Source organism: Panthera uncia (genome assembly GCF_023721935.1).
Source record: "Panthera uncia isolate 11264 chromosome A1 unlocalized genomic scaffold, Puncia_PCG_1.0 HiC_scaffold_17, whole genome shotgun sequence".
Classification (NCBI taxonomy): Eukaryota; Metazoa; Chordata; class Mammalia; order Carnivora; family Felidae; genus Panthera; species Panthera uncia.
In genome coordinates this window covers 14857057-15145414 of record NW_026057577.1, presented here as the reverse complement: position 1 = coordinate 15145414, position 288358 = coordinate 14857057, and the positions used below count along the sequence as shown (strand labels likewise).

The 288358-nt window shown below is 37.5% G+C and overlaps 1 long non-coding RNA gene and 1 pseudogene across 1 annotated transcript; both read right to left on the bottom strand.

Annotated features, from left to right (window-relative positions):
• Positions 1 to 49021: 49021 nt before the first annotated feature.
• LOC125934841 (uncharacterized) lies at positions 49022 to 170005 on the bottom strand. The gene is made up of 3 exons (XR_007461539.1): positions 169943 to 170005; positions 154021 to 154126; positions 49022 to 50181 (listed from the first exon to the last, which is right to left on the bottom strand). It is a non-coding gene; the product is annotated as an uncharacterized LOC125934841 (long non-coding RNA).
• A 12650-nt stretch (positions 170006 to 182655) lies between these two features.
• On the bottom strand, positions 182656 to 193293 carry LOC125935126 (rho guanine nucleotide exchange factor 39-like; annotated as a pseudogene).
• Positions 193294 to 288358: the final 95065 nt, after the last annotated feature.

The window sequence follows — 288358 nt, the reverse complement described above, 5'->3', positions numbered from 1 at the left end:
AGGAAAATAATAGGGACTCAGTAAATATCTGCTGTATAAATGGATGAATAAATAAATGAATGAGGCCAGACAGATGGAAGCAAAAAGCAAGGAACTAAGTTCTATTCCTATTCCTGACTCAAGTTATTAGTCAACTTGCAGCAAGTTCTCTCTCCAGAGTTTCTTCCAGCCTGACACCCTTACAGGAAAGGTAGAATCAACAACCTGTTCCAGGATGGGGAAAGGAACAGTCTCGGCTTTCTTGTTAAAGCTTCTGCTCTCCCCTGGTAGTTTCTCTAATTAAGCAAGGTGAGAGTACTTTGCAGAAAGGCTGTGGCTTCAGATGTGTGCATACCACAAATTCTCTGTTGCCTTAGAAGGGATTTGATCTAGCTCTTTTTCTTATAGCCATGGACTACTAATGACTAGACAGGTATTTTAGACCAAATCAGGAAATGCAGGTCAGGATAAAAGACAATCTATCTGGTTCCCCTGTGACTACACAATTTAATCCTGGAAGTTCTTCATATATGAATGGGGAAAACAGATGTCTGAGGAAGGAAGAGAAGAAAGAAGGGTGTGAATAGCACTGCTAGGAATTTACCCAAGGGATACAGGAGTGCTGATGCATAGGGCCACTTGTACCCCAATGTTGATAGCAGCACTCTCAACAATAGCCAAATTATGGAAAGAGCCTAAATGTCCATCAACTGGTGAATGGATAAAGAAATTGTGGTTTATATACACAATGGAATACTACGTGGCAATGAGAAAGAATGAAATATAGCCCTTTGTAGCAACGGGGATGGAACTGGAGGGTGTTATGCTAAGTGAAATAAGCCATATAGAGAAAGACAGATACCATATGTTTTCACTGTAATGTGGATCCTGAGAAACTTAACAGAAGACCATGGGGGAGGGGAGGAAAAAAAAAGTTAGAGAGGAAGGGAGCCAAACCATAAGAGACTCTTAAAAACTGAGAACAATCTGAGGGTTGATGGGGAGTTGGGGGGGGGGGGGAGTGGGTGATGGGCATTGAGGAGGGCACCTGTTGGGATGAGCAGTGGGTTTTGTATGGAAACAAATTTGACAATAAATTTCATATTTAAAATTTATTAAAATAATAAAATAAAATTTATTAAAATAAATAATAAAATAATAAAATTTATTAAAATAACAATTAAAATAAAATAAATTAAAATAATTTGCACATATGTTAAAAAAATAAAGCAACAATCAAAAATTGCTTCAATAAAAAATTACAACTATGTTATTGGATCAGATTTACATTTTTTACACTATCATTAAAACTTTTTTCAAAAATTAAAAAAAAAAGGAAGGAAGCATGAGAAAGAGGAAGGAGGGAAGAAGGAAAAACAAAAAAATTAAGGAAATTAAGGAGGGAAGAAGGAAGAACAAAAAAATTAAGGAATTAAGGAATTAAGAAAAAATTAAGGAAATTAAGAACAAAAAAATTAAGGAAAAAAAAAAGAAACAAAGGAAGGTGGGGAAAAAAAGAAAGAAGGAAAAAAAGCAGGAAAAAGTAGCTGTTTTTATTTCTTTGAAATTTCCCTTTTAGAAGACTTATTGATATTTACCCCTGACAATCAAATGAAGTCAGCACTACCATTTTTAATTTTATAGATGAATCACCTAGATAATGATGATCACTATTATTATTATTACCATTGTTTTTATTACTCGATCTCAAGTCTTCTTATAAATTCACTCCCTTGGGCAGCAGGTCACTGTGTAATAAAATTGCTTATGACAAGGAAATGCAATTACTGTGGGAACGTGGACTGCTTGGGAAAAGACAATTTAGCTGATAATACAATTTACCTTTCCTTTTTAATTCAACTGATACTGCTATGGGGGAACTGTGCTTTTAGCAGTCAATGTCACATCCAGTTTCTATGGAAATTGTAGACTGCTGTCATTGGATAAAGTCAATGATGCCATGGGAACAACATCCCTGAAAATGGCAAGCTTCTTCTCCAAAGGTGTGATTTGCCTTCTTCCTGAAAGGTGACAGAATCCACTGGCAACTTCACATTTTCTCCACATATAAACACACCCTGAATTATCCATGCTACAGTTCTTTTCAAAATTATTGCAAAGAATTACATACCCAAATAATTATTTTCAATTAAAGGAAGAAGAGAAAGGAAAATAATCTAATAATAAATATGCGGACAGACTGTCTTCATCTACACTTAGCCATTGCAACCACACCTAATGTATAGATATGCTCCCTTTCCTTTTTTTTTTTTTTTACTTGTTTAATGTGTATTTTTGACAGAGAGAGAGAGAGAGAGAGAGAGAGAGAGAGGCAGAGAGAGAGGGAGACAGAGAATCTGAAGCAGGCCCTGCACTGTCAGCACAAAGCTCAACCTGGGTCTTGAATCCACAAACCGTGAGATCATGACCTGGGCTGACATCAGACACTCAACTGACTGAGCCACTCATCAAGTGCCCCACCCTTTTTTTTTTTTTTTTTTATTTGAGAGAGTGAGTGAGCAGAGGAGAAGGGCAGGGGGACAGAGAGAATTTTAAGCAGGCTACACACTCAGTGCTGAGTCCAATATGGGGGCACCATCTCACGGCCCTGGTATCATGACCTGAGCCAAAATCAAGAGTCAGACACTCAACCAAGCCATCCAGGCACCCCTAGATGTGTTCCTTATTTGGACTTTCCTCCCCTTAATATACGAATGTCCTAGTCAGGCAAAGAAACCCTCCCTTCCACTCCATACTTTTCCACATATATTTGCCACTCCACCCCACAGTGAGATTCCACGATGTTAAGAATTACTGGTTTCTCACAGACATCTTACCTTCAATTTGCAACTGGCCACTGCTTGCAGGGGTTACAGCAGACAAAGACTGTATGATGAGGGATCAAGAGGAAAGAAGCACTTCCTTATTGAAATATTTGGTGTGCAACTTCACCCAAAATTTCATTCTAAGCAAATACTTTGAATTCTTTCACAATGCATCATCCACTTGTATAACCATGGTAATTAGGCAAACTGGATGGGCTCTCATAGAGCTGAAAGTTGGTATGTGATGATGTCCTGGGGTATTAACAGGAAATATCTTATAGTTATCCAAGTCTGTAAATATCCTCAATAAAAGGAGGAGGAGGAGGAGGAGGAGGAGGAGGAGGAGGAGAGAGACAAGAAATCAGATGCAGGGACCTTGAAGGCAAATGGAGTCCTATGTCTTCCTCTAGGACTCCACCCTTCCTTCAGTCTCCATTTTTCTTGCTGGCGATCTAATATTAACAGGAGACACATGTATCAGAGTACTGCGCATGGGCACCTGGATGGCTCAGTCAGTTAAGCTACCTACTCTTGATATCTACTCAGGTCATGATCTCACAGTTTCATGAGTTCGAGCACCCAATCCAGCTCTACATGCTGAATGCGCATGGAACCTGCTTGGGATTCTCTTTATCCTTCGTTTTCTGGCCACCTTTGCTTGCACACATGCTCTCTTTCCCTTTTTCAGAATAAACTTAAAAAACGTATTGCACAGCAAAACACTGCTTGAATCTGGATGATTAAATTAAATGAGTTTTTGTGTGTGTGTGTGTGGGGTGAGGGTGGGTAATGTTAATGGATACTATGGAAAAGCTAACACCCTTTAAGCTACCCCTTAATACAATTACTGCTTCTTTGACCACCATCTTGCCATTTTATAAGGTGGATCTGAGCTCCATTTTGATCTGATTTTTAAAAATTAAAAATAAAGCTTGAATCATTTAACTTTCCTCAGATATGATGCAAAGGAAATAAGCCATGAGTTAAACAAATTAATCTTTCACAAACATAAGACTCTTTATGCTTCACTGTTGGGTCCAGTGGGGCTCTTAGCATGCTTTGGATTGACTTGTATTTTGGTGCCTGCCTGTCTCAAGAATGCTAATTCTGTTTGATGAGCTTATTTTTTAATTTATTTAATATGAAATTTATTTTAAAATTGGTTTCCATACAACACCCTTTGCTCATCCCAACAGGTGCCCTCCTCAATACCCATCACCCACTCCCCTCCTTCCCACACCCCATCAACCCTCAGATTGTTCTCCGTTTTTAAGAGTCTCTTATGGTTTGGCTCCCTCCCTACTTTTTTTTCTCCTTCCCCTCCCCCATGGTCTTCTGTTAAGTTTCTCAGGATCCACATTACAGTGAAAACATATGGTATCTTTCTCTCTATGACTTATTTCACTTAGCATAACACTCTCCAGTTCCATCCATGTTGCTACAAAGGGCCATAGTTCATTCTTTCTCATTGCCACATAGTACTCCATTGTGTATATAAACCACAATTTCTTTATCCATTCATCAGTTGATGGACATTTAGGCTCTTTCCATAATTTGGCTATTGTTGAGAGTGCTGCTATCAACATTGGGGTACAAGTGGCCCTATGCATCAGTACTCCTGTATCCCTTGGGTAAATTCCTAGCAGTGCTATTGCTGGGTCATAGGGTAGGTCTATTTTTGATTTTTTGAGGAACCTCCACACTGTTTTCCAGAGCGGCTGCACCAGTTTGCATTCCCACCAACAGTGCAAGAGGGTTCCTGTTTCTCCACATCCTCTCCAGCATCTATAGTCTCCTGATTTGTTCATTTTAGCCACTCTGATGGGCGTGAGGTGGTATCTGAGTGTGGTTTTGATTTGTATTTCCCTGATGAGGAGCGACGTTGAGCATCTTTTCATGTGCCTGATGGCCATCCGCATGTCTTCTTTAGAGAAGTGTCTATTCATGTTTTCTACCCATTTCTTCACTAGATTATTTGTTTTTCGGGTGTGGAGTTTGGTGAGCTCATTATAGATTTTAGATACTAGCCCTTTGTCTGATATGTCATTTGCAAATATATTTTCCCATTCCGTTGGCTGCCTTTTATTGTTGATTGTCTCCTTTGTTGTGCAGAAGCTTTTTATGTTCATGAGGTCCCAATAGTTGATTTTTGCTTTTAATTCCCTTTCCTTTGGGGATGTGTCAAGTAAGAAATTGCTGCGGCTGAGGTCAGAGAGGTTTTTTCCTGCTTTCTCCTCTAGGGTTTTGGTGGTTTCCTGTCTCACATTCAGGTCCTTTATCCATGTTGAGTTTATTTTTGTGAATGGTGTAAGAAAGTGGTCTAATTTCATCCTTCTGCATGTTGCTGTCCAGCTCTCCCAGCACCATTTGTTAAAGAGACTGTCTTTTTTCCATTTGGATATTCTTTCCTGCTTTGTCAAAGATTAGTTGGCCATACTTTTGTGGGTCTAATTCTGGGGTTTCTATTCTATTCCATTGGTCTATGTGTCTGTTTTTGTGCGAATACCATGCTGTCTTGATGATTACAGTTTTGTAGTAGAGGCTAAAGTCTGGGATTGTGATGCCTCCTGCTTTGGTCTTCCTCTTCAATATTACTTTGGCTATTCGGGGTATTTTGTGGTTCCATACGAATTTCAGGATTGCTTGTTCTAGCTTCGAGAAGAATGCTGGTGCAATTTTGATTGGGATTGCATTGAATGGGTAGATAGCTTTGGGTAGTATTGACATTTTAACAATATTTATTTTTCTAATCCATGAGCATGGAATATTTTTCCATTTCTTTGTATCTTGTTCAATTTCCTTCATAAGCTTTCTATAGTTTTCAGCATACAGATCTTTTACATCTTTGGTTAGGTTTATTCCTAGGTATTTTATGCTTCTTGGTGCAATTGTGAATGGGATCAGTTTCTTTATTTGTCTTTCTGTTGCTTCATTATTAGTGTATAAGAATGCAACTGCTTTCTGTACATTGCTTTTGTATCCTGCGACTTTGCTGAATTCATGTATCAGTTCTAGCAGAGTTTTGGTGGAGTCTATCGGGTTTTCCACGAATAATATCATGTTACCTGCAAAAAGTGAAAGCTTGACTTCCTCTTTGCCAATTTTGATGCCTTTGATTTCCTTTTGTTGTCTGATTGCTGATGCTAGCACTTCCAACACTCTGTTAAACAACAGCGGTGAGAGTGGACATCCCTGCCTTGTTCCTGACCTTAGGGGGAAGCTCTCAGTTTTTCCCCATTGAGGATGATAATAGCTGTGGGATTTGCATAAATGGCTTTTATGATCTTTAAGTATGTTCCTTCTATCCCGACTTTCTCGAGGGTTTTTATTAAGAAAGGATGCTGAATCTTGTCAAATGCTTTTTCTGCATCGATTGACAGGATCCTATGGTTCTTATCTTTTCTTTTATTAATGTGATGTATCACATTGATTGATTTGCAAATGTTGAACCAGTCCTGCAGCCCAGGAATGAATCGCACTTGATCATGGTGAATAATTCTTTTTATATGCTGTTGAATTCGATTTGCTAGTATCTTATTGAGAATTTTTGCATCCATATTAATCAGGGATATTGGCCTGTAGCTCTCTTTTTTTGCTGGGTCTCTGTCTGGTTTGGCGATCAAAGTAATGCTGGCTTCATAGAATGAGTCTGGAAGTTTTCCTTCCCTTTCTATTTTTTGGAGCAGCTTGAGAAGGATAGGTAATATCTCTGCTTTAAATGTCTGGTAGAATTCCCCAGGGAAGCCATCTGGTCCCGGACTCTTATTTGTTGAGAGATTTTTGATAACTGATTCCATTTCTTTGCTGGGTATGGGGTTGTTCACGTTGTCTGTTTCTTCCTGTTTGAGTTTTAGAAGTGGGTAGGTGCTTAGGAATTTGTCTATTTCTTCCAGGTTGTCCAGAATGGGTCAACCAGGCAATTAGAGAAGAAATTAAAAAAATATATGGAAACAAATGAAAATGAAAATACAACAATCCAAATGCTTTGGGATGCAGTGAAGGCAGTCCCGAGAGGAAAATACATTGCAATCCAGGCCTAACTCAAGAAACAAGAAAAATCCCAAATACAAAATCTAACAGCACACCTAAAGTAAACAGAAGCAGAACAGCACAGACACCCCAAACCCACCAGCAGAAGAAAAATAATAAAGATCGGAGCAGAAATAAACAATATAGAATCTAAAAAAGTGCAGAGCAGATCAGTGAAACCAAGAGTTAGTTTTTTGAAAAAATAAACAACATTGATAACACTCTAGCCAGGCTTCTCAAAAAGAAAAGGGAGATGACCCAAATAGATAAAATCACGAATGAAAATGGAATTATGGGGCACGTGGGTGGCTCAGTCGGTAAGCATCAGACTTCGGCTCAGGCCATGATCTCACAGTCTGTGTGTTCGAGCCCTGCATCAGGCTCTGTACTGACAGCTCAGAGCCTGGAGCTGCTTTGGATTCTCTGTGTGTGTGTCTCTCTCTCTGCCCCTCCCCTACTCATACTCTGTCTCTCTCTCAAAAATAAAAAAACATTAAAAAAATAAAAATAAAATAAAATGGAATTATTACAACCAATGTTTCAGAAATACAAGCAATTAACAGGGAATACTATGAAAAATTATATGCCAACAAACTGGGCAACCTGGAAGAAATTGATGAGTTTATTATTCTATTTTCCAATGTGAAGAAACTCAAGGGGATAAAACTCCTTTGGGTAATCTGTTAAGTGTGGTGATCTCTTCTGGTATCTCAAGTATGTGTATGAGAGACTACTGCCCCAAAGTGAATGTGTCATATGGCCATGGGCCACTCTAGGCAGGAGTTTATGATAAAGACCAGGGTTAACACAGTTAAGGCAGGGTGTAGGACCCAGACAAACTAAGGATAGTTATAAATCAAGTGTCGTGCGGATTCAAACACCGAGAGTCAGTAACCCCCAGACTTCCCCATCAAGTGCTCTAGCTGCTGTTCATAGGAACATGGGTTTTACTGAATACCTATTCTGCTTGTATTGAGGCCAATTTTGATGCCCTTCTGGAGTTGTGCATAACTTGGAGTTTTATCCTAAAACCCTTTTTTAATTTTTGTCAGAAGATAAAATGTATTTGTTGCTTGACAGAGTAGGCTATGTTTCCTGCCACTTCAGTGACACCAGGGTATATCAATGGCTTACCATTAGCACATGTATCTTCTATGGATTTCTTCTATCTCCAAAGGGCATCAACACTATGTAGAGCCCAGTTAAAAGCCCCTTCTCAAACCTTATCTCAGAAAGAGACAGATATGAGTGAACAACAACACTAGGAAACAATCCACCTCCACCTGGTTCCCAATTTAAACCATAATATCTTTGATGCTGCTTCATCAAAGCTGTATTGGCCTTGACATGTAAGCCTCCCTAGGTGGTAGTCTTGGGTGGATAAAAAGGCTAATCACACTGCTCTTCTAGAAAGAAAAATGGGAGCTCTATGTAGTGCCAGTCCATGTATCATCGCTATTTTCAGGACAAGTGAAATGTCAAGGCTAAAATACCCTCCAGCTATCTATAAAATAACGTAAGCCAGATCATGGCAGAGTTTTGAAATATTATTCAATTGATTTTTTCCATCAGAAAAAAACTAAAAAAATGTATTTTTCTGCTCCACATTTATCAAAAAGGGTGCTGAATTAAAGGTAAAAATATGGAAGCAGTCTGGTATCCTGTCAAATTTAATCTATGTGCAACAGTCCGATCCATCCCACAGAAATACATTGTACTGAAAATGGAAGGCTAGTTCAGTAAGATTCTTGATTCTTCTTCCTTTAACACTTATATTTCTCTGTGTACTTGCATAGTTGAAACTAGAGAGAGTGTTTAATACGTTTGGCTACCGTGACTCCTGTAAAGTAACTCTTCTGTTGTTCACAAAATGGACAACTCCTGCAGATTAAGGATATTTTATTTCAATTTTTCCTACTTTAATGAACTTTTAAAAGACATACATTCTTCTGTAGTACCTACATTTAAGGAAATTGAAATGCAGATATATATGGATAGAACTACTTTTGGACAAATTAGTTGAGTCCCAAGTGCTAACAGTTATTGTTTTAACAGATGGTAGAATTATGAATAAAATTTCCTTTTCTTTACCTATGTGTTTAAGGACATCACATATTTTATTTTTATATCATTTTAATCATAGAAAAATGCATAGGCTTTTGTTACCAATACACATTTTGAATGGTGGTAGTGCTCTGCAATTTGAAATGATTTATTTTCTCAGTCAACATTTAATTAACATGCCTCCTTGATATCAGCTACTTGTATAGGTTTTGAGAGCATAATGAGAAATAAAACATCCTATCTACCTCCATTAAACTCCCAATCTGTAAGGACTGGCCTAAGATTTCTTTCATGAACACTTTTTATAAAAAGTCTGTCATATAGTTTTTAAAAAGTCATTTAAAACCATAACAAATTGGCACCAAACAAAGAAAAAGACTTTAGCACATCTTGAAGAATTTTACCCTGTATGTTCACATACGTAAACAGGACCAAAAAAAGAGGCTCAAGCTTTATACAGATTGTGTGAAAATAATTCTGAAAAGATTTTCACATCAATGGTATTCATACATCTTCTACATTCACCAGTCTGGCACCAAAAGGTTCGCAAAACACGCCAACCTAGACAACTAACCTGTCACTTCTACTTCCCAAGATACCAGGTTCATAAGATGCAGTGAATGGTTCAGCCCTTTATATCCAGAAATTACAGAAGAGAAAGCAAATAGTGGGAATGGTCTCAACTTCTTTCTTTTTTTCCTTCTCCACTGTATGATCCCCACTCCCCACTCATTATCTGGTACCAGCACTCAGAACCTTCATTTAGAAAATACAGCCTGGTTGTCTCAGTCGGTTGAGTGTCCAACTTAGGCTCAGGACATGATCTCGTGGTTCCTGAGTTCAAACCCCATGTCGGGCTCTGTGCTGACAGCTCAGAGCCTGGTGCCTGCTTCAGATTCTGTGTCTCCCTCTCTCCCTGCCCCTCCCCCACTTGCACGCACTCTCTCTCTCCCTCTCTCTAAAATAAACATTAAAAAATACTTACAAATATTACTAAAAAGCAAAAACATATCTTACCAAATTGAGACCCCTGAGAGTAGTCAACAACTATCTATATTGCTATGTGAAAAAATAAACAGAGCTGGATATCAGGATATAATCATGTAAATTAGAGTACCTAGATAAACTCACAAGTTCTCTTTGTTTCTTCCACATTAACATGAAGTTCTCTTCTTTCCAAAAATGATTACATTTCCAGTTAAAAAAAAAAGAAAAGAAAAGAAACTGTTCTGTTGGAAGGAACCTGACTGATTGAGTATATCCAATGCACACTTGCCTGGCTTGTAATGAGGAAATTGAAATCCAGAGAGATTAATCTCAGAGCTGGCAAAGTTCTCCAAGCCTGCCTCTACTGTGATGCTTTTCCAGTAAACCAAATTCTTAGCATCACATTAGAGTGTGCAAAGGCATATTTACCTCAAACCTACTGAAACAAGCTCTCCTCTAAGGAGAAAGGCCTAGCACATTTCAATGACTGAATATATAAAACTGCATTAGAGAGTGCTCCTCCAAATTGTATATGGTTCAGAATTCTTAAAACCTGGATCAGCTCCTACTGAGAAAGACATAGCAGAGAGTTTCATATTGTTGTAACTTATGAAGTCTTGATTGGAGCTGACTAGATGGCAGGGCATTTTTTGGCAAAGGTCCAACCAATTAAAAGAGTCTAGACTAGGGCACCTGGGTGCTCAGTTGGCTAAGCATCCAGTCTTGATTTAGGCTCTGGTCATGATCTCATGGTTCAGGAGTTGAAGCTCCGCATCAGACCCTGCGCTGACAGCATGAAGCCTGTTTGGGATTCTCTCACTCTCCTTCTCTCCCTGACCCTCCCCTGTGCGCTTTCTCTCTAAAAATAAACAAACAAACATTAAAAAAAAAAGAGTATTGACTTTAGAAGGCCTTGGTCATCTTTGCCAGTCACCACTAGGTGACCTTGAAAGGTTTACCTAATAATTTACCTTAAAAAAAAAGTCTAGCCTGGATTATTAAGGACTTCTTTTTAAAGTGTTGATTTCAAGGGATTCTCATTAGTTTTCAATCACAGTTTCTTCCTGTTTAATAGGAATGCATTGCTTACTACCAGTCATTTAAAAAAACAAAAACAAAAACAAAAAACAAAAAAACCAGTATCAGAATAACTTCAGAATTGACATATTTCCAAGTTGATTTAAATAAAAACACTAATTTATAATATATAGGGTAAAATACATAGGTAATAAGCCTATATGTCAAGATTAAGGGTTTCTGTCATATTTAGATATTTTTTTATCATATTGAAACAAATTTTGATGTATGTACAAAGGAGAAGAATTACAAAGAAAACAGTTCTTCCTGTTTATTTCATTTTCTGGAGTTTCTCTTTGTTCATGTGAGAGAAAACCCAGAGGCCTTTGTTAAAAAAGAAATTCTGAAACACTGTTCTATAACCAAGATAAAAATATCTGCCTTCTCAACTGTCTATACTTAACATTTTAGTTCCATGATTGATAATGTGCATTAATAATGAACCCTTCTGGATTTAGCACATCATGGTGTGATCAGAGTGTACTATCAACAAAACAAGACAACATGAAGAAGAGTTTGCCCACCCGCCTTGATGTCAAATTTTGAAACCATGAACTACAAAACTTACAAATACAGATTTCGTGTCCATTAGAGAAAAAGTTTTATATACTAATTATTATATATTATAATGTATATTTTAAGTATTCATGACATACTATAAAGGATTTTTACTTGAGAAATTCATTGAACTTTTGCTTAAAGAGTTTCTTTAGCTCTGGGGCACCTGGGTGGCTCAGTTAGTTAAGTGTCCGACTTCAACTCAGGTCATAATCTCATGGTTTGTGAGTTCGAGCCCCATGTCGGGCTCTGCACTGACAGTGCATAGCTTGCTTGGGATTCTCTCTCCACATATCTGTCACTTCCCCCCTCACACTCTCTCTCTTCCTCAAAATAAATAAATAAGCTTACAAAAAAAGGAATTTCTTTAGCTCTTTGACAGTTTGGGAAAATGTACCCTAACATAAGCAACATAAACCAATTAAATCTAATCATATATTATCAAGTTATCAATCTCTAGATGGCAGCGTCCTAGGAAAAAAATACTCTACTTGGGTGGAAAAAATAATATTTTTGGAAAAAAAACCTGTATGAAGTGAAAATATCTCTTTTATTCCAAAACAAATCTAATATTATCTTTGGGTAAAACCCAATTCACCAATCCGCAGTCACCCATTCCATTAAAAGAGTAGACTGGTAGAGTTGACTTTTGAGGAACAGCTTTTCACATCTAGGATTCTTTAATATGTTGATAAATATTCTTGGGGTAGGGGTGTCTATGGCCATCCATACTTGAGAAATTTATTAACATCTTGAGTTCCTTCTTATAGAAAGTTCTGTAAGAACTAGAAATTTTGCAGTAAAGGAATCCTTTTGCCTTCTTTAAGATTCTCCAAACAGGGTGCCTGGGTGGCTCAGTTGGTTAAGTGTCTGACTTCAGCTCAGGTGATGATCTCGTGGTTTGTGAGTTTGAGCCCCAGGTCAGGCTCTGTGCTGACAGCTCAGAGCCTGGAGCCTGCTTCTGATTCTGTGTCTCCTTTTCTTTCTGCCCCTTCCCCACTTGTGCTCTGTCTCCCAAAAATAAAGAAATGTAAATTAAAAAAAAAAATAAGATTCTCCAAACATTTTTACCCTTGATCCTCTTTTCTCCAAACACCTTATAAAATAACAGTAATGGTATTCTATCCAACAAAAGTAAAGAAAAAAAATTTGGAGGATCTCAAGAATTCTGCTCAAGAAGTTCCACACAGTAGATTCTCAATAAATATTGTTTTGTTTCATAAAAATAAAAGCCAAGTACGCTGTTCCACACTAGCTTAAACACTTTGAGATTCTTTATTTCATTTAAATTCCATTTTCTTTACTTATCTTGTTTGTAATAAATATGCAAAGCCAATGCTAATTGTGTATTATGAAGGTAATATTATCTAAAAGGACACTAAATCTACCTAAAATCGTGAATATTTTAGTCAGTGCTCACAAACACTTCTGTCAATTCTAAAATTATGGATTGTCTAATACTACCCTCAAATACTTGAAATTTTTCCCAAAAATTAATTTGGAATTCTAGTGGGCATACATCCTCATTTTGGAGTCAAATTCAAATTTGTTAAGTGAACTTTTATCTCAGATTCTGGAACTGTCATTTCAAAAAAAAAATTTTTTTAAATACATTTTGTAAGCATTAAACTCGAATTGCATTAGATGCTAGTAAATACAAACACATTTGTCTCAGGCTCTTGCTCTTGGTTTTGATCTATTTAAATTAGAAAGAGAAAAGGAAAGAGGGAGATAAATTGCCAGTGTTGTGAATTCTGCCTCTGACATTAAACAGCTCGCTTAAATGTTGCACAATTGATAGTTCTGTATTGAATCTACACTGTGATAATGATAATGTAGTGTTTTAACATTTATTGCCCGGCAGCTCAGATCTCAGGCTTTTTATTTGTTTTTTAAATGGAGTATCTTACTCTGTAAGAAAAAAAAATAAATTTATTTATTTATTTATTTACTTACTTATTTATTACAGATCATGAGACTGAAATTTAGTAAGATTATTTTAGACCCTGTATGGGATAAAAAAAAAAAAAGCAACCACACCTGTAATTACTTAAGCATTGGCAATAAAAGTATCAACTCTGACTACAAATTAAAATACAGGTTTTAGAGTAGTTCATTTAGCTTACAATATGATATACACTGGATGCTTGGTTAATATCTGAGCTTTAAAGTAAGACATTAAAAATTAAGTCGCCCTTCTAAAGACTTCAAATGACTGAAATTCTTTCCATATGAAATATTTAAGTATATTTTCCCAAAGTTCAAATGGGCATGATTTTCACCTTCCCTGCACACTTTCCCCATGATACCACACAATATTGTTTACATAGGGTTATTCCTGCCAATGAATAGGCATACATCCTGTGAAAACCAGTCCTTTGGAACTTTATGCAAATACTGAATCATTTTCTACATCCAAAAGATGTTAACAGCTACCACTTAACGAGAGCTAACTAATATACTTGGTACTGTGATTAGATAAAAACCTAAATAGGTACTGTTTTATTATCATCCCTATTTTATAGTTGAGAGAGATAGTTCAGTTAAGTAATTTCAAATTTTAGCAGCCAGGAAACACCAGAGAACCACATTTTCTAATTCTGAATATCTGATCAGCTGACTTACTATAGCCTGGGGCCTACTGTGAAAAGACTTGGGGGTGGGGGCAGACAAAAGAATCCAATTGGGCTACCATGGCGATTGGGTTATCATATGTCATCCATGGGTGGAATTTTGAAGAGCAAAGAAGCTGATGAGATTTGATGGGGCTAATGGTTACTGCCATCCAGGTCACTCAGAGCCTAGAAGGGGCCACGTCAGGGAAATTCTCTGTCTCATTTCTGAAACCCACCTGGGGATAGTTTGGGGTGGAGATAACAATAAAGAGTCTCTGCTTCAAAGGCCAATCAGTGACTCTTTAGGCAATAAAATGGAGGCTAAAACTACCCCTGACCCTATCGCTAGCCGAGCTGTGTCAAAGACAACTCTCAGCTAGAAGAAGAGGTGAGACAAATAAAACCTACTCATGGGCCAACAACTGACCCTCTCCGGAAGTCCTGAAGGCTCAGACATACATAACATTTGTCTCTGGCTGAGTGGCCTGAAGCAAATACATTTTTTTTTAATGGATTAACAAACACATGCCAGATGGAGTTCTCAGGACTTCTGCAAATATTAACTCATTAATTTTAATCTGCATACTCATGCCATCAAGTAGACTCTATTATTATCACTCCTAATTAAGGAACATCCCCCAAGTTCCTGAGCTAGTAAGTGGGAGAGCCAAAATTCCAATCTTTACGTTCTGTTCCAAGCCAGTCTCTTAACCTCTTGGCAATGCCCCCTGCCATTGCCTGAGCAGTCTCAGCCCATCGAAAGCCATGATGCCTGGAAAATACAACAACAAATCTATGCACCACACACCAGGCTCACCACACTGGCTCAAGCAGAGTAATTATTCCAGGTAGTGAATAATTAGTGCTTCACACTTCACAGTGATTAAGATGCTATTTTTAATTATGTATTTTGAACAAGTACATTGACAGATGCTGAGAATTTAAACCCTGATACCGGCAGTATAAAGCTGATTCCCAGGGAGGATAAAACTCAAACCCCAGGGATGATCAGGGAAACAATAACCATCGTGGTTAACAGCATGGATTTGGGGCCAGATTATCTGGGTTCAGATTCCAGTTCTACCACTCCCTCCAGCTACTGGTTCACAAGTTACTTTGACTTATGAATATTTGATTACTTACCTTTAAAGTGTATGTGTTGGGGGGGGGTATAATACCTACCTGTGTGGATTAATGTAAAAATTAAACTGTAAAGCGGCACTTACTAGAGATTAAATAAGGGTTGGCTATTGAACCTGTTTCATAGAAGGGGAAGAGCAGAAGTGGACAGTGCAAGAAGAGAAATACAGACTTTGTCATCACAAAGACATGTCCCTCAATCACACTGGGTCAAGTGATTTTATCAGACCTTTAATGAGAAGCAACTGGAAATCAATACCCGTACTCCACCGCTCTTTCAGAGTGTCGATTATAATTATGTCCATGTTAGCTGTTCTCCACTAATTCTTGTCGTCCACTATGGTTCCAAAATACAGCCACGAGTTCTTCCCAATCCAGTCTGCATCCGCTATGCTCTGTGATTTTTCTTGCCAGTTAGAAAGGGAGTCTGCTTCCCCACTCTTTGAATCTGGGCCGGCATGTGTCTGACAGAATGAAATCGAAGTGACGGTGTGCTACCTCCAGGGCTAGACCTTAAGAAGCTTTGCAGCATTCTGGCCTCGCTTTCTTAGAATGCTTTCCTGCGACCACCGGGTAAAGAAGCCAAGCTAGTCTACTGGAGAATTAGACCACGTGGAGGAGAATGAAGGGGCCTTAGCTGACAGCAAGCACAACTGCCAGACGTTCGAAGGACGCCATCTTACCCTCCAACCCACCAACCCCTTTGCTAAATGCAGCTACATGAATAAGGAAAGAGCAGAGAAGACAGTAAGAATTCTGAGAAATGATAAATCACTATTTTAAACTGTGGATTGAGCACAGCAACAAATAACTAAAAAGCATCTTCATGAGTCTCAAGCTAAAGAATGTTTTTAGAAATTCCTATGTCATTTCTAAGACTGGATGGACCCTATGTGCAAATACGACTAAGATTGTGGGACACAGATGAAGCAGGATTCACAGACATTTTTGAGGAATACTGTCCTTGGCAGGCTTATTTCAGTCTGATTTGATGCTCTGCTGAGTACCACTTCCTTCTGAGATCCTTCAAGGCCATTTTTTTTTTGCATAGGAATACTCTAGATCTATAGAATATATATACTATCATAGAAATTTTCATAGGTTAGAGCACAAGTCTGAGAGCAAAATGGTCTAAAATCAATTCTTGACTTTCTAGCAACTAACTTTAAAAGTATACTATATGTTAGCCATTGTAAGTATTGTGTATGTGTGTGTGTGTGTGTGTGTGTGTGTGTCCAATACACTGAATAAACAAGATTCACAGGATACCATCACAATACAACCTAATTTTTATCTACTAGTGTTCCTTTAAAAATTTCTTTCCAGGGAGTTCCTTCCTTGTCGATGGATAAGAACTCATTGTGAAACCCATATCATATTCTCCTGAATGTACACCTTTCAAACTTTTAAAAAGTTAAATAGAAAACTTCCAAACTTTTAACAAAGAAAATGTGGTCTTACACAATTAAAGACAGAAAACAAACAAGCAAGTATTAAAAATGAAACAGGTAAGGGGTGTCTGGGTGGCTTAGTTAAGCGTCAAACTTCAGCTCAGGTCATGATCTCACAGCTCCTGGTTTTGAACCCCATGTCAGGCTCTAGGCTGACAGCTCAGAGCCTGAAGCCTGCTTTGTATTATGTGTCTCCCTCTCTCTCTGCCCCTCTCCTGCTTGCGCTCTCGCTCTCTCTCTCTCTCTCTCAAAAAGAAATAAACGTTAAAAAAAATTTTAATGAAAAAGGTAACATTAGATTATGGAAAACAAAAACAAATATAATAATTAATAATGGATTTAAGTGCCTTATTAAAGAGAAGACTAATCAGTTTGAATTAACGAACAACTACTATTGAGCTATATACTTTTATGAAATACTCAGTAATGTCAGGTAACACAAGAAGTTTTTTGAAAGGTAGGTATGAGCCATCAGACGCCAGAGAGAGAATACTCAGTATATAAATACCAAAAGCATAGTAATATTTGGGAAAAAAACACATTGTATGATATATAGGTTTTTAATTTAAAATTTTTTTTAAATGTTTATTCATTTATGAGAGAAAGACAGAGCATGAGTAGGGGAGGGGCAGAGAGAGAGGGAGACACAGAATCCAAAGCAGGCTCCAGGCTCCAAGTGGTCAGCACAGAACCCGATGCAGGGCTTGAACTCATGAACTGCCAGATCATGACCTGAGCCAAAGTTGTACCCTCAACCAAATGAATCACCCAGTGGTCCCAGTATATAGTGTTTTTAAGAGGAAAAAGGATACAGTACACAATAAGTAAAGCTTTTGCACCTCTATATGTAGGTAGCATAGCATTGAAATGTACAGAACCAAGACTCCTGAATCTTCCTATCTTCTCCAGTAAGAGGCAAAGTACTAAACACATGAAGCATTACATTAGTGTCTGTTGCTATTATGGAACTGCTTTTGGCAATAGGAAGATAAAGAAATAAGTCATAGAGTCTAACTGTCTAAGAGTTTATAGTCTCATTTGAGAAGACAGCCAACATATTAAGCATTAAAGTAGTACTGACATTCTGGCTTTGAAATAATTGAAACAAACACTGAGAGCTGTAAGAGTTGCAGGCAGAAGCAGACCCCTGTAGGAGAGAGCAGAAAAGCATCGTGGGTAGGTGTAAATGGATTAAAATTTGACCTTCAAGTAGAGAGTTCAGAAGTTTTGAAATAAAATAGTTTTGTTGTTGTTGTTGTTGTTTTGGAGTCATTGTTCTTCACTGTGTTTAATGACTGAATGGATGAATAACCTTGAAGTCTGCCTAGTCTTAGGAAAATGTTATGGTAATAGTTTATGGACGGTCTCAGATCAGTGGGAGTGCAATGGTGTAAAGGTTTTATTTTTCCTCATGTTACTGTCCTCAGCTTGTCTTTCTCATCCCATAAAAATTCATTAAGCAGATTCTGCGGGGATCAGGTTACTGTCAGTTATCATCAAGTCCTGTCTAATCTAAGTGGAAACTACAAATCGAAGCCTCCCAGCTCCGGCTACTATCATGGTCTAGGAGAGGAACAGTGTAGGAGTCTGCTCCTTACCTTTTCATTCAGGATGCAGAAGAAAGGATGGGCAAGAAAGGATGGAGAATCTGAAAAAGCAAAAAGTCATCCCATTTCTACCTCCAAATCTGATACTCCTGACTAATGACTGATAAGCCACAGCTCTCCTTCCCTACTTCTTTGTCTCCTGATATATGGATAGGAAGCAAAGAATGATGCTGGGCAAATCGGAAACCAGTCAGGACTCCAAATGTGTTCATTTCTCTCTAAAATGTGAGGTATGTGATACTCTGTCCTCAACATCGCTTCTAGACAACAATTCCGGCAAAAAGAAGAATCCTCTCACGCTGATTTCCAAGAGTTGACTTTTGGAATCCTTTTTAAAAATCTTTTGATACCATGTTTTTAAAACTTTATATACCTGCCAAATGGCATTGCACTTGCTAAAATACTGGTTTTATATAAGGTCACATAAAAAGAAGCAAAACTCAGTATCATTCATTCTTATCATGATAGAATCTAGTTGGTTCAAATGAACACTATGGTCAAAACTGAGAAAATAACAAGTTTTAATAATACACTCCTAATTTGCATAGTTTGTGAAATTTTTAGGGTTTTTAAAATGTCGTTTCCCTATCAGCAATGATAATGTAAAAAGAAAAAAAAATGCATAAGGTCTAACTTAGAACAACCAATGTGATGGTTCAGTTTCCTAAAGAAACTGTCAGCTTGTGTGTACATATGCTCAGGAACACAGTGACAGCCAAACTCATCCATCCCTGACTGGTTTCAGTAACAAGTGACCAGTTGTGGTTTTATATGGGGGAGACAAATAGAGGAAAACTAATTATGGCTCATTTTAGTATATAACTTTATGCTATCTAGTTGGTTCAAGTGAGGATTGTAGTCAAAATGTCCCACTGCTCCAGAGAGAAAAATATTAAAACACTAGACTACTTGATTAATTTATTTGGCAGCTTAAATATTTTGTCTTACTTAGGGCTCCCAATTTCCAAAAAAGCTATTCTTAAACATGAATATTTAACGAAGACATGTGTAGATCAGCAACCAGGTGTCAAAATTTGCTCTTCTCGGAGCACCTAGATGGCTTGGTTGGTTATGCATCTGACTCTTGTTTTCAGCTCTGGTCATGGTCTCACGATTCGTGAGTTCTAGCTCCACATTGGGCTTTGCACTGGCAGTGTGGAACCTGCTTGGATTCTCTCTCTCCCACCTTCTCTCTCTGCCCCTCCCCCATTTGTGCTGTCTCAACCTCTGCTGTCTCTGTCTCTCTCAAAATAAATAAATAAAGTTTAAAAAAATAAATAAGGGGTGCCTGGGTGGCTCAGTCAGTTAAGCATCTGACTTCAGCTCTGGTCATGATCTCATTGGGCTCTGTGCTGACAGCTCAGAGCCTGGAGCCTGCTTCGGATTCTGTGTCTCCCTCTCTCTCTGCCCCTTCCCTGCTTGTGCTCTGTCTCTCTCTCAAAAATAAATAAACATTAAAAAATTTTTAATAAAAGATTTGCTCTTCTGCCAGGGCCTGTGTTGCATTCATATATCAATCAGTGAATCAATAAATCAATACTAGAGTAACTAATTATCCCCTTCAATCATAGTGAGTCACTAATTTTTGGTTAATAAGAGAGAAAAGAATGCTTATATGGAGCGTAGTTATTTACCCCACTGTGCCTGAGTTACCCTAAACTCCTCATCTATTCATCATTTATAATATTTTCTATATTAATTAGTGTAAAGCTGAGTGAGAAGGATATAGCTTCCCAGGGTGTGGCCAAATTATTATTTTCTGCCAACTTCATGATCACCAAATAAGTGATTCCACAATTTTGAACCCTGTATTTAATTAATTTGGCAAATACTTTTTTTAAATATGAAATTTATTGTCAAATTGGTTTCCAAACAACACCCAGTGCTCATCCCAAAAGGTGCCCTCCTCAATACCCATCACCCACCCTCCCCTCCCTCCCACCCCCCATCAACCCTCAGATTGTTCTCAGTTTTTAAGGGTCTCTTATGGTTTGGCTCCCTCCCTCTCTAACCTCTTTTTTTTTTTCTTCCTTCTCCTCCCCCATGATCTTCTGTTAAGTTTCTCAGGATCCACATTACAGTGAATACATATGGTATCTGTCTTTCTCTATATGGCTTATTTCACTTAGCATAACACTCTCCAGTTCCATCCCCGTTGCTACAAAAGGCCATAGTTCATTCTTTCTCATTGCCACGTAGTATTCCATTGTATATATAAACCACAATTTCTTTATCCATTCATCAGTTGATGGGCATTTAGGCTTTTTCCATAATTTGGCTATTGTTGAGAGTGCTGCTATCAACATTGGGGTACAAGTGGCCCTATGCATCAGTACTCCTGTATCCCTTGGGTAAATTCCTAGCAGTGCTATTGCTGGGTCATAGGGTAGGTCTATTTTTGATTTTTTGAGGAACCTCCACACTGTTTTCCAGAGTGGCTGCACCAGTTTGCATTCCCACCAACAGTGCAAGAGGGTTCCCATTTCTCCACATCCTCTCCAGCATCTATAGTCTCCTGATTTGTTCATTTCGGCCACTCTGACTGGCGTGAGGTGATATCTGAGTGTGGTTTTGATTTGTATTTCCCTGATGAGGAGCGACGTTGAGCATCTTTTCATGTGCCTGTTGGCCATCCGGATGTCTTCTTTAGAGAAGTGTCTATTCATGTTTTCTTCCCATTTCTTCACTGGATTATTTGTTTTTCGGGTGTGAAGTTTGATGAGCTCTTTATAGATTTTGGATGCTAGCCCTTTGCCCGATATGTCATTTGCAAATATCTTTTCCCATTCTGTTGGCTGCCTTTTAGTTTTATTGATTGTTTCATGACAGGGATGTCCACTCTCACCACTGTTGTTTAACAGAGTGTTGGAAGTGCTAGCATCAGTAATCAGACAACAAAAGGAAATCAAAGGCATCAAAATCAGCAAAGAGGAAGTCAAGCTTTCACTTTTTGCAGATGACATGATATTATACATGGAAAACCTGATAGACTCCACCAAAAGTCTGCTACAACTGATACATGAATTCAGCAAAGTCACAGGACACAAAAGCAATGTACAGAAATCAGTTGCATTCTTATACACTAATAATGAAGCAACAGAAAGACAAATAAAGAAATTGATCCCATTCACAATTGCACCAGAATCATAAAATACCTAGGAATAAACCTAACCAAAGATGTACAAGATCTGGATGCTGAAAACTATAGAAAGCTTATGAAGGAAATTGAAGAAGATATGAAGAAATGGAAAAACATTCCGTGCTCATGGATTGGAAGAATAAATATTGTTAAAATGTCAATACTACCCAAAGCTATCTACATATTCAATGCAATCCTAATCAAAATGACACCAGCATTCTTCTCGAAGCTAGAACAAGCAATCCTGAAATTCGTATGGAACCACAAAAGGCCCCAAATAGCCAAAGTAATTTTGAAGAGGAAGACCAAAGCAGGAGGCATCACAATCCCAGACTTTAGCCTCTACTACAAAACTGTAATCATCAAGACAGCATGGTATTCACACAAAAACAGACACATAGACCAATGGAATAGAATAGAAACCCCAGAATTAGACCCACGAAAGTATGGCCAACTAATCTTTGACAAAGCAGGAAAGAATATTCAAATGGAAAAAAGACAGTCTCTTTAACAAATGGTGCTGGGAGAACTGGACAGCAACATGCAGAAGGATGAAATTAGACCACTTTCTTACACCATTCACAAAAATAAATTCAAAATGGATAAAGGACCTGAATGTGAGACAAGAAACCACCAAAACCCTAGAGGAGAAAGCAGGAAAAAACCTCTCTGACCTTAGCCGCCATTTCTTACTTGACACATCCCCAAAGGCAAGGAAATTAAAAGCAAAAATGAACTATGGGGCCTCATGAAGATAAAAGACTTCTGCACTGCATTGGCAAATACTTTTTGAGAGCAGAGGCTGGCCAGGTACTAGAGAAGCAACAGACAGCAATGTCATGCTAATTTCCTGCTCTTGGCCAGATTATAGGTGAGTATGGGAGAGAAGTAAGAAATCGCTGGAAAAACTGTTAACTGCTCCAAAATGTTTTTCAGCCCTTAGACATACCAATCCATTTTCACAATGATTCACACCCATATACTGTGTCCTTGAGATGGATAATAGAAGCTCTGTTGTGCTTACTGTTGTAAATCTTCAATCAATCACCTAGAATATACCTGACATCCTGAGGACTGAGAAGGTAAACCTAACTAATTCCACCAGCAAAACCTGAACTCTGTTCGTCATCACACTAAATCTACCGTTCCCTCAATTACACGGGTCATTTGGCTCTCCACCTGGCTTTAGTGGTTGGAACCTTCTTACAATAAGATAAAATCAGATGTGGTCATTTTTAAAAGATGCATGAAACAGATACTTTTCGTATACTATAAAATCTGGTTCAGCTTTCAATACAAAAATAAAATAGCAAAGGAAAAACAAACTTTTTTATCTTTACAAGATCAAGACATATTATGACAATCCATAGTGTCTGTTTAGGCGTGCATACCTAAAATATCCATTATGTTTTAAGTAAAATGGTGCTTTTAGAAAACAAGATTTTACTAATAAATTCTTTTAGTTTATTTTTAAAATTATTTTCTTCTGCTAAAACATGTACTAGTGTATACACCTGAGATTTCAGTTAATATCCACATTTTTCAGGTGAGCAGAACTGACTTTGAAGAGAGGGTGAAGAGTCAAGGCGATGGGTTTAATTATTAAGTCAAGTGAAGATAATGAAAACATTTTTCAAGTTCTCATTGCTTCTATACACTGCTATTGTCTGAATGCTTGGATCCTGCCAACATTCCTCTGCTGAGATCCTAACCCCCAATGTGATGGTATTTGGACATGGGGCCTTCGGTGGGTGATTAGTTCATGAGGGCAGCGCCTTCACAAATGGGATTGGTGCCTGTAGATAACAGACTCCAAACAGAGAACCCACCCATTCTGCCATCTGAGGACCCTGCACAGTCAGCTGAAGAGGAAGAAGACTCTCACCAGACACCATGTCTGCCAGTGCCCTCATCTTTGACCTCCAAGTCTCCAGAATTGTGAGAAAAAAATGTTTGTTGTTTATAAGCCATTCGTATATGTTATTTTTGTTCAAGTAGCCTGAACAAGCTAAACACATAAACATACGCGTGTTTTCTTCTCTTGTATTACTGACTTGTGGTTACTTGCTATCCTCAAGAGATTATCATGTTAAATTTCTGAAAACAAATAGAAGAGCAGACTGTTTCATTTCCACCATCCTTAGAAAAGGCATATTTAGGGTGTCTGGCTGTTCTGTTGGTTAAGCATCTGGCTCTTGATTTCAGCTCAGGTCATGATCTCATGGTTCTTGAGTTGGACGCCTGCATTGGGCTCTGCATTGATAGCATGGAGGGAGCTTGGGATTTTTTTTCCCTCTCTCTCTCCCCCTCCCCTGCTTGCTAGCGCTCTCTCTCTCTCTCTCTCTCTCTCAAAAATAAATAAATAAATATTAAAAAAAAAAAACAAAGAAAAAACGTAGTCAACTTCAAGGATATTACACCTCAGTCTTTCCTGATTACAAATCCTAGTTCATTTATGATTATAGTTCTAAGAATATGTAAACTTCTCATCTATAATTTTTACATATCAAACTTATAATTTTTAATTTTAATTTTTATTTACATAAATAAATATACATCATATTTGTAAAATTTCAAACAATCCAGAAAAAAACCATATATTTCCCTCTGTCCTTCACTTCCAATTTTAGTCTGCTTGTAAGAGGTAACTATGATGAACTATTTAGTGATTAATGTTTCTAAAGACAATATTCTAGACATTTATTATACCAACACACATGCACACACACGATTTTGTAATCTATCATTACATTTCATGTAAATGATAGAAATGTATCATTTTGCAACTTCTCCTTTAACCTGTTTTTGAGATTTACTTATAACATGTATTTCCACATTGATAGACAGCTAGATGGCCTATAATTTTTTACTTTGATAAAGATAGCATCACTAAGCATCTTTGTACATCCTACCTGGGCACATGATGGAATAATTCTCTTGAATGAATACCAAGATGTGGAATGGATAGATCAGAGCTGCAGTATAAACCAGTTCTCCAAAACTGTCTTCCAATATTATTCTACCAATTTACACTACCATCAGTGATGCAGAAGAGTTCTTTTGTGCCCTCATCTCATCTAAACTGTGATATTCTTTATAAAATATTCAGTCTATCTAATTTTACTTGAATTTACTTGTACCAGATTCTATGTGAGGTTTAACAATTCTCTTTATGTTTGTTGACCTTTTATATTTCATCTTTTGTCAGTTACTCAGTTATTTTGTCACTTTTTCTATTGGATTATATATTTTTCCTTTTTAATTAATTGTAGAAGCTTTTCACTTTGAATATAATTATCTACTATAAATGTTTAATTACTTTCCTTGTTTGTTAATTCTTTTTATCTTGGTTATGGCTATTTGTATTGCTTAAAAGCTTAAATTTCTAAGGAGCCAAATTATTAATCACTACCTTTATGCTGATGGTCTGCTGAATCTTTTGACAAAAGGTCTTCTTACACCAAAATTGCATGCATAGTTTCCCAAAATTGCTTCTGGGTATTTTTTTCCCCATTAGGTCCAAAATTCATCTGCATTTCATTTTTGGAAACTGTGTAGTGAGGATCCCTAACTACAAATGCATAGCTATTTGTTTTCACATGTTGTAGTGAATTATATAGGAATCCTGTAAGATAGCATTTATAAATCCAAACGTAGAGCCAATCATTTCTAAATTTTTTAATGTTTATTTATTTTTGAGAAAGAGAGAGAGAGAGAGAGAGAGAGAGGGAGAATATCAATGAGCAGGGAAGGGGCAGAGAGGGAGACACAGAATCCAAAGCAGGCTCCAGGCTCTGAGCTGTCAGCACAGAGCTCAACGCAGGGCTCGAAGCCACGTACCCTGAGATCATGACCTGAGCCAAAGTTGGATGCTCAACTGACTGAGCCACCCAGGTGCCCCAATATAGCCAACCATTTCTAAACAATTCATTCACTTTTCCAACCAATGTCTTAATGTTTCCCTTCACTTGAAAAGCTACTTGTCCCATATGGGAAATTATTATTTAACAAATTATTATTATTTATTAATTTGGACAGATTTATTATGTAAGTATTTCCCCAAAAGCTCTAAGTTTTTAGAACTCCTTAGAAATTACTACATTGCTCTAGAAACATGAGAAAAGTTATAAAACAGTCACTCAATTCTCCAGCCCAAGTTTGGTATGTTAGCTGTTTTGTCAGAATTAGCACATCAAACTGACGTCGTCATGAATGCAGCTGAGAGGCACAGGTTTTCATCTGACTTATTCTCTGGTCACAGTTACTAGCTGATACCTCCCCGGCGCTAGCTGGCTTTGTATCAGAGGCTAAGTCATTAAGCAGGGAGAGAAGTTATGATCAGCTTTCATCTGGGTCCTCTCACAAAATGCTGTAGACCTTCACTGTGCTGATGGCACTTCTCCTCTGGGTCCACTACATTGTCCATTGTCCATGACTTGGCACAAAGACTCTATCTGGCGTTTTATTCAACTATATGTTTCTTCTATAAAAGAACCCCTCCCTCTTTCTGCCTTTTCCTCTAATGTCCTGTGACAAAATGTTGAGAGACTTTGAGACTGTAGCTCTGATCACAACTGTCTTTTATATGTGAATTTCTAAGAACATACAAATTAAAAGAGCTTATTACATAGATTAGGATTTTACCTGCCTTCCCTATCTTTCTTTTCCACATCCAACATGTCCTTAAGTCCTACTGACCACTCTCTTGAAATATCATGTAAATGTGTTTCATCTTTTCAATTCCCAGGGACACTGCTTTTACTCAGCATCATGTCAAATTTCACTTACCTCAAGTATTTCAACATTCTCCTCAATAATTTCTCCCATTTTAATATCATTCTTTTTTTCTTTGTATTTTATAAAAGTTGTGTCTTTCTAAACCATAGACTGATTATGGTGTATGATTTAACTGTAATTTATGTCAGTCATGTAACTCCTCATTTTGTATGAAATAAAACCCTAAGTACTTTGAAGGGCAGTCAATAATCCCAATAACTGTACCTCAACTTAGTTTTTCTAGCATCCACTGTATCTCTCATTCTTCCCCAAACTAATATATTCTATACAGCAGCCACAAAGGGGAATGAGGCTTCCTTCCAGTCCATAAACATCTTTGACTTTATTATTCTTACTAAAAATACTGACAACTTTATTATTCATTTATAATGAAAATAAGCTCAAATTTTGAAAAGACAACAACCAACTTCTTTTCTATTGTCAAAAAGGACAATTTTCTCCCATTTCTATGTATTAAGTAAAATGTCTAGCATAGTTGGAAATTCTATCCTTACTCCAAAGAAGGACCATCTAGGGGCGCCTGGGTGGTTCAGTTGATTAAGTGTCCCACTTTAGCTCAGGTCATGATCTCATGGTTTGTGGGTTCGAGCCATCTGTGGGGCTGTGTGCTGACAGCTCAGAGCCTGGAGCCTGCTTCAGATTCTGTGTCTCCCTCTCTCTCTGCCCCTACCCTGCTTGCACTCTGTCTACTTCTCTCTCTCAAAAATAAAAATAAGTAGTAAGAAAAAAAAATTAAAGGAGACCATCTAGACTTCTATTTCTATGATTTAAAAGCCAGTAACAGAAAAACTCTCCATCTTAGAACAACTATTAAAATGGGATAAAAGTTTTAAAATCTACTTTCTAGAGGCACGAGTAAACAGCCAACCCAAAACTAGTGAGTGTGAAATCCTGGGAAGGAAGAAATGCATTGAGGTAAGACCAATATTTCTGCTGATTTTTCCATGAAGGGATTTGATGCCCACATTCTTCTCAACAATGCCTAACCGAGAGTCCATGTTAAGGTGTAAATAGGATAACCATCAGTGATAATGTATGGTGTGAGACCTATGCATGTTCTAACTTTTTCTACAAAAAACTCAAAACCTTAAAGAGCCGGAAAACAAAGAAGACTAAGTTGGCTAACTCCAAAAAGTTGAGTAAAATTGACAAGTAGGCTGAGAAGCATCAGTTCTTTTTCCCTAACTTACTAATCATAGACACAAGATAGAGTCTGAGGTTGGAGCCTTGGCCAGAGCAAAGGGCAAACCATAGGAGAATTTAGTGGTTGTGTGGGGCTCAAGTAACAAAATTGGAACTGTGAGCATCTTCAAACATCTGATGTATCCTCCCCTAGACATAGTGCCACAATTTAAAATTGTATAAGACAAGGGGCGCCTGGGTGGCTCAGTCGGGTAAGCGTCCAACTTCAACTCAGGTCATGATCTTATAGTTGATGAATTCGAGCCCCGCACTGGGCTCTGCTCTGATAGCTCGGAGCCTGGAGCCTGCTTCAGATTCTGTGTCTCCCTCTCTCTCTCTCCCTTCCCTGATCATGCTTTGTTCCTCTCAAAAATAAACATTAACTTTTTTTTAAATATTTAACATTGTACAAGACAAGAAGCTAAGCCGATAAGCCAAAATTTGCAGAAAGACAGAACTAAGTTTCCTAAAGTTCTGTAGAAGTGAGTATAAAATAACCTAGAAACAAGTGTGAGCCATACATAACCTCAGCCTTACTAAAATTTAAACCAGCTTTGACCTAACTCAGTCCCTTGCTGAGTTGAGGTCATCTCCTCTCACACCCCACTCAACACCACAACTGTGTTATTTATTTTTTTTTTTTTGGAAGATACAGTAAATCCTTTCCAGTAGGAGATTCCTTCATCTGAAACCTCTACACTTCTATCACAGTATCTGGAATGTGATGAAAAAATTAAGAATTAGGAGAAGAGGCAAGACGACGTGGTGGCAAGACAACGTGGTCAGTTACTAAGAAGAAAAAAATAAGCTATAGAAGCAGACCCACAAATGACTCATACATTAGTCATCTTGAAATAACTATGATTAATAAACTCATGAAAGGAAACAAGAAGGATGGAATGGGTGAAAGAATAGAAATTTCAACAAAAAAAGCAGAATTTGTGAAGATCAAGTGGCCACTGGAGTATTTAAAAATACTATCTTAAATTAGCAACTTAGGGGCGCCTGGGTGGCTCGGTCAGTTGAGTGTCCAATTTACACTACCACCTGTGATGCAAAAGCGTTCTTTTGTGCCCTCATCTGTGCTGCGGCTCAGGTCACAATCTCACAGTTTGTGAGTTCAAGCCCCACATCGGGCCCTGTGCCAACAGCTCAGAGCCTGGAGCCTGCTTCAGATTCTTTGTCACCCTCTCTCTCTGCCCCTCCCCTGCTCACATTCTTTGTCTCTCTCAAAAATATATAAAACGTTAAAAAAAATAAAATTAGTAACTTCCCAGATGACCTTAACAGCAGATGAGATGTAGTAAAAGAAAGAGTTAGTAAACTCATATACAAATCAAAAGAAAAGAGCCACAAAATGTACAAAGAAGAAAATATTGGGGTGCGAGTGCAGAACAGAGTATAAGAAAACCATGAGATTCAAGTAATTCGAAGTAAATGGAGTTCTAAAAGAATAAGAAGGTGCAAATGGGGCTAAAGCAACATTGTGATTGAGAATTTTCCAAAACAGATGAAAGATATCTATCTATCTACTGGCTCAAGAACTCTGGCACACACTTAAACAGTATAAACACAAAGCAAATCAAAGACCCATACTGGTAAAATAGTTTAAAAAAAACACAACTAAAAAGACAGACTTAAAAATAGCTAGAGAAAATAAAACAGCTATATTATCTACAAAAAAAACAGGAATAAAACTGAATTAAGCAAACAGAAAAGATGAACGTCAAAAGATATTCCACTGTTGGTATGGCATCTTTAATATGCTGTTTATGGAATAAATGCCAAACAAAATTTATATTTCCACTGAAAATATTCTTGAAACATGAAGATAAAAGTAGCTCATTTTAAGACAACAAAAATGAATTATGTGTTACATGAAAGCCTACACTAGAAAAAAAGAATAGAGTTCTTGAAGTAGAGGCAAAATGATCCAATTTGGAACCATGAAAATACAGAATGGTGCGAAGAACACAGAACGGGCAAACATCTAAGTAAATATAATGATTGATGGTTATACAAAATCATGATTGTAATTTCTTAGGGTATTTTAAACGTACATACAACTAAAACACAGGCAAACAGGATACAAAAGGAAATAAAGACCATTAATAGTTTCTTTGGCTTGGGAATTATTGATGAAAAAATATATACAAGAATTTTTTAGAGGATTCAAACAGTTATATATGTGCATTGTACCCTCTAGGGTAACCACTAAGAAAATAGAATAATTAATAAATAACACATTAGTAGATGGAAAATGAAAAAGAATTTAAAAATTCAGTAATCCAAAACAAGGCAATTAAAGAAAATAAAAGAATATAATGCAAGTGTATTAAAGTGAAAACAAATAGACGATAGAAACTTCAACATTCAAATGGACTAATATGAACACAAGTCTATGAAGTACAAGTTAACTTTTTATTTTTTTAATGCTTATTTACTTTTGAGAGAGAGAGAGAGAGAGAGAGAGAGAGAGAGACCGAGCTCAAGAAGGGAAGGGCCAGAGAGAGAGGGAAACACAGAATCTGAAGCACGCTCCAGGCTCCGAGCTGTCAGCACGGAGCCCAATGCGGGGCTCGAACTCACTAACTGCCATATCATGACCTGAGCCAAAGTCGGACGCTTAACCAACTGAGTCACCCAGGCGTCCCTATGATGTACAAGTTTAAAAAAAAAAAAACAAAAAACATTACTTAAGAATAAAAACTCATACATCTGAGAGTGAAGCATGGAAAACAGATGCATCGGTTATCTAGTATTGTACAACAATCCTCAAGTTGGGAAACCTCAAACACTAAACATTTATAATATCCCGGCTTCTGTGCGTTAGCAGCATGAGATGGCTTGGCTACAAGATTCTGACCCAGGGGCTCTCTTAAGGCTGCCATCACGGCCGATTGGGGGCTGTCTTCATCTCAAGGCTCAGTTTGGAAAGTACCTTGTTCCCAAACAATCCACATGATGATCTTTTCCAAAAGGCTGCTTTACAACATAAAAACTGGCTTCTTCTAGAGGACGTGATTCTAGACAAGAGTGAGAGAGCATAGACTACAGCCTTTTTATAACTTCACATTGGAATTGACATCCTATTAGTTTTGCTGCATTTTGTCCCTTAGAAGGGAGTCACCCAATCCAGCCCACAAACAAAGGGAAGAAATTACACACAAAAATACTCATCTACAGTAGATTGTGAGAAATTATGCACTCACATGGAATTGCAAAAGTAGCAGTTCTCAAAGCAGAATCTTTCAGGAGGTCTGTTAACTGACAATTATTTTCGTATAAGCATTAAGATATTATTTGATGGTTTGCTCTCATTTTCGTACAAGTATATGGTGTTTTCCGGAGGTAACATGACATGTGATATCATCCTCACTCGGATGATTACTGGGGACATGTGTATTCCTGTGTTTGACAACTTTCTCAGTTTTAATTTGTAATATAGTAAATACCAAAATATGTAGCCTGCATTATCAAAAGATCTTTGGGATCCTAAATAATTTTTAAGAATATATAGGAATCCTGGGGGGCCTGTGTGGCTCAATCGGTTAAGCATCCGACTTCGGCTCAGGTCATGATCTTGTGTCCATGGGTTTGAGCCTCACGTCAGGCTCTGTGCTGACATTTCAGAGCTTGGAGGCTGTTTCAATTCTATGTCTCCTTCCCTCTCTGTCCCTTCCTTGTTCATTCTCTGTCTCTCTCTCTCAAAAGTAAATAAACATTTTAAAAATTAAAAAAATAATAATATGCAGGAATCCTGAGACATGTTTAAGATTTATGGTTAAATCACTAAATCAATGTAAAAAGATAACTAAAAGGCATAATAATTTTTAAATGCTTGATTACTCAATAAAAAGGTAAAAGTGAGAAGATCAGAAAGTTGACAACAACAGCAAGTTTACTTAAATTCAAATAGATTTGTTATTACAATTATCAATGTTACAAATCACATATATATAATGTTCAGTGAAAGAAGCAAGAAAGATAGTAACAAATATATGATTCTATTTATAGAAATTCAAAAACAAGCAAAGTGATGTGCTGTGCTGGAAGTCATAATACTTGTCGCCTTTAGGGTGGGTAATATCTGGGGTGGGTATCAGGGAGCTCTGGGGAGGGACCTGTAGTGATGGTAAAATTTATTGCCCTATGTCCCTTTATGTACATACATTCACTGTGCAAAATCTCATTGAGCTGCGAACTTTGTTATGTACAATTTCTGTATGCTTACTATTCATACATAAAAGAGTTTACTTAAAGAAAACAGAAGCCCCACTTGGTTGGCTGTGTTGAAGACCAGCCAAATATTCAACAAATATTTGTTGATTTGTCGAGTATCTACTAAAAATCAAGCATATTAAAAAGTCCCTCCGGGGCGCCTGGGTGGCGCAGTCGGTTAAGCGTCCGACTTCAGCCAGGTCACGATCTCGCGGTCCGTGAGTTCGAGCCCCGCGTCAGGCTCTGGGCTGATGGCTCGGAGCCTGGAGCCTGTTTCCGATTCTGTGTCTCCCTCTCTCTCTGCCCCTCCCCCGTTCATGCTCTGTCTCTCTCTGTCCCAAAAATAAAAAAAAATAAAAAAAATAAATAAATAAAAAAAAAAAAGTCCCTCCTCCTCATATACCTTAGACCCCCAAGGTAAATTAATTAATCAGTAAATTTAAAAAAAAATACTGTATACAGTATGTTAAATAGGGATAAATGCTCTGGACTAAAAAACAGCCCATGGATTAACCTTCAGACACAGTGGCTTGCATGCTGCTTTGAGATCCCCGAGCTTACTGTAGAGAATCGTCTGGAACGGCTGTAGTGAAAAGCAGTGTTCAACTGGCCAACCTCCCCAACCACGCTTCATTCACAACACATGCTTTTATCTCTTTTACATAAAATGTTGCCACATAAAATTCCATTTGAACAAAACACTCCACAGTTGAAAACGAATTCAATAGATTTTTCATGTTCTAAAACATTTCAGCTTTTCAAAGGGACAAATGGTGTTTCTGGTTACATACAGACCACTGCAGATTTACTCAAACTCATTGTGTGTTTTACATTTTTGCTCTAGAATTATAGGTTGTATATAAGAAGGTGAGTTTATAGTCCTGAGAAGGACAGTCTAACCCTCATTTGCTCGACTCTAATGACTGCTGAGTGACCTTTCTAAAGATAATGGGGTGTCCTGTGTGCATTTGTCTGTATATAAGTAATAGAACCATTAGGTGATTAAGAGAATGGCTGTATTTCAATGATGATTTACTTTTGTGCAATACTGCTTAGCCATGTGGAAATAGGTTAACATTCTCCTGCTGAACCCTACACTTACTATCATCAGTAAGTGCTCACTCATTTCAATTAACTTCTCTGTCACTAATCTGGAGGTACCACCATGAGAGGTATGAAAGGCACAGGAAAATTAGTTGAAAGAGAGCAGATGTATTTCGAAAAGGAAAGGCGTCAGGGTTGAATAGCAACCAGAAACATAAGAGAAGATCCTTTTTTAATCTATGTATAATTGAATCAGCACCGAGACAGTTTTCATGATTGATGACTATGATATCAGTGATGGTGATGTAAAGGTTATTAAGTGCCCAGAGTGTTCTAGAAGTCACGTGGTACATGGTGCATTGAAAGATAATACTTTGCCATCAGGGATTTTTACCTTTTAAAAAGAAATGGGCAAGATTAGAGCATATGCCTGCATACATTCATCAAAAATATATTTGAATATCTTCCTTATTTGCAAACGTTGAATAACCAGAAGTAGGATAATGAAAAAAGAACAACAGATAAAGGACGGGGAAAGATGTGGTGCATACTCAGTAAACACATTTAGGAAGTGGGATGGGGTTGAAATTCCAGTAGAAGTAGCACAAACGTATTATAGAAAAGTCTTAATTTCTGTGTACAACAACGTCGTATACCTTAAATTAAGTAATCAGCCCAAGTCCATGCATCACTGGCTTTGTTTTGAATGAATTATGCATTGATAAGGGTTTTGAGTAAGTATCAGGGGAAACATCAGAGTATTTGATCTATTTCATCAGGTTTTGGGGGGGAGGAGTAGGTAAATTGTCCTTATTTTTCAGAAATGTGAACTTAAGCTAGTCCGACTCTTAAGTTTCAAAAGAAATTGTGTGTATTAAACAGGCACAGAGATGAGCTTTTCATTTGGAATACATTTCATATAGGAGCATGAAATATTAATGTCAGGTGGGGAAGTGGTAATTATCTAAAATTTAATTTGAAAAAATATTACATTTCTGACTTTTTTAAAAACTACAATTTCTAATAGTATTCCATTTCTGTTGGTGCCAAAAGCACGGAACTGAATCAGTGAATATTTTTGAATAATTTCAAAGACTTAACAATCCAGGATGTGATAAAAGGGAATTAAATTTAGCAACCGTGTTATTTGGATTTTTACTTCAAGGGGATACAGACAGAAGCCAAACAGTTGATTTAAACCCAAGACATTCTGAGAAAGGTATCGTTAAAAAGGTGTTTAGAAGATGCAACTCTGCTAAAGCCCAAATTACATGGTCACTTCTTTTTTTTTTTTTGTATTTATTAATTTTGAGAGAGAGAGAGACAGAGACACAGAGAGACAGAGCGAGCAAGCATGGGAGAGGGGAAAAGAGAGAAAGAGAGAGAATCCCAAGCAGGCTCCATGATGTCAGAGCCCCAAATGGGGTTCAACTTGGGGCTAGATCTCAGGGTTTGTGAGATTATGACCTGAGCTGATTTAAATCAACAGTTGGGAGCTCAACCTAATGAGCCACCCAGGCGTCCCTTTGAGGTCACTTCTAATGACTGTGCAAAGGGCTGTTACTGCCTCATAACAAATTGCCTGAAATGCAGGCCCCAGAACAGCAGCAGTAACTCATGGGGATTCATTACAAATGCAAACTCTCAGGTCACATTCTATACCCATTTAACCACAAACTCTGAGATTAAGGCCCAAAAATCTATTTCCACAAGCCCTCAAAGTGATTCTGATGCACACTTAATTTTGAGAACCCTTCTACAACCGACTGCGGGCTACAGCTCACTCTAGTCACTAAAAAGGTCTTGAAGAAACAACTCTGCCGAAATCTCTAAATTGATTGAAATCATTCTGAGAAATGTCTCAGGAATACCTCAAACCAGCTGTGAATCCCCGTGACATCTCATGCCTCAATCAACTCTACATTGACACAGATATTCAGCTACAAACAATTTTTGGAAAATAGGTTAACTCATTCTGTTTTCTCTATCTTCTATTAATATAAGCAAGACCTTGAAGTAGGTTCACTTTCTAAAAGTTCTTCAATAAATAAAACTTTGACTGTGGTGGGGTCAGGGAGAGGATGAAGAGGTACAAGAATTTTAATAATATATTCAGTAATAGATCTGGGGGAGAATGTGGTCACTTATGCAAACTAAAATTGTATTTCAGACTCTTGCCTTCAACCTCTATCAGTCGCCAATACAATGAAACCCAACACGGTATCAGCAAAATATAATGTTCAAATCAAGTAATAATTTCCTGAAATTTTTTCTCCTCTTATGAGACTTTTTTTTTTAATGAGAAGATTTTGTTAGGTTAACTCACAACCCCTTTCAAATCTCCCAGAGGAATGCTGATGGGAAATAATGGCAAGATGGGAATTCCTCTTTCTTTAGTTTGTAACATTATGTATGTATGTGTATATATACATATATTTTTATATATGTATATATATATATTGTATATATATATACATTGTATATATATAAAATTGTATATATATATATACAATTTTACAGAGAAAAATTGGTACTTCTAGTGTATTCTTGCTTTCCTCAGCCAGCTCTTCTGCAGTATGGGTCTAGGGGACTGGACCAAAACAATTTCAGCACTTGGATGTATGCAGAAGTTCATTTTCCTTTTTGACATGAATAATATAGGTTGAGTCACTGACATGAGGACAGAGATCCCACTGTACTGGAAAGAGACAGAATCAAGGAGGTAGACTACTCCTCTAACATAGTCAAGGGCTTAGTGAAGGTAGAAAAATACATACTAATTTCTTAACATGTATTTGTAACTTACATAAAACAAATATATGTAATAGGTGTTAACTTTGATTACTTTTTTTAAGTTTATTTATTTTGAGAGAGAGAGAGAGCATGCACACGCACATGGGTCAGAGAGGGAGGGAGAGAGAATAGCAAGCAAGCCCTGTGCTGTCAGCACGGAGTTCAACTTGGAGCTTGAATTCACAAACTCTGAGATCAAAACCTGAGCCCAAACCAAGAGTCAGGTGCTTAACAGACTGAGCCACCCAGGTGCCCAACTATGATTATTTTAAGTGATGTACTTTCATTAGATCTTAGAATTAAATATTATACCTCTAATGAGTTAAATCTAAGTAATTTACTTAATGTCATAATCATGGTGAAGGCAGGGATGGTGAGGCGTGCATTCTGAAATTACTTAAGCAAAAAAGCAGCGCATACAATGTGAAACAAATATACTGAAATGAACTTGGAACTATCCTGGAAGTGTTGAGGAGTTCAAAGTTTTAATACTGAATCTTATACATTGAAAGTAGTCATTTTAGATTTTAAGCTGAACAGTGAACTCTCACCAAAATAAAAAATAGAAACTATAGTCTTAAAAAAAAAAAACCCTTGAATGTAGAAGGGCCTGTTCCCAAGTTTTGTTCCTCTCGATTTAACTGTCAATAGGTTAATGAGCATCAGACACCCACAAAAGCTTTGTTCTTCCACTACTTAAATTTCTCGAATCATGCAACTGTACGGCCCTCGTAAGGTGCCTGCCTCATTATATGAGGCCTCCTGGTCTCATTTCCTCAGCTCTGGGGCTCTGTGTCACTGTAAGTAACTTGGACTAATATTTTGGGTAGATAACTATTAATATTCATTAGATATTCAAATAATGCCACAAAAGACCAATTGAGTAAAATTTAATTTATACAAGAAAATCCTCTATGTGCCTGCTTAATAATGGTTTTTCAAGTAACAGCTACTTCTAAAGAATAGACATGCCTCACCCTCTCGGAAAAATAACTGAGAGGTTATGTCATCAAACATCAAAAAGTTAAAGACATGGGGCGCCTGGGTGGCTTGGTCGGTTAAGCGTCCGACTTCAGCTCAGGTCATGATCTCACGGTCCGTGAGTTCGAGCCCCGCGTCGGGCTCTGTGCTGACAGCTCAGAGCCTGGAGCCTGTTTCAGATTCTGTGTCTCCCTCTCTCTCTGCCCCTCCCCTGTTCATGCTCTGTCTCTCTCTGTCTCAAAAATAAATAAACGTTAAAAAAAAAAATTAAAAAAAAAAAAGTTAAAGACAGCATGGGGCAACCAAGTTACACGGCATTTTAGTTCATAAGTTTGGGTTCAAATCACATCTTATCAACTGCATGTCAAAGATTCAGTAATTACTATCCAATTAATAATTAATTAATAATCATTCAATATACACATGGCTTTATCTTAAATGGTAAAACTGTAATCCACTTTTAGAAGGTTGTAATCCAAATAAAAGTATGACATATTTATTAATCCACGAGCATTCTAACTGAAGGAGGAAAAATTTATCTTTAATTAATCTTACAAAAACATACTAAATGTATTTTGGGGCACCTGGGTGGCTCAGTAGGTTGAGTGTCCGATTTCGGTTCAGGTCATGATCTCACGGTTCACAAGTTAGAACCCCATGTCAGGCTCTCTGCTGACAGCTCAGAACCTGGAGCCTGCTTCGAATCCTCTCTCTTCCTGTCTCTCTGCCTACCCACCACTCATTCTCTCTTTCTTTCTCTCTCAAAACTAAATAAAAACAAAAAAAACTTTAAAAAAAGATACTAAATGTATTTTGATCCCCAGTGGTTGGTGGTGATAAGTCAACACTAAACATTCCACTTTCTACTTCTACCATATGCTAAAATGTTAACTTCTGTGAGCACTAAATTTCCTGCCTCTATCAAGTGCACTGCCTCCAGCATCACTGTCCCACAACACAGTTACTACCATTGTCATGACTCAACATATGCTGTTTCCTCTTGTGGAACCACTAGTCTTTCTCTACGTCTGCACTACTTACCTTATTTTTTTATTACTTTTGATTTTTTAAGTAATCTCTACACCCAATGTGGGCCTGGAACTCACAATTCCAAGATCAAAAGTCACATGTTCTACAGACTGAGAGAGCCAGGCAGCTTTTCTCGTGCTCTACTTAAAACACCTTCTAGGGGCGCCTGGGTGGCTCACTTGGTTAAGCATCAGACTCTTGATTTTGACTCAGGTCATGATTCCTGAGTTCGAGTTCCTGAGTTCGGCCCTGCATCAGGCTCTGTGCTGACAGCTCGGAGCCTGGAGCCTGCTTTAGATTCTGTGTCTCCCTCTCTCTCTGCCCCTCCCCTGCTAATGCTCTGTCTCTCTGTCTCTCAAAAATGAATAAACATTAAAAAAAATGTAAGGAGTTCCAACTTATCAATTTTTTTCATAGATCAAACTTATGATGTCATATGGAAAAACTCATCATCAAATCCAAGGTCACCTAGACCTTGAATCCTGTTATCTTGTAGTAATGTTATACTTTTGCATTTACATTTAGGTTTGTGATACATGTTGAGTTATCTTTTGTCAAAGATGTGAGATCTGTGTATATGTGTGTGTGTGTGTGTGTGTGTGTGTATACATATATATGTATGTATATATGTATGTATATATATGTATGTATGTGTATATATGTATGTATGTATGTATATATGTATGTATGTATATGTATATATACATATGTACATATGTATATATGTATGTATATATGTATGTATATATATATATATATATATATATATATATATACACACACACATATGGTTTGTTTTGTTTTTAAGAGAGAGAGTGCATATACATCAGCAGTAGAGGGACAGAGAGAGAGAGGGAAAGAGAGAATCCCAGCCAGGCTCCACACTGTTAGCAGAGTTAGATGGGGGACCCAAACCCATGAACCGTGAGATCATGACCTGAACGGAAATCAAGAGTTGGATGCTTAACTGAATGAGCCACCCAGGCAGGCGCACCTGTGTTTATATTCTTTCTGTTGTTGTTCGTGTATTCTTTCTCCATTGAACTACTGTTGCTCCTTTGCACAGAGAAACTGACTGTGTTTGGCAGGTGTCTCTCCAGGCTCTCTATTTTCTATTGGTCTATGGATCAATTCTTTGACCAATGCCATGCTATCTTGATTACAATTGTTTTATTTTTATTAATTTTTAATTTAATTTAATTTTTTAATGTTTTTTTGAGAGAGAGACAAAGTAGGGGAAGGGCAGAGAGAGAGGGAGAGAGAATCCTAAGCAGGACCCATGTTCATCACACAGCCCAACGTGGAGCTCGGTCTCACCACCATGACATCATGACCTGAGCTGAAATCAAGAGTCAGATGCTCAACCAACTGAGCCACTGAGGTGTGCCACTTTTTTTTTTTTTTTTTTTTTTTTTTTTGAGACAGAGAGAGACTTAGCAGGGGACAGGGGCAAAGGGAGTGATAGAATCTTAAGCATGCTTCACACCCAGCACAGAGCCCAAAGTGGGGCTCAATCTTACGACCATGAGAGCATGACCTGAGCTGAAACCAAGAGTGGGACACTTAACAGATCGAGCTACCCAGGCCACCATAGCAAGTCTTAAAGTCAGACAATGTCAGTCCTTTTACTTTGCCTTTCCATATAATCTTTAGAATTATTTCATCAACATACACAAAACAACTTGCTATGATTTTAATTGGGATGACATTTGAATCAGTGCATAAAGTTGGGAAGAACATTTCTAACCACAAAAACAGAAGAGCTCTTCATTTACTTAGACCTTCATCAGAACTTCATAGTTTTTCACAAATAGGTCTTGTACAAAACTTGTTAGATTAGTATATAAGTATGTAATTTTGGATCTTTAATTTCAAATTCTAATTGTTCACTACTAGTACACAGGAAAGCAACAGACTTTTGTATATACACCTTGTATGCTGCCACTGTGCTATAATCAACTATGAGTTCCAACATTGTGTTTGTAAATTCTTTGTATTTTCTATTTAGACAATCATGTAATTTGCAGACAGTTTTATTTCTTAGCCTTGTCTTATTGCATTACTTAAAACAACCAGTATGATGTTGAATACGAGTGGTGAAAAAAGACATCCCTGTCTTGTTCACAGTGTTAGGGAGAAAACACTGAGTTTCTTACCATTAAGTATAATGTTACCTATAGTTTTTTGTTCTGTTCTGGGTTCGTAGAGGAAATGTTATTTACCAGGCTGAGGAAGTTCCTCTCTGTTCCTAGTTATCTGGGAGTTCTTCCTCAAGAATGTGTGTTGCGTTTTGTCAAATGTTTTTCTGCAGCTACTGATATGATCCTAAGAGTTTGCTTTTTTTTACCTGCTGATGTAATGGGGTATAATAATTTTTTTTTAATTAATTGATTTTTGAAGGTTGATAAGCCTTGCATTCTTGGTGAATTCTACATAACATTTAGGGGGAAAATGATAGAAATTATCTGAATTCTCTTTATGACAATACATGCAAAAGGAAACTTCCTAGGGGCACCTGAGTGGCTCAGCCAGTTAAGTGTCTGATCCTTGATTTTGGCTCAAGTCATGATCTCACAGCTCATGAGTTTGAGGCCCACATCAGGCTCCACGCTGATAGTGCTGAGCCTGCTTGGGATTCTCTCTCTCCTCTCTCTGCCCCACCCTTGCTTGTTCTCTCTCTCGCTCTCAAAATAAATAAACAAACTTAAAAAAAAAAAAAAAGGAAACTTCCTAAATCATCCTGAGGATAGGACTACCATCTTATTAGTCTCAGAGTCTCAAAATGAAAGCATTATTCAACTCTCCCACCATTTTCCTGCCAAACTTGGAACACTTCAGACACCACACTGACAACAGCGCTCAGCTTTCTTATACTTCAAGCCAATACTTAGCGATTTGCTTCTACCTCCAAATGCGAATGCTTCCATCCCCTTCTTTCCAGTCTCATTTCTCCAATAATGTTCAGTCCTCTCAGAACTTTTGTAATATCTACATGGCGATCTCCTTCAGTTTCTCGACTCCTCCAAATATCCTTTCTGTATCAAAGTAGAAATGTAATGCACAACTGGGATCATTTCACTTCCTCTCTCTCTTTTTTAAATTTATTTTGAGAGAGAGAGAGAGAGAGAGAAGGAAGGAAGGAAGGAAGGAAGGAAGGAAGGAAGGAAAGAAGGAAGGAAGGAAGCAAGCAAGGGGAGTGCACATGCATGTGAGCCAGTGAGGGCAGAGAGATAGAGGGAGAGAGAATCCCAAGCAGGCTCCACAGTGTCAGTGCAGAGTCCATGTGGGGCTCAAGGTCACAAACCATGAGATCATGACCTGAGCTGAAATCAAGAGCTGGACGCTTAAGTGACTGAGCTACCCAGGTGCCCCATTTCACTTCCTCTCTTGAAAACTTCCAGAGAGGGGTGGCTGGGTGGCTTAGTCGGTTAAGTGACTGGCTCAGTCAGTACAGAGCCTCCTTGGGATTCTCTCATTCCTTTCATCTCTGCCCTGCCCCTGCTCATGTGCTCTCTAAATAAACATCATAAAAAGAAAAAAGTTCCAAAGAGACAGAACAAAAACTAGCCTGATATTCATGGCTTTTTACAATCTAATGGGAGTTGTACATCTAGACTCTCCTAATTCCTCCATCCAGAGGGCCATGTCCCAATCATTCCCTCAAGTCCCAGTTTAATTAAAACCACCTTTACCAGGGGTGCCTGGGTAGCTCAGTCAGTTAAGTGTCTGACTTCGGCTCAGGTCATGATCTCACCGTTCGTTAGTTCGAGCCCTGCATGTGGCTGCTCTGTGCCATCAGCTTGGAACCTGGACCCTGTTTTGGATTCTGTGTCTCCCTCTCTCTCTGCCCCTCCCCCACTTGTGTTCTGTCTCTCTCTGTCTCTGTCTCTGAAAAATAAATAAATGTTAAAAAAAAAAAAAAAAAAAACTTTTCCAGAAACTTTCACACATGAATGTATGCATGCATATACGAATAACAGTATTGGGAAACAGTATCTTTCCTCCAAAAAATTTTTCTGTGGGCACACGTCCTTTTCTCTTGTGAATAATTTTTTTTAATCCAATAATTATTACCTCTGGTAGACTGTGATAGTCTTTGGGCACACTCATTTGTTGTTACTAGTTACCAAGTAAACTAGAGTAACCAGGACAGCTGTAAAAAGCACAATGAATATAATCGCTGCATGTGCTGACAAGCTTTTCCAGTACCACTACACGTCTAGACCCAGGTCCAAACCTCTCTCAGGAAACCCCTCTCTTTTCCCTGGCCAACATATTAAGGAAGCAACCCTCGTATTGCTCCAGTCCTGGATATTTTCTATTCTGTTCCCTTGCTTTATTTCCATCATAACCTTATTCCCACTTTCAATCATCTAACGATTTCCCAGCTCAATTGCTCTTTCTCTTGCTATCAACTAAAAGCCCCTCGAAAATAGGAAAGTTGGTCGGGTGCCTGCGTCACTCGGGCAGTTAAGTCTCCGACTTTACCTCAGATCATGATCTCAGGGCTCATGAACTCAAGCCCCGCAAAAGGTGAGCTTGAGCCCCGCTCCAGGCTCCGCACTCTCTCTCGCTCTCTCCCTCACTCTCTGCACTCATGGGATTCTCTCTCCCTCTCCCTCTCTCTCTCTCTACCCCTCACTCGCGCTCTCTCACTCTGATAAATAAATAAATAAATAAATAAATAAATAAATAAATAAATAAATGGATAGATGGATGAATGAATAGTTTTTAAAAAAGAAAATAGGAATGTTGCTTTTGTTCCAGTATCTCACATCGTTGGCAGTGGGTAACTGCTGAATAAAGAAGTGGACCAACACCTATAGGTGTTCTGTTCTGACATGGAAATGGAAAATCATGCAAATAAAAAAAAGGAGAAGGCGACTTCTTAAATGTGGTAAATCAAAGATGATCATGTGTGGGTTACAGGCGGACTGAGGTGCTATGATCTCTGCATCAAGGATGGGAAATCGTCCCTGGGCATGGCCCAATGCAACGCTACTCTTCTTCTAAGAGGCCAGTAAGTCCTAGAGGTGCCAAGGCTACACTTCATTTTCCCTGCTGGTATCATCACTTCCCAGCTTAAGACAGGATGTGAACAGCTACTGTTAGCAAATGAAATCCAGCTGAGGCAAACCGATGGGAAGTGACTTGGCAAAGAAAATGACAGCAATAATGGGGAATAAGAAATCCCAGGCATATGAGGGAAAAGGTTTCAGAGGCTAACTCCCAGGAAAGGATTTATTACCAAAATGATAAATTGATTCTCTTGCCAGAATTGCTATTTAACAAGCAGAAACAGCTAGGCCACATTTATTAGCACACTGAATCTAAACCATTTAGCCTTATTTCCTTAAACTCCATATCCTAACAAATCCGTGGTCCTCAGGCTTTGGCAGCATACCTAGGGAATGTGTGAAAAGTTAACACACGTGTGTCGAGTGTGTATGTGTCTATACATGTGAATAGGTATGCATGGAGTATATGAGTAGGTTTGCATGGAGTATATATATCAATATGTACATTTAAAACCTCAGTAAGTTATATATAGTCAGTTCTCACTATTTGTGGTCACCACGTTCTATCACATCATCACAAACAATGAATGAGTCAATACTGAATTATTGCCACCAGGGGAAATACTGGGTTCGGCTCCACTAAGTCTCTCCTCGTATTTTCCTCAAATGACCAATACTTAACCGTATTTTATGTGTGTTTTTGTTTAAAAACATCTTATTTAATATATACTGTTGATTCCTTACCAGTGAACTCATGGTGGATGCCTGAATGAAGCTTATCTTACACATTTCCTTCATGAGGCACATCAGAGCCTTCTTGCACTAAGGAATGCTAGACAGGATTTCAGCACTATATCTGGAGGCCATTTTAAAGAATGAAATCTTCCACAAAAAGTCCACAAATTTGAAAAATGTTGTCACTAAACAGATTGTGAAATGGACATTTATTTACAGTATGAGAGCCAAAAGAATAAGGTCAAGTCAAACCTTGTTTGACCATAGCTGGCAGTATATGGATGGGGCCACCCCAGATTTTTCTCCCCCCTGCAGAGGTATAGGTCCATGAATGATCATAAAAGCACTGTGAATATTAATGTGGGGGTTACAAGTACATTTTACCAAGTAGGTGAATTCATACACACAAAAATCCACAAATGACAAGGACTGAGTATATGCATCTGTGTGTGTTTATTATACATATTGCTGTGTGTGTGTGTGTGTGTGTGTGTGTGTACGCAAATTCAGAGAAAGAAGACAAATGATACATTTGAAAGTTGGCAAACTGGCATATGGGTTAAACAGAAAGCAGTAATTTTCCTTTAAAATTCTGTTGCTGATTAATTAAATAGGCTTTGTTTACAATTTAATTAGACATGTAAGTGATTTTTGAGAAAATGGCAAAATACAAGTACTAAGGGAATGAAAACTTAGTTACCTCCAAAATTACTCTCCGCTTCCAGAAATAGAAACAGGTAAAAATGGTAATGAAAAGAAATATCTATAGCCCTGCCAAGAACCAATCCAATCATTGTCAGTCTTTGTCAATTTTCTTCTTCTTCAAGAATTCATGCCACTGAATTTCTGCTTTTCTTAATACTTTGGATAGACTGTTATGGCACAGATTTCTAACTTAAGGTGACAATTTTAGAAACTGGACCGACAGAGTTGAGAATGTATTAAAATCAGTAGGCAAGACCTAAAAGGAAAAGCCAGAAAACAGATCATAATGTATAAGATGAAGTTCAAAAGGATAATACTTTATTCATTGAGTACAAACCATGGGCCTAGCCTTCGAATTTGAATGGGTAGTGAAAATGGATCCTTTTAGCAGTACAGTAAGAAAACAAATGAGGAAGAAGGAGAGAAGGAGGAAAGGTTCACTTTCTTCTCAGTCACAAAATCACAATTTTTTAGAAAAATAAAATACTAGTTTAAAAAAAATTTTTTTTTAACGTTTATTTATTTTTGAGACAGAGAGAGACAGAGCATGAATGGGGGAGGGTCAGAGAGAGGGAGACACAGAATTGAAACAGGCTCCGGGCTCTGAGCTGTCAGCACAGGGGCCCGATGCGGGGCTCGAACTCACGGACCGGGAGATCGTGACCTGAGCCGACGTCTGCGCTCAACCGACTGAGCCACCCAGGCGCCCCAATAAAATACTAGTTTAAACTCACATACTAAAAAATGAAAGAACCTTGGAAAACAGTTTTTCAGTTTCTTCTAAAACTGAACATACTCCAACCAGACAATGCCCCCCCTTGCTATTTACCCCAAAAGAGTTGAAAACTTATGGCCATACAAAAGCCTGTATGCAATTGTTTATACCAGCTTTGTTCATAATTAGCCAAACTCAGAAGCAGCCAAGACATCCTTCAGCAAGCGAATGGGTAAATGGTGATACATCCAGACAATGAAATATTATGCAGCACTAAGAAGAAATGAGCGTGGAAGAAAGTTAAGTGCCTATTACTAAGTGAAAGAAGCCAATCTGCAGATGCTACCAACTCTATGATTTTAACTATATGACATTCTGGAAAAGTCAAGAATAAGAGAAGGCGAAAAGATGAGAGGTTGCCAGTTGGTTGAGGGGAGGGATGAGTTAGTGGAGTACAGAGCGTTTTTAAGGCAATGAAAATACTCTGATACCATAATAATGGATACATGTCTATATACATTTGTCCAAAACCATACAATATACTAACACCAAGAGTGAACCCTAACATAAATTATGGGCTGTGGTGATTATGGTATGTCAGTGTAGGTCCAGAAATTTTTATAAATGTACCACTCTGGTGGTGGATGCTAATAATGAGGGAAACTAGAGGTGCTTGGTGGCTCAGTCAGTTAAGCCCCTGACTCTCAATTTTGGCTCAGGTCATGATCTCACGGTTCGTGGGATTGAGCCCCGTGTCATGTGCAGACCCTGCTTGGGATTCTCTCTCTCTGCCCCTCTCCCACTCATGTGCATGCTCTCCCTCTCAAAATAAAAAATAAATAAACATAAAAAAAATAATGAAACTATGCCATTGATGGAGCTGAGGGTATAAGGGAAATCCCTGGAAGCTTTCTCTCAGTTTTGTTGTTAACCTCAAAGTGCTCTAGAAATAAATTCTTCAAAACTTTTCTTAATTAAAACAAAAATGAAAGAATGATAAAAGTGCATCCAAATGAAGATATAATATCACTGGGAAGTTAACTTACTTTGTCGGTAAGAACAGTATTAGGTAAGAACAGTATGTTTCTGGTGAGCTTACATAGATTCTTTAAAAGGGAAATTAAAGAATTAAAGAATTTAATGAACCTATCAAGTGGACAAATTCTCTGCAAAAAAAGTCCTCAACAGTTCATGACAACTCCTTATTACTGTTAGAAATGCCACTTAGAGTCTCCATCCTGTTGCCATCCAGCAGACAGCTGAACTTTGCCAGGATCAGTAAATATCACAAATAAAATGGTCTACCCAAAGCAGACCTGTAATTAACCACTGAACTAATTGTTCTAAATCGAATACCCGCACAGAACTACGCAATCCAGAAGCTGATAGAGAAAGTAAGCATTGCAAAATAATGACCTGATCTTACAGTTCTTTGCTTCCTATGTTAGGATATTGAATAAACAAATTAATTCTGCAGAAAGAACAAGCCCAAATCAGAGTGACACAGTGCCACAAACTAGTGAAATTCTGATTCCAGACCAATCTCATGTAGAAAACCTTAAACACACACACACACACAATTCCTTTCTTTTTTTAATTTTTTTTTAGTATTTATCTTATTTTTGAGAGAGAAAGAGAGAGAGAGAGAGAGAGAGAGAGAGAGAGAGAGAGAGAAAGCACAAGCAGGGTAGAGGCAGAAAGAGCCAGAGACAGAACCTGAAGCAGGCTCCAGGCTCTGAACTGTCAGCAAAGAGCCCGACATGGTGCTCAAACTCAGGAACCGTGAGATCATGACCTGAGCTGAAGTCAGACACTTAACTGACTGAGCCACCCAGGTGTCCCCACATTATTCCTTTCTTAACTTCAGAAGTCTTTGGAAACTCATGAGGGAGGAGAGCTGTTTTTATTTAAATATGAAACAAATTGAAACAATACTGAAACACATTAAAGATTTTCACCAAGGTAAATCCTTCACTAACAACTATAGCTTCATTTTTAAATATTATAATAATGAAAATATTTGTTGACTGCTTATAACACCTAAGTCATTGTTCTGGGGACTTCACAAATAATTAACTGATTTGCTTCTTTAAAAAACACCATCATGTAGACGACACTATTATCCCAATTGTATACCGAAGAGAACTGAGGTTTAGAGAGTTTAAATCACTTGCCCATGGTCATGGGGGTCACGCTCGTAACCAGTGCCAGGACCACAAAAATTGGCTCTGATAAGCCACCCCACAAAAAGAGTTTTTTTCTAATGCTCAGGACATTTGACCTTCACTTGAAGATCATCTACCCTTTCTTTTTACTTGCATTCTTTTTACTGTCACCATTTTCTCTAAGACCATTCTTTTTCCCCCTCTCTTTTTTATCTTGATTACTTTCCCACTGTTTTCTTCCCTGTCTTTAATAGTTGACTACAGGAAACTAATGTGCATTTATCACATAAATTAAATGACTTTGTGGTCCATACTGTATTATTCACTCTCCAAAAATCTACAGGGCCATTAATCAGATTTCTTGTTTCTTCTTAACTTTTCAGGGGATCCCTAGTTAGCAACCTTAGTTAGGAAAAGATTCTAAGGCCCTATTCTAGGTAAATTATAGTCACCCACTAGACTGAGGTGAGATCATTAAGCAACAGATAATTAGCACCAACAATCATAGAACCCACTCATGGATATACTGGCTTAACAAAACAAATTAAAAACTGGTCTGATTTAGAGAAGCTCAGAGAAGTTTTGTTTGGCCCACGCTATAATTTAAACTGTATTAAATTAGGTTAAAATATTTATTAACCAAAAAAATGCATAGAAATCTGAATTTCTGGTTTACCTTGATAAGTGGCAATGCTATTCCTGATTTTTCAGAGCAACAAGCAGATGATGTTGAGTGACAATTTCTATCTCCCTCAGACAAGCTTAGGACTCTACAATAGTGTTCCTACACACAGTTCACTCATTTATACCTGCGGGCCCCGTGGGACAGTTGATACTGTAGACCCTTGAGTTTAAAATCTTAGTAAGCCACCCAACCATGTCTAGGGTTAGAGCAGCAAAATCAAAAATGTGCTTCTAATTTGGTTTATAACTTCCTAATTCCTTTTTTTTTTTTTTTTTTACCAATTATTTCAAACTAGTTCTAAAATTGACCTAGTTTGGAAATTCACTAGTTCTCTTTTAAAGACCAAAAATTTAAATATATGACACATAAGAACACTGGAATTGACATTTTTGTATAAAATAGGAAAAATCCAGAGGTCAGCCCAGAAGATACTGTGACTATGTCAAATCCAGAGCAGATAGAAATCTTAAGAAAGAAATGTCATGCCCAAATAATGAAAGTGAGTCAGCAAAGGCAGTAATTATAAATTTTCATGTTTTTCAATACAGATAAAATTCTCTTCATTTACCCCAGATGTGTTTTTCTATAAAGCATGGTTGAATGGAAGCCTACATGTTTTTGAATGGGTAAAGCTTAGAGATGATAACCCAAGTAACAGAGGGGAGGCTGGTGAACCTGTCCAAAAGAGGCATTTTCAGAACAAGCTTATGTTTTTATTTAGATGGTATGTTAGAGATCCATAAAAATAACAAAATTTCTAAAATCGCCTTTATTGATATTTTCGGTAAGGGTGATTGAAAAGACCTCAATTTACCTGACTTTGGGTAGGGAGATGAATATTACAGTATTTTTAAAATGATCCACCCTCAAATTACCTACCTGGAATACCACTGCCCAGGATTTGGAATTAAACAGATGTAGGTTTGAAACACGGTCAGCTATTTATTTTATAATAGTGAACATCTGGTAAGATAATAAACATCAGTCTCATAGCACAGTACCCAGGTTACATTTAAAAAAATGTATTCTCTGATACACAAATGTGCCTTCTGTGCCTCTCACACACAGCTGAGACATGCAGTCCTCAAAAAGCAGAGCTGAGCACGGAGGCCAAGTGTAGAGGCAGAGACTTTGATTCCGAAGTTCCATAATGTTATCTATTAGGATACTTTAGAGACAAACATTAAAAATTAAAACCATGGCCACTAGAAGAAGTTGCTATGGCTTTCAGAACTCATATAAAACAAAATAAGATGAAGTAATTTAAAAACTGCTGACATTTCTAATTAACCTTGCATTCTTTGGTGGTTCTTTATAAAAATTACTGAGAATATGCTCACATACAGCTCAGGGCTGATGCCAACATGCTCCTTCCCCTGGGACTGATCTAGTAGGGCAGTGGTTACCAAGATTTCTACCATTCTTTCATTTTCACTGGTATTTAACTAGTATTTCACTACCATTGCTCTGCCTTCTTGAAGTCCTATACCTCTACTTGCTATTGATATTAATCCTTAGCATTCTTTTGTTCTATAATAACCTCTCACTGAGTCAGGTCATTTTTGTCCTCCCCAGCTGCTGATAAAGCTTGCCCCAGGCAATTACTGTATTCACCTCAGACCATCAGAAGATTTAGTTTTCCTAATGTCCTTGAACCTTTGGAAAGAACCCAAGTCTGTAAGATGACTCCCAGAGCAAGTCGAGCTTAACACAGAGCAGAAGCCTCTTCTTTGGTCTTTCTTTCCAATTGGTATCCCCATTTGCTTGCTGGATCCAGTGTTTCTTAATCCCAAATTCAGGGCTTGATTCTTTATATTCATTGGATTTACATGACCCAATATTATTTTCCCAATGCCTTCAATTTTAACACTACACATCACTTAGTCCATTATACCACGAATCCTAAATAAGAGATGCTCCCACAGTCAGCTCCTATGGCAGACTCCCTGGCCACACAGACAGGAAAAGTATTCCAAAAAAGACCATGAAAAAATAAAGGGTAAAAAAGGATAAACATCAAGGCAAACTACAACAAAGCAACGATCAGGGCAGAAGGAACAGAAAGCAATGGACACAAAGAGAAAGAACTTCACATCTGCTAAGTCTTACGTTGTCAAAATCAGTGGTGGCCGCCCAGTCAAAAATATTTTACCTCCTTCAGGATAAATAAACTTCAAGAGATTAATAAATCTACCCAAAATTAGATACCCACCGACTTAAAGAACGAGAATTCAAATTCAGAACTGGCTACATTATCTACCAAAGCACGGGGCTCCCATAACACACAACATAACAACATATATGTATTTTTTTCAACAGTTTTAATGACATATTGCTTAGGATGTGAGAAGCAGAGCTTGACACACTGCTTTGAGCAGAATGGAATGAGGGGGTGTTGTTAGTACAAAGAGACTGAGGGAGGCAGGATGAGTAAGTTAAGAAGCTAAAAGAAAAAAAAATGTGTTCTTACCTGGGCCCTGGCTGCAGCCTGGTCCTGTGGAAAAGACAATGAGCAGTTAGCAACACCTGGGGGACAGGTGTTCTCCTTACTGGGATTAGAGCAGGCGGAGACCACAGTCTCCTAAAAGGCCATAGTTGAAAATAGTTCATCCAAAGGTAAGTTTTTCTTAGATCTTCCTCCTGAAACGGGGATACAATACTCTCGATGTGAATTTACCCTGGGGAACGCAGAAAATTACACTTCTAAATTACAGTTAGAAGCCCAACAAATAAATGTCACAAAGCTCCAACCTTGAAATGATAGGAAATCCTTGGAAATTAGAAATAGTGCTTTTTTTTAAATGATGGAAGAAACCAAGACTCAAAGGGTTTAAACACCCTAAAACTGCAGAGATAACAAGAAGCAGAGTTGACACTGCAACACAGTTTATCAGACTCTGAAGTTATTTTTCATCATAAGTAGGCTGTAAGTTTCCATTACAATAACACACTGAAAAATTACCTTTTGAACTGGCTGAATAGAAATACTGATTTCCTACCTGAGATCATTATTTCAGATCATAGAGCCAAGTCGTAGTTGATTCATGTTATTTGTTTTTCAAAATGGAACTTCAGAACATATATTAACTGCTTTAAGGAATGCTGAAACTCCACATTTAAAAAATGGTAGTTTAAATTGTGTTTTCTTTCTACATTTGCTCAATATGGAAATTGTTAACATTGTAGCTTTAGCGCCCATTTAAGTCTTCAGCTTACTTTTGCTAATTATAAGCAAATCAATTGTTATAAGAAGTAGAATGTGATATTATATATATATATTTTTCCTTTAGTCAAGAGAATCATCTCCTGGATAGTTAGATTCCAAATGACTTGGCAAGACAGAAAGTCAATGAAGTACAATAAATAGACCCAGCGGAAACATTTTTCCTAAACAGCCCAGTCTAAACCACTCATTCTTCAGATATTGTCAAGATTGGATTAGCCTGGTTTAGGGAATCACATTTTCTAAATGAAATTTTGCAGCTGAAATGCCAAAGTTTTTATCATGCTATTATACCCTTGAGAAAAATAACAAGCAGACTATTTCACTCTTTTCTGGCTATTTGCTATGAAGCCTAAGTCATTTCCATAAAAGAACCAGATTTCTCCCTGACTCACCAGTACGTAAATTGGGATTAGCAGACTCTCAAAAAGTAACTGAAGGACAAAGAATAAAACACTGTTGCCATAATCACAAACCTGCAGAGTCTTCAGTAATGAAAATATTTACACTTCAGACTTTAGAACACTAACATGGAAAGACCTTGTGGAGAAATAACTCAATCAACCAAACCACACAGTTAAGCACTCCTACTCCTCACCATCATACACGTACTGAAGCCATCATCAAGTGAGTCTGAAGACAGTGAATAACCACCTATATCTTCAGGTCCAGAGTTAAGAGTTTTGCTATGCTCACAAACTCTGTTTTGAAAGGCAAAAATCAGGTGGAGTCTCTTTAGAGCCAGGTGACGATGACAAGGGCTTTTCATAGGACTCTGGTGACTTCAAGGTCAACAGTAAAAGGAGTAGCAAAGGAGAGTGGGTAAGGATAGGGCAGAAATATTGATTTATGAACTTTCCACACCTCAGCGCTGTATTTCATGAAAGAAATGAACATAGGATTGTACAACCCCTATTTAATACTGACTTGTCAAGTCTTATAAAGTATTTGATTCTAGCTTGTTACCTCTAAGGGTCAGGTCTCTGTTTTAAAGAAACTATAACCAATATTGTGACTTAAAATTCCCAGGTAAAAAAAAAGCAGCTTGTCCATAAGACTGAGTGAAAATGTAAGATCTTCTACAATAACTGTATAGAAATTATATTTCTAGAAATACCTTGGGTAAAGTAGCAACAAAAGGTAAGTGGGCAACAAGGGGATTCCGTGTTCTCAGCCCCTCTTGTCCTTGTGGCACATTATATTTGTATATTCTGTCTTTCTGAGTATGGTAAAGATCAGTGTGATAAGGACCAAAACGTGCTGGTAAATGCATAAAGCTCTGAAGCATATAATATGGTAGTGCCATTATTATCATCATCATCACCATAATGCTCACCAATGAGTCAGGAAAGAATCCTAATTATAGGGTAGGAAAAAAAATCAAGCTGCCCTGCCAAGAGAAATGTAATAGATGAATTATTTTTGCAATGCTATCTTATCGTCAAGAGATACTGCCTTTAATCATTTCTTACATCTCTTACCATGAGGTAGAGTGAAGACATTTCCTTGAAGTAACTTGAAGGGAAATGTTTACATTACATACTTACAGCCTCACACTAATACAATTTTGTAAGTGTTCTAGGCTATTTTACAGAGGACAACCGCTACCTAATAGAGGAGCTAATTAATAGAGGAGACCTCCTGCAGAGGCATCAGAATTGAATTGTGAGACAGGGGTCCCAAATTTGAGTTCCAGGTTCTAACTAACACACCATAAAGATTTTGCCCTTCAAGACTTCAACCTTTTCTTCTATAAAATAAAATCTTTCTCTGTTTATGGCTAATTTAAGTAGCCTGTATGTACGAGGAATGAGGTAGGAACACCAAAGGTAGAGTCAGAGGGAGGAACATATAATTTCTTCTTTCAAGGAATGTGTAAATACTACAGGACACCACTACAGATATCACAGACACACACACACACACACACACACACACACACACACACCAAAATTAAGCATAAGCAGTGATAAGCTTTAAGGTTACAGTTGACCGATAAGATGTAGTAAAGGTAAACTACTAATGCAGAGATTGAAAAGTCTGCCTCAGTTATAAACATGTAGAATATAAACAGGTAGGACCGCATACTGTGGGTAATTGTAATGTGTAGACATAGGTCCATCAATGGCAACAAAAGGAACGCTCTGATGGGAGATGTTGCTAAGGGGGAGGAGGCTACACATATGAGGGGGTGGGGGTACTTGAGAAATCTCCCTACCATCCCCTCAGTTCTGCTGCAAACATAACACTGCTCTAGAAAAACAAAGTCTTGGGGCACCTGGGTGGCTCAGTCAGTTAAGCATCTGACTCTTGATTTTGGCTCAGGCCATGATCTCATGGTTCATGAGATGGAGCCCTACATCAGGCTCTGAGCTTAGAATTCTCTTTCTCCCTCTCTCTGCCCCTCCCCTGCTTGTGATCCCCACCCCCCCCCCCAAAAAAAAAATAAATATTTTTAAAAAACAAAAAATAATAAAAAGTAAAATAAAAAATAAAACAAAGTCTTAATGAAAACAAATAGCACGTGTCTTCAAAAGTTCATCAGAAGAAAGAGGACTTAAAAGACAAGAGTAGAGATGGACTGTGGAACTTAGGTTTGATATCTAAATTTTATTCAATATGAACAGGTAATGAGGATGTGAGTCTTTGTATTACAAGAGGATTTGCCTAAGTAGTGACTTGCCCACATATAATCCTTACTTGTTTTCACTGATACTTTTCAGAATTACTGAATTGTCTCCCACTTAGAATGCAGTAAACGCAGATATTCAGAATAATTTCTACTTCTCTTATTAAAAAAAAGATATGGCTCTATCAAATGACTTTTCTTAAAACAGAGGCCTAACAATCATAGTTATTCATTAGATATTATTGTTAGATATATATAGAGAGATAATTACATACATATTTTATATATATCTTGAAAGTTTGCAATCACTGAAAGTGATGCTCTTTTAGAAATGTTTACTGCATAATCATTGTGGCAGAGAAGGAAAAGTACTGCTTAAGAAGAAGATGACCTTTATTGTCATCAGTTTTTTCCTAAGTGACAAGAAAATTTTCTGGGCTACAGTTCTCGCTCCCAAAAATTCCTTTCCTTCTTTCTTCCTCTCCTCCATCTTCCCTCCGTCTTCTTTTTTCTTTTCCTTCTCTTTTTTCTCCTCCTCCCTCCCCTCTTCCCCTTTCCTTTTTTCCACCATTATATTTATGAAGTGTTAAGAATCATCTCAAAATACAGAGATAAAAGAATCAGTAATGGCCCTAAGAAACTTATTTGCTGGTTAAAAAGCAAATTAAAAAATTAGCAAAATATAGAAAATTCACCTGAAGTAAATTTTAAGAGCAAATAGGAATTAACCAGTTATTCTCATAGGCGCCGATAGAAGCAACCACAGATGACCATGGATGCACACCCAACACAGGATGCCTAAATAAAGATGGACAAGGTGAGGCACATGGAGGAACCATGTGGATAAAGTAGTATTTGAAATTGAAGGAAAGGTAAGGATTAAATAGGCATGAGATGGAAATAGGGGTGAAAATGTGTAAAGATGTAAGGAACATATGAAATCGCTTTAAAATGAAAGTGATGGGGTGCCTGGGTGGCTTGGTTGGTTGAGCATCTGACTCTTGATTCCGGCTCAGGTTGTGACCTCATGGTCCATGAGTTCGAGCTCCGTGTTGGGCTCTGTGCTGACAGCTCAGAGCCTAGAGTCTGCTTGGAATTCTGTCTCTCACTTTCTCTCTGCCCCTCCTCCACTTGTGCTCTGTCTGTCTCTCTCTCAAAAACAAATAAACATTAAAGAAATGAAATGAAATGAAATGAAATGAAATGAAATGAAATGAAATGAAATGAAAATGAGCAGGGTGGTACAGGAGTTCAAGGTACAGATGAGGGACAGTGTAAGAAATAAGGGTGCAGAGGTGGACAAAGGCCAGATTATGAGAATCAGGGTGAGCGATGTAATTGGGATTTTATTCTTTCAGTTTGGTTATGGGTGGTTCCTGAAGAATTGTAAATACTAGAAGGACTTGATCAGTGTGCCTTTTAAGAAAGATCACTCTAGCAAGCATGATGAGAAGGGGTTGGGAAAGGACCATACTAACATGGAGGAAATCAGTAATAAAATATAGTGTAGCTCAGTCAAAAGATGGTAATGGATTTTAGGTCATAGAGAGGTAATGAGAATTATAAGAGCTATCAAGAAAATAAAACAGTTAAGATTTAAATATTATTCCATGTGACTGTCAACAGAGGAAGAAGGGTCAGGGATGACTACTATGTCTCTCATTTGAGCTTAGTATGACTTGGCTTTGGCAAAAGAAGAGCCACTAAACCTCACTGGTGCACAACAAGACACAATTGTTTCCTGTTCATGCCATTGCTGCTGTTTCTACACTAGCCAAGCACAACTGGGCTTGACTCTACACTACACGTTGGGTCCAAGTCTGCTCCACCTCTCATCCTCGTTGGACCAACATATACCTGAAGCATCATCTTCTTATCAAGAAAGGCAGAAAGTCATAAGGAAGTCCATCCAACAGCCTTTAAACCTTACATTGTGTCATAAATACCACCACTGTCCTGGTGAAAGCAAGTCATATGGCAATGAATGGGAAGTGTACCCACCATGAAGCCATGGCAAGGGTGTGTACATATAATAATCCAGGGCAGTGGGCAACAGAGACTAATAATTCAATTTACCACAAGCCCACTGTGGATGGTGGAGGTATTCTTAAAATAAGGAATTATAAAAAAGAGAGCACAATATGGACACAGAAAAAGAGAATTTGGGTTATTGAAATGCTTCCAGCACTTAAAATCACTGGTGTTTAGTAGGTAGTATGGTATATAGATAGAGCTGTCAGGAGAATTATAACTGGGTTGGGAACACAAATGAGAAGCTCTCAGCATTGATATTCAAAAGGCACTGTGGGTCAAATAATGAAGAAACTCTAGGGGAAAGAATCCCAACATTTAAGGGTTGAGAAGCAGCAGAAGACTCATAAAGGAAAATGAGATAAATGGTAGAGATATAAAACCAAAGGAGAGAGTAATTTTATGTGCTAAAAGGTACAGAGGGGTCCAGAGAGGAAAGGACTCAGAATTCTTAATTGGATTTAGAATTTAAAAGAACATTAATGGCCTTTACCAGAACCATTTCAAAAACATGGTAAAGTTAGAATCCAAAGGCATCTCGAAAAAGATGACTGTTATCTTTCCAGTTGTTCCAGCATGATCTGCCATCCTTACCCCTATCATTCACATCCCTTCCTCTTTAACATAAAAGCAACTCTGTCTCTTAAACATGTGCTGTGTCAATGCAATTCTCTGTATCCCTGCTCAGGCCACTACAATAACTACCACATCCTACAAGAGCTTCCTGGCAGCTCTTCTGCCTCCATAATCCATTTCCACATCACAGGCACACCAATCCTTAAGACGAAAAAAAATCAGATAATTGTAGTATACTGACAAGTACAATATAGAAGGTTAAAATAGGTCTTAGTCACTTTCTGTGGCAAAAACCTACTTTAACCCTCTGTATTGTACTTGTCAGTATCTTATCTTTTTATGTATTTTCTATCTCCAAACATTACTGCAGATATATTGCCCTATGTATAAGTCACATCCATATTTTGCAAACATGGAACTGGACCTCAAAAGATGTTAGTAACTATTTGTTGAATAAATGTATATTATTGTCGATTAACTGAAGCGAGCTGAAGAATAAACAGGATAAAACTCGGAAGGTAAAAAATAAATTCTAAACCATGATCAAAAAAAAGGAGAGAAGATGCACTACTGTTGCATACTATGAGTCTGGAGTTCTCTCTTGTCCAGCAAAAGAACAGATGCAGAATTCAATACAAGGAAGGCTAATGTCCAGGAGGAGATAAGAGCCCCAAACAGGGGTTTCATCTCCGTATTTATTGAGCTCACAAGACGTTACCCACATAGTGAATGTGAAGAAAACAAGATCTTACACACATGAACATGGAGAAAAACATCAGGTAGTAATCATTAACTTGTGTGTGTAAGAAGAAAAGGGTCTGGGGGGGTGGGCAAGTGGAGTTTGTGATCAAGGTACAAGGTGTTCAGATGGAAAGTAATTTTACTCGTGATCCCATTACAATATCTCTTTAGCTAGCCTTGGGCGCTTTCACCCCGTGGTGGCAGCTTTCCACCCTAAGCTTTTTTCTAACCCATTTATGTAAGTAGAACCTATTTCCCCACACACTACTTGGACAGCATGGGTCTTATTAATTTGTTTGTAAATTCACTTATGGATGTATGTATGTATTTTCCTGCAGTGACTAAGGCATTGTTAAATACTGACAGGAGTGGAAGTTGGGAATGTAAAAAAAAAAAAAAAAAAAAAAAAAAAAAAAGCAGAAATCAGAGGAAATAATGGGGAACAGGGACTGAGAAAGGAAGTCTGGAAGACAGTAGATTTCAGATTGGGAGTGGAGTTACCAGCCAGGGAACAAAAAAGAGACCCTTTTTTCTACCTAAATTAGCAAAAGGTATGGATAATCAATGCTTGTTTGTTTTTTTTTCTTTCTTCCTCAAAACTACTATACCTACCATTGTATAAGCTACTCTCCTCATTTGGTATTTCATGCAGATTTTCCTCTCTCTTTAGAGATTCTGATACAGCATTACTTTTACTGGCCCTGCAAGTGCTCTTTTTAAGCAAGTGTTTATATAACCACTAGTTTATTTTTTTTTATTGACAATAGGATTTTTTTTAATTTTTCATTATTGTAAATCAAATTGCTATATGTGTATGTGTATGAAATAAATATATAAATCTTTGTGCAGGTCTTTGAATATTTCCATGGTAAAAATTCCTAGAGTTACTATATTTGAAGAGTTTAATCTTATGAAATATATTACAAAATTGGCTTCTATAACTTTTTCTACCACCCACTCTACTTCCTTCATGAACAATAAAAATCATGCACTCAAAATTTTTATAGTTTGATAGGTACTGAAGCTTCTTTTAAGGTAAATTTATTTGATTTCCAGTATACTTGAAGTGTTTGTACATGTATTCTCCATTAAGATTTCTTTTTGTGAGTTGTTTGCTCATGTCAGCTATCTAATTTCTTATTGGGATTTTTTTTTTTAATTCATGAGTTCTGGTAGCTCCTTATGTATTTACATGATATTTAAGGCTAGCATAAATAAATTACATTTCATAGATTCTAACAAATCATGGGAATATGTATTGTTATATACAATAATCAGTAATGTATACAATATGTATATTATATATGGCAGGAAAAATTCCTGCATATAACATTATGATATAATATTAATTTTAAAATTCATCCCATCTTAGGGATATTAAGTGGTGTAAAAAAAAATAGGGCACTGTTATAGTATGTAGATTAATTATCTTCAAAGATGCCCATACCCTTATTCCTAGAAAACATGAATATATTTTTCTCTGGAAGAAAAGACTTGGATGTTGATTCATTTTTGAGAGAGAGAGAGAGAGAGAGAGACAGACAGAGAGTGAGCAGGGTAGGGGCAGAGAGAGGGAGAAACACAATCCAAAGCAGGCTTCAGGCTCTGAACTATCAGTACAGAGCCTGATGCAAGGCTCGAACTCATGAGCCGTGAAATCATGACTTGAGCCGAAGTGGGATGCCCAAGTGACTGAACTACCCAGGTGCCCTGGAAAAAAAGGACTTTGCACATGCAATTAAGATTACTGAATTTAAAACATAGAGATATCTTAGATTATCCAGGTGGACCTAAACTAATTGCATGAGCCATTAAAAAACAAAGAACTTTGTCTGAGAATAAATGATATGTGGCAGGAAGGGATGTGAGAAAGATTCCAAGAGGGAGAAACAGTAGATGTGCCATCACCAGCACATAGACCCATGTACAGTGAAGGGAGAGAGAGATCTCTAGGAGTCAAGGGCAGCTCCCATCTGACAGACACAAGGAGATGAGATCAATGCCCTTCAAGTGCATTCAACATTTTCTGCCAACAACCTGAATGACCCTGGAAACTTCTAGATGAGAGCCCAGGATGATTAGTGCCTTGATTTTGGACTTGTAAGACCCAGATCAGAAACAATAGCTATGCCCACCAGACTTCTAACTTACAGAACTATGAGAAAATAAGCATATACTATTTGAAGCTACCAAGTTTGTACTAATCTGTGACAGCAGCATTGAAAACTAATACAATTATAAAACAAAATTAGGTATATGAATTCAAGAAGACAGTTGAATTCTAAAATCTAACATTCCCTAGATTTAGAACAACGTAATTTTATGAAACCAGAGATGAGAGAGAACAAACACTACATTAAAGCAAATGAAAGAAAACTTCTGGAGTTTTTAAATCCAAACATAATATTGTCAATTGTAAAGTTTTAATTTACAGTCTAGAACTACACCGGAAACTTCAAACTTGTGTATTCTTGAAATTTCTTCATTTTTTTGGTTTGCTTTTCACCATTTTGAAAATTATCCAGGGGTCTCTGTAAAATATGCCTTGCAGCTGACTGCATATTTCTGACAATCTAAACTAGTAAGTGAAAGGCTGTGTATTTTTACTTCAACAGATGAAAAACAGGAACAAAGTAGAAATAAACATTTCTGATACAAAATTCTAAGGACACAATTAAAACAACCAGCCACTATTATAAATTTCTTTTCCAGGTTATAATTTTTAAGATGTAGGAAAATTATTCTGAGATTGTAAGCCAAATAAAACAAGTGCTCATAAAAATATGAATATGTGAGCATGTAACTTGATTAACAGACCCAGGGAGTGATAAAATTTTCCAAATATCACTGCATCTTACTGTTTAATAACTACATTACTCAATTGAAGAAGTTGCAAACCATTTTTTTCTTCTATTTATCACCATAGTCTTAACTTGATATTATAATTTTATTTATTTTTTCTTTTTTTAATGTTTATTTACTTTATTTTTGAGAGAAAGAGAGAGAGAGCGCGCACAGTGCAGGGGAGGGGGCAGAGAGAGAGGGAGAGAAAAGAGAGAATCCAAGCAGATTCCGTGCTTCAGCACAGAGCCTGATACAGGGCTTGAACCTAAGAACCTCAAGATCATGACCTGATACAAAATCCGGAGTCAGATGACTAACTCCCTGAGCCACCCAGACACCCCACTATTATTTTAAATATGTGCTGGCTATGCCACTGTATCTCATATTTGACAGTGACCTAAAGACATAGTGTGGTTATGAGAAGTACGTTCAGTATGCCTGAACCAATCATTCAAATGATTATCAAAGGTCCAAATTGACAAAAGACAAGAACATAGCCCATCAATATGGGATTACTTTGAAAAAGAAGGTCCATACACAAAAGGATAATGATTCTACACTAGAAAATGGGGTAGGGATGGTCTCCAGTTTGATTATTATTCTAAGGACCTACAGTATACTGAACTGTACATTTGTTGCATGAGCTTTGCATTTTATTTCCACTCTTGCGGTGTACTTTTCTCTCAAGGTAGTTCAGGAAAGTATACCAGGGCAGGGAGTGATGAAGTCTTGCCTCCCCCTGCCCCCCGCCCCTTAAACTGAAGCATGTGACGAGGCATCTTTGACAAATACAGTTGGTAATTACAAAATTACATCCGGCAAGTTCAGTCTTCGCAGAAGTACTAACAGATTAAGGAGTTCAGAGATTCTTTCGAGTAATTTATTTAACACAGAAATCATACTAACTGGAGACAATCTGAAATTATCTTGTAACCAAAATATAAGATTATCAGAATGCAAACACACTGAGGGAAATTTCTTCCAGCCAAAAGATTTGCCAAAATATTTGAATACAAATATTTCTGTGGTAATGACACTTAGAGCAAAGCAAATGGGAAAATTGTTTTCACAAAAAAAAACTATGTAATCTTAAATTAATGTAATTATAATTATTTCCTTCTTAGATAATTTATTTATTCATTATTTTATCATTGGCACTTAAACAGAGTACCCGGCACAGAATGGATGATCGACACATGACTGCTGAATAAATGAATGAATGAATGAATGAATTGTTCTAGCCCTCCCTGTATTTAGGGAAATACATTTTATAAGCAATAGCAGGAGCAGAAAATACCAAGTGGGACAGGCCTTCCACACTATTGACCTTCTGGATCCACAAGCAGAAAATGAGCTAGAGTAGAGGAGAAAAAGGATAAAGGAAAGATGACGAACGAAGTATTAGATGGCAAAGTCACAGAGTATCTGTTGGAAGTCAGAGATCTGTTTCTATTTTTTTCTCTGCCACTTATTGTTGGATGATCTTGGGTAAGTAATTTAGCTCCTCAAGATTTATTGTCCTCGTATGTAAATGGTGATAAAATCATTCAATTTATTAGACTGTCATGAGGATTAAATATGGTAATATCACCATTGTCTTGCACTGTGACTAGCATAGAAGGTCAGAATAAATGGCGGTTATTATTATTATGAGTATGTTGAGCTAAAGTAGCAAAAATAGTTTTTACCTTGGTTACTTTGAAATGAATATTTAAGGAGCTGTCTTTCATTTCTTTCCCTTGTTAAGTGGAATTCTTTCATTAACTTCTCTTGGATCCTCACTGATTTGCATTATGTCTCACTAATACAAGATGAAACCAACCATCACTGATTGCATTATGATTAACTTCCCTAGTTTGTCATTTTCAAACAGTGAAGGATGACATGGCAATGATATCCCTTAATTAGTTAAACATTTCTCATTTATAAACCGGAAAGGATATTACATCTCAATGAATTTAAATGTGTTTTGACCCAAAGAAGCTAATTCTCCTGTTCGTGGATGTGGGCTGTTTAACACTGCAGTTAGTCAGGGGTTATCAGGTCAGGGAGAATTAGCACTTTCCTCAAAGGCGGACCAAGCAGTTCTATGAAAGGCTATGTCTGTTTCTGGTGTCTGAATTACTTAGTCAATGGCAAAGAAAAAGGTAAGAGCATAATTCTGGGTAAAAATATCACCAAGGTAAAAATACCTAAATTATGCTTTGAGCCTTCACTCTATTTCCCTCCTATTTTACTCCCCAAGAGTAAAAGAATGAATAGAATTCCAACATTCTACTATCGAAAAGGTTTGATTTATATTCGCCTAAATCTGTTTCCTAGAACATGTGCCTTACAGCAAGTTTTGTATCTAGAGTCACATGACTCCAAATACTGAACAAAATATTTTATCTAAAGAAACCTGAACTAGGGGCGCCTGGTTGGTTTAGTTGGTTAAGTGTCTGTCTCTTGATTTCAGCTCAGGTTGTGATGCCAGGGTCATGGGATCGAGCCCCACTTCGGGCTCTGCACTAGTTGAGAAGTCTGCTTAAGATTCTCTCCCCCCGCCCCTCTCTGCCCCTCTTCTGCTCATTCTCTCTCTCTCTAATAAATAAATAAATAAAATTTAAAAACCTAAACCACTTCACTCATTCTTACTCATTAGATGTGTTTTATCATCTACCAATATATGCATATGTGTGTATATAAATCTATAATGATACATGTATATATCACATATATCATATATATTACATATTATGTATTACCTGTATACAAATATAGATATAAAATTTGCATATATCTCTAATGTAGAAGAAGGTCAAAGAAGTGTGGGTTTGCAGAGAAGAGTCAGTCCATATAGATACATATTTTCCACCTAAATATGATGACACAGTCCCAGACTCAAAAGGCAAGAGCCAATTCATTAAGAGAAAATAAACTAGTTTAGAAGAGAACATTTAAAAATGAATACATATACTATCAAAATAAAGAATGGTTTTCCTTTTACATAAACTGCTTACCAAAGTGGTGGAATACATTTAAATAAAAGAGCTCTGTGACTAGTTAGAAACATCAATTAAACACATTGGCACAGCCTCAGTGTAAAGCTGAACTCTGTAAATTTGTCAGGTTCTGATATGATGTTTTCAGAATCTTTCTATTTGTAACTTTCATTTGCTGCAGTTAATTTCCAGATATAAATAGATAAAACTAAAAGGAATAACAGAGTGTGATGCTGTTTGACTCTTTTCTATAAGAAGTCTGCATCGTTTCCAGAATATTTTTTGTCCACAGAAATATAACACTGAGATATTAAAAGCCTATTGATTCAAATGCCTTATGTGATAGTATTCCAATGAGAGTACAATGAAAATTGAAAGTCAGAAATCTTAATTTTTAATTGTGAATTACAATTGTCGACCATAGGCCAAGCCATCTTGGGATAAATGTACTATAATAAATGATAACATTTAATGAGGGAAGAAATGCAATTGGTGTTACATTCTTTTTTTAATTTTTTAAGTCTATTTATTTTGAGAGTCAGAGACAATACAAGTGGGGGAAGGGCAGAAAGAGAGAGAGACAGACAGAATCCCAAGCAGGCTCTGTGCTGCTCACGCAGAGCCTAACATGGGACTCGAACTCATGAAACTGTGAGATCATGACGTGAGCTGAAACCAAGAGTCAGATGCTTAACCCACTGAGCCACCCAGATGCCCCAGTGCTACATTTAAAAGCTAAAGCATACACTAAACTTATATGAAAATGGATACATAATCTAAGCCTCAAGGTCTTGGACATGATATGCTATGGTCCTTTTCATGGATCATGTATCTGTTTCCACTGAATACAAAACTCAGATATTTGTTTAACCAGTCTAGCAGGATTCTGATTTGGGCATTAAGGGTGTCAGTATAATTAGGGCTTTGTCAAGTTAGACCTACTGAAGAATGCATTAGACTGATTTTATGAATTTATTCAGCAAGTTGGCTGCACTGTGTTTGTGTTCAGTCTCTGGCCTCCATTTTATAGAGACTGAAACTTCTTTATTTTTTCCATCACAAAATCAAAATCCTAAAAAGAATATTATGTTCCTCACTGTAAGTTCATCTCCTTAGCATAGAAATATATTTCCTGCAGGTTTTGACTAGATTGATATCAGAAATTCCAATACAGCACTACCATTTAACAAGGATTTATTACAGGATTTAATATTGAATTAAGGTGTGATTTATCTAAAATTTATTGAGAAAGTTATAACGAGTTGGAAGACAAATGTTAGGACCTCAGAGATAAATTGTAATACACAGACTTAATTTTGAGGATTATATGCGATATTACTTTGATATATGCTGTAAGAAAGAAGTCTTCTAAAACATATATAAAAGTTGGGCGCCTGGGTGTCTCAGTCAGCTAAGCGTCCAGTTTTGGCTCAGGTCATGATCTCATGGCTCATGGGTTCCAGCCCCACATCAGGCTCTGTGCCGGAGCCTACTTCCGATACTGTGTCTCCCTCTCTCTCTCTGCCCCTCTCCTGCTCATGCTCTGTCTCTCAAAAATAAACAAAAAATGTTAAATAAAAAAAATTTTTTTAAGATCTAGAAGAGATTTTACCTATCAGGACAATGAGGGCTGCCTACATCCCCTCATTTATTCTTTGCAGCAAAGAGTCTACTCCCTGTTTATTTGTAATTTCTAAATTATCCCTGATTTTCAGTAATAATTTAATCACAGCCACAGAAATTAATTATTAGAGAATCATTATAAAGAGAATTTGGGAAGAGACTAATATATTTAAAAGGTCTTAACTATTAATTAGGTATTTGAGGCTTTTCTAATGGATCGTCTGCACAAACATGAACAATACCTATTGTCAAGTTACCACAACGCTTCCTACAAAGAGAGTGGGGACTACGCAACAGTACTAGTCATATCCCACAAAAACTGATAAGTAGCCTGACATAAATGTAAATTCTTTTGTCTTTTCTTTGAATGCCTCATAAAATTGGAGAGATTCTTCTTATAGTTGAAGGGTATTAAATGACCAGTTTCTCTGGGCGCCTGGGTGGCTCAGTGGGTTAAGTGCTTGACTTCGGCTCAGGTCATTATTTCAAGGCTCATGAGTTCAAGCCCCGTGTTGGGCTCTGTGCTGACAGCTCAGAGCCTGGAGCCTGCTTCGGGTTCTGTGTCTCCCTCTCCCTATGCCCCTCTCCTGCTCACTCTCAATCTCTATCAAAACAAATAAACATTAAAAAATTTTTCTCAACCTTCATACTACATTCAACACTGGGTAGACATGCTCAATTCCTCTGGTAAGCCACCCCCAATATACTCTGCTTCCAATGCCTCATCACCCAAGAATGGCCTTAGCAGTACTTTTTTTTTTTTTTTTTTTTTTTGGTGTTGCAGCTGCTCCTTGCTAAGGTCTGTCTCTTACTCAGCAGGCTCTATCTTTAGTCCCATACTGTGAGAATAGGTTTAAATTTCATTACGCTTTGTGAAAAAAGACCACTTCTGCATTACTCTCCTCAAAAAACCCCTTGTATTTAGCAATTATTCCCTCATCTTTTTCTTCTCTAAGTGTATCTTTCTTCAGCTTTCTTAAGGAAATGATTTTACAGAAGTAACCGACATAAATACTCTCTTCCTAGCCGCACTAACACATTGTCTCCAAAATGGTGGACACCCAGCCCTTCAGCTGCACAGTGGGACTATTGGCTTTCTCTCCTCTGAAAATTTTAGTGAGCACCAGCTGTGTTACATTTGGGGAACAGTTATATGTCCTCACCTACAAGATGGTGAAAATCTAGAGCTTAGAGTTTCTTGGCTTAGCCTGAGTCTGACAGAGAAAGGGTCTTTCTTTTTTCCAGGGTCATTGTGCCCAACTAGCCAGGAAGGAAATACGTGCTTTTTATGCCTTTAATAGCCTCAAAAGGAGATAGGGGAAATATCAAGAAGAAAACAACAAGAATTACAGGAGAGAAATGTCAGTGAAATCGAGGAAGAGATTACAACTTCTTAATTAGAAAAATCCCTAATACATTTAACATTTGCAGAATTGTGTCATAATTTTTTGCACCCAGAGGTATATTTTCCCCGTTTTTACAAAGGGATACAATGCAATAGGAGAACACTGGTTCATGTTCAATCATTATGAACACCTTTCTTCCAAGTGTGAAAATATGTTCTTGGCAAACATAATTGTGGAACTCTTTTCACATTTTATGCAGAATGTTCAGCTTTGAATTTAAGTACTTCCTTCTTTCTGGCACTAAAAGATGTTCCAGGCGTATCTTGTCTATTTCTTGCCCCAGTCTTACAAGCAGCAATTTTCCAAAAGGTCCTGGAACCTTTTATTGGAAAAGGTATTAGAAAGCCAGACTGGGGATCTAATTGTGCTCATTAATACTGGGATATTGTTGCTTCCAGAAATTCATATGTGTATACTAACTCATGTATATGCGTGTATCTATAAAGGTTTCTGTGTGTCACCATTAGTATATACATATTGTTGACTTCATACTGATGTTTCTAACTGTATTCCCTTACCACATAGATCATTCTAATTCCCTCCACGTTTTATCTCTTACCTTCTAGTCCAACAGTGAGAAACCTGGCTCCATTCTTCATCAAACATTTACTTAATTGTTTAACTCCATTATACATATAAAATTATACCTAAACTGTTTAGGCATACCCCCACAGGGAAGCTTTATCAGCGAGGATACAGGTTTATGTATAGGTTCGTTTGCCTTTCATCTTACAGACTGCACTCATTTCCAAAGTTGCTTAGATCAGCACCTTTTCTACCATATCCCTTAGGGAGGTTGTTTTATATATTTGTAACACAGTTAGAGTTTCTTGTTGGTGTCCTCTCCTGGTATCCCCTGACCTCCTAAGGGATTTTTAAAATATTTTTTTTCATTTTATTTTATTTGAGAGAGATAGAGGAGGGAGGACCAGAGGAAGAGAGGGAGGGTGAGAGCAAATCCCCAGCAGGCTCTGTGCTCAGTGTGGAGCCCAACCCGGGGCTCGATTCCACCATCCTGGGATCATGACCTGAGCCGAAATCAAGAGTTGGACACTCAACCAAGTGAGCCACTCAGGCACCCCTCTCCTAAAGGACTTTTTTCTAATTTGCATACATTAAGGTTCACTCTTTATACTATAAAGTTCTGTGGGTTTTGACAAATGCATAATGTCATGTATCCATCATTACGGTATCACACAAAATAATTTCACCACCCTGAAAAATCCTCTGAGCATCACCCATTCAACATTCTCTCCAAGCCTCTGGTAATCACAGATCATTTAAATATATCTATTTGCCTTGTCTGGAATGTCACATAATTTTAATTATATAATATATAGCCTTTACAGATAGAGCTATTTCACTTGTAAGCTGCGATTTTATATTAATCTGTGTACCTAAGATGAATATTTTTTTTTATGTCTGCACAGATGATGTTTTGATTCTCTACTGATGTTCACATGTGAGAGATGGCCTGGCAGGAGCTAAACCAGCTAAAGTTGGTATCTGGTAGTATTCCTAAGAGCTGATCTAAACTAGTAGGCTATCTCTGAGAACCTTTACAGGAGATGGATGGAAGGAGAGTAAGTGAAAGAAAGGGAAATGGAAAGAGAGGGACACAGAGAGACTGAATAAACTTAAATATTAAAAGCAAGAGGAGCTGTATAATCCAACTACCGCAGCTCTCAGCAGTGTGCGTAAAATGTTTTATTGTTCTGTTAGTGCAAACACAGAAATATTCCCTGGTCTAACAGTGTGCTTACATGCCTGTATCTTTAATTAAAAAGCTACCAATGAGCTGTGGCAGAACAATCATTTCAACTGTATTGCCATATGTGACTAAAATATATTAACACTGTGTAGGGGGAAAATGGAGAGAGGGTGGAAAGAGACTGCCAGAGGGGTCTGAACTTTTCTACATGTAAAAATGGGGTCTTCCCAGAAAGGGAGATCTCCATTACCTGTCTAGCCATATATGCTTAACAAACATGCATGGAGCCTCATCGTTAGTATCACTTCATAACAATTTTTAAAAGTTCATGTTCAGGGCACCTGGGTGTCTCCATTGGTTAAACGTCTGACTTTAGCTCAGGTCATGATCTCACAGCTTGTGAGTTCGAGCCCCACATTGGGCTCTGTGCTGACAGCTTGGAACCTGGAGCCTGTTTCAGATTCTGTGTCTCCCTCTCTCTCTGCCCCAGCCCTGCTTGCACTCTGCCTCTCTCCCTCTTTGAAAAAAAGAAAGAAAAAATGAAAAAAATGAAAGAAAAAAATTATTAAAGGGAAAATTAAAAGAATACAAAGAAAATGAATATTCCTCAAAAAGCAGTAAGACACATAGGGAATGTATTTAGGAAAGTGAATAAAATTATGTAAAAATGAAATATTAAGAACAAAAGATGAAAACAGACAACTTTCGAATGCCTGCATGAGTTGTTGTGCAGATCCTGTCCCCAGTGAAACATAGCTGGTGAAAATTATTTAAAACAAACAAACAACCATTTAGTCTCAGGAAACTGTCCTAAGGACACGCAGAAAATTAAGAAACATTTACTGAGAACATCTATTAAATCTCTGTAAGAACAGTATGATTCTGTGGCACTTGGGCCAGGGCATTTTAGGCCCTGCCCCATGTCAGCATGACAAGTTTCGCTGTGTTGCGTGGGGCCAAGAAGATGGAGCCCTCTCTCTTCCCAGCTCCCAGTCAAGGTCTGAGGTCTATCCCCAGAATGAGAAGATCACCAGCATTTCTCAGCCTTCCTCCCAGCTCTGTGTTGTAAAGGCTTAATTCCAAGAAAGAACAGTTGAGAGTTTGGAGGTTCCCTCCTACACTCAGCCTCCATTCATAGAGAAAAGGCATCCCAAGAATGCTGAGTACCAGATTACCATCACCCCAGCTGGGGTCACAGGGCAGAGGTTCCAAGCTTGGAAAGGGAAGCCAGAAGGAGCAGAGGCCCCTGCCACACTCAATGCTTTGCTCATAAAGCAGATGTCTGTTCTAGAGAAGCAGGTGGTCGTTCATTGTTCCTGCCTCTAGTTCTGAAATAGTGAGCCAGAAATTATGCATGGGGAGACTGGCAGACCATGAAAACAGAGGACTCCAAAGCTTTCCTCAATGAAACCCATTTAAGTGTCCACAAGGGAAATTTTGCTGAGATTTTCATGGGTGTTGTCTCTGCTTTTGTCTTTTTTTAAATAAATTCTTTAGAATATGGGGAAACCCAAGCCTAAGGGAACTTGCATATATGCATATAGTGGGTGAGTGGGTAGGTATAAAAGAATTTAGGCTTTCCGTATTTATGAATCTCTTCTGTTTTGTCCCCCTCCTTGTTTTTATATATTTTTTGTTTCTTTTCCCTTATGTTCATCTGTTTTTTCTCTTAAAGTCCTCATATCAGTGAAGTCATATGATTTTTGTCTTTCTCTGACTAATTTAACTTAGCATAATACCTTCCAGTTTAGTCCACATAGTTGCAAATGGCAAGATTTCCTTCTTTTTGATTGCTGAGTAATACTCCATTATATATATATACCACATCTTCTATATCCATTCATCCATCGATGGACATTTGGGCTCTTTCCATACTTTGGCTATTGTCGATAGTGCTACTATTGGATGTAAATTTTAAAAAATTTTTAAAAATAAAATTAAAAAAAAAAAGAACATAGGCTTATCCCACCTTTTGGCTCAATCATATTTAACAAATAACTTCCATTCTCCAGATCATCTCCGGGTTCAAGAGGACTACTAGAAGCTCCTGCCAGCATGTCTACATTCCAGATGGAAGGAATAAATAAAAAGGTGAAAGGCAAGGAGGCCCTGTGAGTTAATTCCTTTAAGGCAAGCATCACAATTACATTTTATTGACAAGTATTCGGTAATATGGCCATACTATGCCACATAAGAGCAAGGAAAGTAATATATATTTCATTGGGTGCGTGTCAACATTTTTTATGAAATCCTCAAGTGAGTCAAAACCCAGAAATGTGAGAAAGATGAAAGTTCGATTCAATAAAAATACTCTTGTATATGGCAAGTACCACTGAGTAAAGTCAGAGACAAACAACAACCTTAGAAAGTATAGTTCAACCCATAATCCAGACATGGAGTAAATTCAGGTATATAGAGAGAGCACTTCAAAAATAACATGAAAGGGGTATGTGATTCCATTTTTTAAGTTTGCAAATTATATCAACAGTTGACAGAAAAATATGAAGACTTGGTTTTTAAACTTAAGAGCATGATAGGGGTGCCTGGGTGGCTCAGTTGGTTAAGCGTCCAACTTCAGCTCAAGTCATGATTTCATGGCTTGTGCGTTCAAGCCCCACATCGAGCTCTGTGCTGACAGCTCAGAGCCTGGAGCCTGCTTTGGATTCTGTGTCTCCCTCTCTCTTTATGCCCCTCCCCCAGTGGTGCTCTGTCTCTCTCTCTCTCTCTGTCTGTCTCTCTCTCTCTCTTTCTCTCTCTCTCAAAAATAAATAAACATTGTAAAAACAGAAAAGAAATAACAAGTGTTCATGAGGATGTGGAGAAAAGGAAACCCTCATGTACTGTTGATGGGAATGTAAATTAGTACAGGCACTGAGGAAAACAGTATGGAGTTTCCTCAAAAAATTAAAAATAGAACTACCCTATGCTCCAGTAATTCCACTTCTGCAAATTTATCTTCAAGAAATAAAGTCACTATCTTGAAAAGATAAATGTGCTCCCAAGTTCACTGCAGCCAAGATATGAAAACCTAAGTGTCTATAAACAGATGAATGAATAAGAAAATGTGGTACATATATACAAGGAGTGTCATTCATCCATAAAAGAGAAGAAACTCCTGCCTGGATGGAGAGAGAATTAAGACAGAGAAAGACAAATACTGTGTGGTCACACTTACATGTGGAATCATTAAAACAAAACAAAACAGACAACTTGTAAGTACAGAGAATATAATGGTGGTTGTGGGGCAGGGTGAAGAATGAATGAAGGGGGTCAAAGGCACAAACTTCCAGTTATAAGTAAATCCCTGGGATATAATGTACAGCATGGTAGCTATCGCTAAGAAATACTGTATCATATATTTGAAAGTTGTTAAAAGAGTAGATCTTAAAAGTTCTCATAACCAGATAACAAAATGTTTCATCAAGTGCAGTGACAGATTTTTAAAATATTTTTAAAGTTTATTTATTTACTTGAGAGAGACAGAGACAGTGTGAGCAGGGAAGGAACAGAGAGAGAGAGAGAGGGAGAGAGAATCCCAAGCAGGCTCTACGATGCCCATGCAGAGCCCGATGCAGGGCTGGAACCCATGAAACCGTGAGATCGTGACCTGAGCCGAAACCAAGAGTCTGATGCTTAACCAACTGAGTCAGCCAGGCACCCACTACAGTGATGGATTTTAACTAAATGTATTGGGGTGATCATTTCAGGCCTTCAGGCTCACACAGGACTACATCACTGCCTCTCCTCGGTCTCCAGCTGGCCTACTGCAGATCTTGGCACTTCTCAGCCTCCATAAACATATCAGCCAATTCCTTATAATAAATCATACTTGTATCTCTATACATACATATATGCTGGTTGTTTCCCTAGAGGATCCTAATACAATTTCCTTTTGAAAAATAAAATGTTTTTAAACGACCAAGCCCATTTTAATTACACTGGTGGACTTTATTCTGTAGAATATTAACAGGATGCTAGTAATTCTAGTAGAACCTCAAAGAGATTATGTTTCAGAGGCCTGAATCCTTCTGACAGTGACCATAAATTTGATATTTTTCTCTGCCTGGTGAAAAAAATGCAAAGCTAAGTTATGACCAGAGGCAAGTTTTACTAACATCTGCATTTATTCTCTAAAGAAAGAATTTACACAAGTTGCAATAAATGCAATATGGAATGCTACAGAATTCTTAGAATAAAATTCTGCTCACATGTTATGGCCTGTTGCTATTTTACAGCTTTCCTAAAAATTAAACAAACAACAGTGATAGAAACAGCAAATGAAGAATCATTTGCCCACTGAACACACCTCTAACAGTCATGAGTTCTGACTGGATGTTGGAACCACCCATAATTAATTCCTCACAAATGGTATAAAAAAGATTAGAATTTTCTTCTTCTTTTATTATCACAATGTGTGTCTACCCCTGACAAATCTTGAGGGTAGGACTCAGATATGCAAAATCCCATTAAGCAGAAAGCTGAGTAAGATGTGAGTATCATTTAAAATGATTAGGATAAAGAAAAATAGGGACTTCTTGAAAAACTCCCTTTGCCAGATTTTTATCTCCCAGCATTCTGAAAGTCTTATCAAAAGCCAATTAATTAATTAGAAGCTGAAAAAGAGAAGGAAGTTTTCTCGATCCAGGAAAGTGGTCTAACAAGATAGCTGTATTCTCTTTATTACAGAATAGTTTATGCAACTAATTCTTTAATACTTCTTATCTTTTATTAAGGGACAAAATATGCAATTGGAGATTGGTGGATTTTGAGAGGTGACAAGAAGTTGAGGATTAGTGGCAAGTGTAAATACACCTGTGAAATTCTCATATCTCATCTACATGAAATGACAGATTATTTCTCAAGACTACATAGTCCACATGGGCTTTAGGAAAAGTGGCTTTCTATTAGTGATTCAGAGATTCCGGCTCCTCTGTATAGGGTTCTCCTGTTTTCAAGATAAAGCTTCCAGTGTTGCCATAGGAAAAGGGAAGACTACAGAGGATCATATGAAAGAGCCTGCCCAGGAAGTGAATCAAGTTAATTTGTTCACATTCACTTGGCCGGAACTCAGTTATCCTGGCACATCTAACTGCAAAGGAGGCAGGGACATGTAATTGAGAGGGAATAGGCTGAATGTTGGTAGTAATCAACTGCAAGCATTGAGGCAACACAACCAGAATTGGTGGCCCTAAAGCAGAGAAGTAGAATGCTTTGGATGCCATGAGAGTTGGACGAAGAAGCTGAGACATCTGGGCTAAATAGTGAAGTGGAGAAAGCAAAACTTCAAAAGTTGACCATAGAGAAACTTTTCATTAAGACATGTTTTTAGAAAGCCTTAATGAAATTACAAAGGTAATGTACAAATCATGTCTATTCCCATGGGGCACTTAGGTGACTCAGTCAGTTAAGCAACCAACTCTTGATTTTGGCTCAGGTCATGATCTCATGGTTTATGGGATTCAACCCCACATTAGGCTCTGCACTGACAGCATGGAGTCTCCTTAAGATTCTCTTTCTCACTCTCACTCTGCCCCACCCCATTCATGTACCCACTCTCTCTTACAATAAATAAATCAACATTAAAAAAAAATCATGTCTAATTCCAGCATGATGCACCTATCAAGGCATGATATAGCACACTCTACATGCAAACATGGGCTCTCACCAACTTGAAGATCCTCTTAAAGTGTGTTTTCATATTTTCATTTAACTATGAAAAATTGCTGTTACTTGAAGTTAGGTAGGTAAGTTTTCCATGAGAAAAATCAGATGAAGTTTTGAAAAAAGGTAGGTCACCTTCAGAAACCAGGAATGGTATAGGAGAAAGAATTAAAATATTTTTCATTGAAGAAAAAGACACACACACACACAAAAACAACTTAAGAGAATAGAAGAGACAATATCTTCTCTCTGATTTTAGTATGGTAGATTTTTTAAAAATTAGTTCTTTGCTAGAAAGAAATCTCCAATGCTGCAGAAAGACATTGTTAACATCTTTTGAGTTTTTTTTCAAATGAACTTTATTTTCTCAATGGATGGATAAACTTTCTTGTTATTAAAAGATCTAAATTAGTTGGCTGGCTTTTAAAAATATTATTACCATAGAGGCTCCTGGGTGGCTCAGTTGATTTAGCATTCAGTTTTGGCTTAGGTCATGATCTCATGGTTGGTGAGTTTGAGCCCTGTGTCAGGCTTTGTGCTGACAGTTCAGAGCCTGTAGCCTGTCTCTCTCTACCCCTCCCCCACTTGTGTGCATGCTCTCTCTCTCTCTCTCTGAAGAAAATAAACATTAAAAATTTTTTAATAAAATAAAAAAATATTATTACCATAAATATTCTAAGGAATATTCTTATTCTCATGATGCTAAACTGTGATTAGAGAGAGAAAATCAAGAGGAAAAAAATGAAGAACATCTAATGATAATAAATAATTTAACAATGTGAAAAAAGGGCAATATTCTTTACACAGAGGAGGATGCTTCATAATTAAAAGTCCAACCACTGAGCTGATAGAGATTACATTTTTATGCAACCACTTCTATCCTTTTATTTATTAAAAATCATGAATACTAATGAGAGAACTTAAGTCTTTCTAAAACACCATAAAATGTAGTTGAGCTTGCTAATTAGATCTAAATTTTGGATAATCTTCACAACTTACATGGACAAATTTATTATATTTTCATTTTAAAGTAAAACATCAGATTTAATGGAAATATAACGAGAAGATTTTGTTATAACGTAACTGATACTTTTAGAATAGGTTTGTGAAATACCCTGGCATTTATAAAGCCAAACACAGGTGAATTTTTAGTTCAGAACCGGGGCACAGGCAACACCAGGCCAGCGGAAAAGCAGGCTCTGCTCATGGTACACACCTACCTGAGAAGCAACAGAAATGTATCTCCCTGAATACTGCATATCTCACCTTATCTGACTGGTGGCCCTAAAGCTACCAATAAGTCTGATCATTTTTGAGGGGGAGACAGAAAAGGAACATAGCCTTCCTCCCAGGTCCCAGCAGCTCCTTGGCTCAAAAGAGGAAGTCTGGAATTAGACTTTTTGAAAGTTCTGGCTGAGATGATTTACAAGAAGCTTTATTCCAGTGGCTGGGTGTCTATTTTTTTTTTCAATATATGAAGTTTATTGTCAAATTGGTTTCCATACATGGGTGTCTATTTTTATTTATTTTTAAGTTCATTTATTTTTGAGAGAAAGAGAGCACAAGCAGCAGAGGGGCAGAGAGGGAGAGACAAAGAGAATCCCAAGCAGGCTCCACACTGTCAGTTCAGAGCCTGATGAGGAGATCGAACTCAGGAACCATATCAGGACCTGAGCTGAAACTAAGAGTCAGACGCTTAACCGACTGAGCCACCCAGGTGCCCCTGGGTGACTGTCTAAAGCCCAACTTTGGGGAACCCGAAAGTGAAGAGTGGAAAGCAGTGATATCTGTGATACCTTTTTTTTTCAAATTTTTTTTTCAACGTTTTTTATTTATTTTTGGGACAGAGAGAGACAGAGCATGAACGGGGGAGGGGCAGAGAGAGAGGGAGACACAGAATCAGAAACAGGCTCCAGGCTCCGAGCCATCAGCCCAGAGCCCGACGCGGGGCTCGAACTCACGGACCGCGAGATCGTGACCTGGCTGAAGTCGGACGCTTAACCGACTGCGCCACCCAGGTGCCCCATGTGATACCTTTAAGAAAAGTCAACATTGTCCATTTCCCCTCCTGGTATTCCTGATCTCCCATTACTCACAAGATGCCAAGATGGTAATAAACAATGACTTAATTCTCTCTGTACACCAAGAACATAAGGAGCTTGAGGAGCAGAAAAGCTTCCACCTGGGAACTTGCCTGCTTCTTCAGGTGCAGCCTGTCACGACAAAGTCACCTTCTACCACTGGTAAAGATGCTACCTCTTAGAGTACTCCAGCAAGGGAATCTAAGCCCCAAGTAGCCAAAAGAGAAAAATGGCAGTGTATCTCTAGGTACTCAGAAGCTTGTGGAGTAAATAAAATCAATCAGAACATGAAGTAAAGGTCTTAGATGATTTAGACAGTGACTTTAAGTTTAACGGTGGAAGATGCATTTAAGAAAATTCAGGTATATAATTATCACACAGGGAAAAATGCTTTTCTGGATCTTAGGAGAACATGGATTCCCAACTAAACACTACATTAAAGAATAGCAGAATAACTTGTGGGACAACTTTAGATTGTCGAGTATGAAGCAGAAAACATTTCAGAGCAAACAGAAAAATACCGATATAGTAAACAAGAGGGAAAAGATAAACAGTTGAAAGAATGAGGCCAGGAGATGTGGCATGTAAATACAGTAGTATGAGATGTGAAAGCTGGAGGAGAGTTAATATTGCATGAAAAAGCCTGAGGAGCTTCAAAATTAACAAGAAAAAATTTAAAAGCATACTAATTGAAGTCAACAATGGTAAGAAAAAAGTGAACAGGGACACCTGGCTAGCTCAGTCAGTAGAGCAACTGACTCTTGATTTCAGGGTCATGAGTTCAACCCCCCTGTTGGGCACGGAGCCTACTTGAAAAAAAAAAGGAAAAAAGAAAAGAAAAAAGTGAACAAAAAAACATCCATGTAAAATAATATAGCAAACTCACAGAGATAAAGCCTATCAGTCATTACCCTAAAAGTGAAGCATCGAAGTTCTTTAATTAAAATACAAATATCATCATCGGGGCACCTGGGTGGCTCAGTTGGTTTAAGCGTCCGACTGACTTCGGCTCAGGTCATGATCTCCCAGTTTGTGGGTTTGAGCCCCACGTCGGGCTCTGTGCTGACATCTCGGATCCTGGAACCTGCTTCAGATTCTTTGTCTCCTTCTCTCTCTGCCCCTCCCCCACTTGTGCTCTGTCTCCCTCTATCAAAAATAAGTAAACATAAAAAAAAAATTTTTAACTTTATAAAAAAATAAAATAAATAAAATAAAATACAAAGATCATCATGGAGTACCTGGGTGACTCAGTCATTTATTTGGCTGACTTGAGACTTCTGCTCAAGTCATGATCTTAGGGTGCAGAGCCTGGTTGGGATTCTCTCTCTCTCTCCCTCTTTCTCTGTCCCTCCCCATTTGCATGCTGTCTTTCTCTCTCCCTGTCTCTCAAAATAAATAAAGATTTAAAATAAAATAAAATAAAATAAAATAAAATAAAATAAAATATAGATATTATGGTAAAAAACAAACAGCTATGTGATGTTTAAAAGAAACATTTAAAATAGATAAATTGAAAATTCAAATAGAAAGCATCAAAAAAAGTAGAATTTAAGGTTCAAAGAATTGAAGATCAAACCAAAGAGAACTCAGTAAGAAAATTCCCAAATTATTAAAAAAAAAAAAGAGGAAACAGATTTATAAAACTCTTTGTGCCAAAGAGAGCAGCAGATAAATATGGATGGCAAAACCTATCAAAAATGCCAAAAAAAAAAAAAAAAAAGCCTTTGATTAAAATTAGACTACAAAACGAAGATACCCCTCTTCCTGTCATGGACGAATCTAACAGGCAAAAATCAGTAAAGGTTGTTATGATCTGTACATTTGTTTCCCCTCCAAAGTTCTTACTTTGAAATCCTACTGCCCACTGAGATAGTATTAGGAGGCAGGGACTCTGGAGAGAGAGCCTCATGAATGAGATTAATGTCCTTATAAAAGAGTCCAAAAGAGCTCCTTCACCCCTTCCACCTGAGGTGGACCCCGGGAGAGATTGGCAATCTGCAACCAGGATGGGGACTGACCTCTGGCACCCTCATGTCCAATTTCCAGCTTCAAGAACTGTGAAAAATAAATTTCTATGGTTTAGAAGACACTCAGTCTATGGTATTTTGTTATAGCAGCTGAAACTAAGAAAAGGTATGTAAGAACTGAAGTTAAAAAATCCAATACTCTGGGGTGCACATGGGTGGCTCAGATGGCTAGGCATCTGACTAGATTTTCAGCTTAGGTGAAGAGCTCATGGTTTGTGAGTTTGAGCTCTGAGTCGAGCATCTGGAGCCTGCTTGGGATTCTCTCTCTCCCCCCTCTCTCTCTGACCCTTCCCCATTTGTGTTCCCTCTCTCTCTCTTAAAATAAATAAATAAATAAATCCAATTACCTTGAACACATACTCACACCCACACATGTACATAAAATCTTACATCCTTCAAATGGAGAACGGTTTTTTCTTATGTTTATACAATATGAAAATATGTAATCGTTTCCTTGGACATACATACAGAAACTACACAAATTAAAAAGCAGAAAATTAACACACCAGATCCTCTGATAAAAATCCCATAAAATTAGAATAATAAAAAAGGATGAACCTACCTAAGTCATTAGAAATTAAGAAATAGACTCCTTGGATAACTCATGTATCAAAGAGAAAAATCTATAGAAAACTGTAAAACATATTGAAGTCATTGAACAGACAATACTTTGTAGAGTCAATCTACAGGACATACTAAACACTGTGCTCAGAAAATGCACTTTTAATTACTTCAGCATTAACAAAGAAAGATTGAAAGATGAAGAAAACAAGTTTCATATAAACATTAGGAAAAAAAGGACAACATAATTGAAAGAAATTATCAAATTAACAGAGATAAAAGCTGAAATTAATAAACCATAAAATAATCAAATTACTTTTAAAAATTCAAAAGGTGGTTCTTTGTAATGATGAAGTTGTTAACCTTCTTTTTAATTTTTTTTTTAGAGAGAGACAGAAGTGAGAGAGAGAGAAAAACAGAGAGAGAAAATCTTAAGCAGATTCTATGCTCAGCACATAGCCTGACTAGGGGTACAATCCCATGACCCTGGGATCATGACCCGAGCCGGAAATCAAGAGTCAGGTGCTCAAATGACTGAGCCACCCTGGCGCCCCAACCCTCTTCTTATTCCAACATAAGAGAGAAGGAGAAAGAGAGCAAGAGCAAATGAGAGAGAGATAAAGATACAAAATTAAGAGAAAGTTGGTACAGGCACAGAAAAGGTGAAATCAAAGTAATATTTACAACTCAAAGGCAGTGTGTTTGAAAAGTTAGAAGAAATGATTTCCTTAGAAGAAATGGCCCAAAATGAAAACCCCAAGAAATGCAAAACACGAACAGGCTAATTAAAAAAATTGTTGTTCTTTTCCATTAAGTTACACAGAGCGTTTAACAGAAGAATAATGATGGGGCATACTACCTGCATAGCTCTGGCTTTGGGAATTTACAGATGTCCTGTTTCAGTAGTCTCTGCTGTAAACAAGTAGCATGCAGTATAACTGAAAATGTGAAAGCCACAATGCCCAGGACGCTAGGTAGAGCCAACAGCTGAAGGTCTTTGACACAAATCATAGAGAAGTGTAGAGTTTAAACAAACGCAAATTAAGTGCCAACTGGAAATACCCAGGTCATAATTTCCATCAATGCATTTTACTCAGGTTTTTCTGAGATTAAGGTGCTATTCAATTGTTAGTCCAAACCTTGACTGGTTTAATTTTACATGAGCTTCCTACTATGATGCTGGGGGGAGATAATTTTCATCATCCCACAAAGTTGACTGCCTTACTAGTTTCTACTGGGTAGATAAAAACGTGTTAATATTTCTCTCTGTTGTGCTCAACCCTCAGGTGAATAAAGCTGCCGGCCATTCACTAAAGAAGATGAATACTCTTACTCATTACTGAAATGGAATAATCAAGGTCAGCATGCAAATTTGATACCTATATTACTAGACTGGCACCTTGTTCTAAAAAGAAATAGTATTGGGGTGCCTGGGTGGCTTGGTCGGTTAAGCATCCGACCTTGGCTCGGATCATGATCTCACAGTTCGTGAATTCAAGCCCCACATCAGGCTCTGCGCTGACAGCTCAGAACCTGGAGTCTGCTTTGGATTCTGTGTCTCCCTCTCTCTCTGTCCCTTCCCCACTCATGCTCTGTCTCTCTCTCTCTCAAAAATAAATAAACATTACAAATAAATAAATAAATAAATAAATAAAAGAAATAGTATTTACAAGTCTTTATTTTCTCTTACCAAGAACCTAACTTAAATAGCTATCCCATGCCTTCTCCAACTCACGGAGTATTCATTACATTAATAATATTTCAGCACTCTGGCTGATCAAAGCTACCTCTTTAATAATACACTCTAAGCAAAGAAAACAAAGTTTAAAGTACTGCAAAAAAAATGCAGCCCCCATACTGAGGAATACCAACATACAACATCCTATGTTTCGATTGATCTGTTGTCAAATTCAATTTTGGTACATACCTGCTGTTGTTTATCTCGACTATCGAAAATGCATTTCATGTGTCATAAGCATATATATTTTTATGTGCTTAACAGCTTGACATTGATATTTTTCTGTAACATCTACTGTAATCTACTGTAATATCTACTGTAATGTTTTTCTGCAATATTTATAAAACATATAAACCAAAACAAAATTTTAAAGGGAGAAGGATTCAACCTAAACCCTGGTGCTCCAGGGCCTTGGCTTGTTCACATAGCCCACTCTGAAGACCGCATTCCTTTGAAAGTGGAGGGAAAAGAGTTTCCCTTCTTGACAGAAAGTCTTGAATATACTCATGAGCAAGAGTTCTCTAAGCAAGTGTGTCCTTGATAGAAATAAACTAACAGGTTTCCTAAGGAAATACCCTAGTCCTACCTAACAGCTTAACTAAAGCAAACACAGAGAGAACCAGTATCTCTAAAAAAAAAAAAGGTGGAGGGGGGGGAATTAAAAGTATTTCCACGGGAAGAAATACCTACCTAATTTCAGCTATCTTTTCACTTATTTCACAGGGGGAAATCTCTGGATTCTAGGTAAGATTAGAGAAGGTCAGGGGCACCCAGGTGGCTCATTCAGTAAAGGGTCTGACTTGGTTTCGGCTCAGGTCATGATCTCACAGTTTATGGGTTTGAGCCCCACATCGGGCTTTGCATTGACAGTGTGGAGCCTGCTTGGGATCTATCTCCTGCTGTCTCTCTGCCGCTCCCCAGCTCGCTCGCTCTGTCTCTTTATCTATAAATAAATAAATACATAAATAGCTTAAAGTAATTAAAGTACCACAGGCTGTAGTGCCTTTGAGTAAGCAGCTGGGACTGGGCTTTAGAAAGAAAAATTTGTCTGGACATAAAAACTGGCCAATGCTGGCTTCAACACAGTGTAGGCAGCAGAAGGGATGGGAGGGGAAGATACGAGAAGGTGTGATGGTGATTTTTCTACTTTTGTACTCTATCTACAAACACTAACCTTAATTTAAATTCTTTAAGTCAATTATAAGTCTACTTTCAATTGGTACCAATGTTTCTTTTCTACCAATACCTTTGTTTACATTTCAAACATTCTGTGTTGGGCACATTAATTGTATGAGCCTATTTTCATTAATGGGCTACCATTATGACATTCCAATGATTAAACAGTATTTTGTTGTTCTTCAGGCTCTGAAGTGGAAATTATCTATCTACGTTACTTATGTAAGACTCTGGAGCCTGAAATTTCACTATGAAGTCATACTGTTACATGTAGCCTACTGAATTATTCAAATGTCTGAATCAACTCTAAAGTTTTACAGTTAAAATGTATAATATTGGCCACTTCTCACACAACAACTTTCACACACACAAGTAATTTGCCCAGGGGTGCCTGGGTGGTTCAGCTGGTAAGCACCCAACTCTTGATTTCGGCTCAAATCATGATCTCACAGTTCATGAGTTCGAGCAACCATGTCAGGCTCTGTGTTGACAGCATGAAGCCTGCTTGGGATACTCTGTCTCTGTCTCTGTCTCTGTCTCTCTCTCTCTGCCCCTCCCTCCACTCATGCCTGCTCTCTCTCTCTCTCTCTCTTTCAAAAATAAATAAACTTAAAAAAAATGTTGTTTGCCCAATGTAGAGAAAAACTTCTATTGTAAAGATGAGATAAAATCATTCATATATAAACATGCAAAAACAACATTGTTTCCAGTTATGATGGAATTACACTTAATACATGGTTTAATATGCATGTACATAAAACAACTATTTGAATGATTGATGGAAGTAAAAGTGCTATTTTCTTTATACTTTTGCTCTTGTATTGTTTCATGAAAAAGTTATGTTCATTCTCTTAAAAAAAATACACAGTTATTTGAAAAGGATCGATAAGTTAATAATTAAGAATGACAAACTATGGAGCACCTGGATGGCTCAGTTGGTTAAGCATCCAGCTCTTGATTTCAGCTCGGGTCATGATCTGCCAGTTCGTGAGTTTAAGCCCTGCATCGGGCTCTGTGCTGACAGCTCAGACGGAGCCTGGAGCCTGCTTCAGATTCTATGTCTCTCTCTCTCTCTGCCCCTACCCCCCTCGCATGTGCACTCTTTCTCTCTTTCTCTCTGTCTCAAAAATAAATAAACATTAAAAAAAAATAAAATAAAAATAATGACAAATTATGGTGGTTTTTAAAAGTACTAGGAGAATTCAAAGGGAACGCAATAAACTTTACACATAGGCGAAACAATTGGTAGAATTCAAAGGGAGAGGGTGATATTTGATATGAGTGGGCCTGGCAAGATGAAAGGAAGTGGTGTTGTCTCTTATGAGCCTTATAATAACCCCACGTGGTTGGTTTCCCTGAATTCAAACAACTTTTCCAAGGCCCCACACTTTGGACTGGCAGACATGGTGAGAGTGTGGAAAAACAGTAGCCTTGATCAGCACATAAGTACAACAGGGGGCTACAAGGTGTTGTTGCTTATGATATTTCAGTAACAATAATGAACAGAGCAATCATTTGGGAAATAGCCTGTTAGTTTGCCAGTGAAGAGAGGGGAAAATACAGAAAAAAACTCGCAGCCTCAAATGTCTCCATGAAACACTTAGGATTGGAAGTTTCTCTAGGCTTTGGGTTCACAGTGCACTGCTGTGAGCTGTGGATGACAGCCATTAGTGGTCAAGATGGTAAAGCTAGTGACCAGTAAACATCACATGCATAAAGGTAAGCAAACCCTATAGACTGGTGTTAGGCAAGCAACTTGACTCTTCGGCAGGTCACTCTTAGCCCTAGGTTCCATGGTGTCATCTAAGCCGTGTTCTTAGCTAACGACCCACTGGTTCTGCTGAATACAATTGTCCTCTGCAGATGGTTTCTGCCAATTCTTTTATATGAGGGAGGGAACATGGCTCTGCTCTGGGATACCTTCTCCAAATAATATTAGAGGCAGCTATTCAAAGAGCCAAGTATGCCCAACTTCAGAGTTTCTACAGGGCTGATTTTCCAGGGAGCTCTCTATAGCTTCCAAATGTCACGGGTGATTACACCCACATCTCACAACTCTTTCATCATTTGAAGCATGTGGTGTCTCTAGGTCCAACTGGCTTTGATTGCAGTGACAAGTCCCTTTTATTGCCCTCCACGACACCATTAAAATCAACGGGCAGACACTTAATTCATAACTTCAAAACTAAGGTCAACCACTACAAAATTGAAAATCTAACCACAGCCTTTCTCGTCCTGAGAAACAGAGTATGCCCCTAAAAGAATCTAACAACTTAATTCTCTGCCCTAAAGGTAAAAATTGTTTATAACTTTGAAAGATGAAGTTTTACAAACATAGAATAAAGATCTAGTCAACTTGGCACCACATGAAAACACCAGATTTTTAAAAAGGAGATGTTTAGGTCTCTAATAAGTCAAACAGTGAACATTTCCTCTCTTTCAGGGTCTGCAATTTATTGACAAACATTGGGATCTTCTTATAATATCAGTCTTGTTCTTAAGACAGAAAGTTTTTAAAGTTCAAGATACAATAACTTAGCAAAGTCATGTCTAAAGGTTACGTGAATATTTAGATCTATAAGAAATGAATCTTAGTGTTTAGTTATTCACATTTTTACATTGTTTTCATATCAAGAAATCAGTACATTTGACTAAAAAGCTAGTTGCAATACAACTTTAACATAATTTTCCATAGCAAAAAATGGACCATGATGTTCCTTCAAGTGACTGATCACAGAATCATTATGAATACTTCATGGAAAAGTGTATTATTCACAACATTTTTCCATCCATTTTTAACATTTAAAATTACTATGAAAATATATGGGTATCTTAGTATCCTTATAAGAGTTCCAGGTGTTCTTAAAGCATATCTTTTGATACATTCTGCATCAAAATATTTTACAGGACACACTTTTATTTTGCTTATTTATTCTACTATGCCACATGGAAGCAAAAACTTTTTGATCCTCTTTTTTTTTTTTTTTTTTAGAAGTCAAATATAGGTCAGATGCCCATGTAGACCACTCTGCATGTGTTGCTGTGTTCAAAGGCCTCCAGATCAACAGCAGGAAAATATGTTATAAAACCTCCCTGGTCTCTCATCTCCAATTCTCTCATAGCTTGTAATTGCTCCAGAGTTTCTCAATCTTTAAGACTATCTTTAGGAACTTTCTCCCTTAAGCTCTCCCAAATACCCCATTCATAGGAACTCTTATCTCCTCTTTTTCCCATGTAATTAGTATCACTTTCCTATCAGATGGAGCTTCCCTGGAACTCTGGAATACATCTATAAGTTATCAAGCCAAAAGAAGGATGCCTGTATGACCACCAATATTCCATTTATCCTTACCAAAAGGTACCTACACTATGGGAAAGAAGTTGTTTCCTTATAACTTCCCTTCCACTATGAAATTCCAGGGGAGCAGTGCTCAGGAATGAAACTGACTACCTCTGCATTATTTAACTCAGTAAGTCGCCTCATGCACCTAACTGTTAGGGCCTCGTGGTTGGAAATGCACAGTATGTGCAGATACAGACACTGACAAACATTCTAATCCTGTGACCTGTGGATCCTGATAGAGTCTTTGAGCTCGGGTAAAATCCACTCACACTGCTCGTCCCTCAGCTCAAATTCAAAGGAGCACAAATTAGATTGAGGAGCTGTTCTCTTTCAAACTCAGGCCCCTGCAATTCACCAAGTTTGTTGACAAGTACATGAATCCAGCAGCTTCTGTGCCAGGTCAGAATTTGTAGGCCCCACACTTTCATGGGTTTTACCTGCAGAAACTCCACCAGGTTCCTAAGGTAAAGAGCCAAGAAAAACCACTTTGTGCTTCTGGCAAGAAGAAGCAAAAATAACCATTGTGAAATATGCCTAGATCGTTCTCCATAACAAAGGTCTATTCACTAAGCAAAGACTACCAGAACCTTATCCAACCTGGATGAAGAGTAATTAGTCAACTCAAGCTTCTAGTTTACATGTCTCATGTAAATGGGGGTGAGGGAGAGGAGCTGAGAAACACTTCTGAAGGCCACAGACCTGGAATTCAAGGCCCCACTAAAAAAGTGAGATTTAGTGATCACATTATGGACTGCTTCCCTTCCCCCACAGGTTCCATAACACAACAGGGCTCCTATAGTAACTATGGACTATATGTGAAATAGCTGTAAGATATAATCTGTTTAAGATTTGGTTCTAGGGAACCCAAACACAACAGGGATAAACAAGGATACTAGAGGAATCTGAAGTCACTGGTACCTATAGCTAAAGTAAACATTCAACAGAGCCAAAGTCCCAGCAAGTTTAACATAAAACCTCACATAGGTGCTTAAGTGTCAGTTTTTATTACCTAATAGATCATGGCTGCCTTTCCACCAGAAAGTTATAAGGCATGATAAAAAAAAAAATATGAACCACAGACTGAAGAGACAAAACAAGCATCAGAAGCTGACTCATCAATTTCGGAATTATCAAATAGGGAATTTAAGGTAACTATGATTAATATGTTAAGATTTCTAATGGAAAAAGTAGATAACATTCAAGGACAGACAAGTGATGTAGAACATAAAGGAAAACTCTAAGAGAGGAGGCTAGGATATTCATGTGGTAATGTATTACAGTCGGGAATATCATTAATACTTGATGCTTAACTTAATATAGACATGGATGGTTTGACATGTAGGAATGTTCATTGCTTATGTATATACATGAGTTAATATACACACATATCTGTCTTTGTTACATCAGCTGAGCTGAGAGGGCTTAAAATGATGACACCTCAAGCAACGAGCAAATCTGGTGCCCAGAGCCTGATTTATGATACGATTCTCTAGTAAAAAGAACCAGAGATCCTTGGAGAATTGGTTGACTCTAGGGCTAGGGGTAGACATACTCAACATGAACCTGGAGCATCTTCTAATGTGATAAAATAACAAAGGGCTCAAAGACACATTCAGACACATACAAAGATAAGGTATGTTAAAGGGGCATGGGAGCCACATACAGAAAAACTTGAGCAATAAAGTAGGCGTCATAATCTTCAATATAAAATAAATAGGAGTCCATACTAACTTATATAAAAGTTTAAATGATTAATGAGCAAAGAAAAAATGTCCATACAGAAGAATTACTAATAAATTATATAGATCCTCTGTCCTAAATGTAACCTTCTTCCAAAGAGCATAGTATGGAAGGGAGGAGACACAAGTTCAACTTTCTAGTGGAGCACTGTGCCAAGTACCACTTTAGCCAGCTGATCAAGGTAAATGTCAGCAGTCATAAATCATGCTCACAGTTTGCACCTTTGATATGATGTGATGCAAATGGCACTTTGCCTCTGTGGTCTTGCTCCCCAAAACCTATTTTCTCAGTCTAACCATGAAAAAGCTTTGAACAGATTCCACTAAAAGGGTATTCTACAACATAACTTGACCAACACTCCTCAAAACTGTCAACGTCATCAAAAACAAGGAAAACCTGAAAAACTGTCACGCTCAAGACAAATCTGAGGGGAAATGATGACTAATTTTAATATAACATGGATAGAGTCCTGGAATAAAGGATGGCATTGGGTATAATTAGTGGTAAATTAAGGAAAATTCAAACAACAATAGACTTTAGTAAATAATAATTTATCAATATTGGTTCATTGTTACAAATGTAAGATACCAGTGTAAGATATTAATAATAGTAAACACTGTGAGGCGGTTTATAGGAAACCTATTATCTGCTCTTTTTTTCCTGTAACTATAAAGCTATTCTAAAAAATAAGGTCTAGTAATATAAAAACAAGCAAAGGAGGAATAAATCAAGGCCATGATGCAAAGATGACTACTTTTCTCACAATCTAAATGAAAATAATACATTTTATGATTCCCTTTAATTTAATAACAGAGGCCTACAATATAGAATTAAATTCATGTTGTTAGGGCCAAAGAAACATGAATACAGTTAAGATTCCAAATGTGCATAACAAAAGAGAACTGAAATAAAGGAAATTATGCTTTTGGTGGAGAATATACCTTATTTGTGTTCCATTAAAAAAAAAATCACTAGCTGGAAAATGACCTGGAACAATTTAAAAACAATTTAGACAAACTATGTTATGAAATATAATTAAGCTTTAAAGAAGCAATTTTAAGACTGAATGAGGGCATCTAATATGTGTGTATAAATTTTGTGAGAACATACAGTATCCCCAATAATCTTTTTCAGGTATTACACTAAGATAAGAGACTGTGATATTTCAAAATTAACTACTTAAGGGATTTATAAGATGGGTGATTAGGAAATTCAAGAATTAAAATCAAACTCAGACTTTAGCAACTCTAAGGAGTAAATCTGATGAACTGGTCTCAAAGCACCCTGAGTTCTATATTGATTAAAGTGTTACGATTACTGCTGCAAAGTGAAAGAATGTATTTTTTTCATTAAAATAACCAATTTTATAATACTTAACACAATAATTATTTTCTTAACCAATGAAGTCTTTAACTCACAAAAAACCTTTTCAGAATGATACCAGGGGTGCCTGGGTGACTCAGTGGGTTACGTGTCTGACTCTTGATTTTGGCTCAGGTCATGATCTCATGGTCCTGAGAGCCCCACATTGGGCTCTGCGCTTGGGATTCTGTGACCCTGTCTCTCTGCCCCTCTCGTCCATGTGCCTACACTCTTTTCTCTTTCTCTCAAAATAAATAAACATCTTTTTAATAAACAAACAAACAAACAAATAAATGATGTCAGCATTGTGGCAGCAAAATATACCACTTATTCTGCCCCATCTCTTGAAAACAAAAAGTTCAGCATCCATACTGAAACAAAATTGCCTTTGAGGGAGCTACGGGACCTAGCATCATATGTCAAGGCATCTGGGAAGAGACTTGCTCCCCCATGCATCAGGAAATTGGCAGACAGGAGTCTGTCACAGCTAGGAACCCTCTAGTAGCCCATGAACCAACATTACCCACTCTAAGCTATGATGTATAAGCCGTTAGAGAACATGGATTTAAATAATCACCCAGACAAGACAACCATTGTGGAAATTCAGGTTTCCAGAGAAGAAGTTCCAGTACTCTTGTTAGACAAATAACATATATAAATATAAATATAAACACAAATATTATAAATATAAATGAATGTGTCAGAGTGAGTAAGAGAACAGGTTGACTCTTCCTGAGTCATCCCTCTCCGCAAGGTCACATAGCTTAGGGCCAGGCGAGATTTCCTTGGCCATGATTTCTTCTGTGAGGGGAAAATGAAAGCCAGTGAGTGTCCTAGATGCTGCCAAAGGAGACGTTTCTTTCTTGCCCTATCCGGAGTACTGAATCACAAGCTAAGTGGCCCATGTGGGGAGAATGATGGGGAATGGAGAAGACAAGACACTGAGGGGACATTAATGTGATGTGGACACTATTTACTGTGTCACTCATTCCATCAAGAAGCCTGCCCATGAGTCACACAGAATGCCTCACCCATGGATCCTCACAACTGGTCTATGTGTACCCCTGGTGCTCCAAAACCTGCACCCAAGTGCAGCCTACCCTGCAGCTGGATTCTTGTGCATTCTTCCAATGGTAGTGCTAAGAGAAGACTTTGGCAGGCAGCTAGTGAGTCCATGTAAAATCTGGACAGATCTTCAGGCTGGAAGAAGACCATAAACTTAAGTGTTAGTGTCATCTTTGGGAAAGCAAAAGACAGACTAGCAGCTCCAAGCCTGTGCATTAGAGGTTAAAGAGAAGGTATACAAGCTTAAGAATTATACCACACAAAGGAACAGTATGTATAAGGCAGTTGTACTGACAGAAGGTCTGAGAAGGCCTCAATCTGTAGCAGGGCTGACAGAAGGCATTTCTCCCCCAAAGGCAATTAGTAAAGCCGATAGGAGGTGACTACTACCTCATGTGAAGGCAATATGCAAAAAACATCAAGGAACATGAAAAAATCAAGGTAACATGATACTATCAAGGGATCACAATAAACTTTAGTAACCACACAAAAACACATGGAGATGTTTGATTTACCAAACTGAAAAAAAAAAAAATTCAAAACAGCTGTTTTAAAAAAGCTCAATGAGCTACAACAAAATATGGAAGGGCAATTCAACAAAAGCAAGAAAACAATATAAGAACAAAGTGAGTTTAACAAAGAAATAGAAATTGTAGAAAAGAACCAAACAAATTCTGCACCTGAGGGAAACAATAAATGAGATGAAAAATGCAAAGAAAGAGCATCAACAAAAGAAATGATGAAGCATATCAATCAAAAGTACCTATGAAATTGAAGATAGGACTTTAAAATTATGTAGTTGGAAGAAAAAAATGAATGACAAAGATGAAGAAAGCCTACCTTATTTATGGGAAATAATTAAAAGAAAAACTTTGTGTACCAGTGGAGTTCCAGAAGAAGATAAGAAGAAGTGGGCAGAGAGGTTTTTAAAGAAATGATGGCTGGCACACCTGGGTGACTCAGTCAGTTGAGTGCCCAACTCTTGATTTCAGCTCAGGTCATGATCCCAGGGTCATGAGACTGAGCCCAATGACAGGCTCTACACTGAGCATGGACCCTGGTTAAGATTCACTCTCTCTCCCTCTGTTGCTCTCCCTGACTCACATTCTGTCTCTCTTAAAAAAAAAAAAAAAAAAAAAACTGACAGCTGACATAAAAAAAAAAAAAAGGATGAGATTGTGCCATTTGTAACAACATGGATGGACCTAGAAGGAGTTATGCTAAAGAGCCAAGATACGGAAGCAACATAAATGCCCACTGATAGACAAATGGATAAGGAAGATGTGATCTATGTACATATGAGTGTGTGTGTGTGTAATGGAATATTATATGGTGATAAAAAGTGTGATAATGCTATTTGGGAGAACATGGATGGACCTAGAGATTATTATGCTAGGTGAAGACTTATCAGACTGAGAAAGACAAATGCCATATGATTTAACTCATATGAAGAATCTAAAACATAAATGAATAAACAAACAAAAAGCAGAATCATACCTATAAATAGAACAAACATATGGTTCCAGAGGGAAGGGTATGAGGATCTGGGCAAAATGGGTGAAGGGAAGTAGGAGGTACAGGCTTCTAGACATTAAATGAGTTAAGTCATGAGAATAAAAGGTATACTTTAGGGAATATGGTCAGTGGGGTTTTAAAGTTGCATGGTGACAGGTGGTAGTTACATTTGTGGTGAGCCTAGCATAATGTATAGAGGTGTCAAATTACTATGTGGTGCACCTGAAACTAAGTTAAAATAATGTCACCTGTACTCAAATTTTAAAAGTGAAAATAAAAAATTAAAGAAAAGAATTGAGAGATGATGGTGGCAAAGGCAAAGAAAGTTATTTTTTCCTTTACTGAGAGAAATGGCATTTGCTTAGTTAAAGCCAAAGGAATTCTCACAGCAAAAGATTTCCCCTAATAATTGTCTGAAGTTTCCACTTTGTTTCCATATATATGCTAAATGAGCTCATGACATTTCTCAAGGTAAAAAGTAATTTAAAAAAATGATGGCTGAGAACTTCACATTCTGGGGAGAGACTTGGATATCTAAGATCATGAAGCTCATGAGTCACCAAAAACAAAACAAAGCAAAGCAAACAAAACAAAACAAAACAAAACAAAACAAAAAAACCCAATCAACTCAAAGACATCCTCTACAAGGCATAGGTAGATGTCAAAAATCAAAGACAAAAAGAGAATCTTAAAAGCAACTATAGAAACAAAAGTTTTTAACTTATAAGACAACTCCCATAATGCTGTTAACAGAGGTTTTTTTAAGTTATTTAGTTAGTTTATTTATTTATTTGTTATTTGAGTGATCTCTAACACCCAATGTGGGGCTTGAACTTAAACTTACAACCCCAAGATCAAGAGTCACATACTCTTCCAAATGAGCTGTTACAAGCTAGGAGAGTTTAGGATGGCATATTTAAAGCACTAAAAGAAAAAAAAAATGCCAATCAAGAATCTTTCACTCAGCAAAACTTTATTTCAGGAATGAAAGAGAGTTAAAGAATTTCCAAGACAAACACAACTTCTGGAAATTTGTAACCACTAGACCTATATTACGAAAAAATGTTCAAAGGAGTTCTTCAGGGCAAAATAAAAGAACAATAATTAGTAACATGAAATCATATAAAAATATAAAACACAATGGTAAAGTTAGTATGTACTCAATTAAAAATGTTAATACTATAATGTGGAGTATTAAACACTTTAACATAAAGATTAAAGGACAAAAGTACTACAACATAACTATAACTACACTAATATGTTAGTAAATACACAAAATGACAACCTAAACTATGACATCAAAAACATAAAAGGAGTAAAAGGGTAGAGCTTTTCTATGCAACCGAAGTTGTTATGAACATAAAAGAGACTGTCATATTTGTAAGATGGACAAAAGATAATTCCATGTAAGTGACAACCAAAAGAGAACAGAGATAGCTATACTTATACATATATAAAGTCTATTATATGAATATTTTATATGTTATATAAAATATTTTAAGCCATAAACAGTAACAAGAGACAATAAAAGATCATGATGTAATGATAAAGGGGAAATTCATCAAAAGCACAGACAATGATAAATACATATGTAGCCAACATCAGAACAACCAACTATGTTAAGCATATACTAACAGATCTGAAAGGAGAAATAGACAGCAACATAATAATAGTAGAGAACTTCAATACCCCACTTTAAACAATGCATCATGCAGACAGAAAATCAATAAGGAAACACTGCATTTTAACTGTAGTTTAGACCAAATGGAAATTAGAGACATGCACAAAACCTCCCATCCAAAAGCAGCCAAGCACACATTTTTTTCAAGCACACATGAAATATTTTCCAGGATAGGTCACATATATCACAAAAAGAGTCTTAGCAAATGTAAAAAGAATGAAATCATACCCAGTTTCTTTTATAAATCTAAATGATGTGAAACTAAAAATCAGGAACAGGAGGAGAGATGGAAAATACGTCAATACATGGAAAAGGAATGACACAATCCAGAACAACCAATAGGCCAAAGAATACATCACAAAATATCTTGAAACAACAAACGGGAAACTCAACATACCAAATTTAGGGCTGGAGCAAAAGCAGTGCTAAGAGGGAAGTTTATAGTGATATGTGTTCACATTGAGAAAACCAAAACAACTCAACCAAATTTTACACCTCAAGGAACTAAAAAAAGAACTAAGCCAAGTGTTAGCAAAAACAAACAAACAAACAAACAAACAAACATCAGAGCATGAATAAATGAAAAAAGAGCAAAAAATAAAAAAAAATAAAAAAGCAAAACCAAAAAACAAACCAACAGAAAACAAAAACCACACAGTAGAAAAGATCATCAAAACTAAAAGTTAGTTTCTCGAAAAAAATATTTTAAAAATCAACAAAACTTTACCTAAACTAACCAAGAAAAAAAGAGAGGACAAGTAAAATCAGCAATGAAACAAAGGTATTATAACTACTATTACAGAAATACAAAGGATCATGAGAGACTGCTATGAACCAACATATGCCAACAAATTGAGCAATCTTGAAGAAATGGATAAATTCCTAGCAACATATAACCTATCAAGGTGGAATCATGATGATATAGAAAATCTAGGGGCACCTGGGTGGCTCAGTTGGTTAAGCGTCCAACTTCGGCTCAGGTCATGATCTCATGGTCCGTGAGTTCAAGCCCCGCCTCGGGCTCTGTGCTGACAGCTCAGAGCCTGGAGCCTGCTTCAGATTCTGTGTCTCCCTCTCTCTCTGACCCTCCCCCATTCATGCTCTGTCTCTCTCTGTCTCAAAAATAAATAAACATTAAAAAAAAGTTTTTTAAAAAAAATAAAGAAAATCTGAACACACTAATAATGAACAAGGAGATTTAATCAGGAAACAAAACCTCCCAGCGAAAGAAAGCCTAGGACCAGATGGTTCCACCGGTGAATTTGACCAAACATTTGAAGAAGAAATAATCCCAAACCATAAGAAGTGCATGCCAATCCTTTTCCACCTATTTCAAAAAGCTGAAGAAGAGAGTACACTCCTAAATGCTTTTTATGAGGCCAGTAATATCCTGACACCAAACCCAGATAAGGAAATTATAAGAAAACCATAAAACAATATCTCTGATGAACGTAGATAGAAAAGTTCTCAACAAGATTCCAGCAAAATGAAATCAACAACACATGAAAACGATCATACCACATCATGAACCATTTTTTTTCCAGGAATGCAAGGATGATTCAACATGTATAAATCAATAAATATGAGAAACCATATTAATACAATGAAAGATAAAAATCATGTGATCATCTCAATAAATTCAGAAAGAGCCTTTGACCAAATACAACATCCTTTTAGTATAAAAACACTCAACACATTGAATGTAGTAGGAACATTCTTCAAAATAAGGCCACATATGACAATCTCACCATTAATATCATACTCACTGGTGAAAACATTAAAAGCTTTGCCTCTAAGATGAGGAACAAGACAATGTGCCCCCTTTTACCACTGCTATTCAACACAATACTCAAAGTGCTGTCCAGAACAATCAGGCAGGAAATAGAAAAAGGCATCCAAGTCAAAAAGGGAGAAGTAAATTTATCCTTTTTTGCAAACAATATAATCTTTTATCAAAAATCCTAAACTCCAACATTAAAACTGTCAGAACTACTCAATGAACTCCCTGGAGTTGGATGATACAAAATCCACATACTAAAATAAGTTGCACTTCTCTACACTACAATAAAATATAAAGAAAAAAATTTTTAAGGGTGCCTGGGTGGCTCAGTCAGTTAAGCATCCGACTTCAGCTCAGGTCATGATCTCGTGGGTTGGTGAGTTCAAGCCCTGTGTCGGGCTCTGTGCTGACAGCTCGGAACCTGAAGCCTGCTTCAGATTCTATGTCTCCATCTCTCTCTGTCCCTCCCCCTCTCAGGCTCTGTCTCCGTGTCAAAAATAAATAAACACTAAAAAAAAAAAAAAAAAGAAAGAAAGAAAAAAAAAGAAATTTAGCCCATTCACAATAGCATCAAAAACAATAAAATATTTTGAAATAAATTTATTTTTTTTAATTTTTTTTAATGTTTGGTTTATTTTTGAGACAGGGAGAGACAGAGCATGAACAGGGGAGGGTCAGAGAGAGGGAGACACAGAATCCAAAACAGCCTCAAGGCTCTGAGCTGCCAGCACAGAGCCGGACGCGGGGCTCGAACTCACAGATCGTGAGATCATGACCTGAGCCGAAGTCAGCTGCCCAACCAACTGAGCCACCCAGGCGCTCCAAAATATTTTGAAATAAATTTAAACAAGGGGGTAAGAGATCTATCTGTACACTGAAAGCTACAATTCTGGGGAAAGAAATTAAATACATACAATTGGAAAGATATCCTGTGTTCATGAATAGAATCAATATTGTTAAAATATCTATACTACCCAAAGCTATCATTAGATTCAATATAATCCCTGTTAATATTCCAATGGCATTTTCCAAAGAAATAGAAAAATAAATCCTAAAGTTTGTATGGAACCACAAAAGACCCTAAAAAGCCAAAGCAGCTTTCAGAAAAAAAGAGCAAAGTGGGAAATATTTTACTTCTTCACATCAAAGTATACTATAAAGCTGTGGTAATCAAATCAGCATGGTACTGGCATAAACATAGACATTTAGACCCAAGGAACAGAATCAAGAGCCCAGAAATAAATCCCCACATGTGCAGCCAACTAGTACTTGACAAGGGAGCCAAGAAAGAGTAATCAATGGCAACAGGAAAGTGCATTCAATAAATAGTTCTGGGAAAACTGGGTAACTGCATGCAGACAATGAAATTGGAACTGTATCTTATATTACTCACAAAAGTTCGCCTGAAATGGATTAAAGACTTAAACATAAAACTTGAAAATGTAAACCTCATAAAAGAAAAGATAGGGAAAAGCTCCCTGACACTGGTCTTGGCAATGATTTTTTTTGATAGGACACCAAAAGTGCAAGCAACAAAAGTAAACATTAATAAGTGGGACCATAGCAAACTGAAAAGCTTCTGGACAGTGACAGAAGCAATAAAAATTAAATTAATGAACAGACTATAGAATGGGAGAAAATATTTGCAAACCATGTACTTGATAAGGGGTTATTATTTGAGATATATAAAGAGCTCATACAACTCAATTGCCAAAAACAATTGATAACAATTGACAGGAAACACCTACTCAGCAGTTTTTCTAAAGAAAACATACAAATGGCCAACAGGTACATGAGCAGGTGCTCAACATCACTAATAATTAGGGAGATGCAAATTAAAACCACAATGAAGTGCTACTTCACCCCTTTCAGAATGGCTCTCACCTAAAAGACAAGAGATGGGGCGCCTGGGTGGCTCAGTCAGTTAAGTTTCCGACTTCAGATCATGATCTCCCAGTTCATGAGTTTGAGCCCCACATTAGGCTCTGCACTGCTTGGAATTCTCTCTCCCTCTCTCTCTGCCCCTCCCTACTTGCACTACACACTCTCTCTCAAAATAAATAAACTTTAAAAAAAGAAGGAAAGACAACAGATAACAAGTGTTAATGAGGATGTAGAGAAAAAGGAACCCATGAAAAACAGTATTGTGGTTCCCAAAAAAGTTAAACAGAGAACTACCATATGTATAATCCAGCATTACCACTTGTGGGTATATATGCAAAGGAAATGAAAATGGAATCTTGAAGATGTATCTGCAGTCCCATGTTCATTGCTGTGTCATGTGCAATAGCCAAGATATGGAAACAACCTAAGTGTTCATCAACAGGTGAATAAAGATGTGATATATATACATATATATATATATATATATATATACACACACACACACACATATATATATACATATATATATGAAACACACACACATACACAGAAACACGCACAAACACAAATAATTCAACAGAATATTATTCAATGATGAGAATAAAGAAAACACTGCCATTTCCAACAACATGGGTGGACAATGAGGGCAATATATGAAATGAAACATCACATAGCAAAAGGCAAACACCCGTATGATATCATGTATATGTGGAATCTCAAAAAAAGCTGAACTCATATAAACAGATATTCAAACGATGGTTACCAGGGGCTGGGGGTTAGTGAAATGGGGAGTTTGTACCCTGTCAAAGAGAACAAACTTCTGTAAGACAAGTTCTGGGAATCTAATGTTCACCATGGTGACTATAGTAAATAATACTGTATTACATAGTTCAACGTTGATAATATGCTTTATCTTAAATGTTTTTACCACACAAAAAAATCTTAGTTACTTATGAAGTGATGGAGTTATTATCTAATGTGGTAATCATTTTTCCATACATAAATGGTTCAAATCAACTCATTGTGCATCTTTAATTTTTACAATGTTGTATGTTAATTATATCTCAGTGACACTGGGGGGGGGGCAAATTATATTTTCCAAAGGGAGGAGAATTATTTCTATTCTATAGTTGAGGTAACTACGATTTCAAAAACTATCACTTGCTTAATACTGTACCAACAGCTGAAATGAAATACCTAGAACACCAGAACATAGTGTATGCTCATTAAATACATACGATTCACTCTGTGGAGACCAGTATTCCAAACCATTTGCTCCAGTATAAAGCACATTATTGCATGCTTCCTACATGTTAGTCACTGTGCCCTTAGCTAGTAATACAGAGATTAATAAAATGCAGAATTTGTTTATCTATCTATGGTCTTCCCATCTGGCATACATGTTTGCTGAACGATGAAAGAAAAATAAGTTTCAGATACTCTGGATTCCTGAATTATGGGTTTCCTGATTCAGAAACAGGCGATGTGATGCTTCTCACATTATAATTTTATTATAGCTTACACTGCAGAGGCATTATTCTGTATATTTCTTGTTGAAGTTATGCTTACTAATAAATAATCAAACAATGCTTCTGCAGCATCATCCAATTAAAAATCTATAAATCAATACCTGGTGAGGGGAAAGTAAAATTGCTTTAGACACTTAAGGGAATATCTGTATTCCTTGGATGAGAAAGCAATAAAAGCTAATCAATTTTCTGATAATCCATTTAGAATTTTTAGCAACTATTTATATTTTTAAAGTAGACTATTACATGAAGTTAGCCTACAGAATTTTTGTGATTAAATGTATGCCTTCAGCACCACCACCTCCCCTACCACCAAAATAAATGCGTGTCTTCATGGTGATACAGTGAAAGAAATGCTTAATCTTGTCAAATTCCATTCAATATATGCAATGCCTTGGTATTGTATATTGTATTGCCTTTGTATGATTTCAAGAAGTTTCTACACAGGAACACACACATGTGAGCTCAATAAAACAACAAAAAAAGACTATTATAATCTTAGCATTGCCAATAGCTCTCTGTCAGAATGGTATCTTAACCTAAAACACTCAAGTTTTCGATTGTCTAGGGAATTAACAATACAGTGCCATCATTTTATCATAGACATATTGAAACCATTTAGGAAGGCAGAAAGGAACAGGGTTTGGATTAATTATCGTAGAAAAATTTATTGATGTATCTGGAAGGTTACGTCCCTATTCTAAAAAGTGCTAATAAGGAATATGTTACTGAATGGAATAGACATTCCCTTCTCTGTATGTTATGGCCCTTATACAGTGAAGCAAAAATTTTATTTTTTTTAATTTTTTTTTAACGTTTATTTATTTTTGAGACAGAGAGAGACAGAGCATGAACAGGGGAGGAGCAGAGGGAGAGAGAGACACAGACTCTGAAACAGGCTCCAGGCTCTGAGCTGTCAGCACAGAGCCTGACACAGGGCTCGAACTCACGGACCGTGAGATCATGACCTGAGCCGAAGTCGGACGCTTAACCAACCGAGTCACCCAGGTGCCCCTGAAGCAGAAATTTTATAAGAGACCTCATGCTACCATGCACATCTCTGCTGGGACCCGCACAGAATTAGCTGGCATTTTGTCATACCACACACTAATGGCTGAATGGTGTTGGCAAAACCCTAGCAGATCTGGAAGGTTTTCCTCCTCCATTTTGGCTGATGTGTCCTCAGAGACTTAGCCTATTGTGGTGAATCCTCTTCTGCTAGCCAGAAGATGTTTAGATTTACATGGGTGTGAATTTTTACTTTCTATTCCCATCTGTTTTCTTATTGTCTTCCCATGTAGAGCTGGCATATGTTCTGGGAATGTCTTGTCACTTCTCTGTGCATTTTCTCATTTTCTTCCTGAAACTAAGTTGGATCTTTTTTATTTTTTTATTTTTATTTTATTTTATTTTGTTTTAATTTTATTCCGTTTTATTTTATTTATTCCATTTTATCTTATCTTATCTTATCTTATCTTATCTTATCTTACTCGGCTGCAACTACTTCCTGGGACACCCTCAGAGGTTTTACCTTACCAGTAATTTAGATATCCTTCCAGAATTCTTTAAAATTAGCTCAGTAGTTGCAATTGCCTTCCGCATTTTCAGAACCAGAGATATGTTGTGTTGCTTTGTTTTGTTTGAACATGGCACATGGGATAAAATTCATATGTTTGTTTAATAACACATTCCAAATTTGCAACCATCAACTTTTTTAGTGCTTTCACTTTGTCTGAAAGCAGATGCAATTTAAGTAAATCGGTATGTTGGGCTAATTTGTCAAACATGTCATTACCTACATATAGGGCCACTTACATAATTCACAAGACCTTCCGTGCAAAATGAAAATGCAATACCCCCTTTTTAAAACATATTAAGAATCATGTTCTAGTGACATTAAAGCATTCAACAAAGCATGTGGTTCCTCGAAGCAAAGAGCCCTGTCTGACATCACAGGCTGCATACCATGAAGCCAGTCTTGTTTAAACATTTTTTTTTTCTGAAAAAGTGCTCCCATTAGAATAAGCAATCAAATTTTCAATATTTTTGATGTTTATGATGTTTATGTTTATATCTATGATCATCCTGATATGACCTCAGAAATATGCTCTTTTTCTATTCTCTAATATTCCTGAGTTGTAAAATTGTTTCCGCCAAAATAATGTTGTTCAATTTACTGTACGATTTTTTTAAATAAATGTAAACATTTATTTATTTACTTTTGAGAGACAGAGACAGCAGGTAAGGGGCAGAGAGAGAGGGAGAGAGAGAAGAATCATGACACAAGATTATGACCTGAGCCAAAATTCAAGAGTGGGCCATTTAACCAACGGAGCCTCCCAGGCGCCCTATTGTATTATTTTTTAATTCCTCATTTTGCATTCCTGTTTGTTGAGACAAAGAGTACTGGAGACAGAGTCATTGGGTGTTAATCCTGGCCCCACTCACTGGCTTCATGATCTTAGCGAGTTACATACTTCTGTAGGTCTCGACTTCCAGATCTATAAAAATGCAGAGGGGGATTATATGCATCTCTTAGGTTTTGTTTCTGTTTTCTAATGGGGCTTAAACAAATTAAATCAGCAATAACCTTAGTATATTTTCTGACACATAACAGCAGCTTACCAATGTTGAACATTAACATTTAAACTAAGTTCTTACTTTTTAAATAACCACTTTCCTATAATTCCTGGTCCTGATTTCCTCATGCCCTATTAAGTCTTACCGTAAGTGCGTCCCTTGCCTTTCTTGCTTTTCTTTTCTCTGTGTATTCTATCATACTATCTGGCACAGATGTTTTATTCTCTGCCTGCTTAATACCTAAGATCATTAGTCAGGAGTTCCCAACTCTCAAAACTCTTCTCAAACTGTCCTGCTAACCATTTAGGGGTCACTAGGAGATCCTAATGGCGAGAACAGTTTCAGCTTTCATGACCACTTAAATATTACAAGCTATCCTTCACAGCCTCTCAAATGTGGCACCCCTCTTCTTTCTGCATCTCCTGAACCTCCTTTATCAAATTTAGGCTATACGTAAACATAAAAGACATCATTTGTATTTTGAAAGTAATAATTCAGAACTTGAAAAGGCAAAATCACTTTCTCCTGTATGTAACTAACTTTATTCTCTCATGGGTCTATACCACAATAACTAAATATGGAAAACCCTGCCTTACATGGATTGTCAACACTCTCAAAGAAACTCAGATCAATCCATCTTCAGAGAGAACTGAAGTAAATATTTATTATTTTCCTCATTGTTTCAAACCTCTGTGCCATCTGGTGTCATTGGATTCGCTCACCCTTACTCAATTAGGACATCCCTAATCCTATCCAAATCCATTCCTCTCCATCCTCCCAAATGTTTTCAATATGTCTTCTGGAACACGCAGTTAGTGATTAAAAGATTAAAATGTTTTCAGTTTCTTTTTAACTATGACCGTGATGGGTGTTGAGGATTCAGCTTCTCATAGAGCCCCTCGAATAAGATGTATCTCTCAGATACCTCAGTTTTGTGGAGGAGGAATGATTGTTCCCATTAGTTTCTGAACCAATATTACCCGGGAAATGGGGAGCTTTCTTATTAATAAATATGCAACCTATCCTTGAATCCTTTACCAAATCCTTGGATTCATAGAGTTCCAAGTTTAGACTTAACCGGATTATGTTAAGATTCTGACACAGTTGAGTGAGTTAAAGACAATGAAGAGGATGTTAGTTTAACAGTAACCAAATAGAAGAACAGTGTTAGCATCACCTGAGAATGGAAGTGGTACATGTACAGGAGCTTTGGAGGGTTGGATATGACTAATTCAGGTTCTGGAAATTCAGTTTCTGAACTACTCTACTCTTCTTCAAAACACAATCCCATCCACTCACCTTTAATTTTCTTCTTTTTTTTCTCATCTCTACTGCCTTCCAGGAAACTTCTCCTAATTCACCAAAGATTTTAGTTCCCACACCACACCTTTTCTTTCTCTCTCTCTCTCCTAATATTCTTTAGACTTAACATGAACATGTATGACCCATGGAATTCCTTGGCTTCTCATTTCTTTGATATATTTAATATATCTTTTTTTTTATAATGCTCCCTTCCCAGTCACACTCTCCCTAAATCAGATGGTAGGCACCCTAGTTTCTGCCAACCTTAGTATATTCTCCCAGTTTGCTCACTCTAGCACTTTAAAGAATATTTGATTAAATCAATGCCCATAAGCCATTAATGCTGGTACTTAACCATTATTTACCATGCATATCCTACTGGCTTCTATTTCTACAGCTTAGATTGACTGAGTTTTCATCTCAGTTACTTCCCTGTGAGTACCTTCAACTCCCTTACCTGGCCTCTGTAACAGTGACTTGGAAACATCCCAACCCTGGCTGAACCCAAGTCTTCACAACTTTGGTTCCAAAGTCTGAATAGTTAGCATTCCAGTAGAAAACGATACAAGAAGGCCAACAGGTTTTCATGCCCCAAATGGATACAACGTACTACTTAAAAATCCCATTATGTGTCCCTAGAAAGTGTTCTTTTCTATGCTCGCAGTTCAATATTCTGCAACTTTTTATCAGTTTGCACATAATCTTTCTGCCCACCCTCAGTTTTTAGCTGCTGAGTTTTGTTGTTGTTGTTATTGTTGTTATTATTGTTGTTTTTACTTCATAGAATAAAACAAGAATTCCTATATCCCCCCATGACTAAACTTACACATCCACCAGCATTTATAGCCATATTCTCTGCCTTTCCACTGTCACAGTGGACGATGACATTCTTCATCGAAAAATGTTAACCCACAAACATGTGCTCTGGGTCCATCCTCTCCCACCATTTCTAAAGGGCTTTCCTTGTGAGTCACTCCCTCTCTCTGGAAGGTCATCACTCATCTCATCTCAACTGGGTCATTCTAAACCACATAGAAACTAATCATACTATTTTCTGTCTTAATCAAAAATGGCTGTCTGAAAGCACCACCCCTTCTAAGCACTATTCATTTCTCTCCTTCTTTCACAAAATCCTATCCACACCTGCTGCACGTCTCTTTATGAACCCATTCCAGTCTGGCTTCTGACCCCATCACATACTAAAACTGATCTTCATTAGGCTCTTCTCAGTGACATCAGTGTGGCCAAATCCACTGGACATTTTTCTGTTTTATCAACAATATTTAGCCCCACAGAATATACTTAACTATAACTCAATAAAAAACCTTTTGTTTCATGGATTTGCTAATATCACACAGTCCTGTGTTCTTTTTTTCTTCTTGACAAACTTCAGTCAACTTGACAGCCTTTGTTTCTTCTCCAAACATTCCCTACATATGAGCAGTCCAGGGCTCAACCCTTAGCTAGCTACATTCTCCCCTTAAGTAACCTTATTTAATTTCTAGGCTTGAATAGCCATATTTATTTTTATGATTTTCTGAATTTCTATCTCCAGCATTAATTCATCAGTTAAGCTTCAAACATATTTATCCAGCAATCTTACATGGCATGTTCCCTCAAAGACCTAATCACTATTCTGTATTTAGTCCATCCAAAATTTAACTTTTTATATGTCTCTCCCTGCTATTAATTTCAGTGGATGACAGCCACCCAAACCTAAGAGTATTCCTTGATAACTCCCTTTCCCTCTTCCCCATCTTCAACCTGTCAGCAAGACAGGTGAGTTGTCATCCAAAATATGTTCTAAATTCATCCATTCCCCTCCATCTCCAATGCCAACACACTATTTTAAGCATGTACTGTAAATTATATTCTATCCATCATTCTGTCCCTCTCTCCCACACTCTAAGTCGTGTCAAGGTAAAAACTTGTAAGTCTTCACTTCTCTACCTTCAGCACCTAGAAGAGTCCTGCACATATTCTACACACTTAGTAAATCAAGAAGTAATTAATTATTCCCCCTTGATTCTTCCTTGATTATTCCTCCTTGATAATTCAATAAAGACTCTTCTTCTTTTTTTTTTAATTTTTTAAATGTTCATTTATATTTGAGAGACAGAGACAGCGTGTGAGCAGGGGAAGGGCAGAGAGAGAGGGAGACAGAATCCAAAGCAGGCTCCAGGCTCTGAGCTATCAGCACAGAGCCCGACATGGGGCTCAAACCCACAAGCCATGAGATCATGACCTGAGCCAAAGTGGGGCACTTAAATTGACTCAGTCACCCAGGTGCCCCTCTTCCTTCCTCTTTAATGTCATCTCTACTTCCAGTCTTTCACCTAAATGTCCATTTGTTTTTTGTTTCACATGTTTACTTCCCTTCTTGTGCCCTTATTAGTTGACTGGGAATTTTTAATTTTCTAAATAAGTATTTTGCTACCTGTGTTTTTCAGTTTTTTTTAAACCAGAAAATGTATATATACAAGGAAAAAATTCATGATACAGATATCAACATTATTACTGTGATACCTATTCTCTAGACTTTCTTCTGTGCATACACACAAATGTATTTTTCTTTATTTTTTTTAACGTTTATTTATTTTTGAAGGAGAGACAGACAGAGCATTACTGGGAAAAGAGCAGAGAGAAAGGGAGACACAGAATCTGAAGCAGGCTCCAGGCTCTGAGTTGTCAGCACAGAGCCCAACGCGGGGCTCAAACTCATGAACCGTTGAGATCATGACCTGAGCCAAAGTCAATGCTTAACCAACTGAGCCACTCAGGCTCCCCAACACAGGATGTATTTTAAATGTTTATTCCTCTATGTATTATTTTGTAGCCTGTTTATATAAAACATGAACATATTTCCAAATTAATAAGTTTAGTTAATTGTAGTTTAGTTCAGATTAAATAACTTTAATTATTTTAATGAATGGATATTATTCCATTAAATGAATTTATTCAGTGACTCTAACATTGCTAAAGAGATTATTTTTAGCTTATTCTTTAAAAAAACATTTTGAATACAGATATATATATACGGCAGTTGGCATATATTAAGCACTCCTTCAGACTAGAGTTACAGGAGTGTACATATCTTCAGGGTCTATTCCATTTATTTTTAAGTTGGTCTAGAGATAAGTTTCAGATAATTATAATTCCTACTTTCTCCAATCCTGATTTTTCCCCTTCTTTTAGATCACTGTTAATTACACACAATATATATTTAATTATTATTTTAATATGTGATCTTGGAATCCCACTGTGGGAATGTTTTATTTTTATTTTTACATGTATATTCATATTTAAAAACTGTCTTTCTGCAGATCTAATCTTACTTTTCTATTGGAATTTTAACCATTCATCTTATTGAAAGCTGCCATATTGTTCTGAGACACACTGAATTTTTTTCTTCACTTTTGTGTTTAGAACCTTATTTTATTGATCATAACAATTTATAATATTTAAGTATTCAAGTCAGTACTTTCCTTTGTGGTTCTTAACTTCCATGTCATGTACACTGGTTTTCCTTCACACTTAGATATGTTTTCCTACCCCTTCATTATTTTATGTATTCCTTTTTCCCTGTTTAAAGTCATCGCTCTATCTGGAATTTACTTTGGCATGGGGTTGCACCTATTATTTTTGTCCTCCTAATGACTAATCTGGTTGATGCAGTACAATTACAACATCTTTCCCCCAGTTTTGCTGAAAAATAATTGACAAACATCATTACTACATAAGTTTAAGGTGTACAGCATAATGAATGGTATGATTTACATATATTGTGAAATGATTACAATAGGCTCACCTAACATCCATCTTCTCATTTAGATACAATAAAAAGTTTTTTAAAAAGGGGAAAAATTCTCTTTCTCTCATATATACATGTATATACATACACATACACATATATGTATATGTAGATACACATATATGTATATACACATATGTATGTATATCTACATATACATATATAGGTATATATTCATATATATATATATTCATTCCACATTTATATCATTCCATACATATATGAGATCATATAGTATTTCTCTTTTTCTGACTTATCTCACTTAGCATAATTCCTTCATGTTCCACGCATGTTGTTGTAAATGGTAGGATTTTTTCATTTTTTTGTGGCTGACCATCATCCTGCTTCAAATTTTGCAGATGATGATGATAATGAGGATAATGATTTTGGTATCTGAGGGGCCAAGACCTCTCATTAGTCTCTTTTCCTTTTGAGCTATTGTTGTTATTTTATAACTCTGTCACATTTCTGAATCAGTGCCCTGATGATACACATTTTGGTCAGAAGGGCAGTAATTATACTGTTAAACAATTAGCAGCATTACAGTATTCAATGTTTCTACCAAAGAAAACAGACCAAGCACTCCATTTATTTAGGTGTTACTTTATATCACTTTTAAAATAATTTTCTTGATTTTTTATTTATTTTAGAGAGAGAGAGTGAGTGAGCGCAAGTGGGGAAGAAGGGCAGAGAGAGAGAGAGAAAGAGAGAGAGAGAAAGAGAGAGAGAGAAAGAGAGAGAGAGAGAGAGAGAGAGAGAATCCTAACAAGTCTCCATACTCAGTGTAGAGCCCAACACAGGGCTCAATTCTATGACCCTCATTTCATGACCTGAGCCAAAATCAAGAGTTAGACTCAACCAACTGAGCCGCCCAGGTGCCCCTATTTTATATCGTTAGTAAGGTTTTATAATGTTCTTTATTGTACACTGATAATTACTAATTTATTTTATGTAATATTATATATTTTATACTTTCTCATTGCTGTATGTGTGAGCCTTCATCCACTGTATTTTCTATCTGGTAATAAGTATTCAGTAAAGCTATACATTTTTAAAAAATATGTTCTTTGTTACTTCCAGCATCATTATCCCCTCATTAATTCAGATAGATTCCAACTGATAACTCTGATTACCTCGATGAGAACATAGGCTAAAATGGTACTTTTATACCTTCCAAGACTATCTATTGGCTACTAAGCTCCTCTAATTCCCACTTTCCCTGGGAAATATTTTCCACTCACATGCTATGTTCGTGAGCTTGGACCACCATAACAAAATACCACAGGCCAGGTGGTTTAAACAACAGAAATGGATTTCTCCCTATTCTGGAGGTGGGAATGTATTTTGTGTATGTATATCTATCTATCTATCTATCTATCTATAGATATAGATATATATCTATAGATATATACACACACGTGTATATACACATATGTGTGTATATGTGTGTGTGTGTGTGTGTGTGTGTGTGTGTGTGTGTGTGTGTATAAAGGTTCTGGACATTCAGTTTCTGGTGAGCTCTCCTCCTGGCTTGTAGATGGCTGCCTACTTACTATGTCCTCACGTGGCCTTTGGACTGTGTGTATGTGCAGCCTGAGAACAAAATCAGGAGACGAAGTGCTGTGGTGTCTCTTCTTATAAGGACCCTAGTCCTATCGCATCAGGAATCCACCCTCATTTCCTCATTTAACCTTTATGACTTCATTACAGACCCTATCTCCAAATATAGTCGTAATAGGAATTACAGTTTCCACATATGAAATTTCCATTTTATTAATATGGACATAATTAAGTCCATAGCACATACCTCATAATTTAAGTCTTAAATGTAGCTTATCATCTGTATGTCAGCAACTTCCCATACTTATTGGAGGTGGTCATCAAGAAGACGTGACCTGAAAGCTGCATCTGGCCAACTGGAGGCTCCTCACTCCCTCCCCTGTCTTTGGAATATGCATTCTGCTTGCCTTCCCTGCATCTAGAAGCTGCCCGAAGAGTACAAGCTTCAGATAGCAAAGTGATGATGAGACCATCTGAATGGTGTATGTGACTGATCCTAGTTAAGGACTCTGTATAAACTTTTAAGAATGTGGTGGCACGTGCAGAAATGTATGCATCTTGAGGCTGCTCCAGACAAGCCTGGTAAATATGTTCCCTTGAAGATTAAACCTGCCACCTACCAACATGGAGTGGCCTGCCTCTTTCTCAAGTCTCTCTCTGGCCTTCTCATGAAGGCAGTTTCAGATTACACCACAGAAGCTCCTGGGGTTTCAAGCACCAACTCTTCAGAGACCTCTTGCATCCCTTCTACTGAACTCCAGATCGGTATCTCCAACTCCCAGTTAAATGATGGATTTAAATTTATCTTTGCCCATCCACCCAAATATACTACAGCCACATTTTGTTCAGTTGCTCTTTCTTCCTTATCCCTGCCAAATCTTCAAATCTCTCTCCATATGGTTGACTGCCTCTGACTTTACCGGGGCTTTCATTATGTTTTCCTAGAGAGGTGAAGGTGTCTTCCTCCAACTTCCCTTTCCTTAAGGGACCAGATTAGTTCTAATTAAGTTTTCACATGTCACTCTTTAAAGGACTCAGAGTGTGAGATTAAATGCTACAGTGTATATCTGAGAAAAGTTAATGCCAGTATTAGCCACAACCATAACTATCAAATTTTTTTTATCTTCTTAGGAAATTTTAAAATATGTTATGGTACATATTCTGGCCGTCTGTATCATGTGGTGCAAATTAGAAAACAACAACAAAAGTAAAAACAAAACAAACAATGATCAAAGAACTGGATTATGCATTTTGCTTAATCACTATATATTTTGAGACTTTCTTTTGGACATCCTACTTCTTTAGGGATATATGAGTTTTCATTAGCTGAGGTAGAGGACTAGGTATTTCTAGTGCTACTGGAGATGAGGTTCTGAGTCTCTGTACTTATTAATAATATGTTATAATAAAAAATATGACAGTCTCAGATATGTCTGTAAAGTCTAATTTACGTGATTTAAAAAAAAATGAAACCATGGTTGTCAGCACATAAAAGTCCTGCAAAGCTCAGGTTTCTGGGACTTCCTGGTTATTGGCTTAGGTTTGAAGCTACGATACAAATCAAAAAAAAAAAAAAAAAAGTCAAACAAACACAAAGGCAAACCAGAAAAAAAAAATGACTATTTTTTTGTTGTTTTAAAAGTACAGCACCACAGCACTCAGAGATCAGAGGAGAAAAAGCCTAAGAGTCTAACTTGCCCCAATATATTTTAATTCACCATTTGATTGCCAGGCAAAACATTAAAAATTCAGATTGTTTTCCCAGGTCTAATGAAGTCCATCTGTAAGACAGAAACCCAAAAAGCATGATAAAATTAGAAAAATGACAGACAAAAACACAACATAGTTACAAGATGTAACAGAGGCAAGTAGAAAACACAACTTTCCTACTTCTGTGACTTTTTTGCTTATACCTTCCCTTTCCGAATGATAGCCTCACCTTCTCCCAAATTTATTTCTATCTTTTAAAATGTTACCCATAGCCTTTGGATACACAAAATGAAACTTACCCTATTCCACTTATGTCTTCCCTCTTATTCTAAAATACCCTGGACCAAAGCACAAAAAAAACTAGGAAGTGTTTGAAAGGTAGAAGAATTTGGACTGCCTAAGGACTTTAGGATTTCCAGAACACACGGTTAAGTTCTCTGGATTTCTAACTCCCTCCCATCTCAGACAAGGCATTACAGAAGTCTCCAATTAGGAACTTATTCCTAGAAGCGGACAGAAAAATGTCCCAATGGCCTGTTTCTCCCAGCCAAAGACTCAGAAAAAGGGACCCAACAAAAGATAACCTTTTTGGTGATCCCTGCCCTTCTCCAGACAAATACCAAAAGAAGAAAATCTCTCTCTCTTAATGAGATGCCAGGAAGTAGAAATAGTAAACTCTCCACTTTTCCCATGTTTGGGGGTCAGTGGAGCTTAATGGGGAACTGAGTTTCCACCTTAAATCAGAGGCAACAATTTTCAGCATACAGATCTTACGAATGGATAAAGAAGATGTGGTCTATATATACAATGGAATACTACTTGGCAATGAGAGAGAATGAAATCTAGCCATTTGCAGCAACATGGATGGGACTAGAAGGTATTATGCTAAGTGAAATAAGTCAGTCAGAGAAAGGAAGATATCATATGTTTTCACTCATATGTGGATCTTGAGAAACTTAACAGAAGACCATGGAGGAAGGGAAGGGGAAAAAAAAAAAAGTTACAGAGAGGGAGGGAGGCAAACCATAAGAGACTCTTAAATTCTGAGAACAAACTGAGGGTTGATGGTGGGGGTGGAGAGGGGAAAGTGGGTGATGGGCATGGAGGAGGGCACTTGTTGGGATGAGCACTGGGTGTTGTATGGAAACCAATTTGACAATAAATTACATTTTTAAAAAAATCAGAGGCAACAAGTCTGTGCAAGTACTTTGGCTGCTTTCCCCCAGAGAGTGTGAGCGAGGCTGAATGGGGAGGTGGCCTTCCATCCCATCCGTGTGAAACAAGGCAGTACCCCACTTTCACCTGAGTGGTGTTGGTAACACAAGTTATGTTGAATATGCACACTTACCCAGCCCACAGGCAACAGCTCAACAAATGAAGTGCCTATAAAATACATATACACATATAATACATATTATATATAAATTTAAATATATATTAAAATATATTAAATAAATATTTAGTACATATTTATTGGATAAATACATTATGTAAATTTATATATTTCTATATAAATAAATTATATATATATATATATATATATATATATATATATATATATATCTTAATAGGGACCATTCCTGAAATGACAGAAATGTAGAACAGATTAATGGTCACCAAAGGTTACTGGGGGTGAGGGTGAAACTATAAAAGGTCAACAGAAGAGCCTCTGGTACATGGAAGGACCAGACATCACTTCAGCACTAGGCTTGGGAGCCATTTTAAACAGCTAAACTATAAACAAAAAGCACAAAAATGTGAAGTATGGCACTAAATAGACCCTGAAGAGGGCACTTGATTACACTATGACAAATGAACACTAAGCGTGGCCTTGCTTGGCCCCAGTTGGGAATACGTTCATCAGGCAACTCGAATTTTTATGAATGATAGCAAAAGCGGGGCCATAGGTGCCAGCACATAGGTGAATTCTCAAATACTGATTCCATGAATAATGAGAATTGACTGTAATTCTCGGGAAGCCCCCAGGTGTGGGCAAACTAAGTGATCGTAATGACAGTCCACATGGAGACAGGAAATCATATCCACAGCCAACATTTATATAAAGCAGCTTCTGAATCCAGCCTATTTATAATGTTCTCTTTCAAAGGATTACCACCTCCATCAAAGCAGCTCAAGATCTTTATCTCATCCCACTACTGCATTGTGAAGATGTCCTTCAGCTTTGAAATTTTGCCTTTCACTGTGTGCCTTTGTGCATAGTTTCTACATTTTCCCATATTCTGATATCATATTTTATATTTATTGACTGTCATTTTATACTACCCAAACCAGAAAAATTTACTTATCTTCCATTGTTTCGGCTATTCTTCGATGTCTGGTGGACCTGGAAGTGCTATTTATGCCCCCAAATTGACAGAATAATTCTCTAGAATCCCGAGAGGCCAACTCATCTTAGAGTTCATTGTAAACTGAGAAGGTTTTGTTCTCTATAGCATGACAGTTGCCAAGGATGCATTTTCCAGAAAAATGGGGAACAAAGACAGACTCTTGTACAGCAGGAGATCAGTCAAAAAAAGGGAAATTGTGCAGCCCTCAGTGTGAACTGTTGGCATGGGGCAAAAAAGCTTTTAGTTTTATCAAAAGAAAGGGCAATAATAAAACACTGGCATTTTAACAGAGGCTCAAAACTGTTTTCCTGTCTCCCCTCTAAATTTTTCTGATTGTTTGTAAGAGAATAAGGACAACAGAATTGCTAAGCCTTTCAGCATTCTATATGCATATTTCTTTTTAAACTGTCCCTTTCTTACTGATCTGTAACATTCTTAAGAGAGTAGTTTCCAGGGCAAGTTGGAGTTGACTTTGCAACTTCCAGCTCAACTGCCCATTTGTGTAACAGCAGTGTGGTTTGGGGATGGACCCACCAAGGGTAACTCTGGATGGTCTAACCCAGCCAGCTGCACAGTGTAATCACCTGTGGAGCTTTTAAAAAAATACATAATGTCTGGGTTTTGATCCAGATATTCTGATTTAATTGGTCTGAGGTAGAGCCCAGGTTTTTAAAACTCCCCACATGACTCTCAACTACAGCCCATGTTGAGAACCACTGTTTTAAACCAGCTATGCTAATCCCAGCTCCCTTAACAGTGACTGATTCAGACCAAGGGTTGAAACCACCAAAACATGGTATTTGAATCAGTTGTGATCAGTGTCAACTGTCAACTTAAAACAAAATTCTGCTGGTAGACAAACCAGGCATAGTGTGGCACAACTCTAAAGTCTTCAGAGATCTAGTTTATGTCCTTATTTCCATTTGTTAAAACTTTATTTGAACCGGAAAGGAGAAAGGGAGTAGGAGAGTAAGGGTTCAATACACTTTCTTTTACAGATCATTCCTGGGACCCCAAGTATTACCCATTATTGACAGGACTTAGAAACAGTGAATGCTCCCTCTCCATAGTGTACTTCAATGTTCCACACATTACTTGTGCTTGACAAAAACTTAATCATGTAACTCTAACTATCCACGAGGGAGAATGTAATTTTTAAGACAAGTGTGTTGCAGCCCTAAACAAAATCATATATTTTTTGTTATTTATAGGGCAAGGGAGAATAGACTAAGAATAGGCAAATGGCAGTCTTGCTATACCACTTTCATTAGCTGGGTCTGGTTCAGAAACGACCCAAGCTAGGGAAAAGGAGAGAATAAAAGAAATGTAGAAAGGAGAAAGAAACTTACTTCCTGGCCACATCATTGGGCCACTGAATCCACCAACCTGAAGACCTCTTATCTTGCATTCAAAGGTAAATAAATTTTCTTATTGATTCTGATACGAACACGTTTTCTGCTACTCGCATATTCAAAGCATCCTCATGTTTAGAAGAGCTAAAGATAGTTCACAGTTACTCACTTTAATTTACCAAAAGGGCAAATATATTTGCCTCCCAGGGAAATAAAAGTAGCAATTTAGCATTCTTAGGTTGTGTCAAATCTATTTGCAATTCACTCTTTTGGTGTAGAAAAGGTAAATGTTTGTATTGTCCCCTAGTAATCTAGTTGCTACGAGTTGAAAAATATGCATAAACTCAGTGTATAATAAATTAAACTGGGAACTCCAAATATTTGGGTTCAGTATTGTTTTTCTTGAAATAAATTCATTGTGAGAAATCATTATTTGTTTCTATTGGACCCAGAGAAGAAAGAGACTCAATGCTTCCGAGCTTCCTATTAATTTTCTTTTAGTAAAATGGAAAATATCATGTGGAAATTAATCCCCAAACACTCTATCCATTTTTCTCTTTCCTTATTTATTTATTTAGTGTGTGTGTGTGTGTGTGTGTGTGTGTGTGTCATTTTGCAGACTGGGGAAATACGTAATTGGATCTGGGAGCATGTAAGGAAAATCTAAACGAATTTTTAGCAGGCCAATCAATAACAAAGATGTCACTTGGAGCTCGTATCTTGCCTTCAACTTCAACTCACTGGAAGGTGTAATGATCTAAAAGGCGCCAAAGCCCAGAACAAATAATCAGAAAAAAAGATACTCTAGTTAGGTTTCTCCTGGGGTATTACATGTAAAACCATTTACTCTTGTGTTAAGCCTAGGAGTCAGGAATATTAACATCAGGATGTGTTCTCTTGCTATACCTAGCTATGTGACATTAAGCAAATACTTTAACTTTTTTGGTCTTGAGATCATCATACAGAAAATTACTAGCTCCGTCTAATGGTCTTATATGTCTGCGCTGATGCTAAAGTTGTCGAATTTAGTCTCAGTTTTAGCTTCTTATTCAGAAAACAGTGTTGGGCCACTTCATGCCCAGTCTCTTCTCTCTCATAGTCATTCATTCTCTCTCTCATGCCCAGTCTCTTCTCTCTCATAGTCATTCATTCTCTCTCTCTTCCTCCCTCCAAGATTTAAACTTTTTTTATTAAAGGGGATGGTTTTCACATAGACAGGGCTGGGAGATGGCATTTGTTAAAGATGATAAGTGGAATATATAATTGGTCTATTAAATGGGCCAAAGTAAGTAGGATATAAGCAGAAAACAGTCCATTTTTTTCCTGGTCACCCTCTTTGCCCCGTTCCTTGGTATTCCTTTAATAGATCCCATAGCTTTCTGGTTGCTTGTAGGTAAACAGAAGTCACTTGCAAGTGGTAAGAATCTAGGGTAATCTCAGTACTATAATCTCAGACCCAATATAAAAGTTCTCTCATCCTCAGACTGGACACAAATCTGGGCATCTGTATGAAAGAAGGGGGTTTGTGTCCTGTTCTCTCTCTTTTCTTGATCCAAATGCACTCCTAAGAATGGCTGCTTCTGATTCTTCCTGGATGAGGGATAAAGACAGAATTAGAGAAAAGAGGGAAAATTTCAGCTGTGCTTTTATCCTGTGATTGTCAGCTCTCTGTGAGGCAAATGCCCAAATGTGCTTCCTTGTGGGACACACAAGTGAGAACACCTGAGATTCCCCACTGAGACGTCCACCTCTGCCTATATGCTCACCATCTGATTCCTTACCAATAAACCCTTGACTTCCAACAGTAAATCCTACACTATGTCTTTCTCCTGAGGTCCCATCACACCAGGAAACATTCCTCTTGGCCAAAGTCCTTTTAAGATGGTTGTAGTCTGGGTACCTTTTAAGCATTCACTTGGCCCATAAGAAGGTATATACCCTCTCCCAGCTAATGAATGAAGCTTATTCCAAAGGTGGATGGATGTTCTTCTTGCCTTAAAATCAGAGGTGGCTCCAGTCAACTTTCTTCCTTCACATGTCTATAGATGAAATACAGCCTTTTCTTTAACCCACAAACTGTAAGGGACACATGTCTAATTTTCCCAATAATTTCCTCCTACCCTCCTACAGTAGGTCAGAACACCCTGAGTGTACATTTTAGTAGCATCCAGATGGAAAATAAGCTATGCCATCTGGAAATCTACGATACGCCATCTTGCCAATGGGTTCTTTTGTCACTCTTGGTTTTTTGCTTCAGAAGAAGCAGCTCTTTTCCCCACACCCACCCAAAAGAAAGAACAGAAAGTACTGCAATGCTCTTATTGCACATATTCCTGCTAAAGGATCTTCTCCTCTCACCACTGTCTGGACTTGAACTATGTAGACTGGAGATAAATGATGTGACCATGACCTCAGAGATGGCTATGGTAACGTATTAATAAGACTTCCATGTGTTGCTACCAGTGTTTCCATGTAAAACATGAAAAGAATTATTACCCATTATCCTCAGCTATAAAGAAAGATTTGTTCAAAGTTGCAAAACAAGTGAAAATATATCTAGATGGATAGATGATAGATAGATGATAGAAAGAAAGAAGAAAGAAAAAGAAAGCAAGAGAAAGAAAGAAAGAAAGAAAGAAAGAAAGAGAAACAGAGTCATAAAGGCTTGTATTTTATGAGCAAGGCTTAGAAATAGGAATTTTCTTTGAAAGAATATTTTGAGAAAATATTTTCTAAATTACTCATAAGTTTGGCCCATGTTGCAATAAAATTTGTGTGTGAAATATTCAAAACGCTACTGCTTTTCTCTGGATGACATGTTTTATGTACATCTGTTTAATAGAACATGGAAACTATTTTATGTTTTAATCACTTCCTTTTTCAGAAACAGAAACTTTGCTAAAACTCTCCTAGTAAGTTCTCAAGGGTGCACGTGGATTATACTGCAGCCAAACAAAACTGCTGTTGAATCGCCAACGTGACATTTATTTTATTTGGGATATGGGCTCTCTGGGAATTCCCCTTTATCCTGCTTCCTGTTACAGTACCATTTTTCTGCATGGCAATCACTGGTTATTACAATTAATCATATCATCTTCACCATAATTAACATTACATTTATTAATATACACATGGGAGCTATGCACATTATTCTCTAAGCAAAGAAAAGTGTGCTCTCCTTCAGGGTTTTCCATTTTGAGCCAACCAGTCCCAATAACCGACTAAATGGAATGGAGAGCATTTTATAGCCTTAATTATCATTCCCATAATCACCATCATCATCATGAGTGCCTACAATGTGCTAAGTTTACAGGAGGTGCTTTAATTATATTATCTGTAACTGTCAAGTAGCATGGTTGTGGGGGGGGGGTCCTCTCTATTTTCTTCTCTTACAGGTTTGTGGGGGTTTCATTAACTGATGGGTTAATTTAGAAGTTGAGCCTCCAGTCAGTTAAGCGGCTGACTTCGGCTCAGATCACGATCTCGCGGTCCGTGAGTTCGAGCCCCACGTCGGGCTCTGTGCTGACCGCTCAGAGCCTGGATCCTGTTTCAGATTCTGTGTCTCCCTCTCTCTCTGACCCTCCCCCGTTCATGCTCTGTCTCTGTCTCAAAAATAAATAAACGTTAAAAAAAATTTTTTTTAAAAAAGAAGCTGAGCCTCATTGGGTCTTCAGCTTAAGACCTCCCTGGGGCTTTCTGAGAAAGGAGGGTTCATTGATGCTATTCTGCCATTGCCTGACAGAGCTTAGAAGAGATGACATGGAGTAGACATTCTCCCTGGGACTTGTGAATCATCACTGGACCAACGTAATTAACCAATTTATGATTAACTATACTGTTCATAAAGTATATTGGGACTTTTTTTAAGAAAGGCAAGGTAATCTCAGATGGGTATAAAATGAAAGTTAACTAAGAGAAAAAATCCAATTAACTTAGTTATTCTTCTATAGAGGGCCAAAAGTGTGGACACACTTTAATCTCCTCAGATGGGAGTTTGATTCCTGACCTGCCTCTAAGGTTGGCCTCCTCACTCTTGCCCCACCCATATCTGTATCTATGTGCTTCCTGAGAATTCCAGCAGCTCACATAAGAAAACTCCAAACCTTCCACTGAAAATGTGAGTAGTGTGCACACTTATTTTCTGCCCCTATTCACAGGCTTAGAGGGGGTAACTATCTTTCCCATTGAGGAAAGATGAGCAAAAAACATAATGTCCCAACTCAGACTCCCTACCACAGTCATGGAGAGGTTAGCATACTCACAAAGACCAACAAATTTCTCAGAGACAATGGGAGGCTAATCCCACATAGAGGAAACAATATCTTACCATGGTTTGACCTTTCACTTGAGCAGTGAGAACCTTTCCGCTCTGTCCCCTTCTCCCCCCATTCCCGCACTGATGTAGTGACAATCACTTGAGTCTTACCTGCCTTAAAGTCAAACAGACTCACAAATAACCAAAACACCCTGGATATTAATTTCTCTCTTTATTCTTTGTTGCCCAGAGGAACTGTACTAAAGTGAAGCAATCACACTGATTGCCTAAAGTCATACAGCCATTAAGTACCAGCGATAGGATTCATACTCTCAGGCTCTTTGGACTACCCTGCAGAATCCCCACTACATATATGACCGAAGTAACTAGAGGCATCAATAACATCTAAAACCATTTCAGAAAAAGAGTTTCCATAGCCTCTATCAGTAATTTGCCAAGTGCTTCTAAATAATATCTGACCTTCTCACAGAGATATTAGATGAGAGACAGGAAAACTAGATACCACTATCCTGAGGCACGATCCTCAAAGCAAAAAATGGTAATTGGAGTATCCATCTTGGAAGGTTTCTGATGGTAGCCTTTATGCTACGAGGGATTTCTTTACAGGCATGAAACCAGCAAATCCTTCAATAGGGGTGAATAATATTCAATTTCATGACTTTCGTTTTTACATCTGATTGAAGGCTACTACAAGAAATCCTTTAAGTAAACAATTAAAAGGTCAGAAATATTAATATTCATAAATAAATATTAATAGATTAATAGATTTGACTGTTCTTTCCAGGTCAGTATTCTAAGAAGACCTACTATCTTTAGCATTTAGAAAAGATGCAGAAATCCTACTGGGCATACCCACACATGCATTTAGTTGGAATTCTTACAATTTTGGGGGAAGACTGTTTTCTTCTAGTCAATCATCAATATTATCTTGAGTTAATCATGTCCTACCACTGATACCATTTTCACTTTTTACAGAGCCTCATTATTATAAAATTATTTTATTCCTCTATTAATTTCCTACAGATGCATGCATCAGGAATAATTCTCTAACAAGTAGAATTTAAGATCATGTCCACTTACGTTCCGGAAGTATTTATACTTAGTTCTGTCACTCAGGCAAAGATATGCATAGTCCTCCCACCCCTCAAAATTTTATTATGTGGTTATATTTTATTATGAAAGTGCTGCCTTGGAGCCTGCTTTGGATTCTGTGTCTCTCTGTTTCTACCCATCCGCCACTCATGCTCTGTCTCTCTTTCTCTCTCTCAAAAATAAATAAACATTAAAAACATTTTTTTTAAGTCTAAAATCATGGCATCAGTAGTGTTATTTCCTTTTGTGGGCTCTAAGGGAAGAAATGTCTCATGCCCTGGTCCTAGTTTCTGGTGGCTGATGGAAGCACTTAGTATTGCTTGACTTTTAGATACAACACTCCCATCTCCACATCCATCATTATATGCCTCCATTCTCTTTGTCTCTCCTCTTTTTTTTTTCCCATAAGCTCCCACCAGAATTGTCTTTTTTTTTAAAGCTTATTTATTTTGAGAGAGGGAGACAGAACACGAGAGCCAGGGGGGGGCAGACAGAGAGGGAGAGAGAGAATCCCAAGCAGGCTCCACACAGTCAGCATGGAGCCCAATGCAGGCCCCGAACTCATGAACTGTAAGATCATGACCTGAGCAGAAACCAAGAGCTGGACGCTTAACCGACTGAACTGCCCCGGCACCCCATGAGAACTGTATTTGATATCTTTATTCCTACCAGATGCCATTTCAAGGTGTACTGCACATCTTTAGAACTTCTATTCCCCTAATGCCTCAACATCCCTACAAGCAGTCTGTGAATACTGTGCCCAGGTGACGAGATCCATCAGTGTGATTGGGCTGGTCCCTCCTACAAGTTCCCCTTCCTGTCCTCCCATGTGAGCCAAGGACATTCAAATACACCCATGAAATTAGCTCCTGCCTTTTGCTTGTGTGCTCTTCCTGGATCCCCAGTAAAGGCACTTGTCCCTGTACCCTCTCTTGGTCCCCTTTCCATATGGCCCTCTGGGGGCATGATATGCCTGGCCTCTTCCAGGATCTAGGAGTACAATAAATCCTTTAATTTCATCTGCCTTTTCAAGTGTAGTTTCTGTGGTTCCCACAATTAGGACTTACTTTGTCATTTACAACACACAGGATAATCTAGACTCTTGCTGTCACATGAATCAGAAATCTTCCAGCCTCTACACATTACCTGAATTCAAAGCCCCTTCCACATTTTTAGGAATTTGTAACAGTCGCACCCTACTTCCTGGTACCAAAATCTATAACCATCAGGGCTGTCCAGAGAAATAGAACAGAATACATTAAAACAGAAATTGGCAGGAGTGGTGGGGAAGAGGGATGGCATGAGGGGGAAAGAAGAGAGAAAGGGAGATTAATTTATCATAAGGAATTGGTTCAAGTGATGATGGGGGATGGAAAATCCAAAATCTGTAAGCCAGGCCAGTGAGCAGGAAACTTAGGAAAGAGTTGAAATTGTAGTCTTGAACTCAAAATCTTCAGACCAGGCTAACAGATGTAAACTTACACTGAATTTCGGTGTTAGAGTTTTGAGGTGGAATTCCTTTCTCTTGGAAAACCTGTTTTTGCTCTTAAGGCCTTCAATTGACTGGTTGAGGACTTTCATGTTACCAAGAGTCATCTCTTCTACTTCACGTCGACTGATTGTAAATGCTAATCACATCTACAAAATACCTATATGGCAACATGAAGACTAGTATCTGAGCAAACAAGTAGGCACCATAGCCCAACCAAGCTGGTATAGAGCATTAATCACCACAGGGTAAAATGTAGGCTATGAGGATTTTGTGGAAAGGACTAAAAATCTTGACAGCCATTTTGGTTAAGTCTAGAATATGAATGCAAATTTACATAGTGACTAGTTTACACACCCTCAGTGCATATGTGGTTAATTTAGGTTTCTCTTTGGGAGCTAGAGCAGAAGAGACACAGAAGAGAAATAGCATTGCACAAATCACATAAGAGAGATTAATCAACTGCCTGAGGTAATCCTGAAAGAAATGATAATTATGTACATGGACATATGTCAATTGCCTTAGCCTAGGGCCACATTAACTAATAATATAAATAGAGTCTAAATCTGTCTAAAGAGAAAGGTACAAGAGGAAAAAATTCCCATTTTCCCAATGTCTAGTTTTAAGGAGTGACCCAGGGTGGGGGCACTGCACCATTTGGACACACACTCTTGACTCACAATGGAGACATGGAGGGAGACTGAAAAGAAAGTGTGGAGAGAAAGAAACCAGAGCCAAGAAGACCAACTGAGCAGTCAATAATATGGGATGGGATGGGAAGACCAGGGTCCCTATCTTCTACCTTCCATTTCAGACCTCATCCCTACTAGCTCTGGGACCTTGGAGAAGTCCCTTAAACTTTCCTGGTAGGAAACAGAAAGGTGTGAGCCAAGGAAGCCAGATCTTAGCGATGTGGTTTCAAGTGGAAGGTAGAAGGTAGGAAGTCTGGTGAAAGGTAAAGCCTAAGGCATAAATTTGGCATGGTTTCCAGAGGCTTCTAGAAGGACTAGGTGAGAGTCTTTAAAAAATATAGATGTATACACAGGCAATATACAAATATAATAGAGTAATAAATTTGCAACAACCATTAACAGTTACTTTGGAGTGTTCTTCACACCAAACTCAAGAATGATTATTACTATCATCTTTATCATCCATCCATAAGAGGAAATTGAGGCATGGGAAGGCTAAGAGACTTCTCCAAGGTCATGAAGTTAGTAGGTGGTAGAGCTAAGATTTGAACCTAGGCAGTTTGGCTCCAGAGCCTATGCTCATAACCATTAAACCATTTACTAAGTGGATAGCTATAAGGTGTTACTTTCTTCTCTCTTCCTTTTGGCTTCTCAAGAAGGTGCCACTTGACTTTCTACTCCCTATATCTGCCTGAACAATGATCGGTGACAGAGGGAAGCTGATTAATTCTGAATTCACAACTTAAGGTATTTACAGACAGTGGAAAATAAGAACTAACACAAAAGACAAATTCACCTTATAAGATTAGGCAACAATGAAGCCCTTAGGGGAAAAAACTACAATAAAAAGAACATAAGGCAAAAACCATGCTTTGGACATCTGAACATGTATAGCTCAGCAGGTCGAAAGTGACTGCAGTCTAGGTAATAAGTAAATTGCATACTCACATTATGAACCGCTGAAGTAATTCAGTAATGTTTGGTGGGGGAAAAAACAGAGTAAGAATGAATTAAAAAAACAAACAAAAAAAAAAGGTTGGCGTCTAAACACCAAGAAAAGGTAGCACTCAAGCTGATAAAGTCAGTTTTCTAGGTACAGAAGAAGCAATATAAGAAATGGATAAAAAGCATCTGGAATTAATAGAAAAGAGCTGAAATATGTTGAATCAAAGTAAATTGTGCCAAATAAATACAGTATGTTTTGGGGAGAAAGGATGAACTTGAAGGAACAGGTGCTCTCTCAGAGTTGACTTGCTTTTTTTTTTTTTTTTAAGTTTACTTATTTATTCTGAGAGAGAGAGAGAGAGAGAGAGAGAGCAAGCACGAGCTGGGGAGGGGCAGACAGAGAGGGAAAGAGAGAATCTCAAGCAAGCTCTGCAACTCATCTCATTTTTTTTTACTTTCAAAAAATATATATTTATTGATCATCCACTTGCTGCCAGACACTGTGGGAGATGCTATGATGGTTCAGAGAATAATCACTACCCTTCTAGCACTCACATTATAGAGGCAACAATAAAAAATTATAAATAAAAACTGTGATGGTGGCGAGACTATAATAAATAAGAAAAACAAGCCGAGAGAACCCATGGAGAGTAGAGTGTAAAGGACCTGTGGGAATCTGACTGGAGTTCCAGAAAGGCAGAAAGAAAATGAGAAAAGAAAAACAAAACAGATAATGGCTAGGACACTTCTAGAATTGATAAAAGACACCCATCTTTATGTACAGAAGACTCAACGCTTGCCAACAAATAGCATCTAAGTCAGGAGGAGGCTTGGTAATCAAATATAAGTGTTCTAAGGTTCTTGTATTATTCATTACCAATGAGGAACTACAGCATGTGATAGGGCAACTTTTCTTCTTTTTATTTTTTATTTTAAAAAAAAATTAAAAATAGGGCAACTTTTCTAAGACAATCACTAACAAGTTCACATGTTAATATAGTAGCTACACAGAGGAGATTTTACATCACAAGACAATGAATCGGTGGTGTATTACAGCTGGTTCCTGCGTGTTCAAGGGAGCCCATTGTTAAGTTCTCAGGAATTTTGGCAACCAGTTATTGAACCATCAGCAGCTTGGAATCAGCCATGGTAGGAGTACTGACACCAGCGGTAATCAGCAAAACTACCACCAAGCGCGAGTCGTTAAACAGTGACCATCACACCACAGATTTGAAGGCTGTAATCTTATCTTTATGTCATGCTGTTTCATTTTGTCTTTGCAACTTAAGCTCACTGAATGCAAAGCCAAATTCCTTAAACACTCTTGTGGACCCTGTAGAACCTGGCACATGTTCCCCAAATACTGGATTGTTTGTTACCGGAAGCAAGACCGGGAGTGGTCCTTAGTTACTAGGAAGAAAGAGATGTCCGCGTTAGCCTAATTAGGTTATTTTCAGAAAACTACACCTCTAGAACTTCAAGAAATAAATGAACTACTAAAATTTCAAAGTGTAGTTAATATACATGTCCCTTACTTATGAGAAGAACTTGGTCAGATAATTTTTTTGGTGCTCCAATGTGAAAATATTGGAAAAAATTTCAAAGTAAATGCATAAAAGAATTAGGGTCTACTGACTTTTTGAATGGGAAGTAAATGTCTTCCTAGACTGGGGGAAAATGTCTTGGAAAAGGGAGGGCCTGTCTTCCCAAGCAGGAGTTCCCTCTTAAGCCAGACAGATGGAATTATTGATCTGTTTAGAGAAGTAAAAGAAAGCATAGGGGCACCTGAGTGGCTCAGTAAGTTGAGTGACAGACTCTTGATTTCGGCTTAGGTCATGATCCCAAGGTTTATGAGTTCAAGGCCTGCATCAGGTTCCATGCTGAGTGTGGAGCCTACTTAAGATTCTCTCTCCCTTACTCTCTGCCTCTCTCCCACCCGTCTCTCTTTCTCTCAAATTAAAAAAAAAATAAATAAATAAAAGGAAAAAATAAAACACAGTGCATGACAAAATACAAAGTGTACTCAAATATAATCAATAAATCAATCTATCTGTGGTGTAATGCCAATTTTATTTTGAATTATAGCCAGGATGACAATACTTGAGAGAACAGTGTAATGAGATCATTTTTGATCTCATACAGTTTTTTAAATAGTACATGTTGAAGGCAATCTGATGTATAATTGAGGCAAAAACTTTTTTTTTTTTTTATCAGAGTACAGAGAAACACTTATAGTTCAGTTCGATGGGGATTAGATAAAAAGTGGAAAGGATAGTTAGGATTCTGGAGAAATTTTAATCCAATTCAAAAAGAAAGTTTAAAACGGAAAGGCAGGAAAAATTTCCTTAGTCTGTCTCTTTAAACTCACAATGAGAAAATCTAGCTCAGGATGTAAAACTTAACTCCAAGAAGCTGAAAAAAATCGTGATGAACAATCTTGCCTGGTGAGGTTTAATTAGGAAAAGTTTGGCATGACTCCAATTGCCCCCTCCATTCTACTTCTATAACTCATCAATACACATAAGCTTCAGTTAGGACCACAGTCATTGTAAGCTGATACCAAGCTACCTTTTCATCCCATTTTCCATCTCCACACACACACACACACACACACACACACACACACTTGAGACTTTAGAAACAGTACTTGGAACTTAGACCAAGTTGAACAATCGATAATAAAATTTAAGGGCTTAAATAAAGCATGTCTACCCTTTGCAGAAAAGGATCCTTTCATTTTTTTTTTATGAAATAACAGAGGTAATGCTAAATTTAAAGGTGAAAGAGCCATTCTACCTAAATACTTCTTTTTATATGCTTTGAAGACGCCTGTGTAATGTTTATAGGAGCTAAAACTTCTTTTTCATGTTAACATAAAAGAAATTTTTCTTTCAATCCTAAAAAAAATCTATCTCTTGCTTTTGAATTAAGAAAGCATGAAAAAGAGATTCATTTTGTGCTCATAAAAAGTTGTTTCAACCTTTACTCAGGCATCTCCCAACCAATATTTTTAGAATTCCAAGCAAGCACATATAATGAAAAAATGGTATCACTTCCCAACCAGAAATAATTTATTTTTGAAATAACATTTTCCTTGTGAAGGTCAGATACTTACTGTGGATTTCAGTGTTCTTTTCCTTAGTGCCTTGAGCCCACCCCAAAGTGTGAGTCTCTGAAAACTATATTAAAATAATGTGGTCATATGTATTTCCACATGCAGGCAAAATGGATATCACAGAGACCTCAATTACAGATGCAGACAGTATATCAATATGATGTAAGTCACGACAGCCCCCAGAAAGGACTTGAGATTTTAGCCCATCAGCACCTCTGTCCCACCCCAAAGACACCAATCTTCTGGGAGAACCACTGGCTTCCTGTGCAAGTGAAGTCTCTAGGTAAGTTCTCTGGTTGACCCATCACACTCCTCCACCTAAAATTCAGCCAGCTTCCTACTCTGAAAACCTTCCTATAAACTCCTACAGCTTTAAGAGAATTTCAAATTGCCAGCTGTTTTTTTGATTATGAGGAAAGCCAGCACATTCTGTGAAATTAGAGATTTTCAAACCATCCAAAGAGCTGGTGTAGGATCAAAGAGTCATGAAGACAGGGTACACTGATTTGCAATGGATTAAGAAAAGTGAGGTTAGGTGTTAAGTGTGTGTGGGTGGATCAGTTAACAGTAGTCATATTTACTTTTTAATTAAATAATGGCAAGAGATCATGTTTTTGAATGTTCCTCCTTGAAAAATAAAATTTGGCAACTTAAGGTGGAATGAATTCAGGAATTACTTTCTTAAAGAATTCAGTTTACACTTTGGACACTCGTTTCTCTCCAACAAGAGTTGGGAAAAAAAATTTTTTTAAGTGTTTTATTTTATGTCAGTGACTTTTCTAGTAATATGCTTTTAGCTATTTACTATGAATAAATACCACACTGCTCCTGGCATAAGGGGGAACCACTGTAGAAAAAGCTGACATTCTCAAGGTCTGGGTTCACTTCAGCTGTTAGTTATGACCAGGTAGGAAAGTGTGTCATGAGAACTTTCTCCCAGAATTTTCCCCTTCTTTTCCTCCTGCTTACACAGACTCAAAGTTCCAAAGATCTGCTCCTCCTTTATCAAGAAGGACACCCACTTCTCTCTGTACACATTTCTGACCTCAACATATCCTGAGTGTAATGAGCTTAGGTGACGCAGAAGGAGAACGGTACACATGTGAGCACCAATAATGAAGAACTTGGGACAGATTATCTTTTATGGATATGAAAAGGAGTTGTAAGATGTGGAAACCAAGACTTTACAGAAGAAGTGGGCTTAACCAGAAGCGAATAATCCAAATTATTCTTCAAATAACCCTCATGTTAAGCCTAAGAGAAAGTTAACGAATGCCCTGCCAAGCAGAAGTGCTCAAGTGCCCAACTGTTCCATAGGAAACTTCTGTGTCATTGCCGTAGAAAAGGTGGGATCATTAACACCCTCACTGCTTTCTAATTCTCTTCCCTCCCTGCTCAGGGAGGCATGAGGGCAAGATCCAAATCAAAAAGTTCAGTGAGAAAAAAATTCCATCTGGGGGAAAAATGGTCAGTTCTCCTTATTTTGGTACTCTGACCTTTGTAAGTGATTCTCCTGAAGCCCACTCCCTTGGGTTCAAGTAGAAGAGGGAATAAATGCCTTTCTCCAAGAATGCTGTACTTCCTAAAAGACCAAGAATACCCAATTTTCCCTCAACACTCTTCTTATCTGGACTCTGAGAGTCATTTCTGTGATGGTGGCTTCTAGAAAGCCCTGCATGGAAATAAATGTCTGCTATTGAGGGCATCTGTCTTCAGCTTTGGATATTGGCCATTTTTTTTTTTCTAGAGAAGAGAAAAAAAAATGTCTACTGTTTTGTTTTATAGTATGGAAACTCAGCAAATAATATATCATAAGTTATGAATTAAAGGTTCAGTGGGGGTCATACAGCCTTGGGTACAAGCTAAAAAATTGTAGGAGTGGTTCAAAAAAGCCACAGCTACCTCACTACATGAACTATATACTCTTTGGTGTATTTTAAAAGGCATGGGATATTGTGCTGATAAAGGGTTGTCATGTCTTCTTTGCTATATTTTCTCTCTTATAGCCTCAAAATGCTAAGAAACAAAGTGTTTCATGTTCAGACTAGAATACAACTGTATCCAAGCTAATTCAAACTAAAGACTTTATTTCATGTCTTTTGCTGTCCATTCCTCCTATCATTTATCTCCAAATACTAGAGTGACGTAAGATATTTCTATTTCTCCTCTTTGCCTAGGTGATATCCTGATCCTTGAATAAGCTGATAAGCCCCACACTTATAAATTTATTTAGAACCTCAAGTTTATCAGACTTAGGAATTTTGATCACTCTACTAATCCCTAAGGATGGCCCACAAATGTGAAGATCATCCATGAATTTGCTTAGACCAAAAACTTGGAATTCCTCTCTGATTCCTTCATTCCTTCACATCCACATTTAATCCATCACCAAATACCAACAGCTCTATTCACAAATACATCACAAACCTGACTATACTTCTGACTACTTACAATCATTATAATTTCTTGCTAAGATTATTTCAAACACATCCAGTTTCTGTTCGTGCTTCTAAAATCTTTTCATCATCAGTAACTACAATCCATTTCTAACCCATTCTATGCAGAGAGTGTCCTCCTTGTACTAAAACCACACAGGAAGTCTTAGAGAACTCAGATGTTCACTAAAAATAGATTGTGATTTAAAAATATGACCCATAAGCAACTTAAAAGTTTCAATTTATTTTGTTCATTCATTTCTTCATTTAACATTATTTATTTAGGAGTTGCTATATGCTCTCATTCTAACGTGAGAGACTTAAAAAAAAAAAAACTAAGAAAATAAGTCAAGGTTATGACTTGCCTAGAACCCTAATTTAAACTGGACGATCTTCATTGAGGGATATTTAAACTAAGTTCTGAGTGATCCAGAGAGGCCTGGGATACTAAAATCTTGGGGAGAAGTGTTCTAGGCAGAGGCAACTATTAGTACTCAGCCATAATGCATGAAAGAGCTTAGTAACACATAAAAAGGAAGGAGTACCTAAAGCTTACCGACAAAGGAACAGAATGAGGGAAAAGAAAGTCACAAGGTTACACAAGATCAGATCAGCTGAGTGCTTGTTGGTCTTGGTTAGTTAAGTCCATTTTATGTAGTGTGAGATGAGAAACCATTAAATAGATTTAAACAGAATAGGGACCGTGTCTGATTTTTATCTTTAAAAGATCATAAGTTTTCCATTATCAAGTCTTCAAGGGCTGAGACATCAAATATTGGCTTCTGCTCTCCCCATGACTATGCTTATTTCCAAAAAGCAAAGCTAATCCGTGATTTTGTGGCTTCAGTATGAGCTTGTGACCCATATTTTAGGGAATGGTCTAAGACTCTTGCATGCTGTCTGGGAAGGAGGAAAAATGGAAGTCAACTTCTATTACTGAGCTGTAACCAATGAGCTGCGAATGCCCTTAACTGTGACAAGAGCAAGCCTTATTACACCATAAACCCACTGATGTGACTCTCTCCTAAAGCACAGATTATTTTATAGTTTCGCTCCCAGGCCATGGATACTGGTTCTCAGGACTGAGGGAGTTCATTCCAAGTATTAATTTACTTAAAACCAGAAGTTCTTGGGACTCAAGGTACTCTAAGCTGGAAATCACATGTAAATTGGATGCAAATTAGAAAATCCCCCCAAATTCTAGTCTGTCTTTTACCATACTCTAGTTTTAAACAACATTCATCTCTTAGACTGACTACATAATCTAGAAATCAGGTGATAAGGAAAACATACATGCCACTGAAGACCTACCACATTGGTAACATTAGGATGGCTAAGAATATTCTTTGATGATAGCCTACACGTTCAGTGCCATTGTGATATGATCAGAGAATAAAGAGCACATTATCCAAAGCTCTCCTATATATCCTGTATATAGCCAATCTAAGAAACCCTTCCCATACATAAATATGTCATCAGCCAAGGCAAAAATCAAGACTTCGCAAAGAGGATGCATTCTGTTCTAAGTGGACTCTCCATTGGGTCTTAAGTCAAAAGCCGAAATAATAAAATAAAGCAAAGCCAAGCAAACCCAATAGATATAGTATGCAGAAATTTTATCTCTTAAAAATTGCAGAGGGAGTTAGTTACTTTACAAGTCACTATGTTCAAATAGCAATAGGACTGAGTTTTAGGAGTTAAATTTTAAAAGAGGATCAAACATATTTATTTGTTGACTCAGACAGATCTTACAAATCATTTGAACCAGCTATTGTTTCACAAAAAGGAAAAAAAAAATCCAAGAGTTTCAGTATTTTTGAAAAGCCAGAGCAAGGAAAGGCCAGGAATAATACCCAGTTATGTGAACCTGGTCCAGTGGTGGTTCTACTACACGGCAAAGCAGAATTGGAAAAATGAACGGAGGCTAGCTCTTTTTGCATATTGCAAGAGGGAGCAATCAAACACTTTTGCTGAGATTTCTTAGAGCCAAGTTTTGCATGGCCAAACTAGAGACTGAGCATCTTTCTGTGAAAGGCCCCATGTGGCTTTGCCCTCTGCTAATTGTAAGTTGGACTGCAGAGCTACTATGTGGACACCAACACAGCCCCAGGGCAGAAGTGTCCAATTCTATAAAAATTTCATTGTTCCATGTGGACAGAGCACCCACGTACAGATAAGTTGGGTGTGTAGATCTGAAGTCATAAAACAGGCCCTTAGGGACATAGTCATTCTCCAGCCTTCCACAGTACAGACAGATTGCATATTACCCGAGGACATCACTGCTTGCCAAAAACAACACCATGGACTGAGATGAAATAAAATGACCAAACAGGAATCAATTAGAGAAACGTGCACAATTCTGTTTGTGCAGAGTCCACTGCACTCTGAAAGGGGAACTGTGGTTTCGATTATAACTCCTATGAGTCAGGGTACCTTCCCAAGTCATTTGTTGTCCTTAAAATATCAAAAGTAACTTGAAGTCAAAAATGGCAGGCAGAGCGCCATGTCAGAGACCATTTCATCATATAAATTTCATAATTTTCAAATCAAATAACATCTATCTCTTCATTACAATGTACTTTAGAGAGCAACGAGAGCTTCATCTTTATTTTATTTCCACAATCTCAGTTTAATTCCACTTTTTGTATGATGTGGAATATATAAAAATAAAAACAACTCTATCATCCTTATCAACTCTATCACTTGATATGTAAGTAGTTCATCAGCATTATTTAAATACAAGGGCTAACTCATAAGACACAATTCTTTGAAAACTTTATTTTTTATTTTTGCATTCTAATAACTCTTATTCCAAACTGAAAATTGAGTATAATCCTTTATAGGCTGGCTGGGCTCAATGATAATAGCTAATTTGCAAATAATTGCTATTACTATACCCATTTTATAGATGAAAAGGGATTCAATAAATTTCCCAGAGTTAGTATGTTTTAATTGCAGACAATTTAAATCAAATTTCATTTCCTTGAGCAGTTTTTCTGTATACATGGCCTGCGTTTGAGAGGGTAAGCGATTTCATGGCATTCAGCAGACCTTGAGAAAAGTTTGTGATGCAGAAACTTCTGCAGAGTTTGGTGATTTACTTAAACACTCCATATCTACAATAGAAAGATCCAGGTATCAAAAGAGACAGCGGTCAAGCACTGGGAAATTTAACCCTGAAGATCTCCTTTTGTTGCCTTCTAATAAAAATGCTATTTTCTTCTTTTTCATGACATAAGAACATTATGTTCAAAAGAGGCTCTTGGAACCAACATCAAAACAAAACAATTCACCAAAATACTAAAGCTCCCTATGCCCTCTGTCGTGACCAACCCACAGTATCAATTAGATTGGAAGTACTCGTTAATATACCCGTGTCTGCCTGTTCTGTTGGGTGACTGACTGGTGGGCTCACCTGGCATCACCCCAAGTATGTTTATGGCAGTAGTTGTACACTCATAACTGCAAGTAGGGAATTTAATTACAGTATGAGTATAAAAGGAAAGTAACTTAAGAGAAAAGCATTTAAAAAGAGAACAGCGAACCAGACAGGAATGAGAAACTGTTAATGTTTGAAGAAAAACTGTACAACTCTTAAAGGATTCCGCACTCAGTTGCTTTCACAAATACACTTCCTTCTACTTTGGAGAAACACAAACAAAATTCTGAGTAGGAGAGTTTCTACAAGGAAGATGTGAACTCTAACCTGAGGATTCATTCTTGAGTACTTTTTTAAAAGGCCTTGGATTACTATTAAAAAATTGGTGACAGAAACATATAGCTATGTTTCAAGTCCATATAACATATTTCATGTATGTACCACTTTGAAACAAAACTTCTCTTTTTAAATTAATACTGTGATACTGAGAAAGTAAGAGCACATGTTGTGTAATTTTTGCTGCTACGTTCCTTCAATACCACCGAAAGACTGATTTGAAGAGATCATCCCCTCACTCAAAATAAAAAGCACATGCAAAGCCTGTTTGTGAAATTTGTGACATAAAATTGGCAGGTTTCAGTAATGTCTGTGATGGGAATGGTCAGAAGAATTCAAAAGGAGCTTCACTTTGGTCAGGGTAAGAAAAGAATCCCCACAGTGCAGGGGGACCTCAACTGTTAGGGCATGTTCTCCCTGTAAGTAACTGGGTCATCCCAAATGATTTACATAAACTGTTTGTGCTTCAGCTACCTCATGTCTAAAACATAAGTATGTAAAGCTAACCTGTCACCACGGTCTAAAGTCTATGATATTCTCATAGGGTAAAAATTGTGACTGCATAAAAGCCACTAGTTTAATCCTTCAGAGGATATTTCCACTTATTTTTTTTCTTAATTTGAGAGAGAGCATGCATGAGTGGGGGAAAAGGGGGAGAGAGGGAGGGAGGGAGGGAGGGAGAGAGAGAGAATGAATCCCAAGCAGGCTCTACTCTCAGTGCAGAGCCTGATGTGGGGCTCAATCCCAGAGCCCTGGGATCATGACCTGAGCCAGACTCAAGAGTCAGATCTCAACCAACTGAGCTATCCAGGCACATCATGTTTCTTTTTTACTTTAATATTATACACAGAACTATTACTTTGCTGTGTACCAAAATTAGTCCACTCAAACTTTGCACAAAGTGGCCAGCAGTCAAAATATTAATTCACTTAGTTTTAAAACTTTCAAATATGAAATAAAAAGTATTACACAGAGTTGGCAGAAAATCCTATTTTAAAATATGTCTGACATTAAAATTATTCCAAGGAAGACTTGAGAATGAAAGATAGGACAAATTTAAAAGCAAACTAAATACATCAAAAACATCCAATATCTTCTTAAATGCCATGGGCCACATTAAGCTTGCCAACTGTAATTAGTAATTTCATTAACCCAAAAAGTGTTTGTAATTAAAAAATGTACATACATAGGATCTCCATATGTAAATGACATCAACTATTTAAGTGAAGTGACACATTATGTATTCAAATTTTACATCATAGGGCACTGATCAAAGGAAATGGATGACTTTCACTATTCCTTCTTGCCTTTGAATACTATCTGTGTGTGTGTGTGTGTGTGTGTATTTATTTATTTATTCATTCATGCATTATTTCATTCATTCATTCAGTGTATTTAATTTTGTGATTTGCCCACCGTGTCTCTTCCTTTCATGGCACACAGCAGAAAACCTCAGAACAACCATAAAGCCAAGTTTCAGAAAAAAACTAGGAATATTGGCCCATGCTTTCTCCTCAATTCCGTTCCATTCTGACCCATCAAACTTTATTTTCTAGACTTCTTTCTAGACTTCTCAAAATAAGAGCTTACTAGGAACATTTCTATCTGTCAAGTTAATGAAAGGGTTCAAAATTTATAGCACATTGTTGACATTCTTTTCATAAGCCTATACACAGGGACTCAAGAAAGACACTGGTTTCACTGGATATATGTGGTTTTCCAATGAAATCTGATAGCTTTTGACTTTCAAACTGCCGTCTTACAGAAGACATGCCTTTGTATATAACCTTGATTCAAAAAATGTGGTAGCTCAGGAACTACAGAATAGAAATACCTTATAAATACTGGTAACAAGAATAACTCTTTCTTAGGGTCAAACAATTTCTAAAGTGTTAAATTTTCAGGTTGTGTGCACAAAGCAATTAAGTTTCCTCAGTGCAATGCCTATTAAGGACCCAATTCTGTAAAATGGGTAACTGTGATACCAAACCAGTTAAGATAGGTGGAAACGAGTACCAAATGTAGATCTTTCATGAAAACAACCAACAAAGGATAAATGAATAAAGATGTTGTGATATACATATATGCAAGGGAATATTATTCAGCCATGAAAAGTGGGAAAATCCTACCATTTTTAACAACATGGATGGACCGTGAAGTCATTATGCTTAGGGAAATGACACAGAGAAAGAAAAATACTGTTTGATCTCACTCACATGTGTAATCTAAAAAACAAAAACAAAAAACCAAACTTATGCAAACAGGAGCACAATTTTGATTACACAAGGCAGAGGCAGGGAGGAGGAGGAATTGGAAGAAGGTGGTCTAAAGTTACAAACATCCAGTTACAAGATAAATAACTACTAGGGATGTAAGGTACACTATGAGTACTATAGCTAACACTCCTGTATGATATAAAAGAGACTAAATACTGAGATTTCTCATCACAAAGAGAACAACTTTTTTTCCTTTTTTCCCTTTTCTTTTTATTGTATTTACAAAGAAGATAGAAGTTAGCTGAATGGACTGTGGTAATCATTTCATAATGTATGTAAATCAAGCCATCATGTTATACACCTTAAACTTACACAGTGATTTATGTCAGTTATTCCTCAGTAACACTGAAAAAAGATGTAGATTTTTCTGAGACTGTGTTCATTTGATTAAAAAGAATGACATCTCCTATCTCTCCCATCATATTTCAAATCCTAACAACTGGATGGATATGGGAAAAGAAAGCAGGAAAATTGGCAAAAATCACTGTGAAAGTAAGTGACTCGTTATTCTAAAAAGTAGTTAGTCCATATGCTGTCAATATGGAATTGTCATTAATATGTTCATTTTAATTATTATGTTTTGTTTTTTAACTAGACTTTAAGCTTAAGTAGCCATTGTTTCTATTTTTTCTTTATTTCTCAAAATGCCTGTCCTAGTAACTTACAAAGAAAAGGTTCAATAAATATTGTTGATAGATTGAGTACTGATTGGTTGTCAGTGCTGAAAAGTATCTCCCTGCCCTCTGGGTAATGCCTGTGGTTAAAACAAAACAAACAACAACAACAACAACAACAACAAACAGGGTAAGATGGAAATGTTTGCGTAAGTTTTAAAGGCCTAGTCCCTGTCCTGTGACATGTAAGAGTGACTATTTACTTAAAGCTCTTAGTAGTACACAACTGTGTTTGGATTATATAAAATTAGTGTATTTTTTCTGCTTTCAAATGGACACTACTGTACAGCATTGTCTTATCCTAATTTTCATGATTCTCTATCTCAGCAAGAATTGGAATATATATATATAAAGCCACCATTATTTCTTCTAAAATAAAGTGAAAATCATCAAAAACTATCTACATAGACTGTGATCTGTTCAGTTCTCAATTCTCTAATTAATCTTCATCCAAGGATACCAAAATTCATGAATGGCTAGAGATGAAAAAACAAGCCTCACAGCCACGGAAGAAAAAGAACAGGGGCCAAGACATTAATGCTGCCTTCTTTGTGTACTTCGGCTCTTAAAGCTAATCATTTAGGTTTTTTTAGACGAAACTTGCAGACTTCTGTGAAATGTAGGCTCCTTCTAATCCACAACTACACAGTTTTCTCTGAAATATTCTGTAAGAGAGAGACTCTTATTTCAGTTAACAATCAGCAGTAAGAAAAGAAACAGAAACACAAATCTCAAATAAACTAATGGACATTAGCCAACATCCACACATTGCATACAAAATCAGAAGGCTTTGGATGAAAGAAAAAGGAAGGAAGGAAGGAAGGAAGGAAGGAAGAGAGGGAGGAAGGAAGAGAAGGAGGAAGGGAGAGAGGGAGAGAGAGGAAGGAAGGAAAGAGGAAGGAAGGAAGGAAGGAAGGAAGGAAGGAAGGAAGGAAGGAAGGAATTTTATATGCTTAGCCATGCCCTAAAATCAAAGCATACTACATATACAGTCTGAAATTAATGCTAGGTAGTTATCTATCTACATTATATATGCACGCACACACACACACACACACACACACACACAATTTTGCAAAGGATTTTAGTTACTAAATAATTCTGGAGCTGAGTCCCAAGCGAGCAATTTTATTCCAGGGAGAGCAAGTATCTAATGTTTGTTTAATGACCCAATAGAACTTGGATAATGAGACAACTGAGGGTTGAGAAAGGTACACCATCCATCACAGTGAGTCTAATGCTAGTGACATACTGTTTATTTACAGTGCAATATAGGAAGACCTATGGCTCACACTTCCAACACAAACAGAACAATAAAAAGTACTTAAAGCCATTTATATTCATTTTAAAATGAAACCCATGGGGTGATGTCAAGATTTCTACTCTTTCTGACAGAGATATAGTATTTATCAACAGCAGTATGCCTCGTTCTTCAAACAGAGCACAGTGGGGGCTTGGATTTCTATAACTCGTGTTCCACTCTAATGGAAAAACAATGAAGTTGGAGAAAAAGAAGTTATTTGATCATCTACTTTATCTCCATAGTTATGTCTATGAGACATGCTGTCTCAATTTTTTCCCAGGCCTGTCACTCACTGATGGTTTCCAAAAAAAATTTTCTCCACTTTTCTACAGCGTGGTACAATACAACTTATCTGTCACTGATTCCTTTTTCTCTTATTCAGGTCATCCCATTCTACTTAGTCAATTCTCTAGAGTACAATATTTGTGATCCTTTTCTTTGGCAAAAAATAATTTTGCTATGTGTAAAAAATGACATGCACAGTGGGGCACCTGGGTGGCTCAGTTGGTTGAGCGTCCAACTCTTGATTTTGGCTCAGGTCATGATCCCAGGGTTGTGAGATCAAGCCCCACATCAGGCTCCAACTGAGTGTAGAGCCTGCTTGAAATTCATTCTCTCTCTCTCTCTCCCTGTCTCTCTCTCCCTCTCTCTCTCTCTCTCTCTCTCCTCCTCCTCCTCCTCTGCCCCTCTCCCCTGCTTGCTCTCCCAAATATGTATTTTTAATTTTAAAAACTGATGTGCATATTAAATCCTACTTACTAAGCCATTCACAGGTGGTTGCATCATATACTACCTCTATGTTCTTGCTTTTTTCCTTCAGGTTTTAATGGCTACCGTACCAATGACTCACACTTTTACAAAGATCATTTATAAAGTGAGGAAAAATAATTCTACTGTACTGTATATAATTTGAAAGTGAAAGAAATGTATCCAGCTACATTAGGAACACATGTCCAGATGCACAAAGTTATATCTAACATTTAGGAAAGTCAAAGTGAGGAGGGTTCGGAGTTTCTGATTGCTGTCCTTCCACATGGTGAGCAGTTCAATTCATCAAATAGAGGAAAATTCCATTATAATTTTAGCACCAAGAGATCAGCTCCTTGTTGGTCTTGCTCACTGATTAACCCTAGTACTAAACCTAATGCCTGGCATGTGGCTGATGATGCCCTTGTTAGAAATATTATCTTGTTAGAAATACTTTGCTAATTTAAAACTGCCAAGTGTTAATGATAATAGAAATATTTCTGAAAATGTTAATCCATAAATATTAAGATTCAGCCTTTGGCAATCCCTTTATGCTCTTCATCTTTTTAGTGATGTTTTCAATAGCACCTACCTTCAAAATGATAGCAAATACAGAAACAATTTTTTAACTCGCCTTTAAACCACTAACTTTATTAGTTCTCTCCCAGAAAACTTATCTCATTTAACTGTTTTTTTATTTTTTATTTTTTTTTTTTTGAGAGAGAGAAATAGTGTGCACATGGGCATGTGCACACACAAGTTGGGGAGGGGCAGAGGGAGACAGAGGGAGAGAGAGAGAGAGAAAGAGAGACAGACAGACAGAACCCCACGCAGGCTCCGTGCAGTCATCATGGAGCCCGATGCAAAACTCAATCCCACAACTGTGAGATCGTGACCCAAGCTGAAAGCAAGAGTCGGTGGCTTAACCAACTAAGCCACTCAGGTGCCCCTCATTTCTCGGTTTTTAAATTTGGTTTTCTGGAATAATTTTCATAACCAGAACAATTTCAAGTTATTTTCAAAATTATTAATAGAGATACACTCCCTTTGTACTCACTGAGCAAAAGAACATCAAACTTTAGACATATTTGACCTAATAAACAATTGCTAGTGGAAAACATAATTTAATTTGCCATAATTCGTATTTCTAATATCGTACCCATACTTAGACTTTCACTTCATGATAATCTTAAACATAGAATGTGTTAATGCACTTTCATCTTTGGTCATATTTCCTATCTTGCTTTAAAAATCATTACCATGGTTATATTACCCAAGTCTTCCAACACTTTCAAATACTTCTATATTGGCTCAGTAATCAGCAAAGTGAAAATATAAAAATCAAGTAACAATGTTACTAGATCTTCTTGATAGGTATCCTCTGAGTACTTTAAATTAATTCATGCTTAACCATTACAACATAATTGCAACAATGACCTTATTATTTGGAAAAATGTCCATATATTGGTCATAAATTTTTAAAGACTCAAATAATTAACAATTTTGCAGGGGAAAATTTGAGATCCCATGGTCCTTTTTAAGCAACTCAGATTCTGATTCATGCATAATGATTTTACTCACCGGTTCATCAATTTAATGTTGAGCACCTACTAATTCCCCAGTCCTCGACTAGTGCTGGAGATTCAGAGGTAAAGACAGACAAAAAAATTTTTAAATTTTATTTTTGAGGGAAAGAGGGAGAGAGAGACAGAGCATGAGCAGGGGTGGGGCAGAGAGAGAAGGAGACACAGAATCCAAAGCAGGCTCCAGGCTCTGAGCTGTCAGCACAGAGCCCGATGAGGGGCTTGAACCCACGAACCTCGAGATCATGACCTGAGCCGAAGTCAGATGCCTCACTAACTGAGCCATTCAGGTGCCCCAAGTGCCCTCAATTCTTGGTGTGAGAATCTACCATGATATTATTCTTTTTCTTTCATTTCATTCTTTTTTTCATTCTTTTTTTCTGTATACCTAGACTGTGGTGTCATGTTTTGGGAAGTTTCCCCTTCAGACGGAGACCTCAGCAAAAACTGCAGGTTTGGTATAATAATATGACAGGAAGTGAATACAGGTACATAATAAATCCACAAGAATATGTGACAGAGTCCATGATGCCCTAACCCAAATCAACTTCCTCTTTTAGGCCCATAGCTAGATTACATTTTCCAGCCTCCATACAGTTAGTTCTGGCTGTGTGCATGAATAGGAAATGTGAACCAAAGTGAAGTGTGCTTCTTCCAGCCTTGGTCTGAAAATCTCTCTAGGGTATCTCCATGCTCTTTCCTACTTAGGACAGACTGGAATGAGGGGAGTGTTGTGTTACTGAAGTCCACTACGGTGAAAATGGCAACAGTAAGTGGGTAAGAAACAGTAAGCCATAAGTGGGTGGCTCAATTGGTTAAGTATCTGACCCTTGATTTCGGCTCAGGTAAAGATCCCATTGTTTGTGAGATCGAGCCCTGAGTAGGGCTGTCAGCACAGAGCCTGCTTGGGATTCTCTCTCTCTCTCTCTCTGCCCCTCCCCTACTCACACACTTGCTTCTTTGCTCTCTCAAAATGAATAAATAAAAACACCAAGGGTGCCAAAATGGTGACACCCAAATTAGCAACGTTTAATCAGCTGTGCTGGATATCTTCTGTCTCTTCACATCTATTTCCCACTGTCGGTGTGGCAGTGTTGGAGAAGCCAATTTCTTCAAACCCCCTAATAAGGGTCAAAACTGGAAAAAAAAAAGGCTTTGAGCACAAAGTCACAGTAAGCTTTCTCCATTAGACAAGGAACTGAGCCCTGCAGCAAAAATTAAGGATGCTGCCTTCTTACCAAAACCTCTTGTTCAGATGGCAACTACTACTATGTTGAAAGAAATAGGCATGGAAGTAAAGAAGCAGAGAAATAAAGCAAGCTAGAGAAGTAAACCTAAAGAAAAAAGGAAAAAGACATTGTCTGTGGTTACTAGCACTTGGAATATACGTAAACCACTAAATTAGAACCCCCCAAAACTTTTTTTGAGGTAATTCTACAGTCAAGAACTATGAGTTTAGCCCAAAAAATAAAATTAAAATTAAAAAAAAAAGACTGAATATAAAACAATCCTTGGGCTCCCAATTGCATAAGATTAAGAAATGGACTTTGGAAACTGCGCAGCTCCCTAAGAGAATATTCTCCAGGACCCATTTTACTTTAAAAAAATTTTTTTAAGTTTATTTATTTATTTTGAGCACACATGCTTGAGTGGAGGAGGAGGAGAGAGATGGGGAAACAAAGAATCCCAAACACACTCATCGTTGTCAGCACAGAGCCCAATGCAGATCATGACCTAAGCAGAGTTCCAATGCTTAACCCACTGAGCCACTCAAGCACCCCTCCAGGGCCCATTTTAAAAGTGTCTGCAGACAGGGGTACCCAGGTGGCTCAGTGGGTTAAGCATATGACTCTTGATTTGGGCTTAGGTCATGATCTCACAGTTCATGAGATTGAGCCCCGCATCGGGTTCTGTGCCGATAGCACTGGGAGCCTGGTTGGGATTCTCTACCTCCCTCTGTATCTGTCCCTCCCTAACTTGTGCTTCCTTCTCTCTCTCTGTCTCTCTTTCTCTCTCTCTCTCAAAATAAATAAAGATTTTTTTTTTAAATAAAAAATAAAAGTGTCTGCAGACGTAAATATAGAAGGAAGATCCTTCCAGAGGACGGGAGCTAAGTCCATGGAGATCAACTCACGAGGAAGCTCTTCCAGAACACAGAACCAATATCTAATCATGAAACTTCCTTGTCTGCCAGTGTAGACAAGTCTAAAGATTGCCTTTCCAGAAGGATTCCAGCATTTTTCTGCACTAAAGTAAGCCATGAGTTTCCCATTCACACATTGTCAAAGTAGAGGTTTCTTATGATTACTATGCACCTGCTTTACTAAAGTATGATATTTTCTAGGTCACAGGATTTAAAATATAGTAACAGAGGACTGGTCCTGACTGAGAGAAGTAGACATCTTCCAGATATCCTGTGAAGGACTGGGAAAGGGGGGCAGTGATGGAAAGGGGCTGTAGGTTGTCTCACTGGGAAAAGGATGGGTCTGCTTTAAATATGAGGCATAGGCTACTGATTAGTATTTCAGAAGCAGTAGGGGAACCTGTGGCAAAAATTGCTTGCTATTCACAAGTATATATATTCTCTTCTTCAAGGACACAATCAGACACTAATTTTTCAGCCTTCCTCACATTATCGCGTGACCATGAGATGGTGTTAAAATGCAATTTCCAGGCCTAGCGAACCAAAATGTCTCAAAATCTGACCTCATTTGTTTCACTAGGATTACTACCATGATGTCCTTAAGACCTCATCAGAGTTTCCATTATTATGAGCACCTATGTGACAGACAACAGAGAAGACAGCTGTCCCTGACAGAAGTCACAACTGCCTTGGATTTCTGGGTGAGAAAAAAATTGACTTATCCTGGCTAAGGATTCTTGGTAACAGTGGCTAGCATTGGGCTAACCCAAAAGCTAAGTTTTATTTTATTTTTTTTATTCTTTATACACATTCTTTTTATTTTTTTATTCCTTATATTAAATACAATTTATTTTCAAATTGGTTTACATACAGCACCCAGTGCTTATCCCAACAGGTGTCCTCCTCAATGCCCATAACCCACTTTCCCCTCTCCCCCACCCCTATCAAGTCTCAGTTTGTTCTCAGTATTTAAGAGTCTCTTGGGGCACCTGGGTGGCTCAGTCGGTTAAGTGTCTGACTTCGGCTCAGGTTATGATCTCACAGTTTGTGAGTTCAGGCCCCACATTGGGTTCTGTGCTGACATCTCAGAGCCTGTAGCCTGCTTTAGATTCTGTGTCTCCCCTTCTCTCTACCACTCCCCTGCTCACTCTCTGTGTCTCTCTGTCTCTCAATAATAAATAAATGTTTCAAAAAAAAGAGTCTCTTATGGTTTGCCTCCCTCCCTCTCTGTAACTTTATTTTCCTCCTTCCCCTCCCCCATGGTCTTCTGTTAAATTTCTCAGGATCCACATATGAGTGAAAACATATGGTATCTTTCTCTGCCTGACTCATTTCACTTAAACTCCACACCCAAAAAAACAAATAATCCAGTGAAGAAATGGGCAGAAGACATGAATGGACACTTTTCTAAAGAAGACATCCAGATGGGCAACAGACACATGAAACGATGCTCAACGTCACTCCTCACCAGGGAAATACAAATCAAAACCACACTGAGATACCACCTCACTCTGGTCAGAGTGGCTAAAATGAACAAATCAGGAGACTATAGATGCTGGAGAGGATGTGGAAAAACGGAAACACTCTTACACTATTGGTGGGAATGCCAACTCATGCAGCCGCTCTGAAAAACAGTGTGGAGGTTCCTCAAAAAATTAAAAATAGAACTACCCTATGACCCAGCAATAGCACTGCTAGGAATTTACCTAAGGGATACAGGAGTGCTGATGCATAGGGGCCCTTGTACCCCAATGTTGATAGCAGCACTTTCAACAATAGCCAAATTATGGAAAAAGCCTAAATGTCCATCAGCTGATGAATGGATAAAGAAATTGTGGTTTATATACACAATGGAACACTACTTGGCAAAGACAAAGAATGAAATATGACCTTTTGTATCAACGGGGATGGAACTGGAGAGTGTTATGCTAAGTGAAATAAGTCATAGAGAGAAAGACAGATACCATATGTTTTCACTGTAATGTGGATCCTGAGAAACTTAACAGAAGACCATGGGGGAGGGGAAGGAAAAAAAAAAGTTAGGGAAGGAGGCAAACCATAAGAGACTCTTAAAAACTGAGAATAAACTGAAGGTTGATGGGGGGTGGGAGGGAGGGGAAAGTGGGTGATGGGTATTGAGGAGGGCACTCAATACCCAGTGCTCAAGTGGGATGAGCACTGGGTGTTGCATGGAAACCAATTTGACAATAAATTTCATATTAAAAAAAGAAGAAGAAGAAGTGGTTGATATATACAATGGAACACTACTTGGCAATGAGAAAAAATGAAATCTGGCCATTTGTAGCAACGTGGGTAGAAATGAAGGGTATTATGCTAACCAAAAGCTAAGTTTTAAAATGCAAGTTTCAAAGTCATTCACCTATAGATTTATTAAGGCTGAACACATTTCAATTCCTCCTTTCATTTTTTTTTAATTTTATTTTTTATTTTTTAAAATTTACATCCAAAGTGGTTAGCATATAGTGAAACAATGATTTCAGGAGATTCCTCCTTTCATTTTTTTAAATATTTTTTATTTATTTTTGAGAAAGAGAGAGATGGAGTGCAAGTTGGGGAGGGGCAGAGAAAGGGAGACACAGAAACTGAAGCAGTCTCCTGTCTCCAAGCTGTCAGCACAGAGTCCAACACAGGGCTAGAACCCACAAACTGTGAGATCATAACCTCAGCCACTCAGTCAGATACTTAACTGACTGAGCCACCCAGGTGCCCCTCAATTCCTCCTTTAATGTGTACTACTGGACAAGACAACAGAGCCTGTTTCGGTTTTTTCTCAATTTCTTCAAAATTTTCGGTCACCGGTCTCATTTTCAGATCCCCTCTTACTGGTTTGCATGAGACCAATATAATAGGATATCTATTAAATGACCCACTAACTGATATGTGCCTCATTTTTCCTGTTATACAGATTTGGAAATGGAGCATAATAGGATAATGGAAAACCTTCCTCAAGATCACATTTCAGAACTGATGGACACAGGATTCAGACGTTATACACAGCCACTCATGGTTATGAGGAAATGCAAACCTGTTGTGAAATTTAGTCCTCCCACATGGCTTCCTTGAGTATTGTGGCTACGAACAGTGTTAGCAAAGAATGGCTGTAGTGTAGAAAATACAGGTGAGATTTGGGACATCCACATTACAGACGAATTTATTTTTTAGAAAGGAATTCAACAAATAATTCCTATAACCAAAGAGCTTGTGCTGATCTTCTACAAGGGTATACTTCAGACAAATGTAAAGATTCACAATATCATAGGCTCACATTTACTAGAACAAAAGTGAAGGGCAGGGCTTGATCTCCTCTACCCCAAAAATATGGTTTGTGAAGGCAAGGTTTGCAATTTTTCAAATATTTTCACGGAACGAAAATACTATTTCCTTCTAGTAAAAGGAAACTATTTCCAGAGCTCATAAAATAAAGCACTATTTTCTGTGCCTCAGTTTTTTCATAAAATATCTTATATTCATACCACAAATGGTTGGAAGTTCCTTCTAAGAGACTTTCGTAATAACATAGGATGTGGAATGTGTACTTGCTGTAGATACCTAATTAAAATTTTGTTCCCTTATTACAGTATGTTCTATTTCTATGTACATGTGCTTTATCATTTATTTACTTATTTATTCACTCATTCATTCATTCAGGAGGCATTTACTGGCTGTTTGAAAATCAATTCCAGTGGTCGATATCAACTACTAAAATCTCTCTCCAGCATTCAGAACAATGCCTGGAACACAACACACACAACACAGATATTTAGAGAATGAATGAGTGAATGAGTTAATAACGAGTGAATGAAGCATCTTAGTTTAGCATCTGCAACAAACTTAAACCTAAATATAAGGGAGACCACGGCATGCTCTCGAACCCATCTACATTCAAAACCTGAATGTAGACTTGAGTATTCAGAAGGCAATTCGATGAGAAGTGGATCTGAAGTTTAGACTCAAGCATGGGCACAGTGAGTTTAGAAAGACCTAAAACAGGACAATGAACAAACTACAAAGATATGGACATATATAGTGTGCTCAGCATCAATAAGACAACTAGTCGTTATTATCCAGATTCTTTCTTTATCATAACCACATAGCCTCAGTGTCCTAAAATGCTCCTGACAAATAGTCCTCCTAGTGCCTACAGTAGTCTGGGGCTCTTTTACTGCCCAGGGCATTCAAAGGCATGACTCTAGCCCTAATCTCTCAATGTGTCTCCCAACCTACCCTCCTCACAGAGAAATCCAAGTGTTGAAGTAAAAGGCTTACTCTAGACCTGAGGGAAATCACTGCTACTTAAATAAGAGCACATAAAATTGAGGGAAGAAACCACAGATGTTAAATACACGTGGTTTGAGAGAACTGTTTGTCCTTAGAGCCTCATGTATTCTTTTCTTACAGGATTATTCACTTCAGAAAGTAATCAATTCCAGTCTAAGGTCATAAGTGGAAGGTTTATGGTGGCTTCTCTGATAAACAGAAATGCCGAGGAAAGTTATCCATTTACTTAAATCACTCAGATGTTAAAGGGGCAAAACATTTACCAAGTTTACTTAAATAAATTTTTTACTGGCATAATTGAGGCTTGACATTATTTTTTTTTTAAATTCCATCCACAGCAATCCTCATTAGCCCTCTGTATTACTGGTGGCACTATCTATGAGATTTCATGCTTCCTTTCTGTGTGATACCCCTGAAATTCTTTAACACTTTGATCAGATTCCAAGACTCTGGTTCCACACTCTAATGTCAGAGAAAAGCCATATATATGTATAATATATAGTATATATAAAATAAAAATTTGGTCATTTTCTCAAGTTTAATTTTTTTCCTTCTTTAGATTTATATAATGTATTTCTTTAAATAAAAATACTGTTATACATTATTGAACACTATTACTAGAGAGACTGGATATTCAGAAATGGTGACTTCTGAATTTAATAAATATAACAAAGATTCTAAACACCTAACTCAGGAATGTGACAACAATACGTGTAGAATTCCATGTGTATGGTTTAAAAGGAGGAGGGAACCCCTCATTTAATGGAATATAGTTGTTACATTATGGGTGCCAAGTAGAATTTGACAGGCCATAACGAACACTGGCAATTGCTGTCCACAGAAGTTAAATGCTTAATCACAGACTTAACATAGATCACTTATTTTAACATTTAAATTTTCATGTTTAGTGTCTCACCAATACTAAGACGACAGAGGGGAAGCTTTTTCTATCTTTAAAAATAAATTCAAATTTTTATTAAAGAAAGTAGTTTTATGTGCATTCTTGGTAATATATTTGGACTACCTTCTTTTTGAAGTTAAACTTGTATCAAAATCTAACATGATAGAATGAGTCTATACACAGTCTATACGCAGTCTATATCTATACCCATGTATCACTACTTCCAGAAAGTGAACTCAGGTATCCAGGTTTTGGGTTCTACGTGTAACTGTAATTCTATAAAATATATTTTTGGAATGCAAGTGGAAGAAAAATACATAAAATGATAAATACAATTAAGGTGCAGGGCTTGGAAAGGGGCCCTTCCAAGCAAGAGGCTCTGACACTTAAGTTTCATATAGCATAATGCTAAAGTTCCCTCTAGGTGGACACCATGGTTGGTTTCCACATTAGCCATGAACACTCACACAATTTGCGAATACCTGGGGTTTTCATGATTGATATCTGGGCAGTCCTCTCAGATGAGTTAAAAAAAAAAAAAGTCCAGGGATACCTGGGTGAATCAGTGAGTTAAGCATCTGACTCCTGATTTGGGTTCAGGTCATGATCTCAGGGTTTATGAATTAGAGCCCTGCATGGGGTTCCACACTGATGGTGCAGAGCCTGCTCTAGAGTCTCTCTTTCTCCCTTTCTCTCTGCCCCTTCCCCACTTGTGCTCACACACTCTCTAAATAAACAAATAAATAAATAAACAAACAAACTTTAAAAAGAAGAAAGGAAGGAAGGATAGAAGGAAGAAAGGGAAAAATAGGCCAATTAGAACATGCACAGCCTGTTTCCCCTAAAAATGATGTTCAGAAATCTAATTTGGTATGTGTTTAAAAAGTCTTCTAACAATTCTGCATGTTAACCCCTTCAATTTCATTGTTTCCTTTCAACAAGCAGAATACTATGAGGTGGGGGAGGAGAAATATTAGGAACATAAGAGTATGCTTAGTCATGTAAGCTTTTACATAGGCAAATGTTTGGAAAGGGTTATAATCAACCATTAATAAGAGGTTTATGCAATACAATTGGTTTTCATTATAATCATGAAAATTACGTAGTTTCATTTCTAGAAAGAACCTATTAGTTCATTTTTTTTGTCCACATAAAAAAAAATTCATGATACTTCATCCTGCACCCACTCAACTCATTTAAGTCTTTCTGGTTGTGTATCTTTTCCAAATCAGAGGATAACATAGGGCAGTAAGACTTGCATTTTTTACTTTGCCTTCAAAGTAGCTCTTGCTAAATGAGTAAGTCATGGTGATGTAATATTAAGTGCCTCATGGCAACTATAGTTAAGAATACTGTATTGCATATTTCAAAGTAGCTAGGATAGTGGATCTTGGAAGTTCTCACCATAACAACAACAACACAAAAAACCTGTTACTATGTATGGTTATGGATCTTAACTAAATTTATTGTGGCAGTCATTTCCCATTGTGTACAAATATGAAATCATTATGCTGTTACACCTGAAACGAATATAACGTTATGTCAATTTTGCCTCCATAAAATTTTTGCAAATTATCTCTTGTTCAGTGTTTAGAAATGCAATGAGTAAATGTGTATACATTTTCTTCCATCTTTATGATAGGAAAACTGATAAAATCAACTATGGGAGGGTCCATCATATGGCTTTTGGAGTCCAAGAGAATTAAGTATGAATTCCAGATCTGGTAATGACTTGCTGTGAGATCTCTCTGAGCCTCAGTTTCTACATCTGTAATGAAGATAAATGAAGTGCATTGGGATGATTGCCTAGAGAGAGCAGGAAAATGAGAGAAGGGAAATAGGGTTAGAATGAAATAAACCTGTGCCTGGGTGATACATTTGGTTAAGCGTCCCACTCTCGATTTTGGCTCAGGTCATGATCTCATCATCTGTAGGGCTTGAGCCCTACATTGGGTTCTGCACTGTAAGTGTGGAGCCTGCTTTGGATTCTCTCTCCCTCTGCCCCTCCCCTGTTCATGCCCTCTGTCTCTCTTCCTCTCTCTCAAAATAAATACCCTTAAAAAAATCCCTAAGCCCAGTGAAAAGAGGAGAGGAAGAAGTTATCTTAAGAGAGAAAGAAAGAGATTTTGAGTAGAGAAAGCCACCTGGATAGGAGGGGTGGCAATTAGTGACGTGACAGGTGTTCTGATACAGCTTACAGAGCAACCACCAGATGAAATCATCAGATCTCACTCTCTTCCCTGCTTTCAACATCTCCATTGGCTTGAGGGTGTGAGAGTCTGTTGACACAAACCACACAGATCAACCTAATAAGAAGAGAGCCATGAGGAACAGTGGGAAATAGATGTGAAAAGACAGAAGATATCCAGCACAGCTGAGTAAACGATGCCAATGAGGCCACCTGGTTCAACAATCTAGGAACACACAGGGATTTATGAATAAAAAGCAACAACCTTTGCTCGATCCTCCGTCTCGAAGTCTGGACTGTGAAGTTACCATGTGAAACCACTTCACACTTGGGCTCTTCGAATGATGACTTCTGAACATCTGAATAACATCAAAATCCTCTTTCTACACTTATTCAAAGTGCCTACTTATTTTTGCTCTGGAAAATGAAGACTTAGCTAACTTAAACACGCATGCTTTCCTCGGCACATCCAAGTTGTTCCTCTAGTTCTCTGAAAGCTAACCTTGCATATTTAAAAGAAAGTTGGTTTTGTTCAAGATGCTGGACATCTTTCAATTATAGAGAAAGTTTATTTTATTTGATGAGACAGCTGATTAAGAAAGTGTATCTTCTCAAATATCCATAACAGTTGAGTAAATTCACCTATAAGCAAACTTGTCTGCTTTAGGAAAGCTTCAATGAAATATAATATGCAGTGAAGTTAATACTTAGGGTATAGTTTTAAGAGCTTTGATAAACGCATATATATTAAATAATAAAGCATTTCCATCACTCCAAAAAAATCCCACGTGCCCGTCTACAAACAAATTCTTTCTCCTGACCCTGGCCCATGGTGACCACTGACCTTATTTCTATCTTTGTAGCTAAGCCTTCACTAGAATGGCATATAAATAGAATCATAAAATATGTCGTATGTTGTATCTAGTTTCTTCACTAAGCATAAGGATTTTAAAAATCATCCGTGTTGCTGAATATGTCATTAGCATTTCTTTTTTATTCCCATTGTATGAATAAGTCACTCTTTATCCATTCAGCCACCAAATGTGTTAAGATTTTTAATTTTAAGAAAGAAAGTACACAAAACAGGGTCTATAACAGCTAATGTTCCTGATAGAAATATATGTGCTATAGTATGTAGCCCTGATTTTCAGTTGTGGTTTCTCTTCTGGATAATTTGCTTTCATTTGTATCTAGTGTATTCTTTTAAAAATCAGGTCATTGCTTTTTAAAATTTCTTTGTAATTTTATTTATTTTGAGAGAAAGAGAACATAAGCAGGGGAGGGAGAGACAGAGAAGCCCAAGCGGGCTCCACTCTGTCAGCGTGGAGCCCAATGCGGGCCTTGATTCCACATACAGTGGATGATGACCTGAGCCGAAATCAAGAGTCCGATGCTTAACTGACTGAGCCACCCAGGCGCCCCTGCTTAACTTTTATTTGAAAAGGAAAAGGATGTAATTTTCAAATGTAATTGAGGGAAAAATTTTTGTAAGACTCCAACACAAATTCATGGAATAAAACACAAATTCTGCAACTTACAAAAACAGAGACTACCTTTTTAAAAAATCTAAGAAAAATTTTGTAAACCTCTGATACAATTCCTATAATAAAAAATATAGCAAACCACAATTAAAAATTTTAAGAACTGAGAGCTAATTTTTATGCTATTTTTAAAACATACAGAGCATATTTTCCTAAAGCCAATTCATTTCATCAGAGTGGCAGATGTCAACACAGTGCTTTAGCTCAAAGAAAATTGTGCTATTTTTAACTTTTTAATTTATCAATCAGGGTAATAATACAAACAGGGCTCTAGTATTCACTACTGCTGTCTAGAAGGCTAAAGTGTAACCTTTTGTGGCAAAGCAAAACTATAATATCTGAAAGCAATTTGACAGAAATGACATGCTGAGTAACCAATGGGATGGATTTGCTAACCATTCATAAATAGGAGAAATGGAGAATCATTTTATCAAGAATCACTAAAATACATAAGAGAGAAAAGTAGCTTTTACTTAGACTTTATAAAAGATTCCTGATACATTAGGATATGAAATCTCATTTGGAATAAATTTTTATTGGTTTATCAAGATCAAAAGGAAATAAGAGCAATTATTCAAGCAGGATTATAAGCAAGACGTGTTTCCTCCACAGCTCATGATATTCTGGGAAGAAATTTCTGGTAGAGACGGAGACAGATGAAAAACAATTTGTTCTAATATAAAGATGAAATAAACAGCTTGCTAACTGCTGTAGAAACCAAAAATGTAACTATAGGAAGAATACAAGAGCAAGGGAGAATTTTAAAAATTTTTCTTTTTACATTTATTTATTTTTGAGAGACAGAGCACAAGTGGGGGAGGGGCAGAGAGAGAAGGAGACACAGAATCCAAAGCAGGCTCCAGGCACTGAACTGTCAGCACAGAGCCCCATGCGGGGCTTGAACCCATGAACTGTGAGATCACGACCTGAGCCAAAGTCGGACGCCCAAACGATTGAGCCACCCAGGTGCCCCACAAGGAAGAATTTTTTAAGTAGAAAGGCAATCATTTTTACAATTCTTCAGCATTCTTTCTTGTTTGAAATTTATCCTGAGGTCATGCGGTTTCTTTTTTTTGTTTGTTTTTTTTAATGTAATTATTTTGAGAAAGAGAGAATGAGGAGGGGAGGGGCAGAGAGAGTGGGAGAGAGAGAATCCCAAGCAGGCTCCGCACTGTCAACACGGAGGGCTCAAACTCATGAACCATGAGATCATGACCTGAGCTGAAATCAACAGTCAGACACTCAGTTGACTGTGTCACCCAGGTGCCCTGAGGTTATTCCTAATAGCATATTATCCTATTTACTACTGAGTGCATATTCCACTTCATCAGGAAATTCATCCACCCAGGTGCAATTCAACTCAATGCATACGATGTCTCTGTCAGATCCCCCAAGACTTAGATTTTATTTCATTGAACAATGTAGATAATAAAACAGCATTTGGGAAGTTAAGCCAGAAATAATAAAAAGATAGTTTCTCCAGAATAAGAGAGGTTTATGTATTTACAGACTTCGCAATAAAGAAGAGCCATAGGTGAAGCAATAATGCCAAAGACATTTACAATGTGAGAAAGAAATATGAAAGTTACAGGGTATAAAATAAAGAGTATTAGCAAACAAGTTTTGCTCTGTTTACTCACTGCCCAGCACCAAAATAAAGGAGAATACACAACAAACACATGGAGACAAGATAATCAAGATTGAACAAATATGCCATCATGAGCTCCAAGTGTTGTGAGTGAAAAGGGATTCTAGGTATTTCTAAATCATGGATAAAAAGAAAAAAAAGTATTAGGTAAAATATAAACGGGAACTTCATGTCTTATCCAACTCCCTTCACATAAGTGCAAATTATGCTAAGTGGTTGAAAAGGGTGGAAAGCATCTATGTTGTTTGTTTCAGTTGTTTTCAGTGTCAGGAATGAAAATGTCAGTTCCTCCTGTATTGGATCAGTTTATGTCCCCAAGAGAAACTTTCCTTTTGTGGCCAAAGATTTTACCTTTTGACCATAATCATCCATAACAGTATTCCTTTGATGTTATGCACATGCTTACCGGCAACAGTACCAACAGAAAAATTATACAATATTAACATCACAAGAGACTGAACATTGTGCTTAAGCAGTAACATGAATAGGAAGCAGGATTTTGCTAAGAATCTACCTTCAGGCCAAGAACAGACCCATCTGAGATTCATCAATGAGTTGGAGACATTGTTCACAGTATTCAAGGTGTGTCAGAATCTGGTTCTTCAGGGTTTATGCAGAAAAAACAAATCTTCGGCACAACTAGGGGAAGTCTGTTGAAGTAGTTGCCCTGACACTCCTGCAGATGGCTCATGGCTGCCTTGTAAACTAGGGTCTACGATGAATGCAACCTGAGTGTGTTCATTCATTCAACCCAAAACAGCCATCTGACAAACCACGTTACAAGCTGGGAATACAACAGTCAAGAGGACAAGCAAATTTTATTCTGTCTTGAAGCTCAAAAAAGTCAGAGGTAATTGGGGCGCCTGGGTAGCTCAGTTGGTTGAGCGACCGACTTCGGCTCAGGTCATGATCTCGAGGTTCGCGGGTTCAAGCCCCTCTTCGGGCTCTGTGCTGACAGCTCAGAACCTGGAGCCTGCTTCAGATTCTGTGTCTCCCTCTCTCTTTGCCCCTCCCCTGCTCACGCTCTGTCTCTCTCTGTCTCAAAAATAAATAAAAACATTTAAAAAAAATTTTTTTAAAAGTCAGAGGTGATAAACGCTATGAAGGAAATAATGTCACCATGAGTATCTGGAGCTCAGGAAGCAAGTGGAATTATTTTGATGGAGCCAGGAAAGTGGGACCTTGAATGGGAGCCTCAACACTGAACAAACAAGGGTCATGCTTGAGAAGTGAGGACATTCCAAGCTGAGAGAACAATGGCAGCCTTACTATGTTACTTAACCTCTAAGGACCTCATTTCCAAGTCCATGAAAAGGATGACAAAGCCTGTCCTCTAAGGTACCTAGAAAACTTAGGGAAAATGAGTCTGGCACATTCCGCAGTGAGGGCTCTATACCCACTCTCATCACTAACTCTCTGCATTGACGCTCCCTCCTTGATACACCCTGAGGGTCAGAATTGCATATCTACTCACGGTGAGGGGGGGGCAATATCAAAACTGTTTGAAGACAAGTAACATTTTAAGAAAAACAACTATGAAGAAAATATGTATGCATTCCAGAAAACTTACAAAGAAGGTGTTTTATACTTGCCAGTGAAACAATGTAGGGTCAGTGAAACTACAAAGCTGAGGTCAAAGTCCTGAGCAAGAGTCTTCTCAAGCTGCACATGAACAAAGACAGCCTCCGAGGAAAAGAATATTGGCTTACCTGCAGAACATCACCTGCCTGGAGCAAATCTCAATTCTCTTCCTAAACCGATTATCACACAAAGTAATGAGGTTTAAAAAAAAAAAAAAAGACCACTTTCACCTGTGTGTGTGTGTGTGTGTGTGTGTGTGTGTGTGTATGTGTATGTGTGTGTGTTTCCTTCCCAGAAAAATTAGTGTCTTTTTTCATTTTTCCTATCTGAGATCTCACCATGACCTTTTTTAAATGACATGCTACAAAGATAGATACAACAGCACAGAAGGAACAGGAAGAGCATTGGTTTTCTGGATCATGCTGGGAAGGGAAGGAGAGTCCTTTTCTTCCCAGCTTTCTTACTCCCCCCCTCTCCCCTTGCCCTGCCACAGATAGTTTGGGAGAGATTAAAACTAAAGAGATCTAAGTAGGTAATTTCATATAGTTAATACCACTCACCCAGCAGGAGAGCAAGATAAAAGATTCAAGATAGGGAAAAGGAAGGGCTAGGGAAGCCAAGTATTAGGATTCAGAGTGCCTTTGATAAAGAAGCTAGTAGGATCCAGTAAAAAAAAAAAAAAAAAAAAAAAAAAAAATTGTAGTCCAATTATCAAGCAAATTGCCAAAAGACATACATTCCCACAGAAGTCAGTATACTGTAAGTATGATCATTTGGGCTTTGAAATAGGAACTAGAACTCAATACCTGAACTAACAGTGAATGAAATCTGGTTTGGGAAGTACTAAGTGAAAAACTCGACATTTCCCTTTAACTGAAGCTATATTTTAAAATACTGTATTAAAGTAGAGATAGCCAGAGGATCTGAGTTTTCTTCAGTGGGATTTATACAAGCACATTTAAAAATAAAAAACCAAGAATACATGATATTCTCTAAGAAAACATTACTTATTGTTGGTCTGAAAGAGATACTTATTAAATTCCTTTTGGACTTAGGTTTGCTCACATGTTCATTTCCAGGAAAAGACTACTTGTGACATTAACAAGAAGCAGGCCTCTGTTTCCCAGTAACTGTTGGGAAACGTCAATGACTCATTTATGGGAGTAAACAAAAGGATTAAGGAGAGAAGAGCTATTTCAAAACTATAAATACATACTAAAGTTACAGAGCTCTCTCCCAGAAAAAGCTATAAAGAACACTGGGGAAAAAATGAAGAGTTTTTGCACAAAGTAAACATACAGGAAAGCAGTAAAAAGAAAAAAAAAAGTTTAGTACTTTTAATCTATGCTGAGTGAAATAAATCAGACAGAGAAGGACAAATACTATGCCATTTCACTCATACGCAGGATCTCAAAAATGAAACAATCAAAACAGAGAAAGATTCGTAGATAGAACAACCTGGTGGTCCCCAGCAGGGAGGGAAGTGGAGGGATGGGAGTAAGAGGCGAAGGAGATTAAGAGGTGCAAACTTCCAGTTAAAAAATAAGTACGTTGTAGGGTCATCTGGGCAGCTCAGTTGGTTAGGCAACCAACTTCGCTCAGATCATTATCTCACAGTCCGTGAATTTGAGCTCCGCTTCAGGCTCTGTGCTGACAGCTCGGAGCCTGGAGCCTGTTTCGGATTCTGTGTCTCCCTCTCTCTCTCCGTTCCTATCCCACTTGTGCTCTGTCTCTCTCACTCTCAAAAAAAAAAAATAAACATTTAAAAAATTAAAAAAGTAAGTACATCGTGGAGATGCAATGTACAACACAGGGAATATAGTCAATAATATTGTAAAAACTTTGTAGGGTGACAGATGGCAACTAGACCCCTAATTTTGTAATGCCTAAAAATATTGAATTATGCTGTATACCTGAAACTAATATAATCCTGTACATCAACTATAAGTCAGTAAAATAAAAACTTGAATCTAGATTGAAAACATGTGGCTTCCAGAGAAAATCAAGAGTATATTAGAATGTTTGGTTTGCTTTTGCTTTCATGCCAGCTTCCTTTAGCCTTTTGGTCTCTTTGTATTCAGTGTTAGAAAATGGCCATTAGCACCACCTACCACATCGATTTAATGAAAGAACCATTTCCTGAAATATTTAATTCATAGCACTAACAGATTTTTAAAATTTCTTTAGGTTTAACTCTTTACCAAAGATTATGCACATACTATAGTCTTTAAGTACAATGTACAATATTAGAAAAAAAGCTACTCAGGGAAAAGGATTCTTCTGATATAATAGTAAATCTTAGGCAAAATTTTTTTTGAAATTTTATGTTTTAAATTTTGAAATAATGGTCAACATACATAATAAATTGCAAGAATAGCAAAAGCAACCTCCATATCCTCTTTACCTAAATCCCCAATTGTTAATGGTTCACTGCATTTGCCTCATTACCTTCCCATTCTCTCTCTGTATATATGGACTTTTTTCTTCTATTGGATGGGATGCCCTATCACCTCTAAATACTGTAGTGTTTTCTCCAAAAATAAAGAATCCTCTATATGTTATGACCACACACCCTTTCTATTCAGTTAAATAACAGTGCTAACAAAATTGACCCAACACATAGATCCCAAAATTTAACATAACCTAATAATATCTCTTTAACCATTAAGTTCCAGCAACCTACCCAACAATACTGCATTTAGCCGACATGTCTCATCAGATTCCTGCAATCTGATTAGTTTCTCCTCATTTCGCCAGCGCTTGAGGGGCTTCAAGGCTTTCATGCTATAGGATAGCCCTTGGTGTCTGACATTTCCTCATGACAAGACTGAGCATCGCATCAAGAGGCACACTCGGGTAATGTCCCACCACTGGTGATATTCAAATTATCACCTGGTTTCTGCCAGTTTCTTCAATGGAAACACGCTTTTGCACAAGATGGCTGGGCCAGAAAGGATAAAGAAATACTATCACGGAAGTTGAGGTCCCAGAGTTGGATGGCAGTGCTGTTCTCAGCATCATGCACTGCAGTAAAGCTTCCTCCCCTTGTTTTGGTTACTATTGTATGGGGAGGTATTTTGATTACTATCTCATGGGGAGGTATTTTGATTACATCGATATTCTGTTCCTCATCAAACCCCTACAGGCAAGCCTTTAATTGATGGTTCTCACCTGTGCCTACTACCCAGGTGATAGTTGCTAAACAATGATTGTGTATTTCATCATTTCTTCTTTATCTATCATTGATAATCTACTCTGAAGTCCTTTTCCTTCTTCCTTATTTATCTACTTATACAAGTGTGGAGTGGTGGATTTCTCTTTTATTCATTAAGTAGCAATCTCACACTCTCATTATCTATTTTGATGTTTAAACTGTCATACGGTTGGTGAGCTCCTTCAAACTTACATCTGTGTTTTTGCTTTTGTTTTTTTTTTTGCCATGTTTCAATCAGCCTTTAACCATTTAATTATTTTATGCATAACAATATATTATATGCTAACCTTAATACCCCTGTTATATGCTCACCGGCTCCAGCTCTATAATCTAAGGAGCCTTGGTTCCTTTTAGTGGAAGATTGTTTCTAGAAATCAAATCCAAGTGTTTGGTGTATACATTACTAACAGAGTGTCATAGTTCATGGTCTTTCAGCAAACAGAGTTAGGAAATACAGGGAGCTATAGAGATATGTGTATATACAATTTTTATATATAATCTATTTGCAAAGTTACATAGATATAAAATCATATTCATATATATATATGTTTATGTAAACACACAATAATGCACATAAACCTATAACTCTCAATATCTGGGCATTCACAGTCCTGAGCTTTGTAGGTTTACAAGTATTGGTTCTTAAAGGAGCATTACGATACAGCAAGAATCCCACCGATCCTTAAGTTACAGCTACCTCCCTCGTCTGTTGGGGTCTCAGTGCCAAGGGATTAGGGGGCAAGAGCAAGAATCATCATGCTGGCAGGAACCACTGGCTCTTATCAGAAGAAGATACAGCTTCTGTCACCTGAGGAGGGTGGGGAGCCATTTTGGGGCACCAAAGTGAACCCTTTGAGTATCTCTTGGTATTCCTCTGTTAATTTTTTAAGTTACATGGAAAAGCTCAAGAGCCTGAGAAGGATGTGACAAGAACTCAGAGCCCTCAGTGTAGAGGGTCTAGATCACTCCACCGAGTAAACCACTTAGGACAGCAAAGTTCTGAGAGTGAGGGCAATCTAGAATGTCAATAGAGGAAGACGTTACTTACCACTCGCAGGCCTGAATCTTCAGTTGTGAGGATTATAGTTTGTACCACTGACCTCTCTCTTAGACATCTCCACCAGGAAAAGAGGCCCACCAGAATGCTGGAGTAGCTGCACAGAGAAGAAGCGGACAAACTGTAACAAGCACGGCATTCTCCCGTTCAGATCCCCCCATGCAGGGCTTTAAATTAGCTTTAAAAAGCTAATTCCCTGCTTTTGTGAGGATGGCCTACTGACAGGTGTCAGTACTTAGTCCTTCCCAGGAATTGCCCATGGCTGAAAGAGAGATCTATCACCCTCAAAAACCTTTCAAATGTATTATTTATTCCGAAATTTGAATTATACAAATTAATATAGGAATACATTCTCTTCATTAAATGCAACTACAAATAAGGTAATTAAGTCCCTTTAGCTCTACCTTAATACCAGTCACCTTTCCTCTCCACAAAGAAGCACTGTTCTTAGTTTGCATTTATCCTTCAAGACCTTTTCCTACACATGTGCAATTATCCCAGTTCTTATCAGTGACCAACATAAAATTATACATACACAAACGGATGCGAGCTGAGTCCATGCATGCTTGGTAGGCTGAAGTTTGTATTTCCATGCTTTAACATTCGTTTGGGTGCATTTTCTCATGTTTGATAGGGTATATACCCTTATTGTTTTACAGATGTATGCTATGTTTAAGGCATTAGTATTTACGTTCCAGTTTGCTATTTTTTCCCCACTGTTAGTAAAGAGTATGATAATTTTTGGAGATATTTTTAGGGGTGCCTGAGTGGCTCAGTTGGTTAAGTGTCCGACTTCAGCTCCAGTCATGATCTCGCAGTTGGTGGGTTCAAGCCCTGGTTTGGGCTCTGTGCTGACAGCTTGGAGCCTAGAAACTGCTTCAGAATCTGTGTCTCCTCTCTCTGCCTCTCTCCCCACTCGTGCTCTGTCTCTCTCTTCTCTCTCTCTCTCAAAACTAAACATTTAAAAAGAGTATTTTTTATAAGCCCAAGCAATATACAATATATAATACAGCTAAAATTCCAGAAGTCTATATTTCACAATTTACAAAAGACATTTGAGGGTCACCTGAATGCCTCATTCAGCTAAGCATCAGACTCTTGATTTCAGCTCAGGTCATGATCTTGCGGTTTGTGAGATCCAGCCCCAAGTTCAGGGGGTGAGGGGTGGGGGGGCTCCACGCTAACAGTGCAGAATCTGCCTGGGATTCTCTCTCTCCCTCCCTCTCTCTCTGCCCCTCCCCTCCTTGTGCTTGCTCACTCTCTGTCTCTCAAAATAAATAAACATTTTTTAAAAAGAAATTTGAAATCACTGTATTAATGTTAATTTCTTCCGATTATACAAGAGGATTACATTAACAAGTTAAAGAAATCACTTATAATCCAATTATTCTTTCATAACGTTTTAAATGTATATAAAAGAAAAAAATCTCCTCTTTCCTTTCTCCAGTGTATTTAGTATTTAGTATTGGTATTTAGAAGTATCAATACCTTATTCTATCCATACATCTATGTATTTATATATCAACACATTTTGTGTTTAATGTCATAGCTAGAAACTTAGAAAGATGAGAATAAACACACAAACATATGGACACAGCTAATTTTGTTTAGTTTTCTACCAAAAGAATGGAATTTTACAACATGCTTTGTTATAAATCCTTTATTATGAACTATCTTTACAAGTCAGCATATAAACATATATGTCATTTCCATATGAGTAGCATTCCATTGCATTAATCCCCCAAAACTGATGCCAATAATGCTTAAGCAGATTTATGCATTTTTGATAGAAAAAAAACTGCCATTTTGATTTGCATTTTATAGTGTTTATTTTTATAATATTTTTAAAATTTTTAATGGTTATTTATTTATTTTGAGAGAGAGAGAGTGAGAGTGCACAAGTGGGGGAGGGGGAGGAGACTGGGAGAGAGAGAATCCCAAGCAGGCTCCATGCTATGACCACAGAGCCCAACATGGGGCTCCATCCCAGGAACCTTGAGATCATGACTGAGCCACTCAGGCACCCCAGATGTTTTTTAGTCACTCCAATTCAAACGTGAACTATTACTCTTTAACTATTGTCTACTTCTGGTCTAGGCTGTTGAGGGTTTTTTTTGTCATATATTTTGTTGCATTTTTTCTATATAGTGAAAGTATTACACTTTTTCCTATTCAATTACCTTCTAAATGTTTCTACCCATTTTCCCTTCTAACTTTGTTAAACTGTCTTTAACCATTCAATGTTTTTAATGCTAATGTGCCCATATCTGTCCATCTCACCCCTTATGGTTTTTGAGGTTTATGTCATGGATGGAAAAGCTTTCCCTACTACAGAATTTATAGTTTCTGTTTTGGTCTACTTTTAGTAATTTTTTTGATCATGTGAAATACGGACAAAGTTTATCTTCTTCCAAGTGAATGGACAATTGCACCAATCCAGTGAATTGAAAAATAATTTTTGGCTTTCTTCCACTCTAACCTCTTTTTTTTTTTTTCCTTCCCCTCCCCCATGGGTTTCTGTTAAGTTTCTCAGGATCCACATAAGAGTGAAACCATATGGTATCTGTCTTTCTCTGTATGGCTTATTTCACTTAGCATCACACTCTCCAGTTCCATCCACGTTGCTACAAAGGGCCATATTTCATTCCTTCTCATTGCCACGTAGTACTCCATTGTGTATATAAACCACAATTTCTTTATCCATTCATCAGTTGATGGACATTTAGGCTCTTTCCATAATTTGGCTATTGTTGAAAGTGCTGCTATAAACATCGGGGTACAAGTGGCCCTATGCATCAGTACTCCTGTATCCCTTGGGTAAATTCCTAGCAGTGCTATTGCTGGGTCATAGGGTAGGTCTATTTTTAATTTTTTGAGGAACCTCCACACTGTTTTCCAGAGTGGTTGCACCAATTTGCATTCCCAAAGCATAAGAGACTCTTAAAAACTGAGAACAAACTAAGGGTTGATGGGGGGTGGGAGGGAGGGGAGGGTGGGTGATGGGTATTGAGGAGGGCACCTGTTGGGATGAGCACTGGGTGTTGTATGGAAACCAATTTGACAATAAACTTCATATATTGAAAAAAAAAAAAAAAAGAAACATACTCCTGAAATCATTGTTGCACCATACACTAACTTGGATGTAAATTAAAAAGAAAATGGTAATAAATAAATAAATAAATAAATAAAACATGGCTAGTGCAATGACCTAGATGAACGATAAGAACCCAAAACAACATGGTGGTGGAAGAACAGAAATGGAGGGGTGGATTCCACAGATATTTGGGGCAATTAATCTGAATAACCAATTTAATAGAAGTTGTAATATTATAATAAATATGTATTTCATCTTTGTTCCTGGTTCCTGGGACCGAGCTCCTACAGCTCTTGTAATCTGTAACTCTTGTCAACCCAGTTACATCTTTTGTTACTTATAATAAACCACTTCCAACCATAAAAAAAATAATTTTTTCCCAATGATACAAAATACATTATCATACCCTAAAGTACCCTTCTATATCTTATTTTGTTTATATAAAAGGGTAATATGATGTCTTTGGGGTTAAAAATGGTATGATGGTAAACTCAAAACTTTTACAGTGGAAACACCTGCATCAGGCGTTGTCACTGAAAATATGTAACTTGATCTAAATCTGTTTCCATATCCTTCAAATGGGGATCCTACCTTCCTCCTAGAGTTGTCTTGAAGATTCAGTGACATAAAAGTCAATTGCCTGAGGCATGACATGTGCTAGGAAGTTAATTCCTGTGGGTCCTCTTTCCCCATTTCCTTCTACTCATTCTAATAAACAGCTTTTATCAGGTTCTCCCAAGTAATATACTTGACGTTGGCTCATTCTAGTGGAAAACTTGAGGTGCAAATAACACATCCAGAAGTTTAGAAATTCTATGAGTCCCTCACCCCTAAATTTTATTTTCCTTTGTAGTTGCCACTATAGTGAAATAATATTCATAGCGCCTTGTCTCTGGGGAATCACAGGAGCTTATTGCAAGTGAACTAATAAAGAGCGGATGACTTTTAGTTCAGCACACCTGTCACATCATTTTCAAGTACAGGAGGCTTCTTAACAAACCTGCACTCTATAATAGTGTTTCATTTCTGCTAAGAAGTCAGTCTTCCCCAAACTGTTCTATTGAAAGCACAAAGAAACTCAATGTTCCAGAAGGTGAAACAGAGGTGGAAGTTGTCAGAGGAGTTGGTGATGGCAAATACACAGCATTTCAGTGATACTGATGGTGTTCATAATACTATGAAGAAGTCCTTAACAATTAATAGGAAAAAGTGTTATTAATTATACTTTCAATAATGGATGTAACATGGATTTTAGTATTAAAAACATATAAAATATGTGGTTACATATTAAACAGGGCAATTAAAAGAGAAGGAAAACCAACAGTTGACATCTTTGTTCCATGTTTTAAACAAGGTGAGGTCAACACGTATCCTATGAATGTCTTGCTATTGCCAGGTACTGGGCCAGGCTCTAGAAGTTACAGTCTTAGAAAAATACACCTTTACTGGATTTTTCCAGAAATACTATAAATTATAATTTCATATTAGTTTGCAAGGCTTGGGAAAGATTCCATGCAACTCAAAATATATGTGATATAAATGACTAAACATGAAACGATATTAACAATTTTTAATTATGATAATGGTATCTGTGTTCTCTATTTTTAAGAGATAAGATACTATAATATTTTGGTTTTATTTAAAATAATTCAGTTTTTTGAAGGGGTAGAAATGGGAGTACAGGTGAGACAAGATTGGACAGGTGTTGGTTATTACTGAAATAGCATAATGGGTACAAAGAAATTACCACTATGTTTGCATGTATTTGAAATATTCTCTAATAAAAATTGTTAATGATGTGATACCAAATAAATCCACAAATATCAGTGGCTAGATCACCTATCATAGTCCATATAGAAGAGTAATTCCTTGTATCATCATACAAATTCACTCTAATTAAGATTTTTCAGATTCAAAATCCAAGCCCTATCGCTTACTAGCTATGTTTTATTAGCCAGGTTAATTAAGCATTTTGTGTCTTGATTTTCTTATTTGTAAAAATCATTATAAGATTATTGCAATCATTGTGGTGCCTGGGTGGCTCGGTCAGTTGAGTGTCTGACTTAGGCTCAGGTCATCTCACAGTTTGTGAGTTCAAGCCCTGTGTCAGGCTCTGTGCTGACAGCTCAGAGCCTGGAGCTTCCTTCAGATTTTGTGTCTCCCTCTCCCTCTGTCCCTACCCAACTCACACTCTATTTCTCTGTCTCTCTCTCAAAAATAAACAAACATTAAAAAAAATCTTTAAAAAGATTATTGCAATGACTAAATCAGTTCATCCCATGTAATTGCTTAGAAGTAGTTGGAATATTGTAAATACTAAATATTTGCTTGCTATTTTTATTATGCAGTGACAATAGTTATATTTGGTCTCCAAGTGCATCATTTAGATAAGAAATACTGACAAATTACTCCATGGATTATTAGGCTTCCAACAATCACAATTTACCTGTCTTGTTAAATATCATCTGGTTACTCAAAGTCTTATTCTATGTAACAGTGAGAAGCAATAAATCCCTAAGTTTATATTATTAAGTTATCAAGCTCAATTCTTGAAATAGTGGCAAAAGATTATAAGCAATTTAGACAATCCGAGAAAAGAAAAACACTAATTCAGGCTCATACATTGTCTAAATAAATGGAAAAAGAAAGAAAACAAAATATATGATATATAGATAACATAGATAGGACTACTGTATTCACTTTGAGGCCCAGTAACCAAAAACTACACAGGTAAAATCTCAAAGCTACCAAATGGTAGTATTTCATGTCAAAAAAACTTATCCAAGAAAATGCTTTTATTACTTATTGATTTACTTATTGATAAACATAAATCAACAGGCTATATTAGATCATGTAGATATTCTTTTTATACTTAATAAAGATCTAGCCTTAAAATGTGGTCAAATTTGTCAAATAATTTCAAATAGGTCAATATCAATGATAAATCCTAAGATAAAAATTACTTTAATGTTTATTTATTTTTGAGACAGAGCATGAGCAGGATAGGGGCAAAGAGACAGACACAGAATCCGAAACAGGCTCTGAGCTGTCAGCACAGAACCCAGTGCGGGGCTCAAACCCACAAACCGTGAAATCATGACCTGAGCTGAAATCAGACACTTAACGGACTAAGCCACCCAGGCACTCCCATAAAATTACTTTAAAAATCAGCAGAACAGGGGCACCTGGGTGTCCCAGTCCATTAGGTGACTGACCCTTGGTTTCCACTCAAGTCATGATCTCACAGTTGGTGGGTTAGAGGCCTGCCTCAGGCTCTGCAGCTGGCAGCAATGGAGCTGCTTGGGATTCTCTCTCTCCTCTCTCTGTCCCTCCCCTGCTCACACTGTCTCTCTCAAAATAAATAAATAAACATTTATAAAAATTATTAAAAAAATAAAATTCAGCAGAACATATAAGGCAAGCATGAACAAAATTAAGAGGATGTACACAAAAAGGATAATGTGACATCCAAAATTAACAGTCAGGACTACCTTTAAATGAGTGTTTACAGACTAATGTGGTTCAAATCTAAGTACTCTTGATGATAACCCCAATATGTGAAATAAATAATACAAAGTGGTAGACACTGGCAAACTTGGTTTCCACTTACTTGGTGAATCTAAACAGATTCAAATTCAGTTATTTTCAGCGGAGTGAACCAGCACACATTTGGACCAAATAGTACTCATAAGTCACTCTGCAATCTGTCTTAGTGCAATATATTGATATAAAATCAACCTGTATCCATACAATTCAAAAGCCTCTTTCCAAGGATAAAATATCTATATCCATCATGGATACTGAAACCACTCACATGAATTATCTCCTTGGAATAATATTTTAGTGGGTTCCTACTTGTTTCTTTGCTTATAATCACATGAGCTTCCAATCTCTCCCCAGTATAGCCTAAGGTGCTATTTCTGAGAACCCAGTCTGGATTCCACCAATTTGCTTTAAATGCTGAGAACACTGCAGAAGTGTTCTCAATCAACATTCTGGCTTTTTCTCCAGCATTTCCCACACCTGCTTCCATCCTTTCGGTCATGGTGAAGCACTTATACTGCAATTTTCCTCATGTCTCAGGCTAACTCACTCACTGGTGTTTTGTATACTGTTCCCCTTCCCTCCTCTACTTGATTACATCCTACATTTATTCAACCTCCAATGCATGGGTCACATCACCTGCCCCCCCCCCGTCTTAGCTGCACTGCACATGCTCCTAAATGTCCCTACCATTCCCTACTCCTACTTCTTCCATGTCCTTTATTATGTTGTTTGTACTCTCTCAAGATCGCAATTTCTTATCTTTTATTTCTGTATTCTCAACTTTGTGAACAACACCAGGCACACAATTACACTCAATAATGTTTCCTTGAATAAATTAACCCATTAAAGAAGCAACACACAAACCAAGTCTGCTCTATTCTGCGTGCTGCTCTTTTTTGTTGAATTTGTTAAACACAGTATGGTTTGCATTTTTACTTAAGCATATAGATACCATGTTTTAAAACTAACCAAGTATACAACTACAGAAGGAAGGAATTATTTCTTCTACCTCACTGGAAACAAGACTACTACCAGCAAATTGAATACTGATTGCCTAGATCTATAGAAGCCAAATGTAAAGGAAAAAGGTTTTGTGTGAGAATTCTTACATGAAAGCAATAAATATGTACTGGTTTAGTTGTCTCCTAATTTCAAAACTCCTCTATGATAAAATCCACTAATTAAGAAATTCTCTTTTTCCAACAGCAAGGACATATTGTCATTTCACGGGTGTCTTGTTTCATCTTTTTTTTCCCCCACAGTGAGCCTTGAACTTCATTATTGTGTTTCCAAAGAAGTGTTTTTCTCATATTATTTTATATGACCTACCCATTCTAATTGGCAAACCCAAATAGTTTTTTTTAATTCCTGAGAAGACACAAAAATATGTCTAATTATGTCACTCATTGTCATTTTGGGTTGAATTCAGAAGCACCTCATATTTGGGATCAGGGAGGTGGCAGAATTGTCAGTGCTTACTGATGTCAATGCCCTCAGGGACATCTCTGTTTAGTTCACCTTTGCATCTCCATGGAAACGATTTTTTTCTCCATTTCCAGAAAATAAATCGTGGGGAACACCTATTGTGTTCCCATGGAGATCTGGAAGCCCATATTAATCTTCTCCTTTGAATAATAACCAAATATGTGATTTTCTCTCTTTTAAAAGGTAAATAAGCATCCATGAATGTTACATAAATTAAAAAAATCACTGGAAGCTTAAAAATGAAAATAATGAACAGATAAAATAATTGAAGATGGGAGTTTATACTAGAAAAAGTTAAAGTTAAAAAAAAGGTAAAGAAAATCAGAGTCTACTTTAAAATTACCTTTTTTTTCTTTAAAGCACACAGAACATCAACTTGATATTTATAGGCCAGAAGGTAGAAAGGTGGAAGAGAAGTTGTCATGTAAACAGAAATAAAGAATTTCTTTGAACTACTGGAAAGTAATAATTTACTCCTTATGAGACTGGTTCACATAGTCAAGTCAAGCTGCCTTCACACAGGCAGGCAACATGAGTAGGCTTATGACCAGTCATAGCAATTTAAAGAACTGCATACATATCCTTGCCTGGTCTAACATGAATATGCTACTCAGGTAGCAAAAACGAGCATTTGGCTCAAATGTTTTAAACATTTAAAGGGAATAAAATATTGGAAGACGTTAACTGTAGAGGTATTGTACAGGGTATGCCTGAATTATTGGTATATTCGTGTCCAGAGGAGAAATTAGAATGAAGGTATTTATGATTCCTATCCTGTATTCATTATGGGTGTGTTCCAAAATTCTCCGCCTAAGTCCTAAACATTTAGCCTGAACAAGCTTAGGCTTTAAGTATAGCAGCACAGTGGCATCAACCTCTCTAGAATCACAGGGATACCTGGGATAATCAGCAATGCTAGACAGTGGCAAAGTGGCAGAGGAAAATGGGAGAATAACCAACAGATATCCTCACCCGTTCCCAGAGTTGGGCATTCTTTCCTCTGTATTCCTTAAGCACCCTGTGCTGATGTGTATAGTCACAGAAAACACATTGTATTATAATGATTTACTTACTGCTTCCTTTATTTTATCTGCAGATCTTTAACAACTAGCACAGTGGTGGATACAGAGTAGAGGGGTACATAAGTATTTATTGCTATTGAATCATGTTTTTAGAAGTGGAAGTGTCCTTAGAATTTGTTTAGTTCCTTATTTTTTAAAGGTGGATATAAAAAGATCGGAGGTGAAATGGTGAATCTGAAGCCACAGTTGGTTCCAGAAAGGAATTTAGGAGCAAGTTGTAGAACCCCTAATTTTGTGTTCATTAAACATTGCCCCTTACATGCTTACTAATATCTTTTCATTTTCCCAAGTGAGTGAACTGTACAAAGCCTAACCACTAGGACTCACACACAGTCCCTCTTAATAGTATACTGGTGGTTCAGGCAGTTAAAAACACCTTTACATGCAGAGCCTTCTAAATAAGGACTCATCCTAGAGAAACAGTGTGGCAAGCTGAACCCAATAATAAAATTGAAGTCATGAGATGTCAACCCTCTAGATTTGTTAATGTTCCAGCCTTAGTTCTAGATGAAATATTGTGAAAGGTTTAAATAACTGAGTTATTTTTCACTCTTTGAAAAATTGACATATAATAAATTGCACATATTTACAGTGTACAATCATGTAAGTTTCAATGTATAGACAACCATGAAACCATCCCTCCTCCAAAGTTAGTTCATGTTCAATTATTATCCCTAGTGTCTCTCTTCCATTTGCCTCAGGGAGACATTGATAAACATACTGTCACTATAAATTAGTTTGCATTTTCTAGAATTTTTATTGTTTTCAGTTTTAGAATTCCATACAAACAGAAGTAGACATTATTTATTTTTTTGTTTTTTTTTCACTCAACTCAATTCTTTTTAGATTCTCCCATGTTATTTCTTGCATGGAGAGCTATATACCAATAATGAAGCAACAGAAAAAGAAATTAAAAAAAATTAATTCCATTTACAATTGCACCAAAACCAACAAGGTACCTAAGAATAAGTCTAATCAAAGAAGTAAAATATCTGTACTCTGAAAACTAAAGAGGAAGTCACAATTTCACTCTTCACAGATGACATGATACTCTATGTGGAAAACCCAAAAGACTCCACCAAAAAACTCTAGAACTGATACATGATTTCAGCAAAGATATAAGATACAAAATCAATGTAGAGAAATTGGATGCATTTCTATACACCAATAATGAAGCACAGAAAGAGAAATCAAGGAATCAATCCCATTTACAATTGCACCAAAACCATAAAATACCTAGGAATAAACCTAACCAAAGAGGCGAGAAATCAATATACTGAAAACTATACAAAGCTCATGAAAGAAACTGAAGAAGACACACAAAAAAAGGAAAAATATTCCATGCTTATGGGTTGGAAGAACAAATATTGTTAAAATGTTGATACTACCCAAAGCAATCTACACATTCAATGCAATCCATATCAAAATAACACCAGCAGTATTCACAAAGCTAGAAGAAACAATCCCAAAATTTGTATGGGAAAAGACACCAAATAACCAAAGTAATGTTGGAAAAGTAAACCAAAGCTGGAGGCATCACAGTTCTGGACCTCAAGCTGTATTACAAAGCTGTAATCATCAAGACAGTATGGTACTGGCACACACACACACACAAACACAACACAAAAATAAACAAAAAACAAACAAACACAGATCGTTGGAACAGAAGCAAGAACCCAGAAATGGACACACAAACGTATGGCCAATTAATTTTTGACAAAATTGGTAAGAATATCCACTGGAAAAAACACAGTCTCTTCAGGAAATGGTGCTGAGAAAACTGGACAGCAACATGCCTAAGAAAGTACTGTCTTACACCATACACAAAAATAAATTCAAAATGGATAAAAGACCTAAATATGAGAGAGGAAAGCATCAAAATCCTAGAGGAGACCACAGGCAGCCCCCCCTCTTTGACCTTGGCCAGAGCAACTTCTTACTAGACACATTGCAGTAGGCCAGGGAAACAAAAGCAAACATGCACTCTTGGGACCTCATCAAGATAAAAAGCTTCTGCACAGCAAAGGAAACAATCAGCAAAACTAAAGAAACAACCGATAGAATGGGAGAAGATATTTACAAATGACATATCTGATGGGAATGAAAGCTGGTGCAGCCAGTCTGGAAAACAGTATGGAGGTTCCTCAAAAAACTAAAAATAGAACTACCTTACGACCCAGCAACTGCACTACTAGGCATTTATCCACATGATATAGGTGTGCTGTTTCGAAGGGACACATGCACCCCCATGTTTACAGCAGCACTATCAACAATAGCCAAGTATGGAAAGAGCCCAAATGGATGGATGAATGGATAAAGAAGAGGTGGTATATATATACAATGGAGTATTACTCGGCAATCAAAAAGAATGAAATCTTGCCATTTGCAACTACATGTATAGAACTGGAAGGTATTATGCTAAGTTAAATTAGTCAGAGAAAGACAAAAATCATATGACTTCACTCATATGACGACTTTAAGAGACAAAACAGATGAACATAAGGGAAGGGAAACAAAAATAATATAAAAACAGGGAGGGGGACAAAACAGAAGAGACTCATAAATATGGAGAACAAACTGAGGGTTGCTGGAGGGCTTGTGGGAGGGGGGGATGGGCTAAATGGGTAAGGGGCAATAAGGAATCTACTCCAGAAATCATTGTTGCACTATATGCTAACTAATTTGGATGTAAATTAAAAAATAAAAAAATAAAACAAGTTAATTTAAAAAAAAAGAAAATCTATCTCCCACTTGTCACATAAGGTTCAGGACACTAGGAGACATATGCTGTCCTCACGGCACAAAGTAGATAATGATCACAAGGGACTGTGTATCAGCATGCTTGTCTTGGGTAGTACTTACTCAACCTGTAAATTTAGGTAAAAGAACTTGACCATTGTTAAGATATTGTTAGGAATTAAACTCTAAGCAAGAACTTCCTGTCATTCTTCCTTTTAAAAAAATAGTATCAACTTAATTTAAGAATAGTCTATACTGAGCATAACAAACTATGATCATGTACAGCTACTTCTAAATCTATGAAACTGAAACAAAATACCAAAATAAACTGCATCATCAAAAGCTGATGGAGATCCAAAAGTCTATCTGTAATCCCCCATTTCTTTTTGTTTTTATCCAACAACCTCACTGCTGTTACTAATGTTATTCCTTTTAATGGCATAACTGAGAACTTAAAAAATAAATTTATAATAAGATAAAAACAGAAGAAAAAGAGGAACCAGATAAGGTATCAGCATGACTTCTCAATGGGAAAACTAGAAGTTTGACAGGCAGTAGAATAACACCTTCAAAGTTCTGAAGGAAAACTACTAACAACTTAAAATTCTATACCCAGTCAAACTACCAATCAAAATCAAATATAAAGGTAGGCCGAAGGTATGTTCAGACAAGAAAAGCCTTCAAATCTTTACCCGCCAGATAACATTTCTGAGCAAGCTACTGGGAGATGCTCTCCACCGAAATGAAAGAGTAGACCAAGAAAGAAGACAGCATGAGCTACAACAGGGACAGTTCAGCACAGGAGAAAGATGAAAGGAGATGGAGAAGAATGATGGGGAAGACCCATCCCAGGATAACACCTTGCATCACATCAGAGGGCACCCACACTTGACTGAAACAGCCAGAAGGCCTGGGAAGACTTCTTCAGGAAGAAGAAATTACTAGAAATACCTGACGTGTCACAATGTTTTGAGGGAAGCTTTAGTTCAAATAAGGGACAACTGGGAGAGAGGGGGTGAGTTAGTACTGAGCACATACAAAACTAAGCAAAACAAAAATCAAGACTATTTTTAACTCTGTAAGGGAAAAAAATGTGCAGGAAAGGAAAGTACTTCCATATATTTGTTGTGAATAATGTTTACATTATCATAACGTAAACACTGAATATTGATTCAGCTGGAGTTACAACGTAATCTAAATTGGGGGACAGGAAAGGGTGCATGTGGAGAGGGGAGAGCTACATACTTACCCTCCATGATAGTAGATTGTTGATAAAGCCTAAAATCAGAAAATCAAGTAGCATTAAAAGTGTGATAATTATAGATGTGAAATAAATCCTAAAATAATCCACTTAAGCCGGCAAACACAGTTGTCTTCAGGGAGGGGAGGAAATGGAGCACAGAGGAGTAATTTTTTTTAATAATAAAACATAGGCGATTTGACCTTTCAAACTATATATGTATAAAACTTTATTTTAAAAATATAAAAGAAGAAAAAGAAAAAAAATGACATATCTGATAAAGGGTTAGTATCCAAAATCTATCAAGAATTTATCAAACTCAACACCCCAAAAACAAATAATCGAGTGAAGAAATGAGCAGAAGACATGAATAGACATTTTTCCAAAGAAGACATCCAGATGGCTAACAGACACATGAGAAGATCCTCAACATCACTCATCATCAGGGAAATACAAATCAAAACCACAATGAGATAACACCTCACACCTGTCAGAATGACTAAAATTAACAACAAAAGAAACAAGTATTGGTGAGGATGTATAGAAAGGGGAACTCTTTTGCACCGCTGGTAGGAATGCAAATTAGTGCAGCTACTCTGGACAATAGTATGGAGGTTCCTCCACAAGTTAAAAATAGAACTACCCAATGATCCAGCAATTCCACTACTGGGTATTTATTCAAAGGGTACAAAAAATACAGATTCAAACGGGGTACACACACCCAGATGTTTATAGAAGCACTATTAACAACAGCCAAACTATGGAAAGAGCCCACATGTATAATGACTATTGAATGGAAAAAGAAGATATGAAAATGAAATATTACCCAGCCATCAAAAAGAGTGACATTTTGCCACTTGCAACAATGTGGATGGAGCTAGAGTGTATCATGCTAAGTGAAATAAGTTGGACAGAGAAAGGCAAATACTATATGATCTCACTCATATGGGGAATTTAAGAAACAAAACAGATGAACATATGGGAAGAGAAAAAAAAGAGAGGGAAACAAACCATAGGAGACTCTTAATAAGAGAGAACAAACTGAGGGTTGGTGGAGGAAGGTGGGTAGGGGATGGGCTAAATGGGTGATGGGTATTAAGGAGGACACCTGTCCTGTTGAGCACTAGGTGTTACATGTGAGTGATGAATCACTAAAATGTACCACTTAAACCAATATTACACTCTATGTTAACTAACTAGAATTTAAGTAAAAATTTGAAAAAAAAATGTTCATTCCTTTTACTGCTCTGTTATATTCCACACGATGTTTTTTTATCCAGCCAATTGTTGATCAACATTTAAGTTGTTTCCAAGTTTTGGCAATCCAAATAAAATTGCTATGAACATTCATATACAAGTCTTGGTACAGACATGTGCTTTCTATTTTCTTATTCTTAATATCCAAAGGTGAAATGGCTGCAGATTAGAAATATATGTTTAACTTTTTAAGTACTTCCAAACTTGTTCCCTAAGTGATTATACTAGTTTATATTCCCATGATCAACATACAGGAGTTCTGAGTGCTACACATTCTTGATAACATTTAATATGATCAGTCTGTTTGTAGGCATTTTGATGGATGTGAAATGTCACCCCCTTTTTTGGTCTGCTCATACATTTTTAAATGAATGTTGGGTGCATACATATTTAGAATTGTTTTATGTTCTTGGTGAATGGACCCCTTTATTATAATGGAATGTCCCTCATTATCTTTGGTTATGTTTCTCCTTCTGGAGATTACATATCTGAGATAGACATATCTACCTTGGCTTTATTTTACTTTATGTTTACATAGTATACCTTTTTTCATCCTTATACCTGTTAACTATATGTGTCTTTATGTTTCACTTAGGTTTCCTATAGGCAACATATAATTGGCTCATGCTTTATTTAGTCTAATTTCATAATCTGTGTCTTTACATTGGTGTGTTTATATTTATATGGTTGATATAATATGATTGATTAAAATTTACCATTTTCCTACCTGTTACTTTTTTCCAATTTGTTCTTTTTTTTCTGCCTTCTTTTGAATTAATCAAGCATTTTTTAAGATTTAATTCTATTTCCTCTATTGACTTTTATTAACACCACTTTAAAAATTGTGTTTGGAGTCTCATAGGGTTTACAATATGTATCTTTAACTAATATATTATTTCACATTTAGTGTAAAAACCCTACAAAATATAATTCCAATTCTCACTTTCCATTCTTTGTACTACTGTTTTCATACATCTTATGTTTACATGTATCATAAATACTCAACACATTGCTACTCTTTTGCTTCAGAGAGTCAATGAATTTTTAGAGCATTTAATAAGGCATCTCATCTCTCCCTACATCTGAAAAGAACCCAACATGACTTTGTTAGAAAATTCCTTTCCTAATACCTACCTGATACATTGTAGGCACACAAATAAGTACTTGGTGGGTGAGTAAATTAAAACATTCTTTCCTGAAAATATAATTTTTGTAGTTTTTACAGAAGAACTCATAAAAATCACAAATAATTCACAAGTGTATACATTACTTCAATTAAGAAAATATTCACACTACAAAGAAGTACAGTTACCAAAACTCACAGGAGGGGTGGAAAGGGGGGAAGGTAGAGAAACAGAAAAGGAGAATGGGAGACAGGCTAATTCAACTCCTACTAAATTATATAACAGAATTAACATATGTCTAAGGAGGTTAATATTCAAGTAAGTCATATTAACAGAAAAAGCTTACTTTCAATCCTGTGTGTGTATTTTTTTTCTCAGAATAACTTCAACTTTTAATCTGGAGGATGGCTAACTGAAAGAAGAAAAAACAATCCAATTATATATTCTTGTTTTTTACTGCCAAGCTTGCATTTGTAAATTAATATAATGTAAATTATCATTTTATATTATCACTATTCTACCAAAGATTTATGCACTTAAAATGTTGCATTCAGGGGCGCCTGGGTGGCCCAGTCGGTTAAGCGTCCAACTTCAGCTCAGGTCATGATCTCACAGTTCGTGCGTTTCAGCCCCGTGACGGGCTCTGTGGTGACAGGTCAAGCCTGGAGCCTGCATCAGATTTTGTGTCTCCCTCTCTCTCTGCCCCTCCCCGTTCTCACTCTGTATCTCTCTCAAAAATAAATAGACATTAAAACATTTTTTTTTCAAACTTTAATGTTGTATTCAGCACAAATATTACTAAGTACATAATATATATTATATCATGTGGGTCCTAGTCAACAGTAGTGCTTGTTATATGAAATGAATAGCATTTCATATAACTTATAACATCTTTGACATTAATTGTCTTTTTTAATCCTCTCAGTAATCTTGTGAAGTAACTATGATAATTTCATTGATTTGTAAATCTAAAGCTTGGCGATTTTACTGCGTAAACAATAAACTTTATCAATGAATGGGAACACCGAGAACAAACCTCATCTCTGCCCCCTGCTATATCTGGGATATGTATCATCAGCCCTTCCTGATGTTCCATTTCCATATTGCACTTGACTCCTAACCATTATCAGCCATAGATGAATCAAAACAACCCAATTTTTATTATAAAAAGATAGCTGCCTTTTCCATATATTTAAAGAGATCTCAGTTTAGGTCTATTTGACTTACTATACAATGACACCCTTTTCTTTCGCATCTTGGGAAATTAAAAATTCCACCAAAAAGTCCATTTTTTCTCCAAAATTAGATAACCATGCTCTAACTGAATATACTCATATGGTTTATTAAAAAGTCTTAAAGACCACATGATCCCCTAATTAGCGATTGTAAGCAAACTGTGTGCAATGAATATTAATGAAAATTAATAAAGTATTAACATTACTTAAATGTAATAAATATTTCATTTAATGAAGTGACAGGAACAGAAAAAATTAAACCAAAGATTCTTTTGTAGCATATTCTCTGACTTTATGATCTAATTAAAGCACATAAATTATCAGAGATGATCTAGCTCAGTAGCATTTCAAAAGAAGAGACTCTATCACTTGAAAATAGGGTTTATGAATGACCTTCAGTGACACCTGCCACAGATGATTCACAAAGTATGATGGTAGCCAGAAATTTTATATTGTGATACAGAGGAACAGAGACCCATAACTCAAAATGTGTATTATATTGCCCTTAGCTATATTTGACTGACAATAAATAATGCCAACTTTAGAAGAAATGTTTCTCATGATAATGAAATCATTTAGAACACAGAAGAAATTGTCACTTTTAGAGTAGTATGCACTCAGTTTGCATGGCTACATCTAGATTGCTTCTCAAGGAATCTTAACATAAAAAGCTCTCCTGGTAAAATTAATTTCTACTGATTACCTTATCCAATTATTTATTCTTATAAATATAATTATTTGATTTATCCTCATTTGCATGTATAGAAACAAAAATGTAAACTACTCTCTGAATAAACTTCAGCACAATGTGAGAATCTACTTTCTTTGGCATTTCCAAAAAGCTCTCAGTGGTTTTGCAGTCATGTGTGTTTCTGTTTTTAAAAGTTAAAAATATCCTGAAAATACTTCCCAAAATACAAGTGATGAGTAGATATCATTAAGAAACCAACAGCACTACTCACTCACATGTCCTCTAATAAAATACTTGACTCATTAAGAGAATGGTTACCAAAAGGAACCAGATAACATGGGTCTTTAATGGATGCAGAACACTTAAAGCCTGGCCATGATATTTATGTCTTAAAGGTCCAAGGAATGTATAATGATTTTCTATTTCATGAGTGGAAAAGCCCTCTCCATCTATCTTATAATGCCTGGGATGAGAATGGGGAGAATGGAAAAAGGAGGACACAAAAGAAGACATTGTCTGGGTGATAGAGGAGGGGGATAGAGACAGAGAAAGATGGAGAGAAAAAGAGTGAGAGAAAATTCTAAGAACTTCTTAGGCTCTAGGCAATTATTTGTGACGCCCTGTGCTGCCTATAATATCAAACATCAAAATACATTCACATCCTCACTAAATACTGTTTCTACATAACTATTTAAAACTGGAGTATAGAATAAACCTTGATTTGCAAGAATAATTCATTCTGGAAACATGCTTGTAATCCAAAGCACTCGTATATCAAAGTAAATTGTGTCACTTGTGATCACATGATGTTCAGCACCACGTACCACTCGTATTGCAAGACATCTCTCATTTGTCAATTTAAAATTTATTTAAAATGTTTGCTCATCTTGCGGAACACTCACAGAACAAGTTACTTGCAATCCAAGGTTTTATTGTCTATTGCAACCAACTATTATCAGTTGCCATTGCTATGCATTGTGTGTCTTCAATATGAATCCACTTTATACATTTTTATGCATTTTTTATTATTTATTTTTGAGATAGAGACAGAGCATGAATAGGGGACAGACAGAGAGAAAGGGAGCCACAGAATCAGAAGCAGGCTCCAGGCTCTGAGCTGTCATCACAGAGCCCAATGCAGGGCTCAAACCCACGAAACACAAGATTGTGAGTGAGCCAAAGTCGGATGCTTAACCAAATGAGACATAGGGGTGCCCCTGAAACCATTTTAAATGTAAAATTTTCTTTATGTACTTTGGAGCCAGTAATTTTTGGGTCTCCACTATTTTCAGTTTCTTGAAAAGCTAGTAGGACCAAGGAACTGTGACAGTAGGAGCCAGTGGAGACCATTGCCCTGCTAAGGCATAATTTTACTATTCGCCATGAGGCTACCTGTCTTTGAATTGCTCATCTTGGGGAAATGTTCAGTGCTTTGTATTAATCTTTAAAAATTTTCAGTGGAACTGAATGCATATCTTGGAATACAGTCAAGGTGTACATTTCTTAGAAGCTGTTTTAGGATACTATGTGAGCTTGAGTTTAGTTTTGCTATTTTACTCTTTGTAAGATAACAAAGGCATTTTTATCATAACAGCCTATGACTAACACGCATAACTCCCAAGTGAGTCCACCCTGACTTCCAGAGCTATCCTTACATGATTTGTTCATTTGCATATAATTCTTTCATTATTCCAATTGAATTAAAAGCACTGTCCAAGATTAGGATTAAGTAAGAGAGAAAGAGAAAAATTAGGATCAATTTGGATAATAACATAGTCATCACTAATATAACAATAACATAAAATTACTCCGCAGGGCCCATGGCCCTGTTGTCAGGATAAATGATTACCTTGGTTTTAAACACCAAACATCTGTCCTCAATTTTAATTTCCCCTCTCTCAAATAAGTGACAATTCTTCCATGTCTGTTACCTAACATGACAATTGTTTACCAAAATAAGAAGTCAAGGATCACTTAAATATTCAAAGTTGGCTTTATCTTTGACCTTCCCTGACCTCACCACCAGATTCCCAGGATACAATATGCTCTTCATCTTTGCTCCTCCAGGTCCTAACAGCCACACTCCTCTCCAAACCTTTGTCTGGAGACCCAGCTTTACTTCCTGATGAAGCCTGACAAAATAAATTCTTAATAATATACTATTTTTTGAGAGATAACACTACTTTAAGCTAGGGTTCCCAGAAACTTAAATGTCTTCAGGGGCACACATCACAAACATATGAAGGAGTCTGGTCTAAGACAGAGATCTGAAGAGCCTAAATTCCAAATTATATTTACAACATTTAAAAACATTCTTAAAACTGCTGCATGCATCTATTTTCAGACCCTACCATAACTCTGTACACACATTCATTATGGAATATTCTCTAATACTGTAATTACTCAGTAAATAGATCAGTAGATTGAAGGATCAATACAAGGATGACAGAATGATTACGTGAATGACTTTTTGTTTAAACAGTTTTTCTGTTTTCTTTTTCTGAGTACAGACACTCAAAATTAAAAAGGTGAACTATTTGTTTTGCCTCTGAGTGAAACTAATTCTCATTAGAAGTTTATTTCATGCCAAGACTATTGAGAACACAATAAGCATTTCACATAAAAGCAAAAGAAAATCACAAATTACCCTTTCCCAGTACTACTGCCTAAGCAAGACTGTAACTTTTCAAACTACCTCAGGTATTTCCACTAAGACCAAAGAACACGTGAGAGCTGGAAGCATTCACTGTGACCATCAGACCAAATGTCTAATTTTATAAAAAGAAAACTGAGGCCCAGAAAATAAATACTTCTCCATCAACTGTATCAATTGAGCAGGACAAATACTAGAATTCTCTGCCTAGGATTCTTTCTAGAACTTCTCACTCTTTAAGGAAGGAGAAGGAAAATCACCTATGGTGACTCGTTTTTTGTTTTTGTTTTCCATGAGAAAAGACTTTCCTCAATAGTAGCATAAACACATCATGTTCTAATTAGTACAATGAATTAGATCTATATTAAGCTGCTGCCATTAAATTTTTGGAGGTCTTTGGAACTAATTTCAGTAATTTGAGCATTACTGGATTACTTCATAGCAGGCATTTATGAAAACTGTCAACTTTCACATTTTTTAATTCCCATCAAAGCCATGGTAAAGACTATCTCATTAGTGGACCACAATGAACCACATATCCTTACATTCATTCCTTTATAGACCACTCCAGACACTGACTCTAACAATGTAGGATGCACATTGGCCAGTGGTACAGTAGCAAGCATGATGCAAACAGGGAATTGACAATTACTTTCTCACAAGGTCAGGTTATCTTTGAACTCTGTCCAAAAGCTGAACTATGCTCTAAGCATATCAAGGCCATACCATAGAAGAAAGGTAAAGAGGCCATATGGCAAAGCAATGAGACACCACACAGGTGAATGATTCCAGATTCCCAAATCCCCAGCTGAGTCCTGTTCAAGTACCTGATGTACAATATTGTGGGAATATTGTTGTAGCTTTAAGTCACTTTAAGTTCCAAAGTGATTTATTACACAGCAATACATATATACCTACTCAAAAAAATGGGTGGAGTTATTCACTAGACAAAAGATCTAAGGCATGTAGAGTGGGGGAAGGTAAGAGGACAGCCTAAATTGATGCCAAAATATGACTGATAGACACATGTTAGGATCGTTAAAAGAATCTGCCTCACATAAGCACCAAGAATACAGCAAAAAGCATAACCTTATCAAACAACATAGGGGGAGATGCGAAATTTTAACAACCTTAAAATCTTGACTTCAGTGATTTTTACATTAAAGACAATAAAGATTAAATATAACAACAAACTTCCAATAACCTTCTAACAGTGTATCTTATTATCTCCCATCATACAGCTGAGGAAATGGGGATCCAAAGGGACGAAGCAATTTGCCTCAGGTCTCTTGGGTGTTAGGGGACAGGACACCAAAACAACACAGGTGACTAGACAATGATTAGACAGCTTTCTTAGTATCTGGTGGATAAATGAACGAAGGTACATCTTTCTAAATTAGTATTTCTCTTAGTAAATTTTATTCATTTTTTTCAAAAGTGTCAATATACTGTCTGAAAGGAATACTAAGTTTGGGGGGTCAGATTAATTCAGATAATGCTATCATATTACTTTCATATTGGAACAATAGTTCAAATCACTTTTTTTTTTTTTAATGTGAAGACTTTTTTCCTTTGTGTTTCTTTACAAATAAAGTTTTATTAAGATTTTTTTTTTAGAGAGGTAGAAGTTTCATAGAAAAATTGAGGGGAAGGGGCGCCTGGGTGGCTCAGTCGGTTAAGCGTCCGACTTCGGCTCAGGTCATAATCTCACGGTCCATGAGTTCGAGCCCCGCGTCGGGCTCTGTGCTGACAGCTCAGAGCCTGGAGCCTGTTTCAGATTCTGTGTCTCCCTCTCTCTCTGCCCCTCCCCCGTTCATGCTCTGTCTCTCTGTCTCAAAAATAAATAAACGTTAAAAAAAAAAAAAGTTAAAAAAAAAAAAAAGAAAAATTGAGGGGAAGATACAGAGATTTTTCCCTGAATCCTCTGTCCCCACACATATATAGCACCCCCCATAATCAATATCCCTGAAGTGGTACATTTGTTAGAAATGATGAGCCTACATTGACACATCATAATCATCCAAAGCCAGTTCACTCTTGGTGGAATATATTCTATGGGCCTGGGACAAATGTATAATGACATATATCCATTATTGTGGTATCATACATAGTATTTTCACTGCTCTAAAAATCCCCTGTGCCCTAGCTCTTCATCTCGCCCAGCCCTCACCATTCACCAAACTGTGGGAACCACTTATCTTTTTACTGTATCCATATTCTGTATTTTCCAGAATGTCATGTCATTTAGTTGAAATTATACAGCATATAGCCTTTTCAGCTTAGCTTCTTTCATTCTGTAATATGCACTTAAGGTATCCCCTTATCTCTTCATAGCTAGATAACTCATTTCCTTTTAGTGCTGGAAGGTATCCCATTGCCTGGATATCTGCTTTATCAATTCACCTACTGAAGGACATCTTTGTTGCTTCCAAGTTTTGGCAGTCATGAATATAAGTGCTATTAACATCCACGTGCAGGTTTTTAGTGTGGATATAAGGTTTCAATTCCTTTGGGTAAATACCAATGAATGTGAATACTCTATCATATGGTAAGAATATGTTTAGTTTGCTAAGAAACTGCCAGCTGTCTTCCAAAGTGGCTTTACCACTTTGCATTCCAATGAGCAGTGAATGAGCATTCCTGGTGCTGCACATCCTCACCAGCATTTGGTGTTATCAGTGTACGAGATGGAAGCCATTCTAAAAGGTATATAATGGTATCTTTAATTTGCATTTCCCTGATGATATATCACATGGAACATCTTTTCACATGCTTTTTTGCCATCTGTATATCTTCTCCCACTCAAGTACTAACCAGGCCCAACCCTGCTTACCTTCCGAGATGATGTGAGATGAGAGTAGGCAGGTTCTGGGCGATATGGCCGTAGATTGCCATCTGTGTATCTTCTTTGGTGAGATGGCTGTTATGATCTTTAGCTTCTCTTTTAATCATGTTGTTTTCTTTTTGTTCAGTTTTAAGAATTCTTCGTGTATTTTAAATAATAGCATTCATCAAATGTATCTTTTGCAAATATTTTCTATCATTCTACCATTTCTATTTCTACAATTCTACCATTCTTGTTGTCTTATTCTCTTGAAATTGCCATTCATAGAGCAGACTTTTTCATTTTAATGGCGCCCAGCTTATCAGCTATTTATTTCATGGATTATGTCTTCAGTGACATATAAAAAGTCATGACCATAACCATGGACATTTAGGTTTTCTCCTATGTTACCTTTTAAGAGTTTCATAGCTTTATGGGGGTTAATTAATGTTTATTTATTTATTTTTAAGAGAGAAAGCAAGAGACAGGGTGCCTGGGTGGCTCAGTGGGTTAAGCGCCTGTCTTGATCTTGGCTCAGGTCATGACATCATGGTTCCTGAGTTCGAGTCCCACATCGTGCTCTGGGCTGGCAACCCAGAGCCTGCTTGGGATCCTCTCTCTCCCCCTCTCTATGCCCCTCCCCAACTCACACTATCTCTGTCTCTCTCAAAATAAATAAATAAACTTAAAAAGAAAGAGAGAAAGAGCAAGAGAAGACACAAGTTGGGGAGAGGCAGAGACAGGAAGAGAGACAATCCCAAGCAGGCTCTTCGCTGACAGCTGACATGGGGCTCAATCTCATAAACAGTGAGATCTTGACATGAGCCGAAATGAAGAGTCAGATGCTTAACTGACCGAGATCCCAGGCCCCCCACAGTTTTGTGTTTTATAGTTATATCTGTAAATATATAAATATAACTGTAATTCAGTTAATTTTTTGTGAAGGGTATAAGGTTTGTGTCCAGATTCATTTTTTGGCATGTGGTTGTCCAGTTGTTCCAGCATCGTTTGTTGAAAAGACTGTCTTTACTCCATTGTATTGCCTTTTTTTCCTTTGTCAAATAATAGTTAACCATCACTCCCATTTACAATTGCACAAAAAATAAAATACCTAGGAATACACTTAACCAAAGAGATGAAAGATCTGTACTCTGAAAAATATAAAACACTGATAAAAGCAATTGAAGACAACACAAAGTAATGGACAGACATTCCATGCTCATGGATTGGAAGAACAAATATCATTAAAATGTCTATACTACCTGCAGCAATCTACAGATTTAATGCAATGCCTATCAAAATACCAACAGCATTTTTCACAGAACTAGTACAAATAATTCTAAACTTTGCATGGAACCACAAAAGACCCCCACTAGCCAAAGACAACTTGAAAAAGAAAAATAAAACTGGAAGTATCACAATTCTGGACTTCAAGTTATATTACAAAGCTACAGTAATCAAAACAGTATGGTACTAGCACACAGACACACTGATCCAAAGAACAGAATAGAAAACCCAGAAATAAACCCCCAAGTATATTATCAATTAATCTTCGACAAAGCTGGAAAGAATATCCAATGGGAAAAGATAGTCTTTTCAACAAATGGTGCTGGGAAAACTGGACAGCTTCAGGCAAAAGAATGAAACCGGACCACATTCTTACACTATACACTCACATTAAAAAAAAAAACAAAAACAAAAACAAAAAACACCTCAAAATGGATCGAAGACCTAAATGAGTGACCTGAAACCATAAAAATCCTAGAAGAGATCACAGGCAGTAATTTCTCTGACACTGGCTGTAGCAACATTTTTCTAGATAGGTCTCCTGAGGCAAGGAAAATAAAAGCAAAATTGAACTGCTGGAACTACACAAAATAAAAAGCTTATGCATAGAGAAGTAAACAATCAACAAAACTAAAAGGCAACACATGGAATGGGAGAAAATATTTGTAAAAGACTTAACCAATAAAGGGTTAGTATCCAAAATATATAAAGAACTTCTGCAACTCAACACCCAAAAAACCAATGATCCAAAAAAATGAACACAACATGAATGGCTATTTCTCCAAAGACGACTTGAAGATGGCCAAGAGACACATGAAAAGATGCTCAACATCAGTCATCATCAGTGAAATGCAAAATCAAAACTACAGCGAGATATTACCTCATACCTGTAAAAATGGCTAAAATAAAAAACACAAGAAAGAACACATGCTCACAAGGATGTGGAGAAAAAGGAACCCTTGTGCACTGTTGGTGAAAATGCAAACTGGAGCAGCTACTCTAGAAAGCAGTATGAAGATTCCTCATAAAGTTAAAAATAAAACTACCCTATGATCCACTAATTGCACTACTGGGTGTTTATCCAAAGAATACAAAAACACTAATTCAAAACACATGCACCCCCCTGTTTACAGCAGCATTATTTAGAACAGCCAAATTATGGAAACCACCCAAGTATCTGTTGAAAGATGAATGGATAAAGAAGATGTGGTGTATATATACACAACATCAGCCATTAAAAAGAATGAAACCTTGCCATTTGCAACAATGTGGATGGAGCTAGAGAGAATCATGCTAAGCAAAATAAGTCAGAGAAAGATAAATATATGATTTCACTTATATGTGGAATGTTGGGTTTTTGTTTCTTTTTTTTTTTTTTTTTTGAGAAAGGGGAGGGAAGGGGAGAAGCAGAGAGAGAGGGAGAGAGAGAAAAATCCCAAAAAGAGTCTGCCCCTTGGCAGAGCAGAGCCTGAGGTGGGGCTCGAACTCACCAACCTACGAGATCATGACCTGAGGTGAAACCAAAAGTCAGATGCTTTACCAGCTGAGCCACCCAATCCCTCTAGTCATAGGTGGAATTTAAGAAATAAAACAAACAAGTAAAGGGGCAGGGGGAAGACAGAAAAAGGCAAACCAGGAAACAGAATCTTAACTACAGAGAACAAACCGATGGTTACCAGAGAGCAGGTGAATAAGGGGGATGGGTGAAACAGGTGAACGGGGTTAAGAGGACACTTATCATGATGAGCACTGAGTAATGTAGAGAATTGTTGAGTCACTATATTGTACACCTGAAACTAATATAATACTGTGTTAACTATACTGGGATTAAAATTAAAAGCTTAGTTTAAAAAGATGTAAAAAAAAAAAAAAAAGATTAGTGACCATCTATTATGTGGGTCTACTTCTAGGCTCTCTGTTCTGTGATCTATTTGTCTATTCTTTCATCAACACAATACTGTCTCAATGACTGTAGCTATCTAATAAATCTTATAGTGTCACTCCTGCAGCTTTGTTCTTCTCATTCCATATTATGTTGACTATTCTGGATCTTTTATGGATGCTCTCCCATATAAACTTTATAACCAGTTTCTTGAGATCCAAAAAATAACTTCCTGGGATTTTAATTGGGACTGTATTGAATCTATTGATTAAGTAGGGAAAAACTGACATCTTTACAACACTGAGTCTTCCTACCCATCAAAATGGATTCTTTATTTGTTCTTTGATATCATTTTTAAGAGTTTTGTATTTTTCCTCATATAGAATCTTGTACTTTTTGTTAGATTTATACCTAAGAATTTCATTTTGGGGGCATTGTGGTTTTGGAAGCGGTATTGTGGTTTTAGTTTCAAATTCCACTTGTTCCTTGCTAGTATGTAATACAAGAGTTGACTTTTGTATATTAACCTTATATCCTAAAGCTTTGCTGTAATCACTTACTAGTTCCTGTAGTTTCACCAGTTCTTTCAGATACTCTACATAAAGAAGCACGTCATCTTTGAACAAAGATAAATCAATCTGTTGAGAGAGATTTGAGTTGAATATGAAGCTGTACTTCTGTAGGGCAAGGCTCTAAGTGACCAAGCCAAGAGCACATACTGGGAAAAGCCTACCTATGAAAGCATGCAAAGGGCTCTGAAAAAGTACAAGAGCAATAATGCAAAGGATTAGGAAGGACCCTGCTGAACACTCAGGCATTTACAAGAGAGCTTTAGGAACCACACTGCATATGTAAATCTAATATAGCCCCAGTTAAAGGGTATTTTAGATCCTTCATAAAGAAGCTTTAAAACAACCCTGAAAAGGCACTGATATGCAAGCAAATTAACTGCTAGCAGAAACAACACCCAAAAAGTCATTAAAATACGAAAAAAAAATCTAGAAGCTCAACAAAATAAGACTGATAATGTTACATATAAACAAAAATTACCAGAACAAAGAAGAAAAATGATGCCTTTAACCAGAAGATAAATCCATGAGTAGCAACAAACCTAGAAATCACAGACACAGGAAATTTGTGCTTAACCCCTCCTTTGAGTTATTCTTTATATTTTTAGTTATCATTTATATTTTTCATTCTAATATTTTATTATATTCAGTTTTCTGCCAAAGTCACCCAACTTATCTTTAATTCCTTATATTTTTAATCATAATTATTTTACCATTACACCTGATAATTTGATGATCTGGATTCCCTTTGAATGTTTCTATAGTCACTTTTTGCTCCTGGGCTTTTGATCATCTCTGTTTGTGAACACCTGATTGTTTTTGATGTAGTATTGAACAGTGTATACAAAAATTATAGACATATTTTTCAGACAATGGAAGATGTTCTTGCTGGCCAAGATTTACACTGCTTTCTGCCATGCAGGCCAGAGACCTGTAACACTGGGGACCATTAGCATAGTTTCTGATTAGACTTAATCCTAGGACAGAGCCTTATGGAATCTCCTTCAGAAAACTGTGGCATTTACCAAGACAACTCCTCCTTGGCTCTCTCTAAATTCAATTTGTTGTCTTCTAACCTCCTTGAAGCTGCTCAAAGTTCTGCTCTGCTTCTCAGCCTGTCATCTACTGATAATTCTATGAAAACAGCCATTTAAGTGCCTTAGAGAAGAAATCAGTAACCTTTATCTGTAAATGGCTAGATAGTAATACATTTCAGACTTTGAAGACCAAGAGTAGAACTTGAGTATATTGTATAGGTAAATATATAACAAGAAAGAAATCCCCTACCCTGTCCTGATTCCTAGGGAGGGCCATCCCAGGTTGTTAGCACACTTTAGGCCCAACTACCATATAGAAGAGGCATTCTCCAGATGAAAAGTGACTTCCTGGTGGACTACACAGGGAGAATAAGCTGCAAGGGCCCGAAAGTCAGTATTCATCTCTGCCTCCCTGAAATTGAGAACCCCATTCTCTCCCCTTAGAGAGCCAAGCCATGTCCACTTGAGTAGCTGGCCAGAGTGGAGCCAATTCATGGAGCTCAGGTTCTAGGTTCCTGGAAGTTGCCAAAGGCAGAGTTCTCAACTTTTAAGTCAAGACCAACATGAGCCATGGACAATGGCAACCCACAGTTATTGGCTGGGGAGGCAGAGCTGGGAATGAAGCGAGGAGTGGAGGAAGATGTCTTAGCCTGGTCTCTATGGCTCACAGCGCCAATCTGCTCAAGAGTACTTGAAAGCCACACAAAAATTCAGCAAACTAGAACAGGTAACAGTTTGCCAACCCTCGCTTAAAAGTCAACAATGACTCCTGATACCAGACTATCTACTCTATGCCCTTTTTCAAGATTTTAATTCAGAAAATTCTTTTTTTTTTAAGAAAAACACTTTACTAAAATCCAGTGGGAAGATAGATTGTAGAAACTGCATACAACATAAAACATCCAGTTACAAAGCTGCAATCTTGATAAACAACCAGCCACAGACATACTACCGAGCTATCAGTCCCAAATCCCCTCATTTGTATTGGAGGGGCTGGTTCAGCAGAGGTTCAATTGGGTCAAATTTGGTTTCCTGATTCTTTTTTTTTTCCAATCGTTGATTTTTCATAGAGAGAGAATGTGCATGCCTTAATGGGGCAGAGAGACAGGGAAACAGAGGATCCAAATCCAGCTCCACACTGGCAGTATAGAGCCCAATGTGGGGCTTAAACTCACCAACCATGAGATCATGACCTGAGCCGAAGTCGAATGCTTAACCAACTGAGCCACCCAGGTGCCCTGGTTTCCTGATTCTTCAGGGCTGGTCAAATGAGTTTGCATGGCATGGTTCCAAGCAAACACAAAATGACCCTTCTGAAACCATCAAGGGTTCTGTGTTTTGTTTAGTAGTGAGGATTTATTTGTACTCCTGACTCTGACCTATCCCTCAAGTACCCTGGAATTTGTGATGTCTCTAGTTCTTCTGGCCGCTGATGGCCCAAGTAAGACTGTGGTGCCAGAACAACAGCTCTCCTGGTCTGTGGACATAAGCAGTAACTTCTCATGGGGGAAAGGACAGACTGAGCAGTCTACCACAAGGACCTCCTGAGTGGCCAAAGACCCTGTGGCATTGACACAGGGCCATGGGGTAGAGGGCATGGCAGGCAAAGGTGCTACTCTGCAGCAGGTGCAGTGGGGTGTCGAAATTTGGACATGAGGAGCACATGAGAGAAGAGGAAGAACATTTCGGCAAAGTTCCCCATCGGAGGCACTATCAACAGCCAAACATGGAGTACGAACCAGCCACCTGAGGTAAGCCCCTCTTCCTGGCAGTCACTGGCCAAACTAGAGGTGCTGCTCATTCTTCTGTTTCTGACCAAAGCTGTGGATTTTCTGCACAGTTTCAGTGAGCCAGGCAACCCTGGTGAGTCCCTTGGTGGTCAGGGCTATTGGGATCTGTGTTTTCAGCCAAAGCCATGACAAGAATCTCCTGCTGCTGGAACCTCTGCAGAGGCTGAGGGAGCAGGTCCTGAAGATGAAGGCTCACAAATTCAGGGCTGACTTCCTGAAGTCGTACAAATCTCCAGAAACATTTTTCTCTAAGTTGTTCTTGCAGGGTGGTCCAGGACCTCTACATGTTGGCAGCAAATTGAAAGTAGAGCTCTAGGTGGGGGCAGAAGCCTTCCAGCCCCTGTCCCCAGTGCCCTACTTTGGAGGTAGGGAAGCAGCTCTTAGCTGGTGTCATAAATGAGTTCCCAGGACCCAGAGTGGGCCTGGTGCTTTGCTAGTTGTAGAGTGCCCTTGGCTCTTGGAATTCCCATGAAATACATGGCCACCACCAGCTCTGGCTGTTCCTGGTAGTACCCTCGGTCTCCATCAGCTCCCAGGCAGTGCAGGCACATTTCGGCTCCCAAGCGCACACTGCTATAGCACCTGGCCTCTCCTGCTGGGCTGAGTGGTCAGTGCTCTAATCCAGAAACTCTTGCTTCCAAGATAGCTTTCTCACTTCTAAACATTTTTTTTAAACGTGTGTGCAGATTTTTCTCAGTAGATTTAGTCTAAAACAGAGTTTCTCAATCTCGGCACTCTTGACATTTTGGGTCAGACACTTCATTGTGGAGGACAGTCGGATGCACTACAGGATGGCAGCAGCTTGCCCACCTCTATCCACTGGGCGCCAGTATCACTTCCCCAGTTCTGACGACCAAAAATGTCTCCAGACATTGCCAAATATCCCCTCGGGAGACTATTGCCCCACTTCGGAACTACTGGTAAAAAATAACTACTTTTGCATTACCAGAAGAGGAAACTGAACATATTTAAACTCCTTGAATTCTGGTTATTTTTATGCAAAAAATAAAATGCAGCATTATAAGGGTTATATAACCTAGAAAACGCTCGACTTAGTGTTTCATATATAAGAAACTATTTTGGGGAGCCAGACATGTGCCTAAAGATATAAAGATAGTTAATAATATATTTAGGATGGGTCAGTAAATAATAATTATTAAATGTGTCCATAACCCATGCTTGTTAATAATTTGAATCTATTACATGTTTATGAAGTTACCGGGATTTTTCTCAACTTATTTTACATTTATTATCCATTTCACTCTCAGAATAATCCAAGGAGATAGGTACATTGTTGTTCTCATCTTTAACATGTAGAAAATGAGGTGCAGAGATGTTAAGTAACTTGCCCAGTATTGACAGGAGATAAGTGACAGCACCAGAATTCCAACTGAAGCCTTCAGTCTCTAGAGACTCAGCTTTCATAGTTTGCTATTTTTAAAGGAATGAAGCTTAATAATAAAAATGTGCTTTGAATTCCTGGTTGCAAGGATTTCTGGATGTGATGGATTTTATTGAATTAGTCACTGTGTTTCTCTTCGGGGTTCTTTTAATGCTTGCTCATAGCTCTTTTAAAAAGGATGAAGACTGAGTTCATTTAAGACCATTTTGTTCAGTACTTAAATAAGCTGAATGATGTTCATAATAATGAGATTTTGGATTATATGTGCAAAGATTTAAAATGTCCCAGGAGGAATTTAGTATAGAATTCATAAAATATTTCTTGACAGCTAGAGTTCTTAAGCACAATTGTGGCCAAAAAGTAATAGAATATCGAAAAGTGGAAAAATAAAAAACAGCTAACAATATGACTGCTATAATTTACCAGCATAACTTCTTAATGGGATTCAGGTCATAAATTCAATTTCCAGGTGAAAAGTCACTATTAAAAGTTGTTGAGAACCAAGCCAAGATTATTAGGATGATACAGAATGGGTAGAGATAAAGGAGAAGAGCAGACATGTTTAAGTAATATCCTCTGTTCTAAAAATCAACTGTTATTAGTTATACATTAATATGTAAAGAAGTATAAGGTGTGCATACTACTACACAATTTGGACCTCAAAAGTTCAAATAAATGATCATGTACCTGAGGTGAAGCAGGGAAGATATGATGCAAGAAGGAGAGATATTTTACTAGTGGGCAGGCAAGGACATGGGCATATTTAAATTTGGTAAGCAGAAAGAAATCTTTATTAGCGCTTATACAGTTAGAACTAGGTATGTCCAAGTACACATGCACACATGTTTACATATATATTCACACACATTTTTGTCTGATCTAGTTTATTACCTGTTTTTTTTGTTTTGTTTTGTTTTTAATGTTATTTATTTTGAGAGGGGAGAGAAGAGTATATATATAGAGAGAGAATCCCAACCATGCTTCACACTCAGCACGGAGCCTGACATGGGCTTGACCCCATGAAACCATGAAATCATGACCTGAGCCAAAATCAAGAATCAGACGCTTAATTACCTGAGTCACCCAGGCTCTCTGTTTATTATGCCCTAAAGATGCACTCAACAAGCACAGACATATTTGTCTTTCTAACAATAGTAGTATAGTTATGGTATTAACATAATCTATTCCCCTAAAATACACATAGAGAGTGATTCCAGAACCCAAATGTGGGTCATCCATGTTTAACTTGGAAAAACTTTATGTCATACTCAAATAGCATATAAGATGCTATTAGATCACGTTCTCATTAATAAATTATTGTTTTATATCTCTATGTTAAACACATAGAGAAAGATAATTAAAGGAAGGAGCCTAGATTTTAAGAAATAAAATTATTTAGGGTTTCCCCAAAGCTTTGTAGCCTATGTAGAATCATGACAATATAATTTGACATTGGTCCTAGCCATGATGGTATGACCAGTACTAGCCTAGCTCTTCAAAAATAAAACAGAAAGTTTAATGAGGCAATTGTTTGCCAAAAGTGGATAAAAGGGACAAAGAATTGCAGGTTTTGAGAGTCTGGGAATACATGGAGTAAGATCCACAACATCCGTGGCTTAGTGTGTACAGGCACTTTCTAGAACACAGGAAAGCCAGGGACAAACAGACCACGATAGTCTTTCTAAACTGAGGAAATACAGATAGGCGATATAAATCATTAAACTGACTGGAGGTTGTGGATTAGAATAGAAAACAAAAGGGAGGTGAATAGAAGACAACTCCCAGAATCTACATGGAGTTCCTCTTACTTTGCTGGTCAAATACTATGCTGTGTGTATTGTGAGTGAGACTCTGGAAGGTCTGGAAGAGAACAGATGCTAGCCGTAAGCTAGCTGGACATTTTAGCACCTGTGCTGTCTAGGAGACACAGAGGTCCAGCAAGAACGGAAAGTCTCTGCTGAACACTTGGTACTTTGCCTGACTCCCAGGAAGTCACTTACTGATCCTAGAATAATAGGTAATACAGACTCACTCTAACATAGCTTTTTATAAGCATGGTTACCAGTAAGGGGATGCTTGCAAGAATGAAACTAAGCACTTCCCAGAGAAAGGCAACAGAAACTGACCACAAGAAAGCCTAGATGTTGGAATCAGTAGATGAGGTGCGTATGTATTTACATATGTCCAGAGACTTAAATGAATGTGTGTTCATAATAAATAAACAGATGAACCTGAAAAGTAAAATATTTGAATTTTTTTAATGTTTATTTATTTTTGAGAGAGAGAGAGACAGACAGAGTGTGAGCAGGGGAGGGGCAGAGAGAGGGAGACACAGAATCTGAAGCAGGCTCCAGGCTCTGAGCTGTCAGCACAGAGCCCGACACGGGGCTCGAATTCATGGACCATGAGATATGACCTGAGCCAAAGTCAGATGCTTAACCAACTGAGCCACCCAGGCACCCTGAAAAGTAAAATATTTTAAAAGCAAAAGGGGGTGAGTGAATGGGTTAACAACAGCTTGGAAACAACAGAAGAAAAAGAAAAAAATAGAGACTCAAAGATGCATGAGTCAAAATTAAGTGGTAAAACATAAACATAAATGGTAAAATAGAAATATAAGTATAAAACATTAAATATATATATATATATATATATATATGGTCCCAGATAGAAGGACAAGGGAAAAGAAAAAATGCTTGAAGAAATGAGGGCTCAAACTCACCATAATTTGGTAAATAAATAAATAAATAAATACCAAGATCCAGGAAGGCCAGCAAATCTCAGAAAGAATGTATAGAAATAAAACACATTTGGATATGTTACCTTCTAACAGCTGAAAATGATAAATCAAGGTAAAATCTTGAGAGCAGCAAGAAAAACAACACATGCAAGAGCAATGAAACAAATGACAATTGACTTTTTTTAATGTTTACTTATTTATTTTTGAGAGGAAGAGAGAGAGAGAGAAGAGAGGAGGGGCAGAGGGAGAGGGAGAGAGAAAATCCAAAGCAGTCTCTGCACCCTCAGCACAGAGCCCAACTTGGGACTCGAACTCACGAACCATGAGACAAAATCAAGAGTCAGATGCTTAACCAACTGAGCCAACCAGGTGCTCCCAAGTGATGACTGATTTCTAATCAGGCAGTGCAGACCAAAAAGAACATAATCTTAATAGTTAAAAAAAAAAACTTGTCAACCCAGAAATTTATATCAAGTGAAAATATGCTTCAAATATGAATGTGATAAGAAAAAAATTTTTAGATAAAAAAAAAACATGAAGCAAATTCATGTTATTCAAACTGAAGGAAAGTGACCAATATGGCAACTTCAATATACAGGAAGAGACAAAGAACAACAGAGATATAAATATCTGGGAGTGCCTGGGTGGTTCAGTGGGTTAAGCGTCACACTCTTAACTATTCTTACATGAGAGTCCAGATGGAGGCATTTCCAAACCTTAAGCTGTTAACATCCTTCTACTCTCTGAACCTTGATATGGTGACATCTGTCTCACGGCTTCCTATCCTTATGCATCATAATAACCAACTCCCCTTTATGCAGCATTCTCCTTCTCAAGGAAGAAAATACAGTCCCAAAGTTCCCAGCCCAAGTGTGACTACATCTCTCTGGCCAAAACGTGGCTACACACCCACCCTAGACTGAACGTTGGCAAAGGAGAACAGGCCACCAATATTAGACCTGACCTGTCATGATTTAGACATTGGGCATTTTACTGTTGCTCAACCATGGGTCTATTAGTTAAAAAAAAAAAGCAGAGGGTGGGGAGCACTGGCTATTGAATAGACAACCAGTAGAATGTACCACATTTGGTAAGACAAAATTAATCTGGAATTAGTGTACAGAATGGATGAGGGAGTGAGTTATAAAGGGAGGTATTAAATAAAGGAAGCGATGGACAGAGCATATGGAGGCAGATCATTAACCAGAGCACTGCCACTAAGAGACTGCCTCAACAGTGCATGAGTATAACCTTGGAAGACATAAACTACCATCTAATGTGAAGTTATAAAAAAGAGAATGCGAGAGATCCTATTTGGTTTGTACTCTGTGTTACCAGATTGTTTAATTGCTTTAATTTCTTCATATCCCCAGGAGACCACTTAGAATTGTCTCATGTGTCTCCCAATTTAATTTCTATCGAATACTTTTAAACCTCCTTCCTATACTCTTCACCTACCCTCTGGCTTTTCTGGCAAAGGAGTACTGGCAGTCTTGCTGCTATCTTTTACTTATTAAAATGTCTTCGTTTGCAGCAGCCTAATGCAGCATTCAGCACTTGGCATGCTGCCATGTTGGTTATTCCTTTTAGCTTGGGTTTTCAATTCCTGTTTTAAAAGAACATAACACCCAGTGGGCAATATGGAGATTAGAAGCAGCAAATGACATGACAAGGGCAAAAAACATATGTTATAAACATTATAAATTTCCCTACAAGGGTGGGTATGAGTGGTAGCAAAGTAAACACAGACAATAAACACTCTGCTTCATTATGCTTTCTTTGTCGCATACATTTTATTTACTTATTTATTTAAATTCAACTTAGTTAACATTCCATATAGTATTGGTTTCAGGAGTAGATTCATCACTTACCCAAAACACCCAATGTTCATCCCAACAAGTGCCTTCCTTAATGCCCATCACCCACCTAGCTCATACATTTTTTTTTTAATTTTTAATTAGGCTCCATGTCCAGCCCAGAGCCCAACATGGGGCTTAAACTCACAACCCTGACAACAAGAACTGAGCTGAGATCAAGAGTCAGATGCTTCATCGACGGAGCCAAGTAGTCAACTCCATACATTTTTTTTTTAATCCATAATCATGGCTTGTGCCTAGGTCCTTCCTGTCTATTGTCAACCCACAGAGCTATAATACAGAGAACAATACTCAAACAGGACACCTGAAGTTTTCTAATCAAATGGGAATAAGACTTCTGGAACCAGTGCTTACCAATTTATCCAGAAATTGCACTATGTCTACACTGCAGCAGAATCAGTCCATTTATTTTGCACACAGTGCTACGTGTGGTCAAGTACAGCTTCCTAAAACAAAAGCCATCTCTGAACAAAACTTGATTCATAGGAGTAATCAGATTTCACCATTAAATTTATTGAGCATGTAATTTATAGGCACAAACCACAGCCAATATTGTAGGTGTGGCAAATAGTTTTTAAAAATCAAAAATTAACGACCAGAGATTAAAACATACAATGGTAGCAGACACATTCTGATAAATCATAACATACATTTCTCAGTTGATATTAAGTGCTCACTTATACTTTAAAGCAATACCTGCTCTGCTTTTTTTCTTTTTTTTTTTTTAACTGAAAAGTTTCTTCTTAACTTCATGACAAGGGAGACCTACCAAAGCCTTCCTATCTACTCTGGAACGTTAACTTCAAAGAAAGGGAACAAATTCTAGGTCGGTAATGATCAGCTCTTCAATGTCCTTATGCTTAAAAAAATACAGTAATGCTTAAAAAAATAAATAAATAAAAACAAAAGCAAAAACAAAAAAAATAACTTAGGTTCATTGTTGAAGTCTCTTCCAATTGTATTAAGAAATAGGTATCTGGGGTGCCTGGGTGGCTCAGTTGGATGAGCCTCCGACTTCGGCTCAGGTCATGATCCTGCATCTCGTGAGTTCGAGCCTCATGTCAGGCTCTGTAATAACAGCTCAGAGCCTGAAGCCTGCTTCAGATTCTGTGTCTCCCTCTCTCTTCCCCTTCCCCGCTCATGCTCTGTCTCTCTCTGTCTCTCAAAGATGAATAAACATTAAAAAAAATTTTTTTAAAGAAATAGGTATCTCATTTCTTCATTTTCCTCAGACCATAGTAATGAGCTCTGAAAAAATTTATAACAAATATTAACTTAAAATATAAATTCTTGCATAAAGATAGACTAACATACTTAATATAATCATTTTCTTTGCTACATGACTTTATATATATTCAATCTACATTTTATATGATTTTAATATATTTTTTAATGTTTTACTTCTAGAAATTGGAAGATATTATGTCCCAAGTTGCCGTACTGATTAATTTTTCTTCCAACAAATGGAAAACAGAAGATGGAGAGTAAAATATGTCTTACAGCCATGTAGCCACGTTAGCCATATCCTGGGTGAAATATGTGCCTTTTTAAAAGCAGTACTAATGATCAATATGGGGGTTTTGTACATTATCAATAGGGTGGTAACCCAAAGCTTTCATCAATTTACCTTTTCCTGATTCCAATTACAATACAAAAATATACATAATGTACTAATTCAAAAGCTCTCCATGCCAACAAAAAATATCGATGTCTAAATACATAGCACCAAGACTAAATACCTAACACCGACTAAAGGTTAAAGAGGTATCTTTTGTTTTTCCCCTGTTGAGAAAAGACCCCATCTGCTGGTTTCTATCATCAAAACAGCTTCCAGACAATTCATTAGGAAAACTAAATACTTACCAACCCATACTACTTTTGTACACAGATATATTGACTCCTCCTCCAGCACCGTGTCCCTGGACACCTAAACATTATTGAAGTCCTTTATATTACGCATGTTTAAACAAAGGTATGTACGAGTCTAAGAATTTCCCAAAAGAATTCACAAACCATTTCAGTGCAGCAATTAAACTAAAATGGAAAAGCAATAAAAGATTTTAGCCATGTGATCTTGTGAGCCTTACAGGAAAGGAGGAAGTTTCAATAGGAAGTGACTTAGACACTGCAAGTTTATTCTTCCTCCCTATGTACCATGTTTCATATTCTGGAAAAGAAGCATCAACTTCAAATATAAATACTATATATACATATATATGTATGTACTATAAGTACTAGAATAAATTTCATGTTAAATAAAAATGTTAGATCACTTCAAAACAACTCAGAACTCAGGGGAGATGATGCACAAAAGAGCATACTTCTACTCACATTGTTTATTCCTTTAAGACATATTTATTGTGCAACAAACACTGAAAACTCTAGAGGCCTAGGGAGAATATACGACGAAGAGGTATGACAATTGCTCTCCAAGGACTCTTCACTTTGCCTTCAATTTTATACAGACCCCTTTCACACATTCTTAAGGTTTGCAACTTGAAGTTCTTGAAGCACTAGCCAAAATGCTGTCTTTATTAGCAGAAAAATATTATTGTAGCCAAAAAGTTAAAACTACGAATTTTTTAAAATTATCTATTTCCCCTTCTTGAGTGACCAGAGAATAAGGAATCAATTTATTACTTCCTTTTGCAGTTTCCAGAAGCCCCCCCAAATTATCTTCTCAATTCTAATTCTACTTTTGTGACGGTTCTTTTTAAACTCCTACTTCAGCTTCACTACACCAAACACACTCCTCCAGTGTTGCTGTCTCATGGCTCAAGACGGATTTTCTACACTTTTCCTTTGAACAAGTTCCGGAAATTCAGAGGGCTCATGATCTTAAATCAAGTAACTATCCCCATGGCTGTGGTGTTGGAAAGCAAGACGATCACTTTCTAGGAACTTGCTTTTTGTCACTTTCACAATACCTAGTGTTTGTTTATCTGAAGAAAGTTTAGGGACTCCTGGGTGGTGCAGTTGGTTGAGCTTCTGACTCTTGCTAACGGTTCAGGTCATGATCTCAACAGTCATGAGATTAAGCCCCGTGTCAGGCTCTGAAATGAACATGCAGCCTGCTTGGGATTCTCTCTCTCTCTCCCCCCTCCTCTGCTCATGCTCTCTTTCTCAAAATAAATAAACACTTAAAAAATAAAATAAATTAGTAAGTTGTGTAAGAGACTTCAGATGCCTAAATGTCAGATGTGGTCCTTTTTTACAGAGAAAATAAAGAGTATTTCAGTAGAATGATAATCCACTTTATGCAGAAACTAAGCAAACACATGAAGTTCTTGTAAGCAAGTGAGGGAGTGAGGTTCCACTGGTAAATAAAATTATTTCAAATTGCTCAGATTTATTTTAGGTCAGCTTTGGAATCATTTAAAAATCATAACATATGCAAGTCCTGCGCTAGTCCAGCTGCTTAATTTTCCAGGATTATTTATAAATCACTTTTGTTCAATAAGTAAAATTACCTTCCCTGCTAAATTTGAATTACCAGACACTTCCAAAATATTTCTCAAACCAGCAACTGTTTTCTCATTCGCTACTTGGCATGTCTTCAACAACTTATTTAACACTTGTAGCAGTGTCTCAAAGATCTGATCCATCGTGTTGGAGTGATTTGTTTTCCCACTGCAGCATCGTTTGATTTCCAACAGACAGTATTTCTGCAAATAAGCTTCAGAAGTGTGAAGCGCCTCCATCACAGTCATGCACAAACGTGCCCAAACCTAACAGGCATGAAATAGTTAAATGGCAAAGCCCTAAGCAGCTGCAGCCAACAGCGACACATGATATGGTCCAAGAAATAACCTGAGAGACACTCCTTTGATTAATGTACTGAAAGATACTGAAATAGTTGTTCTCTTTCTGCCAAAAGCCGGAATGGTTTAAGACTGTTGGTCAAACTGAAATGATCATAAGAATCACCTAGGCAGCATTTTACATCTAGAGATTCTTGGGTTCCATGCCCAGCAATTTTGTTCAGTGGCATTGGGGGCAGGGGGAAATCACTATTTTTTTTTTAAGTGCCCCAATTAGGAAACTTTCTCCAGTCCTCTGCTCAGGCAGGATTAGAATAAATGATAGAACCATACATCAATACCAAGTGTTCTATATAAATACCAATTGTATTTTGGTATATTTACTTTCAGAAATCATTCATGTATATACATACACTCAGTTTAGTGATCTTGGCTACAGTTCATTTAATTATGTGTCTAGAAATATTTTTTTAATTGGACACTTTTAGATATTCTTGCACAGAAATTTCTGAACTCAGTGGACCCAAATGATCAATATTCTCACGCATTAGAGTAAGTAGATCCTGTAATCAGCAACCCTTACAGAAAAAGACAGAAACAAAGTCTATTTGGATTTTAATTTCCTTCATGTGAAATGTGATGAAAGAACCATGTGAGCTGTGACCATAAGGAAACCACTGATCTACACCTCTCCTTCCTCCTGCCCCTCACCATCCCTTCTAAGGAGAGGAACAGCATTCCCAGGAAACTGTACTAGGCCATTTTGCAAAGAGGAAAGTGCTATCACTCCCCTACCTTCTAAATTCATATGGATAAATGCCATAGCATCTAGGAGCAGGAAGAGCCAAAGTTGTATATATGTGGGAGGCAAATCTACATTCTCTAGAGGCTATGTAAGGGGTGGTTAGAGCCTACTCTAGACCTGTGTCCGATCCTCATGATGACACTTATACACTTTCTACTTTGTCTACGTATTTAACCTCTCTTTGCTTTACTCTCCTGATCTGGAAAAATGGGGTACACTTTAATATTTACCCCGTTATCACCATATCTGTGATTGCTACCTTAGTATTCAGAGGGCCAACAGACCAGCAGCATAGGCCCTACCTACAGCCTGTGAGAAACGCAGGACTTAGGCCCTGTCCCAGAATATGCATTTTTAATAAAATTTTCACACGTGGCATCCGACAGTTTGAGAAGCACTGACTTAAGACATGTGAGGATCTTAGAATTTTAAGGAATTTACAAATTTGCTGTTATTATTTAGTTTAAATCTGAACATTACACAAAGCCAAGAATTAAAAATTCTGCCAACAGGTATATAGATCTGATAGAAGCAGTGCCCAGTACGGTCTGTTGGGGACAAATCAGAACCAATAGAAACCAGTTTGGACCAGCAAAGAACGTGTACAGATGATGGCAAAACTAGAGACTGAGAAAGATGACATAGGAAGAACTACAAGAGAAATCTATCTCTGACAAATTTCCTTCAAGATTGTCTCTCTGGGAAGGGAGATAGAAAAGTCAATAAATAACAGTGAAGGTTTAATAATGCATGCACACAGAACAGAGATAGGTTAAAAGAGAGAGAGAGAGAGAGAGGTGCACTCTGCCTGGAGAGGTCAGAGAATGCTTTTGCAGGGGACCCACATCTGAACTGGGTTTTAAAGAAGACATGTAGACAAAGAAAAAGGCATTCTGAGCTTTGGAAATCTCAAATACAAATGCTTGAGGTCTTCACTGCATGGTCGCTGAAATTCAACGTCACTACACCTTGCATGTGGGTGGCATGGCTCTGTGTTTATGAAGGAGAAAACCAGAAAAGGGTGTTGAAATGCTGCTAGATAGATGCTAGGGCCTGTCCCTCTGCCACACAGTTCTGTTGTTCAGGATGGGCCCAGAAATCTGCATTTATAGGCCATCCATCATTCTGCTATATTTGATAAGACATGATACTGGTGTGTGACTTAATTATGAAATGTTTTTATTTCTTTTTAATAAGCATAACTGTGTCCCAGGCCAAATGAGCTGCCAATGAAGGGTTAAACTAGTGAAGTGACCAACATTATTGTTTAAGTGGATAAGTTGGAGAAATGTGGTTATGCATTTATTTATAAATGGACAGTTAAAGGTATTGACTCTGGAGCCAACGTTCCAGATGTACTATGCAACCTTGTACAATCACTTTAATGCCCTGTGCCTCCTGACTTATCTCTGAAATGGGACACATAATGAGGCAGTTGAGGATCATGAAGCATCACTAACATTGTATAACATACAGTAAACATATAGTAAAAATAAATGCTTAGTCATGACCATCATAACCATGCTACGCCAGACTTCATATGGTAGAGTTTTATGAACAATGCATCTGCCCCAAGTAAAGATTACAGAAGGATATATTTAAAAATCCTGTTAATGGGGGCACCTGGGTGGCTCAGTCGGTTGAACGTCTGACTCTTGGTTTCGGCTCAGGTCATGATCTCATGGTGTCATAAGTTTGCGCCCCATGTCAGGTTCTGCACTGGCAGCACAGAGCCTGCTAGGAATTCTCTCTCTCTTGCTCTCTCTCTCTCTCTCTCTCTCTCTCTCTGCCCCTCCTCCACTTACAGTCTCTCCTTCCTAAAATAAATTAAAAAAATTTTTTTAAAAGAGTGGTTTAAAAAAATCCTCATACTCAGTGCCTTATGCATAGATAGAAGTTCATACTTATTTCAAAACTTCTCAGTACCCTTTTAAAAAGTAGAAATATTTCCTTGTACAAGTCTTCTTTTGTATTTTGAAGCATACATGGAATAGTGGCTCACTGATGTCAAATCTAATCAGAAAGATGAATGCTTGGCTACCATAAAGCAGCAAGACTTAAAAAGTCTCTTGAGGCCAAATGTGTTCTTTCTCAAACCAAACTCACTGAAACAATGCACAGACTCCAGACTTAAACCAAGACATGGGCAGAGAAAAGTCTGAAATACTTTAATACAGTTACCACATCGCACAGAATTCCATCTCTCTCTTTTTAAAAATAATCTAATACAAGAATAAGTTAGCCAAGCCATGGCTCATTATAACAACAGATGCATCATCTAGGAATTCACAATCTGTTTGTACATTCATTCTTTTTTGGAATCTTGAAGTTAACACAATACTGTTGAAAGATGTTGAGGCTTGGTAGATTTGAAATAGTTTGGTGATAGGCATGCTCATTCCTTATTAGCAGCACTATGAATCAGTAACGACTGACATGTATTAAAATTTTCAAATAATTTCTTTTCCAGTGATTATACATTCCAAACTTAAATGCATTAAAAGATCACTATAACTTTCTCTTGATAACTCTGCTTTTCAAATGGTATATAACAAGATACGAATACCTAAAACTATGGAAACATATGTATAAATTGAAACTAACGTGTACTTATTTAACTCAGGCCTTTTTGAGGACATAATTTATCCTGGATGTGCTGCTTTTTCTGAGTAGTAAACATAAGCTGACGATATATATATATATATATATATATATATACACATATATATACACACATATATATATATGTGTATATATATATATATATATATGTATATATATATATATATATATATATATATATATATATTCTGTATAGCTGGTATTCCAGGAACTTAAAATCTTGAAATAAAGAAATATAAAATGATATCATTGGGATAAAAGACAGGTTTAAAACTCAATAGTTTCTACATTTTCTTCAATGTTGAGGATATCCACAGAACTTGCTGTATACTCCTCTCAAACCAAGACGGTTTTAAAATGCCAAATAAATTCAATACAACCACAGCCTATTCTATCCTGCAGTCCTCCCAAGTGCCCTCCCCCAACTTGTCCTTCCACAGCTGGTATCTCTGCTTTCCTCTCCTGGCTGCAGGATGATTCCACCTTGTCCTCAGCATGCAACTTGAAGACCACTTCCACAGATGAGCCTCCCCTGACTTCCAGAACTAGGTTAAATAGTCTACTGCAGACTCACCTCACATTAAGTACTTCTCCATTCTAGCATCTGTCGATATGCCATTGTATGGTGTGTGTGTGTGTGTGTGTGTGTGTGTGTGTGTGTTTAATGTCTGCCTCTCCACTATCTCTGTGGAGGTAGAAACTTGACTTACTAGAGTCAGCCTCAGTGCCGATCACACAAAAGACACTTAAATACTGATTGAATGAATGAATACATTTTTTAAAATAAATATTTTATTATTTTATTTTATTTTATTTTATTTTATTTTATTTTTCAATATATGAAGTTTATTGTCAAATTGGTTTCCATACAACACCCAGTGCTCATCCCAAAAGGTGCCCTCCTCAATACCCATCACTCACCCTCCCCTCCCTCCCACCCCCCATCAACCCTCAGTTTGTTCTCAGTTTTTAACAGCCTCTTATGCTTTGGCTCTCTCCCACTCTAACCTCTTTTTTTTTTTTTTTTTCCTTCCCCTCCCGCATGGGTTTCTGTTAAGTTTCTCAGGATCCACATAAGAGTGAAACCATATGGTATCTGTCTTTCTCTGTATGGCTTATTTCACTTAGCATCACACTCTCCAGTTCCATCCACGTTGCTACAAAGGGCCATATTTCATTCCTTCTCATTGCCACGTAGTACTCCATTGTGTATATAAACCACAATTTCTTTATACGTTCACCAGTTGATGGACATTTAGGCTCTTTCCATAATTTGGCTATTGTTGAAAGTGCTGCTATAAACATTGGGGTACAAGTGCTCCTATGCATCAGTACTCCTGTATCCCTTGAGTAAATTCCTAGCAGTGCTATTGCTGGGTCATAGGGTAGGTCTATTTTTAATTTTCTGAGGAACCTCCACACTGTTTTCCAGAGTGGCTGCACCAATTTGCATTCCCACCAACAGTGCAAGAGGGTTCCCATTTCTCCACATCCTCTCCAGCATCTATAGTCTCCTGATTTGTTCATTTTGGCCACTCTGACTGGCGTGAGGTGATATCTGAGTGTGGTTTTGATTTGTATTTCCCTGATGAGGAGCGACGTTGAGCATCTTTTCATGTGCCTGTTGGCCATCCGGATGTCTTCTTTAGAGAAGTGTCTATTCATGTTTTCTGCCCATTTCTTCACTGGGTTATTTGTTTTTCGGGTGTGGAGTTTGGTGAGCTCTTTACAGATTTTGGATACTAGCCCTTTGCCCGATATGTCATTTGCAAATATCTTTTCCCATTCCGTTGGTTGCCTTTCAGTTTTGTTGGTTGTTTCCTTTGCTGTGCAGAAGCTTTTTATCTTCATAAGGTCCCAGTAGTTCACTTTTGCTTTTAATTCCCTTGCCTTTGGGGATGTGTCAAATAAGAAATTGCTACGGCTGAGGTCAGAGAGGTCTTTTCCTGCTTTCTCCTCTAGGGTTTTGATGGTTTCCTGTCTCACATTCAGGTCCTTTATCCATTTTGAGTTTATTTTTGTGAATGGTGTGAGAAAGTGGTCTAGTTTCAATCTTCTGCGTGTTGCTGTCCAGTTCTCCCAGCACCATTTGTTAAAGAGACTGTCTTTTTTCCACTGGATATTCTTTCCTGCTTTGTCAAAGATTAGTTGGCCATACATTTGTGGGTCTAGTTCTGGGGTTTCTATTCTATTCCATTGGTCTATGTGTCTGTTTTTGTGCCAATACCATGCTGTCTTGATGATGACAGCTTTGTAGTAGAGGTTAAAGTCTGGGATTGTGATGCCTCCTGCTTTGGTCTTCTTCTTCAAAATTACTTTCACTATTCGGGGCCTTTTGTGGTTCCATATGAATTTTGGGATTGCTTGTTCTAGTTTCGAGAAGAATGCTGGTGCGATTTTGATTGGGATTGCACTGAATGTGTAGATAGCTTTGGGTAGTATTGACATTTTTACAATATTTATAAAATAAATATTTTAAAAGAGAGAGCGTGTGCACGCATGCAAGTAGGGGAGGAGAAGAGACAAGAAGAGAGAGAGAATCCAAAGAAGGCTTCCTGCTCAGTGCAGAGCCCAGTGTGGGGCTTGATCCCATGACCATGAGATCATGACTGAGCCAACACCAAGAGTTGGACACCCAACCGAAAGAGCCACTGAGGCACTCCTACATGTTTTTTAATTAATAATTGTCAAGGCTCTTTTTTTTAATAGATTTTTTAACATTGTTTTTTGAGAGAGAGAGAGAGAGAGAGAGAGCAGGGGAAGAGCAGAGGGTTCTTTAAATACTTCTACATGTGCTAAACCCAAGAAATAAACATACACTCTTCCCTGGACAGTTTACAGAAAGAACAAGTCTTTATATTACATGATAATAGACGGTGACTACCCTCATCATGGAGAGCACTGAGTAATGTAGAGAATTATCAAATCACTAAGTTGTATACCTGAAACTGATAGAACATCATATGTCAACTACACTTCAATAATAAATATGTACACACATATATACATCAAACAAAAAAGCAAACACAAAACTGTGGATCCTGCCAGATGATGGAAAATTAAGTTGTCCATTTGCATAAAATGTTTCATGGCTTATTTGAATTGAACCAAACTTTTGAGCATCAAATCAAGAACAATTTTTAGCTGTAGCTGAGAAGCTGGGAAAGAAAGAATTATTCTCTACCTAGGGTTTCCTTACTCCATTATATATGCTGATTGTTATCTTGAGGGAAAGGAAATGCCCAAGCATAGCAGGCTTGTTCCTCACCACCGTGTCAAGATTCCATTTCACTCCTTCCTCTGTCATCCCACATAAGCAGAGTTTTCCAGTCACCTGTGGGTGATGGAGTCTGCTACTGAAAAACCCAACAGAGCAGTGAGAGTTAGCAAGCACAAAATGTTTTCATGCATTGGACCTAAACACAATTTAGGTCAGTTCAGATCGCCACCCTCAAGGAAATGAACAGTCACAGGAACTTCTACAATATTTCTTCATTGCTCTTGGTATAGATACATAATTTCATAGATAAATTGTTCCCTCTCTTCTACACCCAACCCCCCTGAGTTTCACCACCACAGCTGAGACTTCAACATACTTCCAAGATTTAGTCATGCTGCTTTAGTTATGAACCTTTTATGAAAAAGTTAGCTTGTTGTGAATCAGACCTTCCCACACAAGGCCACAAAAATGTGTGAGTTCATTTCTGAACAAAATATTTAGCTGAGTTAGGGTTGGTTTGCTTGTATCTCACATAAGACATGAGAACAGAAATCTTATTTTTGCAACAAGCGATCCATGATTTTTATTTATAATATCATAATCATCTTTGCAGATGACTAGATCTAACTCACTTTTCACACTTTTCTTCTTTATGTGTTCCTACAGGTTATCGAATGAAGTTTTAAAAAAACTTACTTGATTCTAATTTTCACATTGGAGAACATAGCTCAGGTTGTTCTATTCTAAAAAATTATATAGGAGGATGCTGTCCTATGTCAAAGGGGCTGAAGCCCATACAAAATGTGCCATTGCCAGTGAGCCTGTAGTGGCCGGACGATTGGCTCACATTTATGAGTCAGGACTGAAATCCCTCTTTGGTGCCAGTCATGGTGCCTGGTCAGCATGGGCCTCTGCCCAGGGTCAAATGAGGTTTTACTCCCTAAGGACAATGACATGAATCTTATTCATTAAATCTGAGGCTTTTCTGCCCCATAAAGTGATTCACACACTCAAAAATGAATATTTTAATGCATACACACTTCAAATAGCCTCACATCTTTAAATGGGAATTTGAATGGTTAGAACTATACACACACACACACACATAAACACACACACCACTTTTAGTTTCCAGGACTCAGCAGAGCAGATCAAGATCGAGATATCAAAGTCCTGATGACTGTGTATTTCCAGCGGGCTGGTCTCCTACTTCCCATTTGGGAAGAAGGGCTCTAAGAAGTACAAGTCTTCAGAGACAAACAACAGTGGCCAGAACTCAGGACTTACTGAGACTATATGATCAGCTTTCCTAAGCAAGGTTGTCTTATTCAAGAGGTTTGTGATACAAATCTAATTATTTAGAGACAAATGCTATACCCCAGGCTCCAAAGTATGGTGATTGCTTTAGAGTATTTTACATGTACTATCTCACAACAAAGCTCATTTGAGTAAACATTTAAATCACCATTTCGTCCGGATGCGTACTTTAAAACTAAAATTCAACACTGGCAGCTATTTCTCCACCCGAAATGAAAAACCTTCTCCAAGTTATCAACTAAAATCATTTCTTTCCAACACAATTTTAACCACCTCCTCAAAAAGATGTTGAAGTTAATTATACCTGATAATGACTCTCACCTCTCAGGAAGCATCAGAGAGTCTCCCAGGACACTCTAAGAAGGTATTTTCTAGTCTTGTCCAACCAGAAGCAACTAGGATGTGAAAGCAAAGTCGTCCACACATGGAGAAACCAAAGAACCAGTTCAGGGACAGAAAACTCCCCAAAAGTCCTTAGATATGAGGCACAGTGTGTCTGAGAGACTGAACGCCAGTAGTAAGAACCCTTGTGAATCCATTTTCAGACGTCCTACCAGTCTCATAAGTAATTTGAACTTCATTTTCCTCAGATGTAAAAGGTACAGAATAAAGCTGAGCCCACAAAGTTGTGAAAATCAAAACAAATTCCACATTAAAAAAAATTTTTAAAACATTAAATCCTCATGTTAGGGTGAGATACTGTTTATTAACTGGAGTTGGAAAAAAGAAACTTATGTGATCATGAAACTTAAGTATTCTATAACTAGTCCCAAAATAGCCAGAGATACTTCCACGAAAATGTAAATCCACCCTCTATATCAATTAAGCAAATAGTCCACAGAATATTCTCTCCCAGAGAGAAAGTAGTCACTTTTATGATGTAGATAGATATAAATTCTATTATCAAAAGTATGAAATTCCACACAGATAATATTATGAAATACTCACAGCAATCAAAGTTAGAATCAATCTGGTTCTATCTAGACTGATTTCTTGCCTTAAGCCCTCATAGCTACTACCGGTCAAATGTTTGTTTACACATCAAAAGATCTAACGTTCACAGATCTCAGTACATTTTTATTTCTATCTTGGAACAGCAACTCAGGATTCTGTAACCTAAAAGCCATAAATACATGAACTGAAAACCCACATACAGACTGAATAATAAATAAGTGTTTGATCTCCTAGGTTTTTTGCTTATCTAAATACATTAAAAATTTTTTGAACCCATCGCTCTGTTATGAACTCAAAGCAGTGTAATTTCACCCTTCAGTTAAATGGAAATAGCTTTCAGTCATCCAAGTCAAGACTCCAAAGTTAAATCCAGAAGAATAAAAAAGGAATTATTTAACTTTGAAATTGTGTCATCTGTGCAGAGTAACTTTTTAAATCACGCTGCTTATAACAAGTGTAGTTTACTGGTTTAAAAATTTGTTTGACTCTATTTTCTGTGGTCTGTGATAAGCAATACATAGTTAAAGCTCTGATATCTGTATATAAAAGGCATTATCGAGATCACCCCTCAGCCACGTGCAAATGAGTGTCACGTCATCTCCTGGCTTACTCTGCCCCGTCATTCCTGCTGCAGTTCTTGCGTGATTGACAGTGGATGGTCTTTGAGAGCAATGTTGGCAATTCCTCCGTGTGTCCTAATTAAACGATTCTGCGGGAGACAGAGCGGATCTCTTCCCTGTGCCTGCAAATGTTCCCTTGGAATCCCATGAGGGTGGGCCTTCCTGAGATATCCCAACAGTTAATGCTGGTACCTCCATCTTTTGCCTGTTTTAGAATCACTGGAAACCCAGGTAGCCTCCCTTCCTAGCACTTGCCCTGTAATAAATGTGGGAGAGAAGGAAGACGTTGTTATGTCAGTCAGCAGTCCCCTGACATTTCTTTCTCCAGTGGCACAGGAATGGCTGTACTTCCTGTGCACTTCCAAAATTACCCTGTGAAGAAATATTCCAGTCTCTGCATCTTGCAGAAAGCTACAAACATGAGGTGAGAAATGGTGACATAGCGAAGAAATGTATTTTTAAGTTTTTGTCTTGTTTTGTTTTGGTTTTGGTTGTTTTTGTTTGTTTTTTTTTGTGTGTTTTTTTTTTTTTTTTTTTTTTTTTGGGAAGGAAGGGGCAGAGAGAGAGAGGGAGAGGGAGAATCCCAAGCAGGCTCTGTGCTGTTGGTTGCAGAGTCCGACATGGGGTTCAATTTCATGAACTGTGAGATCGCGACTTGAGCCAAAATCAAAAGTTGGCTGCTCAATGGACTGAGCCACCCAGGAGACCCAAGAAATGTCTTTTAATATGTACTTTTTTTGGTAGCTTTTCTCTGTAAGATTCAATTATTTATCTCATTGCTTCTTTTTGTCCCTCTTATTGAAGGGGGGGGGGGAAAAAGCCACAAATAGGGTAGGCCACCTTCAAAACTTGATGCTGTTAGGAAGGTCTCAAACTATGAATCACACTCATTTGGATTGGACTTCTTTTCCTTCAGGAGCTATCTCTCTCTATATATATATTCCCTACCAGATGTACACAAGTTACCATTCTATTCATCCCATAGAATTGTTCACGAACAATTGAACATACGATGATAAATACTAACCTATTAGCCTACTTGATGCAAAATGATGTCAAGAGAAAAAAAAATGCCTGGAGATTCTGAGCATTGTGGCAAGTCTCATCTTGGAGAAGCAAGCCTCTACCACTCTAAAATTAGTTTTGTTCTTGAATTATTCCAATTGTTATCCGAATGACTCACTATACAGGGCTCAGATAGATGCAACCCAAGGGCCAATCTTTGAGGCTCTATTTGAGCACTGATATCCTACTTTAGTTAATCAGAAAAGGAAGTGAAAATAAAGAGGACAAAGCCTCAGCTTTAGGGAGTACTACAGGTCAACCCAGAATACTGGTGAGGCCCTGAGGCAACAGGACAAGACATAAGGGTTAACATGCCTCAGCCAATTTCACAGAGGCTGGCTTCCGCAAAATTCTACAGAAACCAGCCCCTGCCAAATTCCTGAGGCAACCAGTCCTAGGCATAGCTGAGAGGGCAGCTCAGCCCACGGGTTCAATGAGGCTGCAACCGCAGGTCTCAGACCCCATCCCCCTGATCATGCGAGGAGACGGACATCAATCAATAAATGCTGAAATAGCAGAAAAGGGACAGAGGACAAGCTCTGGCAGTTCATACATACTGCTACTGTGACACAGGGCTTGGACCCAAGGCTTCGAATGTGGCTGATTAAGGCCTGGCACTCCTTCAATTATGTTGCTTAAAAACTCCACAGCACAAAAGCCAGGATTCCTGTCTTGTTGTCTAGCCAACTGGCCTTTTGTGCTCAACACATATGCAATTTGTTCCGTGTTGGTAGAAGAAGAAATTGGTACAAACAGAACCACCTTTGTGTAAGATATTTTAGCACTGTCTAGCAGAACTTTTATATTTTGACCCAGGATTTCAACTTCTAGAAATTTGTCATAAATACATATTTGCAAAATGATGTTTGTACCAAGTATTCATAGCGGCACTGCTTTTTTTTTATAGCGGATTATAAAAAGAGTAATGTTCACCAACAAGGTGTTGGTTAAATACATAATGCTACATCCACATAATGGAATACTCTACAGCTGTTAAAAAAAAAGGATTAGAAAGCTTGCTTTGCATTAATATAGAAATACTCCAAAATACACTGTTCAAAGTGTAGGCAAGGTGTAAGTGTATTCATTTGTTCCCTTCCTAATATTTGAATGAGAGGGACATAGTGCAAACTATTAAATGCATCAAGACTGAAGTGATGAAGGATAAATCTTCAAAAGCATAATATTTAGCAAGTAACCACAAAACAGAGCACTAAAATGCAGTATCACTTGTAATTCTGAGAGTTTTCAAGATGAACTTCAACTGGTACCTCAAGCTACTTATGTAGGCAAGACTTAACTGAGCACATTTGTGGAAGTATTCAGTTTATGAAAAAAATGAGAAATGATACAAGTAAGGTCAGTCTACTGAGTGATTCACAAAGACTTTTCAGATTATATTCCAGGATTATCCCTAGTCTGATTAGTTTTTAAAACTTTTCAATTCTTTATCTATAATTACAAAATTGTGGAAACTGATGCTCAGAAACATGGTCTTGTGGTATGCAGCAAAATAAACAGGCTAGAACAACATAGTATCAAGTTTAAATCAAAGCTCTGATTTTTGACCAATCATTTGGTTTCTAAGGACCTCAGTTTCCCAATAAGCTAGAAAACAAAAGCTAGGCATAATTATGACCAAGATTCCTTCCAGCTTTACTATTCTAGAATTCCATTCAATATGACTATCATATGGCACAAACTCTAAGGTTTCGAAAATACATTAAAGAATCATGATACAAATAATAGAGTGAAGTCAGCAATTAGCAAAGAAGAATATGCAGACAAAATACAGCAAATGAAGGGTTCAATTGTGTCATCTTGATGACAATTTGACTATTGAGAGGTCTGGGTGATGAAGAACCTACTATAAAATGAAGCCTAGTATTTTCCCAAAGCTGCACAGTGTTTCAGAGTGAATATTATAACCTTTGTAGACAGAGCATGAGATGAGTATCTTAAGATCCAAAATGGTCACCATTTTGAATGAGCTTTGGAGGTACCACAGAGTTCCATCTCCCAACATGAAACATCACTCTAGAAGTTCTAGCTTCCTGGGGCACCTGGATGGCTCAGTAGGTTAAGCACCCAACTCTTGATTTCGGCTCAAGTCATGATCTCCCAGTTTGTGGGTTCAAGCCCCGCACTGGGCTCTGTGCTGACAGAGTGATGCCTGCTTGGGATTCTCCCTCCTTCCCTCTCTCTGCCCCTCCCCTGCTTGTATTCTCTCTAAAGAAATAAATAAATAAACTTTTTAAAAAACTTCAAATATCAAGCTATAATTCTCATCACTTACAAATTCTTCTACAGACTAGGAAAATCCATCTATTAAACAAAAGCCACATGTTCCTATGGCCCAAATTTTCTCTAGTAAATATACCTAAGGGAAGAGCTGTAAGACCATGGTATATGTACATACTTGGTTGAGTGAGTTAATGCTAAATTGTTTTCCAAAATGCTTACACCTGTTTATACTCCATTTGGTGGTATGGAAGAGCTCCAGGTGTGTTATCTTCTTGGCAATATCTAATATCATCAGCACTCTTAATTTTTCCAATCTACTGCCTTTAAATTATTCATTCTCAACTTCCTTTCCTTTCCTTTGGTTTTTCCAAGTTTAGAGTCACATGAAAAGCTTGTGCTAATAATCCACCACCACATTCACCCCTATCAGCTCTCCTATGAGCCTTTACTCTTTCCTTCATTTCTAACAACAACTCGCTACCCTTCAATTTTAAGTTGTTTATTTTTTTCAAATAATACATCTGAAAGTTATTACTGTCAGGACCTGGATATTCGGTGTTATTGATAACTAACATGTTTGTTGGCTGCCACATAGACCTCGTAGCTCTCCAATATCATCCACTGGAGCCAAGTATCAGAAACCATGTGATAAAGTTGGATGGTTAGTTGTACCATATGGTTATTTCAAAAATGCAAATTTGTTCCAAACGATTGAAATATTGGAGAACTCTTTCAGCCTCACACAAATTTTGCACTTGCCTATGCACAAATTCATTCGTGACAAATATTAGGTGAAGAAAGAAAACTGTACTCAGATGTGGCAAGTCATGTAGGAATACACAAAAACCAAGCTCAATTTCAAAGCTTCAAGCCAGGATGTCCACCCTCTCTTTACACCTATATTTTCACATCAGTTAACAAGTAACTATTGTGCTCTTTTTACCAGGCACAGTGGTAGACACTAGTCATCAAGGTTTCTGTGGTCATCAAAGTCATAAATATGCACAAGCTCATAAAAGCTATTTTTGCCACAATAATTACCAAAGCCTAATAGTATTAAGTGCTACAAAGAATAAGTGCATGATGTTGTGAACATGTGTTACATGAACGAAGTTCCAACCAAACTTGGAAGCTACAATTCAAGGAGAGCAGACAAAGCTGCCTTAAGAAAGTGACCTTTCAAATCAAACAGCAAAAGTGAATTCAAGTTAGCCCGATAACAGATACGAATGAAAAGAAGGGAAGGCTACATGGGAAGGCTCTGAAATCAAAAGAAATTTGTCCCCTGGAGCACCTGGGTGGCTCAGTCGGTTAAGCATCAGACTCTCGATCTTGCCTTAGGTGAGGATCTCACAGTTCGTGAGACTGAGCCCTATGTTGGGCTTGGTGCTGACAGTGTGGAACCTACTTGGGATTCTCTCTCTCCATATCTCTCTGTCTCTTTCTCCCTCTCAAAATAAGTAAACATTAAAAAGAAGAAGAAAACAGAAATTTGTCCCTGAGGAGGAATAGAGAGAAGGCCAGTTTCACAGAAGCACAGCAAATGAGAAGAATAATGATTTGGTAAGAGGATATGGTGGGTTGGGTGGCAGCCCCCCAAAAAATATGTCCACATGGAACCTGTGAATGTGATCTTGTTTGTAAAAAGGGGCTTTGCATATTTAATTTTGCAAAACATCTTCAAGATGAGATTTTCATAGATGCACTGCATGGACCTTAAATTCACTGACACATATCCTTATAAGGAACAAGAAAGGAGAAAACAGAGAGACACACAGAAGAAAAAGTGATGTGAAAATAGACTCAGAGATGGAATGATGGATCTACAAGCCAAGAATGCCAAGGATTTCCAGAAGCCACAAGAAGCTAGGAGAGAGGCATGAAGAGATCTTCCCTCAGAGCCCACAGATGAAACCATCACTGGTGATACCATGATTCTAGACCTCTTCAGAACTCCAAGTGAATAAATTTCCATTGTTGGAAGTCATCCCAGCTTGTGACAATCCGTTGTGGCAGACCCAGAAAACTGATACAGAGGCCAAATCATTCAACGGCCTTATAACTTAGGTAACTATGGCAGCCGGATTCCAAGAAGGCTCTCATTCATCTGTGTCTCCAGATATTCACAACCTTGGGTCATCTGCTGCCCTTGAATGTACCTTGAGATCAGGCACATAGTTCAGGTTTTTCTGGATCCTTGTTTTATATTTTCATTTTATTATTTCCAGGGCTTAGCATTGGGCCTAGAATATAAGAAAAGCCCAATAAATATTTAAGAAATTACTACCTGACCACTTTAATTTAGATAACAAGAGAATTGGAGGATTGTGTAATTTGGGAGAGGGTCTAAAGAAAGGATATTTAAAATTACCAATGTTTAAAGGAGAGGAATTCTTTGTGAAAAGAGAGAGTACACACAAAAAAATAGTCACCACAGTATTGTGGCCTGCTATTGGATCAAATGATAAATTGCAATTCTACTCTTAAAAGATGGCAGGGTATTTCTTCACTTTGTTAACTGTGCTCTGTGAACTTGAACATATAACTTAACCTCTCTGTCGATTGTCTTTCTCATCTGACAAATGGATATAATAACTGTCCAAGCCTCAGAGGGTCTAGTGAAGATTAAAAGGCAATGTAGATATAAAAGGCTTAAAACTGTACTCAAAGTATTATATAAACTCAATAAATCTGACTTTTTATTAACATTAATATACAGAACATTCCATTCAACAGCAGCAGAATGCATATTCTTCTCCCGTGCAAAAGGAACATTCTCTATGAGAACATTGCAATCACATCAGGGATCTTTTCATATCACAGTGATATGAAACTAGAAATCACAGGGGTGCCTGGGTGGCTCAGCCAGTTGAGCTTCCGACCTCGGCTCAGGTCATGATCTCACGGTCTGTTAGTTTGAGCCCCAGGTCGGGCTCTGTGCTGACAGCTCAGAGCCTGGAGCCTGCTTCAGATTCTGTGTCTCCCTCTGTCTCTGACCCTCCCCCGTTTATGTTCTGTCTCTTTCTGTCTCAAAAATAAATGAACATTAAAAAAAATAAATTTTAGAAACTAGAAATCATTAACAAGAGAAGTATCAGAAAATCCATGAGCATATGGAAATTAAACAACACCTTCTGGAACAACCAATGGGACAAAGAAGGCAATCAAAAAGGAAATTAAAAAAAAAAATCTTGAGACAAAGATGGAAGCTCAATATATCAAATGTACACAATGCAGCAAAAAGAGTTCTAAGAGGAAAGATTATAGTAATAAAAACTTACATTAAGAAAAAAGAAAGATCTCAGGCACCTGGGTGGCTCAATCGATTAAGCATCTGAGTTCAGCTGAGGCCATGATCTCACAGTTCATGAGTTCAAGTTCCGAGTTGAGCTCTATGCTGACAGCTCAGGGCCTGGAGCCTGCTTCAGAATCTGTGTCTCCCTCTCTCTCTCTCAGCCCCTCCCCCACTCGCACTCTTGTCTCTCTCTCTCTCTCTCTCTCTCTCTCTCTCTTTCTCAAAAATAAACATTACAAACAAAATTTCAAAAAAAAGAAAAAAGAAAGATCTCAAATAAATAACCTAAGTTTATAATTCAAGGAAGTAGAGAAAACAATAAATGAGGCAGAAAGTTAGCAGAGGTAAAGAAATAGTATTAGAGCAGAAATAAATAGCATAGACAATAGAAAGAGAAATAGAAAAGTTCAACAAAACTAAGCCCTGGTTTTTTTGAAACGCTAAACAAGGTTTACAGACCTTCATCCAGATGAACTATGAAAGAAAGAAGACTCAAAGAAGTAAAATTATAGATGAAAGAGGACACATTACCACTGAAATACAAAGGATCATAAGAAATTGCTATCAATAATCATGTGCTGACAAGTTGGGTAATCTGGAAGAAATGGATAAATTCCTGGAAACATACAACATATCAAGAAGGAAACATGAAGACATAGAAAATTCTGACATAAATAACAAGTAAGGAGTTTTTTTAAGAAGAAAAAAAAAATTAAGATTGAATCAGTAATCAAAAATCTCCCCTACCACTCCCCCCACCTCACACACACACAGGACCAGATGATTCCAATGGTGAGTTCTACCAAACACTTAAAAAGTAATTAATCCAATTTTTCTCAAGTGCTTCCAAGAAATTAAAGAGGAAGGACCACCTAAAAACTCATTTTATGAGGCCATTTTATTATTTTATGAGGCCATTATTATCATTTTAGTACCCTGATAACAAAGCCAGATATGGACACTGCAAGAAAATAAAATTATAGGTGAATAATCCTAATGAATATATATACAAAGTATATATGCAAAAATTCTTAACAAAATGGTAGCAAATAGAATTCACACACTGTAAAGGATGATACACCATTACCAAATGAGATCAAGTCATAGGATGTAAGAATGGTTCAACATATGCCAATCTATAAATATAATATGCCATATTAACCAGAATGAGGGATAAAAATCTCATGATCATCTCAATAGATGCAGGAAAATTCATCTGACAATATTCAACATGCTTACATGTTAGAAACTCTCAACAAATTGAATACAAAAGGAATTTAGGTCAATATGTTCAAAGTCCAGTTATGACAAATCTACAGCTAACACTCTACTCCATGGTAAAAAGCTGAAGGCTTCTCTTCAAAGATTAAGAACAACACAAGAGCACTTACTCTCACCACTCCTATTCAACATATTACTTGAAGTTCTACCTAGAGATAAAAGGCATCCAAATCAGAAAAGAAGAATTAAAAGCGTCCCTGTTTGCAGGTAACGAGTAACATGACATCATATATAGAAAGCCATTTTAAATACACACACACACACACACACACACACTTGCATACATAAATATAATAGATTCTTATTCAACTATAAATAAGAAGGAAATCCTGGCATTATAACAGATAAACCTGGAGGGCATCTTGAAATAACCTAGACAGGGACAAATACTCTCTGGTAGTACTTGTATGTGGAATCTAAAAAAGTTGAACTCATGGCAACAGATGGGCTGGCAGTGGCCAGGGGCTGAGAGGTGGGGGAAATGGGGAGGTAAGATAACTAAGTTCTGGGGATCTAATGGACAGCATGGCAATGATGATTAAGAATACTTTACTGTATACTTGAAATGAGCTAGGAAGTAGATCTTTAGTGTTCTCACCACCAAAAAAAAGGGTGGGGGGACATAACTGTGAGGTGATAGATGTCTTAATTAACTTGATTGCAGTAATCATTTCACAATGTAAACATATATCCAATCATCATGTTGTACATCTTAAATATTGTACAATTTTGTTTCTCAACTATACCTCAAAAAAGCTTGTGGGGGGGGGAGAAGTAGTAATTTTTTGTGAAATGATGCTTGTGAAAACATTTAGTGAAAAATAAAGTGCAATATAGGGTGCCCGGATGGCTCAGTCGGTTAAGCTTCCAACTCTTGATTTCAGCTCAGGTCATGATCTCACAGTTCATTGAGATCAAGCCCCAAGTCCGGCTCTGCACTGAGAGCTCGGAACCTGCTTGGGGTGCTGTCTATCCCTCTTTCTCTACTGCTGCCTCTCTCTCTCTTTCTCTCTCTCCTCTCTCTTGCTTTCTCTATCAAAATAAATAAGCATCAAAAAAAGAAAATAAAAAATGAAATGCAATACACATAACAGAAATTATTATTATAAAAATTCACTAACCTGATGATTGCAATTTCTTGAGTTCCAAATAATCCCAGCTTTTATTAGCTGGTCTTCCATCTTACACAATGTCCTCACACCTCTCACCTCACCTCTTTTGCTTCCTCAACCTCAGATTCTTAGCATGTGACCTGTCCTCCACTTCAGAAAGAAAATTAAAGTTCTTATATGCAATTACTTAAAAGGCCACCATATCCATAACTTCCTCCATTTCTCTTTTCTTCGCCATAGTGCTCAGTTTTTCCATAAATGTTCTACTAAAGTTTCTGCCTTGTCAGAAAACACATGCTGGTGATTAGTCCATGTCTTGTGCACTTTGAAACTTTATTTTCAGATTTAGTCACTTTGACCAGCATGTTAAAATATTCTGGCTCCTTGTCATAAATACAACCAGAACCAGAACGATAATTTCAGATCACGGTGAAAACCTCCCTCCCTAGTTACCTCTACTCCACACTGTCAAACTTCTCCAAAGAATTGTGTATGTTCACTGTTTGCACTGTCTTTATTCTCTTTCAGTCTGGCTTATAACCCTACCCCTGGACTAGCCACTGTCCTCTCTGTTACAAAGGTCACCAATGGCCACCAGGCTGCCATCAATAATTAAACTTGTTATCAACAATCATCTTCATTTTTACCCAGTTCTCATCTCACTGGACTTCTAAAAAGTCTGAGACACACACTATTCTTGCCTTCTTTTCTTCACTTTTAGGGAGGAGGAAGAAGTAGATGCCTACTTTTCTCTATCAAAACACAAAACAATAAAACTGTACTTTGCCATGTAAAACTATCATAGACAAAAACAGAACAGACCTGTTTTACTCCTGTTTTTACACATAAGTCAACTGAGGCTTAGACAGTTTAAGTCACTTTCCCAAGATTATACAATGTGTGAATAGCTCACATTCAAAGCTTTTTGAAATTTAAGTGTAACTCAGCTAACATGGTTTTTGATTTACCAAAACTTTAGTAGACTTCTACTCAGCAATCCACAGAATCTCATTTCCTCCTTACCTAATCACCGTTTATTGACTAAAAGTGTGACTACTGATCTGTACACATCAATAACGAACAAATCAAACTTGCAAAATCTATTTTCAGAGTTAACTATAGTAACATTAACCATAATGCCAACTAAAGGCGGTGGTTAATTAAGCACTCATAGATGTCCAGAAACTATGCATTTTTATAAATGTACCTTGTTGCTAAGCACCAACCAGCCATAAAAAAGAAAGCGAATTATTGCATGGTATTAAGCCACTTTACAAAATGGCACAGTAAGATTCCAAAAGGAATCATGTGTGGAAAATGTAATCTCAGTAGTTAAAGCTGGACATTTTTCACAAATTGATAATGCCAGGGTCCTGGATTAGAGTCTGTATACCCAGCTATTAGACAGGCTTTTAAAAATTCTCTAACAACATTCCTAGGGACCACAACATGTGTCACGGCATCACTAGATACAGGAAGCAGAACATGGCACACAAAAGCACCACACAGCCAGCTACATGAAGAACATGAAAATGCAGTCTGATAAATTAATGTGCAAAAGAAAAGTGGACACAGCCAGTGATACATGCCAGGCAGACCTCCAGGGTGAGGTCTGTGTGTGCAGCTCGATGAACTTAACAGAGCCAGGATCAACGGCTAGGGGCTTCCACATGAACCATTTTGTCCAACTTTACCTTTCTTTCATCTTGTTGCTTTAGTTGGAGATATTTCCCTTGAAACAGTTATTAAAGTTAACTGCATCCTTTTCAAGAGTGAAAGAATAAGCATTTACAGAACTGAGCTAATTCTAAACCAATTCAGAATCAGTAGAGAAAGGTATATAATAGAGGTTAAAATATCAGATTTGCTGCTGTTAAAGACCAGGTTGGAGAAAATGAGTTAGGTGAGCAGTAAAAAAGGTTTTCTGAGGCTTAACTGTATTTTCATTGGTTAAACCCTGAAAAGAAGAAAGCCACATTCAAAATGCAATTTTCTGATTATGCATCATAAACTGAGTAGTCGCTTGCAAATATAGTCAGATCTCTGCTTTTTCACGGAAACATTTCATGAAGGAAGAAAAAGCTTACAGAGTGACCAAGAAGCTCACAAGGAACCGAGACAGAAGCAGTGCCTTTTTGGCTTAGTGCCACAATCTGAGGGCAGCCTTTGCAAGGTGTTGATTGACACCAGTTCCAATCAGTATCAACGTGTGTGCAATTTCAGACACAAAGTGCATGGGATTCACAGCATTCCCCTCGGTGCTGCTTAGAACTGAGGATTCTTGCTCCAAAAAGATAGAGGCAGGTATATACTCCTCTAAAGACAGATAGATGCCTATCTCTCGTTGATGTCATTCAGCTCTTCATGCAATTTGACATAGTTTAAATAAGGCACAGAATCCTACTTTTTGAAAAAAAGACGAGTTATCTTAAAGTAGCATGACTCCGAGTGCTGTTAAGTCAGAGAGAACCGACTGGCCTCCCTCTCAATGCCAGGTGGCCCAGGAGATCAGAGACCAACTGGAAATAAGTTTCCTAGTAAGTTTTCTGAATTCCATAAACATTGCAGGATTTTTTAATTAAAAAAGAACACATTATATTCAAATCTATCTCATCTCACTTTTTCATCATTTTTATGAATGGTAGGGAGGACTTCATCCCTGTCATGTGCTACTTCTCAAATTCTGGCTCCAGACATCTGTAAATAACAAAGGCCATAGATATGCAGCCACTGACTCGCTGTAAGAAAGCACAGTGTCTGATGCCAGAGGCCTCGGCTCCGTGTATGTACTCTCTCATCTCCGAAAACGATGAGCTCCTGGAAGCCTGATAAATCCCTTTCTTGGGATACCTCATCATACTCCTATACCCGTATCTTTCCCTTTAAACGAATCTAAATTCTCAAAGGAACGGAAGATTTTTTTTGTCCATTTTACTGGAAGACAATCCTTACGACCAAATTTTATTTATGTCTTAATTCCAAAGTGGCTTTTAGAAAATGTACCACGGACAGCACAGATATCAGTATAATAAAATTTTTTCAATGTAAGGACCAAGGGCAGAAAGAAAAATGAAATCACCTGAGCCAAACTCTGTATTTGTAATTGCTGTGGTAATGCTATGTGTGACTCTGTGATTCAGCCAGATGGGAGAGAAATGGAAGACTGACTGATTAGGTTTCCGTTATCAAAATGAAGGGTAGGTCCAGACTCTAGGTAGTTGCTCTACTGTGTCTAGGAATAAATTAACTTAGACAATCAGAAGTCTACCTTTGTTTTGTCTCCTGAATCACCTAAGATGTACTTTAATCGAATGCTCTTGATTTTTCTCATGGTTATTTGCAGAAGTGCCCACATAAAAGGAGACCCTTTCTTTTAATACACATTATGCTCCTAAGAGTTTGTTATTCAAAGATAAACGTAAGGAGTTTATTTTAGATTTTAGTATCATGAAAGTCTTTTCATATGAGAATGGTCATAATAAATCAGTATGGGTCTTTGAGTTTGGAAATGAAAGGATTGGATGTTGATGGCATTCTATTATCTATATTGTATATTCCTGTACCATTAACCACACTTCACAGCCATACTCCACTTTCACTGGATTACTGTCAAAGCTTTTAAAAGAGGTTAATAGGCTTCCATTTCCAAAGGTTAGCCAACATAGCTAAAGTTAGAGTTTCACAGGAAAACATTTAGCGTATTACAAGAAAACATTGCAGAGAGGAAGAGAAAAGACAATCCCTAAAGGAATAAGATTTTAATATGTGGCTAGTATAGAGTGATGCTATATATCTTGTAATTTCCAAACCCAGAGAATATTTTTGCTATAAGGGAATCTTAAAACATGAACACCATCTCCTCAATTTACAGAAGAGAAAAAAACATTGAGGCACAGAGAAGTTAAGTACCTTGCCCAAAGTTCCGTAAATGACCAGAAGGAAAGTTCAGACTAGACCCCAACTCCCTCTATTGAAGATCAACATGTTTCCCACTGAAAAACTGCCCTAAAACACAAAAATTCTGTCCTAACAGAATGATCCCATGCAGCTCAAATCTAAGTATAAAGGACCCCTCAGCTAATGTGACTTTTTTTTTCTTCACATTTTAAAGTGGGGCTGCTTACTAACAGTGCTATCTCTTTTGAAAACCTTGGAGATTCAGTTTTAGAGGCTCTTAGATTTTTAGATTTAATAGGGTTAAAAATTAACATGCTATATTCTTTTGTCATAGACTCTGGGTCTGGAGTTCTCTCTTGTCCAACAAGACAGCAGATGCAGGATTTAAATGCGAGAGAGGCTAATGTCCAGGAGAAGATAAGAGCCCCAAGTAAGGGTCCTTGCTTCTTTTTTATTAGGATCAGAAGGCTTACAAGCATGATGGACATGCACAGAGAGACAATGAAACCATGAACATTAACTCATGGGTGTGGGGGAAAAGGGGTTTTGAAGATACATGGTATATTAGGGGTTTGGGTCAATACAAAACAAAATCCTGGCACCTGGCAGATAGTTAATTACAGCAGACATGAGGTGCCACCTCTGTTTACCTGACTGGGTCTAGGGGACAAGAAAGACAGAGCATGCTAACCTCAGAGTCAAAAAGGCACCTTTCTTTTGCAAATTAGCTCCACTCTGGGCAACTTCTCCCTGCTGCAGTCTAAAGTCCTGTTTTCCTGTTTTTGACCTTCCTTCCTGTGAAAGCAGCTTTCTGCTATTGTACAAAGTTCGGGGACCTTTCCACCCTGAATACCTAATCTTATTTACCTAATCTTGGATGTTTTCATCCTGAGATTTTCTATTCTCATACCTTTGTCCTATACTGGGGGCCTTTGCCCTATTTACCTAATCTTGTTTACCCAAACTTGGGTGTGTTCATCCTGTGGCTTTCTAATTCTTTATGCCTTGTTAACCCATCCATGCAGGCTCAGGGAATTCCTAAGCTTATTCCCCACATTCTTTGTAGTTGGACAAGATCAATATGTTCTCTCTAATGAATCAGAGAAGACCCAGAGACTACAGCGGTAACTTGTTCAGTGATTTTTATCAAATTAACTTAAGTAATCAGATGGTTCAGTCAATGTGACTGATCAATTTCACTCATCATGGAAGGGAGTAAAATGGATTTGTCACAACATGTATGTCACCCTTCCTTTTGTCTCTTTCACGAGGCTGTTCCTTGGTACTGTGTCCATGCACCTACTACTGTACCTACCACACTGGTTTATAAAGGTTTATCATTCTACTAAAAATAAAATAATATTTACACAATATCATGTCATATTTTTCAGTCTGATCATGCTCAAAATACTTAAAGAGTGCCTACCTCATTTGGGGTACCATGTTAGCTTCTGGGTTTACGAGGTTTTTAAGGAGACATACATGACATTTTAGTTTACAATATTGCTGTCTCAGAGGAATGCACAGGAAGTGCTGAGAAAGACCTTGTAGGGTTTGGGGGTCATAATTACAGAAGTAATTATATCGGAGCTGAATGGAAGCAAGCAGAACTAGGTAGCTAGTAAATAAAGGTAGGGAAACTGCATGAGAATGCTCCTGGAAAAGAAAACACACACACAGAACAAAAAGGAAAGAAGCCTGAAAAGTCATTTTACAGTGCGAGATGGGGCAGCTTCTCTAGAAAGGCAAGAAGCTATCATTAGCATGAGAACAAAAATTATCAGTCTTTGATATAACAGAATCTGTTGGAGAACTAAAAAAGCATGTGAAAGACCAAGGCTGTCTACGTAAAAGAGGCATTTTATTAAGTCCTCAGGTGATAGTAACACATACCAAAGTTCAAGAACTACTGTATTGGAGCATCAAGTGCTAGACGAGAAAGATGCGTGAAAGGACAAGGTGGAAAAATCAGGGTAGAGAGAGAGAGATCAAGACTATATTCAAGGTTACCCTAAGTCACAGGTCAAACCCCATGTTAAGAAGAAGTCTACCTACAGCATGGGTAACAGGAGTGCCACAAAGATGCCTGCACTTTAAAATAATTACTGTCGGTGCGCCTGGGTGGTTCAGTCAGTTAAACGTCTGACTTTGGATCAGTTCGTGATCTCAAGGTTCAAGAGTTCCAGCCTCGCATCAGGCTCCCTGCTGTTGGCGCAAAGCTCACTTCAGATCCACTCTCCCCCTCTTATCTGCCTCTTCCCCACTTGCATGCATGCACACACTCTTTCTCAAAAATAAACAGTTAAAAAATAAATAATTACTGTCGACAATAAATAAAATACATACATGATGGAAAGAAAAATAAGAGAATGGAGTAATTAATATTCCTTTTCAACAGCACAGGTGAAAGAGGCTAAGGGCCTATGCTAGAATTCAGGTTGTAGGGATGACAAAGTGGGAAAACATTACAGCAATATCCAGTCATCAACTTGTATTTAGTAAACATTCAAGAGAGGTTCATGTAATACAGGTCATGAGTGGGCGTCAGTAAATTAGGAAGAAGAAGTCCTCAGTTTCCCCGATCATACAGAACTGACACTAAAAATGTACCAACAGAACAGATGTTTAGGAAAAACTCTTGAGTCCATTACAATCAGCCTGTAAGAGCCACTGGAATACACTACAACATGATGGAGTGGAAACTGTTTTTGAAGTTGATTTTATTAAACATTTAATGCATACAAACAATAGGTCTTCAACATATAAAGAACAATAAAATGAAGATGCACACAAATCCACAAGTCTACTTAATAGATTCCCAATACACATGAAGATGATGTTTCTCCCCAACCATGTGCTTTCACTTTCCCACCACCCTGCGGTCCTCATTCTTCTAAACCTTGTGCTTACCACTTTCTTTTCTTCATGGTCTAAGTACAGTGGATGTAGCCGATATAATGTTGTTTCGTTTTATGTATTGTTTTACAAAATTACTGCCTTAATGTCTTCTACAGCTTGCTCTTTTCTTTTTTCTCAACATGTGTTTGAGATGACTAATTCTGATGTGCAACGCTTCAGTTCATTTTCTTTTTTTTTTTAAGTTTATTTATTTATTTTGAGAGAAAGACAGAGAGCACGAGCTGGGGAGGGTCAAAGAGAGAGGAAGAGAGAGAGAGAGAATCCCAAGCTGGCTCAAGGCTGTCAGTGCAGAGCCCAATGCAGGGCTCCAACTCACGAACCACCATGAAACCATGATCTGAGATGAAACGCACCCCCACACTTAACCAAATGAGCTACTCAGTCACCCTCTCAGTTCATTTTCTTTCTGTTGAGTGGTCTACTGCATCAAGAGACCACTACTTAATCATTTGCCTGCCGGGAGGCATTTGAGATGTTTCCGGTTTTCTTCATCAGAAACAATACTTTTTGAAATATTCCTGCACATGCGTCTTAGGGAACAATGAAAAATTTCCTCTAGGATGGTGGCTTTTATTTTTAAATGGAGACCCACTGTATGGCAGCCCAGTACACATATATGTTCACACAGACACATGTACGTGTGCACACATATAACACAAGCAAGTATTTCTCGAAACAACATTTAGCCTATTTCTACGTGACAATATCCTTTAATTTATTGCATTGTACTGTATCAGACACTATCATATTTCATTTTAACATGTTTATATTTGGTTGCTGAATTAACTTTAAAATCCCCTACAAAGTGGCAGCGACCTAGGCTTTAAAAATCACTGCTCAGGGTGTAAACCTAGAAAAAGAATTCGGGGAGGTAAATATGTGTCCATCCCTGGATTCCTAAGATAATACCAAACTGTTTCCCACAAGGCTTCTAGCAATCTACTCTCCCATAATTGATACATGTTATTGTTCCAAACATACACTACAACTTGTTTTATCCAGTCTGTTTAGAGTAAAATATTATCAATTTGTAGTTAAGGTAGAGGTTGATTGTGTTTTCCTACTTGCCTTGGCAATTTTTGTTTCTTCTTTTTTTAAATGCCAAACCCATTTTGTGTTGAGCTGCTAATTTATCTCTTGTTGTTCTATAGAAACATGTTTAAAATACATACTCTTAAGGTTTATTTTATTTAATTAATTTATTTATGTATTTATTTACTTATTTACTCACTCTCCTTACAAGTAGGGGAGGGGCAGATAGAGAACAGGACAGAGGATCTGAACCAGGCACCATGGGGAAAGCAGAGACCCAATGCGGGGCACAAACCATGAGATGATGACCTAAGCGAAAAGGCAGACTCTTAACCGACTGAGCCATCCAGGCTCCCCTCAATACACACTCTTGATACAAATCTTTTGTTGCTTATCTTCACCTATATGGTTTATCTTTTTTAGGGTGAGCTTAAGTGTAAGAAGTTTCCATTGTAAAGTGGTTAAATTTATGTATCTTTCATTATTATCATCTTTTCATTAATACTAATGTTATGTCTGTTTTAGAGCTATTAAAGGCGAAATCAGAGGTGTCTGGGTGGCTCAGTCAGTTGAACACCCGACTCCTGATTTCCGCTCAGGTCATGATCTCACAGTTCAAGCCTCATTTTGGGCTCTGCACTGACAACACGAAGCCTGCTTGGGATTCTCTCCCACCAGCCTTTCTATTCCTCCCCTGCTCATGGGTACGCCCTCTCTCTCTCTCTCTCAAAATAAACTTAAAAATATATGTATTTTAAAAAAGGCAAAAGGGAGCATGGGTGGCTCAGTGTTTTAAGTGTCCGACTTCGGCTCAAGTCATGATCTCACAGTTCGTGAGTTTGAGCACGATGTCAGGCTCTATGCTGACAGCTCAGAGCCTGAAGCCTGTTTCAGATTCTGTGTTTCCCTCTCTCTCTGCCCCTCCCCTACTTGCACTCTGTGTCTGTCTCTCTCTCTCTCAAAAATAAACATTAAAAATTTTTTTTAAATAAAATTTAAAAAGGCAAAATTATTAATGATCAAAACAGGATAGACAACCTTAGCCATATACAGATATAATTCTACCTAAGTAAGACTTGGTTACCACCAAAGAAATCTGTTAACTTAATCATTTATAAGGCTACCCATTCTTGTCCCAACATGTTTGCCTAAGAGGTCTTTGGCATGTATCTAGAAAACTAAACTGATAGTAAGATTTTGTTTCAGCTTATTGAACTGTTAGAGAAACAGACTCTTTATTCAACAGCTCTTGGTCCGTTAGTCAACAGAGGGGTGGACCTTTGTGGGCAATCTGCCCTTTTTACAATTTGCTAAATAGATTTAATGACTATCCAATTCTCTTGGGATAAATCATTGTTCACTCAAGAAATTCATGCATAATGATTTCATTTCCTCAATATCTTAATTCGACAAACAGGGTATCTTGAATTACTGACACCAATTGTTTGATTAATAAATATGTACCCCCATTGGAAGGTAACAGACTATATCCTGGTTTAAGAATTATTTCTACCAAGTTCATGTTTGTCCCAAAGCTTGATCAGGTTGGCGTTCACCAATAAAGCTGAGTAAATTTGGGAACCAAAGACTGGATTCACGTAGAACTATGACTCCCACAAAACTCTTTCTGAAGAGCTTCTAACCACTGACTCTGACATTTCTACTATTTATTGAGGTTCTCAACTAAAATGACATTTGGGACCAGCATGTGACTTACAAGTATGAGGAATTGTGTAAGATTCTAGGAAACAAGAATTATTTGGAGGTGCAGTTATCATCTAAATATATTCAAATTATCGAATTATTTTTTCAGCCTTCTGCTTTCCAAAGAGAAAAAAAAACAATCTGCAGACTAGGTTCTTGTCTCAATTCACCATTTCCCCACTTTTATTTTAAATGTAACACCACAAAAGTAGAGAGAAGCATATATACTCTTAATCATCTATGTTTTTGCAGAATTAGGAGACATTCTATTTTAAAAAAAAAATTTAACGTTTATTATTGAGAGACAGAGAGACACAGAGCGTGAGCAGGGGAGGGGTAGAGAGAGGGGGAGGCATAGAATCCGAAGCAGCCTCCAGGCTCTGAGCTGTCAGCACACAGCCTGATGCGGGGCTCGAGCTCACAAACTGTGAGATCATGACCTGAGCCGAAGTTGGTCACTTAACCAATTGAGCTACCCAGGCGCCCCAGGAGACATTCTATTTTTAATGATAAACCTAATTTTTGTTTCCATTTTCAAAAATATGGTTAGCAAAGCTCCTAAATTTTTTATGTCTGTAAGCTGGAAAATTTTTCAGTATGTATGTTTTGTTGCATTTTGCATTTTAAGCACTTTGATTTTTTTTTTTAAGTTACAGATTGTATAGATTCTGTCGTGAATTTCTGGATTTTACAAAATTGCACATCTCAGAATGCTGAAAGTCAATCCCTTATAATCACTTACAACACTCTGGGAGAAAAGAGGATTTATGTATAAATATATATCTGGTATTCTGTACCATATAAAATTATTGCAGTAATTTTATAGACTGTATCTCTAACACACATGTGTTTAACTGAATAAAACTACAAATGTCAGTCATAGAATTTGATGATGATTCTTTTTGTTTGGTTTGGCTGACAATTATATACCATGTTACCTGCATGTTTAACTTTCCAGAGTTTGCTAGGAAATATATACTTCTTACTTGTAAATACAATTTTGTCTTCTTCTCTGTCTTACTCTGTGTACGTACAAGCGTGTGTGTGTGTGTGTGTGTGTGTGTGTGTGTTTTCAAATCAGCATCTTTTGAATAAGGTAGAAATAAAAAATCTACTTGGTAGTATTTAACTGTTTTAATATCCTCATAAATAAAATTTTAAAACTCTTCTTTCTCAGTAGCTTTCTGCCCCCCCCCCATTTTTCTCTTCTTTCCATAATGGAGTCTTATGCCTCCACATCAACATTCTGGCACATCTCTAATTATAAGGAAGACTACTGTTCTTTCTTTGCTTCATATTTAGAAACTATTTTTAGATGCTGGCTTTCACATGCATGTCTCTCTTTTTCTAAGTAATTCTTTCATCTAAAATCAGAGATAAAATTTCAAGCTAATGTTGCCTAACTAAAAATACAGGGGAGTGCAGTACTTTATATTTACATCATATGAAGTAACAGAAAACATTTCACTGGATGGAAAGTGACCAGGAACCAAGTTAGAAAATTGGGAGAGAAAATGTTTCAGATTTTGTAAAACTATACTGTGTTCACATATACTAACCCTTTTTCTTTTGGGAATGCAGGTTGGTAAATTCCAAATCAAAATAGCTGAGTGAAATTTCAAAGTTAAAATTCTGTCTTAACAGAGAACAGTTTCACATTTCCGGATTCAGAAATTTATTTCTGGATTTTGGATATTGACTGCTTTTCTCATTTCCAAAAATACTGTGTTTTTGTTGAAGGTTCAAACTGCTTCCTAACAGGACTAAGGAGCGCTCCTGAGGTTATGGCAGGCTCAGGAATCAATCAAAACTAAGACTCTGTACATGTGGATTAGAACAAAGCAAAGAGGAGAATTATCTGCTTGCATCTAAGAATACCTTTAATCTAACTAAATTCCCCTGTAGTGCAAAAGTTGGATTTGCTTTCTGGTTTACACCAGTATTCTAAGCCATTGCCTTTTATCTTTTAGTTCATTGTACAGTTTCAATCAACTTTATACTTGCCTCTTCAATGGCGATACCCTGCTGGGCAGCCTTTGAAGACCCTTGTCAGGACAGAATGAGGTCAGAAAAACATGCTAGAAAGACACAGGGCAGTGATCAATAGTTTAAATGAAGAAATGAAACTGGGACAAGGGGAAAAAATGATCTAAATTTAATCAGTTCAGTTTAATTTATTAGATGAAATTTCCAATAGCAATTGAGTTAAATTCCATCACTATCAACGAACCTTAAAAAAGTTCTCCAGGTTCAATATGCAATCTAAGCTTCAAACCAGAACATAAATTAAATTAATGGTATTCTTTTCTCATTGCATTAGTTTGATTTAAGTAGGATTTGAAGTATTTCTTATAGCAGATGATTCCAGTTCATCTTCTCAATGTGCAAACAAAACTGAGTTCTTTTGTCAACCTACACCCAGTGACACATTTATGGTCATCATACATTATTCAACTCGTGTTTCTTTGTTCAAATATTAGATCATCCCCCATTACCTAACATAAAATAGATGTCAGCTTTATTTTGACTGTGGGGTAGCAAATTAGTATAAAAGCAAGTTATCAATTCTCCTGACAGGTGTCTCACTTCCAAAGGAAAGCAGAATACTTTTCAAAACACATATTTCAAACTTGTTTTATCAGTTTCTAAAAGTGCCATCTCCTTAATTTAAGGCTATTATTTCAGTGACCATTAATCAGCTCTCCACTTCCTGTACAAACTCTGGTGACACATGGTAGGCCCAATCACAGCTCTGTATCCTTTTGGCATGTTTCTCTGACCCCATTCTGTTCTGTCAAGGGTCTTTAATGGCTGTCCATCAAGGTACAGCCATTGAAGACCCAAGTGTGAAGTTGACTGAAACATTAATGTGTTCTAAGGAAACCAAAATCCAGAAGTATTCCACTAAAAACAAAACAAAATAAAAAAATCCTATCATTATCTCCCACTTACATTAGGCTTAAGTTGATATGGAAGAAAGGTGTGTAACTACCACCTAATTAATGGTATTACTTACCATTAAAATAAAAAGGTTTAAAGTGTCCTCTTTCCTGTAATACAAAAGAAAATCACGAACAACCTGGAAGTCTAAATGGCAAAATACAGCAAAGACATTTACTAAAACCAGGCTACCTGGCATTCAAGACATTCTTTAGTTTAAGAATCCTATAGGAGCTCCTCAGGTGAAAACAACAACAAAACACATCTTTAGTAACAGTCCTTAAAGGTATCACTTTTATTCATCATGGAAAAATAGGTTATCACGACTGATTCTCTTCAGTTGTTAACTCTTGCAACATTCTGCATAATTGTGTAAATGCAAAGTGTGTATTTTTTTAAGTAATTTTTCCTATTGTATAGAAATTTTCATGACTCAAGTAGAGAGAGAACAATGTTGGATGCAAAACCACTTTTTCAAATAGACAATTTTGCTGCTACCAGATCTTCTATGGTGACCCCTCTTCTTGCCCAAGACCAACATATAAACCCTAAAATCAAAACTGCTACAGTATGTCCAGAACTAAGCTAGTTAGAATTTTTATGGTCAATATTGTCTTGCATATTATTGATTAAGAAAGCTCATTAGGATTTTCATATTAAATATTATCCTGTTACACACCCATCATTTCCTACTAACAAGCCCAAAATGCAGATTCAGGGAGCCATTTATGTTGGTACAGTCTCCTCTTTTCTCTGCACTTTACCACATGACCTCAGAACCATCTACTCCTGACCTAGTCCTCCCTCACCAGAGCATAGCCTAACCCTCAGGAGCCCTTTCTCATTCCATTAAACTCAACATTGAGATACTTTGTCTACTTGACTTGAATTTGTACTGTCTTCCTTTTAGCCAGGGTTAAGATTCTTCTCTATGACCTCTGTTTTCTTCCTTCTCTTCAGCCCCAAGAATACCCCTACCCAACCTCAGAAAAACCGCACTCTACTCTACTCAACACCAGCCTGACAGATGTCCATAGCAGCTTATCTCTCTGAAGCACTTCTGAGGACAAAGCCTAGGAAAAACGGGGTCCCTGTCTTATATAACAGGGTCTAGGGTTCATGGAGTGCCAGAGACTTGACCCATTGCCTACATAATAAGATTTGAGAATATACTCCAAGATTTTCCCTAGCCAAGAATATTCCCATCTGATCCAAGAAGCCAGCTGATCAGTTCCTCTTGAGCAAGAGAAAACTTTGTGTCACAGAGAATGCCTGACATTGAAGTTAGTTCTGGTTGTGTTTGAGTCCCAGCTGCTTTGCTTACTAGCTGCACAGCTTCAGACAAGTTATTCAACTTTTGAGCGCAGATCTGTTTTCCAAAAACTGGAGATTATAATCCCCAATTTGCAAATTGGGTACAAATGTAGGCAGTAAGTTTAACTACAAGGTGTATGCAGTCCTCAGTAAACTGCAGCTCTTATATTATTACTTGTATTGTATACTAACACCTTAATAAAAAGGAGTTTATAGGATTCCTTTTCATGCATCCATAACGGATTTGAAGCAATAGAAGATCCCTTGGCAAATGGCAGTAGGAGCAAAGTATTTAACAGTGAGGAAAAGGGAAATATAACAGCTCAGAAAGTTACCGAAGACTACAACATCTCCCATATCAGTCTTACAATAGAAATAAAAACAGAATAAAAACAACATTTGCAAGTTCCTAATAGAAGCCAATCATGTTCCTAGGAATTTTTCTTGTATTTCTGAATTTTACAAATAAAAGTATCTTCAATCTCAGAGAATTTATTTAACTTTACGAGTTCACACAGCTGCTCCAAGTCCAGGTCTTTCTAACTCTGACACTCGCTACCTTTCTGCTTGGTCATGCTGCCTTCCAGCTTGGAATTAAATGTTGGCTCTGTTTGAACTTCTGTAAAGTATTTATGATGGTGTTTGCTTCATTTGTAAAATATCTAGAATACCTGCCTATTGGGATTATTTAAGAATAAACTTATTTATACTACATGAAAGACAAAGCTACAACTATAGAAAACATTAATACCATTAACATAAAAACTTCAGTTGCCAGATTCACCAAATCCCAAAGTCCCCTGATCTTCTATTTTATGTTGTGATCCCTTCCCTCACATACCATTTTAATCCTGCTATGGTGACCTGTTCATTTAGCAAATATAGTCTGACCACCTAGTATATACTAGGGAATTGCGTCAAGACTACCTATCTACCTTCAGGGAGTTCAAATCCATGAATGAGAGCAAATACAGAATTAGAAATTACAGCTCAAAATGTTAAAAGATATAAAGAGACATGAACTACACTTTGTGAAAACACAGTAATCTCTGCCTGAGGAAAGGACGGAAGTCTCTCAGAGAGGGAGACACATGTCAGATGAAGGAAGATTAAGTATTTGCCACTTAGATAAGAAAAGGACATTTTTGGTTAAAACTAGGAAATCTCTTTTCAAGAGCAATTTTGCCCCTGGCAAGAAATTCTGTGATACTTTCCCTAGTGATTGGCTGGGAAAGGTGATTACTTTTGAAACACCCTGAAAACTAAAATCCAAGTATTTTGAGGGGATAATTAATACTTAATACTAGTAAAAGTGATTGTTTCCTCCTTTATTGGGAGGGATAAGTGACCAGGGTACATATTCTATCCCAAGTGATAATCAGCAAGGATCATAACATATCCATAAGAGTAGCCAGTAGGGTCTGTCTTCTTCCAGCCAAATGGATGTGATTTAGAGTCTGGGAACCCAAGACTCTCTGGTCTAATGTCATCTGCTCTTTGCCACTTCCTGTACCAAAAATGCAAAGTTAAAAGTCTGTTGTGGGTGGAGACTTTTAGTTTCAGTGTATGTAATTCAGTATGTTTTCCCATGGAAATCATCAAGTTACAATGTCTTGGAAAATAGGAACTCAAACACAAGTTTCAAAAGACCTGTGAATTGTGTCCAGATTCTCCTTTTGATGAAGCCTAAGACAAAAAAAGAAAATTTCAGGTAAAGGAAACAAAATAAGCAAAGCATGAAAATGATAAAAAAAAAGTATACTCTTCATGAAATTTTAAAGAAATTGGAATGGACAGGCAGCTGGGTGGCTCAGTTGGTTACATGTCCAACTCCTGATTTTGCTTCAGGTCATGATCTCAAGGTCGAGTGATGGAGGCGTGCACTGGCCTCCGCACTGAGCATGGAGCCTGTTTGAGATTTTCTCTCTGCCTCTGCCCCTCCCCCACTTGCAGACTCATGCACTAGCTCTCCATCTCTCAAAAACAGAAAGAAAGAAAGAAAGAAAGAAAGAAAGAAAGAAAGGAAGGAAATTGGAATAGAATGTGGATAAGAAGATAAAGAATGAGGTCAACGGGTGGCCAGGGGAACAGATCATGCAGGTCTTGAAAAGCAATGGGAGTCATAGCATCCGATTTTCTTCAAATACAACATTCTGGCCATAGTATGTATATTTATTTATTTATTTGTTTGTTTGTTTGTTTAATGAAGAGGGACAAGAATGAATGAAGATAAGTAAGAGTCTATCACAGCCATCCAGACGAAAGGTAATGTTGACTTGACCTAGAAATGTTTGAAATGGTCAGAAGTGGTCTCATTCAAGATGTATTTTGAAGGTGGATCTAAAACTACTTGCTCCTAATCAGTTCTTCCCTTCTTTCTTGCCCAGCATCCCTGTGGAGGGTATACTGCAAGGGAAATAGACTGGAGAGTAGGACTCTAGCCTCAGGACACCATTGATAATTTCTGGGCATGGGACAATGAGAGCTAGCACTAACAAGATTTAATTTCATTTTTTCAAGCCACCCTACATCCTGCCTTACTTTTTCAAAGTAAAGAGCTAACAGGTGGTGTTACCTGCCTTCCTTCTCTGAGTCACATAATGAAGACTTGCCCATACTCTCCATTGGCAGTTTGTTTTTCAGTGACAACGTGACAGTTTGGGCTCATTTAAAAATAACCAATTTCCAACCACTGAAAAACCATCTGGGAATGTTGTTCTCCTGAGATAAGAAGATTACTTTCTAATTGGTCTGTTTGATAGAAAATGTTTTCCTTCATTGTATACAACACTCACACTCATGTCTCTCCTGTGGCCACAGGGATTCTACAGGTTGACCTCCAAGATACTCACTTTGGATGCCTCTGCAACCTGATGAAAGGCTACTGTCAGGCATTCCAAATGGCTCCTGAATTCATTGTTTTTAACATCCTCCACAGGAAACGCTCAAACACACATAAATGCAACTGTGCAAAACACAGCTTTGAGGACTAAAGCCTTAAAGTCATGAAGCACTATTCTTCATGTTGACTCTTAGATTTGATAATTAAAAATCATTTCATGTCTATTTTAAGCTCAGTATTTACATTGCAGTCTCACATGGAAATGTTTTTATCATTTCGATGTATTAAGACATTGATAGCAATTCATGTCTAGTCATTAAAAAGTGTGTTGCCTCCTTCCTGTATTGTTATTTATCTGTTCACATGTTCAATTAAAAGTACCAAACACACACCATCTGTCCTGAAATCAGTCAGCAGAATGAGATGAACACGAAAAAAACGACCCCACTCTAATATAGCTTATAGTCTACTAAATTTGATTCAACAATGATGCAAAAGAGCACTGTATTTGGAATCGAAAGATATGCCTTATGTTAACATCACTGCTCTTCCATTTTAGGCCCTAGCGTTTGTAGACCTTCCTGACCCCACATTGGAAGGAGAAATGTAAGTCAGAGAGCTGGGACTAGAAATCACAGCTATGAACACTGTTGGCTTCACAGCTTTGACTCAGACCCATTAGAGCTCACGTAAAGGAAAGAGTGTGGCAACTCCCCTTAGAAATTTGCATGAGGCCTTGCTTGCCTTGATTGGTCAGATTCTCCTTCACCTGTGGGGTTAATCATGGTTCCTAACTGACTTCAAATCTAGTAGCCCATATAGCATTACAGGCAAACAGAAACCCCATTCTCAATCTCTCTCCCCTCCTCCAATACCCCTCCCCACCTCCAAATACACACAGCCTTCTCTGGAACCACTGGCCATGAAGTTCCCTGGGACACACAGCCTTAAGTATAGATCTTCTAGGTGGAATATCATATTCACATTCTTTCCGATCGTATATGCCTTCTAACAACCCAAACTGATTTTAAATGATGCAGGGAGCTTACAAATTATTCTTCAAATACTGCTCAAATACCCCACATAGGGCAAGGGAATACACGCATACACACACACATACACACACACACACACACACACACACACAAGCAAATGGGCCCTATATTCGCAATCTGAGCCCTAATAATCTGCCTATAGACAAAGTCGAATAAAAGTTTAGTTGTGGCATATTAAGCATCAAACATCTGTAGACTGTCAAAATTGATTTAAAAAAAACCTTTAAGATCACACACTTGCTTAAGCTTCATTAAGAAATTGTGTAAATATTCTACTTTCCAATTTCTCGTGCAACAGAAAGATCTTTACACGATTATTTAACTAAAGAATTTAAAAACAGATCTAAAAAATGAAAAATTAATGTAATTTAAAACATAAAACTGAATATAAAACTTTTTTTCACTTACTTGGCTTTAAAAATATTTACTGTGTATAATAGTAACATCTGTTTTTGCACAATTATAAGGTATCACAACATACAATACTGTACCATGTTCTGGTAAGCATTATGTCTCTTAAATGCACTGAATGACTCTAATTTTAGTGGAATTAATTTTAATTAATTTCAGTGAAACATCTTTGACTTTATTAACAAATATATTATCAGCAGGCTCCTGACCTAATTCCGCACTGTTTGCAAATGTATATGCAAAGGTATAACTATATGTATACATTATGTGTATGAACTTAGAGATCCTTGGAAAAATCAAATCTAATGTTCCAGTTTCCCAAGTGAGAAATGAAAGCCCACGTAATGCAAAGTAATTACTTGCCTAAACCACAAAATTGGTTAAGCGATAGAGTACAGATCTCCCACCCACCCTCTCTCTACTTTACTAGAAGAAAACTAACTATAGTGGTTATCCACAAGAGCACTAAAGAATAATTGCATCTAATTAATGCAAATAAACTTTGTATTTATTGAAAGAAAAAGATTTGAATTAAAATAGGCAAAGTGGGGTGGGGATAGGCAGAAGAGACAACCTCATAAAATACTGATAGATGTGTCATTGATAAGTATCTCTATAGGGGGCAATAATTCTAAAATTTCAAAATGGCCCATACTCTTTCAACTGGCAGTTTTACTTCTAAGAATTTATCTTAGGGACATACACAGGTGACCAAATTCAAGACCAAGAAGGTTCTCTGCAGCAGTGTTTGAAACAGAAAAATGCTGGAAAACACTTACATGTCCACCAACAGGGATCAGGTCATATAAATTATGGAAGCGCCATAAAATGGAATAATCTATAATCTATTATAGATTATAACTATAACTATATAATCTATATATTATATATAGATAATAGATATATTATCTATTATAGATATAGATAGATATAGATATAGATAATATATAGATTATATATAATCTATATATTATAACTATAACTATATAATCTATAACTATTCTGAGGTTAAATGTCACTACACCAGCTCCCTAGTTACTAGTAAGCTAATCACCAAAGCAGTTTCCTCTTCATATTGTTAACAGAATTAGACTCTATATCCAAACTGCTCTGACAGACAAGTGAGGTTATATACAAGAGGTTAGTGAACTGTGAACAGAATGAGTATGCGTCCTCAGGTCCTAGCCCTCACAAACCTCCCATTATACCTCTATGCTCTGTTTCATACAGAGGGATCCAGGTAGCTTGGAAGTCATGTGTTCAAGGCTGCTACAAGAAGGGCCATGGAGGAAAGGTTATTCCTCATCAGGTGAACAAGAGATAAGCTTTTAATGAGCTAAGCCACTGAAACTTCTCTGTCACAGAAGCTAACATTACAGTAACTAAAGTAGCATACTCATTTAAAAGGCAAAATCAGGGGCGCCTGGGTGGCTCAGTCGGTTAAGCGTCCGACTTCGGCTCAGGTCATGATCTCACGGTCTGTGAGTTCGAGCCCCGCGCCAGGCTCTGTGCTGACAGCTCAGAGCCTGGAGCCTGTTTCAGATTCTGTGTCTCCCTCTCTCTCTGCCCCTCCCCTGTTCACGCTCTGTCTCTCTCTGTCTCAAAAATAAATAAACGTTAAAAAAAATTTTTTTTTTTTAAAAAGGCAAAATCAGGGTGCCTGGGTGGCTCAGTTGGTTAAGCATCTGCCTTCAGCTCAGGTCATGATCTTACAGTTCGTGAGTTCGAGCCACACATGCTTGAGATTCTCTGTGTCCCTCTCTCCCTGCCCTTGACCCACTCACACACACACACACACACACACACACACACATACACACACACACACACACACATACACACACACACACACTCTCTCTCTCTCTGTCTCTGTCTCTCTCTCTCTCTCTTAAAAACAAACTTAAAAAAAAAAGAGATAAGAAGAATATATTAGAGGGGAAGTACAAGGCATGACAAGCACTATTTCACATTTGTGCTTAGTATATATACATAAATAAATTTTCCATGTGGCTTTCCAAATGGCTTGTTAAGAGTTTAACATTGTGGGGTGGCTGGGTGGCTCAGTCAGTTAAGCCTCCAACTCTTGATCTAGGCTCAGGTCATGATCTCATGGCTCTTCAGTTCCAGCCCCACAAGTTGGGCAGGCTCCTCACTACTGTGCAGAGCCTGCTTGGGATTCTCTCTCTGAGTCTCTCTCCCTCTCTCTCTCCATATATATATAAATATATATATATATGTTTATATATATATGTAAGTTTATATATATATAAGTTTATATATATGTTTATAAACCTATATATATATAAGTATATAAACTTATATATAAGTTTTTATATATATATTTATATATATATAATATATATAAATATATATATTATATATATAAATATTATATAAAAAAATTATAAATATATATATATAAAAGTTTAAGTTTAGCATTGGGTAAAACAGGAATATACTTCATGTTTCTGTGCTTGTGGTGTCATTTCCTATCACCCCATAGCTTCTGGATCACTTGCGATTCATGAAAATGGTGTTTTTAATAATTACATTTCCTAACTTTTCATACTTTTCAAAGAACTCTTCATATGACTATAAACTAAGTCCATTCTATAGTCCAAACCACATCTAAGGATACAGTTCTTCCCTATCCCCCACCTGCAGTGTGTGTTGTGTCTTGAAGCCACACAATCAGGATGGATGCTGACTCTCCTCTTCCACTCCCTCTTGATAGTTTATCACACCCTCCTCCTCCTACACCCTCCTCTACTTTGGTGCTTCTGAGCATCCCTCACTATCAGAGGTGAGGTTCAAAGAACAGAAGCTAAAGTCTCTTATAGGACTGACGACATAAGCTCTCAGTACAGCAAGACAGCCAAGTGTTGAATGTAATGTTGGCTGGACGATGGCTCTCTGAAGAAAACCTTCATGCTGCACAATCCCTGATGTGCACCTTGCTTTCTCCAGTTGATGTCTTGTTAGACTTGCTCATTTGCTACCCCTACTACTCTACTCAAAAGCCTCCTCTTACTAGAGTCCTCTCATTACCATCCCCAAGCAATTTTTGGGAAAAGTTCATAAAGACGCTTCCAGCCAAGTTACCTCCTTTGTCTATTTGGCTTGTGATAAACTCACACATCTTCCCAACCCCAATTGGTAGTAATTAAGGTCTGTTCTACAGAAACTTCCTCTCCTTTTTCTGCCTTGAGGAAGGTCCAGGCAAGAGACAGGCTTCTCTGTCTGTGTTTATGAGCTCCCCATCTCCAAGCGATTCATGGAAATTTGCTCCATGAACATTCTCTCCCAATAAACATAGGTGCATCCTGTCTAGGAAACACTGAGCTGAGGACTGAGGTAATTACCTCCTCTTTGTGAAGACTCCTCCTAAAACTGAGAGAGATCTTCTAGAAATATACATGGCTTGGCCTGAGGATAAAAGGGTCCCTCGTACCATCCTTCAAGGAAGACAACAGAGAAAAGACAACATTCTACACAAGACCCAAATGTCTTGACTCTCTATCGTGCAGACTATCTCCTATCAAAGTCTCATCTCCTTTGAGAGACGGTGAAGGGGGAGGTGGGTGGACTTAAGGTTGTTAGACTAGCTCTTCTCTATTTTAGAAATCTAACATAACAATTACAGGCCTATCTCTTCGGAAACTAAAAACTTACACTTATTTCCAGTTTGGAAGCTATATTAAAAATTCAAAAATTCAAAATCCAAGTTGAGTGTGTGTGTGTGTGTGTGTGTGTGTGTGTGAAATGTCAGCATCTAGGGTGGGAGAGACAAGCATTTTTCATCATAAATTCTTTTACCCTGTGTAATGATGTGCTAGTTTTTTAAATTTAAAATTCCAGGGATTTTTTTTTTTAGATAAAGGAAATTAGGATTTCACTGGAACTCCTACTTACTGAGTTACAAGAAATATCCTTAACCATTTTACTCAAAAAAAATAAGCACTGAGAAAATCATCGCTGGATCCAAGTCTTTATTTAATGGCAGGTTTTTGTTTTGTTGTGTTTTTTCTCCCACAATGAAGTTTGACACTGTGGTGGTGACTGGAAAGTACCAGAACTGTCCCATAAAATCATGGAAAACATCTGAAGAGGCTCTTGAGAGTCTGTCCTCCAGACAATCTGACAATTGCAATCTTCGCTACTGCCAAAGCAGGGCACACAGTGTATGAAGGTAACTGTTTTATTCCCTTCCACCAAGGGTGCCAGGCCACAGAATGGCAGAGCAAGTGGCACCAAAAATTTCCTTATCTGGTGCCATCAAAGAAGACCTCACACTTTCAGCTGTCATTGATTTGGAACAACACATCTGACTGACTTTTTTCAGCTAAAAATACCTTGCACTCTACTCTGAAATTTGAAACCTAATAAAATTTTTGTGATGAAGTATGATTTTGCCATCAACTCTACTTGAAAATTCAATTCTTTCTTAGTTTCTTTTGTACTACTGTGTTATTGTGAATTGGCCTAAAATTCATGCAGAAATTTACACACACACACACACACACACACTCATATAATATAATTTAATTTGTAATTGATAATAGCTAAAGAGCTCAGTGGTAGGACTTTCACTTCCCAGTAGAATGTAATTAATAACGAGTACGGAGGAGGCAGCTTCAAAAATTATTACAAAGATTTAAAAGAAAGGCTTTAAAATAACATCCAATCCTCAATCTGAAAATAAATCCATTGATCTAATTTGAGTGACCTATAAAGCTAACAAGTAGGAAACAAAATGTAGAATGCACATACTTCAGAGAGGAAACATTTTTTTTAACGAATTCTTCATACCTGGTAATTCCCAGCAAACAAGGAGGCAGGAAGGTGGGCCCAAGTTGCTGATGAGTGACCACTGTACCTTAGGATAGAGAGTCCACATTATGCAAGAGCCGGGGATGAAACAGAGAGAAGACCCTCAATCCTGGACCAGGCTTGTGGTTGTAATTGTTGAGCTATTTCAAAGGGTACATACTGTTAGCCAGCACACCAGATGTGTTTTGTTTGGCTCACATAGTACGTGTGTTTGTTGTTTAACTGCTTTAACTGACATTTACACATCTGAAGTTCCCAAAAAAAAAAAAAAAAAAAAAAGAAAAGAAAAGAAAAAAAACTGGCTTCACCATAAAACAAGACAACTCCGATGAAAATCTCATGGTTTGAAGTGGGACTTTATAAAACCGCACACTGATGTTATGATTAGAAACTTATTTGGGGGATTCATAATGATAAAAAGGAAAAATGGTACATACAGTTCCCTACCTTTTTTTTTTTGGCCAAAATAATACATAGAAAATGGTAAAGTAACAAGCTAAAATGCATTGCTTTTTCAATCTCTCTTGTTACATGTAAAGACATTGCCAATGATGTAATAGTATCAGTATTCAAACAAGCAGTATGCTATGGAGAGACTTATTATACAGCTGGATGAAAATACTGTCATTTCTAACACCTCAGCTTCTAATATTTACCAGTTTCTGTGTCCACTATACTTGCAGAACTTCGTAAGAACATACAGCAGAAGACATATGCTCAACAACAAAAACAAAAAAAAAATTTTTTTAAGAATAAACAATGTTTTATAAAAGTAACTGTAAATATAGACAGTGATGGAGTGACTACTCTGGCATACATACATTAAATAATTTAAAGAGAAGTCCAGGTTTAAATACAAGTGCTTATAGACAAAATTCATTGTTGCATCAGTCATAGTTAAGATACTAAGCCAACGATATAAAAACTATGAGTCTCCCAAGTCTTATGGGAGGACATCAACTGGTTAACTTCATACACATAAACATTAGCAGTAAGTCTAGTTTTAGGGCTGATAAACCCAATAACTGCCCCATTCCACTGTGTTTTTCTCTACTCTTTTTATCTATAGGGGTTGGTAACAACATGGATGCAGAAATATCGGGCCTTATACCATACAAATGATGACACTCAGACACATTAGAGATCAAATATTTCAACAGCTTTCTCTCTAAAGTGAGGAATTTAAAAAAATAAATAAAATTAAGTGAGGAATTTTTACTCAGAAGTGCATAGCAATTTCCTCTATGGTCCCATTTCCTAAACTAGATCATCTGTGCATTCCTGAACTGTACTTGTGGCCAGGACAATGCTGTCAGTAAGGACTTAGGCTTGAAAGCTTGAGCCAAGGAACCTAAAACTAATAGGTGTCCAAGGTTGGTTGCTCTTAACTCTGGCTGCACTTAAGACTCATCTGTGAAGTATTAAAAACACAAACAAACAAACAAACTGAAACCTCTATAATCAGGTCTCATCTCTTTAACTGGTGCTCAGGTATCTGTAATGTCAGCAAGCTCCCAGGTGATTATAACATAAGAGCTGGAAATGAGAACTACTGGCTTAGACTCATTAAGATCCACCACTAAGGGTGGACTCAGCTCCCAAAACTGCATGGTTACTACAGCAAGGAATAAAATGATGCTTGGAAATCAACTTCTGTATCCAACAAAATACACCAAAAACAATGAAAACCTGATTACATTTCAAAAAACAAAAATATACACCAGAATTAATGTAGGATTGCCAAATTACATAAGGTTTAGGATAAACTATGTTACATTAGTGTCCCAGGTAAATATTTGTCAAGAAAGAAAACAGAAAACTAATTACAAATAGACCATCGGGAAAACAATGAGTATCAAAAGAATTACCTATCAAAAGAATTTAATCTATCTGAACTTGATATTGGTGCATATATATAAAGTTCAAAACTGATTATTTTGCCAAAAAGGTTTTCCAACATGCATCATATTTTCCAACATGAAACAGCATTCAGAGAATATTCTTTCCTTTCTCCCTGCCCCTTTCCAATAGAAGCTTTATGGAATCCTATGTTTTAGATTTAGGACACTTACTATTTTCTTCCCAACCTGGGGTAATTCAGGTTCATCATTTATATTTTTGATAGATAACAATTTTTTATTCCCATAGTATGCTGTAGTTATTAGGTAATAATTATTGGGAAAAAGAGAGGGAAGGAAAAGAAATCCAAGGAGGAAGGGATGACTAAGAAGTCTTTTTTTTTTTTTACCTTTTTAAATGTTTTATTTATTTCTGAGACACAGAGTATGAGTGGGGGAGGGGCAGAGAGAGAAGGAGACATAGAATCCAAAGAAGGCTCCAGGCTCTGAGCTATCATCAGACAGCCAAATGTGGGGCTCGAACTCATGAACCGTGAGAACATGACCTGAGCTGAAGTCGGATGTTTAACGAGTGAGCAACCCAGGTGCTCCAAGAAGAAATTTTAATTACAAAGTCACATGACATCTGTTCTTAATTTGATTAACACTTAAAAATCTTGCCATACTTAAACAGACTAGCTCAATTATACTTCTCAGGGCATTCAGCCCTGAGACCTTGTGTCTTCTTTGATAATGACTGAAATTAACAAATAGAAGTCAAGAAGAAATGCAATGCAAACCTTTCCCAAACTGTTCTCTCCAACAAACTTGGTGACTGCATAAAACAGTATGTACTATACAAGAGACATCAAAGTAAAGAAAGTTATCACGGGTAAAGAAAGGTATTACGTTATGTTAAATGGGTCAATTCTCCAAGAAGACATAACAATACTTAATGTGCATGCACCTAATAAAAGAGCCTCAAACTCCATGAGGCAAAACCAAAAGAAATACAAGGAGAAAAAAATAAATCTACTACTAGAGTTGGAGACTTCAACAACTCTCTCTCAAAAATGGACAGATCGATCAGGCAGAACATCAGTAAGGATGTAGTTGAACTGAACAACATTATGAATCAATTGTATATAAGTGAAATCTATAAATTACTTCATCCAAAAAACATCAGAATACACATTTTTCACTAGCCTCCATCAAGACATTCACCAAGATAAATCACATTTGGGCCATAAAACACACAAGTAACAAATATAACAATGAAAAGATTTAAAAAACAGAAATCATAAGCAGTATCTGCTGTCAGACCACAATGGAGTTAAATTAGAAATCAGTAACAGAAAGTTAACTGGATAATCCCAAAATACAGCATGATTCAAGTATACACTTTTAAGTAACACAGGAGTCAAAGAATAAACTTCAAGAGAAATTTAAGAATATCGCAAAGTGAAAATGACGTCAGCATCATGGTACTATTATATATCCCTCATTCCATCCCCCACCCAACAACATTCAGCATGACTGATGGACAAAACTGCCTTCAAAGGAAATGTGAAATCCAGCACAGCATGCAAAGAAACCTGGAAGGACTGTCACCTGTCCACTTGCCAGGTAGCTGGCAAACAGACCTCATTCCTGGCTGTGGACCATAAACCAGGGTCAGCCCTCCTTGCTGTGCTCCCAGGAGCCCCTGGAAAACCCTGACTTAGACAATAACCCACACATGAAAGAGCCTTTGTGAAGGACCAGGTTTTCAGAGAGGCTCCCACACACCACTGGAACAACAACAAAAAAACGTACGTATGAGTTCAGACACACTGGAGGAAGCAAAAGAAAGAGTTTGACTTTACCTGCATCACCCCTTGTCCAAGATGGAACAGTTTTGAGCCAAGGGAGATCTTCCTCAGCCTGTAACTTCTCCTGTGGGGGAAAAGGAAACCATATGAGTGAACAGCTAGCTTCTTCATTTCCCTCTTATTCCTTCCAAAGTAATTAATCATGACTAGGGAGTGGATAGAGCAACAGATAGGGCCCTTGGGAGACACTGGAGGAACAGAGATCCTACAAACTGCATGACAGACTCCATCAAGAAGCTTGCAAATGAGCCACTGGGAATACCTCAACCAAAGAATCCCCAAATTATCTATGTGCACCTTCAGTACTCTATATGCCTCACTACTCATGCCATCACCCTGTGCATCCTCCCAGTGGAGGAAGTGAAAGTAGGCTTTAGCAGATGGCTACAGAGTATGCAGAAAGCCAGCTGAATCTGTGGGACAGACACAGACAACAAACTTAAGCTCTAGCACCATGTTTGAGAAAACAAAAAGGAGGCTGTCAACATTTGGCCCTGGACATTTCAGGATCCACAGAAGGCATACAAGCTTAAGAATTATCCTCAAAAGATAGAAAGAAGCATGGAGCACATGTACCCATATAAGTTCTGAGAAAGCCTCTGAACATCTATTAAGGTTAACAGAAGGTATCTCTCTCCCAAAGTCAGACAGTAAAGACTGGAGAAGGTGACTACTACTTCAAATGCAAAGACAGAAAAACAAAACTTTAAGCAACATGAAAAATTAAGGTAACAGGACATGAATGAAGGATCGTAATATCTTGCATTAACTGAATCCAAAGACAGAGATCTATTATTCACCAGATAAAGAATACCAAAAGAAACAAAAAAAAGTGTGTCTGAAGGAACGCAGTCTGCTACAAGAAGACACAGAAAGACAATTTGAAAACTCAGAAAACAATACACTAACAAAATGTGAAGTTTAACAAAGAGAAAGAAATCATAAAAAAGAATCAAGCAAAAGTCTGGAGCTGAAAAACACAAAGAATGGAATAAGCGAATCAACATCAGACTTCATCAAGAAGAAAGAATCAATGATATTGAAGACAAAAACTTCCAAACTATTCATTTAGAGGGGAACAAAGGAAAAGGAATGGAGAAAATGAATGTTAAGATGAAAACGATAACTAGAGACCAAGATGATTGCATAATGATTAAAGGGGTCAAATTATCAAAAAATATATCAAAATTATATAAGCACCCAATATCAGAGCACCTAAACATATTAATCAAATACTAACAGATCAGAAGGGATAGACAACACAATAACACTAGGCAACCTTAATACCCCACATTCAACAATGGAAAGATCATTCAGTCAAAAAATGAGCAAAGAAACATTGGACTAGAACCATAATTTAGACCAAATGGACATAACAAATATATACAGAACGTTCCATCCAACAGGAACAGAATAAACATTGTTGTCAACTGTACGTGAAATCTCCTTCATCATGGTAGGTTACAAAACAACTCCTAGCAAATTTCAGAAGACAGAAATCATACCAATTTTTTTTCTGACCACAGTGGTATGAAACTAGAAATCAGTTAACAAAAGGAATGATGAAAAATTAACAAATATGTGCAATTTAAATAACACAATCCTTTACAACTGAAGGGCCAAAGAATCACAAAGGAAACAACAACAAAAAAAGAAAACACCAAAACAAATTAAAGTGTAAACACACATACCAAAATGTAGGAGATGCTGAAAAAGCAATTCTAGGAGAGATGTTTATAGAGGTAAATACCTACATTAACAGAAATATTTCAAGTAAACAATCTAACTTTACACTTCAAAGATATAGAAAAAGAAGAACAAACCAGGTCAATATTTAGTAGGAGGAAGGAAATAACAATGACCAGAGAAGGAACAAAATAGACCAGAAAAACAATAGAAAAGATGAATGAATAAAACTAATATTTTTTTTGAAAAGGTAGGAGACACTATGACTGTTATAAGAGAAATACAAAGGATTATCAGAAACTACTATGAACCAATATAAACCAACAAATTGTATTAACCTAAAGGAAATTAACAAATCCTTATTAATATACAACTTACCAAAAGGTAAGTATGAAGAAAAAGAAAATCTGATCAGACCAAACCTAAATAAGAAGTTTGAAACAGTAACCAAATGTTCCCCAGCAAAGAAAAGCCCAGGATCATATGGTTTCACTGTAAATTCTATCAAATATTTAAAGAATTAACACCAATCCTTCTCAAAGTCTTTCAAATTCTTCCAAAATATTGAAGAGGAGATAATCCCCCATATTCATTTTACAAGACCAGCAATACCCTGATGTCAAAGCAATATAAGGACATGACAAGAAAGTAGACCTAAAGACCAATATCTCTGATAAATATAGATGCAAACCTTCTCAACAAAATGTCAGCAAACTGAATTCAACATCACATTAAAGCAATCATACACCATGATCAAGTCATTTATCCCTGGAATACAGGCTGGTTCAATATATGCAAATCAATAAATATAATACACTGCATTAGTATAATGAAAGATTAGAAGTGGTCTGATCATCTGAGTAGCTGCAGGGAAAGCACCTACAAAATGACAAAATGGTAAATCCTCTCATGATTAAAATAAACACTCACAAATTGGGAATAGAAGGAACATAGCTCAATATTATGAAGTCTACATAGAACTAACCCACAGCTACCATCATATTCAACAGCGAATAAATGAAAACTTTTCCTCTAGGAACATGAACAAGAGAAGGGTGTCCACTTTCACCTTACTATTCAACACAGTACTAGAAGTTCTAGCCAGAGCAATGAGGCAAGAAAAAGAAATAAAAGAAATCCAAATCAGAAAGAAGTACAATTGTCTTTCTTTGCAAGTGCTATGACCTTATATATAGAAAACCCTAAACTGTCCACCAAAAAAACTATTCAGTAAATTGAAGGATAGGAAATCCACATGCAGATATCAGTTACATTGAATATACTAATAATGAAATATCTGAAACAGAAATAAAGAAAATAACCCCCTTATGATACTATCAAAGAACAATAAAATAGTTATGAATAAATTGAACCAAGTAGGTTAGAGATTAGTACACTGAAAACTATAAGACTTTGATGAAAGATAATAAAGAAAACACAAATATAAAGCTATTCCCTGTTCACGGACTGGAAAAAATTATATTTTAAGAATTTCCAAACTGGCCAATGCAACCTACAGATGCAATGCAATTCCTATCAAAATTCTAATGGCATTTTCAAGGAAGGAAGGACGGGAAGAAGAAAAGTGAAAGAAAGAAACAAGAAAGGAAGAAAGAAAGAAAGCATTCCTAAAATGTGTATGAAACCACAAAAGAAACTGAATAGCCAACACATTCTTAAGAGAGAAGGGCAAGCCTGGAGGATTGACACTTCCTGATTTCATACTATGTAGCAAAGCTATAGTAATCAGAATAATATGGTACTGTCATAAAAACAAACACATAGATGAATGAAACTGAACTGAGAGCCCAGAAATAAAACCTCACGTACACAGTAAATTAATGGGTGACAAAGGAGCTCAGAATAGTCAATAAGGAAAGGAAAGCCTCTTCCACAAATAATAGAGATAGTCACATGCACAAGAATAAAACTAGACCCCTATCTTATAACACTTACAAAAATTATTCAAATAAATAAAAGACTAAAATTTAAGTCCTGAAACTGTAAAACTCCTTCACATAAACAAAAAGAAAAAGCTCTACGGCACTGGCGTTGGCAATGATCTTGTGGATACGACACCCAACACACAGGGAATAAAGAAAATGTTAGGGAAACTACGTTTAAAAAAGCATCTGCACAGCAAAAGCGGGGAAAAAAACATCAACAAAATGAAAATACAACCTACAGTATGGAAGAAAATATTTGCAAATCCTATTTGTGAAGGGATTAATATTCAAAATATATAAAGAACTCATACAACTCAATACCAAAAATACAATCTAATTTAAAAAATTGGCAGAGGACATAACTAGACACTTTCACAAAGTAGACATGCAAATGGCTGACAGGTACATAAAGAAGGGCCCAACATTACTAATCAGCAGGGAAATGTAAATCAAAATCACAATGCAGTATTACCTCATGCCTGTTAGGATGGCTATTATCGAAAAAAGTCAAGATACAAGTATTGGCAAGGATATGGAGAAAAGGGGATGACTTTGTTCACTATTGCTGGGAATGTCAATTGGTATAATCACCAAAGAAAACAGTATGGTGGTTCCTCAAAAAACTAAAAGTAGAACTACCATATGATCTAGAAACCCCACTTCTAGGTATATATCCAAAGGAAATGAAAATAGGATCTTGAAAAAGCATCTGCATGTTCACATTCATAGCAGCATTATTCACGATAGCCAAGACATGGAAATAACGTTAATTGTCCATTAACAGACAAATGAATAAAGAAGAGGTGAGATGTATAAATACACACACACATACATACAGACATACACAATGGAGTATTATTTAGTCATGACAAAGAGCAACATCTTGCCATTTCCAACAAGACAGATGGATCTTAAGGGTACTAAGTGAAATAGACCAAACAGAGAAAGACAAGTAGTGTATGGTATCACTTACATGTGCAATCTAAAAAAGCTTCTCACAGAAACAAAGAGTAGAGCGGTGTTTACCAGGGGCAAAGGGGGTGGAAAGGGATGGAGAAATGCTGGTCAAAGAGTATAAACTTCCAGTTATACGACAAGTTCTGCCAATTTCAAGTACAGCATGGTGATTACTGTTAGTAATACTGTATTATAAACAAGTTGGTAAGAAAATATTCTAAATTGTTCTCACCACAAAAAAAAGGTGTTAACTATGTGATGAAAATATCAATTAACACTATGGTGGGCTCATTTTGCAATATATAGGTGTATCAAATCAATACATTTTGTACCTTAAATTTACATGGTGTTATAAATTCTATGTCAAAGCAAGGGAAAATTCAACTATTCTTTTTTTTTAATTTTTTTAATGTTTTATTTTTGAGAAAGAGAGTTATGAGTGGAGGAGGGGCAGAGAGAGAGAGAGAGAGAGAGAGAGAGAGAGAGAGACAGAATCTGAAGGAGGTTCCAGGCTCTGTGCTATCAGCACAAAGCCCAATGTGGGGCTCGAAACCATGAGCCATGAGATCATGACCTGAGCTGATGTTGGATGCTTAACCGACTGAGCCACCCAGGCACCCCCCAACAATTCTTAAAAATGAAGAAGCCAAGGGGTGCCTGCCAACACTCAGTTGGCTGAGTATCCAACTCCAGCTCAGGTTATGATGTCATGGCTCATAGGTTCAAGCCCGGCATCGGGCTCTCTGCTGTCAGTGCAGAGCCCGCTTCAGATCTTCTGTCCCCTCTCTCTGTGCCCCTCCACCGGTCATGCTCTGTCTCTCTCTAGCGCATGCAAAAATAAACAAATAAACATTAAAAAAAATTGAAGAAGCCAATAACCTAATTTAAAAGTGGGTAAAAGACCTTAACAGATACCTCATCAAAGAAAATATATAGATTGTAAATAGGCATATAAAAAGGTGTTCCACATCATACGTCATAAGGGCAATGCAAGTTAAAACAATGAGACATTTCTGTAAACCTATCAGAATGCCCAAAATCTGGGACACCAACACTATCAAATGCTGATGAGGATGTGGAACAACAAACAGGAATTCACATCCACTGCTGGTGGGAATGTCGAGTGGTCCAGACACTTTGGATGACTATTTGGTGGTTTCTTACACAACTCCACACATTTACTATATGATCCAGCAATTACACTCCTTGGCATTTACCCAAAGGCGCTGAAATCTTATATCTGCAGAAAAACTACACATGAATGTTTAGAACAGTTTTATTCCTAAATGCCAAAAGATGGAAAAAACGAAGGTGTCCTTCAGTATATGAATTATACATAAACTATGATCCACCTAGACAATGGAATATTATTGAGTGGTAAAAAGAAATGAGCTGTCAGGGTTCCTGGATGGCTCAGTTGGCTGAGCATCTGACTCTTGATTCCAGCTCAGGCGGATGCAAGTATCATGGGATAGAGCCTGCATCAGGCTCCACGCTGAGCCTGGAGCCTGTTTAAGATTTTCTCTTTCCCTCTTCCCCCTCCCCCCCTTTCACTTACACTGCTTGTGCTCATTCTCTCTCAAAAAAAAAAAAAAAAAAAAAAAAAAAAAAAAAAAAAAAAAAAAAAAGAGCTGTCAAACCATTAGTACATGGAGGATCCAAAAATGCATACTAATAAGTCAAAGAAGCCAATGCAAAAGGGTACATACCATGCAATTCCAACTGTATGACATCCTGGAAAAGGCAAAACTACAGACACAATAAAAAGATCAGTGGTTGCCAGGGAGCAGGTGGCAAAGAAACTAGTTTGCAGGGCAGAGAGGACCTGTAGGGAAGTAAAATTGCTCTATAGAATACCGTAATAATGGATATAACTCATCATACATTTGTCCCAAACCTACAGGATATACAACACCAAGAGTTAACCCTAAAGTAAACTTACAGACTTTACATGAGTATGATGTGTCATTGTAGGTTCAACCTTGGTTTAAAATAAATAAAGTACCATTCTAGTATGTGTTATTGATAATGCAGGAGGCTATGCATGTGTGGGGTCAGAAGGTATACAGATGGGAAATATGTACCTTCCTCTAAACACTGTTATAAAGCTAAAATTTCTCTTTAAAAAATTAGTCTTTAAAACAGTATGTACTTACTTAATTTAGGTATGCTTCAAACTTTTTCCCCTCCCCCATTCAACAAACTAAATTAGATTTAGTCTGATACTATTCAACTTTTATTATAATATGAACCCTTCTTTTGCCAATTAACTTTCACCTTGCCTCCTTTACTTTTTGCCCAAGTACTAGTATTATTTCAGTAATTTTTGCTGCTCAAATATGCAAAGACTCTCCCCTGGTGCAAAATAAATAAAAGCAGATTTCCCCAATGTTGAATTATTTATTAAACAGAGTATTTTGTATTCAGAGTTTAACTACCTTTGCCTATCATATTCATTATAGGACAACTTCAGCCATGTCATTTAAGAAGTGTGTATTAAATACTTGAATTTATTAATGATGGAATTCTGAAAGTTGCAATAGGATTGAGGAAGTCATTTAGTCACACTGGGCCTGAATTTTCTCTAAATGAGAAATCAAAGTCACTGACTAGGACAAGACAATGTCTAAGGTGGAATCCACACCTAATGTTCTCTGCTAGGAATCTAACTTTGGTGATGTTCAGTTACTGGAAATGCAATCAACCAAGATCTGACCACTGTAGTTCCCTAGCTCAGACTTTGGTCAAGAAGGCAGAATATAATTAAGATGATTTAAAATGCACTACACATGGAAGAGACATTAGTTAGCCTGGAAGGGGCTAGGAAGGTCAAGGAGAACAAAATGTGCGGGCAACCATATTTAATAAAGATCTAACCCCACAAATGCAACAGGATAAGAGGAAACTATGAAAGGCTACAAGGCAAACCCTGAAGTTTTAAAGTAACCTGATCATCCTTTTTTATTCTGAGAATTAGTGAAAGATAAATACTTTTAAATTTTTGATGGTTTCAAGTTAGAAATACATTTAGATATGTAATTTCTCTAAACGAGCCCTGAAAATTTAGCACTCCTACCTGCATATGGTCAACTCCTGAATGCTTGCTTTATCATAACAGATTTGTGCATCTTCTCTAAAAATTACAAGAGCAAATTGTTAGACCTTTCTCATAAGTCTGTATCATCCATGAAACTGCACAGCAAGTGGGGAATATTTTGAAAATCTTAAGGATGGTGTGACTATGACTTTTTCTAGGTGGTTCCAGTGTTTTACAAGCATACCTCTTCTCTCATTCAGAAAAGTTTGTTCAGGATCCGATTCCCTGCCTACTTTACTCTATCAAATGAAATATTGTCATTTCTTCAATTTCTTACACCTGTATCATTTTCAGGAATTCAAAAATCAAATAGCACAGATTTCTGTATTACCCTCTTGGATTCTTAAAGTACTTTATTCTTTTCTTTCTTTCTTTCTTCCTTTCTTTCCATCTTTTTCTTTTTTTTTTTTCATCTCTTCCTTCCTTTCTCTTTCTTTCTTTCTTTCTTTCCTTATTTCTTTCTTCCTTTCTTTTTTTCTTCTTTCTTTCTTTCTTTTCTTAAAGGAAGGTACCAGCCTGACTGAGTGGCCAAAAACCCACAAAACAGGAAACTGTATCACCTGACTTGGGCAATTAATCTGGATAAAGTCATATTTCTGCTGTCTTGGTGATGAAATATTAATTAACTTATCATTGCAATTCTTTTTTTATAATTTTTTAATGTTTATTTATTTTTGAGAGAGAGAGAGAGAGAGAGAGAGAGCAAGCATGAGCAGGGGAGGGGCTGAGAGAGATAGAGACTTAGAATCCGAAGCAGGACCCAGGCTCTGAGCTGTCAGCACAGAGCCCAACACGGGGCTTGAACTCACAGACTATGAAATCATGACCTGACCTGAAGTCAGACACTTAACCAACTGAGCCACCCAGGCACCCCAACACTGTAATTCTTTACAAAAGTTTTAGTTTAATGTGTTTGAGGGCACTCATAAACCTTTTCAAATTTTATGCAAAATTGGGTTGGTACAGGGATTCCTTAACTGTCACCAGATTCTCAGTCATCACTCAATCCCACAAAAAAATCAAGAACCACAATGAAGGAAATATACACCATTAATTTTTAAAATTTTTCAAGTTTCTACTAAACTATCTGAGCTAACACAACCAAAACAATTAAACATACAAATATTATTCTAGCATTCATCAGGAAGATGAATGCTTACACACTAACTCCAATGAGATAATAATCAACCATAGTAATTTCTCATACATTAATTTCTCAGCTTTGATTCGGTTGTTTGTGGAAAGTACATACTAGTTTCAAAGGAAAAAGTAGATGAGAAGTGATAAAGCACAAGAGAAAGCATGAGGTTGGCATTCCAAAATTTATTTGGGTTAAAACTATCTTCCTAGTTCTTAAATAAAGGACCAGCTTCACCGTTTGTGAGTAACTTAAACTGCTCCACCTAATTGTCATGACATTCCTGCAGCAGGTCCTTACTCTCACCTCACAGAGGAGTAAAGTCAGTGATGCTAAGTTTCTTGCCCAAGATCACACATATCCCTGTCCTGCAAATAACCAATCACATTCCCCAGAGTAGTAAGAACTCCCAGTGTCCATATTTGTACTGTCGTTTGACACAGGGCTATTCAGCTGATCACTAGGATATGTGTTACCACAAGCTGCCATGTTTACTTCACTGGCATATAAGCTATAGGGCGGATACCCTTCTGCTTTCTTGTAGACCCTCACAGGTATGTGTATAGTAGGGGGCACAATTAGAGCTGCTTCACGGGCCTGTGACCTGTACAGTCTCACAAAACCCTGCAGAGATGGTCCCTGTGCGTCATTTAACACTCTGCTACAGCCATCATGAAATGCTTAATAATTTTTCAACTAATTACTCTTCATTTTCATTTTGCATTGGCCCTGCTAATTATGTAGCTAGGCCTGAGCACAATATAAGTATTGGCATATATATAATTGTATTGGTATGCATAAAGATACTGATAAAAATTGATGATTTCAATTATTATCCACATGAGCTAATATGGCAGGAAGACCTAATACAACGTTAACAGGTATCCTTAAAAAATCATGGAAGATAAGAATATTCTCCTCTCCCTTATAAATGGTTTAGGTTTGCCTATGACAAGAGAAGTGTATTAATCTGTAAAGAGATTCCTACACCAGTTTAAGATAAAGTTTATGTTCTAGTTTATCATAGTGAATATGCATGTAGTTGCATCACATAATAGTGGGTTTGGGTTTTTTTTAGGTTTATTTATTTTGAGAGAGAGAGCGCGCATGCAAGTGGGAAACGGGCAGAGGGAGAGAGAGAAAGGATCCCAACCAGGTTCTGCACTGTCAGTGTAGAGCCCGACACAGGCCCCGAACTCACGAACCGTGAGATCATGATCTGAGCCGAAGTCGGACACTTAACCCACTGAGCCACCCAAGTGCCCCTATCACATAATAGTTTTTTATCTCATGTGATAAACTTTACCGGTTTGTGGGGAAATTAAATATTTTCATCTTTCAACAAAATATTCCCAGTTCAAATTAGTTCCGTGAATAAAATTACCTTCATCACCAACACTGGCCTCAGACATTTCACGTCATCTTGTGAAATTCATAAATGAAGTATGACAGGCCAAAAGTAGTGTCACGACTTTAAAAACTTAAGAAAATGAACATCCAGACTATTTTACACAGCAGTTTCCAGCCGTGTCTATGGTACTGCTATTTTGGACTGTGTGACGATGCAAGTGGAGGAAACGGTGGTAAGAAAATTTTCTGGTAAGGTTTTGTGTCTTCTAACCAGACTATCCTAATTATAGTAAGATTCAATGCAACAATTCTGAAGTTTAGATGAAGGCGATAAAAGGCTTTGGAAGCTTGGGGAAAGTATCGCTGTCTGGGTCCTACTCATCAAATTCTGACTTAAGGGGTCAATAACGCAGGCTGAGAATCAGATCAGGGTATTTTAAAACCTCTAAGTATGGCTAAGACACTGCTTTCAGTGCTATGATGAATAAAAGAAAAGGAGATGCTGTTCTAGTTTACATAAAAATCCAGCTCACGCTGTAACTGCTAAAACTAGAGCTACCTCCTTATAGATGTGTCTGAAATGAACAAATGCTCAACACCAGTCACACCCATTTCTGGCATATACCCAAATACACATCAAGTCAGTAATCTGCCCTGAAATGCACTCTAATACCTCTAAGACATAATGCACCATTGACTTTAGTATTGGGGGAAGTTTCGTAAGTTCTTTTAACTTGATTCCCCAAGGACCAGTGGTCCCTAAGAACGTAAACCAACGTTACTGGAATATTATTTCTAAGCAGACAAAGGAATCTTGGAAAAATAAAAACTAGTGTTGTTATTCTTCACTAAAAGGTTGTTTGGATCAATCTTAAGCCAAGACGAGAGAAACTGGTTATTGCCGTATTCAGTCTAATGCTTTTGACAAAACCCAGGAACAGAAGCTCACATTCCATTTGTTCCAAAGGGCCTTCTGGGTTGCTTAAAATACCTTTATTATTCTTGGGCCTGGTATAAGACATGTTCATTTCTCACATATTACTGTGAGGTTAATTTTTGCAATACAAAGACCCACTCATTGAAATCTACAAATAAAATAGCACTAATAGGTAGTGTACAATAGTCTTAATTTGAATAATATTGCTTCAAAATAACTTAAAGATCTAATTCAGTTGTATAGAATGTGAAATTTCAGCAGATCTCACTTTTTTTCAAACATACTGTGTCTGACCACTTTCAAAAAATTTTCATTTATATAACTTACTGTTTTTCCTAACTTTGAATGTTCTTAGCGAACTGAACATTCTCATATTTTTGTGCTTCTCTCTTGATAAAATTTGCTCAGGGGAAGTTTCCACTGCATTGAACATGCAAATCCGCATTTCCCCTTTGAAAACTTCAGGCATATTTATAGTCTTCTTTAGTGGAAAGAGGTGCCATGACAATACTTGCTGGTCGAGAGAAAAGAAGAAAGGGAGGAAGGCGAGGAAAAGAATATCAATAACAACATAAGTGAGTTCCCTCAAGGCAACTAGAAGGTATATCAATGGGTGACAAGGGTCTCAATGGACTGGCAGATGGGTGAACATCCACAGAACGCGGCAAACAGAAGGCGGGCCCATAGCATATACAGTTTAACACTGAGTACCCCGTAATCTTAAATTGGCTTCATACCCCATAACTTTGGAGACCAAAACAGTGTGTCTGAATCCGACTCCGTGCACTCACACAGGAAACCCATTGAGAACTGTATTCCCACATCTTGTGGGGAAACCATGCTTCTCTATAATTGTAAGGTTATCATGTTCTGTGATATGTTAATAGGATAAAAGACATACTTACTAAGAAGGGCACAAAAAAGGAACAAGGTAGCCTTTTTATTTTCTGTAAGTGACCCAATCTTCCTCCTTCTGAGAAACATAAGCAGAATTCAAGTTGGCTTAATAATTTCAGCTCTTTCCAGTTAAAACCTTTTCTGCCAGGCTTTTATGGATAAAGCCTTCACAGGTTACTATCTTTTCCTCCCCTTATTCTCCCTAAAAGAAGGCTAAGTGGAGCTCAGATAACCTCAGGGTGGTGGAAAAGGGAGCCTCATCTTCTGTTCTGACCAGTTTTTCTAATAAGGATTATAAATTATACATGATTTCAAATTTAAAACATTTTCTTACAGCAGAGGAGTAAAAAATATTCATTACTGGTTAAAGGGATTATAACTCCTATTTCTATTAATTTCCATGTAAAAAGACTTAAAAATGTCATCTGTGCTCTATAAAAAGGCGCCACAGTGGTTGAGTGCCATTGACCTCATTGCAAACTTCCCTTTATTAGACTACAAATTTAGTGGAAGCAGCAGCAACAATGATCTCCCTGAAAGTGTTTTTCTTTCTGTTATGTGTACTTGGGGGTAAATCTTACAATCTCAGAGCTGTCATTATGAAAAATAAGGTACAATTACTCAGAATTGACCCTTTCAAGCTCATGAAAAAGTTCCCGTTCCTATATCCAGTCACGTGGGTATCCACAATAGACGTGAAATGCTGATTCTGAAAAAGCATCAAGTTCTAACAGCAAGAAAAAGCTTTATGTCAAATGGATTCAAAAGCATATGACAGAGAAGAGATAGAAAGTTCTGACAAACTGACCAATTGAGTGCTAGACAATTTCTAAATCCTACCACAGCAAAATGACAATTTCTCATCGGAAGTTTCTACCTAAAGAGAGAATTCAGCAAGAATGAATTGGCACAGACAAAGAACAGAAATAACACACACTAGGCTATATCAACACATCCTTTGGGTCAGATTAAAATGTAAGGCTACAAATAAATAATGTTTTTAAAATGTGTTCTACTAACAGATTTATTGCCTGAGGGATTGTCCTAAGAAAGAAGGACTAATGATATACTTTTATTGGAGATCATGAACATCTTCATCAATTATTGAAAAACAACAACTATTGTTAGTTCAAGCTCTCCCAATGAGGAAACCAAGATTTTTACATGACAACCTCTGAAGAAAACTGAATGTGTTCTATTAATATTGTTGCACAAATTTCGACTATGAGTTTGAAATCAGGAAATTCGACAATGCATTGTAATTAAAAGTACCAGGTATATAAAAGCCGCTTTTAATATTTAATTTTGCATTGTAATCTAACATGAAATTAAAATACCAACAATCCATTCTCAGTTTCTGCACTCACTGAAGTAATAGTAGCTGTATTATTGCAGCAGCTACAATGAACAACAAAAATCTGTTCTCCTTTCCCAGGGAAGAATAGCAGCATTATGTCCGTGGTGTCTCTGTGGCTTTTACTGAATAAAGGCGATAAATTTAGCTTGTCATTGGGTCAGTTTACTGCACCCTGCACACTGTTTAGGGAAAGGATTTGTGTTGCAACTCTATTTCTCTCACAATATTTTTTTTCTCTGTGTATTTTATGTATTTGTGTTTTGGTCTTTTCCATCTCTGCTTAGATCTCCCCCCCCCCCCCCAGTGGAGACGGATATGTGTGTATGTACTCATGCGCACACACACACACACGCGCACACACACACACACACAGTTCTGATTCCTGAAACACAAACCATGGTCAATCTAAGGACATCACAGATCACAGACAGAATTTGAAATAAAGATCACACCTCACTTTCTCTATCTGAGCTCTATCTACAGCCATGGAAGGCTTCAGAAAACTACAACGTCCGTCCTATCCAGCAATTTCTCTTAACTATTTCTGGAGAAGTATGGGGAAATCTTTCCAACTATAAATCAACAAATTGTTTATGTCAATAGAGAGATGTGCAATGGCTTTTTCATTTTAGACAATGTTCTCTTTCCTTCCTAATTATTTTAGTGTATAGAGTGACCTCACCATTGTATTCTATTTAAAAAGGCAACCAAGTTCCTAACCAAGTTCCTTATCCAGATGAAAGCCCAACTATTGGCATACTGTTTGTATAACACTCACTTTAAAGGCTTTATCCAACTACTTCTATACTTGTAGGAATACAGAGTATTATTTTTCTATTTCTAAAATATATTTATAGGCTTTACATATTATTTTTCATATTGGTTTTTCCACTCAATTTGTTCTTGAAGATTATTCCATGTTCATGCAAACAGACCTACCTCATCTTTTAACCTCATTTGCTCTCTTCCAGAACACAGAGGAACTATATTTTAACCATTCTATTATGATGAATATCTCTGTAGCTTTCAAATTACTGTTATTTCCGTGAGTACAACAAGAAACATTCATGTTTTGTGTACTTACACAAATGTTTTATTCTAATGGAACAGTGGAATTACTGGATTCTAATTTGTGAAAATTTTTATCAATTCTAATACAGGATGAAAAATCACCCTCCATGTTGGCTGTAATGTTCACTTCCACTGACAGCAAAGACTTGGTGTTTCTCAACTACGAAGATAGCAGCTCAATGTCTAAATATCTTCTACATTATTCACTTGAACCCACATGGATTTTTTTTAAATTAGAATTCCTGTTGGCAGGATATGCTTAATTTTTCCACAACAACCGATTCTCCCTATTGTCTTATACCTTCCTGTTATGTGTAGGCATTTGAGGATGTTATCTATGCCCAGAATGATGCCCTAAGTTATCATCCAAAACAGGCCATATTTGAGAGAAAATCCAAATAGGGGGCGGGGGTGGACTCTAGAACAACAGACACAAATCTGGATCGCCCTAAGCAAATTGGCAAATATGGTCACCCTACATATCTTAAATAGCGATCTTATTTTTAATCCCACCTCCCCCAGCACTAGAGGTGTTCAGTATCTCCACATACATTTGCCATTTGTATTTCCTGTCCTATAAATCGCTTATAATGTGCGCCCAACTTTCTATTAGTTCATGTTTTTTCCTTAAATTTTAGGGATTCTTTTTACATCATGTCTCATTTTATTGGTTTAATAGGTTGTTCATTTTCTTTCTTTCTCTGGTGCTTGCCTTTCTGTCTAGCTTTATGATGGCTTATGTCAAATTAAAATTTTAAAATCTAATGTTACATTATTTATGTATTTTTCACACACATACGTACACACATATACACATACATATATATTTTTACATTATATATTCTCTATTTTATATATATATTTTACATCTGGAAGGATGTATACCAAAGTATCAATTGTAGCTATTTCTAGCTAGTAATTTTTATATTATATAATATCATTTTTCAAGTTTCATGAAATAAACACATTCTATTAAAAAATTAACGAATCTGCAGGTAGGTCCCATTGTGTAATACTATGTCTCCTCACACAATGATGATACCCTTACCACCCGAAGATTTCCACCTGAAATCATCTTTGTCCAATTCACTCCCAATAATTCACTCCCACTAAGATTAACCACCTGAGGAAACTGAAGTCAACACACTTGCTTTACATATGATGTCATCAGAGCCTTCTGAGCCATCCTCCCCCCACCTTTCTTTCTAGTTGATGCTACTTGCTCTTAGGCTGATCCTATGTAATTTAGCTCTCACAGCTCAGGATTTCACAGGGGTTTTTCCCCATCAAATCAGTCTTTCTCTAACCTCCTTTTCCTCCAATATAATTAACGCATTAGTTGGATCTAGTTTTATTTGTCTTTAATTGTTTTTCCTCAGATAAATTACTCTGAAGAGACAAGCGTTTCTACACCACCCCCCATACACAAACAATTGGATGGCTCATTCTGTCTCCATACAGTGTCAGTAATCTAAGATTAGGGAATTCTGTAACCTCAGATCTCAAATGGTAACAGCTGTACCCATTTTATTTAAAGGCATTCACTACAACATTTTATAGCTAAACTGTAAGCCGTCAGACTGGGAAGCAAATACAAATACTCTTAATCTTTACCAGCCTCGCCTGTTTTTTGGTTGTTGTTGTTGTTGTTGTTGTTGTTTTCATTTGGGTAGGAAAGCCAAATTGGTTAAAAATGAATGCTCCCATTTTCACGGCTTGTCTTCCATTTTAAATATAGCTATCTGTCCACATAACTGGGTAAGTTCAAGATTGGCCTAGCTACTGTTGTTCCGGTATTCACTGAAGGATATATATGGGAGTACCATGGAAACAAATGATATATTTAATACTATATCCTGATCAAACCAATCTTCAATCACCTAATGTACATATACCACCTGTTATATTGACAAATTTCCCTGAAATGTATGAAACTAATGTAATAGATTTTAAAATACCTTTTGCCCCCATCAATCCATCAGTCATTTTTGAGAGAAGGAAACAGCAAAATTAGTAAACATTCTTTGGCATCATTTATATACACTCTGATTTGGAAAAACTACTCCTGCCTCGTTCATCTTGTAGTGATAAATTTCTAGGGAAGAAAACATCCAGTAAAACTCATTTATCACCAAGACCTTAAAATGAAAAATGACAACCCTGGGAAGAAAGTTTCTCACGAAGGTAATTTCTGGAACTAGAGGGCTACTATGATGACATCTAACAGTGCAGCCCTTCCTCACTTTTCTGTTGCCAAGGATTCTGAATGGAGTTGAAAGTGCTTATATCCCTCATCAAACAGTTTTGGAACTATAATGTCATTGACCCTGACTACACATAACAGAAATCCTGAGACCATGTGGGTGATGATACTAAGGTGAAATAATGATCTTTCTTTCCAGGTTCTTACTAATCTTCACATGTCTAAGAACATGATAGCAGGTGACTCACAGAAGTTCAGAACAAACCTCGCCCTATATCCATATGCCAGCGGAAAGTAATTAGGTCCAAACGGACTGTCACTTGTCTCAGTAAGAGAGAGTGTGGGGAGACAGAGATACAGTCAAAGTAAAGGGAGATGGCTTTTTAATAATCATAAGTAACCAAAGTCATAAAGATAAAATACCAGGGACTATTAATTGCAGTAATTCAATGTCTTCTAAAACTCAAACCTTGGTCAAAAACTCTGCAAGTACATTAAGAACAAGTATCATTTTCCAAACACTTTAAGCCACAACTCTGTTATTTTCAAAGCTAGGTATCCATTAAATAGGCATTATACATGATGACTGACTCCAGTACCCTCCTTCAATTCGAGCTTGTTTGAACTACCACATACAGAAATCTATTAGGAATAACATTCTACAACCTATCCAGCTTATGGAAGCATGTCTCTCTTTGGGAAGCTTATTAAAAATGTCACCTTGGACAACCAGATGGCATTCTTTCTCCACATCCCTAACCAGTCAACATTTGAGGCAAATCAGAATGGTTTGCTAAGCACCATCGCTCTTGTTTCTTAGGGTAAACATACCATTCACCTGGACAGAGTCCAGAAGTGAGAAGTAAAATAAATCCTTTGGCTGGATAGATGGAGAGAGGAAGGAGCTGGTAAGAGTTGGAAAGAGTTAAGGAGTTCAGACTGCTGCATTAATGAGAACTAAATGGAGATGATCTTCTCCATTCCTTCTCTCTCCCTTTATCTTGAGGTAAACACATTCATACAGTAGATCCTAATGCAGCATTTTAGTCTCATTCATGTTCACTAAGTAATATTTATAATATGGTACTAATAAAATTACCCCCAGTTAACCCAGAGGTAAGTCCTACTACATATTTGATATGTCATTCAATATTGTTCCTATTTATATAGAGAATGTGCATTTAACGGTTGACAGATTTGGAATTATGTTCCAAATACAACTTTTATACTCTGTGGGTCATGAGCATTTTTCCATGTGATATTCCCCCAATTTTAATTTATATGATAAATTTTACAGTATTTCTTTATTGGATCCTTACATCATTCCCCATTTTCACTATTATAAACATGACTGAAATTATTACAATCATGTGTACCACCTCATTATACTCTTATAACAGCAGACACCAATATATATGTTAATGCTATTGATACACTAATATTTTTGGAGAGCTTTTAAAAAATATTGGCACCTGGGGTTCACCACCGAAGATTCAGATTTGATTGATCCAGGATGAAACCCAAGTTTCTCTGGCTTTTCAAAGTTCCCTAGGTGATTCAAGGGGGCAGTCAAGGCAGAGGCAGATATGTGTTATTAGCAAGTGGACATCCTTAATCGCAATACTAATTCACACACCTCCAGCATTTTGCAAAATTGCCTACTCTGCCCAACATTGCAAACTGGCCTCATTTGAATCTTTGTCAAATAGGTGACAATGGTTTCTCATTATCTTCTCATTTTTGATTCCTAGTGAGACTAAACATTTTTCAAGTATTTACTACCCATTTGTCATTTCCCTTTTATGAATCACCTCTTTATATTCCCTGTCCATTTGTTCAGTTGCAATGCTCAAGTTTTTATTATTGTAAACAATCATTCATGAGAATTAATTATTCTGCCAAGGAGAGCAAATTTACCATTTATCTTTTAATTTTGTTGATGGAGGGTATATGAAAATGTGAAATAATTAAATCTATTTTTAGATTGTTTTTCATTATTTTTATCCTTGTTTAAATCACATGTCAGCTGATGTCACTAAAAATCAAAAGAAAAGCATACATCACTAAATTCATTTTCTTAGTCACTTCAAGACTTGAGTGTCCATTGTTTTAGTTCAGTTTAATGATTATCTTACCATCTTGGTTGGGCAATTGTTGTGTTTTGGGGGGTTGTTGTTGTTGTTGTTATTGTTGTTTTGAGAGAGAGAGAGAGAGAGCTTGTGGGAGCCAGGCAGAGGGGCAGAAATAGAGAAAGCGAGAGAAAATTTTAAACAGAAAATCTTAATCCACGTCCAGCACAGAGCCCAACGCAGGATTCAATCCCACAACCCTGGGACCATGACCTGAGCCAAAATCAAGAGTCGGATGCTCAATTGACTGAGCCACCCAGGGGCCTGGCCATGGTTGTTCTGCACTACATTTACCCAGACTAATAACCAGCCTCTTTCTTTCATTTATTACTAATTATTCCCACATGGGAATTTTGTGAAGGAACTTTGAGAGTCTGGGAGAAAACCATGTGGCAGAAATCAATGATAAGATGTCCATCTTCTTAAAACTCTCTTCACTCTATTTGATGGGACCACATCCACACAGAGCTAGCACTTTCCTCTGATCCATGCATCTTTTTCTACAAACATCAAATTATTATTAACACAGAACAGTCTAAGTATTTCCTTTGTTGTCTTAGATCCAACCAAGTCCTTTAACTTTGTTTTGGGCAGAATAAAATATCAACTATAACAGACCCTACCCACATCTCATTGACTTAGTGCAACAGTTTCTGCAGCTACCATCCAGTGCTATGGTACAGGTAGAGACGGGGGTGTGTTCAGTTGCTCAGGAACCCAGGATTCCATCATTGGGTGCTTCCACTATCTTCTTTGCTTTCAAACACCAGAGGTCAAACCAAAGGAAGAGAGCTTAGGAAAGGCACAAAGGCCCTTACCTGCCTTGGTCTTAAAATAACACACCTCACTGATCCATGTATTCAGGTGGCCAGAAATATTCACATCACTGCATCTAGATACAAAGGGGCATGTGGTCTTTGCGTGCTGAGGAAACAAGACATTTTCCTAAATAATGAGAATTTCCTTCGGAAACAAATTCTCAACTCAGATGGTAAGAAAATTATTCGTATGCTCCACTGAAAGACACTCCAGACTCTAAAATCAAAAATCAACTTAATAATATATTATCTAGCTATTACATAATTTCATTATTCATATTAAAGTATCAATATCTCTGCCCTGCAATTTATTTTGGTATGGAGTATGGATTAAACTTTATTGCAAAAAGGTAACCAATTGTCCAACACCATTTAGTGAATAATATACTTTTAACATTTGACATGTTATCTTGATCATACAATATGAGAAAGACAGAATGTTTCTGGAATATCAATTCTATTTATCTATCTAATTATCCTTGGAAAAAATGTTATTGTTATTGTAGCTTTATAATTTATTTTAATATATACCAGGAAATTGCCCCTTTGTCATGCTTGCTTATAAAATATTTTCTTCTTCTAAATGCTTATTTGCCATATATACTCTATTTGGATTCCGTTTTATGTCTGGAATCATATTCCTTCTGCCTGGAGAACTTTAGTATTTCCTGTAGCATAGGTCAGCTGGTTATAATTCTACTTTTATATATTTGTCTTTTATTCTCCTTTATTTTTTCAATGCATTTGCTTTTGTTGTTTTTTTAGGGGGGGAGGAATGTTATTTTGCTATTGTTAACTCAACTTTTGATTGACATAATTGTAGGTCCACACACACTTATAGTAGATACAGAGAGATCTCATATACACCTTGCCCAGTTTCCCATGAATGTAATATTCTGGAAACTATACTATAGCATTCCAACCAGGATACTGACTGGAATAGAATGCACTGATCTTACTCAGGATTTCCTCATTTGTGCTTGCACTCATTTGTGTGTCTATCTATGTGTATGACTCTATGTGTATATTAAGTTCTATAGAATTTTGTCAGTTGTGTAGGCTTGGAGATTTCTATTTTTGAAAGTTATTTTTTCTGGAAATAATTGACTTTTTTTTTTTATTTTTAATGTTATCGCTGTATTTTCTCCTGGTTTGTCTCCTTTCTTATTTAGAAGTCAGCTATCATTCTTCTATTTTTACTCTGCATATCATGTGCCTTTTTTTCTCTGACTGCCTTCAAGGTTTTCTTTATGTTTGACTTTCAAGAGTTTGAACATGTAATGTCTACATATGTGTGTGTGTGTGTGTGTGTGTGTGTATTTATAAAAAAAGGATAAATTCCAAACAGTGGACTTCTGAAGCAATGGAAATTCATGAGTAGATTCAAGTTGCTCAGAGAAGCAGAAAGCATCAAAGTTTCCCCTGTGAGAAGGCTATCATTCTTTGACCAAATTGCAAGTGGGGCCTATAATAGAGGAGGCTGTGTATTTTGCACTTGGGAGATTTATTTCAGCTCATTCTACTTTATTTCACATTCATCACTATCACATACTTATTCTTTGGGGGATTTTCTTTCATCTGATCAGGAATACCTTCAACACTACGACATCCACCGTGAATAAATTGCTGTTTCTTTCCTGTTTCGAGCAGGCTAAAAAAAAAAAAAAAAAAAAAACAGCCTATACATAATGACATTTTAACATTCTCATTGACTTCCCACCAATGTGTAAATAGAGAGTACAATTGTGGACCAAGAAAGCGCATTAGGTTGGGATTGATGTGTACTTGTACACATTTGTACTTTTCATTTTCAACAAATAGCCTAAGTTGCATTCTAAAGCAGTTTGAAGTATTTTTGAACCATTGAAATTCCACAGCATTACTAGTGTAAATATTCCTAGGTCGACCACCACCAACAAAAAATATAACTTAGCAGTATCCAATACCAGCTCCGATTGTGAGATCATCATCACGAGGCCACAAATCTCGACTGCCCACACTCCCACAGCAAGTGCCAGAGATAGAATTACACATTAACTCCTCTGAAAAGGATGGTGATAAATCTCTGAACCTCCATTTCCAAACACAAGGACCACTAACCCCAACATTCTCAACAAATATATTTATAGATGTGATCATCAATATACTTATGAGTTTGGTATTAAGTAAGGTGATCCTTGGTAAGCAGAACTGCAGAAGAAAGGGGACTAGACGACTCTCAGTGATTTTTACACCTACTAGGGAAATTTCATGAAATTATGAAGCAAATACCTAAACATGTACATTTCAAGGACTATTCCTCGGCTATTGTAATCCAGAGCACTCACTCAAATACTGCTGTTCTAACTCCCTTCTAAAAGAATGCAGTCTTCACTCATCAGATCCTTGTCTCTGATCATCACAGATACAGCCATCTCTACACTGCAGTGTGCCAGTTGGCAAGATGGGCGTACGGGGCCCATGTCTTTCTTTTTTATGCCTGCCTTGGTATATGGTTGGTGGCTACACTTTTGCTGACAAGGATGTAGGAGGTACACAGATCAGTAGAAGAGGAGAACCACAGGACAGGTGTGAAGACCGTGAGGTTATAGAACAAATTCAAATAAAGCAACTTAGATCCACCTATACTGCACACCGTTTCAAATAGTTTTTAAGACTCTGAGTTTACAGACCAGATAAAAACAAAACAAAAGATTTGCTCTCCCAGGATCTACAAATATTATAAATGGAAACAACCAAGTAGAAAAGTTCTCTCAAATTTATATGTGTTAGCAATGAAAAGCAGCATTCATAGATAGGCACGTCTATTGGGGGTTCAGATTTTGAAGGCCATTTCTCCTTTGAATCACACTTCTCAGAAAGCCTATGTACAAAGAAACTAAAATAACATACTGGCAAAATGTCTTTAATTGCAATTTTGCAATAAATAATACAGATCACATTTGACTAAGACTTTTAAAAAGTCTTTTACGTAAGTTATCAGCTTAATTAATTTTTGCAATAATCCTGTGAGGTATTATTAACCTATTTTAGATAAGATAAATGAGGTCAGATTAGCCCAATAATTTGTCCAAGTTTATAAGGCTGGTAAATAGTGAAATAGGATTTAAACTTAATGTGTACTTTACAGTCAAATTTCTGAGTTCTCTCCATTACATGAACATGAACTCAGGATGGGTTTTGTGCAAATATTATTGGCAAAAAAAATCATTTTTTAAATGTTTATTTTTGAGAGAGAACACAAGTGGGGTAGGGGCATAGAGAGAGGAACAGAGGATCTGAAGTGAGCCCTCTGCTGATAGCAGCAAGCCCCATGTGGGGCTCAGACTCACCAACCGTGAGATCATGACCTGGCCGAAGTCGGATGCTCAACCGACTGAGTCATCCAGGAGACCCCCCTTCACCCCAAAAAAATCATTTTAACTCCTAATCATTACTTATATTGTTCATATTTCAGTAATTTCCAAAAAACTCACAGACTAGAAAATTTTGTTGGTTCATCAAAATGTGAGATTAAGGAAACTGGCTCAGAGGAACACCCTGGAAAAAGGAACTGCCACAGGCTGCATAAGGACTCCCAAAGATATGCAGGTTCTAATCCCTGGAACTTGTGATTATTATCTTATATGGCAAGAGAAAATGTGCAGATACTAAGTTCAGCATCTTGATGTAGGGAAACTATTCTGTGTTATCTGGATGAGCCATACATGCAACCCCAAGTGTTCTTGTAAGAGAGAAGCAGGGCTATTTGATCACAGAGAAGAAGGCAATCTGATAAAAGCAAAAACATGTGAAGAGCCTATATGGCTAACTCTGAAGACTGAAGAAGGGTCCATGACACCAAGAACCCAGCTTAAAAGCCTAGACAAAATAAGACACTATGTAGTCCAAGCTGGTGAGGCATATAGCCAGGTGAAGAATCCATCTTACATTCTAAGTCACATAACCTCCCTGAATACCACAGTCATTAACTCACTGGGGATGTAAATTGGCACACCCACTATGGAAGACAGTATGGAGGTTCCTCAAAAAATTAAAAATAGAACTACCAAGTGATCCAACAATTCCACTTGTGGGTATGTATCTGAAAGAAATAAGATCACCAGCTCCAAGCATTATATGCACCCCCACATGTATTGCAGTGTAATTCACAATAGCCAAGACATGGAAACGGCATAAGCAGTCACTAATGATGAACAGGTAAAATGTGGTGGTCACCGAACCAAGGCCCCACCACAGCTGTGGTCCCCTTCCAACCCAATGAGAAGTACAGCTGCTTAAACCAGTAAATCACAGCCTGAACACCACCAACTTACCCACATTTCAGGGTAGCAGTTTACCCAAATTGTTAGGTCATGGTCTTCCGGGTAAACCAACAGGGCATCATTTACATTAACAGGGCTAAATATACATGTAAGAAATGACAGCAAATGACACTAGTCATCGTAGGCTGTTTTACATAATTTGTCCACTTAGTGAGTGCCTCATGGGACTCAACTCCAAGAAGAGGACCCGGATCCTCCAATGGCCAGCTACAGCCTCTTAGGAAGGGGCGCCAAACCCTCCTTGGTGCTCCAGAGTGAGATTTCAAGCATGTTGAGACTCTGCTGAAGCATGAGTCAGTCTGTTTAACACGGAGTAAAGCCTGAGCACCAGCACAGACCTTACAATGATCCTGAGAGTGGATGATGAGGCAATAGGTAACGGTAAATAATCATCAACAAGAGTAACAAAGTTGATACTTGACTCACCCATGGAACTTGGCTGGGTTGTTCACAAAGACTAACCCCCAAATTGGAGAAAGGTGTTACTGTGTTAAAGGTTAAGGAACTGTCATTTCTATATGCCTTTTTCCTCCAAAATATTCATTTCCTGCCCAAATTAACTCAACAACCTCCTACTGTTCTTGCCTCCAGTCCTGTCCTACTGTAATATATTCTCTGCACTTCAGACCGTGAACTTTCTGAAATGTAAATCAGATCACATCTTTTCCCCTGCTTTAAAATTCGTAATTGGCTCCCTGCAGCCTTGAAAATCAAGTCTACACTTCATGACTGAGTCTTACTTTGAAACACATATCTTAGCACAGGCTGGTTCTTCACCGGTGTCCCAGGAAGTACAAATGATGGAATAGAAAAAAAGTGAGAAAGGGAAAGGAGAAAATTCTTTAAGGCATGTGTCAAGAAGTACATAACCTCTGTGGATACTGGGTCTCAGTCCACTACAGGCCTCTGGGTGTGAAACACACCTGAAGACTGTGTTGGGGCTGGGGAATTTACTCACTGACAACCACTCCCATTTGTGAACAGTACCTCAAGGCACAGTAACACCAAATCCAATCTTTCCTAGTACTGAAGAAAAATCTCAGTCACCCAAGAGAGAAGCAGATAGTTCTATGGTGGAAAGGTGTCAGTGTTCCAGAAACTGTGTCATCCTTTAGCTACAGGCGAATCCAGGAAGGCTGAGAGGACATCAGTGGACATTCATGAGTTTGCTTCCCACTGCATAACAGACCCTCACGTTGTGGCACTGAACTCACCAAACTTCTCTCTGGCTACTTGATCCCATGACTCACCTATATTGGACTATCTTGGCAGGACATTGATCTGGGCACCAGTAGTTATCTGTTACAGAATTCTTCTATTTCCCTTTGGCCAATTCAGGACATATGTTGTAAAGGTGTATCAATAAAATATGTAAGAAGCCGATTTTTTTTGAGGGTAAATACTCAAGATTTTTTAATTTAAACACTTGTTTTGCAGAAGTGAGAACAGGGTGTCAAAGCCAGGCTTTTTATTTATTTATTTATTTAAGTTTATTTATTTTGAGAGAAAGAGAGCACAAGCAGGGAAGGGCAGAGAGAGAGAGAGAGAGAGAGAGAGAGAGAGAGGTGGGGGGGGGGGGGGGGGGCAGGGAGAGAGAAGCCCAAACAGGCTCAGCACTCTCAGCACAGAATCCTACACGGGACTCAAGCTCACAAACTGTGAGTCAAAATCCAGAGTCCAACACTCAACCACTTGAGCCACCCAGGTGCCCCAAAACCAGACTTTTTATCCAGTAAACTCGAATTCCTTTTTCTGCTGTTTATATGGAAATAAAACATCCTTTTGCTACACAGGCACCAATGTGTTCACAAGAAGGCGACTTGGGGCTGGGGTCCCGAGCTATTTATCGGAGAGGATTGTTCAAGGTTTCTCTCGGCAAACCAAGGTACCTGGACTCTTTCTGCAACAGTGTGTGTGAAAGAGCTACCTAATGATTCTATGAAACACTGCTTAAAATAAACTGCCTCCCCAAGGCCATCACCAGCAAACCTAGCTGAAGAAGGTGACAAGGGGATCCATGGACAACAACGTACAGCAAGACTAAGACCTGCACATTGAGTGAAATCTTTCAGACGCTGCACAGTGGAGAAGGTAAATGAGGAACAAATGACCTGATATTTGGGTGAAGCAAATGACAGCAAACAATAATCAAAATCAATGCAAACAACTGCTTTTCCAGCTACTGGGATGTTTGGGAGTCACAGTACAAAAGGTCAACAGAGAAAACTATTTTACCAATATGCCACTTAATGTTCAAACGAATGTTAATTATCCTCATTTACAGAGTCTCAAAAATGCATATGACCAAAAAGGAACAGAAATGTTAATGACTAAAGATGTCTGACTCATCTCTTGAACTGTGCGCATGGAGTCTATTGCCAAAACCTGTCACTTCTTTCCTCAAAACCTCTACTGTAATTATACCTTTACTATCTACTGTCTAAGTGGTTTACAGAACACATACATCATCTCACTAGAGTCTTAAAAAAGCACTGGGACACTACTTGATAAATTATCAAAACCGGCCATCAGCAATATTAAAAAAAAAAAAAACTGGTCCAATGTCACTCAAATAGTAGATGGTATCATTGCAATTTCACATTTAGGGGGATTATCTGTAAGGCACCATACAGCTCTAAAATGCTAAGGTCTGATCATTACACACCTTCCTTAGCTTCAATTGTCTGTCACTGTTTTAGCCTAAGACTGGACCATTTCTCACCTAGGCAGCTACAATTTGCCTGACAGCAATAATCTGAGGGAGCAAATCTTTTCTCTCACCATGTCACACTCTTTCTCCTCTAAAGCACAAAAACACCTCTCTTTGCTCTTGTGATCGCAGCCAAGATGGTTAGCCTATTTTCCCCAAGTCTCCTATTAAGGAATGAATTTGAGTCTGGCACCACCAGGCTCAGGCCTGGGCTGTTCCTACTTGATTTATCATTGGCTCATTTACATATCCCCCCCCCCCCCCCCCCCCCCCCCCCCCCCACCCCCCCACCGCTGCAGGCGCAAGTCTTACACTACCATCACCCCCAGGGTTTCACAACACTGTGTGACGTGCAAACATGAGCACTTGATTTCACTCCAGCAGCAGCCAACAGCTGCTCTGTCTCTGTCCTCATTTGAACAACACTTAATCCACCCCCCAAAAAAAGTTTTCATTCTTTTTTATGGCTGAGTAATATGTCATAAGAAAGAATGAGATCTTGCCATGTGCAACAATGTGGATGGACCTAGAGAGTATAATGCCATGCGAAATAAGTCAGAGAAAGACAAATACCGTAGGATTTCACTCATGTAGAATTTAAGAAACAAAGAAAAGCAAAGATAATTGGACAAAAACAGATTCTTATAGAGAATAAGCTGATGGCTGCCAGAAGGGAGGTGGCTGGGGGTGGTGACACAGATAAAGGGGATTAAGAATATACTTATAGTGATGAGCACTGAGGAATGTACAGAATTGTTGAATCGTATTGTACACCTGAAACTAATATAATACTGTATGTTAATTCTGTTTCAATAGAATTTTAAAGTTTGTTAAGAGGATAGAAAAAAATTACAGGTCATTGCTATCTTCTGCAAATGGCAAATTCCTGTAGAGCAACACAAAGCATCCCCACTTTTTGTTTTTTAATGTTTATTTTTGAGAGAGAGAGAGAGAGAGAGAGAGAGAAGAGGAAAGAGGATCTGAAGCAGGCTCCATACTGACAGCAGACAGCCCAATCTAGGGCTCGAACCCAGGAACCACGAGATCATGACCTGAGCTAAGTCAGATGCTCAACTGAGTGAGCCACCCAGGAGCCCCGCAGCATCTATACTTTTATCTATAATCTGTGGAACACAGAAAATTAACACTTAATGTGTTAAATAAAGGAAAGTATTTTCATTTTTGTTGGTATTTGATATTTATATGTGTCAGGTTTTGAGTTTATTCTGCTCAAAATACCAACTGGAACAAATCTCAACAGGGTTTATCAAAGTTACCTTAAAAACTATCTCCCAACATCCCTCTGAAAATGAAGCTCTGGGTATTTTAGTTCAATGACTTGACATTTAAGGGAAATTTGTGGAAATTTTATGTTGGGATACATTAGCTATATTTACTTTTACTCTTTGGGATTTATGAAGAACGGTATGAAAGCGATATTATTTTTAACACCCACGTATGTTCTTTCTGTTTGCATTGTGGGTCTGTGCATCACAAAACACAAAGCACAAAGAATCTTCTAGAGTATAAATACGGCTTTAGGTGGGCAGTAATTTAGCACTGTTTTTGCCACTATTGTATCTCTGGCATCTCAATGACCTAGAATAAGCTCTTAATAAGTGTTTATTAAATTCAACTTTAACAGAAAACACACTTTTCATTTCCAAGTCATGAGCGAGACATGAGTTTTCGTTTTGTCATTTCAGTCCTGTGCAGGATACATTCTTAAAGGCATGGGTGCTGATTTGAAAATGGCTGGTCCAAGACACTGGGTTCAATCAAACCTAAGCACGTACACGCCTCGTAGAAACACAACAGAAGTGACCAATGATTACAAACTACATCCAGGTCACCACCAAATATTCCACAGCTTTCTTAGGTACACCTTTTGATGCATTTTTCATTTCCAGGATGCTTCAAAGACAAAAAGTTTCCTTAAATACATCCCTTGTGGCCATGTTTTCCCTTCTAATCCCAAAGCCATCTGCTTGATGTAAGCCTCCCAACTTCTCACACAGGAGACCCTACAGACTCTTTGAAGACTTCCTGTCTCTCAGATTTTCCAATTCTGATTCATTATTCCCAGTACCACCCAACCTATCTTTCTCAAACAAGCATCCTGTATCACTACACTTACCCAAAATACTGTTCCATGATGTTCTAGTTCATTAACACAAACTTTCTCTGACTTTAAATGCTTTCTATAAGCCACGATATGACATCTAGCCACCAATCTTGACTTATTCCTTTCTGTTGCCATCCCTCGACCCCCTACTTAGCCTCTAACCCATCACCAAGTCCTATCTGTCCTACACTCAAGTCCAAGATAGTAGCTTCTCTCTCATCAACTACAGTAAGCTTCTATCATGTCCTGGTTCCTACTGAATGGACAGTACAGTGATTAAGAGCACAGACTGCTTCAGGTCAAAGCCCGGTCTGAGCATCTGCTGACTATGGAAGCCTGGCCAAAGTAATTGACCTCCTAGTACTGTCTTAGTACCTTTATCTTGAAAATTGTGGATTAATGGGGTGCCTAGGTGGCTCAGTTGGTTAAGTGTCCCAACTTCAGCTCAGGTCGTGATCTCAAGGTTTGTAAGCTCAAGTCCCACATCAGGCTCTGTGCTGACAGCTTGGAGCCTGGAGCCTGCTCTGGATTCTGTGTCTCCCTCTCTCTCTGCCCCTCCCCCACTCACTGGTGCATGTGCTCTCTCTCTCTCTCCCCCAAAAATAAGCATTTAACTTTTTTTAAATAAATAAATAAATAAATAAATAATAAAATGGTGGATTACTAACCATATCTACCTCGGAGTTGTTATGAAGATATAATGAGATAATAATTATAAAGTGCTTAAAATACTGTGGGATACACAGTTAAGTGCTATGTAGGTATGAGCTTGATGAGGATGGTGAGGATTTCCCCCTCAATTTGCTATATACCCAAGAACCAGAATAATCTTTAAATTATTTAAGTTCTATTTTATCATATTCTTCCTTAAAACTCTCCCAAGAATTTCTATTCATTGCACTTAGAACAAAATCCAAATTCTCTACTCTGCCCTTCAATGTCCACCATTACCTGAGGCCTGTTTACCTGCCTAGTTCATCGTGAGCCCCTGCCTGGCTTCCTTCCTTTGTTCCAGGCTCTAAATTTGTTTGTTTTTTTAAACCTATCCATCTCTTTCTGTTTACCCCTTCTCTCCTCCCCTCTCCCTTACTCAGCTGGCTCCTTCTCAACCTTTAGATCTTGGTTTGAAAGTCAACACCTTAGACATGCTTTCCCTGACTACCCTACCTAAAATAGCCCCTATGTCCAATATTCACTGTCATAGTATTTAGTTCATATCCTCCCCACCATAGTATTAGTAGTATTACTGATTATATTACTTAACCACAAACTTGCTTCTTGTACTTATTTGCTTACTTGTTTTTTTGTTTGCCGTACCCAACTATAATGTCAGTCACCTGATGGCAGATACTCCATCTGGCTTGTCAACCAGTGAATCACCAGCACTGGACAGAGCCTACTTCATGGTGTGCATGCCGTTGTTAATTGTGGAACATTCTAGCAATGATTTTATTCAGTTATTTGTCTCTATTCCCAGATTTCTGCTCCCCCCTGTGTTCCGGCCACTTACCTCCTCTTAGCCTCCCAGATTTCACACAGCCCCCTTGATGGAATCACTCCACCCTTGCATTTTGGTCTGCCAAATTCTGAAGATGAAGTTTAAAAAGGCTTCTGTGTGTCTTTTGGTCCTCACTGATCTTCTGCTCTATCCTCTTTTATCATTAAAAATTGCTCCACCCAATCCAAATCTTTATGTATGCACAATATTCTAATTCTGTAATGTACATTGCTGTCATTTCAACTAAACTCTGTTTTTATATTTATTTATTCCTATAGTATACAATGTCAAAAGCAGAACATCAATAAAGATCTACAATTAGGTAACTTTATATTGGAAGGATCTTAAAGGAAGCAGACTCCCATGTATATGCTAAAATTCTAAGTACCCAGGAAAGCTTTCGTCTGAACACCTTAACATCTATTTTTTGAAATAAATTCATTTCTCTCACCAAAAAGATTTTTGTAAGTTTTTTTAAGAATTTGGTTTTGCTTGGGTGGTGATGACACCTAAGCTTCCCAAAGTATTCCAGCCTCTAAAAATTGCAAGAACAAGACATACTGGAGACCATATGGAAACAAGTTCAGCAAGAATTCTGTGTAGTTAGCATCTGCTTCTATCAAAATTGGTACAGAAACTGATAACCTTGGCTTTCTATTTCTTCTCTCAGGCTAATGCTTCAAAGGATGGTCTCATCATGGACTACTTTTAGAAAGTGTTGGGCCAAGTTCTTAATTGCCGAGTTATTAAAAAAGGAAAAGTTCAGTGACAGCTTATGCTTGCTTCTCGTTGAACTCAAGCAGGTTATACTGGGTTGTCAAGGCCGCTGTTTCAATACAAACACCTGTGATCCTAAATATCGGTGCTGTTGACTCCTGGTTCTTTGTCTAACGTGAACGCAGAGAGATCAAGTGTGAGAGTAACTTTTATAAATATTCTGAACCCTCAGAGCCAAAGGAGGACTTAACATTTGTCACCAGGGTGGTTTCTGAAGTTCCTCACATCAACATGAGGGACGATATGGCCTCAGCTTTCCCCAGGTACACCTCTTGCTCTAGCGACCACTTATCTTCACACTCATCAAAAAATTATGGGCAGCCAGATCTGAACCAGCCGTTGCACTGGGTGCCAGGAACATGGAGGCAAAAGACAGGCAGGATCAAAGGTCTTCAAGGGCTCTTATACATTGTACTGGTGATCTTAAGCTCATTCCTCTCTGACAGAAGCATGCATCAAGGTCTCAGTGTATTTTCTCATTCTTTACTCCTCTCAGCGCTGAAAAGCAAAATAAAGTCTCCTTTTGTCCTAATTTGCCCCTAATTCTTTTCATATTTCATAATTTTTTTCTTCTAAATGCTCAAACATTTCCCATCTTAATAGTAGCATATTTATGAATGTAATATGTCATTATAAGAACACACTGTTACTTTATGTACCACTAAGAACAAAAATATACCACTGCCAACTAAATTATGTCACAACACTGTTTACTACTTGCAATTTTATGTTACGAAAAGAGCTCATTATAACTTTATTAGACCTAGGGGTTTTTTTTTCCTCCTCATATTATTGGTGTGTATGTAAAAAGAAATACAAATTACCAACATTTCTTCACATTCAGATTCAAAAATTCTCATCAATTCAGAGTCATTAGGTCCATAATTTTCTACAAAAAATTGTCCTCTGTGCCATAAAATCCTTGGTGAAACAGCATTTTAAGTATAGTTGACAAAGAACGTTAACATTACTTTCCAGTATACAACAGTGATTTGACAATGAGGTCACATTTTTAAATAGCGCTTCACTGATTGTTTTCAGGATTCCCTTGAAAGCTGGGGATTACGAGGTTATCAATATCATTACTTAGCTATATATCCATACAGTGATACAAATTTTGATGCCCAAATATAGGCAATAACTACATCACAATTGTTACATAGATGAAAGTAGTTGTATGACACACTTTGATTTCATACATGTTAAAGTGTAAAAAGAAATGTTACTCTTAGAAACGATGACATAAATCACACCAAAAATGTAAGCCTATTTTAAAAAATACATATTCATTATAGCTGCCAATTTTTTTTTTTTTAAGTAGGCTCCATGCCCAGCCCAACACGGGCTTGAAATCATGACCCTAAGATCAAGACCTGAGCTACAATCAAGAGTCAGATGCTTAAACTGACTGAGCCACCCAGGCGCCCCCATAGCTACCAATTTTCAAAGAAAAATACCCATAAATATCCTTAAGGCCATGATCAGTCTCATGCAGATAAGCAGTGAATATATGGAGAATTCCAAAACTGTATTTAAAACTCCCCGTAAATGTGGTAATTCTCATCAATTCCTAATGTTGAAACAAGAAATGTGTTCTCCTTCCAAAGTTACCAGAGTCTGCTGTTTGTTCTGAGGAAAATGGCTTACAAGTGAAACATGGAGATCCGAGACTGCCTACACAATCAGGTTTGCCAAGAACCTTAATTTAAAATCACAAAATCCTAGAGCTGGCAAAAATTTATACATTGTCTAGTCCCAATATCCTCCTTTGCCACTGAGGAAACCAAGGCCCATGGCCCCAGATGTACACCACACCTAAAGCTTCCCAAACCCTGCCATACCTCTGTCTGTCACACACTGCAGAACTTCTCTGGAGGTAATACCAGCACTTACCCAGGAGAACTGGTACTCCACTCTCCCTGTGTGATACAATTGGGCATTTAAAAACACTTACTGCAGGGATACCTGGGTGGCTCATTCAGTTAAGTGTCAACTTAGGCTCAGGTCATGATCTTACAGTACTGGAGTTCAGGCCCCACACTGGGCCACTGTGGCTCTGGGCCACAGCAGAGCCTGGAGCCTGCTTCAGGTTCTGTGTCTCCTTCTCTCTCTGCCCCTCCTCCACTTGTGTTCTCTCTCTCTCTCTCAAAAATAAATAAATAAATAAACTTAAAAAAACAACAAAAAAAAACAAAACACTGCAGAATAGCTCTTCTGTGCTACCTTGGAAGGGCCTGAAAAATACCTTTAAAAACATTCTTCTGGCAGAATGTGAAATATCCTCAGGACCTCTACAAAAGACAGAAATGTCTAATAATGAGCAAGACACAGACACCTAGAACAGAGGTCAGTAATCTATAGTTTACAGGCAAAATCCTACCAGCCACCTGTTTTTGAAAATAAAGTTTCGTTGGAACCCAGGTCCACCCATTTGTTTCTGTATTTCCTGTGGTTGTTTTCAAGCTACAAGAGCAAAGCTGAGTAGTTACAAAGAAGACCATGTGGTCCACAAAGCCTAAAATCATTACTATCTGGCCTTTTGGACAAAAAGTGTATCTTCTTACCGAAGGAAAGGCTTACAAGGGGCCAGAGGCAGGAATAGCAAAAGACTGTAGCGTCAAGGTCCACAACAGATTTTATGACTTGATGGCATGAAAAACACTATTCCCTTTAAACATGTGTAATCACAGCACTGTTATTCATAATTCATCATCCCATAGGAGAGAACATGCACACAAGTGTGCATACATGCACTCACAAAAAAGATGGCTTTTATTCATTATCTGTAAGAGCTAAACTCAGCACACTGTAATTAAATGATACATTTATTTCTGCAGGTATAAAGAATTTTCAGTAATCAATTAACCTCTTGATGCATTCATATGTTTCTCAAAACCCTTACTCATTATGCTTGAGCTAGGACCTCAAACCTTTAGTACTCCCACTTCTGGGTCATCCAAAAGAGTAATCTGCCCCTCAGCAATGATTCTACAATAAAATTCTTTCCTGATAGACACTGATACTTTCCTCTATACCTCCTGCAAATGGTAACTCCCCATAAACATAAGTAGGCAGCAGTTCTATTAATAAAAAATATTGTAAATTAAAATACTGCTTTTATTTTTATCCAAAAACTTGATGAATATGCATGATCCTTTTTTAGAATAAAATCCTGTAGTTATCAGGAGCTCAGACTTTTGGAATAAACTGTGCTCCTCACTTAGCACGAAAATATCCACTTATGCTAAGCAAATCGTGGGACTGCCTTGATGGTGAATACAACAGGACTCAGCATTATCAACATAAATGAAGCAAGGATTTAGCTCACAAAAAGGAGAATCGCTAGATTTATTCATAAATTGATTTAGACAGTGATTCCACATAAAGCAAAGGTTATTCTATAGAATATTCTGTGGGATTTACAAAATCAGGACTTGAGCAATGGTACAGCTTCCAAGCGGATGTCATACCCTACTAGATGGAAAATATTTACCTACAGGAGGACCTCTTGAAGAGCACAACCTCCCATGGTCTTCGGGGCCACTTGCTAATATTTTACAGGCAGTCCCCATAAGAATAGAAACATCCTGAAATGCAATTCATTAAAGGAGTCCCTCAACCATGCTTCTAAAAAAATACTCTGAACTCTAATGCGTTCTGTAAACTTTCCAACAGAGAGCTGTATGTATGCTAATAGAGTGTTGGCCAGCAAGCATTCCCAACGCTCTCGCCTGGGTAAGTAAACCTAAGAGAGGTTGGCAGGCATCCACACGGAGGTTCTCCTAAGCCTGCAAGAATGCCTTTACAGCCTGCATTTGGTGAACACAGTCCTTTAGATACTCACACTTTCTAATCCCTCATTTTCCTTCCAGCTTGATTTATAACATTTGGGTTCATTCACCCTCCATCCAAAATAAACTTACTGAGGATTCGGGAGAAAACAACAAGATGTGGGGATGCGGAGAAGAACTCCAAAGACGACAAATGTGGCACTGGAACATGAGAAAAACCCCCAAGAGGGAAGCAGGAAAACAGATCTATTTGAATAAAGGAAAATAGAATCTAAAACAAGAGGAAGCCACATGAAATGGGAGAAGACATGTTGGCAACAGAGGAATGAGGGCAAATACAATACCCAGATGGAGCTGAACTCCTAGCTATTGGGGCTTATAAACTGCAGTGATTTAACCATCGCCTTGGGGAAGTTGTAAAATGTTTTGTTCCTGGAAATGTTTACACACAAGGTAGTAAGCTGATGCAGAGAAGTAATTTAGCTGATGTCTCTAGATGTCCTTCCAACTCGGATTGAGTGATTTTCTAACTTAAGAATGACTAAGGTAATGCCAAAAAAATAAAACTCAAAGAGCCCATGCTTGTGTTCAGCATACACAAAAGATTTATGGTCGGCCTCAGAACTTTGTTCCAGAGTAACATGGAGTGAATTTCAAATGCATCGTTCTGCTGGTAATCATTTGTTTAAGTGCTAAGAGTGACTCAGTACATTTGTGTAACAACACTCAGTCTATACACATAATTGCCCTCCTGGCTCCCTTTACCAATTTTCTTAAACGCCAAATCAAATCGATGTCTAATCAGCTTTCCAATGTCTTCTTAAAAATACCACAATTTCTGCGGACACTACTAGATTATTTCCATATTCTTAATGACAGGCTCAGCCTAAGTTAAACCAGCTAAAGAACTTTTTTCCCCCAAATTTTGCAAAAATGTTGACTCCATTCTAATGTAATGTTATTCTACATTATGAGCTATGCTTTCCTGAGGAGCCTACTTATGTTTTCATTCCATTGTGTTCCAATGGGTTCCGTTTGGGGAATGAGACAATCATTTACTCTGCATTTATCTACATTTTCAAGAGTCTGTGTATTTTCCCTTCAGTCCTGTCCCACACACGTAAGAAAAGTTTACGTTAACACCAGGCAAATCAAAACTTCATGGCAGCAGCATTCTTTAGAAGTATCCCTTTAATACTTCCTAATTTATAGGCCCATTTCATCAAGAGTAACATTGTACTTTGAAGGCTCATCTTGATTTACATACATTATTCAAAAGCTTTGCAGTATTCAAAACTGGTTGAAATTTCGACCAGGATTGTATTTATGCTACCATTTCCCCACTATCATTTTCGTCAAGCAATTTTTTTTTTTTAACCCACTCTGAATGACACTGAACTACCCATTTATTATTTCTTTGGACAAACCTCTGCTATTTTCTGTTCCCCTTTCCTTTTACTGCAGTAATTACTCGCTTTCAGTTCTTTTTATATGCCAACCAATTCATCATATATATTTGATATTTTCTCATCATTTTCTCTCTAAATGCAGCCTCTGACATCTCACCAACATTCTGTTCGACCCCACTATTTCTGCTTTTATTTGAAGGCTAGTTAACGCAGTCTTGGGCATTTTGGAAGGATTGGTGAATACGTAAGAAAAAGGATGGTCCTCCAATTTTAAGGTCATCAGCCCTGCTAGTTATCAACTCAAAAAAGATGCTTACAACAAAGGAATATTGTTCACGTAGACTCTTTAGTTAAAAAAAAAAGGACCTATTTTCCCTAGTAAAACACTTTTTCAGACATAATAGGATCTCATGAATTTAAAACAAACTTAGGAAATGTCAAAGAAGAATTTTAGAGACATTATTTACTAGTATGCTATTTTATTTATATACAAGAGAAACTAATTAATAGGTTAACTTTATTAATTGAAGATAAAAACAGAGAAGGAAAAAACACAGTGTGAGGACGGTAAACTTCGTTTCTTTTCCTTGGTTAAGCAGCAGCTAGCCAGCACCCAATCAGGACATTCCCAAAGAAACAATTTCATCAATGTATGGATTCTTGGAAAAGCAGAATGAGTCTGGCAGTGAAAAGCATACAACCAGCTGTCTCTACATGGCTGTCTATGCCCTTTTCTAGGCACTTCCATTTTAGGCTAACTCTACAGCATTTCTCCTAGGACAACTTCTCAACACCCCTGAACTGGATTAAACTCCACTCCGAAGCCAAGTTGGCCATCAGAAGGATCTGACACGATGTTATGAAGCCAACACTGCTTAGGGACAATGGTTTTCCATTAGCATTCAAGTACTGAATATATACAGCCAAGGTGTACAAGATGGGACCCCATTAGTCTTTGAGCATATGAGTCTGGCACAACATGTAATGAGACCTCCTTGTTCTTTTCCAGCCCAGACCAGGAGATAGTCATGTCTGTAGGGTCATTTCATTCATTTCTGTTAGGTCACGTATTTAGAAAACCCATTATGAGCACTAGTGTGCTCACTGCTATCACGGTGTTATTGTTTCTAGGCCTTCCCACTACATACAGTAAGAAAACACACCTATGCTTTCAAGCCACATTCAACACCACCGGGCCTGAGAAACATTTACTGTGAAGCTAATGAGCTATTTTTAAGTTTCTATACGTAACTCTTTATTTCTAATTCTCCTTAAAGAAATCCTCCACAACTGGAAAGCTTCAAATCTCACCAAAACTCTATTTACCCCGTTTCCCCCATACCCTAACACAGGGTCTCCTCATATCCAACAATACCCATTTTGTCATCTGCCTTGTTCTACAGTGAAATCTGATTCCCAAAAGATCAGTATCTTAACTCACGTGTTCTATCTCCTGATATACAGATGGTACTTTCACAATTACAATACCACTAACAATACTTACAACAAAACTGCTAAGTAAACTTTAAGCTTTTGCTGCCAATCTTGGAGCACCTGGGTGGCTCATTTGGTTGAGCAACCGACTTCAGCTCAGGTCACTATATCACGGCTCATGGGTTCTAGCCCCGTGGAGGGCTCTGGGCTGATAGCTCAGGGCCTGGAGCCTGCTTTGGATTCTGTGTCTCCCTCTCTATCTCTGTCCCCCCCCCCACATGTACTCTCTCTCTCCCTCCCTCTCTATCTCTCTGTTCTCCAAAAAATAAATAAAACATTAAAAATAATTTTTAATAAAAATAAATAAAGATTTTACTGCCATTCTATCCTTAGGATACATCCCACAAAGTGTTGTTTAAGTTGCTTGAATTAAATTTTTATTGTGTATGGGTTCTGTTTTCAACTTTGCTAACATGCTAGGTTCATTTATGCAGGTTTATGTTCAATTTTAGAGTTTTTGAATTCTTGAAATTTATTTTAATTAAGGAAAATATTTACATGACTCAAAACTCAAAATAATCAAACCAGAGAGATCATCCCTATGCTCATTTCCTCCAATCTGTTCCAACCCACCTTGAAGCCTCTGCTCCAATGTCACTTTTTCCTTGCCTCCCATGGAGAAGAGTAACTACCATCCCTATTTCACTCTCTCTCATACTTAACTGGCTTTACTGTGTTTAATACTGCCTATCACTACATAACTCCACATTTTTTAAAAACAGTTCTCTCTGCTGTTCTTCAGCAGCAAATTCGTCCTAATCCGTTATCCTTGAGTCTAAACTTCACCTGCTCACCCAGTCCCTCCTCGGGTCTTGCCCTTCCATTTAAAAAACTGGTCCCGCCTTCTATTCTCAAAGCCAGACCCTGTCTGTACCTTTTTGGCTCATATTTTTTTCTTAATTCTTTTTATGTTTTTATTTATTTTTGAGAGAGAGACAGAGAGAGAGAGACAGAGAGAGAGAGAGAGAGAGAGAGAGAGCACGAGTGGGGGAGGGGCAGAGAGAGGGAGACACAGAATCCAAAGCAGGCTCCAGGCTCTGAGTCATCAGCAGAGAGCCTGATGTGGAGCTCGAACTCAGGAACGGTAAGATCATGATCATGACCTGAGCTGAAGTCGGATGCTGAACTGACTGAGCCACCCAGGTGCCCCGGCTCATTTTTAAAATCAAGTTACTTTATAGAGTTGTGTGTGTACCTTCACCAACAGAAAGCGAGCTTCATGGGGACCAGGTTCATGCATTTTTGTTCGCCATTGTGCCCTGATTCCTAGCACAATACCAGTCACTCACAGGCACACAATATTTGAGGAGAGAAGAAAAATGCACCACAACTATTTTTTTCTTTTAGGATATACATTCAAGAGTCAGAAACTGTGAATATATTAACACAAATCTGTGGAAGCATTTTCATTAGAAGCTAAAATAATATGTTTTAGGAGTTAGGATTAGAGAATCTGGTAAATTTAAGACGGAGGCAGATGAAGTGCGATAGGCAAACAGCCTGTCTTCTGAGAGGGAGTAGCTGGAGATAGTGTATACAGTGTGAACAAACATATTCAACATATATTGATTATAATCTGCCAGCAACAGAAAGCAAAGATTTTTATAAATAGATTTGGCTAGTAGGAACACACAAGTTATTGGAGGAAGCACGGAAGGAGGCATGAGTTAAAGATTAAAACCCACTGGGTGACTACCATTCTCAAATATGAATCATCTCATCCAGCCCTTTCTTTGGAACCACATGGCTCTTTAATCCTAGATTGAAATCTGGAGAATGATCTAAATGTAAATATTTGGTGTTTCTGAATGTTTTACGTAAGCTATCGGGGGTATGGGGGACAGGTTTGGCATTTTTTAGGATGCAAATTGAAGTACCTGACTTAGCATGGAGAACCATTCATCTGTGTGTACAGATAAGAAGATAAGCCTGAGATATGAGCATTGAACAGTGTTTGGGTTTCTTTTGGCCGGCTTTTGAACCATTTTAGGTTTATATCTATCTTTACCTACCTTGGATGTAACTACTAAGGGCACTAAATGGCCTTTAGTTAGAGCCAAGAGAGAAGACCAATGCAGTATGTGTATGTGTATAAATTTTAAATTGTTTCCCAACACAGCATATCAGAGAAAATGCCAATGATGGTTTTATCAAACAAGATGACTTTCGAGCATAAATCAGGATTCTGACTGTTTTAACAACCTCATCTTCCACAGTGTCTTAAAGTCACACACGCATTAGCATATTTTATCATTAGAAGATGATTATGATGTTGTCATTATCCTCATTTTACAGATGACAAATCTGAGGTTCAGGGAGGTTAACTAAAATTTTCAAAGTGAGTGGTGTAGGCTGGCACTTAGCCTTTAGTTTTGGCAATTCTATCTCCAGTGGTTTTTGCTCCCTCCCTCCCTTTTTTTTCTTTTTTAGAGAGAGATGTTGCATGCATGAGTGGGGGCAGAGAGAGAGGGAGAAAGAATACCAAGCATGTTCCACACCATCACCATGGAACCCAATGCGGAGCCTGAATTCATGAACTGTGAAATCATGATCTGAGTCAAAATCTAGAGTCAGACACTTAACCCACGGAGCCACCCAGGCACCCCTTATGTTCTATGTGAATTGGAACAGATACTGAAAGCATCTGAGACAAAGTATAGCTAGGAAGGATTGGCATCCTGTCCATCCTAAGGTGCAGTAAGTGATCAGATGATTGACACCTTTCTGTTGCCTTGATTTCACAGCCACATTGTTTGCTACAGACCATCAACTATTGTAAAATGGATACACTAAGAAAATGGCGTTGTTTAAGCCTGTCAGTGCCTAGGGAAGGAGCCCTTTTGGCTAAGGATCAGGAATTTTTTAGACTGCAAAATAGACTCTTACAAAGAAAATGACAATGGTAAATGTATGTAGTTTAGGTAGCCCATTCACATGGTATCAGTGCCCTTAGAGTGAATAGTTCAGTTTTCAGGATGTAAGTCCCACTATTTTCTAAACACAGTATAGGCTATGAGAGAGCCAACAGTTTTAATTAAGTACTGAAGCTGATCTGTTGTTCTGGTACAGAAGAAACAAGTCACATGTTTCCCAATACATTACTGAATCATCAGTTCCATATTCAGGACTCGTCTTTGGTTCATTTGGTATTACAACCCTTATGATTGTTCCAGTGTTGTGTAATAAAGAATATGGCTGGCCTCTGCCCTGGGCTCCTGGCAGGGAGACTAAATCCTTGGGATTTCCTGAGTAATAGGAGTGGCTTTGTTATTCACGAGCCCTTTGGTTCACTCCTGAGTTTATGCTAATGTGGTGACTCAAGGTGGTCCCTAGATAGCTTCAGAAAGGATGCTGGACACAAGGTAATCACACGATTAGAGGGTTGGGACTTTGAGCCAGCCTAAACTTTAGGGAGAAGTGGAGGACTGGAGATTGATTGCACTCACGGTCAAGGAAATAAGGTAACCCCATGATACTGTAATACTAAGTATAAAGCATTGCTGAGTTCTGTGAGTTATTCTAGAAAATTACTGAATGTGAGGAGAGTCATGGGAACCACCAAATTTGTAGCCAGTTGTCAATAATGCTGATGGCCTCAGGATTGTTTGAATTTGTCACTGGCATCTGAAGTAGGGGCAGCCTTCAGAGGACCTAGCCCTCAACTTATAGGGGTTACTCTAATTCCAGATAGTGCTAGAACTGAGTTTCAATATGCTAGTTGATATCAGACTGGCTGGGATTGAAACAGAGGCCCCTATAAACAATGATGTACTATTAAAATACACATTGACATATCTTTTGTGAATTAAGAAAAACAACACTCTTAGCAGGTACAGCTATTTTCTAAATCTTAGAACTTTGTATTTCTCTGATCTCAGTTATTTACTGGGATGAATTTTGTCTACAGAACTAACTCTGCCTGGATATAGCTGGGATATTTGCGTATGAACTAACTGATTCCTTGATCAGCATTATGAGTATGACCAGCATCAGGGGAAGTGTCCATAGATCTTCGTGCAGTATTTAGGAACTGGGTAAAGAGGTGCCAGGGCAGAAGTCTGACCCTTGGCATCCGATGGTGACGGGACTGTATGATGGATGCTCTTTACTATCCAGATGAGCAAGGATGCCTGAGAAGATGGATATAGGCCATGCAGTCTGCACATACCCATAGACTGTCCTATGGTGGTCTCCTGGTTATGTGCGCAAACTCAATCACAACAAAACTGAAATAGACATCCGCACAGAAGAAACTGTTTCATGTTTAATATTTTTGTGTCTAAGATGGCTTTTTAATCTTCACTCAACTGCCAGAGGACCAGGAAATGCCTCATTATCTGTGCTCTCCTTTTGTGTTCTCTTTAAGGCAATTCGTTTTCCCTTTATAAGATTTAAAAAACTCCTTTTACCTTACAGCAGCTGCTGGAAATTTATGAATTGGCCACTCAAATATAATAATAATTTCTTTAGTTAGTATTTTACATTTATACTTAATGTTTAGTATACAGCATGAAGATAGTTTGGGGCTGTTTGTATCAGGTTCAGAGTTATTTAGTTTCTATGTTTATTTAAGTCAGAGAGGGATTCATGAGAGTAAAACATCCTGCAAGAGTTGGGAAGGGAAAATTAGAAAAGTCACTGAGGAAGACAGGAGAAGCTAGGAAAATCAAAATTGATGTTCTCATTGTTGTACCACTTACCCTCCATGGACTAAATTGGGAATGTGATTTAAAACCCAGGCTCCACAAAAAAAAAAAAAAAAAAAAAAAAAAAAAAAAAAAAAAAAAAAAAAACACTGTAGCAATTGAGGAAATGCAGAGCATTTTATCATCTTAAATGGTTTAAAGACTATATATTAGCTTGTCAGCTCAGCTGTTCACAAAGATAACCATAACATAAAAGTTGTCCCTCCAGGATGTCACTCTGTTACCACAATGAATCTTTCTTTCAGACACTCTTTGATGGAGATCGGAACTTCGGAACTTCTGAGTCATATAGCATTTGCTTGTCTTAGATTTCTTTAAAGGCAAACACATTTTTTATTACATTCATAACGTAAGTCCTGAAATTACTTGTTTTGTACATGTGTCATTGATAATTCATAACATGCAGGTGCAGATTGGAGACAAAATCTACTTACTTGAACATTCAGGCTCACCGTCTGCTCTCTGGTACTACTTAATAGTAAAGAGTAATGTGAATTCTTGTGTGCTGTTTCACTGTATTTGGAGGGTTATGGAATGATGTGGGGCAGGGGTGGGGTTGGGCAAAGGGGATTAAAATGGGTTGAAAACAAACTTCATTGCCAGATGGTTTATAGTCACTATTTCATTTATCTTAATGCCTTAATGCTAGGTGATCTTATGCCCATGTTATATATAAAGGACCTGTGAGTCAGATTAAGTAACTTTCCAGTGTCACAGAATTGCAAAATAGAATTCAAGACTCATGCATATGCAATTTTTTACTTTATCACATGTTGAAGCCTGCTGTTCCTCCTCTTTCTTTTCCTCCTTCTCTGATTCTTTTTTTTTTTTCTTTTCTTTTCCTTTCTATGTATGAAACCAATCAAAATCAGTTAACCATCTCTGCTAATCCTAGGAATCAGTGGAGATAAGAAAACTACACCTGGGACTTCTTCAGGTTCCAACTGATATGATTTACTGGCATGTCTGGTGGCTAGATTTGCATTATGCTACTTTGTTTATGCTTCACCAAGCTATTATTTTTGCTCTTATTACCATACAGCAACCATGTTGAAATGCAATTAGCAATTCTAGTCACTAATTATCTAATCAGTAGTAATTATTAGTTGGTTGGGTTTTCTTGCTGCATATGATCCAGTGTTCTGTTAAATGCTCTAGCACATAAACTCTGTGTGGTTTTGCTTACATTAATAAAATTATATTGTATGGGGAAAGTATGTAGTTTGACTTTGTTTAAAAACAAAATTCAACTGAATGCATTTTACATTTTTTTTAATATTTATTTATTTTTGGGAGACAGAGAGAGACCGAATGAGCAGGGGAGGGGCAGAGAGAGAGAGACATAGAACAGGAAGCAGGCTCCAGGCTCTGAGCTGTCAGCACAGAGCCCAAGGCAGGTCTCGGAACTCTTAAGTTCAGATGCTTAACCAACTGAGCCACCCAGGTGCCCCAAGTGAATGCATTTTAAAGATCTTATTAGCTTTATACAATGATCCATGCATTGGACAACATCCTGTCTAGCATACAGAAAGGGGCTTCAGGGAACTGGACAAAGGACTTTCATAGGCTGCACTCCTACAGGTAGGACAAAGTTTTCCAGGCAAAAAGCTGACCGTTTCAGTCAAGGTCACCTTGTATTGGGGCAAGATAAGGTATCTCTCAGGCAGATTACCTCATTAGTGCTGACCAGGTAATTCTAGGTTGACTAGTTAAGATTATATTCTTGGGAGAGGTTGAAAATGCCATTCCGTGAGCTACTAAGTCTCAGACTGGTGAGATGGGCTTAGTACAAGTGACTCCATTTGGGGGCTGTTGTTTCTTTTTTAACAACTTCAACAGTCATGAGTTCAGATCATTAGCAGTGTCACTGTGGGCTAGCTACCTAACTTTTCTGAGCCTCAGTTTCTCCATCTGTAAAACTGGGGAATACTAATAATACCTCTTAAAGAAATTTTTTTCTAAAAAGATAAAATATGAGTCACACAAATGACTCATTAATTATTGAGGAAACCTGGAAAGATATTATAACAGGCTTAAAGGAGAATTCAAAATATCATATAGATATAGGTAATCAGGAATGTTCTAATGAATTTACAAAGGTGCAAATGTTGGCTTTTCCTGCAAGAGAGTCTAATGGGGAGGTCGAGTGTCTCTCTACACTAAGAATTCATTTGCAAGCCTGTGGTCAAGAATCATTCTTTCTTTTTTTAATGCTTTATTTATTTATTTTGAGAAATAGAGAGAGACATCACACGTGAGCAGAGGAGGGGCAGAGAGAGAGAGAATCCCAAGCAGTCTCTGTGCTACCATCACAGATCCCCACGAGGCTCAGTCTCATGAAACTATGAGATCATGACCTGGGCCGCAACCAAGAAACAGACGCTTAACTGACTGAGCCACCCAGGCACCCCTTGAGAATTATTTCTATTTCAGTCAGTTATCTACAATTTACAGAGTTGTAAAATGCTCAAAGTCAATGAAAGGCACATATATCTACTAGAATTAGATAATTAGGAAGGCTGTGCTCTAGGAAGTGAATAGTTTTCCACTGAATACTCTCACTAGTCTTTTCTGGTCCATTTCAAAATCTTCTACAGTTTTTCCCTAAGTGTCTCATTTGAGAGGTTCCTGAGAAGTTTATATACCACCACCATCATTTAATACCACATATATATGTAATTATAACACTTATTAACACATAAAACAAAAACTTATATATCAGTTCGTTGAGACGGCTAATGTGTCATAGAAAAAAATTACTCATGACACTTGTCAAAGAATGCTAAGGAGGACCTGATTCAGGGAGACTACTATAATGGGGTTTCGTAGAAGCAAGAGAGATTGGGCTCAACTCTGAAAACAAGAATGACAAGTGGAGATTTATCATTAAGAAGCAGGGTAGGGGCGCCTGGGTGGCTCAGTCAGTTAAGCGTCCGACTTCAGCTCAGGTCACGATCTTGCGGTCCGTGAGTTCGAGCCCCGCGTCAGGCTCTGGGCTGATGGCTCGGAGCCTGGAGCCTGCTTCTGATTCTGTGTCTCCCTCTCTCTCTGCCCCTCCCCCGTTCATGCTCTGTCTCTCTCTGTCTCAAAAATAAATAAATGTAATAAAAAAAAAAAAAAAAGAAGAAGCAGGGTAGGGGTCAGTGAATGGAAATTTACTAAAAGGAAACAGCAAGGGATAAAGGAGGAATTCTGGCTAGTGACTTGACAGGATTATAGCCAAAGGCAGGTTAGGGTGATAAGATATCCAGGGTGGAAAATAAAGAATTTGATCAGATATCAATTGTGGCCAGATACCAAGCTTGGTGGTGAGGGACTTTATTAGATATAAAGGGTATGGGATTTTTGCTAAACTAACCTAGCAGGATTCTTACTAAAACTGGACTAAATAGTCCAAGGATAGAGCCCAAAAACAAGCCGTGCCAAACAGAGAAATCAGAAGAGCCTGACTAAAGTTTTGTTAAGGAGAGAGTCTTTACCAAATAACAAGATTTAAAATGATCCACTTAGGTTGTTGGCTGATTGGACACAAAACTCTTTGGCTTGAAGTGAGTCTTGGAATCATGAATCACCCTAAAGAGGAGAGAATAGAAAATGACCCAAAATAAAGCAAGCCACTGCTCTGTTTGCTAAGCAGTCACCAAAAATGTTCAAAGGCTCATTGGATTTTGACACCTCTGTGTTTTGCATGAACAAATTGACAACATAGATTTATTAGGCTTATGGTATTTTATTTAATAATCAAGAATTTTCTTCTTCTTGACTATGATTTGGAATAACAAAAAAGAAATATATGTCTCAAAATAAAGGCTTACACTCCACTGATCAAAAGCCCAGAAGATATCAGATGTGACACAGCTGTCACACTAGGTCTCTGCCTATAAATAAAAACAGACTTGGCATGGATGAGGAGCTGAGGAAGGAATGCAGTGAGCAAAATACAGGCTTTTGGCTAAGACTCTTCCTGAGGAATAAGGGGTTTGATTGAATTATTCAACTATTATTTGAGCTTGGTAGTTTCTGGTTAGTCCTTCATCCCCTCAGATCTATTCTCTGACTTCCTCTGCTCTAGTTGGAGCCCTGAGAGGCTGGTTCCTATGGACTCCAGTACCCTGACTTCCTTGCCCTCTGGTTTCCTGTTGGGTGTGGTGGGTTGAAAAATAGAGATTTCTCTCTCCTCCTCTTTCTATGCTGTGGTTCTGTATCTCTTTATGACAACCATGTATGGTGACACCATCCGCCCCTGGCGTGCCTCTGTGTGCCTCCTTGTAACAGTGGCTTCTGACTTTTGCCAGTGCACAGATGCTTCACTATTTCTTACCATTCCTTTCCCTGCCCGCACCCCTGAACGTTATTCCAACATCAAATTCTCTTTGTAATCCCAGCTGAGTGTTTTCTGTTTACCTTTGGCACCCTAATGAATTCAAGGAAGAATAACAATAAACAATTATTCAGAAATTATGACATTCTTGGCAGTTGCATACCTTATATATATTAACTTATTTGAACCTTAAAACCCTATATGGCCAGTACTGCTATGGGCATTTAACAGACAAGGAAACTGAGGCACAGAGACTGTCCATGACTTGCCTGGAGGCACATCGGACTTAAAAAAAAAAAAAGGCATGTAGTTCATGAGCATGCTGTATTTCATAATTAAATTTCATACAACCTTTTAAAAGTATAGGCTCTTTTTCTTTGCATGCTGTGTTTTTCTCTCCTAAATAATCCTATACTCCTATCATAAATTGTTTTATATTTCTTGAATGAGGGTCAAGTATGTGATGTCCTACCTGTCTTCGATTGCATAAATCATCTCATTTTTCCCCTACTTATAATGCTTCAAACTACAGAACTCATAACATTATCACATTTAGTACTAGCTATGAGAGCATTAATCATAGATGGTCATAAAGGCTAGAGAAATTAACATAACAGTTTGCTGGAAATTGTGTTAATCATGTGAAATCTTGAAAATGTCAGATTACAAAAATGGTGCTCTTTCTTGCTAACACAAGTCAATAAAATTGTGGTCGAGAAAGAAGATCAAACGAAATTAATGTTATTATTTAAAACCAATCTCACCCAATTACAAAGTGCAAATTGTACCAGGCAGGCCCTCTTCTTGATAATTTACAGATGCCACCTAATTTAACCTTCCCAATGACTCTGTAAGTTATATTCAACCATCCATTTCTCATACATGGAAACCAAGATCTGACATTTTCAAGGTCACATAACTTTCAGCTAGCAGAAATAGAATTTGGATAGCAGTCTGTCTTGACTCCAAATACCATGACTTCCTATTTAAGAAAAATATCGTAATAGTCTTCTGTGTAGATTGGTTAGATTACATTATAGTTGTCTAGAGTTCATGTTTTGAGTTTATTTGAACTGTTTTCCCCTCAGGCAAAGACCAGTCCGAGTCAACATCTTTTGGTGGCCTGTGGAGCTGAGGGCTCTGCCCCAGAGAGGGCTTATAAAAACCTGCGATATTGAGTATCAGTGGGAGGCATGAAGTTTTAAGGCTTGAATTCATCAACTCTTGGTGGGTCCTTTCAATGTTAATATAGGAAAGAGACCTGTGCTTGACTAAAATGGAAACCACACTGCCTTTAAATACAGACCTATATTTATTATGTGGAACTTTAGAGAGAGACACAGAATCCGAAGCAGGCTCCAGGCTCTGAGCTGTCAGCACAGAGCCCACATGATGCAGGGCTCAAACTGGTGAACCATGAGATCGTGACCTGAGCCAAAGAAGGACGCTTAAATGACTGAGACACCCAGGTGCCCCTTTATACGTTTTATTTTGATCATTTTGAGGTATAAGTTTTGCTGGTGGCAGTTTACAGCACTGTGGCTACTGGAGGCAGTCAAATCAGCTGGAGAGAAGCCATGTGTCTCCATTTTTCTCAGTAAAATGTAAGTGAATTATAGTGAATTTCATCAGATTTCCTCTCATATCGTTAGTTCATAATTGAAAACATACCCTTGTGAGTACTCTCAAGATTCCCGGCCTCATATTTTGAAACAAATTATCAAGAGCTAAACCCCAATTTCCATGACCACTAAAAAATGAATAGCCAAAAAGTGCTCTTAGGGATATAGTTGGCTGGAGCAGAGAATAATTCATAATCTTTATTTTAAAGTGACCTGATAACAACTGGTGGGTCCTAGATTATGTTGTGTTTCTTTTCTAATTTTCTTGCTGCTTCTACTTATTTTTCTTTCCTTGGTTTCACCAGATTCTGCTAACTTCAAAGGTGGATTAATCCTAAAATTCCATTCTTGGCTCCCTGCTGTTCTTTTTGCACCTCTTCCTTACTGTTTTTTTATCATGTCCCCAAATATACACCAACGCTATGTTCTAGGTCTCATCTATAAATGCCTGCTGCCAGTAGAGACATCTCTTCAATCAGAATACCAAAACAGCTACACTTTCTTTCTCCTTCTCCAGCCCCGGTTCTGTTCTGAGTGTTTTGCCATCAGGATCTCATGTAGACTTGGGCTTCAGACATAAGAACTTGGAGACCAACTTAGTCCCTTTCTCTCACTCTCTCCCATATTGTTATCACAGTCTCTCTCTCTTTTTTTTAATGTTTACTTATTTATTTTGAGAGACAGACAGAGAGAGAGACAGTGAGTGTGTGCAAGACAGTGTGTGCAAGTGGGGGCAAGGGGGCAGAGAGAGAGAATCCAAGCAGGTTCCATGCTGTCAGCACAGCCCCAACGTGGGGCTTGATCTCAAGAACTGTGAGACCATGACCGGAGCCAAAACCAAGAGTCAGATGCTTAACTGACTGAGTCACCCAGGCACCCCTGTTATTAGCAGTCTTATAAGTTCTTCATTACACCAGTTCATTTCACTTTCCCTCTTTGCTGCTTCCACTCTAATTTACATATCCATCACCTTCAAACTGAAACCACAATCTTGTAAATATTGTAAGAAAGGAACTTAAAAAAATCCTTATGTTGACTATTATTTAGGAATAGAAACCCTAATTTCCTGATAAGGATGATAAACGAATGGCTTAGTTTGTTGTATCTCTTTCATGATCTTCTTAGGTTCATTCTCTTTAAAATTACTCCCACTATTTGTGTTGTTTGTGTTCTCAAATCACTTTATGCATAATCCTCTCTAGGAACTGGCACATGTATTATGGTGGCAGTGAACTTTAAACTCTCCTCCCAACCACAAAGAGCTCTTCAAAGGCAAGGCCATGTCTTACTCATCGTTGCCTCTCCAGTGTCAAGCATGGTGCCTGGCATACAATAAAGAACTCAAAAATGTTCGTTTAGTTGAATCCAAAAGTATGTAATTGGATTAAATTTCTCTACAAAAGTAATTATTATTATTATTATTATTATCTCCCAGAGAACCTGGCTAGGCTTTTTGGACTAT